This window comes from Podarcis pityusensis, assembly GCF_964106645.2.
Source record: "Podarcis pityusensis genome assembly, chromosome: 1".
Classification (NCBI taxonomy): Eukaryota; Metazoa; Chordata; class Lepidosauria; order Squamata; family Lacertidae; genus Podarcis; species Podarcis pityusensis.
In genome coordinates this window covers 10,633,942-10,922,299 of record NC_138028.1, presented here as the reverse complement: position 1 = coordinate 10,922,299, position 288,358 = coordinate 10,633,942, and the positions used below count along the sequence as shown (strand labels likewise).

The 288,358-nt window shown below is 46.2% G+C and overlaps 7 protein-coding genes and 1 long non-coding RNA gene across 22 annotated transcripts in view; 2 read left to right on the top strand and 6 right to left on the bottom strand.

Moving 5' to 3' along the window:
- BRF1 (BRF1 general transcription factor IIIB subunit) overlaps positions 1-59,092 on the bottom strand; it is a 200,807-nt gene extending 141,715 nt beyond the window's left edge. The window contains exons 1-4 of the mRNA XM_080976442.1: positions 58,841-59,092; positions 48,830-48,907; positions 25,278-25,451; positions 3,519-3,550 (exon numbers count right to left, since the gene is read on the bottom strand). Coding sequence (XP_080832568.1) covers positions 3,519-3,550; positions 25,278-25,451; positions 48,830-48,907; positions 58,841-59,030 — 474 coding nt within the window. The 5' untranslated portion in view covers positions 59,031-59,092. The remainder of the gene's footprint in view (positions 1-3,518; positions 3,551-25,277; positions 25,452-48,829; positions 48,908-58,840) is intronic.
- A 13,039-nt stretch (positions 59,093-72,131) lies between these two features.
- Positions 72,132-150,475, bottom strand: PPP1R36 (protein phosphatase 1 regulatory subunit 36; the record flags this gene model as incomplete). Its single annotated transcript, XM_080981682.1, has 13 exons — positions 72,132-72,427; positions 73,891-74,085; positions 75,491-75,684; positions 75,796-75,838; positions 86,323-86,463; positions 88,472-88,570; positions 90,089-90,155; positions 94,522-94,640; positions 95,924-96,019; positions 101,883-101,947; positions 149,193-149,474; positions 149,780-149,802; positions 150,466-150,475. 13 exons carry the CDS (start codon positions 150,473-150,475, stop codon positions 72,193-72,195), a joined length of 1,569 nt encoding a protein of 522 aa, XP_080837808.1. The 3' UTR covers positions 72,132-72,192.
- HSPA2 (heat shock protein family A (Hsp70) member 2) lies at positions 118,904-121,430 on the bottom strand. The gene has a single exon (XM_081001137.1). It carries the CDS (start codon positions 121,202-121,204, stop codon positions 119,300-119,302), a length of 1,905 nt encoding a protein of 634 aa, XP_080857263.1. The 5' UTR covers positions 121,205-121,430; the 3' UTR covers positions 118,904-119,299.
- ZBTB1 (zinc finger and BTB domain containing 1) lies at positions 135,322-145,177 on the bottom strand. 4 transcript variants are annotated; one of them, XM_080973609.1, is made up of 2 exons: positions 144,507-145,177; positions 135,322-137,929 (listed from the first exon to the last, which is right to left on the bottom strand). In XM_080973609.1, the coding sequence occupies exon 2, from the start codon at positions 137,907-137,909 to the stop codon at positions 135,783-135,785; it is 2,127 nt and encodes a 708-aa protein (XP_080829735.1). In that variant the 5' UTR covers positions 137,910-137,929; positions 144,507-145,177; the 3' UTR covers positions 135,322-135,782. The 4 variants fall into 4 exon arrangements, with proteins under 4 accessions (XP_080829735.1, XP_080829738.1, XP_080829737.1 ...); XM_080973612.1 differs by lacking the exon at positions 144,507-145,177 and adding an exon at positions 144,392-144,410; XM_080973611.1 differs by lacking the exon at positions 144,507-145,177 and adding an exon at positions 138,754-138,772.
- Positions 150,476-156,254: 5,779 nt separating the features above from the next.
- ZBTB25 (zinc finger and BTB domain containing 25) lies at positions 156,255-165,733 on the top strand. 7 transcript variants are annotated; one of them, XM_080986881.1, is made up of 3 exons: positions 156,255-156,461; positions 158,343-158,522; positions 162,663-165,733. In XM_080986881.1, exons 1-3 carry the CDS (start codon positions 156,451-156,453, stop codon positions 163,798-163,800), a joined length of 1,329 nt encoding a protein of 442 aa, XP_080843007.1. In that variant the 5' UTR covers positions 156,255-156,450; the 3' UTR covers positions 163,801-165,733. The 7 variants fall into 7 exon arrangements, with proteins under 7 accessions (XP_080843007.1, XP_080843008.1, XP_080843010.1 ...); XM_080986882.1 differs by lacking the exon at positions 156,255-156,461 and adding an exon at positions 156,594-156,696; XM_080986884.1 differs by lacking the exon at positions 156,255-156,461 and adding an exon at positions 156,633-156,691.
- A 4,457-nt stretch (positions 165,734-170,190) lies between these two features.
- On the bottom strand, positions 170,191-188,588 carry AKAP5 (A-kinase anchoring protein 5). 6 transcript variants are annotated; one of them, XM_080985765.1, is made up of 2 exons: positions 188,482-188,588; positions 170,191-173,186 (listed from the first exon to the last, which is right to left on the bottom strand). In XM_080985765.1, the coding sequence occupies exon 2, from the start codon at positions 172,406-172,408 to the stop codon at positions 170,960-170,962; it is 1,449 nt and encodes a 482-aa protein (XP_080841891.1). In that variant the 5' UTR covers positions 172,409-173,186; positions 188,482-188,588; the 3' UTR covers positions 170,191-170,959. The 6 variants fall into 6 exon arrangements, with proteins under 6 accessions (XP_080841891.1, XP_080841892.1, XP_080841887.1 ...); XM_080985766.1 differs by lacking the exon at positions 188,482-188,588 and adding an exon at positions 188,392-188,412; XM_080985761.1 differs by lacking the exon at positions 188,482-188,588 and adding an exon at positions 188,068-188,370.
- LOC308470360 lies at positions 182,362-200,533 on the top strand. The gene is made up of 2 exons (XR_013982391.1): positions 182,362-182,814; positions 199,788-200,533. It is a non-coding gene; the product is annotated as an uncharacterized lncRNA (long non-coding RNA).
- Positions 197,330-271,900, bottom strand: MTHFD1 (methylenetetrahydrofolate dehydrogenase, cyclohydrolase and formyltetrahydrofolate synthetase 1). Its single transcript, XM_081023756.1, has 29 exons — positions 271,753-271,900; positions 260,956-261,040; positions 260,179-260,238; positions 259,017-259,070; positions 257,558-257,694; positions 256,289-256,389; positions 255,166-255,302; positions 253,987-254,098; positions 245,234-245,361; positions 243,528-243,625; positions 242,139-242,312; positions 240,972-241,108; positions 239,899-239,945; positions 236,973-237,080; positions 236,778-236,852; positions 235,725-235,827; positions 234,590-234,666; positions 230,084-230,224; positions 229,226-229,294; positions 227,216-227,327; positions 224,374-224,513; positions 221,671-221,712; positions 219,291-219,391; positions 217,033-217,210; positions 213,496-213,603; positions 212,159-212,311; positions 201,476-201,584; positions 199,621-201,179; positions 197,330-198,540 (listed from the first exon to the last, which is right to left on the bottom strand). The coding sequence occupies exons 1-27, from the start codon at positions 271,791-271,793 to the stop codon at positions 201,495-201,497; spliced, it is 2,808 nt and encodes a 935-aa protein (XP_080879882.1). The 5' UTR covers positions 271,794-271,900; the 3' UTR covers positions 197,330-198,540; positions 199,621-201,179; positions 201,476-201,494.
- Between the last annotated feature and the right edge of the window lie 16,458 nt (positions 271,901-288,358).

Here is a 288,358-nt window from a genome sequence, read left to right as displayed (position 1 = left end):
ACTTTTGATGAAGAAGCACATAAAACGCTTTCGGAAAACCAAAGAGTTTTAATTTTACCTTCTGAAAATGTCAAGTAATGCTAAATAATAATTAATAATAATAATATATCTGCAAGTGCTTAGCAATCATTTTTAATTATTTCCACGCACATTTACACACATTTTACTTACCAAGCAAATCTATGCTATATTAATCTAACCCAAATTTCTTTTGAATTCCAAAATCACGTTGCAACTTTTTAAGGTAAAGGTAAAGGTACCCCTGCCCGTACGGGCCAGTCTTGACAGACTCTAGGGTTGTGCGCTCATCTCACTCTAGAGGCCGGGAGCCAGCGCTGTCCGCAGACACTTCCGGGTCACGTGGCCAGCGTGACGAAGCTGCTCCGGCGAACCGGCACCAGAGCAGCACATGGAACGCCGTTTACCTTCCTGCTAGAAAGCGGTACCTATTTATCTACTTGCACTTAATTGTGCTTTCGAACTGCTAGGTGGGCAGGAGCTGGGACCGACGACGGGAGCTCACCCCGCCGCGGGGATTCAAACCGCTGACCATGCGATCGGCAAGTCCTAGGCGCTGAGGTTTTGCCCACAGCGCCACCCGCGTCCCCTTGCAACTTTTTAGGACCGCTCATTTTTGGAATTTGAAAGCTGAAAGATTCAACTGTTGAATGGCTACTTTAAATGTAAAGGTTCATCACTGTTCCACCCGATGTGTATGTCTTTAAGGGGCCAGAGCAAGGGCCAGAACAAGATAAGGAGACCCAGCTTTACAGCTGTGAAACATAGCAGGTGCTGCTGAATTGTATTGATTAAGCTGTGTCAGCAATTGGGTGTAGTATATAAGGAGCAGCACCTAGCTCTCCCATTACCCTGGGGGATGGGTTGGTGGTTGGATCTGGTTTGTTGTTGATGTATTTAGTGTAAATGGAGTTTTTGTTTTTCTTATTAATACCTTGTTTAAGTTATTTTTGAGTCCCTTTTTAATGCATGGTCTCCCCAGCAAGCTCTCTGCAGCGCTACCATACTGCAAATAGCCAACATCAACATGCCCTACTGTGGGAATGATCGTGAGGGAAGAGGGAACAAGCTTGTTTCCTCCTGCTCTGGGGGGTAGGACTTGAACCCATGGCTTCAAGTTACAAGAAAGGAGATTCTGACTACACCTTAGGAAGAACTTTCTGACAGAGATATTTGACAGGGGAACGGTCTCCCTCGAGAGGTTGTGGGCTCTCCTTCCTTGGGGTTTTTAAAGCAGTGTTTGGACGGTCATCTGCCATGGATGCTTTAGCTCAGATTCCTGCACTGAAGGGGGTTTAGACTAGATGACCCTCGGGGTCCCTTCTGACTCTAAAATCCTATGATTCCATGATCACCCCTTTTTCTTCTGTTGTTGCTCATTTTGACAGATTTTTTTAAGAAAAGGAAAAAGAGTGGGAGGGGAAAGAGTAGGCAAGAGAGAGGAGAAAAATGGACATGTATACAGTATTTAATAAGCAGACACCATGCTTTAGGCTGATGTCAAAAGTGAACCTGAAAAGGGTGGAAAATAGTGGGAAAATAAATAAATCCACCTGTCAAAGAGATTCAATAATCCAGAAGAGCTAAATGTTTCCTTCTATAACTATCTATCATATAATAAAAATCAGCATTGGCAGCCATGAAACCCCAATGTCTCTCTACCACCTCTGACATACTGCCATGTGGAGTCTATTTTTAGCATTGGCCCCTTTAAGAATAAAAATTTGTTAAATTACTGCATTTCCCAAAGGTTCTTTGAAGCTCCACGCAGTCGATGAGAGGATGCCAGTTACTAGAGACAGCTGGAGAGGCCAAAAATAACCTCTACCAGCTGAGTTGTGTATAGAATATTTTGATATGGGATGGTCATATCAAACACATGCAACACATATATATATAACTGTTGAGAATGCCAATCCTTACTGCACTTCTACAGACAACTCCGTGTGCACTTTCAGTCCAAATAGTTATCATGCAAGTATACCATTTACCAGAGGCTAAAGCTCATTCAACCATCAACCTAATTATTCAGAAAATATACAACAACCCCATGTGTATCAATCATTCTCTTTTCAAACCAACCCTACTAAAATATTTTCCCCCCCCTTTTGACCCATGGCCCTCTATTTCACATTTTCTATAATTTCATAACAAGTAAAAGCTAGTTTGAATGGTGCATAAAAGCCTACCCCAAGAGGGTATGCTGAATTTCCCAACTTCCATATTCCGAAGACAAAGGGTGCTAAAAAGTTGTAAAACTGCATAGAAAACATTAGAAAATGTGTGCCATGTACTTGCAGTTATATTATTGATTTACGTTTATATTTATTTAGCATCACCTGACATTTTCAGCAGGATTAAAACAAAAATTGGTTTGTTTTCCGAAAGCAGTTTATGCGCTTCATCTGTAGACTTAACAAGCTGAATGCTGCCCAGTCACAAAAATAACAGCGGATTTGCATTCCCCACACCCAAAAACATTTTTTAAGTCTCATCACTGATGAAATTTGCAAAAATTAAGCTTCATCCCATAAAATGGCAAGCCCTGCTACCCCAATCTTGTGCCACCCAAATGTCCTGGAGTAGAAGGAAGGTCGAATCTTGGTGGTAGATAATCTACTCTGCATGCAGATGGTCCCAGGTAGGGCTGGCAAAGTCCTCACCAGTCTGAAACTCTAGAGCAATGGTTCTCAACCTTTTTCTGACCATGGTCCCCTTCCAAGCTTGTTTCCTTCCTGTGGCTAAAGGTAGCTATTTAAATGTCTTGCTTGTAAATAGAACATGTCTTATTTATAATTTTTACAAATCCACTGGGAAGCCTGGTCACTTCTCGGTTGACTCTACTCTTGTTTTCTATTCTCTTCCACTTCTGTTTTCTGTTTTCTTTTCTGATTTCTTTTCTCAGTCACTTCTGTTTTCTTCACTTCTCACTTCCCTCTGTGGCACCCTAGTCTCGTGCCGTGAACCCTCCACTTACGTGATTTTCACCTGTGGCCCCTTTGGAATTTTCTATGGGGCCTCCAGGGGGCCATACAGCCTGCGGTTGAGAAACACTGCTCAAAAGCAGTGCTTCCTAAACTTGGTCTCCAGCTGTTTTTGGACTACAATTCCCATTATCCCTGACCACTGGTCTTGCTAGCTAGGGATGATGGGAGTTGTAGTCCAAAACATCTGGAAGGCACCAGGTTGGGGGGGAGGCAGGTATATAAAATCTGACCTTGGGCCACTGCCTCAGCAGCAAGTTCATTAGCATCACAATGATGCTAACTGTTGATTTGTTATTTGTTGAAGGGAGCGAGAGGCACCAAACACTTGATCTCTAATTGCATAGAACAATTATCCCCGATTTCCAACCCCTGTGATTTTCCTGTCCAGCACTGCTAAACCAAAAAAAGAGATAATTAAGGCTTCCTGAATAAGCACCCACGTTAGTAGCTCTTCACTTGCAAGGATTAATGTTTGAGCAGAACATTTGGAGAAAAGCAGATGCAGTACAATACCTGAAGGAGATCGCTGAGGTCAAGCAGCATGTCTGTGGTGGAGGTTAAGGAACTTAAGCACATACTCAGGCGTGAGGAGCTGCTGTTTGATTGGCAGCTGGGAAAAGAAACAAAAGCACTTTGCTCCAAATGCACATGAATAGGGTGTGTCATCTCCTTATCCTGATTCGTTAAGCAAGGTGGTTAGGAGTTTTCCAAACACACACACAATCCACTCATTCATAAGCGTTTAGTAAGGGTCTGCATCTTTCGCTGCTGTTTTATTAAGAAAAACGTTGCCTGGCATTTAAGCCAATATTCTAGTCAGTACAGAACGCTAATTTCAGGATGGAACTAAATGCTAACAGAGACAGGAGGTGGATCAAATTATAGGGGAAATGTTGCTTTATGAATGCCACAGATCCCACCATTCGCTTCCCCCAATTCTAACCAAATCATGCTCCCCAGACTTTCTAAATGCACCATGCGGTTATCGTAAAAGAGAGTCAGGTCCGCTCTGCTCCCCACCCCAGAATTTTAGAACTACACACTCCTCCTTTTCTATTAACATCCGATAAAACCGACACATTGTGCAACGTCATCAAACTGCAGGTTTGCGGGGGGCAGGAAGGTGACTTTGTTTTAACAAACCACCACGGCGAGTGGAACAAAACATTTGCTCCCGAAGGCAGAGAAAGGGCTCAAAAGTATTGGGCACACCATAATTGAGTATCAGGTGGTGGCACCTTTTGGAGGTTGGTTTCCAGAGTGTAAGAATGTAAGGAAAGCCCTGCTGGATCAGAAGGAAGGCCCACCTTGCCAGCATCCTGTTTTCCGCAGTGGCAGATCAGATGATGTGGAAATCCCACAAATGGGGAAGAAGAGCAATTGCCCAACTCCTGCTGCTGTTCCGCAGCAAGTGGTACTCAGAAGGAATGCTGCACGTCTAGTAGCCAGCCACTGACAGCCTCACCTTCTGTGACTTTGTCCAACCCCATTTTTAAGCCATCTTGTGGTGTTGTTTAGTCGTTTAGTCGTGTCTGACTCTTCGTGACCCCATGGACCAGAGCACGGCAGGCACTCCTCTCTTCCACTACCTCCCGCAATTTGGTCAGACTCATGTTTGTAGCTTCGAGAACACTGTCCAACCATCTCGTTCTCTGTCATCCCCTTCTCCTTGTGCCCTCCATCTTTCCCAGCATCAGGGTCCTTTCCAGGGAGTCTTCTCTTCTCATGAGGTGGCCATCTTGTGGTAGTGAATTCCATAGTCTCATTTATGAGCTGCCTCTCCTCTATTCAGCTGCAAGTCCCCACTCAATGAATGAATGCCCAAATCAAGCAGAGACACAGCAGCAGGGGTGCTCCTCTGAGGACGGGGAAATTATTACTGTGAACACATTTTAAAAGCAAATCATTTGACCTGGAAGAATGATTGAACACCTCCAATTTTATAATTCAGAAAGAAGACAAACATGGCTCAGCTATCAGTAGGTTTGGCAGACACGGCTAACACATTAAAACTTTGAACATGCTTCCTTCCTTTCCTCACATCAGCCAAATAGCAATAGCACCCTCCTGCTGGAACAACTAATAGGGGGGAATGTTTAACCAAGAGATTGCATTGATGCAATGAACCACAGGAACCTCTACCAGCAACAATCAACAGCTAAAAGCCAGGTGTGTCTAAGTCACATGGAACACAAAGCACTCTGGCCAGGTTCTTCTCAAAGGGATTGCAAAAGAAGAGTTACCTTTCTTTGGATCCCATCCATCTTTCTGCTATCATTCTCCCTCCGGGTTTACATTTCCTTTCAATAACATCTCGCTTTCATTTCAAAATCTCCTGCCGATCTTGCTGTCTGGCACAAGCGTTTTTGCCAGGGAGATCTCTGAGAACAACTCGCCAAGTATTGTGTGATTTTTAAACGGCTCAACGTGACACTTATTAACTGTGCATGCGACACTTTGCACAGTTTCGTCACAAAAACAGAGAAGTCCCTGTCCACGAGGAAAATACATATAGTGGTACCTCTGCTTGCGAACGGGATCCATTCAGGAGGCCCATTCGCAACATGAAAAGAGTGCAACCCGCAGCGGTGCGTCTGTACACACGCGGGTTGCAATTTGCCGCTTCTGCGCATGTGTGTGATGTCATTTTGTGCTTCTGCGCATGCGCGAGTGGCAAAACCCGGAAGTAACCCTTTCCGGTACTTCCGGGTCGCCGCAGGATGTAACCTGAAAGAACATAACATGAAGCGGACGTAACATGAGGTATGATTGTAATCTAAAAATATTTTTCATTGTTTATTACATTTTCATTCTGAAAATGCAGCTGCTCTAGGAAGTATACGTGGTTCTCTCCCCCCCCCCCCTTATCTTCAAAACAATCTGTGGAGTAGGTTCAGGAGAATGAGAATGAGAATGAGAATGAGAATGAGAATGAGAGAGAGAGAGAGAGAGAGAGAGAGAGAGAGAGAGAGAGAGAGAGAGAGAGAGAGAGAGAAAGAAAGAAAGAAAGAAAGAAAGAAAGAAAGAAAGAAAGAAAGAAAGAAAGAAAGATAGATCCTGGCCCAAGGGCACCCCATGAACTTCATCAGGGCCAGCTCCAGGTGTGAGGGGGCCCTGGGCAAATTGTGCTCCTTCTCTGCCAGTGGGCTCTGGCTCACCTGGTTGCAGTGACAGTGCTCCAAGCAGAACTGCTGGGGGGGGTCTACCCTCCCCCCCAACAACCTTTAATTCCCCACATTGCTCCAGAATGGGCAATAGGCTATTGTGAAAAATGAGAAGGGTGGCTAGATCCAACCACCTGCTTGGAGTGCCAAGTCAGGGAAAAAACCTAGAGGGGTCTCAGGAAGGGGCATCATCAGTCGGTTCTGCTTGGGTCTGGGATCCTGGCCCCTGCCCAAGGACACCAGCTCCAAGTTTCACAGACAAGAGAGAATTTGAACCTGGGCCTCCCAGCATCCTAACCACTGCACTACAATGGCTTTCTAAAAAAGGCTTTGCTAGCCCTGTCATCCAAGATGACTGAGATTCAAGGAAGTCATTTTGGTCAGCGCCGTGACAGTCAATCTTTCTGGTTAGCATAATACAGTACAACTCAAATCCCAAGGATGAGATGATCCAACTCTAGGACCATGTACCTTGTCTAACCCCCTGTACCCTGAAACAGTCTTGCCTCTGTTCAACCACAGTGGAGACAGGGACACTGGTCTAACCCCATACTATAACTTGGCCATGGGCCCTCTTAGTCCCATCTAGGGATGCCACAAAAACCCAGTTGCCTATTGGTCACCTATGGGCCAGACAACTGTTTTTATGTACTCAGTTTCCTGAAAGCGAGACTTTGCAACTGCACGGTTTCAGAGATCTTCACAAAGACTGGAGCAGCTTTTAGAGTGACTATGAGTTACACCAACAGAACACTGTGCAATAGTACAACATACATTAGATGATTCATTCATTCAAATGTTTTAGATTATGGAATGTTTTCTTAGCTAGTGCAAGCATTAGAAAACTTCAGCGCTTTGATGAGTTAGTCAAGGTTGGCTTTTCCATAATTATAATCTTTCTTTCAACTTAATAAACACTAGAGTAGATCTTAGCCAGAACATTTCAGTTTAAATACTGTGAACTGATTTATTTTTTTAAGGATAGGAACAAAAAAACAAACACAAAGAGCTTCAAAGTTATACTGCACATTCCACAGCTACACCTTATCAGCAAGGTAGGGGAGAGGTATTCACTTGGCACAATCTGAACCTTTATCCAATGTCGGGGAGGGAAATCACACTAGGGGGTTTTGGGGTATTATAATTCCTATTACAATGAGATTTCCAGTGCATAGTAGGGTAGAATGCTGGTGTCTGAAGAAGTGTCCTTGACAATATCCAAACACTCAGAGCCAGAAAACACTTATGGGGGGTCCAAAACCAGTAAGAAACCTGCAGGAAAACTGCCATTGGTTAGAGAAATGTCCCCACAAACATTACAAGGCTTTGTGCCAACCTGCTGGCACTTCCTCTGCAGTCATGAGTTGCCTTGCTCTCTGGAAAAATGAAAGAAAACCGCTTGTTTCATTCAAAGGGGAACGGGTTTTGCAGAAAATTGCCCAACACATTTGAAAGTACAGTGGTACCTCTGGTTGTGAATGGAATCTGTTCCGGAGGCCTGTTCGCAATATGTGCAGAATGCAACCTGCGTCTGCGCGTGTTGCGATTCGCCGCTTCTGCGCATGACATCATTTTGCATGTTTGTGCATGCGCGAGCAGCAAAACCCAGAAGTAACCCTTTCTGGTACTTCCGGGTTGCCACGGGACACAACCTGAATACGTTCAACCTGCAGCAAACGTAACATGAGGTATGACTGTATACCCACCCAATCCATGAACTGGAATCAGCTCTGGATAGATGCATTTACCCTTACCCCTTCCTATCCCAGCTTCTCCCAGCAAATGGGGTTCTGGATTGGGGGAGGAATAGTCTAGGCTAAGAAAGAGGTTTCTGTACCTTGAATGCCATAAAGGGGGCAGGAGGGGTTTTGTTTACTCCTTTGGCATGTACAGTGCTACCTCGGGATGCGAACGGGATCCGTTCCGGAGCCCCGTTCGCATCCCGAATGGAACGCAAGACGTGACAGCACGTCTGCCCATGCACGGGTCGCGTTTCGCCACTACCGCGCATGCACGTGACGTCATTTTGAGCGTCTGCGCATGCGCAAGCGGCGAAACCCAGAAGTAATGCGCTCCGTTACTTCCAGGTTGGCGCGGAGCGCAACCGAACGCGCCCAACCCAAAGCGCATTCAACTCGAGGTACGACTGTAACTGTAAACTGGTTTGCGTCCAGTGCTCTTGGGTGTCCTAGAATCAGAGTTGGAAGGGACCCAAGGGTCATCTAGTCCAACTCCCTGCAATGCAGGAATCTCAGCTAAAGTATCCATGACAGATGGCCATCCAACCTCTGCTTAAAAGACTCCAAAGAAAGGGAGTCCACCACCTCTCGAGGGAGTCTGTTCCACTGCCGAATGGCTCTTACTGTCAGAAAGTTTTTCCAAATGTTGGTCAGAATCTCCTTTCATGAAGCTTGAAGCCTACTCTCCAGAGCAGGAGAAAACAAGCATGCTCTCTCCTCCATGTGACGGCCCTTAAAATATTTGAAGATGGCTATCAGATCTCCTCTCAGTCTCCTCTTTTCCAGGCTAAACATACCCAGCTCCTTCAAACGCTCCTCATAAGGCTTAGTTTCCAGACCCCTGATCATCTTGGTTGCCCTCCTCTGCACACATTTCCTGTCGCTGCACACTGTTCTATGAAAAATAATCAGGGTGCTTTTACATTGATGGGGGTAGTAAATAAACAAGGGACGTTGTACAGGTGTCAATTTGTGACAATTTTCAAGAAGAAGAACTTTGTAGGTCAACTGATGTGTACAGACAACTCCTCATTTGAATGCATTCAATAGGTGCACGACCGCGCATATGGGCATCGCATCTAGCTCGGAAATGAGCCAAAAACATCACAAAAGGGGGTGATAACAGGGCAGGGCAGGGCAGGGACAGGGTGTTTGCAGGCTTTTTCAATGGCGTTTCAAATATACCTTACTTCACTCAAACACGTGGTGCCTCGAAACATAACCCCCCCCAATAAATAGGGAGTTAACTGTATATGAAATGTGTGCGGGGAAAACCCTTTTGCTTCCACTAAACTGTCAATGAAGTAATTAAACATAACTTTTGTACAGAGCTTTCAAGTGGTCACAGTGCTTCATATACATAACCCAGTTGCAATCCTTATACTGTAAAGCTTACAGAAATTCAGAAGGTCAGCATTGTTTACTCCCATACTTCAGATTGAGCGACTGAGGCAGAGAGAGAGAGAGAGAGAGAGCGAGAGCGCACAGCTTCCCCTAAGACCACCTAGAGAAAGCAGGGGCTTTCTGATTCAGAAAGGTTTTCTCCCAGAGAATCCTGGGAACCATAACTCACCCCTTACAATACTACGATCCCCAGCACCCTTAACAAACTACAGTTCCCAGGATTCTTTGGGGGAAGCCACATCCACGACCTCAATCCCTTAACCACTTCTCTTCAACAAGAAGCCTCCGCTCAAAGTAGATACAAAACATCTCCATGAATATATTTGTGTGTGTGTGTGTGTGTGTGTGTGTGTGTGTGTGTGTTGCATTACACTGAATTTCAGGAGTCAGCAGGTGCTGCAATCCTATTCTGGGGCTTAAGGATGTCCCCTCCTTCATAAGACCTTACTTCTGCCACAACAGCTTGTAAAAAAAACCACCCTTAAGATGGCAGATCCAAGTTCTTCTGTCTACATCCATATCCTATATCCAACCTGCCTTTTTCAGTGCCATAGAATTTGTATAAGAGCCTAGTGAGAGAGACAAAAGATTCTTTGTTGCAAGACGCGCACCAATTCAGATGGGCTGTACAAGCACATCCAGCCTCTGACAAACCCTTCACACAGACACACCCTTTGACAATTGCTTTACCAGTGGAACAAGAGGGCGAGGCTTTATTACTGTCTTCAAAATACACTGAAATAAATCATCTCGCCTGCCTCGGCTCTGCTTCCAGCTACCCCATTTGCAGCTTAAAAAGAATACATATAACAATATATTCCCAAAGTTCCTAAAGATACCTCATGCATCTGGCGTCACAATGAAAACCCATGGAGAGAGCTATGCAGAGGCGGAAGTGGGGCTTTCAGCAGGATTCTCAATCGCTCAAAGGTCAGAGAGCAGGTTTGATCTCAGAATACGCCAGGCTTGCTTGCTTCCGAAATTCACAGAATCACAGAACTGCAGAGTTGGAAGGCACCCTGAGGATCATCCAATCCAGGGGTCAGCAAACTTTTGCAGGAGGGGGCTGGTCCACTGTCCCTCAGACCTTGTGGGGGGCTGGACCCACCCTCTCCTGAAAGTACCCCCTCCCCAAAGGACCCCCCTCTCCCGAAAGGAAAAACCCCACCGACGCTGATGCCACTCACGCTGCAGCTGCCAACGCCACCTTGTCTTTGGCAGCATTGTCTTCATCCTCTGCCTTGGCCAGGGGTTCACGGGGCGCAGAGCCCAGCCCACTGGCCTGGGCGGCAGAGGCAGCCTCTCCGCCACCGCCGCTTCCTCCCGCTCGGCTCTTGGCCATATGCAGCTGCCTCAGCGGGAAGGAAGGGACGTCACCCAGAGCCATTCGCTGCTTCGGATTGGCTGCAGGACCTTCCTGCAGCCAATCCGAAGCTGCATCAGCATTGCAGAAGTCAGTCCCCATGTGGCAAGGCCTCTGCGCCGCGCAGGGACTGACCGAGCGGGCAGCAGGGTCTGCAGGCCAGATTAACAAGCCTGGTGGGCCGCATCCGGGCCTTAGTTTGCCGGCCCCTGATCCAATCCAACCCCCTGTGATGCAGGAATAGGCAGCTGTCCCATGGAGGGATCAAACCTGCAACCTTGGCGTTATCAGCACCAAGCTATAACCAACTGAGCTATCGTGGTTATAAATGAAGGGCTGACATTCACGCTGGGAAAGGTGAACCACTGACTTGGATCCAGAGCCCCTCCATGCGCAACTCCGCTCAGGCTGCTCCCAGTGAAGGAAGGGGGGCTTGCAATTTCGGCAGCCCCCTGCAAAGCTGCCCAGAAGGTTCAGGGACACCGCAGAACAACGTAGGAAATGTGAGGGGCTGCAAGGAAATGGAGAACAGCCCCCCCCCAAAAAAACTGCTTCCTTGCCACCACCTCAGGCTGACGCCTCCACCAGGTTAGTCCCTTCCATAAGCAAATGGGAGTCTTTCCAAACGCTCTGGATTAAGTTCACTGACAAGTGGCTTGGCCCTCATTAAAAATAATTCATCAAGAGAAGAGAAAGCACACTATTTCCACAGTCCCAGCAGTATAGAAGCCTCACAGAAGAACACAGAATCACAGAACTGTAGAGTTCTATGGACTCTCCTTCCTTGGAGGTTTTTAAGCAGAGGATGGGGGGGGGGCATCTGTCATGGATGCTTCAGCTGAGATTTCTGCACTGCAGGGGACTGGACTAGATGACTCTTGGGTTCCCTTCCAACACCACAATTCTATGATTCTATGCTGCTTCCTTTTGCAAATGATAACTCACATCTAGCAGAGGCTGCTGCTCCACTAACGGGAGAACATTTCTGAGGGCAGAGGGAGGAGGAGGACTGGCCAAAAATACCTCTTCTCTATTCCGCCTGCAAGAGCATCCAAAGCGTTGCCAAAGACAAATCTGGATCGAACCCAACAACAATATAGTGAGTGTGTTGGATCACGTTCGTACACTTTCACTGTAAACACAATGCACACACAAACCTTGAAGAAAAGAATCTGATGAGCCAGAAATAGCTTAGCACACGGATGCCTGAATGGAAGACAACAACACTAGAAATTCATTACATATACACACAGAGCAGCATTGTGTGATGGTTCAGATAGCCATTAAAGATTAAGAAAAGTTCAGGGCGCAAATTTGAGGCCTCCCTTGCAGCAATGTCAGATAATGTTTAGATGCCAGGCTGCCAGTGCAAAGAGGAAATGTGTCATTTGCTTTCCAAGGGGTGGCCTGTTCTATGCCTGCTGTGAGAGCAATTATCAATAGGAAGCAGTTGTAAAAACACCCCTTTGTTTTTAATCTCTCTCTCTCTTTTAAAATACAAACGGTTTGGGAGACTGTGAATCACAGAAATAGTGACTTCATCCCCAGCAACATGCTGGGAGAGAAAAGGTCAGGAAGATGGAGCAAGTAGTATCTGGGGTCTTTAGTGAGGCTGGAATGCAGCACACAAACCAACATTTGTCCCCCTTAGTATGAGCCAGTTCAATATAATCCGTGCAAAGACTAAGACCCCCATATGAGGTCAAGCCCCCTTTGTTTGCAAGATTATCCCTTTTGGTGAAGCCATTTGGTGGAGCTATTTATAGACAAGACATATAATACCCATCACAAAAGGAACTATATAAAGGACAAGGAACCCGCTAAACACAGCCGAGTTCAAATCGAGCTGCAAATGTCTAACTGGCTACAAAAGCAGGGGGAAAGTCCTCCAGATTACCTCATGCTATTGTGTCTGGTTGCATCAGCAGACCACAGTTTGCAGCCAAGCAAAGGAATGCAGGATAAAAATATTTGGGGGTGCGGGGTGGGAGAGGCCGAGGGAGATGTTTGGAGTTTGGGCCTGGAAAGAGCCTGGGACAAGAGCAGAATAATGGCTGTGGTGACAGCCACTTACCAGCTGGACCACGCTCAGAGAAGAGCTGCCAGGACAGCAAGGAGTCTGAAAATTAAGTCCTCTGAGGAACAGTTGCCAGAGCTAGTATTGTTTAGCCTTAGGAAGAGGTGAAGGGGAGATGTCTCTGAAAATCTGAAGGCCTGCCACGAAGAAGCTGGAGCTGATTTTGTCTCTGTTGCCAATTTGGGCCAAACTAGAATCAAGGGATGGAAGCTGCACAGAAGTAGATATCAGGTCAATATTAGGAGAAATAACAAGAGCTGTTCAAGAGTGGAACAGACTGTGGTGGGCTTGCCTTTGCTAGAGGTATTTAAGCAGAGACTGAACGGTCATCTTTCAGGGATGCTGTAACTGCATCCTGAACTTCAGATTCTTGCACTGAGCAGGGGGTTGCATTACATGAACTCCAAGGTTCCCTCCAACTCTGATTCTGCATGCAAGGCATGTCTTCTGCTATGAATTATAACCCCGCCCAATGTTTTAAAGATTTTCAACTCAACTCAACTACAATGTAAAGACAAGTGATTGGAAGCAATTACGTACTTTCTGGAAGTCTGCACCTCACAATTTTAAAAAATCATGAGGTCTCCTTGTTTATCATTGTTCTCTAACCAACACTCAAAAAACTCCACTCAGCGTTACAGCTGAATAACCTGCCTAGTAGAAATAAAACTTCTCCCTCATTAATTAACATAAAGCTAATAAAATTAATACAAAAAACTATGCAATTATTTAATTAGGCTTGTTAACTGACACTTCTAGTCTATCAACACCCAAGTACATGGCACAACTGAAGAATAAAAATAATCATAACAAATGTGGCAAATGTTACAACACTCAGAATCAACTTTAGATTAGTTGACCACAGAGAGATTGGTTGCTTATGTGCAAAGCATGCAAAAAATGCTGTAGCACAAATACAGAGCTGTTCCTTGTGATTGCACCATGAGGACTCAGAGAGGCTGCCTGTATCTGTGTTGCAGAAGACTGTACAAATCTGCATATCAAAATTCCCTGCACTGGGGGGTGGGGGTGGAAATCCTCTTATTAAAAAACAAGGAAAAGAAAGCAAAAAGATTCTCAGTTGGAAAAGCAAGGATGCAGACTTGCAAAATCAGGTTTTACCTGGAAGCTGAATAAATAAGAACAGCTGGACATTAGGAACCCGAAGAGCTCTCTGATAGATCACCTACTGATACCACTGCTTGGATCTGAGAGATGCCATTTTGGCTGCATCAAGACTGGCGCTCTGACAACAAATTTGATATTAATGCACAGGATGCTTGTTACTACTATCCTTTATAAGGTGCTTCCCAGTGTTCAAAGTACTTCACATACGTTATCTTATTGTAATCTCCCCAGCCTCATAAGGTAATAATTATATGCTCTGAGCAATACGCTTCTTCTTCTCCTCTCCGCTACCAAGTGAAGGTTCTTCAAATAGCTGTGAGGCAAAAGCATGAATGTTTTTGTGTTTTATAATCCAGACATAAACATTCTCCCTGTGAAGCAATTTACATAAAGAATATTAGGCTTCAAACCTATGCACATTTTGCTGCCAGTGCCAATGAACACAGAAGGACATTGGCATGCGTAGATCATGCAATACATAGATGTTTTAAATTGTTTGTATTAAATTGTTTGTTTTACTGGAGACGCGAGTATTTTATTTGTACAAGGAGTGTGGCACAAAACAGACACACTGTGGATTTTTTTTAACGTTCAATATATTTTTGTTTGCACCCATGAATTGCCCCCCACTCCTACCTTTAGATCAGGGGTCGGCAAGGTTTATCTCCCCTGGGCGGGTTCACTCCAGCGGAGATCCCTCTGTGGGCCGGATCGCATGCACCCGCGATTTCCGGTGTCTGCGCAGATGCAATTTCCGGGGCCGCAGAAGTGAGTCCCCGCACCGCACTGCGTCGGTTTAGCGTAACACGCGGAGACTCGCCGAGCGGCCAGCTCGGTTGGGGGGTAGCTCATGGGCCGGTTAAACGACCCCCGTGGGCAGCTTGTGGCCCATGGGCCTTAGGTTGCCGACCCCTGCTTTAGACAACCCTTCGTGCTTTTTGGTAGAGTGAGGTTATTTGCTGCCAGAAAATCCTAAACAAGCTTGGACTTTCTGGAAGGAAGTTGCAGAGAGCAGATGAATCAATATGCAATTCTGGCTGAGGCTGTTGGGAACTGAAGTCCACCAACTTTCTGAGGACCAAAGGTTACCTATTCTTTGAGGGTTAGCAGCCCAGCACCCACAAATCACAGCAAATACAGTGGTATCTATCATTCCCTTCAGCCTCAGCCAGCAAGGCCACTCTGGTCTCACCTGTCTAAGCCAGAATATCATCCTGCTATGTATTATGGTTCAGGGCTTTGGAACAGGCCAGAAGGCCAAAAACAAACCCCAGAAGCAACCTGGATATGTGGCACTCAGGCCTAGGAGTCTTCTTCAAGCAGAGGGTAGAATAAGGAAGTGCAGAATCAGTCTAAGACTGAGTAGCAGAGCGAAGCCCCAGAGAGCATTATCTTCTGCCCATTACTACACTTCAGGCTCCAAAATCACACAGTAGCAGAAGTAATGCATGAATCAAGGATGAACACAAGAAGCAGGACTTACCTGCCAGTGCTCATTTTCTTCCAAGGAAATTTATACTTAGCCCTAATTCAGAGTAACCACAAAACATCAGTCTTTCCTACAGTTATCAAGATTTAGAAGGCGATCAAGCATCATAATCTTTTATATCCGTACCTGGCAGTGTATTGCCTAATCAAAACAATGAGATCACATGGGTTTTGCTATAAAATGTACATTAGTTTGCTGCCGTTGAATTGCTCAAGAACAGTGAAGCCTTCAGGGAATGCTAACAGTAGAATGATGAAATCTTCAGCTGTGACAAGGAAGCAGAGGACAGATTTAGTACGCTAACTGCTACAAAATAACTTGGTTAAGAAAGTATTGGAAGACAATTCCTCACCAGCCTTTCATATGGGACATTTCTGCACCATCTACACATGCTGCAGTGTGCATGAAAAATCCTGGTACCAATTGATGGCAGAATTAAGAGACTGCTGGTATGAGCAACTAAATAGCTAATTGTCTGTCTTAGTTATCTAATAATAAGCAACCATCAGCCACGGGGGGACTGCACCCCCACCCTTTTTCTTGGCTGGCTTTTGATCCAGCAAAGACACCAGAGGACTCTGCACAACAGGTGAATGGCAGCTCAAAGGGCTGAAGGGGAAATTGGCAAAAACCACTTTCCTCCTTTTCCCCTTAGGGAACACATTCACAGGCGCAAAAGCGCAACTGGATTCCACCAGTGAAGATTTATCAGTCTTTGACGTGACCTGCTATTATTGAAATATGGTATATGAAGTGCTGTGACCCCTTAAAACACTATATAATATAAAATGTCAAGTAAACTAGAGTTCACTGTAGCAGCCCAAAACATCAATAGCCTATCACGTATTTTACAAAGACAGAACTCCTTTTCATTCCAAAAAGCTTGCTTAAGATATAGACGTTAATTTGGTCTGTCCATGAACTGAACTCTTGTTTTGCTACAAGGTCTGTAATAACCAGACTTGAATGATCTTTAAGCAGCAATTTAGGGAACCACTCGCTCACAGACACACATACCCTTCTCAGGGAAACATGAAAGCATCTATTATTTTGTTTTTGAGACCCATTATCTGTGAAGAGTCAAACCGGCCTATTTAATCAATATTTGACACTTATTTACCAATTAAATTTAAAAGTTCAAAGCTTTATGATGTCAATGGCGAGTGGCACGAGCAGATTTGCTTCCAAAGGAGGTGAAAAAAATGCAATTATCAAGGTTTCTAAATTACAAGCATATAACCTCCCACTAAAAAGAAGACTCTCAACAAAGACAGAGAATCTTTACTCGGAAGCGTCATCAAACTTTTATGCCCCTTAATCCTCTGTAGATGGGAAACACTTATTGCGAGTCTCATTTACAACCCAGAAAGTGCTCTTTTCATTATCAGGGTTTGTTGTGTGTGTTTTCTAAGGATATCTCGTAAACTTATCTCAGTTACTAGAGCTCTTCGCAAGAAAAATATGCACTGATTGTACGTATCATTTGCCTCTGGCAAAATAATCACTGCCAGCAATATGCTGGGAAAGAGGTAATCAAGTCCTCTTCGCATACTACTCTGTTGTGGGTTTGACTGCGATCTGGCAGTGCAATTTCACATAGCACGCCACGGCACAAAGATCGCAATCTATTCGGATGCAGCTTGCATCCAAAATGCAGCTACAAGAAAAGACAGGGCTCTGTGCTTACTATGTCCCTCCATTCAGAAGCAAATTCTCTGCCTTCCCATTTGGTGGAGTAGTGCTGGGGAGAAGAGAGTTCAAATCCCCACATTTAGCTATGATGATGCTCAAATCAGGCCTGTCACTATCTCTTAGCCCAGCTTACCCTTAGGGTTATTTATTAAGACATTTTTATCCAGCTTCAAAGTGGTATACAAGATTAAAAACATAGTATGCAATACAAAACAAAATAAATGCCACTGAAATCAGACAGATAAATCACATGCCGGCAAAGGCCTACATAAATGTGTTTTAAGGAGACACCTAAATACCAGCAGTGAGAGGTGAATCCCAGTAAAATGATGCAACTACAGGAAAAGTTCTGCCCAAGGGCCTTCTTAGTGATGGCTCCCCATTTGTGAAATGCCTTTCCTGCTGATGTGAGCCTGCCTTTCTCATTACTAACTTTTAGGAGAAAGTTAAAAGCTTACAATGGCTGAAAGATACTGCTCCCAGTAGTCTTGGCATTATTGACTGTGGGGGTATGTGACTGTTTTTAAACATTTTTAGATGTTCTTACTGTTCCTACTTATCTTATAAATGGAGGGTATTTTTAATGCATTTAAAAAGACACCCCCACCTTCAATCTCAGGTGTTGCAAGCACTACTAAAATACAGCCAGTGTATAAAATAAATACAATCATATTAAGCAGTCAGCATCAGATGTGGTACTAGTGGAATAAAAAATATATGTCTGCACAGCTTTTCCAAACATGCCACTACACGATCATCACATCAGGGTGCATCTCTCAACTGCCTCAAATGAGATAATGCCACTTGGTAATGAATAGGGCAATGCCTGCAGACATGTGCATAAGTTGGCTCTGCATATCTGCAGGGAAAGACAACACCATACAGAAAACCTTATGCATTCAGAGCTCAATCTCCTTCACTAAAGTGAATGAATGGCAAGTCACTGGGAGGAAGCACTGAAGGTCAGAGAGAAAAGCACAGAAATCCACAAATCCACTCAGCAGCTCGTCAAAAGCAAATATCCAAAACCTTTCTCGTAAGGAGAAAGCACAGATCATGCCCTGGCCTGGACCCCCAACCTCGAAACTGCACTGGTGTGTGGAGAAAGTAAGAAACAGCAGCAGAAAACCCTCAGGTATTTCTTAGATTTAACCCAGTGCAAGTGAAAGAAATTCCTGCCTCTCTTTCACGCTTACTATATGCTCCAGAAAAAGCACAGGCACAATTTAGATCAGCGTCTGCTGGTAGATATCTGACTAATTTGTCATGGATCAGCAAGAGTTTCTAAACTACTCTCAACTGGCTGCCAAGAGCAACTACTAAAAGGCTTCCATCATTAAATTAGGCCGCTAAAACAAAGGAAGCTGGAAGGAAAACCAGAAGTGGGCTTTTGTGTGAAACGACTGTGAGCTTGGTTTTCATGCCGATTACAATTCCTGGGCTGAACACATGTAGAGGCAGCCTGCTCCTTAATTATTAGCTTATGTCTGTGCTCCTGCCCTTTCTTTTGCACCTGACGCTGGTTGACAGACCTTAGAATTAATCAGAAAATGAGGAAGGTCCTATAAACTTGAATTCCTGCCATCCCTGTTCCGGAATACTTGAGAGAGGCTGGGCCTTATCTCAATTGCACTGAAGTTTAGAGAACTTTCGGTAGTGCCCTGCGCAACCCTTTGGGATATTCTGATTCTTCTTCGGGGGGGGGGGGTTTAAAAAACATGCTGCGTTTTACCATTTTTGCTGTTGGCTTTCTTGCTTTTGGATGCTTTTTTAACATATTTGGGTATGTGCATTTTATCAAAAGGCAGCCTATAAATAAATACAAATAAGTAAGTAGAAGCTTGTGCAATGTGATAATCAGAGCACACTGAGATAGGAGACTGCCTCTTCCCAAGCCGCAGGTGTGGTTAGAGGACTTGGGAGTAAAGCAAGTTTTTATATTTGTAGACCCCCTCGGAACGCCACCTTGCTCAGCAAGCTGACTTAGAGCAACTTCAGCCCCAAGCACTGCATACTTGTACCCACTCTAAATTAGGTTTACTTTTTTTTAATGCAAAAATGGAAGGGGGGGATAAATCTATGCTCTTCTTGGAAGGAGGGATAAAAAATGTAATATAAAAATATGTCAGGTGTTGTTTCAGACATTACAAATTTAAGTAGGATTACAGTCTGCATGTGATTGTTTTTGTATAAGTACAATTTAGCATTTTGTCCAGCTTTGTTCTTCTGGTGTGAGGAAGAGGGTTAACTTGTAAACACCAAGCACACATTGTGCACCTGTATCCTGTTCCCACTAGGAAGAAACACCCTCCTTTTACTCAGTGACACGGGAACATTCTTATCTGGCTCACTCGCTCTCCAAAACGAAACACACGGCAGCATATGTGGAAAGGAAAATTAAAGCCCATTTGTCGAGAGTACAGGGGGTCCATCCTTCATATTTTCCATCACCAGCTGCAGTTATTCCTGTCTACCGAAAGTTCACACGGTGAGCCATCTGTTGGCTAAATCCTAGTGAAAACAACTCAGTCCACTCTTCTAGTTGTGAGAAGACGGAGAGAGTTTGCCAACTGCCCCTCCCTTCTTATTTACCTTCATTCACTTTCCTCCTTGCAGGACTCTTCTCTGATTGGATTGCAAGCCTGCAGGCAGTGCCTGTTTAGTTTTCAGGTTTTGCATGGACTCTTAATTGGTTTTAGGTGCTCTATTCAGTACTGTTATTGTGAACATAATAAAATGCTCAAATTGGCAGAAATAGCAACTCCATAAGTGAATATCCTTAACTACACTTGGCAATCTAGTAAATTTTCAAAATGCTTAAAATTCAAAATCAAAACAACTGAGGCTTCTTTTCCCCCAATTGTCATATTTGAGCCACAATGGTCCCTCAGATGATGATGATGATGTTGTTGTTGTTATTGTTGTTGTTGTTCCCACCCGAAAGCTTCTATTAGTATTGATTAAACTGTCAGAGATCCTGACCCTGGATCTCTCACTTCGAAGTCAGCCCTTGTCCTAACTTTCAGTCTAGCCCACTGCACCTGGGGAAGGAGCCCTGGGGAAGGAGAAGGTTAAAGGGGGCATGTTCCATGCCTTGCATGGGCCATCAATCCCGAACCTCTTGGAGGAAGGGCAGGATTTTTTAAAAAAAAGAAGAAAGAAAGCAACGCTTACACAACACTACCACGCATTTCAAAACATTCTACTCAGAATTTGGTCTTAACAGCAAGAACAACCAGTTGTTCCAGCCTGTAGTTTGGAAGTTTTAAAAAGTGCAGCCTCTCCCAAGTACTTTCTTGGGTTGCTCCACTAGAGTTTACAACAGCAATATCAAAACACTTTCTTGCCAAGATTACAGCACACGTTCCTGCAGGTAATTCACCCAAATGATACAGAAGGGCAATGCTCGGGGTCAGGAAGAAGTCGGAGAGTCACCCTTCCATTAGAAAAACAAAACAAGATTGGGGGGGGGGGGATTTCGCAGCTGAGTAGTTCAGTACATGCTGTGCATGCAGAAATCCCCAGGTTTAATCCCTGCCATCTACCAAAGGATACCAGGCAGCAGGACTAAGAAAGACCCTCTGCCTGGACCACAAAGAACTGCTGCCAGAGTACAGAGCCCTGAGCCAGAGAGGCCGACAGGCTGACCCCAGAAAAGGCAGCTACGCATGTTCACATGAGAAAGAAGTTATCAGTAAACACCACACTAAACAAGAGTTTATTTCTTGCGACGTATTATCTGGCAAAATTATATTCTTCATCTATGCACACACACAAACACAACGTGCACTGAATGTTGTGACAAATTCCAGCTCAACTATGGCTAATCTAAAGAGCAGTACAGAAGTCCGCTGTTAAAAGTCATTGTATAGCCTTCCATTTTGCCCTACTGGAAGGAGTCTCTCAATTTATATGCAGGGTTGAGAGCACACCAGGGCAAAAGTAGCAGATAATTTGGTATGGGCATATTATTCAGTGTCCTGCAAATTTTTGCATTTGCTAGAGGTCTCTCATTTGCCAGAGGTCTTCAAGCAAAGGCTAGGCAGTCCTGTCTTTGGGATGATCAATTCTAGATTTCCTACATTGAGCAGGAGGGTTGCTTAGTTTCCGTAATTGAATTCTGCTTCTCTTGGTGCAGGTTTTTTGCACTATCATCATATACGAATACTTAGCACTTAAACATATCCAAAGAGATTCAAAGACATCTACATTTTGTAATCCTTAAAAGCTTGCATGGCAGGTCAGTATTATTATGCATTCATTTATTTGAAGAACTTCTAGTTCATTAAATTCAATCCCACAGCAGGATGCAATACAGTGAGAGAATGAGAGTTTGCAGCTCACCAAGATTCAAAGATTCTCCTTCTAAGATTCAGACCTGTAAGGGGCTTGAAACTCAAAAGACAGACAAGGCACCTACAGCTTTCCTGCCCTTAGCAGGACCAAATCTCACAATTCACCTATACCAGCATGGAGTTGTGTGCATTAGTGGTGATCCCCCACAGAGTTCATTACCCCTCCAGGTCTAGGCACTGCTAGAAGCCTGAAAGCAGGGCCACCTGATGCACATATGTGCATCTCATTAAACATAATGGATAGGTGTGTTACCAAACACTACAAGCATATGATAGTGGGGGAGGTTTCATAGGAATCTTAAGCCAGGTCAAATTATTCACCCATCTAGCTCAGTATTAAGGGACGCGGGTGGCACTGTGGTCTAAACTACCAAGCCTCTTGGGTTTGCCAATCAGAAGGTCAGCGGTTCGAATCCCCACAACGAGGTGAGCTCCCGTTGCTCAGTCCCAGCTCCTGCCAACCTAGCAGTTCAAAAGCACGCCAAAAAAGTGCAAGCAGATAAATAGGTACCGCTCCAGCAGGAAGGTAAATGGCGTTTCCGTGCGCTGCTCTGGTTTTGCCAGAAGCGGCTTAGTCATGCTGGCCACATGACCTAGAAAAACTGTCTGCGGACAAACGCCGGCTCCCTCGGCCTGTAAAGCGAGATGAGCGCTGCAACCCCAGAGTCGTCCGTGACTGGACTTAACTGTCAGGGGTCCTTTACCTTTACCTTTTTAGCTCGGTATTGTCTACTCTTGACCAGCAGCAGCTCTCCAGAATTTCTAGCAGAATATTTCACTCACTGCAACCTGATGCTTTTATCTGGCGTGGTGCTGAACCTGGGACCTTCTGCATGCAAAGCATTGAGCTATATATAGTCAATGCAGAGCTATGCAGATCTGCTTCCATGCAACTGGCTGCCCAGGCAGCAGGGAATTTTGACTGTGTACAAAGGGGAGGGGGGAGTACAACCCTTCTTGGGGATTGCTTTCAGTTATAACCTCATGTTTTTGTTCGTAGGAATGAGGGGGCCTAACTATCCAGCAAAAGGCAGGCACATAATTTAAGTGAAACTCCACCAAAGTGAAAACACTCCAATATACCCAGGCTGACAACATACGCAAAATTAGTTATCCACTCTAGTTACTGCTTGAGCTTATGTAACAGACCCACATAGATCACTGTGCCAGATGGTCTCTTACACATACTACGTTGTCCTGGGGGCCGAATGTCAAGGTAACCACAAGGGGAAAGCTGAAGCAATTTATGCTGATGAAAGAATAAAAAGGGCAAACATCGCCCCATCATATTCTTTTTAACTGCCCCCTATTCCCCACAAACTTGCAAAATAACCCTGGTAGATAATATCCAGATTATTTGCATATAATGTTGAAATTACTGGCAAAATGCAACCCTCTTTTCAAAAGTCCCACAAACACACCCCCACGCTTGAAAGCAGATTGCTACAACTTTTGTACCAAAAAACCTCCCTTATTAGGGGGTGGCTTCTTGTTTAGCCCTAAATGCTCCTTTAGAAAGACCATGAACCAGAAGATGCTAGTCAATTTGGAAATATTATTTACAATGGCATTTCATTTTTGTAAATTTAAATTCAAGAAGGGGCCTCCCCCTTTTTTTTTGCAATGGCTCCCCGTTTGTAAAATACTCTCCCCGAGGGAGGCTCACCTGGCACCTTCATTACATATCTTTAGGAGCCAGGCAAAAACGTTCCTCTATCAAGAGGCCTTTAGCTGACTGAACATTCTACGTCCTTTTAAATATTGGGGGGGGGGCGTTATTGGTTTGCTTTTGTTTTATTATGGATTTTGTGTTCTCATTTTTTTTAATGTTGTAAACCACCCTGTGATCTTTGGGTGAAGGGCAGGATACAAATTTAATAAATGCTAACAACACCCAGTATCGTGCAACAATGGGTGGTACACAATGAAGTATTTTTGTTAGTGCTAAGACTTGTGGCTGTAGAACAGAACTTACCCTCTCTCTGTTTCCTCCATATGCCCATAAATCTGTTCTGGGGTTTCCACCAACCTTCAAGAGCAAATTTGGGGAGGGTGGGGGGCACACAGGGAGAAGGCGAGGAAGTTCTGTTGCCCAATTGGAAATCCTTGCACTAAGGGAACTACTTCATTGGATGCCTCCCTACACTTTAATCTATTTCTTATGTTGAGCTTTTTGTCTATTTCTTTCCATTTTATAAATGTTTTCTTGAGAGCTAAACTTTGAACATGCTGAAAATGTTAATTTAACATACTCTTCAACCTTTTTTGCCCTTTGAAAATGTAAACATGTTTCTCATTATACTATATAGTTGCTCTGCTGCAAACCATTAAAAAGAAAGCAGCTTTATACTGAACGTTGGGTATTTCTATTTCTGCAGCCAGGAGCTTGCCTTTTTTTGCTCTACTGTGGTTAAGGAAACCTTCTTCAACTCTTACTTCAGCACTCAATTTGCTGCCAGAACTGTCGTATGCATTTTCATCTAATCTTCTGTTTACTTTCAATATTGTGATTCATGTTGGATTTTTGGTATTTTTGTTCTTTTTCATTCTTATCCCAAACACTGCGCTCTGCTACCCCCTCTAAGGCAAGGAACCTCTGACCTGCGGGCTTCATTAGACCTGACAGACCACTCCATTTGGCCCACAAAGCTGTTTCAGCCCAGCCTGTCCCACACCTGACTTCACATACTTTTCAAAGTGCCATGGGTAAGCCAAGTCATGACACCATTGTGATGTCCCACCTGTCAAATGTGGTCCAAGAAGGGCTGAAAGAGTTCACCACCCTTGAGCTAAGTCTTAAAGTCTAAGGTTTACACAACATATTACCTAGATAATAAGGGAAACTGCATAATATTCTAGCAGGCTAACAAAGGACAGAAGTAGCATAGCTCTCTTGAAGGAGGCACATGCTCATTCCTGGTCCGCCTGAGGAAGTATTTCCTTCTATCAATGCGGACCTGAAATTCTAAGAAGCAGAAGGAATTCAATATACTGGGTTTGTTTGCACATTGCGCTTGTATTGTGGTATGAACCCCAGATCACTGTTTGTTCATTTGTTTGTTCCGCGAGCAGGAAGCCGAAAACAACAAACATCACTAATGTGAAAAAAATCAAACATTCCCAAGAAAATGGTACGCCATAAAAGAACACCAGGATCATGAAGTGAAGGTGGAAATGGGTACAAAATGTGAAAGACAGTTTGCCTGCTCAGCAGAGTGGGAAGGTTCAAAGGACTGCTTTTTTGGCTTTAATCAAAATGAAATGCATCTTATGCTGCTTTTATCTACATCATCACAGTTTTGCATGGGTGGGTGAAATAAATAAATGGAAAGGTCCTGCTCTCCATTTATTTACTGTCCACCCCCCACCCACCCACACCCAGTGGGTTCTCCTTGCTTACCAGGCTTTGGGAAGAAGGGGAGAGGGCTCTGTGACACTGTCTTCCATCTTGGAAGGGGGGCTGGCAGTTCCTGAGGTTCCTGGCTATATGCAATTTTGCATTTACAAGTGAACTTTCCAAATCAAACCCTCGCTTAAGATGAAAGTTACCTGTACACTGTATTGTTGCAAATATAATTTGTTGTCGCTATATTTTGACATGAGACAATCACCCTTAAAAAGCACATGCATAAAGAGATTTAGGGCATACACAGCTAGTAAATAGGCACATTTAATTGTTTCCTACCAATTTCACCATTGACTTTTATTCAAGACAAAATGTTTTCCTGGCCTTCTCTTCGATGAGTGACAAGATTAAACTGTACAAAAATGGACTTATATTTGAATTAGCACAGAAGAGTTAAGCGCTCAAACGGCCCACGGAATGCCCCCCAAAATATTCAAGCAGCAGTGAAAGGATACGTGGAGTGCCTTCTGTTCTGCACACCAGGTAGAGGCAAGCAGCGATCACATGGGTCATCTTCCTCCCTCGGGTTAAGTGCTTGCTCACGGCCATCTTGAAAAAATTGAAGGCTGTATCAAGGCAATGCTGATTCAGTTGCAGCTGGTTCCCCAAATGATGGATCTGCCGTTTTCCTTTCAAGAGAAAACATAATAATAATAATAATAATAATAATAATAATAATACACCATTTGCAAAGCATACTTACACTATGAATTGAAGTCAACTTGGTTGCTCTATACTTTGGGGTAGGATGTTGTTTTGTTATAAAATAAGAAGTTAAAACTTTTAAAGCCGCTAGGTCCTTTCTCTTTCTCAGATACTATATAATTTGCACCCAGGAAGGGGTTGTGTTCACTCAATATGGGTAGTATAAAGATTTTTACTTAAAACTATGTACAGTGTTAAATATATACAACACCCAAATCAATTATGAATTTCTGCAATGCTGCCCGCAGATCACAAAAAAACTCCCACAAACTAATATATATCCACTTAGATAGCATAGGGTACAACAATTTGTAGCACATTCATTCTTTCTTTCTTTCCAATAGTGGGTATATTCACAATTTTGCTTGTATAAAACTACAGTACAGTAGTCATTTTTTGACACTGTAGTCCTAGGCACTTGCCCAAGGTTAAGCTACACTAAAAAGAATGGATTTTACTTCTGAGTAGATATGCATAGCATAAAATTCATATATGTGCCAAATATGTGCTACTATAAATGATAGATTTTAAGCTGTTAGAGAAATCAAATAAGTTTAGGTTGGATGATAAATAAGCCTGCATTTCAGTCCCCCCCCCCCCAATTGTCTATTTCCCCACTGCTCCCAAAAAAGCAAAACCAGATTGTGTGATTCCACCACCACCCATGGCTTCAAACAGATAAGCCAAAGGTTTGTTAAGAAGAGAGTGAACAATGCCCCTCAGTGTAAGGGTGCATGTCTCAAAATTGCAAACAGAAGACATTCCACGTTAGTTTGAAAGAAAAGTAGAAGTTTTCAGTTCACCAAAAACCTGGCAAAGCACATTCTTGCTCATGCAGGTCCCCTGACCACAAACAAGGCAAAACCACAACTGAGGAAATCTGGCCGTAGAAAGAGATGTGCCCTCTAAGATTGCCACTACTGTGGAAGTACTTCCTGCAAATCACATTTGAGGAGAGCTCAGCTGCCAGATTACAAAGATTAAGTTGTGGCTTCAAGAAGACGGATGCACCTTATTGCTTTGTTTGAAGCCCTCTAGATGACTCATAAGAGGATATGACACAGCTGGCGATACAGTTGTGGAAAGCATAGCACAGGCACATCATGCTAATAAACACTTCAGCTGCAGGAAACTGTGGCAAGAGCACAAGCCCAAATTGAAGGAGAGTAGTTATAGGAGAACAGGGTAAAGTAAGTATAGTATTTATTGACCGGCCAATGAGTAGAACATAGGTTCAATATGTAAGAAAAATGTTTCTGCCATGTGTTGTTACAGGAAACATGCAGAACATTAAAGTTTCATGGGGTTATTAGAAACAAATAACATTTCCATGCAGGGAGAGAAGTTTTCCATGTGGCTTGTTCAACAGTTTAAACTAAGCACATGATGACAACACCAGACTTGTCGGGGAAATGAAAACACTGTGTCCATGTGCATTACTTTGTGCTTCTTCTTCCGGACTTCCTTTCAAAGCACCTATAACACCAGGCTAAGGAGAGAGTAGCCAGCATATGACAGATAAGCTCTTATAGGGTCAGTTCATAACGCAACCTTCCATATGGGTCCTGTGTCCAATGGGCCAAGATAACAAATCTTCCACCACAACCAGTAGTATTTTATATGATCTAAAAGCTATACTCATAAGGGCTCAGAAATCTGCTTTACACCACTGATCCTTTATATCAGGGACTATACTGGGGTTGGGAAACAGAGGCACTCCAAATATTATAGGACTCCAACTCCCATCACCCCTGACCATTGCCCATGTTGGCTGGGCTTATGGGAGTTGAAATCCAGGAACATGTTCCCTATGCCTGGCCTGTCTTGCAGGATCTCTCCAGGATTTCAGTCACAAATCCTTTCCATCCCTACCAGAAGATGCCAGGGATTGAAGCTGGAACCTTTTAAATCTAAAAGTAAGATCTACCAGTATGCTGCATCCCTTCCCTGGATATATTAATCTATAAATTCAACTTCCCCCATAATACATTCACTAGGCTTTCTCTGTCGTCTGCATTGCCTACCAAATTTGTTTGAAGAAACCCAATCCTGGCCTGTGTTATACCAGTTATAAACAGGGGGAGTGAGCTTTGCCCTGGGAATTACAAACTGCACTTGATGAGACTGACTAGAAATGTGGAGAAAGACATATCTCAATTCCTGAACGGTACTAAATATTATTTGATCAACACAGGATGCTCAAGATCTTGCTTTTCCAATCCAAGCTGATAAAACTGTTGCCGACAAAGCTCACATATATAATTTTAATATGTAATCTAAAAAGTGCCTTGTGTACTCCAAATCAGATCAAAGATGGTGCCAGAAACATGGGGAATTATTCATGGGACTTTTTCCACAATGAATCGTTTTGATTAAAGCCAACCAAGCTTTCACAGAACCACCTGGTGTCTCTCTCTGTATGCTTGTCTGTACGTGCATCATTTTTGAACTGCGAGAAACTAGACTTTGTTACTGCCGTCTTCCGACATGAGCAATGCCCATAGTGCTGCCAATCCCAAACCCCAATTGCCAAATGCCCAATCTAGCACCATTTTGCTAATTAAATTAAATTAAATTGCTTGCAGATGTGCCAGTGCTGCACTGGTCTCTAACCCACATAAATTAACTATCCTGAACAGGCTGTGCCTGGCTATAATTAAAATGGGATGTGCAGGTTAATCAGCAACTATGTTTTTAATTTCCCTACAAAGGAGCATAGTGCACCCACCATTATTTTTAATTCCTAAGCCTCTTTAACAAACATAATCCGTACTCTGATCTTAACCCCACACACACATACACCAAAAGAAGTTGCTCCTGCAGGGCACAGTGCAGCTGATTCTCTTGTGGCTGCTTCAAACGTTATGAAATTGTGAGATGAAAAGTAATACAAAGCTGGAACTGGCATGCAACCAGCATGCAAATACTAATGTGATCACATACATGTGCAGTTCTATGATTCCATGTATTTTGCTACATACAGATATGGCAGGCAGCTGCAATGAGCTGGAGCGCCCCAGTGTGCATACACCACATGCACCAACAGCAGAAATACATACTATGATTACTACATTATGCCCACCAGGCTGCGTGCTAATTCCTAAACAGAAGTACTTTCTCAATACCAGTTTTGTAATGCTTAGTAAACCCTTCTTTTTCCCTATGCTCAGGCGAATAAGAAATACCGTAATTTAGCACTGGAGTATAATGAAACACTGCTTTCTTCTGTCTGGGTCTACAAGCAAAACAGTGCAATTTTAATTTTGTAGATTGTAAACTGTGTGGCAGCCCTTTGGACTAGGGGTAAGGGTGGGCGGGTGAGTGAGTGAGTAAAATATAGCATGGCATACATTGAAAGTTCAAGCACATTATGTCACCAGTAACCATTTCCCAATGACGGCAAAGTGATTTTGTTTATACAAATTACCGTATTTTTCTGTCTATAAGATGCCCCTATGTATAAGATGCCCCCTATTTTTGAGGACTCCGATTTAAGAAAGTGGGGGGAGATGGCCCCCATGTATAAGATGCCCCCAAATTTTGGACATTATTTTTTAGGAGGGATACCCACGTCTTATACATGGAAAAATACGGTATGTCATCTTTTCACATCTTTTTCATCTAATGTCCCAATTTGCTCCCTATTTTCTGCTTTTGGTGTATTAGAAGTAATTGTTTATTGTTTTAGTGATTCAGCACGACGTTCCTTATTCAACTTTCACTTACAACTGTCTCTGTTTACATTGGCATTTGGCATTACATTTGGCAGAGTTTGGACTCCTTTACACGTTCCTCATTTTAGCTTGTCTTTTTTAGCTGCTGTCCAAGCAGGGCAGGTGATAAAAATGTGGAACCGGTTTCCAGAAAACTGAAATAGTTTTGCAATCCTGGCTCATGGCACACCAACTAAGCAGGCCCTAGAGAAGATCCAGGTGGCCTGGCCATCTGTAGAAGCCCAAACCCTGATTTCACCTTCACCACCACAAAAGAACACTTGCATTAATAATCAAAAGGGGAGATAATTTTAACTTGCTGAAGGACCAGTACAGGCCTGCCTCATATAATGAGAAGCTGTGAAATGAATTAATAGAAACATGCTATTAGCTACCGAGTGCCGAGTTCAGACCAGCAGCGCTTCAAGTTCAGTGTTTCGTAGGAATCTGAAACACGCAACTACGTTTGCACTGTGACGGTGTGATGACACCTCAATACATCAGCACAACAGACAATTCAGCAAAACTGCAAGGCTTCATCAACAGGATGCCTAGATTAGAGCCTCCGGATCATCCTCTTCACTCCAATGAGCTCTCTCTCAAGTGGTTAATAAAGCTGTATTCCCTGCAGGCCCAGAGAGCTTCAATCTGTCAACCACTACGCATTGAAGGGTGTGGAAACTAAGCAGCAATCATAACGGGGAATTACAGCTTTAAGGAGTGACAGCACTGACAGCAAAAGATCAAGTGTATTTCTCCCCCCCCCCCCCGACTGGAGACCAGGGCAGAGAAACAGCCCAATTAAGGTGAGAGTCAGTAAGCCTAGAAAAGCCAACACAGACTTTTGAGAAAATCCTGTCCTCGGGGGCCATGAAAAGCGCTTTATATATTGCACCTCAGTAACTTCCAAACAAAAGGTCAGGGCTTCTGCTAGTATCGAGCACTGGGGTACATAGCATGTCCAGCTGTTCACTGAGAGTAAGTGGGTAGAGTAATGAACTTTGACCAGGGAGGCATCCGTTCAAATCCGAACTCTGCTATAAACCTCACTGGGTAACCCTGGACCAGTGGCTAACTTCTAGTACCTATTATAACCTACCATGGAGAGTTTCCTGAGAGGATGCACTGCAACCCGCAACCTTGCTGAGGGAAGAGGAAAAGTCAAAGGAAAGCTGGGCCTGGGACAGTCAGATAAAATGAGAAATCTCACTGATTCCACATGCCTCTGAAGCTCATTACAACACCAGGGACAAGTTCCCTTCAGGCTCAGGAGAAGGGCGGGGGTCCATCCCTGACCTGACAGTGTACTACAGAGACACTCAGATAAAATGTGGCTTCTTTCTCACTGCCTTCCAAGTGTCTCTGAAGTTCAGGCTATCACTGGGGCAGGGGAGGAGGAATAATGTCAATGGAAACCACATACTTTGACTGCAAACCAAGGCTAGGTGTAATTTGGGGGTTGGGGAACTGCTGTGAACAAAAAAATTGGGACCATCCACAGTTCAGGAAGCAATTCAACCATAGAAGATAAAGCTCACAGTTAATAAGGTTGTTATTAATAATGATGGTGGTGATCAATCGTCTTCCACAGGTATATCTAAGGCAACGCACAAAACATTGTAATTTAAAAATGTTTGGCATGCCAATCTAGGATGGAAGACAAGTATGAGAGTGAGCCCCGTTTTCCCTCCACTTGCTGCAACCAAAATATATATGGATTGGCTGGAATAAGAGCTCTGTCCCAGCAGAAAAATACACAGCTCCGTTGGATCAGATGCACAACCCGTAACTACTAGAAACCCTGCATTCAGTGTAGTGGACCCAAGCCTGTGGAATTCCATTCCAAAGGAAATTAGACAGACACCCTCCTTGCTGAACTTCAGGCACGTGACAAAAGAATTTCTTGTTCCAGAAGGCGTCTTATAGTCAATTTTCATGGTTTTACTGTCCCCCTTTCTGTAAACTGTGTTTATGCATACCACTTAGAAATGTGAATAATTAAACAGTATTAAAAATGTCTTAAATAAATAAAAGTTGCAGCAGGAAACACTGCAAGGTGGTGGTATGTGAGTCAAAGTCTCAGAATTCCAACATATCTCCAAAAAAGCATACAATATATTTTACCGTATCAGGTTTGCTTTGGTTTCTTTACATATTTGTGAGGATTCTTCTACTAGGATATACTAGAATTATGCCAACTTCTGAAACACCATGCCAACAGCACATCCATCTTATGCATCAAGAGAGGCATTGCTCCTGAGCCGAGGAATTGTCTGATCCTTCCTTCAAGACATAAGTTATTCATCAGGGCACTGAATTACTTTTCACAGCCCCAAGCCATTGTCTTTTGCTTCAGTCATCTTCTGATCTAGAGCCTTGCTTGGAGGAGCATTCTAATTGGTCCTGTTTGGAGTCACACTTCAGAGCAGACACTTATTCATCATATATCAAAATCTGAAAATGGTGCCCCATAGGACATACCTTATACAAAGTCCTACTAGTGAGCAACATTCTATGCCTTCAAAGATCATTTATCCACTACTACTGAAGTAGAAACATCTGCAAAGAGCAGTGTTTATTCACAATAGTCAAGTCTCTCGCTAGGTAAATCTGGCTAAAGATTGTGCGGGGGGGGGGGGGGGTTAAGTGCAACAACACTATCATCATATACAGCTGTAGACAGTTTGTCTCCACTATATAGATACCCTGGTTCAGGAATGGATGAGAGAAAGAGGTTTATAATGGGAAGCATGGATGATGGCATTTGAAATACTGCTACATATGAATGCATGAATATATATGTTGTTGTTGTTGTTGTTTTAATTAAGTACTGCTGTCCCAAAGGTTTTTACAGATCTTCCCACCACATCAGCACCATCCACTTAGCTTGTGGTTTCTTAAACTGTAGGGTGCATTCCCCAAATGAAAAGCACCAGATTATCTAATAATCTCATAATCTGAGTGCTCTATCTTGCCACAAGCAAAAACAGACTATTGGGGCTCCACATTATCCTCGTTCCCACTAATTTTAAGATTAATTTAAGTTTTTTGAATGGCTTTGCAAGATGGGCGCGGTGGCACATGAAGGAACCAAGGAACCAAAGCCACCTCTTTAAGAATCATGCAGTCTTCACCTAAAATGGCTTATCATATCAAAGAGTAAATCAGGCCCACTGAGAATCATGGTTTGCAAACCGGGAGCACACAACTTCACCTCACCTCCACAACAATTACGCCCTTCACCTTTTTAACTGCAGCAGTTATTGCAGACCTGTGGCCCTCCAGGTGTTACTGTACTATAGTTCCCAACTTCCCTGACCACTGACCTTGATGGTGGAAGTTGGAACAACATATGGACAGTCACAGTTCCCCGGCCCTAAACTGAAGTTTCAGTCCTTGATCTTTGCAGGAACTGTCTTTTGTGTTAACTATGGTTTTCATCAGTGCTCATATCAACGCAAGAGCGAAGCTAACAAAGCAAAGAATAAAAGTAAAAGGAGTGGGGAATTGCTCTGGACAATCGCAGTCTTTTAACCATAGTTAGGAAATCAGGAGCATTATGACTGCTCTGGGCCTAAGATCATTTTACAGACCATTTGCCGGCCTTTCCATCAGAATCTCAGCCTTTGGTCTCCCCAAATTTCCCAGAGGTTTATTTCAATGACTCTGACTTAAACCAGAGCTTGGCAGTGCTCTTAGGAAAGCACTTATTTATATCATTGGAAAATACACAAATAGAAATACAAGATAAAAAAGAAAGCTATTAAAAACAATAGTCCTGCCTCCACAGACAGAGGCGGTATGCTTCTCAATACCAGTTGCTGGTAAATCACAAGTGGGCAGAGTGTCGTTGCATAAGCATGTGGACCAGATGGGCCTTTGGCCTGATCCAGCAGGGCTCTTCTTATGTTCTTAAAAATACTGTCCTACTGAAGACTGCAGAAGATAAAACTTCTTGAAAACATTGTCTGCATTACATTTGACTAAAACAAAATTTGCTCTAAAAAGAGATTCCATGGTGACTCAATTAGACAATTAGCTTTCTCATTTCCAAAAGTATTACCAACCTTCCAGTATTAGAAACTCAGATATATAAGCTAGGAACAAATGGCACCTTAAATCTAGGTTACAGTCACCACAATGGAATATCTATTCGCCAGGGGTTGGACTAGATGACCCTCAGGGTCCCTTCCAATACTACAATTCTACAACTCTATGATCTCAACTACATTGCTTGACTGTAGTTGTTGTAGGTTATTGAATTTATATACCACCCTATACCCGCAGGTCTCAGGGCAGTTTACAGAATAAGATCAAAATATAAAACCACAAAATCCATAATCAAAATAACAACACCAACCCAATAACACCCCCCCCCAAAAAAAAACCTCCACATTTTAAAAGGGCATAGTTTGCTCTTCCAACAATTCACTTGTCCCAATATTCAAGAAGGAGAAACACAAACAGTGGAAATGGAAATGGGATTAACTATGGACTAAGGCAGAGGCTTTTAAACTGTAGTCACCAACCTGGTGCCCAGAAATCTCCAAGCAGTTGCAGTGGCAGTGGCACCCTCCCTGTAAGGCCAAGGTTTGGCTTCACATGTTGTCCAAACCAGGACTCCTGGGTAAGCTGTCTCCTAACTGATCATCAACAGGGGCTACAGATCATGGCTAATAGGAGACAATTTAAGCACAAGGCCCTTGGCTTAGCACAGCAGTAAAAAGGACTGGGGATGATCAGGGCAGCTGTGAGCATCTCTGCCGTACATTCACATGGTCTCAATGAGTCGTACCTTGGCATAATGTTGTGCAAACCAGGCAAAGGACATGCTCAATGCTTATGATAATCCACAATGCCCAGAGCTTGCGTTTCCTTAAATTCCTGTTGTTTTCATGCAACGATCACCAACTACACACAGTGCATTTTGTGTTAATAAGAATCTGAATGATTTAGCTATATAGCCTTTCCCTGCTCCTCGCTTATTTTGGTATGTGGAAAAGATTCATAAGCCTCACGAGTGCAGTGCAGCTTCTTAGAAAAACAAAAAACAAAAAAAATCAACTGATTTGACTATAATTAGCCCACAGCTTTGTTGTATTCTGCACTGGTTAATTTCCCTTTAAAAGGCAGCCCCCATCATGCCTTTTTCTTCCCTTTGTTCTAGCACAAAAGATTCCCAAGACTGGAAATTTTCAGAGAAAATAAAAATTCTTAATAATAAAAATGTGTTAAGCTGCAAAAGAAGATCATGCACCTCAGAACAAAAGGACCTCCTGAATAACCCTCAAACTGTTCCAAGTCAGCTTCCAGCTTCAAGAACAAGGATTGCAATGACTGAAACCATTCGCTCTTAAAAGATGAACTATATGCTACTTGCAAACACATATAATAAAACTCCTAATGGATGCTGCTTTTAGGCAAAGCAGATTCAGAAGAGGCTAGAAAACAGAGCTCAACCCTCCCCGTGCCTGCTTTTTTACCCTGAAACACCCCACCCCACAGCCACGTCTCCCTCTACTGATGCTTGGACAAATCCATTACAACAGCACAGACAGGGAAGCCCACTGATGAGCAAGGATGTTCCCCTTCCAGGATGGCCCATTACAACGCTACTGCTGGTTAAGTGAGTATGTGGGGAAGGCTGGCCGTCACTGCACCCCGACTACCACAAGCAGGCATACCTAGTCACTGCTTGTGGGCACAGTGGGGAAGGATTGGGATAACTGTCAGACTCCCCCTGACTCATCCGTGGGTTTGCCTGGAGACAGAGTTGGACTAGATGACCCTTGGGGTTCCTTCCAACTCTACGATTCTGTGAGCCATCAGCTTCACATAATGATACAGCGCAAAGGAGTAGCTAAGTGGCGACAGAGGTACTGAGGGGCAAAAAGTCAATATCCCTGTCTGTATTGATAAATTAATAAAATGTTATTGTGCTATCACGGTGGACCTGGACTTTCCAGCTACCTAGTAGAAACTAGTATGATGCTCCCAAGCCCGTAATTTGCAGGTCCCTTTGTGTGTGTGGCTTTAAAGGAACAAGAAAATACAGGCTCAGTGGGTTGCTTTTATTAAACAGCATATAAACTTAATGTAACATAAGAACAGCCTGATGAATCAGGCCAATGGCCCTTCAAGCCCAGCATCCTCTTCTCACATAGAATAGAATCATAGAGTTGGAAGAGACCACAAGGGCCATCGAGTCCAACCCCCTGCCAAGCAGGAAACACCATCAGAGCACTCCTGACATATGGTTGTCAAGCCTCTGCTTAAAGACCTCCAAAGAAGGAGACTCCACCACACTCCTTGGCAGCAAATTCCACTGTCGAACAGCTCTTACTGTCAGGAAGTTCTTCCTAATGTTTAGGTGGAATCTTCTTTCTTGTAGTTTGGATCCATTGCTCCGTGTCCGCTTCTCTGGAGCAGCAGAAAACAACCTTTCTCCCTCCTCTAGGTGACATCCTTTTATATATTTGAACATGGCTATCATATCACCCCTTAACCTCCTCTTCTCCAGGCTAAACATGCCCAGCTCCCTCAGCAGTTCCTCATAAGGCATCGTTTCCAGGCCTTTGACCATTTTGGTTGCCCTCCTATGGACACGTTCCAGTTTGTCAGTGTCCTTCTTGAACGAGGCCTACTGGAAGCCTAGAAGGAGGACACAAGTGCAACAGCACTCCTCTCCTCACCTGTGATTCCTAGCAACTGGCATTCAGAAGCAGTACAAACGAGTGGAGACAGTTCTGTGTATCTGGAATCGGAAACAATCTGAGACTGGGATATATTTTCCCCCCTCCTGTAATTTTCACAGCACAAATGCTGAAGAAGAAAAATTGCATAAGGCTGCAGCAATTTCAAACAAAAACTGCACTTACTCATCTGCTGCAAACAGCTAATAAACAGAACATTTCTACAAATCCTCCCACTCACGTGAACTCAAGCCAAAGAACAGAACACAAAATACCTTCCTTCCCCTTCAAAAGGGAAGGGTTGCAAGTGCCGCGGCTGCGTTCTTCCCCCTCCGTTTCTCACATATGCACAGGCACCGTTAGAACGCCGAGTCAATTCCAGCCCAGAATTTCAAGAGAAGCTCCTTCCAGGGATATGGTGCCAAAATAAATGTTTTATTTTGTAGACTCCCAACATAATGAAGAGAGAAAAGTGCATCCAGCGTGAGAAAAAATGCTATGGCTCAACAGACCTGGGTGAGAAAATGGCACACTGTGGAAACACACTGCAGAAACCACTGGCAAAAACACCTGCCATGTCTACAAAGCAAGCTGAGAAGGGTTAATGGAGGTGGATCAGATATTATCTCCTCCTTCCCCTTCCCTGCTCTGGCCTACAGACTAGTGCACAGGGAATCACAAACAAGTGGTCACTAATGCAAGGTGCGTGCTGCGGCTATTTTGGCAGTGGAATCAGCCCTCCATGGCCACCATGTCTCTGAATCACCAGCAAACTATTGTACATCTCAGGTCTTCCCCTACACACCAAAGAACAGGAGCTACTGAGTACAGTCACTATATCCTGCTCCATGATACAGCCTCTCTTGTAGGAATTACAACACTCCTCTACCAGAATGGAATAAAAGTAAGCTTGTCCCAACTTAAATAAGGGCTAAAGGTGTGTTCAAAGCATGTGTTTTACTTGCAAGAGATCCCATGTAAGGCTGGGAAAGAGTCCTGTCTGAAATCCTGGCAAGCTACTGCCAAATCATGTAAAATAGACAATAGTGAGATAGATGCATCAAAGAACAAAGGCAGCTTCCTCTGTACGACCAAAGAGCTCATTTTAGGAGTGTCTTAGTACAACGCAGAAAGAAGCAAAAATTCACTGCTGGTCATCATATTTACTACACATACGGTATTGTTGTTGTTTAGTCGTGTCCGACTTTTCGTGACCCCATGGACCAGAGCACGCCAGGCACTTCTGTCTTCCACTGCCTCCCACAGTTTGGTCAAACTCATGCTGGTAGCTTCAAGAACACTGTCCAACCATCTCGTCCTCTGTTGTCCCCTTCTCCTTGTGCCCTCCATCTTTCCCAATATCAGGGTCTTTTCCAGGGAGTCTTCTCTTCTCATGAGGTGGCCAAAGTATTGGAGTCTCAGCTTCAGGATCTGTCCTTCCAGTGAGCACTCAGGGCTGATTTCCTTCAGAATGGATAGGCTTGATCTTCTTGCAGTCCATGGGACTCTCAAGGGTCTCCTCAGCACCATAATTCAAAACACATACAGTATACCTGGTGCCTAATCTGACATCCTCAGAAACTCAACTTCAGTTTGTATTTAGAGGAAGGTTCCAACCAATACGAAATTTCCAAACTCAGAGGAAACCTCAGAGTTATCCAAGCAGTGAAGCTGGAGAAAGGTTCAGAAGCAAGAGCGGGGCAGGCCGGCCTTCAGAATCTCCCACCCCAGGAAAGGTCACCTGGTGGCTGCTTTATCATTTAGCTTTGTCCTGGGGAGCCGCTGCATGTCAGTGAAGACAATACTGAGCTAGATGTACCAGTGATCTGACTCAATATACAGCAATAGCCCTCCCATTAACAAGTCCTTTGTTGTCATAAGTATCATAGGCTAACAATCACCTATGTTTAAAGTCCAGGAGACACCACTGGGGGCACTTAGCCTACAGTAACTGGACAGGTTTGATTAAAATATATATATTAGCATAAACTCTGAGCCTTGCAATAAAATAAAGTAGACATAACCAACCAACTAAGCAATGTTCCCAGGCAGTCTCTATCTTTCTTCAGAGTCTTCAGCTGCCTGGCAGCAGTGATTAGAGAGCTGAACTGTGTATGGTGCGCATGTGAGCAACAGAGAGAATTTGCTACCCACCCAGAATCTTACAAACCTAAAGGAATCAAATTAAGCTTGAATAGATGAGTGTCCTTCACTCAAGGAATATCAATTTACAGTACTTTTATATTGTACTGGATTTTATATGAATATAATCCACCAAGAGGGTTGCACACAAAAGAAAGCATAAAACATAGCAACAACGTGCAAAAAGGCTTCAAAATTACACTGAAGTAATAGCTGGAAAACCAGTGCTCTACATCAGGAATCCTACCAAGAGACAAAACACAAGACATAATTAGGCCCACAATGTACAGCTGATTCACCACTTAAATGCCTTTTGGTCAATTAGAAGTCCATGGAACCATTAAAAAAAACTGCAGGTGGCAGACACCATCTTAGAGGAGACATTCCTCCTCTCTGACTCAAGAGGGAATGCCTCTTCTTAGATAGCAGCTCTTGTGACTGTTTACTATTTACAGTGGTACCTCTGGTTACGTACTTAATTTGTTCCGGAGGTCCGTTCTTAACCTGAAACTGTTCTTAACCTGAAGCACCACTTTAGCCAATGGGGCCTCCCGCTGTTGCTGCGCCGCCGCCGCACAATTTCTGTTCTCACCCTGAAGCAAAGTTCTTAACCCAAGGTAATGTTTCTGGGTTAGTGGAGTCTGTAACCTGAAGCGTATGTAACCCAAGGTACCACTGTACTTATTAGATCTGTAGCGCCCTATACCCATAGATCTCAGGGTGGTTCAAACATAAAATTACAATAGAAAAACACACAAAATACATAATAAAAACAAAGACAAAGACAATCCAATAATCCCCCAATAATGCAATGGTCCCCAATTAACTAAGTACCGCGGGGCCCCTTGTTTTTCAAAAGCCAAGACATAGAACCCTTGTTTGAAAATGTTGGTGGGTGCATTACATAAAATCAAAGAGAGTGCCTTCAGAAACACTGTTTTATTCATATTCACAGTTATGCTGATTAAAGGAGTGATCCTATAACAAGACCCACCAGGTTCAGCAGGGTTAGGATCCAGTGTAGGTTTCCAATTTGGGGTCCAGAACGCACCTAGGGGGTGCATGGCCCCATCCCTTGCCTCCCCCCCTAATTTTTGTCATTTTTGCATGGTAATATCGCAATTTTATGGTCTATTTTAGCACTGTGTGGTTTTTCAATACATTGGCCAAAATCAGTTTTGAAATCACACCTCGATAATGATTTTGACTTGGCAATATGCAACAGTATATTGCTCCTCGCGGATGTGAGAGCAGGGCAGCCGATTTCAAGGCACCGCTGATATCTCAAGATGATCTCAGCCAATAACACTGCTGATCTGAGCTGCCTTGCCCTCACACAGACGGAGAACAGGGCAGCTGATTGCCCTCAATTCAAGGCACTGTGGCACTACCTTCCTCTGGCACTGAGGCACAGCAGCTTTTCTCAGTCAGCAGGAAAGTAGTAGCTGCCATAGTGGGTGTGCATCTTCACTGGCTGCCTCGCTGATGGCAGCTTGATGCACCCCCATCCCCTCAAACCATGCGATGGAGGTGATTCCACTTCCTCTCCTGCCCCCACCCACCAGATCTCTAAGGCTGCTCCTTCCCTCATCTCCATGCCTGATCTCCAATTTCAGACATCGTGATATATCGGAATATCGCGATTTTTAGCTGCTGATCTATCACGAGGTATCGCTCAGCCATTCCTAGTCTGTTTTTTAGTATACCTAAAAACCTTTGCTTATTAGGAGCTACCCCACATTTTGTTCAAAAAATTGCTTTGCAGAGGTAACTACCATAGAGTCAGTAGCGCAGCAAGCCGCTGGGGCGCCTGGGGCAGGGCGGGGCGCCTATGGGGGTGGGGGAAGCTGAGGCAGGGCACGCTGCCAGAACTGTGTCCCTCCCAGCACCCTCTACCTGGAGGACCACGGAGTGGGACACAGTGCTTGTGCACCGCCCTAGCGCAGCCTGCAAAAGCAGCTTAGGGCTGGGGCCAGAGCTGCCGTGTTCCTGTGGGGCACCCTCCAGCTAGAGGGAGACAGTGAGTGACACAGTATGGCAGCTCTGGCATCCTGCAGGCACTTGCAGTAACTCGCAGGTGCCCTTCTGCTGGAGGGTACCTGTGGCGAGGTGGCATGCAGACTCATGGGGCCAGCACCACTCGTGGGGCCAGGGGAGGATGCAGCCCTGGGCTGCACTGCTTTTGGAAGCAGCACGCCAAGCTCTGGGGCACCTGGACTAGCACGTCACCTTGGGCCCCGGCGTGCCGTCCCCAATGTAAGTGCTGCCCGGGGTGCCCCACCCCCCTGGCCCCTAGCTACGCTAGTGCATAGAGTTATCAATTTTTTCAAAAGTAGGGGGTTCGTGGCTTGGCTTTTGAGAAATAGGGGGTCCTCAGTAATTAGTCAATTGGGAACCACTGATCTAGTGGATCGCTGGCTGAGCCAGGAGGTTTCTAATGCAGCCAGGCTATGCTGGCAAAACTCCTCATCAGTGGGATCCCAAGCCTGTTCGGCTTGGTCATGTGCCTGGCAACCTGGTGTAACTTTAGCTGTGGAAACACACTGGTGTAACGCCAACCCTATTTTAAAGGCTTGTTTTCCCTCTGCCACTTGTGAAACAAGTTTGGATCTGGTGTACTTTACGCTGGCTTAATCTACACTGGGTTGCTTTATGAGAGCTTCTTGTGTATAGGATTATTCCCTTAACTGATTAATCAGAGGAATTTGGCTAATTCATCAGTTAAGATTTCTTTAAGTGGACAGTACTGTGTGTCGTTGCTTTCATTTCACCCTGATGAAGAGTAAAGATCTTGAAACATACTGGGTCCCCCAGCTATTTATTTATGTAGATCGCCACTGTATTATTCAGCATAAAAGCCATACAAGGCAATGATTTCTTGAAAATTTGAGTTGGCTTAAGGTATTTTGTTAGCTCAGCTGACAAGCTCCCAACAATGGGCACAGACATGTGTGCATTCACACATGGAGTTAACGTTTTACTCATGCTGGAAATGTACGGTCACGTGCAACACACAGCTCCCTCTAGGAGTTTTAATGCTGTTAACTGTGTTTTTAAATACAGTTTCAACCAAACCCCATTTGCCACTAAATTTGCCAACATACAGGCTGCACATCTAATTCTCTACAGGGAAAAAAGCTCTCACTTTAATGGGCTTACAGAAATTGCTTTATGACTCTTAGCTTTGACTTCATGCATAATACAAGGAAAAGAGCACTGTGTATAATCACTGTGTGTGTAGGATATGAAATGGAACACCGGGGCTGCACTGATGACGGCACCAACATCAGCCATGCTTTGATTTTCATAGAAGAACAAATAAAAGTGGGGACATGACAATGGGGTTCCTCACTCTGGCCAACAGACCCCCACCCTTTAGATCCATAGTAAGCAAATATTGCAAAATGAGATCAAAATAAGCATAAAAATTATTAACAGGTTCTCCCAGTACAACCCACAAAAGTCCACAGGATATCTCCTACTTCTAAAGCTTTTGTTTTGTTTGTATACTGCCCTTCATCCAAAGATCACAGGGCAGTTTACAACATAAAAATACAAAATAAGAACACAAAATACATAACAAAGCAAAAACAAACCAATAACCCCTCCTCCCACAAACACATTTAAAAGGCCACAGAACGTTCAATCAGCCAAAGGCCCGGTTACAGAGAAACATAAAGATATGTAATGAAGGCACCAGACAATCCACCCTAGGGAGAGGGAACCCACTGCAGAAAAGGCCCGTTCTTGGGTTGCCAACCGCCAGAAATCTTATAAAGGAGGCACGTGAAAAAGGACCTCAAATGATTATTGCAGGGTTCAGGTTGGTTCATATGGGGAGAAGAAGTCCTTGAGGTACTACGGTCCTGGTGGCAAAGTTTGCAGATAGCAGCAAATTATTCAGGATGGTGAAAAATCAGATTGTGAAGAGCCAAAAGGATCGCTTTACTGGTAAGAAGGTCAGTTCTTCATGGGCTCCCAAACACAGCTTTGAATGAATGGTTCTTAGATTTCAGAATTGTCGGCTTCAATGGGGCATGCATATCTAAATAACTGTATTTTTATATTTTTAACTTGTTTTCTGCACGAATATTCTCACTGTCAACTTTGCTACTATCTCTCCCTCGCTTAGGATTACTGCCACTCAAGATGTCAGCAACTTTCACATTTTCCACCAGTCCTTCCGTATTTGACAGAAACAATTCAAGACCCGTCATATTCCTCATTGCTTCTTCCGTTTTCTGAAATAGGTTATCCTCAAGAAATTACTACACAGCCCATGTTTTGCCTCCAACAAATTAGGATAGATGAATTAATAAACCATTAATACCAGTTTATATATACTTGACAACTTTGCTGACTCCCTAAGAATGCATTTCATCTGTCTGTCTGATTCTGTCATTCCAAATCCATACCTATAGTTATGCCACCTCTCTCCCCACACCTTGCCCCCAACCTTCCTTGCTCTTAAAAATACAGAATGGTCTGCAGCTTCAATTTTGCAATTCTCCAATTTTGCTTTAAGCAATCTAACCTTCCTGATGTATTTCTTAATCAAGAAATACCAGTTCAATGGTTTTGAAGCATTATGAACTCAGGTCTGCAAATAAATTACCAAGTTCTAAATGCCATTAGAGAACTATTAGCAGCAGCAAAACAACAACTTCACCAAATGAATAGCTTTCTTACTTTTGCATAGTATTCAACTCCAGGGGGAAATGTAGTAAAAATGCTTCTGCCAATTCATTTAAAAAGTACTTGCATTAAGAAAAAGAAAAATATATATTTTTTTCCCTTCGTATGCACAAACTTTCCATACTGTTTTGGTTACATGACTCATTTCTCTCAGCTGTATCATCATTAAGTGGCCTGGTACAAATGTAATGTTCCATGAATACTAACTGTGGTCAAGAGATCAGGAACATGCAATAAGCGTGTAGGCTGGAGCCCAGGCCAGGGAGCAAACATATTATCAGATTATTATTATTATTATTATCATCATCATCATCATCATCATCATTACGTTTATTATTATTGTTATTGATATTATCATTACGCTCATCTGACTGGGTTACCAGTCAGTTGGAATGAGAGGACTGTGTCAATCTTCATTTTATATAATGCATTTGTTTTAGTCTTTAAATTGTAAACTTCCCTTGGGTGCGTTGGTACGAAGGCCATATGTAAATCCAATAAATCATCAGACCTGTTCTTTGATCTGATTTGAGAAGATTGAAATCAAGGGGCAAAGATTGCCCAAAATGAAGCGGAGGAAATTCCAGGATGAAGGATGTGAATAAAAGAGTTTCAATGTTTGTGTCTGAAGAAGAGCAAGTCAGGAAAAATAACCTGGCTGGAAGATAAAAACAGGTTAAAAATCATTAGCATTTCCCAAGGGAGAAACAAGCTGGGAAGTTTGATGATATATTCCAGCACTATGAAGTGGGTGGAAGAGAGAGGGAGGGATGGAATTTACGGTGGGTTAACTGCTAAATTAAGTGGTAAATTATTGACCGCTACATATGAGATTGAGATTAAATCTTAATTCCCTTTTCCCCCAAATCTGTTTCACCTTGAATGACATGACAATGTGAGGATGAACTAAAGCCAGCTGGGGGGAAGAGGTACCTAACTGAATTATGTTATTCCAATACTTACTTATCAGGACACCCAGTTCCTTAAACAAATAAATGAAGCAAGTAAGCATCTGTTAACCACAAATCATTCCATCACATATAATGCATGTAAAAAGTATAGGGGTGTGGATCTGGATTAATATCCCTATTCCACATTTGTTGGCAGTCGGCATCTATCTGTCTTAAGAGACAATGGGGTGCGCCTCTGAGGATAAAGCCAAACCGCTGTATTAGAAGCACTGAAGTGACTACCCCAGGGCACAAGGAGCACGATATATCCCTCACCAGAGGTACTACCCTTCTCCAGAGAAACTATCCCATATACCCCTTTTCACTATAATCTACTGTATTTTAAATTAAAGTCCTGTATGATCCTCTTCAACTTGTCTGACCCAAGTCTAGCCTTGGCCCTAGCACAGGGGTAGGCAACCTAAGGCCCATGGGCCACAAGCAGCCCACGGGGGTCGTCTAACTGGCACATGAGCCGCCCACTCAGCGAGTCCCTGCGCACTGTGCTAAACCGGCCCAGCGTGGCACCGGGACTCGCTTCCACGGTGCTGAAAATCGCGTCTGCGCAGAAATAGATGCCGAAAACTATGGGCACACGCATTCACACGCTCATGCAATCCGACCCAGGGAGGGATCTCCGCTGGAGTGAACCAGCCCAAGCGAGGTAAACCTTGCCGACCCCTGCCCTAGCACAAACATGTCAAAGTTTTGTTCTAAATTGGAGACACAGTTAGCTAAGAGAGGTCATCTTGTAGCTCTCACAAACACTATTTTCTTGGTGGTTGTGAAAATACTGGTGGCGGAATTCGAGATAGTGGGAATTACAAACTGAGATGTGGAATTTTAATATGCAATTTGCAAGCTGATTTCAGTCACTTTGCTGTATCACGGGACTTTCAAGTCTGTAAGAAATAAAATACTTGCCTCATCTACATTTTCCAAGAAATCCTTTGAATAAAACTAGTTACATTGATCTGTACCATCCGAAGCCTGTCTGTATGCCTGTCCTTGAGGCTAGCTCTGTAAAGGAGTGGCCCTGTGATGGAGTGCCTGATGGACACTAGATTGTAAGAACGTACTACCTTCCCAAGTTACAATTCAGAAACTTGACATTCATTTCCATGAACACGAATTCATGATCATCAAAGAAAGTTTCTCGCCGTTTCCCTCTCTACACTAACATACCCGATTCCTCAACTAGCTCTGTTCCAGGTAACTGGCAAATTGCCAGGACACAACAGAGGTTTGCTAAATCAGTATTTTCATCTTGCCTCTCTAAGGTGACAATTCTAAGTATACCCATAAAGCAGGGGTGCCAACTTGAATAAAATATTGTGGGGGGCCAGGTGAACCCAGCCCTGCATAACTGATCACATGACACAGTGCACACACACCATATGAATGGGAATGTGCTCATCAATTTTGGGGGGGCTCAGCCCCCTGAAATATTTTATTGTGGGGGCTGAAGCAATCCAAAAGATGTGCACTCAGAAGCGAGTCCCACTGCATTCAGAAGGAAATCTAATTCTATTCAGCATACTTCCAGGAAAGCGTGCCCGTGATTGCTTGCAGACTTAAAGTGAATAAACAGTATGGGAAGGACAAATGACCTAGTCTGAATTTCAGCACTGCAACTTGGCGCTCAGGTTTTCCTTAAGCCGGGGCTGGAGAACCTATGGCCCTCCAGATGTTGCTGAACTACAGCATCTATCAGTCCCAGCAAGCATGACCAATGGCAAAGGACGATGTGAGCAGTAGTTCAGCAACTTCTAGAAGACCAAAGCTTCCCAACACCTGTCTTAGGTGAACAGACAAAATTTGAAATGCCTCAGCCAACTGGCAGTCATATTATACTTGTCAGTTCACAACCATAGCAGTTATCAGTCTTAGTCACAGTCACCTATACTGACTTCTTATTTTTACCCTTACATGTTCAGAATAAGTTACATATGAACACTCCATTAAACTATATATTTGCTGCTGGGGGGAGCCAAGGGTTCCAAGGAAGGAGTGCATGACCTGTAATATTTTTTTTATGTCGCAAAGGATGCTGAGGCACAACTCTCATGCCCAGCCACTTTTCTGACCTTGACCACCTTTCTCAGGCAGCCATTTCAAGCAGGCCATTAACAACTCTTAAGGTTGATGCTTGCACTCTTCTGTGGTTCCGGCTCCCCCCCCAGGGGTGCATATTCAGCTGATGGAGGGCACTGACCGGGTCCATTGGCCGTAACTTCTGCCCCCATCAACTGAAAGTGTGCCCCAGAATGCCTGCTATTAGGAATTACAGATGAATATCACAAATGTTAGTTCCTTGCAAGAGGGTCTGTCCACTATCACTAATCTTCTGCCTGAATAACTCCTCATAACCTTCCAGGGAAACTGTATTTAACTTTATTGAAAATAAAAAGCAGGTTCCACTGGTAGACATACTTCCTCTCGAACCAACTCTTCAGCAGTGCTTTACTTTAAATATATATGTATTTTCCAGTCAACAGGCAAAGCTCCATGAACTTCAAACTGACAAAACACTTGTCAACAAATGCCAATGAAAATAAAAATTACAACATCGTTCCCACAGTTTCATTTGCTCCTGGCCCAAAAAGGAAGGGGGTGGGATTATGCACAATGGCCAGCCAACTGCTTTTCACATTGAAGTCGGAAGAATGTCCTCATCCACCCCAGTGCTGTGTACATTAATACAGACTGTTCTTTCAGCACCTGGGGAATCTGCCAGCACAGTGCTGCACACGCTGGAAAGGAGTTTCTCAGAGACAGAGTGGCAGCAAGCCAGAGGAGGGCTTGTTACACAGATTAAAGTCTGCATTCCTTTCTACCGAGTGAAAGAGAATACCCACCATGCACTGTCAGTAAGGCGGCCCCAGATTAAGCCACAAAAGAAGACAATTCTGCAAGCAGTCTGCTTCTTTATACAACCGTTTAGCAAAGCATTTTACTTTCAAGCACTGTATCTGGGACATGTGTCCGTTTTACTTTGGTGGGACTCAACCAGCTTAAATCCAAGTACTCCAGTTTAACAGTGCCATGGAGTAGACAGCCCCTGTCGCCAAATGACGACGGAATGGAGAGATAGGGAGAGAAGTGAAATACATCGTTCAAGGACTCCTTCTAGGAGTCATTGTTGGGGATATGAGAGACACTCTTAAAACAAAGAAATTGTTTAAATGCTAATCCTAGCTAAGTAAAAGCTGCTTCTCTGTGAGCCGCTGCAACATGGCTGGAGTAATTTTTAGATCAGCAATGGCGACCCTGTGGCCAACCAGATGCTGTTGCACTCCAACTCCCATCAGTCCCTAGTGAATGGTGAATGCTCAGGGATTTTGGAAATGGTAGTCCAACAACATCTGGAAAACCTGCCACTGGTTTAAATTATCTGGCCGTGGAATCAGCAGCAAGGGGGCTCTCTAGGAAAGTGTTTGCCAACCCAGTGCCCTTCAGATTTTCTGGACTACAACTCCCATCAGCCCTAAACAACACAGCTAATATTTTATTTGGAGGCATTTAAAAAATACATGCATGAACATCTTTGGGCTAGTTGTGGTGACCATTGCTCAGCATGGTTAATTATCAATTTTAAGAGACTTACTGAAACTACCAGAACTGCATGAAACTAAACTTTTGGGGAGAAAAATCAGTTTACATGCACCCTTGCAGGACATGCTGGCAAGAACTCATGAGAAAAAAATCAGCCAATTCTTACATTAGAAAATAGACAACACCCAAGATTAGTCTACAAGCGATTAAGGGTATCACATTGAAAATAATGGCAGTGTCAAACTGCCTAAAGAAAGCTCAAAATACAGAGGAAATGAGAAGAACAGCCCATTGTGATTTTAAAGTATTCATTTTCTGCTATAAAATTTGCTTGAAAATATATATAGTAATTGCACTATAGGATTTTAAAAATAAAGTACGCATCACAATGGGCATGGTATACCAAGCAGTATGTGCACAGAGAGAGAGAGCAGCCCATGTGATCGGTGTACAGTATGAAAGCTACATCTGATGTAAATATGGGAGGTTGGCTTTCTGCCCCTGCTTTGTCAACAGAGCAGTAACTTTTAGTTCCTGCAGTCCAAGCTCCAGCTTCTCCAACGCAAAGGGACTGAACAGGAGAGCACTCCCTCCAAGTCTGAATCTGGCCCTGAGTCTAATCTGGCTCTTGACACTAATGCACAAGCCTGCCTCCATAAACAGATGTTGCACATAAGTAGCATTTGTTGGGTTGAAATAGCCAGAGTTTATTTATTATTAAATATATGTCCTGCCTTTCTTCTATTGAAGAGCATTGATCAGACCAAGGCTTACTTAGCTTGAGTAACGTTCCTACATTAGACCCACCCTTTTCGTAATTTTATTTCACAACAATGTTAAAGACTGTTTGGGCAGGAGGTGTTGTTTCCCAAAGCACATAGTTTGTCTTTTGCGGGAGGCCAGTGCAGAACAGATTGTAAGGAAAATACATACATCTATTCCATTTTGAGTCTGGGAATGGGAGATTACAAATCTGCCAGATTTCAGTACAAAGATATTGTGGAGCCTGAACTTGAAAACAACCTTTTACACACTAATGATTGATTGATTGATTGATTGATTGATTGATTTTTATTTATATCCTGCCTTTCTTCCATTAAAGCACTCAAGGCAGAATACACAAGTTTCCCAAGTGGTCTCCCATCCAGAAACTGAACAGATCCACACCCATTTGGCATCAGGAAAGTAACTGCATCATGTGCTCTCAGACAATGCCCTGGGAAACAAGCTCCCTCTATTGCAAGGTTACTGGGTGCTAGAAAACCTGTGGGGTTCAGGGACTGCACTGGAAAAATTGGGTACAAGAAGGCTTGGCTGAAGTGCCACCATCCAATCAATCAGAGTTGTGCCATTTTCCTGACGTAAACCCCCTCTTCCAACAGAACACATCACACAAGAAGGTGTTAGAATAGTTGTCCATCAAATATGGCTGCTCCTTTCTGAAACGCCACCCACAATCAGTAGCTGACAAACCCATGATAGTTTTAGGAGAGAACTATTTAGCAGAGCAGCCTTCCCCTTAGTTTTAGTTTTTAAATAAGTTATAACAAGTTACCATTTTGGAGAGTCTGCGCCCGCGATTCCTTTCCCAAGTTGACGTGAAATCCTCCAACTGTTTGCGTTTTTCCTGCCGCTGCAAGGAGCAAAAAAGAAAAAGCTTGTCAAATACTACAGATTAATGGAGGTATTACAATAAATCTTGTGATGGCTCCCTTTTAGTAAGTGTTTCATCTAACAAACTTCAGTGGTCCTAGACACAGAGGCTCCTCTTATGCTGATTAAGGATCCAAGAACACTCATAAGGGAACTCAAGAGCTCTCCTTTCTGCAGTTTCATTAGCTTCTATCACAGACAGAGTGCAACAGGCTCCCAGAGTGGGTGACTGAAAGGTTGTGCAATATATATTACTAGGGGCTGCCATCGCTGCTTGCTCTGCTCACCCACTCCATCCACCCATCTCTCTGCCATTACCACACAGCTGACCAACCAGACTCTATTTACACCTTCTCCCATACCTCACCCCAAGCCCCTCCTCTCTCACCTCATATCCTTTGAAAGGGAGGAAGAGGAACTTCACACTGCAGTTTGCTAAATAACGGTGTGAAGGGTCTTCTCATCCTCTGTTAAACAGCTTACCTGGGCCAGCCGGCCATTCCTCATGCCGCATTTGGCATAGCTACCTATTGGCAGCCATGCAAGCTGCAGAGTGTGACGACACCTTACCTTTTTATGTAGGGAGAAAAACAGTGTGGGGGTACATGCAAACATTTCCAAATATTCTTATTGGGTTTTCAAAGTCAGGCTGCATGTTAACTATTGTAGTACTTTGGGGTTTAGCAAACTTCCAAAAGGTAGCAAGCAAACAGATCAGGAAGCCTCTAAGAATATGTATCCTGTTACCTTCAAACTATGATTACCAATTTAAGAACAAGCCAGAATATGATACCTCAGTTCTGTCCCCGTGCTGTTTAACAAACTACTGAATGGGATCATACAGAGCTTTGGAGTACACTATTATCAGTATACTGGCGATATACAGCTCTATTTCTCCTTTTTATCTTCTGCAGGTGAGGCAGTGGATGTGCTGAATCAATGCCTGGTTGCAATAATGGACTGGATGAGAGCTAATGCACTGAAACTTCATCCAGACAAAGACTGAGTTGCTGTTAGTGAGTGGTCCTTCTGTTCAGCTGTGTTGTGTGCAGTCTGCTTTAGACAGGGCCACACGCCCTCTGAAGAAGCAAATTCAAAGTCTGAGGGCTCTCCTGGATCCACTGCTGCCACCTGAGCTACAGGTGCCTTCAGTGATGCAGCGCCTTCCTCCAGCTCAGGGTAGTGGCCCAGCTATGACACTGCATGGTGTGCAAGACTAAAAGAGCATGGGTGCAAGGCTAAAAGTTTTTTTCTAACAAATAAATTATTCCAGGAGCCATCAGAACCCATTCCATGGTGATGTGTCCAGTCAGAAGGAAAAAATTAAAATGAAAAACGCATTTCTGGTTTCTATGCCATTTATGAAAGGTGTCAATCCAGACCTCTTTCAGGATATTTCTTTGGAAATCATTTGCATGTTAAGTTTCAGACTTCTCCCAGTTGACAACAGAACAATTTGTGCTAAAAAGTGGTTTATTTATCAGAACTATTGAGCCAAGGAAGCTGATGATGTGGAAGTAACTATGGTAGGAATATTAATTTTTCTACCGTAAGAGAATATGTGGGGGTTTAAGTAATATTTTCACCACTGCACTCTTATAAAGAGAAAAATGGCACATACTAAAACAAGGAAACCCGTAATATCTGGTACTTTACACACTTATAATGCAGCCTGCCACTTATGCAGAAAGTGTCCAACCAACTGTGAGAAAACCATGGATTACACTGGCTACATTGGAAGACTTAAGATACAAAAGCTAGATGCTTCAGTTCCATAGTATCTGCAACTGATAGCAACAAATGCAAAGATTCTTAAATTTTTCAGTCTGAGGTTTTCAGTCAAAAGCTACTGCTAAAAGATGGCTACTCTCAGCTTCTACCATTCAGCTGTCAAGCAATTTTAAAGGAAAGTAAACAGATCTGAACACTCTCCAGCAGAGACAAGTTCTGTCAAGCCCATTCTCTCCACATCCCCCCACCCCACCCCTCTTCTGTTCCCAGGTATCACCCCAGTGGGAGTCAGATTCTGAGGTTCTTCTCTGGATGAAATACAGCTCTATAAAAAGCAAGGGGGGAAATCAATGCAGTCACAAAGTGCACAATTCAGCATTTTCATAACTGCCAAACTATCCTCTGCAGCATCTCAAGCAAGCCTTTGTTGCTGTCATGAAAGCAGCATATACAGGAAGAGGGTGCCAGAAAGAGATTTAGCCCTGATGCATGATACAAGACTGACACCTGGAGGAAGCCATGAAAGATGCAATGAGAAAGTCACTCATACGCTGTGCAGCTTCCCTGGTAGAGTTATCTGTTTCCATGATAAGGGGCGGCATCTTTCCTACATGATTCCAACAATCTGTTTTGTCCACATGACTCCTGAGGCGCTCAAGAAAGTCTGTAATATGACGACAGGCAGGTAACAATTAATAAAGAAAGATAAAGTTTATAACAGGTCTATAGGCAGGAAATGCGCCCATGCTAATTAAAATCTTCCTGTCCTAAGACCACCTGTAGTTTGGAAAGCTGCTATTTTTCTAATGCAACTGTGGGGAACCTGAGTGCCTTCCATAAGTTCTTGGACTCCAACTCCCATCAACCCCAGCCAGAACAGCCAATAAGATGGAAGCTGCAGGCCAGCACCTTCTGAAGGTCCCACAAGTTCCCTGCCCCTGTTCTAATGGCTAGATGTGTAAGCAAGCATAAACAATGGCAGTCTGTGTAAGTCCTAAGGCAAAGGTAAAGGGACCCCTGACCATTAGGTCCAGTCGTGACTGACTCTGGGGTTGCGGCACTCATCTCGCTATATTAGCCGAGATAGCCGGCTTACAGCTTCCGGGTCATGTGGCCAGCATGACTAAGCTGCTTCTGGCGAACCAGAGCAGCGCACGGAAAGGCCGTTTACCTTCCCGCCAGAGCGGTACCTATTTATCTACTTGCACTTTGACGTGCTTTTGAACTGCTAGGTTGGCAGGAGCAGGGACCGAGCAACGGGAGCTCACCCTGACGTGGGGATTCGAACCACCGACCTTCTGAACGGCAAGTCCTAGGCTCTGTGGTTTAACCTACAGCCCCACCTGCGTCCCAGTTGTGTACAAGTCCTACTCTACTAAAATAACTCACAAATGAGGGTCTTCTGCATGACCATCCCTCCTGCCTTGCTTTCAGAATGCAATCTATAAGGAACCTCAGAGAAGCAATGTCTGCAGTAAACTTTGCATTTGAATTCAGTATGAATGGGCTTTAGGATAGCAGAAACAACAACCACCATCAGTCAAGCTTATCTGACACTTGAAACCCTTTATCAGAGAATGAGCCACTCAACAGAAGGCTGGGGCTGTTCTGTTTATTTAAGAAATGCACTCATCTGAAAAGATGTGTGGAAGTTTGCAGAGAGATATGGAGAGTGGCTAGGGGCGTGGGGTAATACGATTCTATTTATTTCACTTATTGCATTTGTATACCACTTTTCTGCCAAACCACTCAAGGGAGTTTATAATTTGTATAAGCCATTATCAATCCAAGACCGCTACAAAAGGATTGGCAAGAGAAGAGAAAAACAAACAATTTCAGGTCCCGGCTCTTTTATAAGGTTACCTAATGAGCCGGTGGAATGGCCACAGCGGATCACATTGACAACCAACGTATAAAGTAAATTCTGCATTCTATCTCCCACTGAAAACAAACAGCATCATAATTTATGGAAGGGTGCTTCTGGAGTCTAAACATGAGAATGTCTCTTTCAAGTTCTGTAAAATATTACTGAAACAGATGGTAGAAGAGTGCTAACATCTTCAGCAGTTTTGGCACCACTGTTAAGAAATAAAAGTTATCAGTGCTCAGGGGTACATGCTTGTTTTAAGTTGCCTGACTTCAATTCATCAATAGGCCAAACTTGGGGTTTTGTAGGTGGGGTTTGTTTGGCAAGCACAGAGCAATGCTTCCATATGAGCAGAGGTATCTAAGACCACCATCCATTTCATGAAAACTGCCCATATTCTCAAGCTTTCCTGAGTAACTAGAAACCACGGTGGGAGGAGAGCAAGCCACAGGAGCCTTCCGTCTTTGTCAACAGGGAACTGGCACTAGCTATACTAGAGAGAGGATGTCAGTTTTCTCCCTTCCTGTCTTCATATGCTATAAATGGGCATTGGACAGTATCTAAAAGATACAGTGAAAGTTTCAGGGGCTATGGAGTGTAATGTTTTATACCTTGGTATTCGAACCGCTTGGCTCCCGAACAAATCGGCTCCCGAACACCACATACCCAGAAGTAAATGTTCCGGTTTGCAAATGTTTTTCGGAAGCCGAACATCCAACGCTGCTTCCAACTGAGTGAAGGAAGCTCCTGCAACCAATCAGAAGCCGCGCCTTGGTTTTCGAAGGTTTTCAGAAGTCGAACGGACTCCCGGAACGGATTAAGTTCGAGAACCAAGGCACCACTCTTAATGCGCCCACTTGTTAATCCCATCTTGTGAATAGAAAGTGACCTGTTTCCTGCTCAACTCATCAGGAATGAAAAAAAGGTACAATTTGTTAAAGTTCCTGGCATAAATATAAGCCTGTGATGATTATTACAGCCTAAAACTGCCCACTGACTTTCAAAATTTTCTTCGATTTCTGGGCAGAAGTGGGTGTCACAAAAACTTCTTACTGCACATTTCTTGATTTTCAGATGCCATAATAGGTTAGGTACACATACATGCTTAAATTTCCTCCCTCTGCAGTTTTCACCATCCTTTCTAGACAGTTACCAAACTCAGTGGTAAAACAGATTCTGTAATAAGAGAGGTTGATGAAGAAAGAACAGGAAGAAACAAATACTTCTGAATACGAGACATGACCAAATAGATAGCAAAACCTAACAGATCTGAGCATTGAAGACATAGCAGGAAAGAAAGTCAGGTAAGTAAATGTAGTGGATTGAACTGTGAGAACTATATGGATGGATCTATATAGGCTTTTTTGGGGGGTATCTACCTTTACCAGAATTTCCCCCCAAATTCTACCCAATCTGATCTCATAACTTCCCAGCCTTCAGCCTATCAAAAATCACATCCACTCCTATTCCTGCCATTCCCCAACTCAATCATATCTAAGCCATCATTGGTTACACCTTTTCACTTCCTCTGTGCATACACTATTCACTTAAGGTCCCCTCCCTTGATCTTCATCACCTCAAAATGATACGCAAATCCACGGCAATTCAGAAACTATGCAGTAGCCCCCACAAAAGTCACAGAGACCTCTTAAAACTAAGTCTATTCTGTCCTCAAAACTACCTGCCCCCCAAAGCCTAGGACTTGCCAATCAGAAGGTCGGCAGTTTGAATCCCTGCGACGGGGTGAGCTCCCGTTGCTTGGTCCCTGCTCCTGCTAACCTAGCAGTTCGAAAGCGCACCAGTGCAAGTAGATAAATAGGTATCGCTCCGGCAGGAAGGTAAACGGCGTTTCCGTGTGCTGCTCTGGTTTGCCAGAAGCCCCTTAGTCATGCTGGCCACATGACCCGGAAGCTGTACGCTGGCTCCCTTGGCCAATAAAGCGAGATGAGCGCAGCAACCCCAGAGTCAGCCACAACTGGACCTAATGGTCAGGGGTCCCTTTACCTTTACCTTTACCTTATACTAAGGGAGACCGCAAGTTCATCTAGCCATTATTGTCAACACTGACTGGCAGCAACTCACAGGATTTCAGACAACAATTTCCTATTCCCCACCCTGCCAGCAGATGCTGGGAAATGAACCTGAGACCTCCTGCATGCACAGAACATGTTCTACCTCTGAGCTATGGCCCTTCCCTGACAGCCTCAGCTCATTCGAACTGCATCCCTAACCCTGCTACAACCTGCCCTAAATCCAATCCTCTGGCACAGCCACCACATGCTGTTCAGTCCCTAAAAACATAAGAAGAGCCTGCTGGATTAGGTGAAAGGCCCACCTCGCCCAGCATCCTAGTCTTACAGTGACTGACCAAATGCCTGAGGGAAACCCAAAGCAGGATTCAAGCACAAGAGCCCTCTACTTGCTCTCTCTCTCACACTCTCTCTCTCTCTCTCTCTCACACACACACACACACACACACACACACCGTGGTTTCCAGCAACTGTTATTCAGAAGCATTGCTGCCTCCAACACTGGAGGCAGAGCACAACCATCATTGCTAGTACAGTGGTACCTCGGGTTACAGACGCTTCAGGTTACAGATGCAGCTAACCCAGAAATAGTACCTTGGGTTAAGAACTTTGCTTCAGGATGAGAACAGAAATCATGCGGCAGCAGCGGGAGGCCCCATTAGCTAAAGTGATGCTTCAGGTTAAGAACAGTTTCAGGTTAACAACAGCCCTCCAGAACGAATTAAGTTCTTAACCCGAGGTACCACTGTAGTCACTGGTAGCCCTCTCAGCCATGAATTTGTCTAATGCTCTTTTAAAACATCCTAGGTTGGTGCCATCATTGCCTCTTGTGGGAGCGAGTTCCATAGTTCAATTATGTGCTGCATAAAGAAGCCCTTTCTTTTATCTGTCCTGAATCTTCCAACATCAGCTTCACTGGGTCCAAGAGTTCTAATGTTATGAGAAAAGGAGAAATAACTTTCTTCTAGCTACTTTCTCCATGCCACACATAATTTTATAAACATCACCATGTCACCTGCTACTTGCCTTCTCTAAGGCTAAGCTAAAAAGTCTCAAACCCTGCATGTTCAAAGGGAGTTTACTCCATTCCCTTGATCATTTTGGTTGCCCTTTTCTGAACCTTTGCGTATTAAGCTTCCAATCCTTCTCATTATTAGTATTATTATTAATTAGATTACTCTTTTTTGCCACGGCAATGAAAAGCGACCTCAAAAACAATTTTTAAAAACATATAAACATTTGGGGAGGAAAGACATTAAAACATCTCACCCACTCTAAAACTCCATCAATTGTTAAAGATGTGGTTTAAAAGGAACATATCTGCCTGAATTGCCTTGAAGTCATAACTTTAACCCATCACTGTGCATCTGGTTTTTAAGGAAGGGTACAGAGGGATGCGGGTGGCGCTGTGAGTTAAACCACAGAGCCTAGGACTTGCTGATCAGAAGGTCGGCGGTTCGAAACCCCACGACGGGGTGAGCTCCCATTGCTCAGTTCCTGCTCCTACCAACCTAGCAGTTCGAAAGCATGTCAAAGTGCAAGTAGATAAATAGGCACCGCTCCGGCGGGAAGGTAAACGGCGTTTCCGTGCGCTGCTCTGGTTCGCCAGAAGCGGCTTAGTCATGCTGGCCACATGACCCAGAAGCTGTACGCCGGCTCCCTCGGCCAATAAAGCGAGATGAGCGCCGCAACCCCAGAGTCAGCCACGACTGGACCTAATGGTCAGGGGTCCCTTTACCTTTACCGAGGGACAAAAGGTAAATGAGATTTCACAAACCACTGCTGTGCTGTTAATCGGATATTCTCTCTCTCTCTCTCTCTCTCTCTCTCACACACACACACACACACAATATAAACATTTAAAAATACTTTTTTAGGCCAGGGGCAGCATTGGGGAAAGAAGACTGGTCTTCATCTTTCTTACAACAGCAGTGATTCAAAGAGAATCCTTCATTTGCAAACAAGCATGCCCTGGTGGTTAATGGGCAAACTAACATCCAGGGAGATAGATTCAAATCCCTACATGGCCATAACTCTTAACAGGTAACAGTGACCCTGTAATACCCTCTCAGCCTCCTAGCCTACCTTGCAGGATTGTCTTGCAAGAATGAGGAAACATAATCACACACATGCAGCCTTAGGGTACAACAGCAAAATGTGTTGGCTGTTTTTAATAAAGTTTCACCCAGTCAGATAAAACCTGTTTTCAAAAAGTACCCCCCCAAAAAATATAATCCTGCTTTAACTGCCCCCGCACACACAAAGAACTGCATAAAAAAGCAGTGTATAAATTAAATAGTAATAAATGACCTGTGATCAGCTGTGTGAACGACTGGTAAGCTTCCAAAGAATCTGGCAACAGCTGACATTTAGCCTCTTTTGTATGCCATTAAAAGCATCCCACATTTTACCAAATTCCTGTCACATCCAAGAAATAATGCATGCATCTCTTTATTACATTGAGGAGGGCACAGGTAGAATCCCCAGTGGCATCTCCAGGTAGAGCTGGTAGAGACCTCTGTCTGAAATCCAGGAGAGATACTGCCAGCCAGTGTTAACAATACTGGGATGGATGAGCCAGTGGCCTGAAGCCAGAGTCCTAAGTTTACACAAATCTGAAAAACCTCTGATGAAGTGTTAGAAACTCAGATATTTAAGCTAAGCACCAAATGGTTCCTTAAACCAAGGTCAGAGTCACCAAAACATAATGTCTAGTTGCCATTTTGGGGTAAGATGGCTCTAAAGTCTTATTTTTCAAATGATGGGCTGACTACGATTGATTCTCAGTTAAACATCTGGCTAGTTCAGATGACAACCTTGAGCTAGTTTAAGAGATCTGAGAACTTAAAGAAGAAAAGTCACTTGATCCAGGGACAGTCCAAATATATATTGGCCTATTCTGACCTCTTTTTCTTAATGGTGAGTGCTCCTGTTCAGGCTGCACATAAAAAGCATTTTGGTTCCACAAATTCTTTCCGGTTGTACAGATTAAATATAACTGATAGAATTATACAGGATGGAGTATTAGTGTGTGAAAACAGTCCAGATCCAATGATTCCCCAGGTGCTGGAGATGTGAGACGCCATTCTGGCATCCAGGCATCTTCACTTGCTTGCAAGTGGTCGAAAGCCAGGTGCAAAATGCACCTAGCGCCTGGCTAATTTTGAACACTGCTCTGATGTTTTTGTTTTTATCATGTATTTAGTGTTTTTATGTTGTTAAGTCAGAGGTCAGCAACCTTTTCAGCCATGGGCCGGTCCACCGTCCCTCAGACCATGTGGTGGTCTGGACTTTTTTTTGGGGGGGGGGGGAATGAACAAATTCCTATGCCCCACAAATAACCCAGAGGTGAATTTTAATCTGTTCCGGAGCCCCGTTCGCATCCAGAAGCGAACGCAACCCACGTCTGCGCGGGTCGTGATTCGCCGCTTCCGTGCATGCACATAACGTCATTTTGACCGTCTGCACATGCGCGAGCAGCGAAACCCAGAAGTAATGCATTCCCACTACTTCCGGGTCACCACAGCGCGCAACCCGAAACTACTTATCCCGAAGCTACTTCAACCCGAGGTATGACTGTATAAATATTATTATTATTACTATTACTAGTATTATTATTGAATAGGACATCCCTATTTTCATTGGAGAAATGTTGGTGGGTATGGAGTTCTGTGACCCCTGAACCAAGGGGATAAGTAAATATTCAACCTTTAGAAAACATCTGAAGGCAGACCTGCATAGGGAAGTTTTTTAATATTCGATGTTTTGTTATGTTTTTATATATGTCAAAAGTCACCCATAGTGGCTGGAGCAACCCAGTCAGATGGACAGCGTGAGTTTAAAATAAAATAATAATAATAATTTAATAGGACATCCCTATTCTCACTGGAGAAATGTTGGAGGGTAGGGCGTTATGAGACCCCAGAGCAATCTAAAGGCAGCCCTGTATAGGGAAGTTTTTAAAAAGTTTTCTTGCATTTTTATGTATGTTGTAAGCCGCCCAGAGTGGCTGGGGCAACAGGGTCAGAGGTGTGGGGTATAAATCCTGAAATAACAACAATTCTTCATATGGAATAGTAATGATGGTGGTGATGATAATGATAATATTAATAATAATAATTTCTTCATACGGAATAGGACGTCCGTATTTTCACAGAAGGGTATGCCCCAACCCAGCTCTCACACCCCCCTGCCCCACATGCCCTGCCAGCCCTCCTTGCCCCCTGCCGCCTTCCCCTTCTGTATCCCCTTTTCTATCCCTTCCTTTTATTCCCCCGTCACCCACCGTCGAGGGAGACGAACTGCCCGACGGCCGACGACCCTCCTCCGCTGTTCTCCACGAACTGCACCTCGGAGACGATGATGTTGTCCTCGAGGACGGAGCCGCAGCCCGTGCAAACCGCGTCTCCGCGGGCCGAGTCCACCTCGATCTCCGAGCTGCCGCACGCGGCGCACACCCGCCCGCCGCCCGGCATCTTCGGGCGCGAGAGGCAGCAGGGAGGGAGGCTCCCCTCAGGCCCAAGGAAAACCCCGCCGCCGCCTCGCGGGCCGGGCCGGCGACCCCCTCCGCCCGCCTGCTCGCTCTCTCGCCGCCACACGCGCGCTCTCCCCTCACGGGCCTCGGCCGGCTCCCCTCGCCGGCTCCACCTCGGCCCGCAAACGCCGCCCCTTCTCGCGAGGCCGGCGAGGCCTAGTCGCCTCCCCTCGCCGGGAACGGGCGAGCCGAGCGCTGGCGGGCCGAGGGGGCGCGTTCGACTCCAGCCCGCTCGACGCCCCGCGGCCTAGGCGCTCCCGCGGGGCTTGGCGGGGCCTCTCGCCTCAGGCAGGGCAGCGGGAAGCCTGTGGGCCCCTCAGGCTGCTCGTGGACTACAACTCCCGTCAGCTCCCGCGAGCGCGACCTGGTAGCAGGGGCTGATGGGAGATGGAGTCCAGGAGCTGCCTGAGGGCCGTTGGTTCGCTTCCCCGGGGTAAGGGCCGGGATGCCGAAGGGAGGCTTTGCTTGCTGCTTGGATTTTGGGTTCCAGCCAAGCAGGTCTAGCTTGTGGCTTGTCGTTTTATGGAGGGGCTCAGTATGGGCTGTTTTAGCTTGCCCCGCGTTCGCAGAAAACAAGCAGAGGTGGGGCGAACCCAATTAACTTTCAGTTTAATTTTAACCCCCAAAGTCAAAAAGTGTGGTTTTTTAAATCCTTGCTGCTAGGCCGCACAAATACAAAAGTTGTGCCGTGTGGCGGGGGTGTTGTCACATTGCAGCTTGCAGATGTCAGCGAAGAAACCACCTTCTCGGGCTTACAATGGGGAAGACACAGCACTAAAGGAAAAAAAGGAGTGGGAGGGAGAAGGTGGAAAAGCAAGCCTATTTCTTCATTACTGAGTTCTTGTAATGAGCAGGTGGAATGAGCAAAAAACTGCTGGTCTTTCAGCAGAGCTAACAAAGAAAGTCCTCTTTCCCACTCCCATAGCTTGATGAACCCAGCCAGATGGGCTGATAGTAAATGTGTATATTCCTCAGAATTGTTTTGGCCATATGTATGTCAAATTTGGGGGCACGGGTGGCGCTGTGGTCTAAACCACAGAGCCTAGGACTTGCCAATCAGAAGGTCGGCAGTTTGAATCCCCGCAACAGGGTGAGCTCCCATTGCTCGGTCCCTGCTCCTGCCAACCTAGCAGTTCGAAAGCACGTCAAAGTGCAAGTAGATAAATAGGTACCACTCCAGCGGGAAGGTAAAGGGCATTTCCGTGCGCTGCTCTGGTTCGCCAGAAGCGACTTAGTCCTGCTGGCCACATGACCCGGAAGCTGTACCCCGGCTCCCTCGGCCAATAAAGTGAGATGAGCGCCACAACCCCAGGACTGGACCTAATAGTCAGGGGTCCCTTTACCTTTACCTTTATGTCAAATTTGAGTGGCTGGGGAAACCCAGCCAGATGGGCGGGGTACAAATAAATTATTATTATTATTATTATTATTATTATTATTATTCCTAACTGTTAAAGTGTGGGGCTTGTCTCCTTCTTGAGCTAGAATTTCACCCCCAATCGGTGACCTTCCCAGAGAGGGTCTGGATTGCTGCTGTGGAAAATGAAAGTGTGGGGAGTGTTGCACTAGAAAGGGAGGCCTTCATTAGGGTTGCTGATTTCATTCACTGCATGGAACACTCCACGATATCTGAAAAATAAAGAGCCCCTGAGCATGGAGAGTATATTTTCCTCACCACTGAATAAACAAAGCCTCAGCAAAGAGAGAAAGAAAATTAAGAAACATGGCTCATTCGCAATGATTTTCTTCCTAGTTATGTGTAAGGTAAAGGTAAAGGGACCCCTGACCATTAGGTCCAGTTGTGGATGACTGGAGTTGCGGCGCTCATCTCGCTTTATTGGCCGAGGGAGCCGGCGTACAGCTTCCGGGTCATGTGGCCAGCATGACTAAGCCACTTCTGGCGAACCAGAGCAGCGCACGGAAATGCCGTTTACCTTCCCGCTGGAGTGGTACCTATTTATCTACTTGCACTTTGACGTGCTTTCGAATTGCTAGGTTGGCAGGAGCAGGGACCGAGCAACGGGAGCTCACCCTGTTGCGGGGAATCGAACTGCCGACCTTCTGATCGGCAAGCCACCTGCGTCCCAGTTATGTGTACCTAAGTACAAAAAGCAGCGTATGAAATGGGAGTGTTTTGCCAGGAGACGCAAGGCCACTTAGAAGCTGCATCCCCTCCTTTCCAGGAAGAGCGTCATGGCAAGGGGAAGATAAGCCTGGTCCCATCCACCAGGTAAGGAGCAGCTGCTCCCCCCACCCCAGCCTTGCCAAAAAAGAACATTCCACTCGTTCTTCCTGCTCTTAGACTGGAGAGCTGAAGGGAACCAAACTCCTGCCTCATCCATCAGGCAAGGACTAAGGGGTCTTGGGCTGTGTTCCTGCCATGAGTTGCAAGGTATAAACCTTCTAAGCAAATAAGCACTGGATCAAGCTACGGAGAGAAGAAAAACCGTCTTGTAGGATCAGTCTCGTTTTACATGAAGCAGATGGCTTGGCACTTAGCTGAAATGCCTCAAGGTTCGTACTGGAAATTCCATCACGACAAATCTGTCCTAAAGTACTCTCAGCTAATTATTGTTCACTTGGGTCACTTGGTCTAACATTTTCCTAAGTGCAAATTGCCCATCACTCCTCAAACACTCTTTAATTAACCCCCCTCCCCCAACACACATGTTCTGGAAGAGTGCTTAAGAATACAAAGCGTTGAAGAAAATATGTTCATGCACATTTAAGGCTAAATTATCTTCTTCTTCTTTGGCGATCACTCTTAGCTGAGTAAGATTGTCTTCCATAAACATGGTTTTAACAATGAGTCTGTAAGTGACTGTGGAGGCCAGTTCTGGATCCACACGTCCTTCCACAGTGGGGACATTGGTTTCCGGGCGGGAGTTGATCATGGTGTGGATTTGCCAAGCATGCCTTCCTTTTAGCACGTTTCTCCCTTGCGTCCTGAGTTTGAGTGTCTTCAAAGCCCATGACACCTTTGGTAAAGGCTGTTCTCCAACTGGAGCACTCACAGTCCAGTGTTTCCCAGTTGTCAGTGTTTAGACTACATTTTTTTAGACTTGCCTTGAGACAGTCTTTAAACCTCTTGTTGACCACCAGCATTACGCTTTTCATTTTTAAGTTTGGAATAGAGTAGTTGCTTTGGAAGACAATCATCAGGCATCCGCACAACGTGAACAGTCCAACGAAGTTGATGTTGAAGAATCATTGCTTCAACACTGATGATTTTTGCTTCTTCCAGTACACTGATATTAGTTTGCCTGTCTTCCTAAGACAGTATACCGTAATTTAGCCTGGGAAGACAGGCTAAATTATACCAAATGTTAAATCACAAAATCTTGGAACTGAAAAGGATGGGGGACATCTAGTTCAAAAACCCTGCCCCAATACATGATGCAACTTAAATACATGAAGCAGTGTAAAAATGATTATTTCCTTCTGCCCCATTTCATGATGGAAATCCCACCCATAGCTGCTATTTGCACCTACAACAGCATCCTTTTTGGACAAATAGCTTGGCGGGGCAGGAGCAGTAAAATTATTTGATCCCCCACTTTCACCACAGTCCTGACTGGGAGATCCATATGGCAGCTTTAAAAAATAATAATAATACATGTAACATAATTGGAATAACAAATCTCTCTCTAACTATAATCCAATTTCCACGATGGTCACTGCTTGACAAAATAGTTAACTGAGATCAGGATAAGGTGGCGTTGGGAAAACAGACGGCACAAAACCAATGCTGACCCCGCCCCTCCCCAACTCACTAGTTGTTAACCTGTTTGCATAAAGTACCTTTTCTCCCACACTTTCTTGTTTTCTGCTTTCATCTTCAGGAGCTATGGCTAACCTAGAAGCCCCTTAAATTTTATTAACTCTAAAAGGGTAATTTTCTAATATTTATGTTATTTGCAAATACAGTGGTACCTCAGGTTAAGTACTTAATTTGTTCCGGAGGTCCATTCTTAACCTGAAACTGTTCTTAACCTGAAGCACCACTTTAGCTAATGGGGCCTCCTGCTGCCGCCGCGCCGCCAGAGCACGGTTTCTGTTCTCATCCTGAAGCGTATGTAACCTGAAGCTTATGTAACCTGAGGTACCACTGTATATAACTTGAAGGGGGGAGGACAACCCACAGACGGCCAATCAGCTAATCCTGTATCACATTTCCTGCAAGTAGGGTTAATAATAATAATAATAATAATGGAAATAATAAATGTTATTTGTACCCTGCCCTCCCCAGCCAGAGCTGGGCTCAGAGTGGCTAACATCATGTAAATAACACAGTATACATAAAAACAGGCATTAATTCAGACAAATTAAAATCTGGACAAATGGCAGTTATCAGGTTAAGATTGAGAGCGGTTAATACTTGCCAGGACCAACTGTTTTCACTGGTCATATAAGGACCTGGGTCAGGCAGGGAGGCCTTCTTCATGCTTGTTCTTATACAAAGGAAAAAAGGTCAGACTGCACCCTGGCCAAAGGCCTGGCAGAACAGCTCCGTCTTGCAGGCCCTGCAGAAAGATGTCAAGTCTGGGTTTCCTCCAGACTATCCCTAGGTTCCAGGAGACTTTCAAGTTCATACTGGAACTTTAGATTTGGGCAATTAAAGCAAATTTAATTTATTTGATTGTGTTTATTGAATTTATATCCCACCTTTGCTCCTAAAGAATTAAAGTACAGTACTTTGTTGTCCTTGTGCAACTATTCCACTTTTTTATGATAATAAAAAACACTGATTTCTTTTTATTTTATTTTTTGCAGTTAGGAAAGTGACAGGAAAATGCATTGAAAATCATGGGATGAATGAACAATTAATGGGAACACATGTTAACACCCCAAAAGCAAATCAGGATGAATGCTAATTGTCATGTAACCACCCCATAAACAAACAAATAAAGAACAGAGATAAACTAAGCACTATGTAGGTTTTGTGCAAGCAAATTGGAATGAATGCTGAATAAACAGGACATCTGGAGGAGCCCAGCGTGCTTTTTAGCTAACTTTGGCGAAATTCTCAACTTTTCTGGGTATTATAGTGGAAAAAAATCTGGAGATAGAGTCTTCACTGTCAAGAGAACATTTCTGCTTTAAGTACAGTAAATTCCCTTTGATGAAACATCAGTTAATGCTCCTGCTCTCAGCCTAACAATGATATAAAGCAGTCAGCAGAGGGAGCCAAAACCCTATTTCTGCTCTCCTCTTGTTCCCCAAATAATTTAATAACCTTTTTTTAATTAAAGGTTCTTGTGAGCCCAGAGCACTTCCTCATGGAGGTAGGTGGACTATTCTGTCTCTCTCTGAGATTTGCCAGTCTTCTGCTTACCTCCATCCTCTCAGAATCTTCTGGAAGTGGGCTATTCAATCCAGTGTGTAGCTCAGGGGTCAGCAAACTTTTTCAGCAGGGGGCTGGTCCACTGTCCCTCAGACCTTGTGGGGAGCTGGTCTATATTTTGGGGGGTGGAACTGAACGAATTACTATGCCCCATAAATAGCCCAGAGATGGATTTTAAATAAAAGCACACATTCTACTTATGTAATAAAATAAATAAATAAATAAATAAATAAATAAATAAATAAATATTAATACCCCACACTCCCCAGCCAGAGCCAGGCTCAGGGCAGCTAACACCAGTAAAAGTACAAAAAAATAATAATATTGGGGGGGGGGGGGATAATTTAAAATACAGGTTAAAATGCAGCCTCATTTTAAAAGTAGCCCATGTACCAAAACTGTAAGGGGAGGGAAACTGTGGAAAGATGTCAAGTCCCGCAGGGCCCTAGTCTCTTGTGACAGAGCGTTCCACCAAGTCGGGGCCAGTACTGAAAAGGCCCTGGCCCTAGTTGAGACCAATCTAACCACCTTGCAACCTGGGACCTCCAAAGTGTTGTTATTTGTGGACCTTAAGGTCCTCCGCGGGGCATACCAGGAGAGGCAGTCCCGTAGGTACGTGGGTCCTAGGCTGCGTAGGGCTTTAAAGGTCAAAACCAGCACCTTAAACCTGACCCTGTACTCCACCGGGAGCCAGTGCAGTTGGTAAAGCACTGGGTGAATGCGATCCCATGGCAAGGACCCCATAAGGAGTCTCGCCACGGCATTCTGCACCCACTGGAGTTTCTGGGTCAGCTTCAAGGGCAGCCCTGTGTAGAGTGAGTTACAATAATCAAGCCTGGAGGTGACCATTGGAGAGCCAGTGTGGTGTAGTGCTTAAGAGCAGTAGTCACGTAATCTGGGGAACCGGGTTCGCGTCTCTGCTCCTCCACATGCAGCTGCTGGGTGACCTTGGGCTAGTCACACTTCTTTGAAGTCTCTCAGCCCCACTCACCTCACAGAGTGTTTGTTGTGGGGGAGGAAGGGAAAGGAGAATGTTAGCAGCTTTGAGACTCCTTCGGGTAGTGATAAAGTGGGATATCAAATCCAAATCCAAATCCAGACCATCACATGGATCACTGTGGCCAGATCAGGGCGAGAAAGGTAAGGGACCAACTGCTTGATACGGCAGAGATGGAAAAATGCCACCTTTGCTGTGGCTGCAACCTGCGCCTCCACTGATTCCCGGACCGTCCGCAGACCAGATTTAGAAGGTGATTGGGCCGGATCCGCCCCCAGGCCTTAGCTTGCCAACCCATGCTCTAGCTCTGGAATGTCCAAAGTCCGTTGGTTTAATCTGGCCCCTGTGTGTGGCAGTTTTTTCCCAGGGGTAAAATCCAAAAAAAGTTCAACAACTTCAATCCTAAAAAAAGGTCAACAACTTTGGTCGGCCCTTCATCAAATCTGGCCCTCTCTGAAAAAAGACACCCCTGCTCTAGCCCAAGTATAGCACCATTCTGAAGAGGCTGCCTGTTGTGTCCCTGCTCTGAGCACTTCTCCTTCCAGTTAGGTGGCAGGCCCAGAACTCACTCATGCTGGCTTTCTCTGAGGGTGGGTGGTTCCTGATTGCAAATTTGCTGCGCATGCAAGAGGGCCCACGTTCAATTGTTCCTTTTCATTTTGAGTTCAAAGAGAATGTGGTGGAAGGTTAGGTGGGGGGGGGGACTCCACTTGACCCTGAAGAGCTGCTGTCAGTCAGAGTAAGCAATGCTAGTCAAGAAGGACAGGTAGTCAGTCTGACCTGGGATGAAGAGACTTTTTGCGCCAGACTAGATTTGAGGGCAGCAAATCTATCTGTTTAAACAGATTGAGAGAGGGATGGGTGGCAATCTGTTTTTAACTTGCAAATTGGATGCACACATCAGAAGGTTAAGGACTTTCCTCTCATCCACAGTTTATCCACCCGAACACACCTCAACCTGCAAGAGTTAAATGCCCAAATAGGGATTTAGTATGGCTGTTAACACAACCTTGATGGCAGAAAGTGAGGAGGAATTAAAGAACCTTTTAATGGGGGTGAAAGATGAGAGCGCAAAATATGGTCTGAAGCTCAACATCAAAAAAACGAAGATCATGGCCACTGGTCCCATCACCTCCTGGCAAATAGAAGGGGAAGAAATGGAGGCAGTGAGAGATTTTACTTTCTTGGGCTCCATGATCACTGCAGATGGTGACAGTAGTCACGAAATTAAAAGACGCCTGCTTCTTGGGAGAAAAGCGATGAGAAACCTAGACAGCATCTTAAAAAGCAGATACATCACCTTGCTGACAGAGGTCCGTATAGTTAAAGCTATGGTTTTCCCAGTAGTGATGTATGGAAGTGAGAGCTGGACCATAAAGAAGGCTGATCGCCGAAGAATTGATGCTTTTGAATTATGGTGCTGGAGGAGACTCTTGAGAGTCCCATGGACTGCAAGAAGATCAAACCTATCCATTCTTAAGGAAATCAGCCCTGAGTGCTCACTGGAAGGACAGATCCTGAAGCTGAGGCTCCAATACTTTGGCCACCTCATGAGAAGAGAAGACTCCCTGGAAAAGACCCTGATGTTGGGAAAGATTGAGGGCACAAGGAGAAGGGGATGGCAGAGGACGAGATGGTTGGACAGTGTTCTCGAAGCTACCAGCATGAGTTTGACCAAACTGCGGGAGGCAGTGGAAGACAGGAGTGCCTGGCGTGCTCTGGTCCAGGGGGTCACGAAGAGTCGGACACAATTAAATGACTAAACAACAACAACAACAAAATGGCTGTTAAAAAAATAAATAAAGCCTTTTCTGGGGCCATTGAGAAGCATTACTTCAGTTTTTAGAAGAAAAGAAACTCCACAATCAGAAATCTGGGAAATACTGGGGCAGGGAATGTCTGGTATGTTTTTGATGAATCAGAGGGGCCTCCTTGTATGTTTAGGATTCCAGCTCTCATCCGAAGATAAATGACAATGTCTGGCGTCCTTGCCTTGGTCCGGATTGCAGAAATGTAGCAAAGCTCCACAAAGGAGTTGTTTTTCTAGGCTTGCATTGTGTGCAATAGCTCAAAAGGGAAGGATAAATTCTAAAATTGTTTTATTTATCAGGGCTGCAGTCCTGTGAATTCAAATTCAGAAGTAATCCTTCGTCTGATAGGGCTTAATCCCAGACTCCGGCAAGTGTGAACAGTATTGCTGCCGCAAGATTCATTCCTATACAACAACCTTTGACAACCTGGTGAGCTTCAAAAGTTTTGGACTAAGGTTCCCATCAGCCCCTGCCTGCCAGTTACTTCAGCATCTATAATTATTACTACTGCTGCTGCTGCTACTACTACTATTTCTTCTGTTGTTGCTGTTACAACGACTACTGCATAAAGTTTATTTAGCACCGATTCTTATAGAATCATAGAATTGTAGAGTTGAAAGGGACATCTAGTCCAACCCCCTGCAATATGGGGGGAGAGCTAAAAGGTTGTGAAGATTGAGAAGGTTGAGCAGCTGCAAGGAAGGATAACATCAGGCATAGGCAAACTCGGCCCTCCAGATGTTTTGGGACTACAACTCCCATCATCCCTGACCACTGGTCCTGCTAGCTAGGGATGATGGGAGTTGTTGGCCAAAAACATCTGGAGGGCCGAGTTTGCCTGTGCCTGGATAACATAATCAAAATGGCAGTTTTCATAGCAGCATATCATGTTTAATCAGTTTGATTAATCGGTTAAAACACATTGATACCTTCAGTTGATTGCACAGAAGATGGTTCACTTATAAAAATTGTTTTTAATAAATACTTTAAAAAATTGCTAGTAAGAACCTAAGAAGAGCCTGCTGGATCACACCAATGGCGCATCTATTCCAGCACCCTGTCCTCACAGTGGCCGATCACAGAATCATAGAGTTGGAAGGGACCACGAGGGTCATCTAGTCCAACCCCCTGCAATGCAAGAATATTTTGCCCCACGTGGGGCTCAAACCCACAACCCTGAAATTAAGTCTCATGCTCTGCCAACTGAGCTGTGTGCGTCCATGAGAAGCCTATAAGCAGAACCTGAGCCCAAGAGCTCCCTCTTCTCCTGTGGTTTCCAGCAACTGGTATCTAGAAGCATTGATGCCTCTTCGAAAACAATGCCTGTTGCAACACATTCATGTGTCATCTAAAAATGAGGAGAGCGTGCTTTTCTCTCTTTCAAAGGACTCTTCTCATATGAGAACATTGTTCTTTTCTCGTTCTAAGCTCTGTGTTGTAATTACAAAACAATACCTTTTCTTAATGCTGTGCCGTTTGCTGAAGAGAACAGCAGAAGGCGGTATTGCAGACACTGCACTGCACTCTGGGCTCTGCCGACACCTGTGTCTGCATGTCACTTCTCAACTTTTGCCTGCAAAACCTTGCCTGCCAAGACGTTGAAAAGAAAGAAGAACAGGACATAACAGGTAGTGTAGTTTAATGGGGAAACACCAAAGCAAGCAAACAAGGACCTAACAAATGAGGCAGAGTCAGGACAGCGGGGAAAGTACTTCTTCACACAGCAGATTGTTAAACTATGGAACTCACTTCCACAGGACTACCAAGTTGGATGGCTTTAAAAGAGTGGATAAATTCATGATGTAAAGATGGTATATTACACCTGTGAAATGAGCCAAAATGTATAAGATAAATAATAAATGTTGGAAATGTGAAGAAAAAGAAGGAACATTTTATCATATGTGGTGGGAATGTAAGAAAGTAAAGAACTTCTGGGAAATGATATATAATGAGATGAAAAAGATGTTGAAATATACATTTTTAAAGAAACCAGAAGCATTTTTACTTGGTATTATAAATGAGGATATTAATAGACAGGATGTTAAATTGTTCTTATATGCAACAACAGCGGCAAGAGTATTGTTGGCCCAGAAATGGAAGCAAGAAGAAATACCGACAAAAGAAGAATGGCAGACAAAATTAACGGACTACGCCAAATTGGATAAAATGACAGGAAGGATTCAAAACCTGCGGGACCAGAGATTTACAGATGATTGGAAGAAATATATGAACTATTTTAAGAGCAACTGTAATCAACAAATTACGCTAGTAGGACTACAAGAAGTTTTGTAAGGAGAAACATATGAAATATTGCAAAGAAGAGAAAGAAGAGAGATATTAGTTATGAGATTTAAATGTAATAATGAAAGTAAGAAATGTATATTAAGTGAAAAGATTGGAAAATTTTCAGATGTGATTGAGGGAAGTCAAAAAATTGTATAAGATATAAAAGTATGTTTAATAATTGTTGAAAATGATATGTTAAAAAACTAATAAAATAAATGAGTGAGTGAATGAATGGATAAATCCAAGGCTCTCAGTGGCTCCTAGCATCTTGTTGACCATTGTGGGAACAGCAGGCTGAACTAGATGGAACTTGAAGTGGCATCTTTCAGTCTGAAACATCTGGAGGGAACCTGGTTGGGAAAGGCTGGCAGAGTCTTGTCGAAATGCTGGGGGGGGGGGCAGACAAATCAGAACAGAATATGCTCGAGTTTTCACAGCAAACCCCAAAGCACAGCAGTGAAGTGTTTTGCTAAACACGTCCTTGCAGCTAACAGGAAGCTGGCAACTTTTAATTTAACCACCCTTCCTGGTACGGAACGACTTATGTGCCTTTCCCTACAACCACCCCACATCTGTGCCAGCCCAGGCCATGGGCAGTGCTGGAGAGGCAGCTCCAAATCCCTCGTGGAGAAGGAAGGATTAGCGTGTGCCAGGCCAGACTTGGCGTGCTGTTCATCGAGATTCCCCAGCTGAGCTGAAGCTTTGCTGAATGACAAAAGAGGTTCTTTTATACTATCTCCAGAGATGTGTAGTTTTAGCTCCCAAGGCAGGCGTGTCGTGCTTGTGGAGGCACGCATCTTGCTGAGGTCTGGTTCCATATGAGGGTGAATCATCTTTCTAAGAGGAGAAAGTGAGTCAGGAGGAAAGCTCTCTTTGTACAGGCTTATTATATGCCAGTCCCCCCTGCTGTTTTGCCCGGGAGTCAGGGAGAAATATCCACTCTTGCTAATGACATGTTGCAGCTGGGAATAATAAAAAGTGCGGCTCATTATTCCAGCCCCACCCAGCCTTTCCATTGTGTGCTGTTGTGCATTCAAATGTTGATTATTTAGTTTAGAGCAAACTTGCAGGTCCTAGGGTTTCTTTGTTGTTGTTCTTTTTAAAAAAACAAGGTGTCCACATTCTCGTTATGGGTCCTTGCACATGTGCACGTGCATTATTTCCAACAACGCTTAATTTAAAGCACACATTCCTAGTGATACGAATCTTGGGGTGCTTCCAAGGATGGGCTTAATATGGTAAACATATCACAAATGGGACATTTATCACATTTCTGCCCAAAAGGTAAATCTGGATCCAATTATTGGGGGTGGGGGGAATACGGGCTGGGGTTTTGAAGCCAGAATGTCACATGGACCATGCAAAAAAAAATTGCACGCAGGAGGAGCACCCATCTGCCAATCTGGAAATTAGAACCAAAGGTCAATCCCTTCCCTTCTCTGCTGCAGGGCACAAATACAGGGTGGTCAGCTGGGGCTCTTGCACCTTTAATAGGTCTGCAGAAGAGGGAAGTTCATCAGATGTCGTTCAGTGATGCAAGGGCATGTATGAACTGGCCCCAAAAGAGGCTCTTTTCCTGCTTTCTAACCCATGCTAAGAGATCTCTGAATGTTCCTTAGATGGAACAGACTCATATAGCACTGTTTCTCAGCAAGATATGTTGCACCCAGGCCTGACTTTATGGGGACCAAACTGGCTTTAAGACAAGCACTCCCAATGCAATGCAAGCACTCCCACTCTTGTCTGTGGGCTGGCTGTATCCAGGTCAATCCATGGAGGGTATAGAGACACTGGAAGCAGTGGGAAGCTGTAGTCTAAAGAACAGTAGGTCCTTGCAAAGGCAGAATGCCTGGCCCCTAGTATTTACAAGGCCCTGGCCAATTTAAAGCCTTCGTGTTGCTTGCCAGTTGCAGATGTTAACATCTGTCCCGTTCTGCCTGGACTCCTGGATCAGTTTCAGGAAGCTCGTCAAGTTAAATGTCCACCCCTGACCTTGAGAATCCCAGATTGCTCCCAGTAGTCCTAGATTGTTTTAGGAATGCAGTAGGATGGTGTGTGGGTAAGGGAAATTTTAAAATAGCAAATCAAAGATCAGAATGCAATGCATTTAAAAAAACAACAACAACTAATAGGGCTCACTAATAAACATTCCATAGGGATGGAGCAGGTACTGAAGATAATGTCCGAGACTGCCAAATCGCCACCCACAACAGGCCACCAACAGAGGATGTGAGCAAGCACAGTGCGCTAGGCCTGTGCAGCAGGAACTTCCAGTTGATGCACCAAAGCCTTAGGGAGGGCTCTGCAGTGAGGATGCGGGAAAAAGCTTTCTCCACCTTTACGGATTCCCATTTTAGGAAACCTACCTGTTCCACCAGGCCTTTGGAGGGGTTTAATACCTGAAAGCGTACTATGTCTAGTTTCAAAAAAACCTCTTTATTCTGGTTTTCACGCAGACAGTTTTAACTTGCTTTAATGGTCTTGTTTTTTTTTTTTTTTAATGCACCGAATACTGTATTGTCCTGGAAGCTTAGCAAAGTGGAAAGTGCTTTGCTATACTCTCCCTGCAGGCTGGAGTACACAAGGGATACAATTCAAACGGCAAACGTTTCAAAAGAGTTTAATTAAACGAACAAAAATTATCCCTAATGGCTAGCGTACGCTGCTAGTGATTCTCAACGTAATCTGCTTCGGTGGTAGCCCTTGAACCCGCCACGGACTGGAGGCTAGCACTGCCTTGAGGGACCTTCGGTGAGACATTCAGCTCCTGGGAAACAGCTGGAGAGATGCTTGTCTCCGATCTTATGCTTTCGTCATCCTCGTTCTCAGCATCCTGCGTCCCGATAGGCTGAAGCGTATGAGGGATAAATCTGTGGCGTGGGCATCCAATGATGCCGATCCTGCCGGAGAGGAAGAGTGCAGCCAGGTTGTTGAGTGGATGCCCACCTGTTACACCTGGGCTAAGGGAACTGCACTGGCTGAGCTACAGCGTAGGGGTTATACTCCACCACTTAACACGATGGCAAAGTGGTTGGGGTGCTATATCGGGACTGGGGAGACCAAGGTCCAAATGCCCATCTTGGCTATGAAGCTCACCGTGTGACCTTGTAGCAATCATCACCTCACAAGGCCAAACTAGGCAATATCTGAGCTCCGTATCTGTGCCCTGAAATGCAAGTTTGTTTTTCAAAACAGTATGCATTTAAAATAATAATTAAAACACTGCACTTAAGGATACAGCTAAGGTCTAGTTTGGCCCTCGGTTCTCCTTCGTGGGTGATTTCTGAGAAGTTTCTAACCATAATTACCTTTAATTTCTGCTTAACCCTCAAGAAAGAAGGGCATTTTCGCTGGCCAGGGTTAATTCAAATCCATCAGATCTCCTTTGGGGAAGGTTCTCAGGCAGGGTGGAAGGAGAAAGAACTTGCCCATGTGAAGACCACCTGGTGGAAACCCTTACACAAATTGTTTTCAGTTGTAAACTATATGCTGATCTCTGCCAGCAATTTCTATATCAACTCTGTATCCCCAAATGGAAACCAGAGTCAGAGGTCATACATTTTCTATTACTGGGGAATGATCAGGAGCTCACCAAGTTAGTGGCTAAATATCTCTATTTGGTTTTTTGTCGTCGAAATACACTGCAGACGTCTGATCTCCCTGGAGACCAAGAGATGTGACGATAGACTGCTCTGCCTCCTTTCTTTTAGCAAATGTTTTGTGCCGCTGGGGAAGTGGTAATTCTGTATTGATTTGTTTTGGATGTTGTATGTGATGCCAATAAAGGTTTTACGATACGATACGATTTCTGAGAATAAAATGGGTGTCTGGAGAACCAGGTAGGCTGCCCTGTGCTCTTTGGAGAACGGGCAGGATAAGAAACAAAGGGATAAAGATGGGAGAGTCTGGTAGCTGGAGTCCCCTTCTCCCGGTTTCTGCTTTTGGGGGAAAGCAGACGGAATTGTTGCCAGGTGGAACAAACAGACAGACAGGATGCAAGTCACCAAAACCAACGTAGTCCATTGGCCTGAATTTGTTGGCATCCGTCTGTCTCGGGAGACAATGGAGGAGTGTGCCTTTTGGGGTGAGGTCAAGCTGTTCTCATCAAAACTCAATGGTTAAGCATTCATTGGATTCTATTCTGCTAGCTTTCCTCTCTTTTGCTCTAGCAGGGTCTTCAATGTCCTTTTGCTTTCCCCATGGCCATCACATGAACAAACAAGGCAGATGCACCCAATACATTTAGAGCACATTCAAATAGGCTCGAAACTATGAGTAACTCAGATATATTTGTGAGAGAGGCCACTGCTCCCTGTTAGATTTTGTGGTCACGTATTGCGTAGAAAAGCCCTGCATTCCTTACTTGGGTTCTGGCACGACAGAGGAAAAGGGTGGCAGCTCTTCAGGAATGTAGGCTGGCTGACTTCTGCCAGCATGGAGGTAATGGTCCTGGAAAAGGTACTGAGCGCTGTCTTTAGGCATCGGCAGCAAGGTGCTCAGCACCGGCGATCGCTGGTCCATGACGCTTCGGATGGCTGGCTGCCTTACATCGGTGCTCCTTTAAGAAATAATTTAAAAAATAATAATAATAATAATAATGAATAAGGGAAAGGTGTTCAAGTAAGGGTGAAGTCATACAGGGTAGCTCCCGACTGACAGCATTTTGCAGGCTTTGGGGGTGCAGAATTCAATCACATACTGGAAATTTAGATTTGCAGAATTACGGTAAAAGGGATTAAAGTGCTCTATTGCCTCAGGGAAACAAATATACTAAAAAATATGGATTTTTTTTTGTAATTAGGAAAGTGACAAGGAAATGCATTGAAAAACATGGGATGAATGAATGACCAACAGGAAAGTACGTATTTTTCGCTCTATAGGACGCACCAGACCACAAGACACACCTAGTTTTTGGAGGAGGAAAACAAGAAAAAAAATATTCTGAATCTCAGAAGCCAGAACAGCAAGAGGGATCGCTGCGCAGTGAAAGCAGCAATCCCTCTTGCTGTTCTGACTTCTGTGATAGCTGTGCAGCCTGCATTCACTCCATAAGACGCACACACATTTCCCCTTACTTTTTAGGAGGGAAAACGTGAGTCTTATAGAGCAAAAAATACGGTATGTGAATACATGAGATACAATAGCCATCTTCAAATATCTCAAGGGCTGTCATAGAAGATGGAGCAAGCTTGTTTTCACCTGCTCTGAAGTGTAGGACTTGACCCAATGGATTCAAGTTACAAGAAAGGAGATTCCGACTAAACACCAGGAAGAACTTTCCGATGGGAAGAAGAAGAGTTTGGATTTGATATCGCGCTTTATCACTACCCGAAGGAGTCTCAAAGCGGCCAACTATCTCCTTTCCCTTCCTCCCCCACAACAAACACTCTGTGAGGTGAGTGGGGCTGAGAGACTTCAGAGAAGTGTGACTGGCCCAAGGTCACTCAGCAGCTGCATGTGGAGGAGCGGGGAAGCGAACCCGGTTCCCCAGATTACGAATCTACCACTCTTAACCACTACACCACACTGGCTCCCACTGTGCGACAGTGGAACAGTCTCTTTCAGGAGGTTGTGGACCCTCCTTGCTTGGAGATGTATAAGCAGAAGTTGGACAGTCATCTGCCATGGATGCTTTGGCTGAGATTCCTGCATTGCAGAGGGTTGGACTAGAGGACCCTTTCGGTCCCTTCCAACTCTACAATTCTATGATTCTATGATCCTCAGGCTGGAATGTGCCCTACAACTACAATAATGCCTCTTGTTCACCTGGGTGGAGACGATAAGTGCAGAAAATTCTGACTTTTGTATGGTTGGAATGTAACCTACTGCAGGCTCCAGCCACTTCTGGCATATGGCTTTGGCAGGACTTTGGGCTAAAAAGAATGTTCCCCACCCCCGATATAAATATCTGCAATGCATCCAATAACGGAGGGGAGGGGAGAAGAGAGAAAATGAGGCCATACTTGCGATAGCGGAAAGTGACCTTCTTCACCTCCTTGGTCACATCTGTTTTCAACTCCTTGGGTTTAGCTGTCTCTCTCAGAGCAGGATTGAATATGTTTGAGCGGAGCAGCCGGCCAACTTCCTGCTGGATTTCCTTGAGGTTCTTCTGTCTGAACGTCACAAAAGCCACGTAGGAGGAGAAGTTGTACAAGCACTAAATGCAAAAATAAAAATAAAAATGGAGGTGATCTACTCTGTTGTTGCAGCTTATCTGAAAGATGAGACAACCCTTAGCTGCTCTGTTCCTCCAGGCAACCGCTCTTACCTCAAAGAAATCCCTGTCTTTCTGTGTTGTTGATATTTTCCTCCTAAAATGTGGAAGAGAAGAATAAACCCACAGACAGCAACAGAGAAAGTACTCCATAAACATCTTCCTAAATGAAAGGGAGTTTCCTCGACATTCTGTCACAGTCTAGCATGACCAAGAAACAGAATCAAGACCAAACGCTGGCAGGTAAAATTCATTCCCATGCCCCAATGAAACTACCAAGTGGGGGCTCCCAGTCTGCAGTTTCCTCTTGCCAAAATGACAGGGGCCCCACAAATGCAGTTTCAGACCACCTGTTGAACGCATTCATCCTGATTTGTTTGCAGGGAGGTTAGACAATGTTGCATTAAAGCAAGTGTTATCTCATGATTCCCAGTGCATTTCCCCCCATTTCTCTTTTGCAAAAAAATAAAAATAAAAAATACAATCTTTTGGGGAAGTGGGTTTGTTTGCTTTATTTCAGATATTTAAATAATACTTAATAGTCAGAATTTCTAAGTAGGGTAAATAAAATGGTTTGGAGAAAAGAAAAAAAATCTAACCATACAGAGAATAAGAACAATTAAAAATCAACATAAAATCAGAACACTACCTTAAAATGCTGGTTGAAATAAGAAAGTTGTGGGACAACTATTCTCATATAACTGACATGCTTAACTCTAATTAATGCATGAAGGGGTTAATACAATAGAGTAAGCTGTCCTGCAGGCTTATTTCCTTTACCTTGGGAGGAAATAGGTAATCAAGCCTATTGTCCCCATCCCTCCCCACTCTACCTGAGAAGCTCAGCATGAGAAGAAGTTTGAGCTTGCTGCTCCAATTTAGCCGCATGGCTCTCACCAGCCATTCTTGAGTTCCTATACTGATAATCTGGGAACCCTTACCACTTTGTTACTGTCTTTGTTTCACGGTCTGAAGCACATGAATCCAACCTTTAGACAGTATGTAAGTAAACCAGTTTTTACTTTGCTGAACATGTGGTCTTTTCCTATGCTGGGGGGTAGTGAGGGAATTTGGAAGCAACGTAGAAGGCATATTAAGTATTTGCCCCAAACCTGGATCTTGGCATCCAGGAATTATTCAACATGGAGGGTCCTTGTCTAATCTCAGTTGGGAGGGAATTTCAGGCTTCAGCCCCCAACCCAGGCGACATGGTTTCTAGCAGTTACAAGCCATGCAAGCTGAGCCATGGGCCACCACCAACAGAGACTCCATTAAGATCTCAGGGATCAGGCTGGGATGTAAGGGATTCACCAGTCCTTATGATATTCTGGATCCAATTTTTTAAAGGCTTTGTAAATTAATGCAGGGATGCAGGTGGCGCTGTGGGTTAAACCACAGAGCCTAGGACATGCCGATCAGAAAGTCAGGAGTTCGAATCCCCGCAACGGGGTGAGCTGCCGTTGCTCGGTCCCTGCTCCTGCCAACCTAGCAGTTCGAAAGCATGTCAAAGTGCAAGTAGATCAATAGGTACCACTCTGGCTGGAAGGTAAACCGCGTTTCCGTGCGCTGCTCTGGTTTGCCAGAAGCAGCTTAGTCATGCTGGCCACATGACCCGGAAGCTGTACACCGGTTCCCTCGGCCAATAAAGCGAGATGAGGGCCACAACCCCAGAGTCGGTCACGACTGGACCTAATGGTCAGGGGTCCCTTTACCTTTACCTTTAAATTAATGCATGAACCTCGAGACCAGGGAGAAGGGTCGATGGAAGAAGATTGGAAAAAATTCAAAATATATCTTCAAAAGTATAGCAATATAAAAGAATGTTAGAAGGAGGTTGGAAAAAGAATATTAGGTCGTTTCGGTAGATACGATATAATGGAATAAGTAAAGTGAGTTGATGAATTTGATGAAATAGAGGAGGTTTAATTATATTACTTCAATTTTAAAATACGTAAATGAAAATAAGATTAGAGGGATTTGCTGGAAATACGATTTGAACTAGAATACAAAATTGGGAGGTGAGAGGAGGTCAATGGAAATAAGTAAAGGGAAAAGGATATGTAAAGGTATAACCTGCTTTTGTTTTATTTTTAACTTAATACATTTTTATATTTTTTGTTAAGTTTTCTTTTTTATTCTATCTTATTGTTCTTTTTACTTGTTTATTCTTTGCTCTGTTATGGTCAAAGTTTTCTTTGTACTCTGTATGGCTTTTCTTTCTTTTTTTTCTGTGATTTTAAATTTGGAATAAATATTATTTAAAAAAATAAATAAATTAATTAATGCATGAACCTTGAACCAGGCATGGTATCGTATGTGCAAGCTTTTAAGCAATGATGTTACATGGCTGTGGTCATCCAATTCCATCAAGTCTAGTTGTAGCATTTTGCACCAGTCAGAGCTCCAGGAAAGCCCCATATAGAACACATTGCACTAGGAGGCAAGTGTGCTTTAGTCCCATTCCACGGAAAGCTTCAGCTATAAATCAAACTGGTGTTAAGGGCAATGAAGCTGGCCAGGTTTGGGGGTTTTTTTAGCTCCGTCAAGTTGGCATTCCCAAATCATTTGCCTATTTTAGCCCCTCTCCCAGTCTCAAACCAAGAGCGTCCTCCTAGCTTATGGAAGATCTCTAAATTTGACTAAACATGTGTATTTAATATACGCAGCTGCGAGAACAAAATGCAGATCCTTCCCCTCCCCTTATGTAAATTTGCCCCAGAGGAAACTGGCAGCAATAAATATTACCTAACCGTGTCCCTGAGCCCGATATGCCTGGTTCCTTCCTCACTGTATGAGGCACTAACGAAGTAAAAGGGGAAGGAAATCTACAAAACCCGTTTAAAAAATGGCAAGGTCCTCTGCAAATACCATCTAAGGGCCCCTCTGCAACTTCACCTCTGCCTTGTTCCAAGATTTTCACCACACTTTGGCTCTGCACACACAAAGATTGGGAATCACACAAGTGGGTGGGGGGCAGAATGAGACCCTCCAGAAAAGAGTAGGGTTTCTTTGTGTGCATTTTCCCCTCTAGGGCTGAAGCTGAATTTCTCTCTCTGGGCCCTTTTAGCCTCAGAGAGAAAGTTGGGCTTCTGTGAAATGTTGTTTTGGGGGACGGTGTTGCCATTTTATGACAAGAGATGTCTCTGAAGATTACATATATCGCTCTTAGCCCCCAAAGGGCTGGTGAGCCCACTTCGGTTTGACTAAGGAGCTCTTCAGGGTTCGTTTCGGGGTTTAATCCAGCTCTTGTGGCAGTTTATCTCCTGGGGTAAAATCCTTTAAAAAAGCTCAACAACAGTGGTCCTCACACATGTTCACTTCATCAAATCTGGCCCTGTTTGAAAAATGTTTGGGCACCCCTGTTTTAGGCTTAACCTTCCTAACCTGGGGGCCCTCAACTCTGGACTAAAACTCCCATCAGCCCCAGCCAGGATAGGCCGCTCTAAATTTATTTATTTATTTTGTTAAATTTTATATACTGCCCTTCATCGTATGATCACAAGGTGGTTCACAATATAAAAACACAAGAATATGTAACATATTAACAAAACAAAACAATACCCCCCCCCCTTTAGAAGACCACAGATTGTTTAATTAGCCAAAGGCCTGGTTATAGAGGAAAGGTTTTGCAAGCTTTCCTGGGTGGAGCAGTCCCCAAATGGGAAACCAGGGCAGAAAAGGCCCCTTTCTTGTGTTGCCACCCTCAGGACTGGCTCTAGCAGTCAGCAGCTACGGACCTTCCCCAGGAATACGGTTCCTGATATTTCACATTTTCGGACGGGTGCTAAAGTTCTCTACGCCAGAGTTTCCAAAGCTCCCTTCAGGTTGCCTGTAAAAGGTTTGTGAAACAGTTGGGCATCTCTATGCTCAGCCCTGCTCACTCTTTCTTTCTTTCTTTCTTTCTTTCTTTCTTTCTTTCTTTTCTTGACAGTGGAATTCAAGGCTCTTTTGACCAGGGGCAGATAAGGATCTTCATAATATGGTCCTGGTGCTGTCTACTAATATTCCTTAAAAATTAACCACCAGGTAAGCAGCCTTTCTCAGCCTCCTGGCTGCCAGTTGTTTTCTGGGCACTGTTCAAGATGCTGAAAAATCCCAAGTCATTTGGCTTTTCATGAAAAAATGCAGCAATGGGGGAGGCTCCAGCTCTGAATTTCTGCCCAACATGCAAGTATCTAAGGTACAGAATGCAAAGGTGGCACCCTGTATTTATTTTCACTCTATCCCTGCAGCTGAATCGGGAGGGGGTGGTGTGTGTGTGTGTGTGTGTGTGTGTGTGTGTGTGTGTGTGTGTGTTTTTGCAATACTTGGAATTCGGAGCCAGGATTTCTGGTTGGGTCACTGAACAATTTTGTCATGCTGACTCTTGCATGCACAGCATTTTTGGGCTGGGCCACCGACTGTACTCAGCCTACAATTAACCACGGAGTTGGTGCGGCTCACCCTGCCGAATCGACAAGAAGAGGGAAAATAACTCCCTGTGCCGCAAGCGACGAGGATGGCTGACAGGACGCTGCTGAACCTGCAGCTGTGCAGCACCTGCGGGTGGCAAGGCACCGCCCAAGATCACACAGATTTTGCTGCTGCAGAAGCAGAAGGCAGCGGCTCTCCTGTGTCTCAGGTGTGTTGGCCGCCCAGCTGCCTCGTATCAATTGGCTGCAGATGCAACGAACTGAACCCGGGACATGACGCCGTCTGTGTTTGTTTGTTTGTTGTTTTGATTTCAACCTTTATTCTACAAAGAACTTAAAATACATACAGTATAAAACATTACATTTCAGACATTACAAATTATAACTATACAAAAGAAAATAGAAGAAGAAAGAAAAGAAATAGAAAAAGAGGTAGAAGATGATTTTATTTACAATAAAAAAAGAACCTTCCGGCTATACCCGTTGTACTATTTTGAAATAAATTCTTTTTTACACAGTTTCCTGAAAATGCAAAGTGCATGCACATGCAGGAGAACAAAGCTCAAAGTCAGGGCGTGTCCCTTGTTTCGGGTTTGGCACTTCAACACAAGGAAAGAAAGAAAGAAAGAAAGAAAGAAAGAAAGAAAGAAAGAAAGAAAGAAAGAAAGAAATGTGGAGGTGTTGAGTCTCCTGTTCCCCACACAAGGGGAGTCCTTTGGCAGGCTAGGCGGCCCAGGGAGAAGGAACACAAATAATACCAAAGTGCCAAGCTGCTTTTAGGGATTGCAGGCACCCTTAAAAATCATGGGGGGTGCCTGAGGTTGGCAGGGTTGAGCAGCTGCTGGGATCGTAGCACAAGGGTGCAGCAGGTGTTCTGAATGAAGAAGGTCCCAGGTTCAGTGCCAGGTATATCAAGTTGAAAGGGGTCTAATCGTAGCAGGTGAGGTGGAAAGGCTTGAGATCTCAGAGAGCCACTGCCAGTCAGAGTAGATAACAGGTGGGCAGGATGGTCAAATGGATCTCCTTTGAGGCAGCTTCCTACGACCCGGAAGCCAGCGCTGTCTGCTTGGTTTTCACTCTGTGCACAGCTGGCTCTGAGGCAGCCCAGGTTGTCTGTAACCTTCCCAAACCTTTCATGGACCAAAGCAGCTGCAAGCCAGACGCCTCAGTGAGCTCTGGGGCATTTTCTTGCTCCACGCACCTCAGCAGATGTGCCTCTGCCTGCTCTACCCTATGAGGCCCTCCAAGGTTCAAGTGCCCAAGCCTCACTCAAATCCTAACCCTAGGACAGGAACGGGGGGTGGGGGGTGGGCACAAAACTCTTGATTCCACAGGAACACACTGAGTCAGAAGAGATTGTAAAACATGGTGCTCGGGGACTCTGTGTTCCTGCCAAGTCTGCTAACCCCTGCTAAGGCCTCGCTGGAATTCTTCCTGCAAGTTAATTTGGCTGAGTCCTGCTGCTTCTCCCTGGAATCATATCAGTAAAAGCTCATTCCTGGGCAATGTGCTCTCCGACAGCCTTCACTTTCCGGCTGGGAGTCTGCGCGTCTTTAAGGGTGCTCTCCTAAAGCTGCCGAGACAACTCTCCTCTCTCCGTTCCGGCAGTCTCGTGGGCTTTCTGAAAAAGCACAGGCCAGCAGGTCCTTGCATCAGGTCATGTCCAGCTAAACAGGAAGGCAAATCCCCACGGGGACTTCCGCGCTGAATAAACGCAGCTTTGGTTCTGAACGCCGAGCAAGAGCTTCCTGCCAACAACAAAACAGCCATGCAAGCTTTGGGGAGTGTAACCAATCTGAAATAAAGCTGCCGCTGTTTGTTTCTTTTGCTCTGCACCATCACAAAGCTCAAAGAAAGGATGCCCGAGCTGGTGCAGGAGAAATAAACTCGACTCAAAAAACGTGAGTCAAAGAAATGACCTGCCAAGGTTGACCTGTGCTTTGCATATAGTTAAAGCTATGGTTTTCCCAGTAGTGATGTATGGAAGTGAGAGCTGGACCATAAAGAAGGCTGATCGCCGAAGAATTGATGCTTTTGAATTATGGTGCTGGAGGAGACTCTTGAGAGTCCCATGGACTGCAAGAAGATCAAACCTATCCATTCTTAAGGAAATCAGCCCTGAGTGCTCACTGGAAGGACAGATCCTGAAACTGAGGCTCCAATACTTTGGCCACCTCATGAGAAGAGAAGACTCCCTGGAAAAGACCCTGATGTTGGGAAAGATGGAGGGCACAAGGAGAAGGGGACGACAGAGGACGAGATGGTTGGACAGTGTTCTCGAAGCTACCAGCATGAGTTTGACCAAACTGTGGGAGGCAGTGGAAGACAGGAGTGCCTGGCGTGCTCTGGTCCATGGGGTCACGAAGAGTCAGACACAACTAAACAACTAAACAACAACAACAACAGTGGTACCTCGGGTTACAGACGCTTCGGGTTACAAACTCTGCTAACCAGGAAGTGGTTGCTCCAGGTTAAGAATTTTACCCCAGGATAAGAACAGAAATCGCGCAGCAGGAGGCCCCATTAGCAAAAGCACGCTTCAGGTTAAGAACCGTTTCAGGTTAAGAACGGACCTCTGGAACGAATTAAGTTCTTAACCCGAAATACCACTGTATAAGAGTTTGGGGCTTTTTCCTACCCTTCGAAGCCACATACTGGAAGAAAGCTAGCGAGAGTGAGTGATTCAAAGCGGGCAAGGCTCAAGGATGCCATCTCTTCTCCCCAGTACCAACCCTTCTCTCCAGTCCTCTTTCCACCGCCATTAGTGCTATTAGCTGCCTGGGGGCAGTGAGGGATCAGCCTGACTTGCACCTGCACCTTTAGCAGCAGAAACCAGCAGATTAAGCTTCTCACAACACAAGAGGACCACCTGGTAATGCCTACTGATCAAGCTGCAACAGAGGCCACCTGAAGAGATTGGCTAAAGGACATAAGAAGGGGAACTCTCTAGAGCAGGCCTGAGCAGAAGGCAAATAGGTGGGTAGCTTGCTGCAAGACTCCCAATTGTTTAAAACTCTTAAAACCCTAAATCAGGCTGCAGAAATGAACAAAGCTAAGCAGGAACAGGTTTCGGGGGAAAGAACTATGACCTCAGGTCAAATCCCTCAGCTCAGAGGAACCCCGTTCCTTAATTTTAACTGTAAGCCATCTATGAGAAGGAAAACTCTGGTCCTGAACCTCCGCTGCCTTGTGGGATGTCTTCAGGAGTAAACCCTACACAAATCCAGAGTGAAGTGCCTAAGGCGATTGGATGGCGCCTTCCAGCGACTCCTGCAGCCAAGCTGGTGCCAAACGTCTTGGTCTGCTTTCCTTTGGACCACATCAACGAGTCTGAGAGGGGGTGGTGTCTTGTCGTCTGGGCAGCCCAGGATCTCCAGACACACTGCCCAGGCTTGTGCCCTGGGGAGGTCACTTGGTGCTGCTAACAAAGTGGTTTGACTCCACCTCCCGACACTCCATTGTATCTTGAGAAAGACAGATGTCAACACATGCCATTTGTACCTGGTCCTTGTTGGTATAACTTCAGGTTCTTGCAAACAAAACCTACAAAATGGATCCAGCAAGCCTGAAGCCTGAATGCCCCTACTCTAGAGCAACTGGTAAGACTGGCAGGCTTTGGTTCGGGAGCTGTCTTATTGCCTTCTGAACAAAATTCTGTTGCGGTGCTTTTAACAGACGCTGAATCTGCAGCAAGCAGAAGGGGATTGTCTTTGTCTCCATAGCATGAAAAGCCTTGTTTGCTGAGTTCTGCATAGAAAATATCTGCTAAACTCGCAAGAGCAGGCCACACTGGTTTTTCTTCCCAGAGATGGCAACCTCAATGGGAGTGGAAGCAGTGCTGGGAAATAGGAGCTGCTGTGTTTTCATGGGCTTTGTAAGGTGGCAGTCACCGCAAGGGATTTGGCCCAAGGATTTTAAATAAATTTTAAAAAAGGACTTGCCCCTCCCCATGGTGACCTTCTTCATACTGTGACATTCGTCCCACTTCTTTGCGTGTTGAGATGTTCCAGAGGCACAGAGCTTACTCAAGTTTCATTTCCTTTGGAAGCAGTTGCCAGAACTTCTGTCATGTAATATTTGCCCTTCTTTACAAACGTACGCATTGAGCAGAGATGGAGGAAAGTCCGCTGCTCGCACATCAGATCTCCAGGTGAAATAGCCAGCAACCTACCGTATTTTTCGCTCCATAGGGCGCACTTGACCATAGGGCACACCTAGTTTTCAGAGGGGGAAATCAAGGAAAAAAATATGATTCCCCCCCCCCGCACAGCTCTGGGAGCAGCAGACAGGCTGTGCGCAGCCTGTGCACTTCTCCCAGACCTTCTCCCTGCTTTTGCGGGAGGTGGGGGAATTCCCCCATCTCCCGCAAAAGCCCTCAGGAGCCGCATGCGGTCAGTCCCTTCTCCCTCCTCGGGGAAAAGCCCCCAAGAGCGGCGCACTCTTTAAAGGGTGTGCAGCTCCTGCAGGCTTTTCTACGAGGTGAGGGAATTCCTTAAAGGGTGCGTGGCTCCTGTGGGCTTTTGCAGGAGGTGGGGGAATTCCCCCACCTCCCGCAAAAGCACGCAAAAGCCACATGCTCTATAAAGGGTGCGCGGCTTCTGCTGGCTTTTCTACGAGGTGGGGGAAGGGACTGACACGGCCAGTCAGTCCCTTCTCCCTCCTCGGGGAAAAGCCTCAAAGACCAGGTCGGGGAGCAGCGCAAAGGCGGCACACCGCCTTCCCACTGCCCCCCGAGCTTACCCTGAAGCCAAGGAGCCTGCATTCGCTCCATAGGACGCACACACATTTCCCCTTAATTTTTGGAGGGGAAAAAGTGTGTCCTATAGAGTGAAAAATAAGGTAAATGCTAAGACTCAGGTATCTCTCTCCAAAATTACTCAAACTGCCAGCGGCAGCTAGGGATCATCCTTTGCTAGGAGCGTGGGAATAATGGCATGGCCCCCCCCCTTCCAAGTATTTCCTAGCTATTCAGAAGAGTAAGAGTGCCTAAAAATTACTTACCACAGATGCACATTGCCAGATTTGTGCAGTCTACCAACATACCATTGCCAAGCCCAAAACACTCTGGCAAGGCATTGCGATAAGGCAGCCGACAGTGGTAGCCCTAATCACAGAAATCTGATAGCAAATATTGTAATGAGTTTTGTTAAGTTGCAACAGCTATTTGCATGCCACCAGATCCTGAACACATTCACCCAGAGGCTATGACTGCTGATTTTAGTGACTTCTAAGGAAAAATGATGAGAATTTTAGCCTGTGATCCTAACTGATGTTATTTTGGAATTTGTCCCACTAAGTTCGTTGGGACCTTACGGCACCAATAATTTTTTGCTTAAGACTGTACCCTTGAACAGATTTCCTGAGTGCAGGTTTACCTGGAAGTTATGCAACCTTACTTGAAAACAAGCCAAGCCTTCTACTGAGTTAGACCACTGGCTCATCCACACTACAGAATCGTAGAATTGTAGGAAGGGACCATGAGGGTCACCTTGTCCAATCCCCTGCAATGCAGAAAACCTTCGCACAACCTGAACCCACAACTCTACCCACGACTGAGCTATCAGCATGTCCTACTTTAAGGTAAAGGTACCCCTGACAGTTAAGTCCAGTTGCGGACGACTCTGGGGTTGCAGCACTCATCTTGCTCTATAGGCCAAGGGAGCTGGTGCTTGTCCACAGACAGCTTCTAGGTCTTGTGGCCAGCATGACTAAGCCACTTCTGGCAAAAACCAGAGCAGCGCACGGAAACACCGTTTACCTTCCCGCTGGAGCGATACCTATTTATCTACTTGCACTTTGATGTGCTTTCGAACTGCTAGGTTGGCAGGAGCTGTCCTACTTTAATTGGCAGCTATTCTCCAGGATTTCACAAGAGCCCTTCCCATGCCAGGAATTGAATCGGTGACATTTTGCATGCAAAGCAGGTGCTCTCCAGAGCTACACCCCTTTCCCACTGAACTCTCTGGGATTTCCTTCCTGGTGAAAATGCTAAGAATCAGGCGGCACGTCCCCCTTCGGTTTCCATAAAGGACTCTCAAAGGGCATTGGGTTCTGACAACCCACTCAGAAACCCAAGTTCCCACTTCTTCTGTTTCATTCCCTAGACATCTGCTGCAAAGAGCAGATGGCATTACAGAAAAGCATTTCCTGGGCGCAGCCGTTTCCTTACTTCCCACAAGCCATGTGATGCTGATCGGACATTCCCAGGCCGAGGATGAGGATGCAGTACAGCTCCGCCAGGTGCTTTTTGGTCACTGCTAGCTTGATTTGGTTCTCCCGCATCTCTTTCCTTTCCAGGGCACTGGGCTTCCTGTTTAACAAAGAAGCAAGTCATTAAAAAAAGCATTGCACAGAGCACTCTCCCACTCATGGTTAGACAATCAAGAACACTACGTCTGCACCGGAGAATTCTGACCCAAATAAAAGAAAGCAACAGAAAGATTACCGGTAAATCATAGGGCTGGAGTGGCACGCCCTGGGATTGCCTAGCAAGACTCTGGTCAGGCAAGCAAGATCCACTATGCCTGGACTATCATTAGTAGATTAGGTGATACAAAAGAACAGTAGGGTAATTGCAAATAAGGAGCAGGAAGGACCAAGGTGTTGTGTGCTAGAATGTCTCCAGGTAGGTCAGGTGTGGCTAACCTGTGGTCCTCCATAGGTTGTTGGCCTCCAGTACCCATCAGACTCAGCCAGCAGAGCCAATAGCCAGGGATGATGGGAATCAAGGAGCAAGCTTGTTTTCTCCTGCTCTGGTGGTAGGACTCGAATCAGCGGCTTCAAGTTACAAGGAAGGAGATTCCGACTAAACATCAGGAAGAACTTTCTGATGCCAGTGGGACGGTCTATCTCAGGAGGTTGTGGGCTCTTCTTCATTTGAGGTTTTAAACCAGAGGTTGGATGGCCACCTGTCATGGATGCTTGAGCTGAGATTCCTGCATGGCAGGGGGCTGGGCTAGATGACCCTTGAGGTCCCTTACAACTCTATGATTCTATGAATGTGATCCAACAACATCTTGGATGGCCACACCTTATTGGCCTCCCTCAAGGCTGGGGATCCTCTGTGGCCATCCAGATGTTGTTGAACCACATTCATAGAATCATGTCCCAACACCTAAGGAAGCGTTGGTGGTGATCTAATCTAATTGATCTAGTTTAAGATCTTACCTGGGTCAACACAAAACAAAACAGGTAGGTGTTGGGGCATAAGGCAGCTGCCAATTCAAACAAAAGTTGGTTTGACTCATTTGTTTGACCTGTACTCTGTAAGCTGTCTTTGCAAGGTATTTATATTTTGAAAGGCAACCTAAAAGTCTGTTACAAGGGGGGGACAGTGGGGACGACAGCATTATGGCTGAGTTCAATGCAGGAAATAGCTTTCGGCTGATGTGGACTCACCTGAAACCCCCAGGTAAGCAAGAGGGTTGGTGCTCCTTGCCAACATGCAAGGGGCAACAGAGCAGAGATACCCAGGCCAAGGCACTAGTGAAAGTAGGTTTGGGTGCATTTGTGGAGAAAGAAGGGAGAGTTCTGTCCACTTTTTTCCTTCTTTTTTTCTTTAAGAAGAAGAGTTTGCATTTGATATTTTGCTTTATCACTACCCGAAGGAGTCTCAAAGCGGCTAACATTCTCCTTTCCCTTCCTCCTCCACAACAAACACTCTGTGAGGTGAGTGAGGCTGAGAGACTTCAAAGAAGTGTGACTGGCCCAAGGTCACCCAGCAGCTGCATGTGGAGGAGCGGGGAAGCGAACCCAGTTCACCAGATAACGAGTCTACCACTCTTAACCACTACACCACATTGGCTCTCAGTTCTGTCCACTTTTCAATGGTTCGTGCAACACCCACCACCTCAGCTTCGGCTGGTCTTAGGTCACAACCACCGATGCAGAACTGACCTCAAACGCAGCCATGAAGGAGAACAGGAGAGGTGGGGCTGACCTGAAAATGCTGAGATGCACTGACTCAAGTCTCCTTGTGGAGGAAGAAAGTCAGAAATGACCCAGGAAAGAAGGATGGAACCAGTCAGAGGAGACTGAAGAACACTGGGCTCAAATAGCTCCTGGGACGTGACAAGTGTCCCGCAGAATCACAGGAAATGGTCTTGGACTCCCAACTTCAGACTATTCATCCATCAGTCACCTGAGTACTGGCAACTCTCCAAGGTCTTGGGCTTGAGGCCTCGTGGCTTGTGATCTTTCTAACAAGCACAAATCGGGTCTTGAAGCAAAGCACACCCACACTGAATATATAGAGCAATAGCCCTTTCTAAACAAGACGGGACTCTGCTTAAGACACACATCCAAGCGATTTAACTCACCCCATGAAAGATTTGGGCTTCATCTCCAAGGCTAATTTTTCCAGATAAAAATTCAGATAGTACAGCAGAGCCATGAGAAAATCATCTAGCTGCCGGCACCTAGAGCAGATTTTAAAAACAGAGCAAAACACCACATCACCCATGTAAACTTCTTCACAAGGAAGCAGCTCTCTTTTGCTAAATGCGGCCCACTGGACAATGGCACCTGGGTACCCTTCACGATAGGGACACGGGTGGCGCTGTGGGTTAAACCACAGAGCCTAGGACTTGCTGATCAGAATGTTGGCAGTTCGAATCCCCGCGACGGAGTGAGCTCCCATTGCTCGGTCCCAGCTCCTGCCAACCTAGCAGTTCGAAAGCACGTCAAAGTGCAAGTAGATAAATAGGTACCACTCCAGAGGGAAGGTAAACGGCGTTTCCGTGCGCTGCTCTGGTTTGCCAGAAGCGGCTTAGTCATGCTGGCCACATGACCCAGAAGCTGTACGCCGGCTCCCTCGGCCAATAAAGTGAGATGAGCGCCGCAACCCCAGAGTCGGCCACGACTGGACCTAATGGTCAGGGGTCCCTTTACCTTTACCTTTACCCTTCACGATACCCAACGTTCATGCCCAACGTGGGGCTCGAACCCTTGACCCTGAGATTAAAGGTCTCCTGCTCTACCACCTGAGCTATCCCAGCAGCCTATTATGTGTGAAGACCCAAAGGGATCCCATAATGGGATTTTAGAATAAGGGATAATTAATTGGCCCTCCCAATCATCGTCATTCCCAATTAACCCACAAAGCTTACTGTGTAACCTTGGGATGGCCATTCTCTCTTAGCCTAACCTATCTTACAGGGTTTTTGTGAAGATGTGGAAATAATAAGAGGTGAGAATAATGCATGTGGTCTGAGGTCCTTGGAGGAAGGCTGCAGGGCGGGGGTGAGTGGGATGCAAACAATTCCAGGCAGGCAAAAACATTGAGCCAGTGAAAGGTGTGGTCTGGCGAGAGGAGAATCATAAAACCTTAGAACTGTAGAGCTGGAAGGGACCCTGAGGGTCATCTAGTCCAACCCCATGCAATGCAGAAATATGAAGCTGCCCCATATGGAGATCGAACCTGCAACCTTGACATTATCAGCACCACACTCTAACCAACTGAGAAGTGCTTCAAGGACCGCACAGAAAGCCGTGGAGGGCCACATTTGGCCCCCAGGCCTGATGGTCCCCAGCCCTGCTTTGCAATGCTAAAAGCAGCACATATATTAACCCAGATCCCTTATTAATCTCCTGTTGCAGGTGAAGTGCAATCCCTTGCCCCAGGTCTGCTCATGTGATTGACTAAGTTTTCTGCAACCGGCCCATTTCATACTTAAAATGGAAGTGTAGCGAGAAGCAGCCGCAAGGGTACTTGTCAGAGGATGTGATGGTTGTGATTTCTGACATGTCCCCTCTCACAGAATTGTATATATGCCAAAGATAGCTTTCAGAATTCAGGTCTTGATGACACAGGATTTGGCAACCTCTCCGCTAACATCTGACTTGGTTTTTACAAGGTGCCGTTAAATATATTTTTCTTTAAAAAAAAAATGAAGTGAAAGCATCCCACTGTGAAATGCAAATACCAAATGGCATACCTCATAACTAAAGAGAAAGAATGGATGCGAAAGGAATCGTCTTCATGGGCCAGAAACAGGGCAGCGTCTGAAAACATTCAAAATGAAAATTTTAAAAATCTGTAGCATTGCATTCTCGTCCAGCCCTGCAAAGTGTCTGCAAACTATCTCAGAGAAGGTTTTTTACATAAATCGAGTTTTGTTTGCCTATATTTGTAGACTAAACTTCCTTCACGGAGCTCAGGGTGGTCCACACATTTTATTCCCCCCTCTAGCCCTGTGAACTAAGCTGTGAAGAAATTAATTACTGTCCCCAAATCACCCGGTGAGCTTTACGCCAGGGAGGATTTGAACCCAAGTCTCTCCGGTCCTTGTCGAACTTATGGAAAATCACAATCGCTGAACTTGCTTCCAGTTCTGATTTGTTTTGACCGTTAGGGCTCTGGCTTGGCCATGTCGGCAGAATGGAAGATGGGAGGATCCCCAAGGATGTGCTCTAAGCGGAGCTGGCTACAGGCACCAGGCCAGTTGGCAGACCAACTCTGTGTTACAAAAATGTCTGCAAAGGTGACATTAAGACTGGCAAGATCAACCCTGCTGTGTGGGAATCCCTTGCAGACAACTGCAATGCCTGGAGACAGACAGACAGGCTGTGCATTCATGGCAGTGACCAGGGGAGTAATGACCACTGGGAGAAGCACCAAGAGAAGAAACAACCGGATGCCTTCCTCTGCCCCAGCTGCAACAAAACATGTCTCTCCCATATCAGTCTCCACACACAAAGCAGGAGCTGTAACTTTCCAACATTTTGACTTCGCCCCTCAAAGGCGCACTCCTCCTTTGACTCCGAAGACAGACAGAGGCCAACAACCACCAGTTTAAGAAAAGGGGCAGAGAAAGAAGGAACTATGCAAGGGGTCGGGGAATAATAATAATAATTTATTATTTATACCCCGCCCATCTGGCTGAGTTTCCCCAGCCACTCTGGGTGGCTCCCAATCAAGTGTTAAAAACAGTACAGCATTAAATATTAAAAACTTCCCTAAACAAATCACATGGAATCCTAAAGCACGCTTACTAAGAACAAATCACATGGAATTCACTTATCTCCAAGTAGACATGTTTAGGACTGCCCTATAAGGGATTGGTGTAACTTGAGACGGGAGTAAAGAAAACAGCCCATTAAATTTGGGTTGGTTTTATTTGCCCTGCTTTGTTTCACCTTAAGATAACAGCATGCCTCCTTCCAGGGAGCACAGACGTGGGTGCGGTTTGGGGGTAGGGCTCCGTCAGTGATCCCAGGGATTCTACCTGGAAAACTGCTATGCACCAGGAGATGTGTGGGGTGATGGATGCACGTCACTATTGTGGCAGGCTTGGAGTTTATCAAAGCTGCATCAGGCGTGACCCAAGAGGAACAAGCGAGTCGCCCAGGTCTAGTTTTCATGGAGGCGGTAAAAATGCATCTGGGTGGTTCACCTTTAGACTGCAGGTGAGACTCACTTGACTGAAAGCTCCTCTGTACAAAAGCAGTCCCTGCATATAGAAATCTAGCAAGTCAGGGAAAAGGGCCAAATTAATATTAGGGCTTTTTTTTTTTTTTTGCATTTAATGCACATGTTTGTAAAAATACAAATTACATCTATTTTGGTTCTTAATGGCTGTAGGCACAACATGCCTTTGAAGCACATCCAAAGCACACAGACACAACCTTCAAAGAATTCTGGGCACAATAGTGTGTTAAGGGTTGCTGGGAAATGTATCGGCAGTGCCTATAATCCTTTGAAGGGGGAAATGTGCTTAAAACACACACAGAGTACAGTGGTACCTCGGGTTAAGTACTTAATTTGTTCTGGAGGTCCGTTCTTAACCTGAAACTGTTCTTAACCTGAAGCACCACTTTAGCTAATGGGGACTCCCGCTGCTGCCGCGCCGCCAGAGCACGATTTCTGTTCTCATCCTGAAGCAAAGTTCTTAACCTGAAGCACTATTTCTGAGTTAGCGGAGTCTGTAGCCTGAAGCGTATGTAACCCGAGGTACCACTGTACTAGTCTAGGCTTCTCCTCATCATCTATTTTTCTACATGGAGTGTGGAGGGTTTTTTCTTCTTCTTTTTTGTATGGAGGAACATTAAATCATGTTTGTTCCCACCTGCAGTCTGTTCTGAAGTGCTATTACCCAGACACAGGGTTTTCCATCTCCGTAAGAACACAGCTTCTTCTAGCACATTTTGACAACTTCTCTACGGTGGATTGACCTATGCGTGGACAGTCTTTCCTGTCCAGAATCCCAGTCCAAATTTAAGGTCTTGCAACGTTTTTCGAAGCTGACCCAACTTTTCAAAGGAAAAATGCAAGGCAGTCCTCCTAGGGCCATACCATTAAAATGCTAGAGGAAAACAATGCGCTTAGAAATTATTATTACTGTTACAGCTGATTTAGCAATTTATGTTGCTGTTGTTGTTTAGTCGTTTAGTTGTGTCCGACTCTTCGTGACCCCATGGACCAGAGCACGCCAGGCACTTCTGTCTTCCACCGCCTCCCGCAGTTTGGTCAAACTCATGCTGGTAGCTTCGAGAACACTGTCCCACCATCTCGTCCTCTGTCGTCCCCTTCTCCTTGTGCCCTCCATCTTTCCCAACATCAGGGTCTTTTCCAGGGAGTCTTCTCTTCTCATGAGGTGGCCAAAGTATTGCAGCCTCAGCTTCAGGATCTGTCCTTCCAGTGAGCACTCAGGGCTGATTTCCTTAAGAATGGAGAGGTTTGATCTTCTTGCAGTCCGTGGGACTCTCAAGAGTCTCCTCCAGCACCATAATTCAAAAGCATCAATTCTTCGGCGATCAGCCTTCTTTATGGTCCAGCTTTCACTTCCATACATCACTACTGGGAAAACCATAGCTTTTACTATACGGACCTTTGTTGGCAAGGTGATGTCTCTACTTTTTAAGATGCCTAGACAAACCTACACAGCATCTTAGCAATTTATACCACACCTTATTTACAAAGAAACGTAAGGGGGCTTACATGCCAGGCATAGGAAGCTGAAAGGCCACACAAAACAGAGAGAAGGATAGGTAGGGAGTTTCTGATGCGAGGGAAAATACATGCCCACTTCCTTCTCCCTCTCCCTGCATTCTGAATAGTCTGCTCTGGTCAGACCTATACCTGCAGCACATGAGAATGACTTTAGGTGCACTGCTGCATTCATTGTGCTTACCTGCTCTGCACTTTCCCAAGCATTAACCAGCTTTAGTCAAACAAAAGTGCACTGAAATAGTGCCTTCGTAATACTTGCTTTGTTTGCAAATATACAAAAGCAGCTACGTATGCCTTCAGGCGAAGCCAGAGTAGCGTAGTGTTTGAAGGGTCAAAAGTAAAAGCCGAGAGACCCAGGACCAAATTGTTCAGCCATGAAAGACACTGGGTAACCAGTCAGTCTCTCTCTCAGCCTCACCTACCCTGCAAGGCTGTCGTTCTGCTACGCTACCTTGAGCTTCTGGAAGAAAGGTGGGACATGCCTGTTTTAATTAGGGTTGCCACCATGTTTCAAACAGTGAAAATCCGGACAGAAAAGTTGGTGAGCATTTTTTGGGCAGAGTTGTTGAGCTTTATTCGCCCAAAACGACACTGCCGAAATAGATTGCCATACGTTCGGATTTTCCTGGGCATTTTCGCGATTTCCACCCCAGACGTATGGTAACCCTAGTTGATAAATGTCCCCTCCAGCTCAGTCTCCCATTGTTTCCAGTCCAGCAAAATGAGTGCTCTTTGTCTGAGTCTCCTGAGATTCAGGCTTACTGCACTTTTTCTGCTCTTCCCATACGCTCTGATTCACATCACATCCCAATGGCAGGAGAAACAGAGAAACAGAGAGATTTCCAGATGACCAAGTGAAACACTGCCACTCACCAGTCCATTGAGAAACATTTGTCAAACCCTCAGCCACACCTACGTGTGTTGGGCAAAAACCATAATGAAGCCCATTTGTGCAATCCGAGATAGTAAAATGTTGTAACCAATGCTATGAAGATGGCATTATGAAAGAAGAAACTGGCACCATGATGCAATATAGAAAAGGAGGTTGCCTTTCTGCCTTCCCCTGCTCCATATGGACTGGAAATCTTGCATGACTCAAGTTATTTCCATGACTGGAGCCTTTCTGCAAAACACCCACTCCCTGTTTGGTCTGTAGCACATAGGACTGCCATTGCTGGTTCTGTGCAAGACTGTTAAGGTGGACGATGCTCTTGGCTCCCACAGCTGGAAGGGACAAAGAAGCTATTTCTTTGATTTTTATGATTCTTAGGTATGCTGGACACAAGCCATTTAGGCCAAGTAAACAAGTGCTGTTGACTCGGGATAACACTGAAATCAGCAACCCTTGGAACAATCTCAAGGATGGCGGAGAAGGTCAATAAGCTGCAACTAACTTGGCAATTCAGCACCCACACTTACACTTAACGTCTTCTAGAGAAATCAGTTCCTTTTGCAATCGCCTCAACAGCCGGGGCGACTTATCTTCTTGGATGCTTCTCCGTACGGCAAAGATATCTCGGAAAAAAACAGGATCCGGTCTGCAGATAAAATGGAGGGTGGGTAGGACTTGCATTTCATTTAATTGGACACATGCCAAGGCAACTCTGGAGCTAAACTCTGGGATGTTCTCTTTCCAGGTAACCTTGATTACGTTGAAAACAAAGGCAGAATTCAGCCTTCTATGGGCACATGAAGCTTCCTTATGGGTCTCTCGAGCCTTTAATATCCACAAAGGGGCAGCACTTAGGACATCCACAACACACATTTAAAGCACTGTCATACCACTTTAACAGCCATAGCTCCCTCCCCCAAGAATCCTGGGAACTGTAGTTTGAGGGTGTTGGGAATTGTAGTTCCAAGAGGGGATTCCTAGCAACTACAGTTCCCAGAATTCTTTGGGGGAAACCAGGACTGATTGAAGTAGCATGAGAGGGCTTTGAATGTATGGTGTGGATGTGACCTGGAGGGGAAACTCTTTGCAAGACGCAGTGATGAAAATGGCCCAGTTTGTGCAGCCGTCTTCCCATCCTACCGATGCAGATGGCCTGTGGACCCGTTCTTTCTCATATTTGAGGGTGTGGATCCTCAAATGATCAATTGTAGCTAAGGCATTATGGGATGCAGATGCAGAAGAGGGGAGGGGAGATACAGCAGATGTATGTATGGTATACACATCAGCAAAAAAGCAGGCCTGTGATGTTGTGTTGCTATTGGTCCCATTTTACAGACAGGGAAATGGCTGCAAACAAGCAGCTTGCCCAAACGCATTTGCTGCTAAGCAGGCACAGAGGTGGCCCATGACTTTGGGGCACAAAATCCGAATGGCAACCCCCGTGGCAATGGCAACAATATAATAATGGACCAAATAATTGACCATTTGCTTCCCTTTAATGGTGCACTTGAGGCAGGCCACCTCACTCTACCTAGAATGAATTGGAACTCCTGTCTCAAGAGTCACAAAGGAGAACTTTTTATAACCAATCATTTTATTTTTAAAAAATAAATAAATTGGTGACATCGGTGGGATTCCCTTACCATCCAGGTCAGGCTCAGACCATTTCTCCATCTAGCCCAATACTGCCTACCCTGGCAGGCAGCAGCTCTCCAGGATCTCAGGCCTTGGTCTTTGCTGGGGATCAAACCTATGGCCTTCTGCATTGAGCTATGTTCCATCCCCAAAGGTACGTCCAGTCTCTTCCCCTTCCCTTCCCCAAATACAGGATTTGCGTGGGATTTGAATCCAGGACTTCTTACACCCTTGCCAAGACCACAGACTATAGTCAGGGCATTTCAAGCGCTGCTGATTTTTAAACTGGGTCACCTGTCCGGCGTTTTTGTGGCCGTCTCTTGGAAGTGGATGGTTTTCCCTTTCTTTGACTTCTTCTCCACTTCCTTATCTTCCTCCTTAGGCTGAGCACTGCAATACCAAACAGAGGGGAGTTTTCGGTAATGGCAGTGGCAATTCATACAACTACACAGGAAAGAGAGCTCACCCTGCATCTCTCAACCACAGAGTGAGCCCAGCAGAGAGGAATGGCAGCAAGTCCAGTGCCAGTTTAGGATGCAATCTTGCCCCTGCCCGCTATAATTCAGCTGGGATACTTGGTTTTTTAAATTTTCCAAAGCCCCAGCATCCACAACATTTCTGAGTTGATCTGTTCCTCCTCCATCCTTAATAATCCCCCCCCCCCCAAAAAAATGAATACCGAAGGTGAGGGGGAAACAGCTTCAGGGATTGGACAGGTGGTTCTTTATGACATCACAGCATGCTCAACCAATCAGCGTGGGGTACCTTCTGCTTCAAAATTACAGAGATGTTTTCATTTTTTATTCTTTCAGAGATTGAAGGAATGGGTATGTTTGGACCAACTGCACTTAGGGAGAGATGAGGCATACTACTAGATGCTTTCACAGTTGGAAAGAGCGGCATCCTGCAAACTCAGGCTCTTTTCAATTGTCACTTTGTTTACTGTGGAATACCTCTTCTCACCTCCCATCCCTGCCAAGGGTTCTATCAGGCCTGACATTTGCCTCCTTTCAGAGGCAAAGAAAAAACATTTCAGTTCCTCCATGCTTTTGGAAAACAAGGATTCTATTTACTAAAATGTATTGGTTTCATCCTGCTGATTATGATCTGCTACTGTTGGAAATGTTGTAGATTCCATTGGTTTTATTGATTTTAATGGACTGTGCATGGAGGGGGGGAAATCATGCTGCAAGGCCAGGCGCTTTGTTAAGTCGTGGGTTGACATAGCAGCCGGCACAGCGATTTCTTCAAGTAGCTCTTTATTATGGTAAGCTGGAATAGAACTGACTGCGAACAGCTCAGCCGGCCTGTATTTATAGGCAGCCGGCTGTCAACATTGTAACCACAACAGCCCAGAGTTCCCGCCTAAAATAACAGACGCGGACCTGAGTGAAAACTATCTACAGACCTGAGTGAAAACTATATACAGTATCCCCCTGTTGGCCCAGGGTGAAACTACACTACATAACACCCCTCCCCACCGAGATAAGGCGTTAGTTACAATCGTAATGGTTTCCTTATATACAGCACTACGCGTAATGGTTCAATTAAGCACAAAAGCATATCGGTTACATTTCCCATACTTAGACCAACAGTGATACCTGTCCAACAACATAGTCCTTTAAATAAGTTGGGCGCTTGGAAACTCTGCCAGACCGCCGGGGACTGGTAGCCAAGTCCGGAGGGCCACACAGTTCTCGCTGAGGCTGTGGTGCGACCCTAGGTGGCGTTGGAACCAACTCCCCTGGATCCGCTGCTGTGGGTGGAGCCTCCGCAAGTGGAGTGGTCTGAGTCTGTTCTGAAACGGCTTGGTTCGGCTCCACGCTGGCAGCTTGCGAGGGAGGTGTAGGTGGGGCCTCGCCATCTGTACGTGTCTCTTCTGGAGCCGCAAGCGCAGTTGGGGGCACCTCGGTAGTGTCCAAGTCCCCAACCCTGCGCCTAAGCTGGTCTATGTGCCGTCGCCACAAGCGTCCGTCTTCGAGTGCCACCTGGTACGAGCGAGGTCCAGTGACTCCCACTACTGTGGCTGGCACCCAAGGGATGTCCCCCACATAGTTCCGGGCAAAGACCTGGTTTCCTGGGACAAATGACCGTGGTGCGTTGGCACAGCCTGGGGGTTCAGCCACGGCAAAGTCTGGGTGTAGCCGGTCGAGCGGTGACCTGAGGCGGCGGCCCATAAGCAGTTCAGCAGGACTCCTCCCTGTGGCCGCATGAGGGGTGATGTGTTGCACGAACAAGTATTCGGCGACCCGCTCATGCCAGTCTCCCCGGTCCAGGCGCGCCAGTGCCTCTTTTGTCGAGCGCACCATTCTTTCCGCTTGCCCGTTGCTGGATGGATGAAAGGGTGCCGTTAGGGCATGGCGGATGCCCAGTCCCAAAAGATACCGCTCAAACGTGCCTGACGTGAACTGCGGTCCGTTGTCAGAGACAAGGACATCAGGACACCCATGCGTTGCAAACAGGCCTCGCAGCACCCGGATGACAGCTTCGGTAGTGGTGGAGGGCATCAGGGCGACCTCCAGCCATTTGGAATAGGCGTCCACCACTACCATAAAGGTCCGGCCGTGAAAGGGGCCAGCCAGATCGATGTGCACCCTCGACCAGGGTGTCTTTGGCGTCTCCCAGGTGTGTCCCTTAGCTGCCGGTGGTGCAGGCCTCGACTCCTGGCACGCTTGACAGGCGGACACCCAGGCAGTGATGGCATCGTCCATATTAGGCCACCAGACGTAACACCGAGCCAACGCCTTCATTTTGACAATTCCCGGGTGGCCAACGTGCAGAGCCTCCAGGACGCGCTGACGGAGTCCCTGGGGAATCACGACGCGGTCTCCCCACAGCAGGCAGCCGCGATGAGCTGAGAGTTCATGTTGTCTGGTTGCGAAGGGCTGGAACTCCGATGCAACAGGCCCTTGTGGCCACCCCCTCCACACCCAGTTGAGCACCCGGCTGATGGTGCGATCCTGGGCAGATGCGGAGGCCACAGTGGCAGCCGATACAGGCGCTGCCGGAAGATCCTCAATCAGAAGGAGCGATGAAGCTGGAGCCGGGTCTTCCACAAATGCTGGAAGAGGGCAACGGCTGAGGGCGTCGGCATGGCCCATCGATTTCCCCGGGCGATGGATGAGCCGGTAGTGGTAGGCAGCCAGGAAAACAGTCCATCACAGCATGCGTGGTGAGAGGACCGGTGGAGTTGGACGATCACCGGCGAGGAGGCCCAGGAGTGGCTTGTGGTCAGTGATGAGGTCAAAAGTCCTGCCATAGAGGTATTCATGGAACCTCTTCACTCCAGCCACAAGTGCTAATGCCTCCTTGTCGAGCTGGCTGTAATTCCGTTCCGTCGGAGATAGTGTCCTGGAAAAGTAGGCGAGCGGTGCTTCTCTTCCATCTGGAAAACGGTGACTAAGGACAGCACCGATGCCAAAAGGTGAGGCGTCGCAGGCAAGGACCAGCGGCCTGGATTCACTGTACTGTACCAGCACACTGTCTGAAGAAAGGAGAGCCTTGACCGCGTTGAAGGCCGCCGTCTCCCGATGACCCCAGGCCCAAGGCGTCTTAGTGCTAAGGAGTCGGTGAAGAGGCTCAGCCACTGTGGCTTTGTGGGGCAGGAACATGTTATAAAAGTTCAGCAGCCCCAGGAATGCCTGCAACTCCGTTTTGTTCTTTGGGGTGGGGGCCTGCTGGATAGCGCGGATCTTGGATGTGGTTGGATGAAGACCGGAGGCATCGATAAGATAGCCCAGGAACTCTACCTGTGGAACGGCGATCTGGCACTTGTCCCTCTTTACCTTGAGCCCGGCCTCCTGGAACCTGGTCAGCACGGCACGGAGGCGCTCGAACAGCTGCTGGTGTGAGTCTGCAGACACCAAGACGTCATCAAAATATGGTACCACGCCCGGAAGCCCTTGCAGGAGACGCTCCATAAGGCTTTGGAAGATGCCAGGAGCCACACTCACCCCGAACTGCAACCGGCGGCAACGGAAAGCCCCCCGGTGGGTGACGATCGTCTGGGCTTCAGCAGTGGCATCATCGACTGGCAGTTGTTGATAGGCTTGGGCAAGGTCCAGCTTAGCGAAGACCTTACCCTCACCCAGGGAATGCAGCAGGTGTTGGACAACAGGAACCGGGTAAGCGTGCTGCTGAAGTGCCTTGTTGATCGTGCACTTGTAGTCAGCGCAGATTCTCACCGACCCATCTGGCTTGACAGGCGTGACGATGGGGGTTTCCCACTTTGCGTGGTCAACCGGCTCCAAAACTCCTTGGGCGATCAGTTTGTCCAGTTGTTCGTCCACCTTAGCCTTGAGAGCAAAGGGAACCCGGCGTGGCTTTAGCTTGATGGGGGCGACTTGTGGATCAAGGCTAAAGGAGATGGGCGTACCTGTATATTGGCCCAAGGTGCCGTCAAAAACCTCGGCAAAGTCTTTGACCAGACCCTCAGTCTCTGCGTTAGAGATGCAGTTGATGCCGGTGACTTCCAGGCCGAGGGCATCAAACCAGTCTAGCCCTAGGAGGCTTGGCCGCTGACCTTCGACCACCACCAACCGGAGCAGGCCCGAAAAATCCTTGAAGGCGATCCGGAACCGGCCAACGCCTACCACGGGAATGTCGTTTACCTGGTAGTCTCTCAGGTGTACGCGGTGAGAGTCGAGTTGCCTTTTGGACACTCTGGGTACCAGTCTTTTGATGGTGCTCCATGACACGATGGACAGGGCAGACCCGGTGTCGATCTCCATGTCACATGGAGCTCCTTCAATGAGCACCGTGACGTTCAGCTTGCGTCGCGTAGGCGAGTCGGTTTGGCCAATCGTGGTTCCAGACGGGCAGCGGCAGTTGGTGAGAGCGAAACAACTTTCCTTGGCAGACTGGAGTGAAGACTTGGACTTGCGAGTCGATGAAGGGGGGGTGTCAGACGGAGCCGATCGGCAGACCTTAGCGATGTGGCCCCTTCTGGAACACTTCCTACAGATGGCGTCTCTGAATCGACACTTGGCACGGGAATGGTTGCCTCCACAGCCAGCACATTCCGGTTGGCCCTTGGACTTCTGTTGGAACTTCCTGCGCTCCCGCTTTGTCTGGTGCACGTCATCGTCTTCACTGGAGGATGCCTCCTCACTGCTGTCCTCTTCATGATGCACCGGAACTGGCTCCCTAGCAAGACGCGGGCTGCTGGACTTGCGGATCTCCTGGGCGGAGCGTTCAGCAGCTTCTGAGGCCACAGCTTCCTCAATGGCTTTCTGTAGCGTGAGGTCTGGCTTGGCTAGGAGGCGCCGTTGCAGATGGATGTCCCGGACCCCGCAGACGATTCGATCCATCAGGGCATCGTCTAAGTCTCGGAACTCACAGTGCATTGCAGCCTGTCGCAGGGCGGTGGTGTAGTTGTTGATTGACTCCCCCTCTACCTGGTTCCGGTGGTAGAACGCATGGCGGGCAGCAATCTTGGACGGCTTTGGTGCGTAGTGGTTGCGGAGCTTCTCTTGGATCGTGTCCCATGGTGTTGCCTGGACTGCTTCAGGCGCAACCAACGCTCGGGCCGTCTCAAACACCTCAGGCCCACAGAGGCTGAGGAATAGGCCCCGCTTCCGATCCTTTGATACTGCTGTCAGCTCGTTGGCTTGGAGGTAGCAGTCGAACCGAGCGAGGTAGGAGTCCCATGATTCAGAGGCTGGCGCAAACGGCGGTAGAGGCACAAGTGAAGCCATGATTCCGATGCCGGCGTGAAGGGCGATGGATGGAACACAGTGCTCTAGCCAGAACAGTCAGCTCTGAATTGGTTCTGCCCAGTGATTTCGCTCAGTGATTTCGCTCTGTGATTCAGCTCAGTGATTCAGCTTAGTTCAGAGGCTGGCCGCATCTGGCTGTGCTCTGATGTCCATCTATCCCACCTTCGTCGCCAGTGTTAAGTCGTGGGTTGACATAGCAGCCGGCACAGCGATTTCTTCAAGTAGCTCTTTATTATGGTAAGCTGGAATAGAACTGACTGCGAACAGCTCAGCCGGCCTGTATTTATAGGCAGCCGGCTGTCAACATTGTAACCACAACAGCCCAGAGTTCCCGCCTAAAATAACAGACGCGGACCTGAGTGAAAACTATCTACAGACCTGAGTGAAAACTATATACAGTATCCCCGTTGGCCCAGGGTGAAACTACACTACATAACACGCTTCATAAACTAGCTCACTGGCAAGTGATACGAAATCACGATAACCACAAACAGAAACGCAACAAAGACAGACAGAAAGGGACACTGAATCCTTACCATGCAAATTCAAGACTTCGGCTGTCATCTTTCCAGTACCACAAGCCAGGGTTAACTTTCGTGAACTGCAAGCGTTTTGGAATACAAAAGTATCAAGGCGTTAATTTAAACCATTTCATCATTTTCATGTTCGATTTTCAGCTCCAAAAACTCCAGCGAGTTCATAAGCCTGACCGATAAGCCCAATGCCATGTGCTTCTGAAGAATGGTGATTCAATGTACATCCAAAAACAGGGCTGGAACAACCACTGGGACATCAAGCAACCTCCAGGGATATTATTTCATGGCATTATTCTAAAAAAAAGACTGATGTCGTGAGCCACCAAGCCTTAGAAAGACAACTTTTCCTAAAGGCTTCCACAATATTGGCCTCCGGTGTATATAAAGGCCAGTGGTCCATCTAATAATCCTAATCATAATAATCAAGACATTGACTGAATATTTCCAACTGCCTATTTAAAAACAACCAATGCCGACTGGTCGTTTCAAGTTTGTGACCATCAGAAACACTATGGATAGGGATGGAAGGTGGAATAAATATATATGAACACATATAGTGTTGTCCGACCTGTGGGGTGCCCTCCCATCAGATGTCAATGAGATAAATAAGTATACAGCTTTTAGGAAACATCTGAAGGCAGCCCTGTATCAGGAAGTTTTTAATGTTTGAGGTTTAATAATAATAATAATAATAATAATAATAATAATAATTTATTATTTATACCCCGCCCATCTGGCTGGGGTTCCCCAGCCACTCTGGGCGGCTTCTAACAGAACACTAAAATACAATAACCTATTAAACATTAAAAGCTTCCCTAAACAGGGCTGCCTTCAGATGTCTTTGAAAAGTCTGGTAGTTGTTTTTCTCTTTGACATCTGGTGGGAGAGCGTTCCACAGGGCGGGTGCCACTACCGAGAAGGCCCTCTGCCTGGTTCCCTGTAACTTGGCTTCTCACAGTGAGGGAACCGGCAGAAAGCCCTCGGCAGTGGATCTCAGTGTCCGGGCTGAACGATGGGGGTGGAGACGCTCCTTCAAGTATACTGGACCAAGGCCGTTTAGGGCTTTAAAGGTCAGCACCAACACTTTGAATTGTGCTCAGAAACATATTATGTTGGAAGCTGCCCAGAGTGGTTGGGACAACCCAGTCAGTTGAGCGGGATACACAAATAATAATAATAATGCAGGCCAGCTGTATTCCTCAAGTAAGATTTAATTCATAAAAGGTTAGACAGCCAACATAGTGCAGTGGTTAAAGTGTCTGCCTGGGACCCGGGAGACCAGGGTTCAAATCCTCACTCAGCCATGAAGTTCACTGGGTAATCTTGGAGCTCATCATGGTCTCTCAGCCTGACCTACCTCACAGGGCTGTTGAGAGGGTAAAATGAGGAGCGGAGGGCAGGGGCCCAATGTAGGCCCTATTGGGGGCTTTTGGTAGAAAGGTGGGGTAGAAATGTAATAGGTAAATAAACGAAGCTCCTGAATTGTGGATGCAAGAGTGGGTGCCTCTAATATTTGGGTTTGAAGAGGGGATTTTGACAGGTGAAGGTTGCACGATGACCCAGCTATGAAAGGTGAAAGCAGGGCCAGATTGAGGTCTGATGAGGCTCTAAGCTACCGAAGGTAATCGGGCAATTATATGTCCAGCTGTCCTTTGTCAACAACAAATTGTTGCTGTTTTTTGTGTTGAATATATGCCATATGGTAATTTATGGACCTGATAGGTATCTAAAGCCATTTGCACATAACAAAATATGTATTTTATCAAAGTAATTGTTGAATTTAAATACAATTAAGAAGAAGTATATTAATAGTGAAATAATTATTAAGCTCTAACTTAAAATGATTTTTTTAAATTTATAACAAACTTAATAATGCAAAAACACTGTTGCTGTATGTAAGTTTTATTGTATTTGTCTTTTATCTTATATTTTTGGAAATGTACATCCAGGTTTTTTTCCCTTTAAATTTTTTTGGGGGCCCCCTTAGCTATAGCTTGTTTAGCTTATACGTAAATCCGGCACTGGGTGCAAGACCCAACCTGGTCATATCCTACCTTGGGCTTTTTTTAAAAAAAGAAAAAAGTAATATCTGCAAACCCCACGCCACCCCCAAGAAGTTCCACAGTAACTAGACACATCCAGGAATGCAAACTTACTTACAGGCACTATATGTCCCTTGGGCAGCTCCAGGAACTGTAGCTGAGACATGGCGACACTTTGTTTACTGAGAGAGTATCCTGGCAACAGCTCTCTGTCTCTCTTTCCATCTTGAATAGAAGGGTCGGCTCTCCCGCCTGGAGACTACAAGTCCCATCATGCAACGCGGCAGGCCTTCCCTTTTTTGGTCTGTCTGCGTGGTGGCTTTTGGCTCTCTTTTTCTAACCAAGGGGCGTCCTCAGAAATTATCCCAATTGCGAACCCCCTTCCCAGATACGTGTGAACAGGACGCCCGCGTTTCGTGTCGCAGGCGGCTTTCCTTTAAAATAGCCCATCCGACACACTGACTGGTTTCAAAAATAGGTGCTACTTCTGAGCAGGATTGCTTGCTTTCTGAGTGAACTGCCTGCACTCATTTTTCTCTCACACACACATATATGTGTGTGATATTTATCTGTTTTACTTTACGCGTTAAATTTCAGTACCACCCTCCCTCCCCAAAGGAGCCGAGGGTGTCAAACAGCAAAGCAGCACCACTGAAAAATAATTTTTAAAAAATGTTTTAACACTGTGAGCATCTAAAAACAATCATATATCCACACCATGATTTCAAGGTTGCCAGGATCAATGATCTTTTCAGCCGTCACATGCCTGGGTGAACTGGAATGTGGTAGTTGTTGTTTTTTTAAGTCCCTGAATGTTAATAATGCTCCTAGGCTGGGGGAGTTTTCCACAGATGAGCCACTACCAAAAAGGCCTTGCCGCAGGTAGTGCCAACCTGGCAGCAGTTTTACAAAATCGGATTTAGTTCGTGTTTAATATGTATTTAACTTTAAATGTATTAAGCTACCTGCACTGAGGTTTTGGCTGTTATGCGTTGATGCACACACAGAGAGGCTTGCACTGGGAGAGTAGAGCGGACTGCAAACATGGCATCAGAATGACTTTGACTCATGCCCAAGAAGAGGGTGTCACCTTACGTTTCCACCCATTCGCACACCTAAATCCTCCCCAATTCCTTTCATTAAATCGTGCATCCCTGCTGAAAGAGCTTGCTGATGGTGGCTCAGGTCCCTGCACAACGCCGGCTCTGAGCTCGGCTTACTTCTCTGCCTGCGCCCTGTGACCTTTTTTAAACAACAGCACACTGTATGTTGTGTTTGCAGTTGCTATTGTGGGCTGCCAAGGATATTCTGGAGCCTTGGCAGCAATGCCACATATTTATCAAGAACAAGAAGAGAAGCAGATTTGGAAACAAACGAAGTTTTGGAGTTGCGTCAAGGCAACACTTCAAAAGCAGTATCAAAAACAGGGTAAAAAGAAAGAGGCACAGTGAAGATAAATGCTTCTGTCATCAGCATGTGCTTATTAAGTCTGGCTATTCAGTTATCAAAAGCCTCCAACCTTTTCAGACCCAGGCCCCCACTGTTTAACCCAAACATGCATTTGGAGACCTGTTTCTTAATCATTATTTTTTGCCATATGTATGTATGGTGCTAATTTCGCTGTTGCAAATCACCTTAGATCAGGCTCTGACCCAACAGTCGGTCTCACTCCCAACTCAGCAATTGAAGAAGAATGAGTTAGATGAACCACTTTTAAAACATACTGTATCTATGAACTAAAAAGGTGCCCTCAATTAAATCAACAGATTTAATTTCCTTCCTGATAATAACTGCAGGTTGCAAGTGTCACCTCAGAAGAGGAATGCCTCTTTTCAGGCAAGATCTGCTGGGATACATCATTTAAATACAAAACAACACATCCCTACTCCCCCCTTTCATATGCAAATTTATGCAGCTGCACTAAATCAGTTAGCTGGCTTAAATGCTCATGCTCAATTAAATAATAGTTTTTTAATTGGGTGCAGATCTTCTAAATGTTCCTATTTTCCAGGGACAGTCCTGGATTTACAGAAGCCGCCCCAGTTCCTGATTTGATCTCACAATGTCCCGCTTTTCCTTAGGATGTCCCTATTTTCATTGGAGAAATGTTGGAGGGTATGGAGTTATGTGACCCTCAAATTAAGGAGATAAGTACAATAACTATACAGCCTTTAGAAGACATCTGAAGGCAGCCCTGTATAGGGAAGTTTTTAAATGTTTAATGTTTTATTATGATTTTATATGTGCTGGAAGCCGCCCAAAATGGCTGGGGCCACCCAGTCAGGTGGGCAGGGTATTAACAGTTAAATCATTATCGTTGTTGTTGTTGTTGTTAAATAGGACGTTCCTATTTTCATTGGAGAAACATCAGAGGGTATGTGGCTGGTGACTTTACTTGTTATGATTTGCACCCTAGGTTTTTGGACTCAAATATGCAGTGTCCATATACCTCAGAAAAAGAACAGTGTTTCTTAGTTACAGTCCTGAAAGGTTTGTGTTACATAAACATGCGTTACATAATCCCGTATATCATAGCCTTTATTTAAACTAATGAGCCTTAAACTCTCCCCGCAAAAGCATTGTGTCTGGGGAATGCCTTGCATTCCACGGAGGAAGACCGAAATAAAATGGAAATGCCTTCAGGTCTTGGCCCATGAAAAGTCTGTGGGTGTCAGCTCTGGTTTCCTAGGGAATTATTACGGCACAACTACCTTTGCACTCGACTATGCAGCGCTGAATTCGTTCCCTGCACAGCAGCTGCGGTTCTGTTTATTTCTGCATTGGCCGCTCACCTGCCAAATGTTCCCTTCCTGTTCTCAATAAGCAGTTCCTTGCCTCGGGGACAGAAACCAAGAACATTAAACTCACCCTGATCTGCTCTTCTGTACTTTTCCATTTTACCCAGCTCATCCTCTGCCATCAGGTGTCGGGGGTGTGTGTGTGTGTTAGGGGTAGCATTTTTTTGGCAGGAAGAACAGAGAAAGTCTTGGCAGGTAGAATGATTGGAAGAGAAAAAAAACAGGATTAAATGGCTCAAGAATCCTTGTTAATGAAGCTAATCCTTGGGATGTCAGTTACTTTTTGCCCCCATGTAATGCGCTTTTCTTCTCATACATTGTACAGTATCACACATGATTAACCACATCCGCATAGTAGAGAGGGGAAACAAACTTTCTGGGCAACATTGTACGGATTGCTTGCCAATTTAGGGTGGAGCAACGAGTGTGAATTTTACCTTTGAAAAGGAAGCTGGTTTCTGCACGCCCAGGTGCCTTCAGTGACAAATTATTACGCCAGTCCCTGATTAAAGAAAGCCAATCCACTGTATGTGTTTTAACCAGCTAATTTGTGTAAGGGCACACACACCACCTCCGAAGTAAGAAACATCTTCTCTTTGCTCTTAGATCAGTGGTGGGGAATCTCTGGCCTGCCAGCAGGGTCAGCCGTCAGGAGCAATGGGAACTAGAGGCCAGGAACATCCGAGGGCCACAGGTTCCCCACCCGTTTTGGACGCTTCTGAGCACAATTTAAAATGTTGGTACTGACCTTTAAAGCTCTAAATGGCCACCGGCCCTGTATACCTGAAAGAGCGTCTCCATCCCCGTCATTCAGCCCGAGCACTGAAGTCCAACTCTGAGGGCCTCCTGGTGGTTCTCTGCCTGCGAGAAGTGAGGTTACAGGGAACCAGGCAGAAGGGCCTTCTCAGCTGTTGCACCCTCTTGTGTGGAACGGCCTCCCATCAGATGTCAAGGAGATAAGACATCCGAAGGCTTTTATATAAGAAAGCTTTTAATGTTTGACGTTTTATTATGGTTCTGTATGTTCTGGAAGCCACCCAGAGTGACAAATAATGAAATTACCGTGGGCGCTCGGGTTGCGAACGTGATCCGTGTGGGAAGCACGTTCGCAACCCGCAGCGTCCACAACCCGCAGCACCGCATCTATGCATGCATGGGTTGCAATTCGGTGCTTCTGTGCATGCGCAAAACGTGATTTAGGCGCTTCTGTGCAAGCGCCGAAACCCAGAAGTAACCCGTTCCAGTACTTCCAGGTTCGGCGTGATGCACAACCCGAAATCGCACAACCCAAAGCTTCTGTAACCTGAGGTTACAGCCCCAGCTGCTTCTTCTTTATTACAGTGTGGGGAGAGGAGGGTATGTGCTTAACCCTTCTCCCTAACCTGATCCCCTGCCTCCCCCTCCCCCCAAAAAACTCTGCTGTTAACTTTCCTAAACTGGGTTTCCTCAATGCATGTACTATATTGCATAAGTTCCCGTGGAAAAGTGATGGGGAGGGGGAAGGCATAAGCCGCTTCCACACATGCTGCTTCTCCTCTTCAAATATAATCACACACACACACACACCACGGGTATTTTGAAGCTGAGGAGTGGCCAGAGTTTCCAGATCTGTGTTTGCTACTGAACACACAAGTTGGTCCATAATTGTACTGCTTCATGTGTTGAAGGCGGCTACCCTTTGCCATGCCAAAGCCACAGCTAGGGCTGCACAGAGCTATTCTGGCTGAAGTTCATGGCCAGCAGCAACACTGGCTTTACATTAAAGCCTTCAGTGAGAGAAAGTTTCAATTAGCACGGAGTGCCACTTATGGGAAGGGAATGTAACTTTAAAAAACCTGAATAGCCAGCTGCTCACACTAATAAAAGGCTCCCTACCCTTCTCTGCTCCTCTTTTTATTTTTATTTGTTAATTTAAGATGGTGCCAACTATTTTGATGCTGCTGGGAATGCATGCTGCGGTTGTTCTAGCTGCTAACCTTTGATTGTGAACACGCCACAAGGAGAAAACAACATTCAGGGCAGACAGATTTCTTAGCACCGTATACACAATTTGGCTTTCTGCTCCAGCATTTTGCAGAATCATCTCCACTCATCATTCATATAGTGTTTTGGGTCGCAGGCATCCTGATTCATCCGCTTTAATGTCCCTGTGCATTATTAAAAAGGCCCATTTTGCAGATGAAAAGCCAAATGGCTGAGAGAAAGCAAATTGCTCAAGAGCACAGAGAGACAATACAGCTTAGCTGGCGTTCGATTCCAGTACTCCCAGATTCTTATGCAAAACGCTGATCACAGGAGTCACCCCCCATTGTATTTGAAGACAAAGGCTGTGTGTATATTACTGGCTTAAAATGCACCGAGGTGCTTTGCTGGAAATATTTATTTTGCTGCATTTCAAATGGCATGCTCATCACTATGCACATCAGTCAAGCTGCACATGTTTCCAAGTTGCCCAACGTTGGTCTGCGCCAGTAGGCAGAGAGGTGGCATGGATGCTTTCATGTAGCTTTTCAAATCGCATCGAAGCTGGTTTTGAGGGGAATGCATCAAACTACAGTATTCTTCAAGAAACTGCAGGGTAGATGTAAAGGTAAAGGTAAAGGGACCCCTGACTATTAGGTCCAGTCGTGGCCGACTCTGGGGTTGGGGCATTCATCTCACTTTATTGGCCGAAGGAGCCAGCGTACAGCTTCCGGGTCATGTGGCCAGCAGGACTAAGCCGCTTCTGGCAAACCAGAGCAGTGCACGGAAACGCTGTTTACCTTCCCGCCAGAGTGGTACCTATTTATCTACTTGCACTTTGACGTGCTTTCGAACTGCTAGGTTGGCAGGAGCAGGGACCGAGCAACGGGAGCTCACCCCGTCGCGGGGATTCAAACCACTGACCTTCTGATTGGCAAGTCCTAGGCTCTGTGGTTTAACCCACAGGCCACCCACATCCCTTTTAGGGTAGATTGTGGCTAATGCCATGTGTATACAGCTTCACAAACCAGAAGGGGGGGAGAGGGAGGGACATGGGATGCAGAGCAAATAAGAGCGTGTACACAGCCAAAGACCAAAGAAGTCAGACTTGCAAAAAATCTATGGCACTCTTGTTGCCTACCTTTATGATAGGATAATAGGAAGCTGCCTTATGCTGAGTCAGACCATTGGGACACCTGGTTCAATATGGTCTACAATCATCAGCTCTCCAGGGTTTCAGACAGGGAACATGCATTGCAGAAGTTTGGACTAGACCATCTTCATGGTGACTTCCAATTATACAGTTCTATGATTCTGTTATTTCCAGCCCTACTTGGAGATGCCAGGATTGAACCCAGGTCTTTCTGCATGCAAAACAGATGCTCTGCCTCTGAGTTATGTCCCTTCCCCATAACACCGGTTTTGAAAGACCTACATTGGCTCCCAGTACGTTTCTGAGCACAATTCAAAGTGTTGGTGCTGACCTTTAAAGCCCTAAACGACCTCGGTCCAGTATACCTGAAGGAGCATCTCCACCCCCATCGTTCTGCCCGGACACTGAGATCCAACGCCAAGGGCCTTCTGGCAGTTCCCTCACTGCGAGAAGTGAGGTTACAGGGAACCAAGCAGAGGGCCTTCTCGGTGGTGGCACCCACCCTGTGGAACGCCCTCCCACCAGATGCCAAAGAGATAAACAACTACCAGACTTTTAGAAGACATCTGAAGGCAGCCCCGTTTAGGGAAGCTTTTAATGTTTGATGCATTACTGTATTTTAATATTTTGTTGGAAGCCGCCCAGAGGGGTATAAATAATAAATTATTATATTATTATCATTATATATATTGCTGTTGCTTTTATATCAGCCTCGTATTTAACAACCATAGGCACCCAGGTATACTCTGCAGCAAATAAGCAGGCTGGAGGCAGAGGAATGGATGACTCCAACCTTCCTAGACCAACTTGGTGATAGCCACCAAGAAAGGAAAGTCTCTTTCTCCACAACCATCACAGAAATGCTGCAGGCTTTTGAAGGAAGAGCAGATTGTTCTATCGCTTCTCCAACAGTTTGCATTGCACACAGAATTTCCTTTTCTTTTCCCCCTTTATATTAGTCTGCTAAGAGGCTAGCAGTCTGTGTCTCCTTGCTGTCCACGGAGGATGCACAGGGATTGTAACTTTTGTGGGCTTATTTACAGGTCTGCTTTTATATAGCTATTAACCAGGGATGGAGAGCCTGTGGTCCATCCCCCCAACAGAATGTTGCCCTCCAGGCCTTTCAACCTGACCCTTGGGACTTTTCCCAGGCCATGTTCCCTCCCCAGATCTCCCTGAGTGTTTTCACCTGGCTGGAAAGTTTCCTTCAGATCTGATAATGCCTGTTTTATCTGGGTAGAGAATGAGCAGCTCACCAATAATATTCTGTCTGTTTTGGGGAGAATCTTCCTCTCCAACTAAACAGTCACTCCTTCTCCCTTCCCTGTGTGCCACTTTGCTCCCAGAAATCTTCTTTGCAGACTGTCAAAAGTAGCCATGAAGGTAAAGCAATTCATTTATTTCTGACTCGAGGGCACAATTTCACCAGGACAGTCTCCAGCATAAGCTCTGTGGAAACATTCATGAGAATTGCTCAAAGGCCCGGAACAATTGCTTCAGAAGATGTCCCTAGTAGATTGCCCTCTTTAATTCCAGAGCGTTTTCTAGCCAACTTTCAAGTTCTTATTTCATAAGGCACATCAAAGAGAGAGGAAATACCATCTGGGTTGCATTGTGCCCACGGTCCCCTCCATTGCAGCCGTCTGCCGGGCTAAATGGAGAGCATCACCTGCAGGGTGGCAACCACGCCCAAACACTCCCATCGCCCTCAGGGTTGTGTTCAGATCTTGCAAATTCAAGTCCTGTAGAAGTTGCGCCTATCAAGCCCAAAGACTGAAGCATTTTTTTAAAATCTAGATTTGGGATAAGTTCGCCATACGACAGTTCTGACAAGAGTGGTCCACTTGCTTGCTTTACTGTAGGGTCGACCTACAAATTCCAGACTACATTATGGCACAGAACAAGCACCCCAGGAAAAGGAACTATGCACTAAGCCAAATGACACAAGAATTTGTTTAAATGCTGCCTGACGGTTGCTTTAGTCAAATTGGGTATTTGCAGAGCTGGCCCTACCTTCCGGCAGAGATCGCAGGTGACAGCTGCTAAGGGACTTGGAGCTGGCGGAGCTCTGTGCTCCATGCAACCAGTCCCACACACCCCCACAGTGGAAGATCTATTTAAAGCCCATTTAAAACATGGTTTCCACCCCAAGGAATACTGGGCGCTGTAGTTTGAGCTCTGGGTAAACTATAGCTCCCAATATTCTTTAGGAAGAAGCATGTGCTTTATACATATAGTGTCAATATGACCCAAGTGCCAAGCCAGCTAGTTTCTGTTGCAGTTGAGGGCAGCAAACTGTATCATTGCTTGCTCAAAATGAACTTTGAGTTTAAATGAGATTTAAGAGGAGAATTGTCCTGGACCCGTTGTTGTTCAACGTCTTTATAAATGACTTGGATGAAGGAATTGAGGGGATGCTCATCAAATTTGCAGATGACACCAGACTGGGAGGGGTAACTAATGCTGCAGAAGACAGAATCAGAATTCAAAATGACCTTAACAGATTGGAGAACTGGACGCAAACTAACAAAATGAATTTCAATAGGGACAAATGTAAGGTTCTGCACTTAGGCAGGAAGAACCAGATGCACAAATATAGGATGGGGGACACCTGGCTTACTAGCAGTACATGTGAAAAGGATCCAGGGGTCTTGGTGGACCACAGGCTTAACATGAGTCCACAGTGTGATGCAGCAGCAAAAAAAGCGAATTCTATTCTAGGCTGCATCAACAGAAGTATAGTGTCCAGAACAAGGGAAGTAATAGTACCACTCCATTCTGCCTTGGTCAGACCACACTGGGAATACTGTGTCCAATTCTGGGCACCACAATTTAAGAAGGATGTTGACAAGCTAGAACGTGTGCAGAGGAGGGCGACCAAGATGATCAAGGGTCTGGAAACCAAGCCTTATGAGGAACAGTTGAAGGACCTGGGTAGGTTTACCCTGGAAAACAGCAGACAGAGGAGATATGATAGCCATCTTCAAATATCTCAAGGGCTGTCACGTGGAGGAGGGAGCATGCTTGTTTTTTCCTGCTCAGGAGGGCAGGACTCGAACCAATGGCTTCAAGTTGCAAGAAATGAGATTCCGACTAAACACTTGGAAAAACTGCCTGACAGTAAGAGCTGTTTGGCAGTGGAACGGACTCCCACGAGAGGTGGTGGACTCTCCTTCCTTGAAGGATTTTAAGCAGAGGTTGGATGGTCCATCCATGGTCATCTCTAGCTTTAGCTGAGATTCCTGCATTGCAGGGGGTTGGACTAGATGACCCTTGAGGTCCCTTCCAACTCTAAAATTCTATTACTCATTCTAAGAACATAGGAATCTGCTTTATATGGAGCCCATCTAGCTCAGTGTGGTCTATGGGGATTGGCAGCGGCCATCTCAGCTTTCAGGCAAGGAGTCTCTCCCAGCCTTAATTGGAGATGCCAAGGACTAATCCCTGAACATTCACAGCATGCAAGGAAGATACTCTTAACCACTGAGCTAGGGCCCTGTCTACATACCTAGATTTCCTGCACCACTAAGAAAGTGAAACATGGCTACTTCAGGTTGTGTTTTTTCACAAGTTGGAAAAGGGAAGTTATTATATTCCTTATCAATTTATTATTATTATTATTATTATTATTATTATTATTATTATTATTATTTTCTTGTTTATACCCCGGCCATCTAGGTGGCTTCTAGTAAAATATAAAAAATATGTTAGACATTAAAAACTTCCCTGAACGGGGCTGCCTTCAGATGTTTTCTAAAAGTTGTGTAATTTTTTATCTCCCTAACATGGGAGGGCATTCCACAGGGAGGGTGCCACTGCCAAGAGGCCCTATGCTTGATTCCCTGTAACTTTACTTCTCGCAGGGAGGGAACCGCTAGAAGACCCTCGGAGGTGGACCTCAGCTGAACGATGGGGGTGGAAATGCTCCTTTTTGCAGAATAAATATCATCGTTAAGATCCTCTTGAATTCTGGTGCAATAGGTTATTGCATCTGGCTGTTAACTAGAAGGTTGGTGGTTCAAGCCCACCCAGGGACAGCTGTGGGCAAGATTCCTGCATTGCTGGGGTTGGACTAGATAACCCTTGGTATCCTTTCCAACTCTATGGTTTTATGAAATCTATGGAACTCACACAAAAACCTGTAATTCTCAAGGATTTCCTTAGCAGCAAATAAAATAGCTCACAATAAATTATTGCTAAAATTATTCCTCCGCCCCAGCACATGATTAGGCCTCCTTTTCACCCCAAAGGTTTGTCAGAATTCGGCATTTATGCATGCATTCAAACTAAATAGCCTGCTTTCACCAGAAAAGGACTAAGGGTAGTTTATGGCAAGCAATAGAAAAAATATATATAAACCAATGTTAAAACTGCAAAAATGTAAAGGCAGCCCACACCAGCAGATTGGGAGGGGGGGGAGAGAGCTGGTAAAAGCCATTAAAAGGATTCCACATACCAACAAAACCATGAGAGCAGAGGTTTTATACCTGGTTCTGGAAAGATGACGCCAGGTGAACATCTCTAAGGAGAGAATTGCACAATTTCAGTGCTACCACAGAAAAGCACCTCCCTCCAATAGTTACCTGTCTAACTTGAAAGGGGGGGTACCTTAGAAGGGCGCATGAAGTTCTTAACTGAGGAGTAGGTTCATATAGAAGACGATCCTTATTCTTCAAACCCAGGCCACTTGAAGCAGGCATGACTGACAGCACAATCCAAACCCAAAATCCAGCAGGGTGTGAGGATTTGAGTTTGCTGCTTCTTGGGCTGCCTACGTTGCTGTTAAGTCCCCCGCCCACCCCCTGCAAAAAAAGGAACATGGTGGGGGCATGGCAGGAAATGGGGCAAGGAGAGACTTGTGCCTATTCCAAACCCTATTCAGCTTGGTCACAAGACCTAGGGTCCAATCCTCAAAACATAGGCCCATGCTCACCTGCCAGCTCAGCCAGCAGCACCCCCTCGCAGAGGCTCCTGAAAAGCTTTCGGAAAAGGAGCAAGTTACAATGGCTTTCTGATTGCTCTATATTATAAGAATCAGAATCAGACCAAGTACTGTCAACACTGACTGGCAGCACCTGTCCAGGGCTTCAGGCAGGGAGCATTCCCAGCCCTCTGTAGAGGCACCGGGGATGGAACCCAGGACCTTTCACATGTAAGGCACAGTCCCTACCACAGCAATAGCTTGTGTCCTTCCCACAAGCTATTGCTGAACTACAACTGCCATTAAACCCGACCACTGGTCATGCTGGCTGGGCATGATGGGAGTTGTAGTTCAACATCTGGGAGGGCCACAGCGTAGCCACATCAATTTAAGGCTTTTGAGGACAAAAGTAGAGCTTTGAATTGAGCCCAGAAGAAGTGAAGGCAGTAAAGATATTTTAGTACGGCTGGATTAATGTTCCTCGCTCTCCTAACAGAGCTCTGCTGACTTCAGTTCCAATTTCTGGTAACCAAAATCTGATTTCCTTTCTTTCTCCTCCTCCTCCACCCCACTCTCATAGGTTTTCTTGATGCCTTTACTGTCATGTAAACAGAAACTCATTCCACGATAACGCTTGAAAAGAGCAAGCAACATCAAGCCTGTCTGCTCTCATCCCAATGGGTGTGTCAAGCATTTCTGTTCCAGCGAGGGTATGAAATCTCTTTTACCACCTTTGGAAGCTGCAAGAGCCTGACTAAGGGAGTCAATCCCACTGAAGTCCACATGGCAAGGTTTGGTCTAGCCCTCTGTAAAGCCTAGAATCTGAAAGTTTCACCAAATGCCAGAAGAGGCTGCCTCTCCTTACCAACATGCCCCTAATTATATTGTAACTTTCTGGAGATTTTAATTCTAAGACATGTTGGGAGCCAATCTTAGTTAAAATCAGGGCATAAATATAAACACAGACTACTTGCAATACTGTATAAGTACAACTCTGTAGCCTCGTATGGAGGTGCTCAGATTCTTCCGATACTGATGAGAACACAGAACAGCCATCTTGCTGAAGCCTATCAGCTCTAGCTTAGCAATAGGAAACTGCAACTGTGTACACACTATATATTTGAAGCTCATGACTCCCCACTCCCCAAAATCCTGGGAACTGTAGTTGGTTATGGTGCTGGGAACTGTGGTTCTGTGGGGGGTAAACTACATTTCCCAGGGTTCTTTGCGGAAGGATTTGTGCTTTAAATGTGAATGCCGTTCCTTTCTGCTTCATGTAGGCTGTTAATAAAGAAAGATGGCTTCTTACACTAGTTTAATCTGGATCGACAGGAAAAAAGGAGGCTGGGCAGGGGAGCAAGTAAAGGCAACTATCCTCCAGTGAACTTAATTGATCAGTTCATAGTAGTGTGTGAGAATCTATTGTGTTCCAGAATCTCTCAGTAGGGGGGCACCTTGATTTACCAAAAGCATCCTCAAAATCAGCCTACCAGGAGCCCTCCAGATGTTTGGGACTACACCTTCCATCAGCCTCAGCCAACATGGCTGTATGATGACACAGGTGGATTGATGGCTAATTAGCAGATCTGCCCCAATCAGCCAAGCATCATATAGCCATCCTAGCTGGGGCTGATGTGAGTTGTGGTCCTGAACATCTGGAGGGCTCCTGGTTGGCAGAGGCTGCTCAGAACTTACAGTATATGCAGCCTTAAGATGGAACCAGCTGGACCCCTCTGTGGCCCTCAGATATCTATGTGGGTTCTTTCAAGGAAATCAAACATTGAAAAAGCAACATTGGTAGGTGTGCTACTTGCCATGCAAAGCATGAAAAAGGCACCCCTGCCAAAATCTCATCTATACCTAAATTAAAAAGTATGGGAATCCTCCCACCCATTATTTTATCTGGTAACCCTATAAGGAAAAGGAAAAACAAAACTAAGGACTTCGCATATGCTAGAAAATGTTCTCCACTTCAGACAGACTTCACCAACAGTAACTAGGCTGTAGCAATACCTATGCAATAGGACAATGAAAAATACCTATGTAGGTAGTAACCTAGATTTAAGTTTTAGCTGTGCTGTGATTAGTTGTTAGAAATATTACCTCCCCACATACCCACCCACACTGTACTCGGTTCCATTTCTAGGTCACTCACCAAGGCTCCTGGATCCAGACTGTTTGGGGAATCCTTGGATTGAACTGTATTATTATCCAGTATTATTTTAGTGCCAATTGCCTTCCATTAAGAGTTTGGGTGTAATCCTTGACGCCTCCCTTTCCATGGAGGCGCAGGTTACAGCAACAGCCAAGGCGACATTTTTCCACCTTTGCCGCATCAAGCAGTTGGTCCCTTACCTTTCCCGCCCCGACCTGGCCACAGTGATCCATGCGATGGTCACCTCCAGGCTTGAGTACTGTAATTCGCTCTATGCAGGGCTGTCCTTGAAGCTGTCCCAGAAACTCCAGCGGGTGCAGAATGCTGCAGCGAGGCTCCTCACAGGGTCTCTGCCATGGGAGCATATTCACCCAGTGCTTTTCCAGCTGCACTGGCTCCCGGTGGAGTACAGGGTCAGATTTAAGGTGCTGGTTTTGACCTTTAAAGCCCTTCACAGCCTAGGACCCTCGTATCTACGGGACCGCCTCTCCTGGTATGCCCCACGGAGGACCTTAAGGTCTATAAATAGCAACACCCTAGAGGTCCCGGGCCCTAAGGAAGTTAGATTAGCCTCAATCAGAGCCAGGGCCTTCTCAACACTGGCTCCGGCCTGGTGGAACACTCTGTCTCATGAGACCAGGGCCTTACGGGATCTGATTTCTTTCCACAGGGCCTGCAAGACAGAGTTGTTCCATCTGGCCTTTGGCTTAGAATCAGTTTGATTCCCTCCCCCTCTTTCTTTTTCCTTTCTCCTCCTGTGAAGAGGCTGCATCCTAATGTTTTAATGTTGTATTTTAATCTTTTTAAAATTGTATTTTAATCAACTTGTTTTTATTATTGGTTGTTAGCCGCCCTGAGCCCAGTCTTGGCTGGGGAGGGAGGGGTATAAATAAAATTTTTATTTATTATTATTATTATTATTATTAGAGAAGTGGCCTTTTTTTCATTCCAGATATAGAAACCACATTCAGCCACCTAGTCTTTCATTCAGGAATCTTCCTGTTAAACCATCCCAGCAGGACCTTGTCAATTTTACCATAACATCAGTTAAACCCGAGTTTGCTACAGCCCTTGATTTCACCATATGTGGACAAGATCAGCTCACAACAGAGTTCTTCTGCTCCACTAGCTAAGCAGTATTACAAGCTGTTAACGTTAAATATTTCACAAGGGTCACCACCAGCAGTTGGGAAGTTATTACTTCATGAGAAACTAGGATCTCCCCAAAATAGTTCTTACGATTAATATTACCCAGCTTGGTTTTCTTTTTGCTGTTCTGACCCCATTTGTTTCATCCCTTCAGAGAGATAAGATACCAAAACCAGTTTATGAAAGCATTTGCATCTGGCTCCACCCTGTTAGCAAACTGTTTTTATGCTGTTGTCAGCTCCTGAGCTGGTTTGATTACATAGTAAAGCTAATTATAAAGGAACGCTCCTCTATTAAGTATTCTTTTTAATAAGGCTCTTTAGTTTCCCTGATGTATGAAACCAATTAGCTTTGGACTCTGCCAGAAGTAAAACACTTAAGCTGTTGAAAGGATCTATGTTTTATGACATTAGACCAGATGGCAATTGTGCAAAAGTCTTTAACCCCGTGATATTTTTTAGTTTTAAAGATAATCAAAGCAAGACTTAACTGCAGTTAACTGGGTGCCACTTTTTCTAACAGCTCCTGTACCTTTAACAACTGCATTACTGAGAAGTGACTTGTAAATCGTGTCCCAGTACATATATACAGTGATAGAAAGGTTTACCTACTGCATTTCTGTCTGGGGTTTTTTTTTTAAATCAAGGAAAGTGGCAAAGTTGTACCAAGTAGTAACAGACTAAGCCAGACCACCGATAAAATCTTCTGCCTGTAACCCAACAATCATTTCAGGAGTGCAAGTGCTTAACTATTTCCCCCACCAGAGCACTTAAGTTAAACCCACAGTTGCTACCACTTCTATCCCATAAACCATTTACTTTTAAAATGAAAAAGAAGGGTATTGTTAAGCTTCAAGTAACTTTTTATTACCAAAATTTTAAAATAACCAGACCAAATAGTTACAAAAAAAGGTAAAACCTTTCTTTGGGATATGTTTTAACATTTTCCATGCTCTCTTGAAATGTTTCTCCATCAATTGTAATGCTCAAGTGGATACTTTAAAAAACAGTGAACATAAAGAAACAGAAATCTACAGACTAGCATGGATATCTGAATACAAAGACAAACATTATCTGCAACAAACTTTTAAGATGGCTTTTCTTCCCCTGGCAGAGAGCAAGTTAACAACCTCCTCCCATACACACCCACAGGAAAATCCCTCCAGCAATGGCACTGACTGAAGAAAAAGGGAAGAGCAGAAGATGGCAATTGCTCTTATAGTCCAGTCTATGGTAGTTTAGTCTACCTCTTCAATGGTGGGCCCACCGCCTGGAGCCCCCGCAGCTCCTCCAGCACCCTGGTACAGTTTAGCAATGATGGGGTTGCAAAGCTTCTCCAGCTCCTTCTGCTTGTGCTCAAATTCTTCCTTCTCAGCCATCTGGTTGCGGTCGAGCCAGCTGATCACTTCCTGACACTTCTCAAGCACCCTCTGCTTGTCCTGCTCACTAATCTTGCCTTTCAGCTTGTCATCTTCCACCGTCTGCTTGATATTGTATGCATAGGACTCTAGGGCATTCTTGGAAACCACCCGTTCCCGGTTGGACTCATCCTCTGCCTTGTAACGCTCTGCTTCCTGGACCATACGGTCAATGTCGTCTTTGCTGAGGCGGCCCTTGTCATTAGTAATTGTGATCTTGTTCTCTTTGCCGGTGCTCTTGTCCACCGCTGTGACATTGAGGATGCCGTTTGCGTCAATGTCAAATGTGACCTCAATTTGAGGAACACCGCGGGGGGCTGGCGGGATACCCGTCAGGTCAAACTTGCCCAGTAGATTATTGTCCTTGGTCATGGCCCGCTCGCCCTCATACACCTGCACCAGCACACTGCTTTGGTTGTCTGAATAGGTGGTGAAGGTCTGGGTCTGCTTGGTGGGAATAGTTGTGTTGCGTTTGATCAAGGCGGTCATCACACCACCAGCTGTCTCGATACCCAGCGACAGCGGTGCCACATCAAGAAGCAGAAGGTCCTGCACATTCTCGGACTTGTCCCCCATCAGGATAGCAGCCTGCACAGCAGCGCCATAGGCCACAGCTTCATCAGGATTGATGCTTTTGTTGAGTTCTTTGCCGTTAAAGAAGTCCTGCAGCAGCTTCTGGATCTTGGGGATGCGGGTGGAGCCACCAACGAGCACAATCTCATTGATTTGCCCTTTGTCGAGCTTGGCATCACGCAGGGCCTTCTCCACAGGCTCAAGGGTGCCACGGAAAAGATCGGCATTGAGCTCCTCAAAGCGGGCACGGGTGATGGACGTGTAGAAGTCAATCCCATCAAACAACGAGTCAATCTCAATCGAAGCCTGGGTGGAGGAGCTGAGGGTGCGCTTGGCTCTCTCGCAGGCTGTGCGCAGCCGCCGGACTGCCCGCTTGTTGCCAGCAATGTCCCGCTTGTGCTTGCGCTTGAACTCCTCCACAAAGTGGCTCACCATGCGGTTGTCAAAGTCCTCTCCGCCCAGGTGAGTATCGCCTGCGGTAGACTTCACCTCAAAGATGCCGTCTTCGATGGTCAGGATGGAGACGTCAAAAGTGCCACCTCCCAGGTCAAAGATCAGCACGTTCTTCTCGCCGGCGCCGCTGCCTTTCTTATCCAAGCCGTAGGCGATAGCGGCTGCCGTGGGCTCATTGATGATACGCAGCACGTTGAGCCCCGTGATGGTGCCAGCGTCCTTGGTAGCTTGGCGCTGCGAGTCGTTGAAGTAGGCAGGCACCGTGATGACAGCGCTCTGGACCTTGCGCCCGAGGTAAGCCTCAGCTATCTCCTTCATCTTGGTCAGCACCATAGAAGAGATCTCCTCAGGGAAGAAGGTCTTTAGCTCCCCCTTGTACTCCACCTGCACCTTTGGCTTCCCTGCCTCGCTCACCACACGGAAAGGCCAGTGCTTCATGTCGGACTGCACGGTGGGGTCGTCGAATTTGCGGCCGATGAGGCGCTTGGCGTCGAAGATGGTGTTGTTGGGGTTCATGGCCACCTGGTTCTTGGCTGCATCCCCAATGAGGCGCTCGGTGTCCGTGAAGGCCACATAGCTGGGCGTGGTGCGGTTGCCTTGGTCGTTGGCGATGATCTCCACCTTCCCATGCTGGAAGACCCCCACGCAGGAGTACGTGGTGCCCAAGTCGATGCCTATGGCAGGCGCTTTGCCCGACATGGTTGCAGGAACGCGGTCAGGTACCTCTCGAAAGCTCCGCCGACTGGAAAGTCCCTCACGGTAGTGGTTTTAGCTTTATCTCGCCCGCCGCTCCTCTCACAACGAACGCTCTCGCTTCGTCTCTGAAGCGCGATCTGCCGTTGCCGTCGCCTTCGCCTCAGTTTTTATACCCGCGGCGCTCCCGCTTCTGGAACCTGCCAGAATGCGCTCGGCCAATCGTGACGCACACCGCGGACCTCTGACCAATCGCTCCGCTATGCCTCCTTCCCGCCTCTGCTCGTCCCAACCAGAAGCTTCCACAGGGCTCGAGATCAGACGGAGAGGATTGATGTCACCGGCAACCAATAGGGGCTCGGAGGGACGAAAGGGTTGGCTCTTGGATACGCCTTCTGGGCGGCCGTTATGCAAAATAGCTCGGGCGCGCCCCTCAGCGCCTCGAGACCAGAAAAAAAGTTCCGTCATCTTTCTACTTAACTTTGAAGCTCGAGCGCCTTCTACTTGCTTCTAACGGCGTCGGGAACATTCGAAGAGCGCGCGGGGCGGGGGGTGGGGGGTAGCGATGACGCAGCAGGATGACGAGAAAGGGGCAGTTGACTGAGGGAGATAAAATAACTGAAATGAAAGCAGTATTTGAGGGAAGGGTTGCTGCTTTAAAGGGAAAAAATAAGGTCACCCTGAGTCCCCAACATCGTGTTTCAGGCTCACCTTCCAATGCTGTAGTTGTAGCAGGAGAAAAGACTGTCTCTGAGCACGTCCAGAGTGCATTTGTCCTCACCTCACATTTAAACGTCATAAGTAACTGGCACTTTAAAAATGGAGCCTTTTTTGAGAGACTAATATAACATACCTTTTGTCAACCTGGTGCCCTCATGCTGACTTGGTGAGGATTGTAGTCCGAAACAGAGGGCAGCAGGTTGGGGAAGGCTGTGCCATAATTCACTTGAACTGAGGTATCTCTTTTCCCCTCTCAATTTCCAAAATGAAGAAGCAACAAGCAAAAAATAATAAAGTATGTTTTCCCACACTAGGCAAAGTACAGAGAAAGCAAACAGAGAGATTTTAGTTTATTCTTCTCTCCCCCAGGGAGGGATTCAATAACATGCAATAAGCTGAATCTACTTCAATTGTGCAGAATGAAAGTGTTTTGTCATCCTAGTGCAACAAATTATGATTATGATTATGATTATTTAAAAAACAGACTTTGCAGTTACAGAACTGATGGGAAAACACTGAAAAGTGAGGGGTGAACAAATGATTGACAGGCAGACACCTAAGCACCCCAAAAGCAAATCAGGATGAATGAAGGTGAATGTTCATTGTATATAACCACCCTGTAAGCAAATTGGAATACATGCTTAGTAAAGACCAGAATATAGCCTAACCAGGATAAATACACTGCTGCTTCAAGGCAAGCAAAAGCAAGCTTTTAATACTGACATCTGTTACCATGCCATTATTCAGTCCTGAGATGCGTGAAGGGGTGAGGACATTTGCAGCCAAGCATTTTCCACAAGCGACCACATAGTTGGCCCTGTGCGTAAAGGAATTATGGCTTTCCAAGGGCTTTCTTTCAAAGCTAGATCAGGACTCCCAGCCCCAAAGAGCAATACAGATGAAGGCAGAGGCAGCAAGTGCCTGAAGTGAAAGAGGGTCGATAAAGGAAAATAAACACAATGCAAGAAAAAGGTACAGATTTGGACAAGGGCCAGTGCACAGTTTAGGCTGCTAGCGATTGCAGTATGGCTGTGATAGGTAGCTGAAATATCCGTGCTCACAGGTGATTCTTGGGAATAAACACTAGGGGACAACAGTTGCCTTCATGCCTTGTTTGTAAAGCTTTGCAAAGGCATCTTGATGGCTGCTGTTGAAACAGAGGCATACAGGCTCAACAGGACAGGACAACGGGTGGTTAATATGGAGAAAGTGGTGCAGCAGGACATAAGAATAATAATGGTGGATCTGAAATGCCAGCATTTGGAGGAAAGGACAGCAACGTGTGCAGCAATTAGTGGAAAGGGGTAATACTGAGATAGACTTTAGAACAGGCATAGGCAAACTCGGCCCTCCAGATGTTTTGAGACTACAACTCCCATCATCCCTAGCTAACAAGCCCAGTGGTCAGGGGGTGATGGGAATTGTAGTTTCAAAACATCTGGAGGGCCGAGTTTGCCTATGCCTGCTTTAGAAAGAATTTGGGCAGCAACCCAAAGTGAAAAGTGACAACCAAAGAAGAAAAAGGAGACAAGCAGTACTGTGCTTTAAAGTTCCTGATTTATAGCGTGGGGCTCGTTTTTCTAGCCTGCAAGCCACTGTTTGTTAATTCTTATAAATTCAGCTGAATGTCAAATACCATCTTTAAGCAAACAAAGTGCTAGAGAGGAACTTGACCTTTTTTGGTTGTGATGCAAGAATTCCATGACACTCCTTAGTGAGAAACCAGAAAGGAAATTTGGTCACTTCTGTGGGGGGTGGGCAGGGGTCCAGGTTAAAAGGCATCCAGAAAGCATGCGATGTTGCAGACTCTTTGAAATCTTTTCTCTTTCAGCAACGCTTTCCCTTCTACTGACATGTAAAATGGTAGGCTGAGCAGTATTCATTTACACATTCTTATAACCGCTGCTTCTTCATAGTTTTTTCACGTGAAAGTGCCTCCGTTTCATTACTAGTATGACTTGGTCTCTTTGGAATATTCCCCACCCCCGAGATTATGGAGCATTAGGGTAGGAGATCAGGAGGCAGATAATGAGTTGGGTTTTAGGGATAATGGAATAAGGCTAAAGAAAAGTGGGAAATGGGTCTGGGAGTTGTGGGCTTAGTCATGATCATGATAGGAAGAAAGTAACCATTGGAGCATTGCGGGACTGAAGACAATGAATTGGCGTTCTTGGTGGCAGGTCTCTGCAAGATTAGAAGTCAGGCAAGAGTTCATTTCAACAACTTTTATTGGTGGCAAATCAATATATTTTGTAGCAGACCACTTTTAAGCCAGCATTTCCCAGAGGCAGAGTGTGTCTGGCTGTTAACCAGAAGCTTGGTGCTTTGAGCCCACCCAAGGATAGCTGTGGGCAGGATTCCTGCATTGCTGGGGGCTGAACTAGATGGCCCATGGGGTCCCTTCCAACTCTACAAATGCTGTGATTTCCTTTGGAGAAAAATTCCAAAAGCGTTTAGCCAGAAATATTTTGAATTAATTTTTTTTTTTTTTTTTTTTTTTTTTTTTTGCTTTTATGGTTTTATTGAATTCCAACTCATTATACATTTTATCCATTATACAACAAATCATATCCGTTTTAGACTTCCTTCAACGTCACTGACATTCTTTCATAGTTATCCTTTTGGTACACATTCCATTCTTCCATATTGCCATTTACACCTCCCTTCCCTCATTATTTCTATTAAACAATATTCATAAATTCTTTACAGAGCCTCTTTAAAACCCGCCAGCGTTGTATTTGCACCATAGTTATTTTCCAGATAACACACAAATTTCTCCCAGTCCTTTATAAATTTTTGGTCTTTAGTATATCTGATTTTCCCTGTTAATTTGTCCAGTTCTGCATATTCTATTAATTTTGCTCTCCACTCTTCTACCCTTGGAATTTCCTCCTGCTTCCACCTCTGAGCCAATACGATTCTGGCAGCTGTTACAGCATACTGGAAAAGTTTGCAATCTTTCCTTCTAATGTCCTTCCCTACAACACCTAATAAAAAAGCCTCTGGCCTTTTCACAAAGGTATACCTTAACATCTTCTTCATCTCATTATAGATCTCATCCCAGAAGCTTTTTACTTTCTTACATTCCCACCACTGGTGGAAGAATGTCCCTTCTTTGCATTTACATTTCCAGCATTTGTTATCTACCTTATACATCTTTGCCAATCTTACAGGTGACAGGTACCATCTGTAGAGCATTTTCATCATATTTTCCTTCAATAACGTGCAGGCCGTAAATTTTATGTTCTCTTTCCACAACCTTTCCCAATCCTCCAGTTGAATATTATATCCTAAGTCCCTTGCCCACTGTACCATCACTGACTTCACCTCCTCATCTTTCGTGTGCCACTCTAACATTATTTTATACATCTTTGATAGATTTTTAAATTCGTTATTTATTATTTCCTTTTGGAAGGTTGATTCTTTTTCTGCATACCCCCTTTCCTTCAACTCTTTTTTAAACATTTCGTTTATCTGGAAGTAGTGTAGCCAATCATATGTTAATGCTTTAACTTGGTCGTATGATTTCATTTTCCACTTCCCTCCTTCATTGGTAACCATTTCTCCATATGTTCCCCACTTTCCTCTCATGTTAGTTTTCTTAACACACATTATTTCTAACGGGGATAACCAATGTGGGGCTTTTGGTTCTAGTATATTTTTATATCTATCCCAAACCTCTATTAGTGCTCCTCTAAAAATGTGATTTCCAAATCCCTTATGTACTCTCTTTTTGTCACACCATAGGTACGCGTGCCACCCAAATTTGTTATTGAACCCTTCCAAATCTAATAATTCTTTGTTTTCCAATTTTACCCATTCTTTTAACCAGCACAGGCATGCTGCCTCATAATACAATCTCATGTCTGGTAGTGCGAAGCCTCCTCTCTCCTTTGCATCTGTCAATAACTTAAATTTAATTCTAGGCTTCTTTCCTTCCCAGACATATCTTGAAATCGCCTTTTGCCATTCCCCGAAAATTTTTGTACCTTTTAGTATGGGTAAAGTTTGAAATAAAAATAACAACTTAGGAAGCACCATCATTTTTACCATTGATATTCTTCCCCATAGTGATAGTTTCAATCTATTCCAAACCTCTAAATCCCTCTTTATTCCTTTCCACATAGGGATATAATTATATTGGTATAAATCTATATTCTTATCCGAGAGCCAAATTCCCAAGTATTTAACCTTTTTGACTACCTCTATCTCCGTTTGTTGTTTTAATAATTCAATTTTATCTTGGTCCATATTTTTAACTATCATTTTGGTCTTCCTCTTATTCAATCTAAATCCTGCTAATTTTCCAAATTGTTCCATCTCATCCAAAATTTCTTTTGTACTTTCTATAGGTTCTTCCAGAGTCACAACCACGTCATCCGCGAAGGCCTTAACTTTATATTCATTTATACCTAATGTCACCCCTTTGATTTGCTTATTTTGTCTTATTGCATTTAATAAAACTTCCAGGACCACTATAAATAGCAATGGCGAAAGCGGACAACCCTGCCTTGTTCCTTTAGATATTTTAATATCTTCCGTGATGATGTTATTTATAATCAACCTAGCTTTCTGTTCTGTATAGATTGCTTCGATACCATTAAAAAATTCATGACCCACTTCCATAGCCTCCAAATTTTTCAACATAAATTCCCAGATCACATTATCGAAGGCTTTCTCTGCATCTACGAATATTAAGCTTGCTGGTTTATCACACCTATCGGACAAATATTCAATAACATTGACTATATTTCTTATATTGTTCCTTAATTGTCTGCCCGGTAGGAAACCTTCTTGGTCTTTATGTATGATTTTTACTAATATCTTTTTTAATCTCTTAGCTAGGATTCCTGTGAAGATCTTATAATCTGTGTTCAGTAACGAGATAGGTCTATAATTCTTAATTTGGGTTAAGTCCGAATCTTGTTTTGGTATTATTGTAATAAATGCCTCTTTCCATGTTCCTGGAATGTCCTTTTCTTTTAAAATGTTGTTCATTACTTCTACCAACGGGGCCATCAACGTATCTCTCATCTCTTTATAATAGCTAGATGTAAGTCCATCCGGACCTGGTGTTTTCCCTCTTTTTAATTCTTTTATGACTTCTTCTACTTCCTCTTTACATATTAGGGCATTCAGTTGTTCCCTTTGATCTGTTGGGATCTTTCTCACCATCTTCTCTTTCAAATATCTTTCTATTTTCTTCTTGTTATTCTTTTCTTTATTCTTATATAGTTGTCTGTAAAAATCTAAAAATCTTTTCCTAATTTCTTTCGGGTCTGTTATTTCTTCTCCATTTACCTCAATTTTATTAATTGTACTTTGTTCTTTCCTTTTCTTAGCCTGCCAGGCCAACCATTTTCCTGATTTATTGGCAAACTCAAAGTTTTTTTGTCTTAGCCTTTTGATATTCCATTCAACCTCTTTATTTATTAACATCGCAAATTGGGTTTGGAGAATCTTTATTTCCTGTAGTATCTTCTCATTGTTAGGTTTTTTTATCAATTTTTGTTCCTTATTCATAATCTGTTCTAAGATCTCTTTTGTCTTTTTTTCTTTGTTGTTTCTTTTCCATACATTCTGCTGAATAAAGAGGCCCCTCATCACTGCCTTACTTGCATCCCACACCACACTCGTTTTTGTCCCTTTATCCATATTATCCCTGAAGTAATTATCTAGATTTTTTTGTGCTTTTTCGACGAACTTTTGGTCGTCCCATATGTTATCATTCAACCTCCACCTAAAAGTTCGCTCTTCAAAACCTTTTAGCTCCATTTCTATTGGGTTATGGTCCGAAATCACCTTAGCCTGTATTTCAATTTTTTGAATTCTTGGAGTTAGCTCATTTGATACCCATATTTGATCTATTCTTGACATTGATTGGTTCGACTCTGAGTGGTATGTGAATTGCTTCTCTAGAGGATGTCTGAGCCTCCAAATATCTACTAAATTACAATTCTTTGTCATCGAAAAGAATGTTTTAGGTAGTTTCCCTTCTTTATTCTTCGTTCTTCTCAATCTGTCCATTTCTATTGAAACCACACCGTTCATATCCCCCATTATTATGATTTTTTGGTCCATGTATTCAAATAATTTCTCCTCTAATAATCTGAAGAATTCCGTCTTGTTCCCGTTTGGTGAGTAGATCCCAACGATTATCAATTTTTCACCTTGCCACTTAATTTGAACCATTATGATTCTGCCTTCTTCATCCTTAAATAATTGGTGAGATTCAATTTTATTTTTAATATATAATACAACACCTCTTTTTTTCTCTTTATTCGAGGATATAAATTCATTCCCTAACCTTTTATTTATCAAAATTTTCCTGTGCTTTTTAATCACGTGCGTTTCTTGTAAACATATGATGTCTAAATTTTTCTTTTTTAACATATGTTCGATCTTGTTCCGTTTTTTCTTATCATTCATCCCGTTCACGTTCCAGTTCCATAGTTTTAACGTCATTCTTCTTATCACTGTTTAGATTTGAGTTTTACCTTATAGTCTTTCTATCTCTTCTCCTTCTTCGTCTTCTTCCTCTTCTTCTGATTCTCTCCCAACGTGTTCTTCTTCTTCTTCTTCTCTTAATTCGAATTCCTCCCTTAAGTTTAATCCTCCTTCTGCCCCTTTAGCCTCTTCCTCTCCCCCTTGGAGCTCTTTATATCTCCTTGTAAATTTTCCAATTTCCTCCGGACTAGTTAATCTTCTTTTTACCCCTTTATAAAAAAACGAGACTCCTTCCGGAAATTCCCATCTAAAATCGATCTTATTTTTCTTAAGCAGTTGCACCAGTGGTTTATAAGCTTCTCTTCGTTTCAACAACCTTATTGGAATATCTTTAAAGATAATTATATAATTCCCATCAATATATAATCTCTTCTCTCTATTCCTTTGCAAAATCTGATTCCTCATCTCTCTATCTTTAAATGTTATTAAGCAATCACCTGGGAATTTCTTTACTGTTCTTGATCTTATTTTCATTCTGAATGCATTTTGTACTGTTTTTGCCACTTCTTCCTCCGATAACTCCATCCACTGCGCAATTTCTTTTACCAATCTTTCTTTTATATTTTCATTTTGTATTTCCGGTACTTGCCTCAATCTCAAATTCACTTCTCTCTGTTTTAGTTCATTCATTGCGATAGAGTCTTTTATTTCTTCCTGTATTTTGTTTAAATCTGCAATCTCCTTTTTCATCTTCTCTTCTTCCCGTTTCATCTCTCTCATTTCATGTTTTGTCTTTTTAAGTCCCTCGTCCACTCTCTTTGAGACCTCTTTAATCTGCCCTTTTAATTCACTAACTGTCTCCTCAATCTTTTTATCCATTTTCCCAATTTTATTATCAACCTGTTCTAATTTTGTCTCCAAATTTTTTTCGCTCTGTTTAATTTCTGCAAACATCTTCAATATTTCTGTTCTGAAATCTGTTTCCTGTTTTGAAGCTCTTCTATCTGTTGGGGTCCCCCCCTCTACCCCCTTTTTTTGTGTATGCGACATTTCCTCAACTATCAAATATCAGATATCAAAAAATTAAACTATACAATTTCTAGACAATTCCCAACTAGTAACAATTACTATTATCATTAAATATCAATGAAATGTCCATCAAAAACTGACAATACTAACTTAAAAGAAAGAAGGGTTATGATTTACAGATTTTTTAACAGTTCGCCTTCAAAATCATATATTTAGATTTTGTCTCGTCCTCCACAGGTTGAAGAAGCTTAGTTGTTAATCTGTATTCTTCTTGCCCCCGTTCGGGCTAATCCAGTCAGAACATTTATTAAACTGTCTCTGATTTGAGGGTCTATAAGAGCTCCAAAAACAATTATCTTTAAATTGGTAGTCCAAAAGTACTCCAGAGGACAAATGTAGAGAATATAAAGTCCAAACTCCAGAAGACAAAGATAGTGAATATAAAGTCAAATTGTAATTTCCAATATGTTCAAGTTCCACATTCCAAATTCCAAACTATCTGTAATTATCTATATTTATTTTATTTATCCCTTAGAAGCAAGTTTGTCCCTTAGAAATGGGTTTCTATAGTAAATAATTCCTGGAGGATTTTCCGTTAGGAGTTGAAGAGATTTCTTAAAGACGATTTTTCTTTCTTTCACAGTCTTAGATTACCTCTACGGAGGTTTCTTACTTTAAATAATAATGCTTAATTTGAACCACTAGAGGGAGTCCAACCTTACCAAATTTTAGAGTAGTTCTTAAATGGCTTCCCTACTCCAACAGTTCTCTTTAAAGTCCAATTTTCACTAATTTAAAGTTCCTAACAAAGATAGAGAACAGATGTAAAAGATGTTAAACAAACCACCAAAAACCACCTTCTTCAAGAAAAAAAAAGGTAAAACCGAATATCTTATAAAGTCACTTATTATAACATCAGGAGTCCTTCTTAGCCCAATATGGCGTCAGAGGTTTTCTTAGCGTGGAAATGCACTCACAGAGTCACAGAGATGTAATAGAATAGTCCTCTTTGTCTTTCCACTGCTTCACTAACGCTGAGATCACACTTCATTCGCAAAAATTTTCTGCTCCCCTTTTTAAAGTCCTCCCTTCTCTTCTTTCTTCTGGAGAAAGTTAAATTGTTACAGGGGAGATGATAATAGTAGCCGCTAGCGGCAACTTACTTTCATTTTAGGCTCTGCATACAACCTGTGTCTTTAAATGAAGCCAGACGTCCGCTGAACTCGAGCTCTTCTCTTTTTAATTCGGAGACTTCCTTGCTCTTACTGCTCGTCAATTCCAGCAATTTTAGATGTTCTGCATCCGAATTTCTTTATTTTGAGAGCGGAGCGCTATCTCCCACAGGCTCGGGGCTTCGCTTATTAGCCGCTGCTATGGCCGCCCGATCGCCTGCTGCTCGTTCCGCCGCACTCTTCACCTCTTTTTATGGAGGCTACCTGGCGGCCGGACGGGCAGCTTTTTAGGCACCGCCGGGAACCTGAACCCCTAGACACCCTCCAGAGGTACAACCAGAGGTTTTTGCGCCCTAAAAACCTCCTTTTTCGGCTAAAAAAGCCAGGGCTTTCCCACCGGAAAAAACCCTCGCCTGTAACGGGTTCCGCGCTCCACCGGAAGTCCTATTTTGAATTAATTTAGACAATATTTCCCTAAGTAACAGCACAATCCTAGATATGTCCAAGCCCCAATGAGTGTGGGAAGGGCAAACAGTGCCACTGAAAGAGTACTGGGGCACAAGGACACCAGTAACTGTGCATATCCAGCCCCTGGCATTCTTGTGCGCACATGGAGTCTCTGTGCCTCACTCTTTGGTGTGTGGGAGGGGGTCACAATTAGGGCATTACTCTTTTTGCATAGGTTTAACTGTGACAATATGGGACGCGGGTGGCGCTGTGGGTTAAACCACAGAGCCTAGGACTTGCCGATCAGAAGGTTGGCGGTTCGAATCCCCGCGACAGGGTGAGCTCCCGTTGCTCGGTCCCTGCTCCTGCCAACCTAGCAGTTTGAAAGCACGTCAAAGTGCAAGTATAATAGGTACCACTCCGGCGGGAAGGTAAATGGTGTTACTGTGCGCTGCTCTGGTTCGTCAGAAGCGGCTTAGTCATGCTAGCCACATGACCCAGAAGCTGTACACCAGGTACCTCGGCCAGTAAAGCGAGATGAGCGCCGCAACCCCAGAATTGGTCACGACAGGACCTAACAGTCAGGGAGGGAAACCTGTATTTACCTTTAAATGCACACTGATAAAAGTAGTTGCAGCTGATGTCATCTGTCTTTCTTCTGGTTCTCACGCTCCTCCCTTTTCTTTTCTTTTCTTTTCTTTTCTTTTCTTTTTATTGTATCTATATCCCACCATTTTCCTCTAAGGAGCTCCCAAGTGGTGTATATGGTTCTCCCCCTCCTCATTTAATCCCAACCACCCTGTGAAGTAGGTTGAGATGAGAGGCAATGGTTGGCCCAAGGTCACCCAGTGAGCTCCATGGCCTAGTGGGGATTTGAACCTTGGTCTTTCAGGTCCTGGTTCAGCACTCTAACCACTACACCACACTGCCTCTGAAAATAGAGAAGACTATTTAAAGACAACAGCAAGGGTTTGAACTCACAGACTCTGGGTATGAAGGAAGGTCTGATGAGCAGGATGCTTCATTTACCTCCTGTTTTAGAGGCTAGGGTTGGTTGGGTGAAAGGACCGGGGGATGAACAGAGGGAAGCAGCCCCTGCCACTTCATTTTCCAAGTTGTCTTGAGGGCATTTAAAGTTACAAGCTGACAACTATTTGCCAGGAAGTCAGATTAGGAACTTTTGAATAAGTATTAAGGCAAGGAACTGATAAACACAGGTTCACTTTTGTGCTGCATGATTGACTTTTCTTTGACGAGCCCAGATTGAACACTAACCAAAACTAAATATATAAATCACTTGTTTCAGGAAGGCTCACACTGCCTCAACAGTGGCAGAACCTGCCTGCTTACAAACTACATAACCTAGGTCAAGACAGCAACAGGATTGCTACTTTTGGCAGGTAGAATTTCAACAGATGCAGTTGTGGAATTTCTGCCTCCAATGCTGCTGTTAAATGCACAAAGCTGCCTTCTGTAAACAAATTGGCTACCACACAGCCCATGAGTCGATACAAATTACCAGAAGCACTGTAGCTATTTGAATAGTAAATCGTATCAATTTGTCTTTCTGGGAGTTTTACAAGCTTAGTGGGTATTTCTCAAAGAGAAAATCAGTAACAGCTGACAACCTTCCCAGAAAGTTGTCCACCACTACTGATTTTCTCTGCAGTAATATCTTGTTGCAAGGGAACAATGCAGCGTGCATTCTCAGCTCACCTTTGGGGACTGTGAGGCCCAAGAGCCCAAGCCAGCTCTTCCCATGTACTCTTTTGCACCTTAGAAAATGCTCCAGAGTGCCCTGCAACATGCAGCCGTTTTATGGCAGGGCCTTGGTAGCAGCCAAGCCAGTATGGAAAATGCTCATTATAGAGGCACAGCCATATTTCAAATGGATCACATCAAAGAGTAAAGAGATACAGTGGTACCTCTGGTTACGTACTTAATTGTTCCAGAGGTCCGTTCTTAACCTGAAACTGTTCTTAACCTGAAATACCACTTTAGCTAATGGGGCCTCCCGCTGCTGTCGTGCCGCCACCATGCAATTTCTGTTCTCATCCTGAAGCAAAGTTCTTAACCCGAGGTACTATTTCTGGGTTAGCGGAGTCTGTAACCTGAAGCATATGTAACCTGAAGGGTATGTAACCCGAGGTACCACTGTATACCACTTGGCCAAAGCAGGTCTTGGTTTTTTACGGGCATAGTCCATTGATGAAAGCTGTATGAATTAGCTGATCAGTACAGTTGCCTGCTACCATGGGAACAGCCAGACTGCTCCTACGCCTTTAACAGCAGGCTGAACAGGCAAAATTTATCACATCACAGGAAGACACATTATCCCATTCTAATGTCTGCAATCAAGTTGCTGTTAAAGGCACAGCTACACACTGAAATATCAGCAGTTGAAACTCCCCACTTTCTCTACCCATGGTTTGCTACAGAGTCCCTTTGCTAAAAATACCCTCCAACACACCTTGTGTTGCTAAATGGGACACGTGCCAGTTTGACCCAGAAGGACCTCTGGTTGCCAACCCCTGCTAGGTATAAGACCGGAACAAACTGCAGCATAAAGAGCACATATTGTGGCCTGTTACATTCTCTCAAGAGCTCCCAGTGTTTGCAACAGTAAGCAAGAGGCCTCTGAAATCCGCAATGGGCCCAGTTTGGCTTGCTGACCCGACCCACAAGTGTCAGCAAATACTGTTGAGCCTTATGGAACCCATCTCAGAGGCCCAGTTCATTCGCTCACTTAACTTGGCTGGCCAATGTCTTCATATGGCAGATCAGCAGGTGCATCCTCTGCCCTGCACCAGTCTTTATCTTCTGCCCTGCATCAGGCAATATCATGGACACAGCACAATAGGCATGACCACCAACTGCAGACTTCAGGTCCCACAAAGGTGTTGGCAACTGGACAGGTTTATTAATGTGGGTTTCATGCAGCTTAATACAGCTCCCTGGCTTCCTCCTAGTTCAAGGTGAGAGAGGGAGTGATTTGGAGACTGTATTGTGTCTAAGGAGACAGCACACTGCTAATTAACTGTCCCTGAACATAGTGTACATGACGCCCAGTTAGAGCAGCTCTTGTCCTTTAAAAAGCAATGGGTGACTGGTTATCCACTAGGGGGCATGAAGGATTTGCTGCAGAGAAGAGAGAGGCTCACACCTTCCTATATCATGTGAAAGTAGTAAACTGAGGATTAAACCAGTGTCATTTGTACCATTATTATTGTTGAGAAGTGCAGTTTTAAATAAGGGGTCATTCTGTATCTTTCATCCATTCAAGCAAGAGGTATTATGAGAGTTCAAGCGTACATGTCGGGGGGGGGGACACTCAATGAAGGTGCAAAACAGGTGCGGGGCTTGGCCATGGGAGAAGGGTGTGGGCAAGGGCCAAATTAGAGAGGCTTCCAGGGCGGTACTTGGCCCCTTGCCCTGCAGTTCCTGTCTTAAATGAAGGTACAACCTGCCACAGGATCTGAGTTTGCAATCTTCAAACCACCCAGTATTTATTTCTGTTCCAACAGAAGCATGCATGTTTTAGATTAGTCACCAGGCAGAGCTCATACATCAACTGAAACCATTCTAAATGGTGAATGGTTGGAAACAATACAAGCTTCTGTAGCATGTGAAAATCAAAGACGGCTTGTAGTCTGTTTTGCGACTTGGGAGACAAAGAGAACTTTCCCACTAACTAGAGCTCTGCCTCCGTTCAGATCTGCAGTCATTGCACAGTAAGACATAGGATATTACACTGAGGGTGGTGTTGTGTACGGTAGTTACATTTTCCACGTTTCACACAGATAATTTTGGCCCTCATTAAGTAGACATTGCACCACAGATCTGGGACAAGCATCTTGAGGTATCCTCCTTATTGGGCTGCCCATTCCTCCCACACTTCATCACCAGTTTTTCCTGTTATTTTTAATGAAGAATTGGTACTGTGGTAGCCATTAATTGAGGCTTTGGTCCTAACTTAGTAACATTAATTTCACTGGGTCTACTCTTGAGTAAAACTTAGCTGACTACCACTCAATAGGTACAGTCCAACACAGCCCATTGATTTCAGCAGGCTTAAGCATGCTTACGCTATGTGTTGGGGTGTGGCCAGTGGATATTTCTTCCCAATCCCTGTACATATTAAACATTATGCAGTCTTGATTTTCACATGAAAGTTTACTCCCCATATGGGACAGCTGCATATTTGTGCATTGCAGGGGGTTGGACTAGATAATTCTCAGGGTCCCTTCCAGCTGTACAATTCTTCGATTCTATGAACATGGAAATAGAAAAGGAGACAGCTTACATTACTGGAACTGAGAAGCTGTTTAATAGAAGCCGGTGATTCAGGTAATACTACAGTGTGCTTTTGAAGTATAGAGTTTAAAAATAATGATTTGATTCATCTACTTAAGAAAGCAGGGGGGGAAACACAGAAACAGAACTTAACATGAGGCAAGAGTAAAAATGCAATAATTAAACATTTGGTGCTTTTTATGAACTTTAATACCCTAACAGTGCAATTCCATAACTATTTACTTAGAAGAAAGTCCCATTAAGTTCACTGGGGCTTACTTCCAGGTAAGTGAGCATAGGATTGCAGCCTAAATGAAGAAGCACATGATTTAAAGGTTCTTTTAAACAAACAAACAAAACCAGAACATTTCAAAACAGGCCATTTAATTTTTTTTTAAAAATGTATGATTGTTTGCTATGCTTTGGTGTTCCACTTGCTTTTGTTTTAGTTCTTGCCAATAAGCGTTATTATGCATTCATGTTCTTTTCAAATGTTTGGCATTATAGTGAGATCTCATATCTTTCCTCAGATTAAATTTGGCGCCACATACGCCACATGTATAGAGGTGAACATCCATGTGCTGCTCGAGTTGTTCGTTATTTGGGAAAATCTGAAAGCAGACCTGGCATATTGTCTCTCCAGCTGACAGGTGGGATATCATGTGCCGGACATGATCGTGCTTCCGGAAGTTTCCTTGGTCACAAATGGAGCAGACATACCTGGCCATGCCCTTGTGCATGTCGTTGTGAAGGCGCAACTGGCGCTCTCTTAGGAACTGCTTGCCGCATGTCTGACAAGCAAACTGTTTTTCCTTGGTGTGCACCGTGTAGTGTTCCCGTAAGTGGCAACGCTGATAAAAGCCCTTCCCGCAAAGATTGCAGAAATGCTTGCGTCGATGGTCTCTTTCATTCTCTTCCATCATGGCATTCTTGAACAGATCTTGATCCAGGCAGCTGGACATGTGCTCAACCACCAAATTCTCCGTCTCAAAACGCAAGCCGCAGTTAGGGCACCGGAAGGGGCAAGCTGAATCCCTGTAGAGCTGTTTCTTCGGAAGACTGTTCATCTGGAAATGGCCGTCTCCGAACTCATCCAGCATCTCCACATACATCATCTCCTGAATTTCAGATTGCTCCTCGGGGCTTTCTTCCAAGTCAATTTTCTCCTCCATGTTCCTTAAGCCATTGGTGGTCAAGTCTTGGGGCTCCCCGCAGGACTGCGCATGATCCTGCAACTGGCGCCCTTTCACCAATATCTGGCCACATTTCCCACACGCACATATGTTTTCTATGTGCTTGGACAAGTAATGAGAAGAGAGGTCTTCCTCAGTGATTGTCTGCCCACACAGTTCACAGGACGCGTTTTCCGGGCCCTCCTCGGCGGCACTGACTTTACTGTTAAGGACCCTGGCGCTTCTAAAATATTTCCTGGCCTCCTCATCAATAGGCATGTGGGGTTTTAAGAAAGCTTTCCGAACACGCCTGTTTTCACTGACCTCTTCCTCAATGTAGTACCTGTAAACCGGGTCATCATCATCCAGGTCGTCATTGTCAGTGGAATCGTTGCCGTCGGTCACCTTAATAATGTTAAACTCTTTCAGGTCGTTGATGGGGTTGTCCTCTGGCTCCACCTTAACAATGATCCTTTTCCTCTCCATGGCTCGACTCCGCTGTTTGCCCAGCGCCTCCAACGAAACGCTAGTGCCTTTCCCGCTAGTTACATTCGACGCTGGGGAGGATGACCCATCCGTCGCTTGGCTTGCCTCTGCTTTGAATTCGTCCAGCTGGGGAGATGGGGTTTTAAGGGCAGGGTCTCTCTCGCCGCCGTCTTTCTTATCGGCCCCGTAATACCTGGCGTTCTGATAGGAGTGCCTGTTCGTGCAGGACATGATGTGCTCGTCCAGCAGCCGCTCGCAGCTGAAACTGAAGCCGCAGCCGTCGCAGGTGAAGCTCCTCCCAAAGCGGCGCGATATGGACACTCGGTCTTTGGCGCCAGAGGCCTTGCGCACAACGCTCCCTTTGCAGCTCTCCAACGGCTGCTCGGATAAGCTGCTCAGCCGCAGAGCTTCGTCGCTGACCTCCCTGCTCTGGGATGTGCTCACCGTCGAACTTGGAGGCTCAGCACCGCACCTGCTCGCTTCACTCCCGCTTCGGGTCAGCGTCTCTTCGTACATCCGCACGCCAAAGACCATTTTGCTATTTTGGGTGCTGGAAGCGGAAGAGGAGCACCGCAAACCCGAGGAGTTTGTGTCCTGTATGTCTTCCAGACATTCCGGCACGTTGTACAGCTGCAGCGAGTTCATGGCCACCTTGAACTGCTCAAAGTTGTTGGGGGCCGTCGCGATTTTCCCCAGATACATGAACTGCAAAATGAGATCAAAGCACTCAGCCGTGATCTTCATGTTGCTGAGGTTCAGTTGCGCTGTGCTGTGCTGCTGGCTCATGAAAAACATCCTGAAATAAGAGCTGCAGGCGGCAAGGACGGCTTTGTGCGCCTGGAAGTAGATGTCGTCAATCGCAATGCAGCAGTCGCAGAGAAAACCCCACTCTCTTTGGTTGTTGAGCTGCTGGAGGACATAGCTGCTGTGGCTGGTCCTTGCCATTTTGCGCCAGAATCACGGCCCTGTGCAAACAAGAGGGAAAGGGAGGAGGAGGAGGAGGAGAGAAAAAACATATATACAGCTATCAGCTAGGTTTTGACAACTGAAACAAGAAGAGCCCCACTACCTCATGATCCTAACCAAGGGATGGCCAACATCATGGTACCCTTCTAATGCTTCTGTTGGACTCCATCTCCCATCAGCGCCAGCCAGTATAGCAAATGGCCTGGGATGATGGGAGTTGTAGTCCAGCAACATATTTGAGGGCACCATGCTGGTTATCTTTGCCCTAACTGATTACCATACTAGCCAAGGATGAATGCATTTTTATATGCTTCTGGAGTCGAATAAGAGGCACAGTAGACCTCAGGGAATCTGTGTTGTAAGTGTGTGTGTGCTGGGGTTACTCACTGGCTTCCCTGCCTCTACCCAGGGTAATAAAAGTCTGAAGGCACGGTGCTGGAGCCAAGCAGGCCTGCATCTGTGCCTACGCGGGGCCCACATGTATGCCAACTTGGGTTCCATGACAGAAAGGTGGGATATAAAAGAAGATTAAATAAATAAAAAATACTCGCAGGGGCTGGAGAGGGTAGGCTGTGATCCTAGAATTCCTAGGTGGGAGAAAAAGCTTCATTGAAATCAACGTGACTTAAGAGTCTGGTGACACATCGCACATGCCGTGTGAAAAGTAACCATGCCTAGTGGAGCTCCGCTTGTTGAGATTTCCCCCTGAAGGCTGGCGGCGCAGGATTTCAAGCTGCTGCACAGAGAAGCAGGAGCGTGTGCTCAGATCTCACAAGGCCTCACAGGGAAGCAGATGCTGCTTTGGCACAGCTCAGCAACTAACCGTTCCAATGAGTTGGGAGGGGTATGTTCCAGGGAAAATTAGCCTCTGAAAGATAATGAGAGATAAAGAGAAGAAGAAAAAGTGGCCAGCAGCTCCTGCTTTCTTGCATGTCCCCCCCCCCGCAAGTTTTCTCTAGCTGGCTCCTGCGAGTCTTCAGTAGTCTTACAAGGCAAGATTTGTGGTCTACGTGTATGGGAAATGCACAGGTCTCCAGCTTTTTTGGACCTGGGGGATGATTTTGAAACCTTAGAAAACATCATGGACACTGCGGCAAAACAGCTGAGTGATTTAAATCAGCCTTTTTTCTTATTAATTTCAGTCATCTAAGTAAAATCCATCCATCCTCCCAGCCACCACTGATATGTAATTAAAATCAAATCAAATCAGGAGGGATAGAGCACAAAGCAGAAGGTCCAGGGGCAATGTGGTGTCTAAAAGTACCATGCTGCAGGACCCTAGGAATAACATCTTGCCAGGCTCTTACTTCCAAAGAACTGTGTTCAGAATTACATACAAAGGGTATTATGTGCTGCAGCGGGAACTGGAGTCAAGCAGGCAAGGTATTATGCTGTGCTAATTATGCAAGTCAAAAAGACCCAGTTTCTAGTATTTGTCTGGCTGGTCCAATCCCAAGGCCTCATCCTGGTCACCAGTCACAGGAGCTGATGGGCCTCTAGACTAAAGAAACAGGGGGCACTTCCTGAGCAGTAAAGTTGTGGTGAAACGCTTGCCCCAATGCAGCCCAGGGCAGGTGTGCGCACCTACTCAAAAAGCACATTGCAGAGATTTGTAGCCATCCTGTTTTTCTTGCTAAGCGGGCTGCATTTTGGTTTTAATGACCTCATATCATTGCCACTCCCCTGTCATGTGACAAAAAAGTACTGAGTTTTCAGCTGTGAGGGTTTTAAAAGGATGGGGGGGGGGTCCTCAATTCTCCATGGTGGAATCTCCAAACTGCACTGTATGATATTTAGGACGATGGTTAATTCAGCTCTGCACATTGCAGAAAGGCCCCATGTGCTGCATTTGCAGTGCACACAATATGTTTCAGCTTCTGTTAACAGCAGACACTTGGAAATGTGATTTGGCTTTGCTGCTTTGCTGCGAAATGCTATGGGGTCATTCAACCACTCCCATACTTGGGGGGGGGGTCAATAACATTATAGTACTGTAGAGGCAGAGAATGATGCAAACTGAGCTAGTGCCTGTCCATCCAAATCACCCAGAGTCTGTGTGTCTGTGTGTGTAAAAGGGGGGGGGGGGATTGCCTCTTCCCATAGCAACTTACTGCACATTCATTTGTCCATTGTCCATTATGGAACTGAACCAGAAGCAACAGGTGCTACTGTCTAAATAAGACCCTAGTTTAGGGTGCATCTAGCATGGGTGACCATTACCCCAAAGGCACATTCCTCTACTACGGTGATGGTCAAACTTGGCCCTCCAGCTAGTTTGGGACTACAATTCCCATTATCCCTGACCACTGGTCCTGTTAGCTAGGGATGATGGGAGCTGTAGTCCCAAAACAGCTGGCGGGCCAAGTTTGGCCATCACTGCTCTACCATCTTCCAAGACGTATGGATGTCAACAACCACCAACATATTTTGTCCTTGTTTGGGACTGTGGTGAAAACGAATCCATGCCTCATTTAGGATTTTCCCATTCTCTGTGCCTGTTTGACCATGCAGGAACTATTTAAAAACCTAATGCTCATCTTAGGACATATTAGAAAGAGTTTGCTGAAACCATCATGGGCTGCAAACAGCAAAGACCTGCTTTCTAAGGGCTCATGGAAAAATACCGATTTCTTTAAGGAAATCCCCAAGCATAGCAAGGCGATCCCAAGTGCCCTAGCAGCTTGCTTCTCCCTCTTCACGTTCACAGGATCATGCTCTGCTTTCCCCCTTTTATGTGCGTCCTCCTCACCTTCCCCTTGCAGAGCTAACCATGGTAAGCAAAACTCGCAGGTTTGTAGCCATGAATAGAACTTGGTTAGAATTAAGATGAATGCACATGTCATGTTCACTCCGATCATGCAAAGAAGAGCAAATTTGCTGGAGGGGGCAGGGAAAGAGAATATGGTGGGGTGTTCCTAATCATGATTAGGAGAAGGGGCAATTTTACTTCTGCGTTGTGGTCCTTAGCCCTTTTTGCTAAAGAAAACAATTCGCCAGTTTTCACATTCCCCCAACCCAAGCTCTGCCAAACAAGCATGCAAGGAGTTTGTTACTGAGAGGCTGGAGCTCCACCGTACCACAATGTGATCTCTCCATAGTCTCCAAAAATAGGCAGGCTTGCTGCCAAAAGTGGGACAGAGCTACGGCAAATATGCTGGATTCCTAATAATGAGAGAGACGTCGCTGTTGCAAAACAGGACTGCTAAGAAGGGCCTTTTATGAGGCCTTGCAAATGGATCCACAGAGGTTACAAGTCTGCATATTAATATCATCATTATTGTTATTATTTGCCACACAATGCAGAAATAGGCGATGTACAAAAGGAATGCCTACAGAGTCAAAAGCATAGCAATCATCAATATACCAACACTAGCAAGAAGAATTAAAAGAAAGGAGCAGGAATTATAGAATCACAGAATTGCAGAGTTGGAAGGGGCCCAGAGTATCATCTAGTCCAGAGGCCCTCCAGATGTTTCTGGACTACAACATCCATCAGCCCCAGACAGCACAGCCAGTGATTGGGGGTGATGGGAGGTGTAGTCCAAGAACATCTGGAGGGCCATAGGTTGTGCACCTGATAGTCCAACGACCTGCAGTGCAGGAATCTCAACTAAAGCATCCATGACAGATGCCCATCCAACCTCTGCTTTGAAAGCTCCAAGGAGAGAGTCCATATGGATGCTTCTAGATAGGGGCTCTATGTGACAAGCAGGTCGTTCATTTGCTTGGCATGCAGAAGGTTCCAGGTTCAATCCCCAGCATCTCCAGGTAGGACTGGGAGAGCTACTCCATCAGAAACCCTGGACAGCTGCTGCTGCCAGCCAGTGTAGACAAAAGTAAGCCCAACAGACCTGTGGCCTGACTTTGTATAAGACAGCAGTTTCAACAGAAGCAAATGCATACTCCACATTCATCCAGTTTACAAAAGCTTTCCTCTTGGGCGGCAGGGAGATGGTTCTCTAGCCTCAGGAAACCAGGTGCCAGTTCACATACGTCAACAGCAGCCCAACATATGGAGCAAATTGCCACCATCCTTTAGAGCAATGAATGCAACATGACGGCGATCTTATTAAGCAAACTTGCTTTTAGCGGGTGGCACCAAACAGTGTTTCCTTTTTTGCAAACATCCGTATCCCAATCTTCCTCCAAAGAGTTCAGAGCGGCTTTTCATGGCGGTTGCCTCATTTCATTCTCCCAAGAAGGCAGGCAGGAAACAGAGGGAGGGAGAAGGACAGGAAGACAGATGAACAGGGAAACCGCTCAGTGGAGCTTCATGGCTGAGTGGGGATATGACCAGGGTTTCCTGCAGCCAAAACAAGCTCTCTTCCAAACTGCATACTTATCTCTCCCCTGCCTTCTTTTATCTCTAGCCTGAGTTAACTGCAGTCAAAGACTTATGACTTCAGGTACGCCTTTCTAGTGAGATACCAATGGCTTCCAATACGTTGGAAAATCCTAAGCTGCAATTGTTCATAAGGCATATTCTTCTATGAGATGTGCAAGAGAAACACTGCCATCACTTTTACAGTTTATTTACACACACACTTGCAGGATAGTGTATTATCACAACAACCCTGTAAGGAAGGTTAGGCTAAAGAAGACTGAATGGGAACCTGCAGCAGAGCCTTCGGTAAGGCTGTCGCTGAACAGCATTCCTATTGAGATAAAACAGATTCCCACTATCTGTATTTTCCAAAAACAACCGAAGACATTTTTGTTGTTGTTTCAACAAGCTTTCCCAGATGAATGAGAAAAGTATCTGCCTTAGGTGTTCATTTTGTACCTTTTCCAGTTGATTTCGTACTGTTTTGAAAATGGTTTCTAGCTGTTCCTATGGTGGTGTCTGTCAATCTCCTCTAGACATATTTTAAGTGGGTATTCCTATATCAATGAATGAAGAATAATTATTAAGATACAATAATGGCCCAAGGGCAACCAGGAAGCTTCGTAGCTCAATGGGAAAATGAACCCAGGTCTCTGTGGGGTGCAACCAACGAGGCACTTTAGCTGCACGTTGCCCATCTATTCCCACACAAAATCTCCCGTTATGTCTAGGGATCATAGAATCACAGAACTGTAGAGTGGGAAGGGACCCCGAGGGTCAACTAGTCCAGTCCCCTGCAATGCAGGCATTTCAACTTAAACATCCCAAATATCTGCTTAAACACCTCCAACGAAGGAGAGTCCACAACCTCCCGAGTAGTGCGTAGCATTTATACAGCGTGCAAAACACTCAATAGGTGTTCCTGTCTTGTAATCTTTAAAACACATTGAGGGATCTGTGAAGGGGGGTTAAGAGGTGGGTGAGTGTAACGGACTGAGGCTAACAGGCAAAAAGCCACATATAACGAGTTTGTGGCTGGGGCCAGAGTCTAATCACAGACGTCCTGATTTGCAGCTCAGGCTTTTAGGGCCACAGGAGACACGGAAGATCCTTGGTCAGATTTCCGGAAAGTTCAAAAGCAGCTGCTGGGAATAGGGAGGCACTGATCCCAATCAAGGCAGTAGCAAGAGGGAGCCTGTGCACATTTAACTCTTTCCTTCCACACTGCTTTCCTCGTCTAAAGCATGGGTAGGCAAACTAAGGCCCGGGGGCCAGATCCAGCCCAATCGCCTTCTAAATCCAGCCCGCGGACAGTCTGGGAATCAGCGTGTTTTCACATGAGTAGAATGTGTGCTTTTATTTAAAATGCATCTCTGGGTTATTTGTGGGGCATAGGAATTCATTCATCCCCCCCCAAAAAAAATATAGTCCGGCCCCCGACAATGTCTGAGGGACAGTGGACCGGCCCCTGGCTGAAAGTTTGCTGACCCCTGGTCTAAAGCATTCTTCCAAAGGTGTGAAGAAAAAGAAAAACGCAGGTTCCTGTATCTGCAAGCTGGATGTCCGGGGGCAAGGCATTTCGATTAGGAATGCAAGGCGGGGAGGAAATGGCTGTTGCCTCATGCCAACCCAACTCTTCCTCCCCTCCCACCCCACAGTTGCTTTTACATCCTTACAGACAAACAAGACCCACGGGAAGATCAAAACGCCTGCGTCGTGCCCTGCCAGTGACCACAATGCTACAGGCAGCTCAGCAGCCCTCCTCAACGCAGGATGCATCAAACTACATCCACGCAACATCTCAAACCTCCAAGAGGGCAGCCTCTCCGGAGTGTGTCAGAAGAAGAGAAAATGAGGAGCTCTGGGTGGGTGGCTCAGGACAACATGCCTCTTGCCACAGGTGCTGGCAGGGCTTGAGGAATCACGAAGGGATGCAAGGAACTGCCTTATACCAAGCCAGACCATCGGTTTGGCAGCAGTTCTCAACCTGTTGGTCCCCAGATGTTGTTGGACTACAACTCCCATCATCCCTGTGCTCTGGCCTTGCTAGCTAGGGGTGATGGGAGTTGTAATTCAACAACATCTGGGGACCCACAGGTTGCGACAGGCTGGTCTAGAGCATTGTGTATACACTGACCAGCATCAGCTCTTCAAGCAGGAGTTTCTCTCCCGGTCCTGAATTTGGGATCTACGTCATGCAAAGTTGACGGATGCTCTGCCGCTGCGCCCTTCCCCGATCTGAGCCACCAAACCTGCCCAATTCCTGCAGCTTCACTTCGTCCAACTCGCTTCCTAAACTTTGTTATCACCATCCTTTCCACATCCTTCCGACATCCTCCTAACAACCGTGAGCCAGGCGTAGCTGCGGCGGTGCTCCTTCCTCGACCGCGATGAGCGCGAGGCTTCTGTTATAGAGCATTGAAAAAATAAATTAACTTGAAATAAACTGCAAAGGGGGCGGAGAGAGGGGCCTTAACGCATGAAACGCAGCAGAGGCGAGCGATGTCTCCAAGCCAAGGAAGACTCGCGGCATCTCCTCCTGTTTTGCCTTCTGCAGGAGCGGTTGCCTAAGCAGCGAGAGCTCCGGTTCACATGCCGCTCATGACATCACCGGCTATATTGGTTTGCAACAAACAGTCCGACGGAGCAGCAATGGGCAAAAGCACGATTGCACGCACACACAAAATGCGGTGAGAAAGCATGCAGGGCGGAACAGATTCCGCCTCTGAGAAACTTAACAGGGAAATGCAAAGCGGTCTTCACGCAAGTTATCTATCAGCCGGGCAGGCACACGCTGGCTTCCTGCTTCTGCAACTTGTCCTCCATTCTCATCCGCCCACCTCTCTGCCCACTAATGCAAGAAGAGCATTTCTTTGAAATGAAGAAGAAGAAGAAGAAATTCCGCCACGGTTTTTGCACAATTCCCTAAGCGTCATGGCTCCGGCTGACTGAATGCACTAAGGCAACACTGAGAGAGGTTTCCCAGGCTTGCGTTGCCCGAGTGGGACAAAAATAAAACAAAACAAATATTAGTTGGTTGGAGGCCAACTAACAGAATGTTTCTGAGCAAATTAAGCCAAGAGTAATTCTGCAAAGAGAGAAAGCGAGAGAGAGGTACCGATTCTCTGTAACTGGGGAGGAGGCCTGGGTAACGGGGGCTCGGTTCTTTCGAGAGGAATGCCATTCCCAAACTTCTGAGCCGCAGGATTAAGGAGGGGAAAAACATTTCATTCTTGCAGCCAAAAAAAAGTGGTTTGCTTTTCGGCAGGGGCGGCGTGGCGGGGAACCTGCTGAGGCTCACCCCTCAAATGCAGACTCCTGGAGCCCCCTGGTTTCTTCCCCGTAGCTCAGGGACAGAGGTTCAATCCCTGGCGTCTCCTGATAAGGCTGGAGAAAGATCTTGCTTGAAATCCTGGAGAACCATTTGCCAGCCACTATAGATGATAATCTTCCCAAGTTACTAGTCCAGCGTGTTTCCTGCCCACCTCGCTGAAGGCATTTTAAAACACTGAGGACTGGCTACCAAAGTGCCTTCTGTGCAAATTACATCTATACCCCCCTTTTCCTCCAAGGAGCTCAAGACGGCCTGCTTGGTTCTTTTCCATCCCCATCCCCTGCCACTACAACAACCCTGAGACGCAGGTTAGACTGAGAGACAGTGCCTGCGCGAAAGTTGCCCCATGAGCTTCAAATCTGAGTGTGGATTTGAACCCTGGTCTCCCAGGTCCTAGCCTGCCTGACATTCTAATCACTACACCACCCCGGCTTGTCTTTGTCCCCGTGTTGCTAAGTGCAGCCTGAAACCTACGCAGCACCCAGGAGAGCTGATCCAATTATCAGAGCAAGCTGGTGCATGTCTGCACTGCCTGCAATCCTATGAGGCATGGGAGCAAGAGCCACTGAACTCAGGGGTAGTGAGCAGACATGCAAGAATTGCACTGCAAGACTGATCTCTCCTCCTGCGTTGCACTTGAGATGGAGCGCAGTGGAATCTGACCAAATGCAGGTTTTTGTGGCTTAAGAATCAAGGCAGCTTTTTTCTCCCCCAACCCCATGGATGTGTTCCAACATCAAGCCTGACCAAGAGCCCTGGACAACTCAAAAGCTGGCTCTTTATTTTGTGCCACTTCAGCTGGTCTTGCTATAGGTCTGGCCCAACTGTGCAAGGCTTCCTTAGATTCCAAGGATCAGTTCTCCCAATTGGGAGGAGACAGGAAATAATGCATGGGAAAATCTACCACAATGCAGGGGGTGCAGTTTTCTTGTTAGCGTCACATCCGATGGCGGTTCCAGATAATTACTTTAACCACAGATGCATGGAGTCTGGTAACGTTGGATTTATTGGTTCGGTGGTACATTTTTAGCATGCAAGTGTCCTGGGTCAATCTCAGGCATCTCCAGACAGAGCAGGGCAGCACTCCTGCTTCAAACCCCAGACAGTTGCTGCCACTAAGTGTAGGCAATACTAAGCTAGATGGAACAATGGTCTGGCTCTGTAGGAGGAAGCTTCCTATGACCCTAAGATTTCTCACAACGTCGGATTCTGCTCCTGCATTGTTGAGAATAAGACCATGAAAAAGCTTCCTTGTCTGGTCACCTGCAGAAAACTCCTGCTCACCACAGGCGACCAAGCCAGTGCAATACTATTCTGAACAAGGGGTCTGTGAAAAAGACATGGATGGGCACAGGAAGTCACCTTATGGCACATTAGACCATCCATCCAAATAGCCGAGTACTGTTTTTAACCGGTGTTGTTAGGGAAGAATTGATCCCTTGTTAGAAACACAAATATATAATCTAGGTGCTCCTTAAACCAGGGTTACAGTCACCAAATGGAATGCCTAGTTGCCATTTTTGGGTTATTAGTGTGTGCAAATCGGGATCCAAGGATCCCCAGGGATGCAACTCCAGGTGGTGGAGACGTCAGGCGCCATCCTGGCACCCGGGCATCTTCAGTTGGTCGCAGGTGGCCAATGGCCAGGTGCAAAACGTGCCTGGCAAATTTTGAGTACTGGATTGAACCGGAGACCTTCTGCATGCATAGCATGTGTTCCACCACTAAAGTATGAGGCTTTGGTATAAGAGCACGCCTGAAAGAAAGGGTGTGCTTTCCAGAGTGCCCTTTTTTCAGAGGTTGGCGACACTTGAGAACAGGTTTTATACATAATAATAATAATAATTTAATATTTATACCCCGTCCATCTGGCTGGGTTTCCCCAGCCACTCTGGGTGGCTTTCAACAGAATATTAAAATACAATAGTCTATTAAACATTAAAAGCTTCCCTAAACAGGGCTGCCTTCAGATGTCATCTAAAAGTCTGGTAGTTGTTTATCTCTTTGACATCTGGTGGGAAGGCATTCCACAGGGCAGGAGCCACTACCGTGAAGGCCCTCTGCCTGGTTCCCTGTAACTTGGCTTCTCGCAGCGAGGGAACCGCCAGAAGGCCCTCGGCACTGGACCTCAGTGTCCGGGCAGAACGATGGGGGTGGAGACAATTCTGAACTTCCCACCTTGCACCGCTGCCATAGGAACATTTAAAAACCAAACCTAAGTTATCTTTGACAACTGATAAGCCTCAGCACTCCCTGGGCTTGACAGTTTCACTGGAGAGTGAAGCAAATTTGGAAGAAACAGAGAGTGGGGTAGAGCATAAACATACCTATAAATTTACAACCACAAATCTCAGTGCAGTTTGGAGCAAGCAGTTCAAGGAGTACTCACAGCAGAGTATCCTAAAGGGCCATAGTTTTTAAGGTAGGCCATATTCAGAGCCTGGATTAGCTTGCTTGATTAGAGCGTGTTGCTGATAATGCCAAGGTTGCAGGTTCGATCCCCACATGGGCCAGCTGCATATTCCTGCATTGCAGGGGGGTGGCCTAGATGATGCTCAGGATCCCTCCCAATCCACTCTATAATTCAATGATTCCAAGAGCAGGAAAAAAACTGTGACTTGTGAACCATAGGCATTGCAGATTCACCAAAGCAGGAAAGAGTCTAGATGGGGGGGGGGGGTGTCCAGCAGTCCTTTGGCAACATCTGACACCTTGCCCCAGCCCTTGCACTGCCTTCCCAAAACCAGGCAAGCCAGGATCTGGGCATTGGGAAGGAGGTGCCCATCTTCCCATAGCCTAGTTCGCATTTTCCCAGCTTGGGGAAGAAGGTAGGAGGGCTCTAGGGTCCTGCCAGAGCCCCATGCCTCCTTCTTTGGGAAGACAGCACGAGGGCGGGGGGAAGGTGTCAAATTTTAGCTTCCTCACCCACCACCCGGTCTGGGGTTCGTGTCCAAGTACTTCTGCGGCCCACTTGGTATGAAAAGTTAGACAGCCCATTCCAACGCAGGACGAAATGCCCGTGGAACCTCGGCTTTAAGAGAGCAGTTGGATCTCCCGGATCCAAGGCACTGCCTCGATCTCCCCCGCCGCTCCCGATCCCCGGACCCAAGTTTTGCCGGCAGAAGGATCTGCGCCGCCAGGGGCGCCCTGCCGCCTCGCCTCTCGCCCTCCCCTCTCCCCCAAAGAGAGCGCCGATGGCGGCGCAGGGCGCAAGCCACATGGCTCCAGCGGGGCAGGGCGGGGAAGCAGCTCCAGAGGCCTCGGCCGGGAAACCCCGATGCAGCCAAGGCCGGGCGCGCCAGCTAGCGCCGCCTTTCCCTCTCCGGAGGGCGCGCAGGGAGAGAGAGAGAGACGATGCCGGAACCAGCCTCTCCAACCGCGGGCGCACGCTTCTCCGCCTGCGATCGGGCGCTGCCCTTCCGCGATCGCGCTGCGCTCGGCTTCCCCCAGGCCCGAGGCCTCGGCCCGGCTGCCGCGCGCCTCTCTCCGCGCGCTCCGGCGCTGCGCCACCCAGGGAGGCTCTCTCTCCTCCCGCGGCCTGCGCAAGCTCTACCCGGGGAAGCGAGCGTCTTGGCGCCGTGGTTGCGCCCCGCGCCCCACTTACCCGAGGCCGATGCAGGCATGCGGGGCGCGGGATCCGGGAGGACGAGGCAGGCAGGCGCGCCGCGCGGGGGCTCGAGGGGCGGCCAGCTGCTCTCCCGGCGCCGCGGCCGCCTCCTCCGGCTGCAGCAACAAAGGACTTCCGCCCCCGGCCGCGCCTGCTGCTGCTGCTTCCCTTGCTGCCGCCCCTGCTCTGGTGCAGCAGAAGCAGCTCCGGCTCCGCCGCGACCGCACGGAGCCGCTGGACCCCTCCCCCCGGCTGGCGGCCAGCGAGCGGCGCCGGGCCCTGCTGGCGGCGGCGGGTGCGGCCAGGGCGCAGCGGTCGCCCCCCCCTCCCGGCGCATCTTCCTTCTCCGCGTTATCCTGCACGGCCCCATTCCCTCCCCGTCTTTGGTGGCGTGGGGGTCCTCCGCCCGAGTGCCCCAGACCAGAGTGCCAATGTCAGGCTGGGCAAGGGGTGGGGGACAGGCCTTCAAAGGCACCCCGCCCCCCAGCCAGGGTGGATCTGCTATTAGAATTATAGAATTGTAGAGCTGGAAGGAACCCCAAAGGTCATTTAATCCAACTCCCTGCGTTGCAGGAATGACGCACCTTAAACTTCAGGGCCCCTAATCCTGGAGGGGCCCAGAAGCCATTTTTGGTCCACACCAAGGGGTGTGTGTGTGCTCTAGTAGACTCAATTTCATCATTCTATGATGCAGCTGCTTAATTTTTATCCCCTCCCCATAACTCGAAAACAGTAAGGCATAGGAATTCTTAATTTGCATCACTGACCTTGACGGGTGAGATAATCTAGTACAGTGGTACCTCAGGTTACATACGCTTCAGGTTACAGACTCCGCTAACCCAGAAATAGTACCTCAGGTTAAGAACTTTGCTTCAGGATGAGAACAAAAATCGTGCTCCGGCGGCGCGGCAGCAGCAGGAGACCCCATTAGCTAAAGTGGTGCTTCAGGTTAAGAACAGTTTCAGGTTAAGAACAGACCTCCGGAACAAATTAAGTACTTAACCCAAAGTACCACTGCACAGCAATTTTAATCAAAATCTGAAACGTAGCAATTATTTTTTTGAAAGTGGTGATCTGTTGTGGAACAACCCCTTTAAAGAAGATAACAGTGGTTACCCATACCTTGTTGCTGCTTGCAAAGGGGTCCCCATAACCGTTCAAGCTTCAGCCCCCCCCCCAAATGTAGGTTTGTCACTGCCCCTAGCTGGGGTTGAATTGACTGGGGAGCTTTTTGTGGGTGGGGTGTCGGTAACAAGAATTACCAACTTACTTTGGCCCATTTTGGCTTGTTTGGATTTTAGAGGCAGTGCCGCTCACTCCAGCCACTTCTCCCTACCACCAACGCCTGCTTAGAGCCTGACAAGTAATCTCTCGGTTGCCTTTGCCTGGCTTTTGTGCCGCAGACAGGCTGTCTAGTGTAATGAGATGCTTCTGGACTACAACTCCTCTCATCCTTGATTCCTGGCCATCCTGACCGGGGAGGATGGGAGTTAGGTGGATGGTATAACAGTATACCATAACACACATACACCCGGTGCTCTTTGGATGAAGAGTGGTATATAAATTTAATTTGAAAATGCATAAATAATATTGTTATGGGGATTGTAAGAGATTGTGGAAGTGACAGATGGCGAACTCTTAGTAAAGGTAAAGGGACCCCTGACCATTAGGTCCAGTCGTGGCCGACTCTGGGGTTGCGGCGCTCATCTCGCTTTACTGGCTGAAGGAGCCGGCATACAGCTTCTGGGTGATGTGGCCAGCATGACTAAGCCGCTTCTGGTGAATCAGAGCAGCGCACGGAAACGCCGTTTACCTTTCTGCTGGAGTGGTACCTATTTATCTACTTGCACTTTGACGTGCTTTCTTTCTTCTTTTTTTTAAAATTCTTTTTATTAATTTTCATAAGCAAACAGAAACACAAAACAACCGTACATAAAAAAGAGAAAAAAAGAAAACAAGAACAAGAACAAGAACAAACAACAGAAAACCTAAACGGACCAAAAAAGAAACACACGAATTGACTTCCCTCCATCTCGGTTTTGGATTATATAAGATTGTAATTCCATTCTGCAGTTTTCATTTTATATCATCTATGCATCGCAAGAATTATGTTAAATCTACTGTGATTTTTAGATTTCTAGAATTTGTTTCCATATATGTTATAAATTTGGTCCAATCGTCATTAAACTTTGTATCTTTTTGCTGTCTGATATTCTGCGTCATTTTTGCCAATTCTAAGTATTGGCATTCTAAGTATTCTAAGTATTCAAATAGTTTAATTTGCCAATCTTTAACGGTTGGGATATTGGGTTTCCAATTTTGTGCTAGTAGAATCCTAGCAGCTACAGTTGCATATTGAAACATTATGTAGTCTTCTTTTTTAATCTCGTCTCCGATCATACCTAGGAGGAAGGCTTCAGGTTTTTTAACAAAGGTGTATTTAAGTATCTTTTTCAATTCATTGTATATGGCTTACCAAAAAATTTTTATTTCTTCATAGGTCCATCTCTCACCTTTTATATTCATTTTTTTTATAGTTAAGATATCAATGGGCGAAAACCACCAAGGAGTATTTTTTTCCAACAATTTCCTATTCGTTTCCCACACCTCTAACAAGGATCCTCTGATGATATGATTTGAGAAGCCTTTATGCACCTTTTCCTTATTCTGCCAGAGATAGGCGTGCCAACCGAATCTTAAATCGAAGCCTTCTAAATCCAACAGATCTGTGTTTTTTAAGACAATCCATTCTCTGAGCCAACAAAGGCATGAGGCTTCATAATACAATCTCAAATTTGGGACCGTGCTTTCAAACTGCTAGGTTGGCAGGAGCAGGGACCGAGCAACGGGAGCTCACCCCGTCGCGGGGATTCAAACCTCCGACCTTCTGATCGGCAAGTCCTAGGCTCTGTGGTTTAACCCACAGCGCCACCCACGTCCCTAAAACTCTTGATGCTGACTTATTCTCTGTGCCTTAGGAATGTAGGAAGCTGCCTTATCCCAAGTCAGACCAGTGGACCAAGTTTTGCCCGCACTGACTGGTAGCACCGCTCCAGGGTTGCGGGCAAGGGGATATTCCCAGCCCTCCCTAGAGATGCCAGGGTTTTGTACCCGGGACCCCTGAGTGTGTGCCTGCTCCCTTGGGTTCCACAACGGAAGAAAGGTGGGGAGGTATGTGGAAATGTACTAATAAAAAAAAAATAGTGTAAAAATATGCAAGGAGAGCAAAACGATGCCTGCAGACCTTCCAGGAAGAGCAATGCTGCTTTCAGATGGATATTTTTGTGCATTCAAATAGTGAAGTCATGCTCCAAATGTGCAGCCCTTTGGAGCCAAAATAGCACCACCCGCAAGGGGAGGTGTCAGCAGATGTGTGTGGTGGGGGAGCCCAAGGTTTCCAGAAGTACATGAAATATTTTTGTGGGGGGAACCAAGACCACCAAAACCTGAGCGCTCATCTTGGAACGCTGGCTGACGGTTGTGGAAGGGGACATGTTGTGGAGGGGAAATGGAACTGGCTGTCTGAAACCCTGACCAGCAGCACTCCGCGTGATAACATTTTAATCTTTATTCTTGCAGTTCCCTTTTGCACATCCAACTTCTGAGCTTCCTCTTGTTATACTCCAGGGGTCAGCAACCTTTTTTAGCCGTGGGCCAGTCCACCGTCCCTCAGACCATGTGGTGGGCCGGAGTATATTTTGGGGGAAAAATATGAACGAATTCCTATGCCCCACAAATAACCCAGAGATGCATTTTAAATAAAAGGACACATGCTACTCATGTAAAAACACTGATTCCCGGACCATCCGCAGGCCAGATTAAGGCGGCGACTGGGCCGGATTCAGCCCCCGGGCCTTAGATTGCCTACCCGTTATAGTCTATCAAAACAGCAGCTCCGGCCTTTTTATGGTTTGACCAAAGAAATGTTGCTGGCCGCAGACCACCACCTTGTGTGTACGATAGTTCTGCTGGTTAGAGTGTGGTGCTGAGGTTGCAGGTTTGATCCCCGTACGGGACAGCTGCATATTCCTGCATTGCGGGGGGTTGGACTTACGATGATCCTCAGGGTCCCTTCCAACTCTAAGATTCTATGCCTGCTTCTGAGTCTCTTCTAGAGAGCCAGTGTGGTGTAGTGGTTAAGAGCGGTGGACTCGTAATCTGGTGAACCGGGTTCGCGTCTCCGCTCCTCCACATGCAGCTGCTGGGTGACTTTGGGCTAGTCACCCTTCTCTGAAGTCTCTCAGCCTCACTCACCTCACAGAGTGTTTGTTGTGGGGGAGGAAGGGAAAGGAGATTGTTGGCCGCTTTGAGACTCCTTCGGGTACTGATAAAGTGGGATATCAAATCCAAACTCTTCTTCTTCTTCTTCTATGCAATGTAGTAAAGCTGTAGCATCTAGCTCAGTGCATGACAGTTGCTACAACGAGCAGAAAAAATAGGAAGTTGTCTGCCGACACCCTCAGCAATTTCCAAGTGCTCCATGGTGTGGGGGAACAGGGAATTTGGGGGGCACCGAAGCAAAGTGTTTTGTTGTATTTTTTTTTATCTCACCCTCCCAAGAAGCTCAGTGTGCTTATGTATATTTTTGTAATTGGTTTCATACTTATATAAAAGCCACAGTGGAAATTAAGCAGTATGTTAATTAATTAATATTATTCATGGAGGTCCTCCCCACTGCCCCTTAACCTCAGAGAACAACCTTTACAACCTGTGTCTCTCCTGTGTTCATCCAACACTCTTGTCTACTATAAGGACCGCCTCTCTCCATATGAACCTACCTGGACCCTGAGATCACCTTCTGATAGCCTTCTTTATGGGCTTCCTCCACAAGAGGTCCAGGGGGTGGCAACATGAGAATGGACCTTTTCTGCAGTGGCTCCCCATTTGTGGCATGCTCTCTCCAAAGAGGCTCACCTGGTGCCTTGCTTATACACCTTTAGGTGCCAGGCAAAACTGTTTCTCTTTAAACCAGGCCTTTGGCTGATTGACATCCAATGCCCTTTTAAAATGTGTTGTGGGAGGGGGAGATTATTGGATTGTTTTTATCCTGTGCTTTATGTTTTTATTTTGTGATTTTATCTTGTGAACCACCCTGAGACCTGCAGGTATAGGCTGGTATACAAATAATTAATAATAATAATAACAATAACTCATGCCCAATTAACTGGAGGATACCAATTGGATCTCTGCAGCATCAAGGTCACATTTTTAGCTCTTTTGATCCCTGCAAAGCCTGATAACGGAGCGTTTCATCCCCCACAAGCCCATATGCAAAGCACCAGGACTGCATACCACACCATCTCAAACACTTTTGGAACTTAGCTAGTAAAAAAGGATACCTTAACCCACCTCCCCGCCAGATGTTTCCTGCAATGCAGGTGGAGTCTAAAAGTGCATGACACTTTGTGGCTTGGTTTGCGTGTGTTTTAAAATTTTCCCACCCCAGCACCAAACCAACCTTCCTTCTCTGCACTAGTTGCTTAACGCGGCCCCATTCCCCCCTACCCCTTGTTTGGATGGATTTGGGCCTAGTTTCTAATTGTTAAAACCAAGCAATAAAGCCTTCTCTGGACTCTGCCATTCCTCCACATGCCCCTTATCAGAATTTGACCTCTCCACCCCTTCTTACAGAATTTCCCTAAACATGTGAAATTGCCACACGTCTGTCTAATCTGGCTGGGACTAACCACATTCTCTTGCAACTGAACTATACAACTCACCGTTACTTGCAGCAGAAGTGTAAGCAAGGAAAAGGGTCCTTTTCTTCAGCGTAGAATAATTAGATTTCTAAACTGTAACAGCTCCATCCTATGCAACTTCACCTCTTCTTAAGTCATTTAAGTGTAAACTCAGTGAAGCTACAACATAAAAAAAAAAAGAGAGACTTTGCAAGACATTTTTCTGTGTGGTCAAACCAAAGATAAAGAGCATGAAGAAATGTGGTTTATTTAATTGTCCTGAATATCTGGAGACACCAAGGTTTGCAGATGCTCTGCTGAAGGCCCAGTTCATGTTTCAGGGTATAATATAAGCCCGAGTTGAGGAGTTCTTTAAAAACCCAAACCAATCTAGGAGGTTGCCAGGAGGACACAAGGACAATCGCTGCCACATCAAGCAAGAGCTACATATTTTCATTGCAAGGATTATGGCTTCTTATTCCCCTTTCCCACAATTATGCATTGCCATAGGCTTTTCTCTGCCCGCTGCAGGCTGTTATTTGTTCATCCTGCAATAGGCTTTTCTCCACTGATTTGGAAGCCAATAGAGTGTTTTTTCCCTTCATGGATCACTGCTAAAAAGCAGAGACATCACCTTGCCAACAAAGGTCTGTATAGTTAAAGCTATGGTTTTCCCAGTAGTGATGTATGGAAGTGAGAGCTGGACCATAAAGAAGGCTGATCGCCAAATTTATGCGTTTGAATTATGGTGCTGGAGGAGACTCTGGAGAGTCCCATGGACTGCAAGAAGATCAAACCTATCCATTCTTAAGGAAATCAGCCCTGAGTGCTCACTGGAAGGACAGATCCTGAAGCTGAGGCTCCAATACTTTGGCCACCTCATGAGAAGAGAAGACTCCCTGGAAAAGGCCCTGATGTTGGGAAAGATGGAGGCACAAGGAGAAGGGGACGACAGAGGACAAGATGGTTGGACAGTGTTCTCGAAGCCAGAAACATGAGTCTGACCAAACTGCGGGAGGCAGTGGAAGACAGGAGTGCCTGGCGTGCACTGATCCATGGGGTCACGAAGAGGTGGACATGACTAAACGACTAAACAACAACAACAACAGAGCGTTTTTTGCTCTCCAGGTTAAAGATACAAACTGGAAAAACAACAGAAGCGCCCCATAAACTGTGGCCAACAGTTTCAAAATAAAGCTTGCCAGGCGCTTCAAATGACTGGCACGCTGTTCACCTTACACAGAACCTCAGTGCAGTTCCCAGATGTGCGCAGATGTGCATTCATACCAGAGCCCAAATGCAGGGGCCTCTCATCCCACCAGCTGCAGATCTTGGAGCCTGAAACCATAGAAGAAGAGTGTTGGAAGGGACCCCAAGGGTCGTCTAGTCCAACCCCATGACCCTGAGCTCAAGCGTCTCCGTGCTCTGTTGACTGAGCTGTCCCGGGGATAAAAACAGCATTGCACTGTTGTGTCCTTTTTTACTGTCATGGTAGCAGGCCGGCTTTCCAACCTTCCCGAGAGCCGTCGCTGAGAGGCAGGGAATGCATTAAATAAAACGGAACCCCCCCTGTCGAAATGACTCCAAGGTGCGCTCCCGCGCACGAGGGAGACAGGCAATCCAGAGGCTTTGCAGCTGCCTCCCGGCGCCTGGCGCCACAGCCCCCTCCCCTTTCCCCTCCCTCCGCTTTCCCTTCTTCGGGCCGGAGGCGCAAAAAAAAAGCAACGTGAGAGCGCGGGCGCGCGTATCCGGCGCGCCCTTGTTCCCTGCCGTAGCTGCGCAGCCGCCGCTTCCACGCGCCGAGAGGCCCGCTGCCTTGTGGGGTAAGGGGGCCAGGAGCCGACGGGACGGAGATGTGGGTGCCGGGTGGCGTCGGGGAGCGCTGTGCAATGGGGAGCAGCCCCTCTTCCACCGGAGGAGGGGGAGGGACGGTCGAAGGGGTGGGGGGGGGCCAGGAATAGATGCCCGGGCTGGCATGGCTTCCTTGCGCACCGCGCCGCCTCTGCAACAGGAGCCGGCGAGCTATTTGCAAGCAAGCAAGCAAACCGACCCCGCTGCACCGCCGGCCTTGGCTGCCTTTCTGTGTGCGCGCGCGCCCGTGTGTGGCACGTTTGCATTTCCGTAGCTTACTATGGGCATGCGCGGCGACCAAGGGTTTTGGTTTTTTTGGTGGGGCCGGAGGCGCGCAGGCCAGCGGCACCCCGAGCCAGAAGCGCGCAGGTATTTGGGGCTGCTGGGTCGCCGCCTTGCGCAGGGCCATCTAGCGCAGTATTGAGTGCACTGGCTGGCAGCGGCTCCCCCGGGTCTCTCGGGCGCGAGGGGCGCCGTCTCCCAGCCTGCTTGAACTCGGGATCTTCCGCGCTGCAAAGCGGATGCTTCGCCGCTGAGAGTGCGAGGTTGTGCCCGGTTGCTGGCAGGTTGCAGCCGGGTGATTCTTCTTTTTTTAAGATTGCACCTTCGGTAAGGCATTTCAGCAGCCCTGAAAACAAGTTGCTGGAAACCACACGAGTGGAGAGAGGGCTCTTGTCCTCTGGTCCAGCTCTTTGTTTGGCCACTGTGAGAACAGGATGCTGTCCTAAATTCTTCTGATGCGCCTGTTATCCCTCTGCTTTCACTGGAGAATTGGGGAGAGGGAGCACTTTTAAGGGTTGCAGCCAACTCGGTTGAAACTGCCTAATGCAGCCCTTGGCCAGGCTGGGCCTGATGGGAGTTGTAGTCCAAAACAGCTGGAAGGCACAAGATTGGCAAAGGCTGGTTTAATGTCTCGGGAATTTTGAAGCCTCGTATTTTAGATATTGTTGTTTTAAGTTTGAGTGTGTTTTGTGGTTTGAATCTTATTAGTATTAAAAAAACAACAACACACAGGCAGAAATAGCAAGTATTCTGGACCATGCTTGCTCAGTGGTCACGACTGATGGGAGTTGTAGTTCCTGCTACCCTGAAATGGACCTGTCTTCTCAGGCAGGGTGGGCAGAAGGTAGATGGAAATCTGCAGATAGATGTCTGTTTTGCAGTAAACCTGCAAGGGCTTCTGATTCTCAGTTGTCTTGCAATAGCAACAACTATTCCACCTAAATTAGGCAGGTGAAATGAAGAGAGTTTGGGGAAATCGAGAGTGTGTGAAAGGACTGCAACCTTAGTTCAGTTCTTGAACTGGAAGCGAATTCCTAGGCTCAGAACATGCTCAGAGGCACCTTGCTCTTTAATTTTAACTGCTTGACCTAGGATAGCTCAGTCAGCGGAGCATGAGACCCATAATCTCAAGGTTGTGAGTTCAAGTCTCATCTAGGGCAAAACATTCCTGCATTGCATGGGGATGGCGTAATTGACGCTTGTGGTCCCTTCCAACTATACAGTTCTTTTGCACCTGACTGCAGCTGGTAGATCTTGGGATTTTAGTAAAAACAAAAAACAGAGTTAAGATCTCACAAGCCTGAACACCCATAAGAGCTCTTGCTTTGTCCTGCAGAAACACTATGGAGACTGCCAGCCACAGCCTGATCCTCCTGCAGCAGCTGAACATGCAACGGGAATTTGGCTTTCTCTGTGACTGCACTGTGGCCATAGGAGACGTCTACTTCAAAGCTCACCGAGCCGTCCTGGCTGCCTTCTCAAACTATTTTAAGATGATATTCATTCACCAGACAAGGTAAGGCAGTTCATGTCTTTTGGAGCATGACGGATGCAATCACAAACTTGTTTTCTGGGAAGGGGAGGCTCTCAGAACTTCCAGAATATCTCCTTTACACACAAAAGGCTTTGCAGCATTTGGCTACCTGGAATGTTGTGGTTCATGGGAATTGCAAAGGGGAGAAGCGAAGAAGCTGATTTAAATATTATACCTGCCTCTCCAGCCCTAGTAGGAGAAGGATAAAATGGCAGAATCAGAATTGTAGAGTTGGAAGGGACCCTAAGGGTCAGCACGTCCAATCTCAACTAGATCATATATGATAGGCAGCCATCCAACCTCTGCTTAAAAACCTCCAAGGAAGGCAGAGTCCACCATCTCTTGTGAGAGCCTGTTCCACTGCCAGATAGCTCTTAAAGTTCTTCCTGATGTTTAATCACAGTCTCCTTCCTTGTAACATGATAGATAGATGGAAATTTATTACAGTCCCAGACCAGTTTTACATACCATATTAAACAAGCATAAAACACAATAGAATTAAGTTTGGATTAACAATCAATTATAACAACAAACAGTATGAATATGGCAGCAATTAGAAATGTGGTTTAGGTCTTAATCTCTAAAATATTATCTATTATCTGAGGTCTTAAAGGCTAAAGATAAAGGGGATCCCTGACCATTAGGTCCAGTCGCTGCCGACTCTGGGGTTGTGGCGCTCATCTCGCTTTATTGGCCAAGGGAGCCGGCGTACAGCTTCCAGGTCATGGGGCCAGCATGACTAAGCCGCTTCTGGCGAACCAGAGCAGCACACGGAAACGCCGTTTACCTTCCCGCTGGAAGGTATTTATCTACTTGCACTTTGATGTGCTTTCGAACTGCTAGGTTGGCAGGAGCAGGGACCGAGCAACGGGAGCTCACCCCGTCACGGGGATTCGAACTGCCGACCTTCTGATCGGCAAGTCCTAGGCTCTGTGATTTAACCCACAGCGCCACCCGCGTCCCTTATCTGAGGTCTTAGTCTTTGTAATAGCACAGCTTGTTCTCCGGGTTTTATGGCAGCCACACAAAATTTGGCCACCCTTAGTGTGATCTCTGGATTCTTGTCCTCTAACAGGGATTTTAAGCATTGAGATTCAAACCCACTTTCTGTATAACAGGGGTACCGTATTTTTCGCCCTATAGGACGCACCGGCCCATAGGACGCACCTAGATTTGGGGGGGGGGGAATAAAGGAAACAATTTTTATCTCCCCCCCCCCCCAGGTGCGGGGCTGGGGCGGGGGAAGCCCGAGCTTCCCCCGACCCCAGCCCCCAGAGCGGGTTGGAGAGCGCTGGCGACGGTGAGCGCACCTTCGCCATCGCTCTGGGAGCTTGCGCGGCTGGGGGCAGGGGAAGCCGGAGCTTGCCCTGACCCCAGCCCCCAGAACGGGTCCCAGAGCGATGGCGAAGCTGCTGGGGGGATAGCTTCCTGAAGTCTGGAGAGCAAGAGGGGTCGGTGCGCACCGACCCCTCTCACTCTCCAGGCTTCAGCAAAAGTCTGCATTCGCCCCATAGGACGTACACACATTTCCCCTTCATTTTTGGAGGGGAAAAAGTGCGTCCTATAGGGCGAAAAATACGGTAATAAAGACCGAATGTATATCCTCATAAAAATGGCATCGAAGCAAGACATGGGAGACAGTTTCCACCTCTATCAAGCCGCAGGGGCAAACTTGCTCTGCATACGGTTTACCCACATCTCTGCCCTGCGATAAGTCAGATGGCAGCAGGTTGAATCTACCGAGGGTGAACAACCGTCTATATTTAGTTATATGTAGTTTTGACAGATATATTGCTGGGGTAAAACCTCTCCCATTGTCTTCGATTGCTAGGTGCTTATTCATCTCACTCACATGACCCTGAAATTCTACATCCCATATTCGTTGGCGAATTGTTGCTCTGGCTTTCTCATAAACCCCAAGCCTTTTAGCTTTTCGTATAATGTACCTTGCAACTTGAATCCTTTGGTTTAGGTCCTGCCCTCCGGAACAGGAGAAAACAAACTTGCTCCATGTGACTGCCCTTCAGATATTTGAAGATAGTGATCCTATCGCCTCTCAGTCTAATATTTAGCAGGCTAAACATACCCAGTTCCTCATAAGGCTTGGTTTCCAGACCCTTGATCATCTTGGGTCACTCTCCTCTGTACATGTTCCAGCATGTCAACATCTTCCTTAAATTCTGGTGCCCAGAACTGGACACAGTAATCCAGATGTGGTCTGACCAAGGCAGAATAGAGTGGTACTATTAATAATAATAATAATAATAATAATAATAATAATAATATATTATTTGTACCCCGCCCATCTGGCTGGGTTTCCCCAGCCACTCTGGGCGGCTTCCATAGAACCCAAAAATACACTAAAATATCACACATTAAAAAATTCCCTTGATCTGAACACTATACTTCTGTTGATGCAGCCTAGAATAACTGTAATGAGTATGAGTTACTCGTATGTAAACTGGTTCCTCTCTAGGCTAATTTGCCTTGTTAAACCTTTCTGACTGCACAGCCCTTTCTAATTGTGACTGCCTCAGTCACTGGCAGAATCCGTCAGTGGGCGTTTCTTGAACCTCTTCCAACATAAAAGTTGTTTGACACCCAGTCTCCTCCTCCTCTCACTGCACGGGAGTCTTCTGCGCAGGGAGGGCGTGGGTAGTGGAGGACCTGTCCCCTCCTCACTGAGGTCCAGTGAAGAGTCCTGGAGCCCTCTCTCCGATTCCCCCATCTGCCCCCCTTTATCCCTGGTGTTGCGCTGATTTGCTTCCCCCTCTACTGAGCTGTTTCTCCCCCTGCTGCTGGGTCCTTCGCCAGCATCATCTAGGAGCCTCCCCTTCGCCTCTCGCTCCGATGTCAGTTCCCTGACAATAACTTTACCTTTTTTTTGCTGCTGCTGCATCACACTGTTGACTCGTGTGAAGCTTGTGGTCCATCAAGCCCTCTAGATCCGTTTCCCATGTACTTCTAGTAAACCCGGTTTCCCCCATCCTATATTTGTGCATCTGGTTCTTCCTGCTGAGGTGCAGACCCTTACATTTGTCAGGAGCTCAGATAAAAGGAAACGTTTAAGATGGACAGGTTATTTATCTTTTTTTTTTATTGTTTTAGTTCAGTATGCCACATTTGTGCTTATCCAGCTCTACATTCATCCATTGTCTTAAAAACAAATTGAGTTTCCCCCCTTTTAAACACTGCCCAATCCAAATCCAAGTCTTTACAGCCTAGCCCAAGGCCGTTGTCAGTCATAAATAGCATGATTAAAAAGCCAGTTAGTGTGTCATAAGAAGAACTTGCTGAATCGGGCCCATGGCCAGCATCCTGTTTTCATTGGGGCCAACCAGATGTGTGTCTGCATCCATCACTAGGTTTGCTGTAGATTTTCAGAAAATAACTTGATCCTAGAGACCAGAAGGTGCACCCGAATTTTTAAATTTTTAATTCATTAGAAAAGGAAGTAAAATGCAGATTAAGAAATTGGAACAGACATTGCCTCAAATGTGAAAGAGAAGAAGAAGAGAGAAATGTGTTAGACCGCATCCAAAAATGTCACCTCTCAAAATTTACAGTATATTCAGCTTGTTATTATTCTAAAAGCAATCAATTGTGGGGTGTTTTTTTAGTTGTAAAGCCAAGAAACAAATGAATAACATAAATAAATGAAGAATAACTTGTTCTTAGGAGAAACCACAGTATAATTCCCCTTCCATAAATTTCTGCATGCTGTCGGTTTATTCAAAATGTTATGACCTCTGGCTATTCCTCAAGGGTAGGAGGAGTCTGGTTTAAATCCTGGTATTGGCTTACGATTGCCTGAACATTTGCATTATCATCAGCACTGCCTCGTGAATGGTCACTGTACTTATTGTTTGTGCATTCTCAGCTTTAGTATAATCGACGGCTTGTGTGTGTGTGTGTAATTTCATTCCCCTCATCGCTCACACATATTTTTCTTTGCACCCACGTGTATATAAAAATGCCAACTTAGGACAGCACTTCATACTTCTAATGCAGTTGACTAAAATCCACAGAAGCTTATGTCACGGTGAATGTGTTGGTCTTTAAAGTTCTGCTGGATTCTTCGTTGCTATATCCGCTTCCCTAACGTTCCTCTTTTGTTTCAAGCAGCGACTGCATAAAGATCCAGCCAACAGATATCCAACCCGACATATTCAGCTACTTGCTGCATATAATGTACACCGGCAAAGGACCCAAACAGATCGTCAACCAGACCCGGCTGGAGGAAGGCATCCATTTCCTGCACGCCGACTACCTTTCCCGCATGGCGGTGGAAATGAATCAGATGCTGTCGCCAGAGTCCATGCAGTCTTCGAACCTGTATGGCATCCAGATCTCCACCACGCACAAATCCGTCAAGGGAGGCCTCCAGGCAAAGGAAAGTTTGACGAGCCTCGGGAGCAGAACCGCCGGCCAGAGCGATCACCCCCAGCTGCAGCTCTCGTTGGCGATTGGGCTCGACGACGGCTCTTTGGACCAGCAGCTTTCTCGTCCTTCGCTCCCTCCGGCTGTGAAGCCGACAGAGGAGCTTGCAAACGCTCCTGTGACTATAAAACAGGAGAAGAGCGACCCGGAACAAGTGGTGTCTCAGAGCCACACCTCGTCGTCCCCGGATGTCAGCGGCCCGGCCTTCTCTAGGACGAACCTCAAAGTCCATTTATGCCAGTACTGCGGGGAGCACTTCGAATCCCGGAGCAATCTGCGCGAGCACCTCTTCACGCACGTCTCGGGGTCGCTGCCGTTTGGGGTTCCAGCCTCGATCCTGGAAAGCAGCGACCTTGGCCAGCTGCAGCCCCTGCACGAAAACCATGAGGCCGCGGAAAGCCACCGGCTGGGCTCCTTCCTCCGCAAAGAGGACGAGCGCCACCTGGAGCATCCGGCTCACAGCAGCTTGGAGCCTCTGCCCATCGGCCAGCTGTCTCTTGTTTCCAAGGATTCTGAGCCGGTGGAACTGAACTGCAACTTTTCCTTCTCGCGGAAGAGGAAGATCAGCTGCGCGGTTTGCGGCCACAAGTTCCTTCGCAAGAGCCAGCTGCTCGAGCACATGTACACCCACAAAGGCAAACACTTCAAACTGGGCCGGTGCCAGAGGCTGGGCGGCTCGGCAGCCCCTAAATTTCAGCTGCTCGGGAGCAGCTGGACTCCGGTGAAGAGCACCGCCCTCTCGCAAGCTCACGTGGATTCGCATAACGCGCCGGATCCTGACCTCTCCCAAGAGAGTATTGACACCATACTGGTTGAATAGCTCCTTCCCTTTTTCCTGTATGCGTTTTTTGCCTGTGAATTCCTGCGCTCGTTTCAATGTCTCTCTCATTGTCGCTGAAGGTGTTTTCCTTCTTCTTGCAAAATAGGAATCTGCAGACTGAAAGCCCTGTTCTGGGTTGTCTCATGGACTCGGTTGCGCGGCTGTTTCTCACGCTGCTCCAGTAACGTATGCACTGGGGAGACCATGTGTTAAGGGGCAGGTGACATGGCTGTGCATTGCCGCAAAATGCAAACTAAATTGCGTGCACTCCCACACCTGAAATCTTATGAGATGTCAGAGGTAGGTACAGATAAGAATGCAGCTTCAAAAGAACGATCAGACATGCTTATAGTGCGCTCAGAAGTGTTTTCTTTTGCAAGCGAGACTTACTGTCAGAGCTGATTGCTGCCGTCAGCAAGAACCGCTTTGCCCATTTGCAAGAGTGGTTTGAATGCAAACCACGCCTGCAGATGGACTTCAAAGAGGCTCCGCGACAGGGTTTCCCCAAACTTGGGTCTCCAGCAGTTTTTGGACTACAACTCACATCATCCCTAGCGAGCAGGTCAGGGATGTTGGGAATTGTAGTCCCAAAACAGCTGGAGGCCCAAGTTTGGGGAACCCCACTCTGTGATGAGCCCCTTTGACAGTGGTTCTCTGGCAATGTCCCTCCAGTGGATCCCGCATGCTCTGGACTAGATTTCAGACCCAGGAAGTATCCCTTTCAGAGACTGAGGAAAACAGCTAGCAGGGCCAGAGATCTCATTCCCTCTAAGGCAGTTTCATGTGTTCACATAACAACACATTTTATGCTAGCCCCAGCATTCTTGCAGATGGAATATTCTGTAGAGTTTGTTATATAGGGGTATTGCCAGTGGATAGAAAGAGTAACATAAAGTGACCAGGAGCAGTCGTGCCCTGAAGCCACTTTTGAGGGCTGCACCTGGATTGAGTTTCTGCTGCCCCTGCTGCATCTCTGCAGGCTTCCCCGTTCTGGCCTCACACCCTCCCAAAGAGCTTCCACCCGGGAGGCTGATTTTGTGGCACCTGCTCTCCAGGTGTGATTGGGTAGCTCAACCTGCGATGCAAAGATGGTTACAAGACTGCCCAGCCTCAGGGGAAGCCTCTCGTCGCCTCTCTGGACAAGTTGCTGTCCACGAGGCTTGTCTCAAATCAGTGACTCCTGCGGAAACACATAGAATTGGTCTCTCTGGGGAACCTTTTGGAGACAGTAAAGGAAGTGATGAGCAAGATCGGGGTTAAAATTAGTCTACAGCCCACCCACTCCAAATTCATGTTTCTATACACTCAGAAAGGTGCAGAATCCTGCATTTGTCCCTCTAGGCCTGAGGTTCTCCAACACTGCTTGGAAAAATCTTTTCACATGTAAGTGGTGTGTTCCTCCAATTCAGGAGAAAAAGGCGCAAGTCTGTCAGTTTTTGGAAGTCTGGGAAACACTTGGAAATCACGTAGCTCTAAGCAGATGCCTTAGGAACACTGAGGCTATTCAGAAATCTTTTACCCAATGTGGGGCTCGAACCCGCAAGCCTGAGCATTTGGGGGGCTGGAATAGATGACCCTGGTGGTCCCTTCCAACTCTTAGGATTCCTTGTTTCTATCCCGGCCCTACAAGTTTTCCAGTTTAGCCAGAAAGGGGCATGAAACCTTACCAGCAGATTGGTGCAATAAAAAGCTCTGCCCTTGCTAGCTTTAGATAGTCCTGTGTGATTTCCGCCCCCTCATCACACTATTTCATATTAGTTGCTGACTTATTTCTTTGGATTTAACGTTGCTCAAGATAGATTTCTTCCCTGTTACAGCACAACCTGTAGATTCTCTCTGTTTGCTCCCAAAGACTCCCAGCCCCTTAAGTTATTCACTCTGCTTTTATTTTTACAAAAAATTGAGGAATAAAACCAAAATCTTCTGAATCTTCCATCGGCTCGTGCTTTCTATTTTCCTGTAGAAAAACTCTGATCATGCGGTTGGTTTTCCCAGAGCATTGGAGAAGGGGCTCCTGGTCCTTATTGTAGGTTATTTGGTCTCAAAGCAGCTTCCAGGCATATGTAGCAAAGCAGGAGGTGTGACAGGAAGAGGCATAGTTCTGGATTTGGCACGGGTTTCTATGTGAATGCAAGCAAAAAGTCCTCACCTCTAGCTTTTGTCTTGTCAGATTTATTACATGTCAGAACTTGATCAGCCAGCAGGTGGCAGCAAGGCGCAAACAATGTTCTTTTCTCAAATTAAAATGTGAACTTGCCAGTTGTAAACTCCACTAAAAGGCCTTTTGTTATTCCACACATACACACCCGCTCCACGCCTCCCACTGTTCTTCTGCAACAATTCTCTGACACACAAGGTGAGTCACCCAGATTTATGAGGGAATTTTGAAACACATGTCAGAAGAGCATGAAGAGGAGGCGGGAAAGAGAAGTATTTTTTTTTAGAAAGATGTGTTTTTACTGAAGGTGGGAAATACTTAAAAGCTTTTCTTTTGGACTGTGATGGCAAGGAATTGCAGTCTTGAGTTCTGAGCGCTCTTTTCCTGCTGGATTCTTTTTGATAACCCCCGCCTCCCAAAGCGTGTGTCTTGTTTTCCTTTCCCCACCTCAGCCCTTCTTCCTTTTGTGCTGTCCCCTTTAGGCAGTGGCGCTTTTAGGGCAGAGAGGTCCATGGCTCCACTCAGAAGAATGAACAGACGGGTCCCCCAACACAACAGGGCTAGCTCACCATTCTGAAGCAAGTAATACACGTTGCCCTCTAAAGAACATGCATTATCTCCAGAGTCCCAGATTATCGACCTGACGCAACCCTTTTCCACTGGATGGCAGAATAAAAATATTTCAAAACAAAGATGCCCCACATATGCAAGTGCAAATCCACATCTGGTTTATTCCAGATCAGGGTATAATTGGAAAGCAAAAAGAATGGACCTTTCCCCTTGCTGATTAGAAAATCTTGCTGCAAATTCATTAGTTCGCTATTTACGTCGCACTCCCCGCAATTTATTTGTAGGGACGTTTGTGGGTTAAACCACAGAGCCTAGGACTTGCCGATCAGAAGGTTGGCGGTTCGAATCCCCGCGACGGGGTGAGCTCCTGTTGCTCAGTCCCTGCTCCTGCCAACCTAGCAGTTCGAAAGCATGTCAAAGTTCAAGTAGATAAACAGGTACCGCTCTGGCGGGAAGGTAAATGGCGTTTCCGTGCGCTGCTCTGGTTTGCCAGAAGCGGCTTAGTCATGCTGGCCACATGACCCAGAAGCTGTACGCCGGCTCCCTCGGCCAGTAAAGCGAGATGAGCGTCGCAACCCCAGAGTCGGTCACAACTGGACCTAATGGTCAAGGGTCCCTTTACCTTTACCTTGTGACTGAAAAAAGAGAGCACCCGAAGAAGTGTATTGTGAAACTCAAAAGGGAAAATAGCACCGCCCAAAAATAGCAAGGGAGTGTCCTAAAGTAATCAAAACCAAAGCAAATTGAATGAAATGAGAAGCCATTGACCCAGGAGGGAACACACACAAAACCCAAATGGATTGTTTTAGATTAGCCGATTCTCCTGCATACGTATAACCGAAAGGAAGGTTTGCTTTGATGCAGCCTAGCTCTACAGATCCCTAGACAACAATAGTATCACCTGCTAAGGATCGAGGCCAAGGTGTCTATATTGGTTTCAAGCAGCTTGAGAGCAAATGTTGCCTTCTGTCTGATTTCCATCTTTCTCGAGGCTTCTTTCAGAGCCGCCTCATTTTTTTCTGCAGTTTTCTTTTGTGTAATCACAATGAAAGTGGAGAGGCAAGGAATAGCTTCAGTTTCATTGTTTAGCTCCTTTTCTTTTGTATTACTTCGCACACACACACACCTTTAAGCTGCTCCCTTCTCACTTGCATGCTTACCTTTATACGTGACAAAAGCTGTAAGGAAAAAAAGGAGGTATGCATGTGGTATGTGAAATAAATCAACCAACAATTTATCTCCAATATGAATTGTTCACTGCCAGCAGCAGAAAGGGCCGAGTATGTGGATCTGCCACCCTACCTTACCCAAGAGTAAACCCTGGACATAAAACTTGAGTTGACATGCACAGGATCACACCGAAGACCAAGCCTCTTTAAAGGAAAGGAAGTTGGGGACATTAATGGATTATTTTGGGGGAGAGAGAAGGGGCCATTGCTAGCCTTGGTGAAGGATTTCTAACCTCCAAGGCTGAGTCATTTCAGAAGGCAGATTTGGGATTGCAGGACTGGAGAGCTCAGCTGGTTAGAGCATCGTGCTAAAAATGCCAAGGGTGCTGGTTCAATCCCCATACGGGGCAGCTGCATATTCCTGCATGGCAGGGGGTTGGACTAGATGATCCTCAGGGTACCTTCCAATGCTACAATTCTAGGATTCTCTCACTTAAAGCAAAAACCAGAACCGTATTCCATGCACCTAGAAAAGGAGAACATCAGGGAGTAGCCTAGGCTGAAACTGGAGCAATCTGAAACTGGAGCAATCAAGTACGTAATACCCCAACCAAAAATTAACCTCCATTCTGAAGTGGTACAGTCCCAGCTTAATAGGGCTGTACCATGTGATTTTTATAAATCTGTACACTGGACCTGAATTAAACAGTAATACTGTTTGGGTGCTGACAAAATGAGATCAGCTCCAGGTCCTCCTCTGCACAACTATCCTTTTTGCCTATACAGTGGTACCTCAGGTTACATACGCTTCAGGTTACAGACTCCGCTAACCCAGAAATAGTGCTTCAGGTTAAGAACTTTGCTTCAGGATGAGAACAGAAATCGGGCTCCGGCAGTGCAGCAGCAGCAGGAGGCCCCATTAGCTGAAGTGGTGCTTCAGGTTAAGAACAGTTTCAGGTTAAGTACGGACCTCCGGAACAAATTAAGTACTTAACCCGAGGTACCACTGTAATTATGTGCCAATCAAGAATTGTGTGTTTTAAATACAATTTTTCAGTGAATTTTATGAACTGCCCAATTCTCTGCAGCTGTTTTCATTTTTCTCCCAATTTTGGGAAGGGGGTGACTAGAATCGACACCAAAAAGGCTCAGGGTCACTCCTTGCATTGCCCACTACTATGTCTGCAGGAGGTTTGGTTAGCATCTGGGGACGGTGCAATGCCTATGGACCGACACTGTGTAGGTCTGAGCATCTGCAAACTCCCAAGTTCACCCGGATTGACATCATATTTAACAGACAGCTCCAGAAAACAATCCCAGAGCCTTCATTACTTACCGCAAATGTTATGTGCAGGTACTGCTATATGACAACTCCAGCAATCCTGAATGAATGACTCTTATCTTGATGGCAGCCCCAGGAACATGTCGCAGCTAAATGTGGCCCCCTAGGCCACTCTTTGGCCCTCAGGACCCTCCCTTAGCTCCTGACCTATCCCCAGGTAACAACCCCTACCAGAACCTTTTGCATCCCCCCAAGTGTTTAACTGGAACAATGCCTATTGGTCGCCTATATCTGCAGGTGTAGAAACCTCTCGATTATTTGCATGGTTGGAATGTAGCCAGCAAAGGTTAAGTGTCACGTTATTCCTCCACCTACTTTTGTCTCTGGCCCCGCCCACCTCCACATGTGGCTCCTTCCTATGTGGAGACATGGCCCTCAGCTTGAAAACGTTCTCCATCCTTGATCTCTGGTGACCTCCCAGAAAAAAAACCACTCTTCTGGGGACTTTCCACAGGCTCCCTGAACTTCAAATGGCTTTCTTTCCTGAAATAAATGGGTAGGCATGATTCATTCTTGCACTTGTGCAAGAGTAACCTATGTGGACCTAAGGAAAACTAAGGAGTAGATGGAGCCCTTGCATTTGAAAACCATTAAGCGCCAAAGCAGTGCCCTAGTTTGCTGGATCTCCTCAGAAACACTCCAGCAAATCTTCTTTATCATTCCAGTAGTGTTTAGTTCTGCGTGCCACAATTTAAGAAGGATATTGACGAGCTGGAAAATGTGCAGAGAAGGGTGACCGAAATGATCAAGGGTCTAGAAACCAATCCTTAGGAGGAACAGTTTAATTACTCTTTGAATTTTAAAAAAGCCTCTTTAAATATATATATATATATATATATATATATATGTGTGTGTGTGTGTGTGTGTTAAGGCTCAAGTGTTGCAGCCTTTCTGCATAGGAAATGGACTGCACCTCCATTATCATTTTGGTTGTCCTCTCCTGCAGCTCTACAATATCCTTGGTTCAGGTACGGCAACCAGAATTGCATATTGTATTCCAAGAACTGACCGCGTCACAGATTTGTGTAACGGCATTAGGAGTCTTATTTCCAATCCCTTACACCATCTGATATTTGACGATAGTTTTAATCTGTACTCAGTGAGATTTGCTGCTTTTTGGTTTCCCTTTGGAAGATCAAGTGAGCTCCAAGTCTCTGAAAACGAAACATTTATTTTGAGCAAAAACAGTGCCGGAAAGGCTCTAGAAAGTTAACACTTTTCTAAATGAACACTGAAGTTTTGCTAATATGGCTCTTAAGGCCTCTGCAAGACCTCCGATAAAAACGGCTCGCTTGCCAATTTCAACGCGTGCATCCTTCATTCACTGTTCTGTAAATTGATCTCGGTTCAACAACTTGCCTCTAACAGCAACTTAACCAAAAGCAATTTAGCGGGTGTTAAATTTGATTAACGTAGGGCTTCTTCAAGCATTTGGCAATAATGGGAATCGAACAACTTGGTTCTAAGTAAGGGAAATAAATGGACATTGGAAAGAAGAGGTGGCTTCTTGCTCTCCTAGCTCTACTACGCAGAACAAGCCATTAACACGTCACCATGCAGCAAAGGGCCCACCCTTCCAAAAATCCTTTTTTTACGTACATGATACATTCCTCTCACCGACATGCAAAATTAAGCTAATGGCAGCGAATACTGCAATTTATCTCGGGGTTTCATCTGATGTCTTTCATGTTGAGTTCAAATATTGTAGGACTTTCTTCCCCCTTCCTATGGCATTAATACTGGATTAACCTGTAAGGCAAGGACAGGTACTTTTGGCACCTGATGCAGAAAATTCAGCCAAGCCACTGCAACAGCAGGTCCCTTGCACCTTTTACTCAGTGCTCAGAATCCGCTACAGTACTTGTGGAAGTCTGATGGCAGGGCCTGGCCAAAGACCACCAGGGAGCTCCGGTGACCTTATCATAGAAAACTGTTTTGTTTATTTTGCTCCAGAGCCATCTCATTCACAAGCTGCTCGATGGACGACTGGATGGCCGCCTTCACAAGTGAGGCGGCCGTTTCAATCAGAAGCACCTCGTATTGTTCTGAAGCCCAGTGTTCCTGGTCATTGGCACCGAAAGGCGGCTGGGCCTGCGGACACGCCTTGCCTTCCCTCCCTGACCTGGAATCAGGGACTTTGCTGGTTTTCTTTTTCGCTTTCTGTTTGCTGGCTTGCGGAAAGGAAAACGTTTCGCAGCTATAGCTGGGTTCCTCTTCCTCTTCCTCCTGGAAGGCCTCCGCTTCTGTGATCATGATCACAATGCCCGCCCCAGGCATCGCAAGCTTGTTTTCGTCGGATTCTGCTTCCTGGATGGGACAATTTGGCTCCTGTGAAGCCTCGTCTTCGGACACAGGCAGACTGCAATGTAGCATCACTTCAACCGAACTGCCTTCCTTGGCACCGTCCATCTCCGGCACAACATCCTCCCCAGATTGTTCCAACTCAGCCTCTTTGGCAGGCGAGTTCTTGGAGTCTTCTCCTTCCAAGACGTTGGGTTGGCTTTCTGGCAGGTCCTGGGCAAGCAGGGAGACCACCTCTCCCTCAAAATCAAACCTCTCGTTTCTCCCTTCTTCAGGTTCCCCATAGAGGCTTCCGTGATGCAGCTGGAAGAGTTGCTTCTCCTGTTCTGTTTCCAGGACTGTTTCGGAGTGGATAATTTCTGACTGAGCCGTAAAGTCTGTGTATTGGTCGGGACCCGGACTCATCTCTGAAAAAGCGTCCTCTCTCCTGGCCGGAGCCACCTCTTCAGAGTTGTTTACAACCCCCCTGTCGCCCTTGTTTTCAAGGGCACCGCTGGGGGATTGGTCAGCGTTCAGAGGACCTTCCACAGACACAGACTCCGGTTCACTGTTCCTTTTGTTATCCACAATGCTCGCCCCTTCGCTGGCTTTCTCGCCGTGATCCCCCTCCTCTGTTATTTCAGCCTGGCAGGACTTCTTGCTTCTACAGAACCTTAGGCAGGGAATTTTATGGTTGGAGCTGGTGCGCTCCTTTGCGCCAGAATTTTCCACATTCGTCTCCAGCTGCACACAGGAACCAGACTGCGCTTGTTTCTTCAAAGCAGATTTGGACCTCCTCCTCAGTGTCACAAGCCGCTTGAAGGACAACCAAGCCCCTCCTGACGTCCACGGTGGATCTGAAGCCTCCATTTGACTTTGCCCAGAGTTGGAGAGCTGGTTTGTAGCCTTTCGGGTTACAGATTCACGATCCTCGTCTTTCTCTGTTGCGTAGGACTTCTTCCTTTTCTTAAAGCAAATCGCGGAGGCCTTTTGGGCCGGGCTCTCATGTGAAAGGAAGGGCTTTTCCGCATTTGAGGCTTCCGGTTCTTGCATACTCTCTGTCTGAATTTCTTTCGTTGCATCCTCCATTCTTAAATCCCTGTCCCTTAGCTATCGTTTCAGAGGGAAGACATCCTTATGGCAGATCCACGCCACAAACGTATCAGTTTTATAGCAGTTGGAATTGTAGTTTGGGAAGTGTACTGACAAAATCCTTAGAACCACAATTCCCTGCAGAGAGGAGACAACTGTTGAGCTCCTTTGCATCTGCAGCGCTAATATGCTGTTATCAAACTCAACAAACCATCCCTTGAGATGTCTTCTCACGACCTCAAGATGACCTATCTATTTTATTCTATTTTTTACAAAAACATCTTTTGATGTTTGAAGGCAGGTTTCTCTTTCGCTTAGTGTTTTTGTTTTTTAAAAGAGTGAGATTTTTCTTTTTTTGACAGCAGGGTGTTTTGACCCCCCTCCGTGTATCGTACTGAAGAACTCTCTGCCCGACGCCTCTGAGCATCAATTTTAATCATCTCTCGGTGCGATGGGCGATACTCTTTTCATCAGAAGCTTGGCGCTTTAATAGTTTAAAATAGATTTTGGATAATCACAGAGACTGGTCCTGCTCCATTAACGACAGCCCCGGGAGACAACATCCACTTGCAAATATTCGTGCCTTTTCCCAATCAGGGGTTTTGCATGCAAGCGACTACAAAGAAGGCCATCTTCATAAACTGGTTCAGGGAGAGGCATCCCTGTGTCCTTCCAAGTCTGCTTCTTATTGCCTTTTGGTCCATTTTCCAATTAGCATCCCTCGGGTTATAAAACGCAACAACTTTCCTCATTGATGGGATTGCTTTGTGGGCACCTGCAAGGGGGGGGGGAGAGAGAAAGAAAAATGGGGGAAAGTAATATTGCACTGTACACAGGGTGCCCACACAAATTAATGCTCCAAAAAAAAAATCAGACTGCTTTGCAGGGAGAAGTGCTTTATTTTATTTTTTTATTTATATTTAACCACCTTTGTAGGCAGGTATTGGGTTTGACTGTAGGGGCCCCAAGTTTACATCTCTATTGAATGTAGCCATAAACAGAAAATACAGTGGAGGAAAGCAGTGTTAGAAACTCAGATATAGTCGTACCTTGGAAGTCGAACGGAAACCGTTCCGGAAGTTCGTTCAACTTCTAAAACGTTCGGAAACCAAAGCGCGGCTTCTGATTGGCGGCAGGAAGCTTCTGCAGCCAATCAGAAGCCGTGGAAGCCCCATTGGACGTTCGGCTTCCAAAAATAGTTCTCAAACCAGAATAGTTACTTCCGGGTTTGCGACGTCCAGGAGCCAAAACGTTTGAGAACGAAGCTGTTCGAAAACCAAGGTACAACTGTATAAGCAAGGCATCAAACCAAAGTTACAGTGGCCAAAATGGAATGTCCAGTTGCCGTTTTGATGATCAGTTAAACATCTGCCTAGATGACTTATCTTGTGGAGAATTGCTTCAAACCCCGACTCCAGCTTCCAACAGATATAAAAACATAAAAGAGCATCAAACCTTAAAACCTCTCCTATACAAGGCTGCCTTCAGGTGTCTTCTTAAAGTCACATACAGTAGACCTTCTAGTTACGGACCGCTCTGGATACATAACTTCCGGGTTACAAATGCTGCAAACCCGGAAGTGTATACTTCCGTGTTTTGTCGTGCACACATGCGCAGAAGCACTCTGCGCGTCCAGCACACAGAAGCGGCGCTTCTGCCTACGGACTTTTCGGGATGCAGACGACCCCCGGAACAAATTTAATTTGTATCCGGTGGGTCCACTGTAGTCGTTTATTTCTTTTATATTTGACAGAAGGGTGTTTCACAAGGCGGGCGCCACTACCGAGAAGGCCCTCTGCAGCAGAGAGGACGAGTCATCCCCACCATCAACAAACTCCTGAAGAAAGCTCAGGTTCTGCAAAAATATATATGCCCTGGTGCCGTGGACAGGAAGGGATGTCTACTTCGTGGGAACCCAAGTCCCGTTTGCGACACAAACGTCATATAGGCGCTTTCTTGCTAGCACCCACGGCTTTCTGCTTCAAAAAGGCGAGCTGCGCTGCACAAGGGATGCTTATTTATAGTCTTGCTTTCCCTTTCCATAGCAACTGCAGCATAAATCGCCAAGCACACGTCTTCAGCATTTCGCGGGCGCTACCTACGGGCGAAACCCTTCAACCGCAAATGCCATTGTGATACAGTGGTACCTTGGGTTACATACGGTTCAGGTTACATACGCTTCAGGTTACAAACTCCGCTAACCCAGAAATAGTGCTTCAGATTAAGAACTTTGCTTCAGGATGAGAACAGTAATCGCATGGTGGTGGCAGCGGGAGGCCCCATTAGCTAAAGTAGTTGTCAGGGAACTGCCATCGGAAGGAAGGGAAGTGAAAGGGCTCACACAGGTTGGGAGAGACTCAGCAGCTGAAGAGGGAACCAGTAGGGGGAGAGGAGCTGAACTGAGGGAAAGGGAGCTGGAGGGATGGCTCAGAGACACTTCCAGCGAAAACAGTGGGGAGGTTTCAGGACCTCCTGTAGGGACACCCACTCCTCGCCGGAAACTGTCACGCAGAGAGTCCAGAAGACGTGTTTCCGTTAAGGAGCTTTTATGTTGGAAGCGATTCCGAAAGCAACCACTGTCGGAATCTGCCAGCGACTGACGGAGCCATGTTTAAGGGGCTCCGTTACAGACAGAGGTTTGCAAACTTGACCAAACTCTGAGGGACTAGGATTTTACACACAAGCAGCTCATCGTCCCATCACAGCATTCCGACAGTCTTCGTGAGCAGCTTGTGCAGGAGAAGGCATCATGAGCAACCCAGCCGGAACCGGAGAAGCAGGAGCTGGAGCGGGTCCAAGCCTGGAAGAAAGGTACCGGGTGTTGGAGGTCCAGCTAGCGCTGCAGACGGCGAGGCTTGAGGAGAGGAGGGCTCAGGATGCAGACAAAAAGGGGAAAGACACCCAGCTCGTCAGAAAGGTACCAGGATTGGTGCAGAAGTTTGGGGGGGAGCCCAAAGACTATCATGGCTTTCGGACAGAGATGCAATATGCCCTCAATCTGCAGTTTGATGAATTCCCTGACGAGGAATCACGAGTGGCTTTCGTGATTGGTCATCTTGAAAAGGGGGCGAGAGACTGGGTTAGACCCCTGATGGCAGCGAATAGTGACGTCCTAAAGGACACGATGAAGTTCTTTCGCGCCATGGATCTGATGTTTTCCAGCGATATTGAACAGGGAGTGGTCCGCAGACAGTTAATGGCTTGCAAACAGGGGAGCCGATCTGTCCGTGAGTACTGGACTGAGTTCACCATGTTGATCCATAAATTGGGGTGGGATCTATCGGCGGAACCCATTCAAATGCTCTTTGAAGAAGGGCTTTCTTCGGCTGTGAAAGACGAACTTTCCCGGGCGCCCAGGGCGGAGTCTATGGACCAGCTGACCAAATCAGCGCTGACCATAGGAGCGCGCCAGGAGGCGAGAGCATTGGAGAGGCGGGAAGGGAAGGGGGAACGTTGGAAGGAGTTCCGCATTCCAGACATTCCAGAGCCAACTTTCCCGCCGGCAGAGCCGATGGAAATCGGAACAGCGCGCGCGCGCGCAGTTTCAAAGCCCAGTGAGGGGGGAAAGAAGGAGGGAAAAGGCGCCCGGAAATGCTATCTCTGCCAACAGCCAGGTCACTTTGCCAGAGTCTGCCCCCAGAGGAAGGAATGGCAAGGGATGGTAGGAGCTGTGGAGGGAAGAGAGGAAGAAATACCGAAGCAAGTAAAAGCCAACGCCTGGCTGCCACCGTCGGGGCACAGCAGCCAGGCCAAAGAGCAGTGAAAGTGCCCACGCCAGAACCTCCTAAACCCGCCCTAGTGATAGAAGTGGCGCTAGAGCTGCCAAACGGACACCCTCTAAAGATAAAGGCGCTGTTGGACTCAGGCAGCTCCTGCAATTTCATGAGCAAAGAGTTTGCAGCTGAACACCAGATACAGACGATCCCTTTAAGCAACCCCCTGCAGGTGACCACGATCGATGGCAGGGAGCTGTTGGGAGGAGAAGTCAGCTTGCAGACCGTCCCAATGATAATGAAGGTGGCAAGGCACACCGAACTGATAGCGTTTAATGTGGCCACCTTGGGAGGAGCTCCCATTATATTGGGGATGAGCTGGCTAGCGTTACATGATCCGCTGGTGGGCTGGCATCAGAGAGTGGTTTCTTTTGGTTCAGCACATTGCTTAGAACACTGCAAAGAGGGAAAGGGTTTGGCAGGGGCCCAAGCCACCCTAGCAGGGACTGAAGTAACGGAGAACGTGAAGGTACCACGACAATACGCAGATCTCCGCGACGTCTTCAGCGAAAGGGAAGCTGACCAACTACCCCCGCATAGACCCTTTGACTGTCAAATCAATTTACTCCCTGGGGCACAGCTCCCTGTAGGCAAGCTGTACGCCATGTCAGACAGAGAGATGCAGGAGCTAAGAGAGTTCATTGACAAGAACCTGAAGAGAGGGTTCATCAGAGAGTCCAGGGCGGTGGGGGGCAGCCCAGTGTTTTTTGTGGATAAAAAAAACACGAACAAGCCGAGGCTTGTGTGTGACTTCAGGGCCTTAAATGCAGTGTCAGAACCAGTGGCTTTCCCTATACCCAGGATTGACGACATTTTGACAAGGGTCAGGAAGGGAAAGATTTTTACTAAACTGGACCTAAGGGGGGCGTACAACCTGATACGAATAAGGAAGGGGGATGAATGGAAAACCACCATGTTCACCCCTTTGGGGGCATTTGAATATTTAGTTATGCCCTTCGGCCTACAAGGAGGCTCCGCGTGCTTTCAATCGTTTATGAACCACGTCCTGGGGCCTTTGCTTTACAAGAATTGTGTGGCCTTCTTAGACGACGTGTTGGTGTATTCTGAGAATGAGGAGCAGCATGTGAGAGACGTCAGAGAAGTGTTGAGCAGGCTGCAAGCCAACCAGCTGTGGGTGAAACTGGAGAAGTGTCAGTTTCATACCAAGGAGGTGGAATTCCTGGGGTATCGCCTGTCAGACAAGGGATTGGCCATGGATCCCGGCAAGGTCCAGGCGGTGCTGGAATGGAAAACACCCAAAACAAGGAAGGATGTGCAGAGGTTCCTAGGATTTGGGAACTTCTATCGTAAGTTCATCCGAAACTTTGCCCACCTGACGGCGCCCATTACGGACTGTCTCAGCAGTAAGAAGAAGTTCGTTTGGACTGAGGAGGCGGAGCGAGCATTTGAGGAACTAAAAAGGGCCTTCGCCTCGGAACAACAACTCCTGCATGTGGATTTACAAAAACCGATGAGAGTGGAAACTGACGCATCAGACAGAGCTATTGGGGCGGTGCTTCTGCAGCCAGGGAAGGAGGAGTCAGAGTGGAGACCGTGTGCCTTTTTTTCGCGAAAGCTGAACAAATCCGAGAGGAACTACACGGTGTATGACCGAGAACTACTAGCCATTCATGAGGCGTTCCGGAGATGGAGGCACCTGCTAATTGGCGCACAACATAAGGTGCAAGTGTGCACTGACCACAAGAACCTAGAGTATTGGAGGACGGCACGAGTGCTCAACCAACGGCAAGTGAGATGGGCCCAGGAGTTCTCCAAATTTAACTTTGAGATTTGTTACGTGCCAGGCCCAGAGAACATTAGGGCGGACGCTCTCTCACGCAAACCTGAATATTTGGAGGGGGAGGGAGCACCCGAAGAGAGACATGTCATTCCAGAGGACCGCTGGGTGTGTGGGGCGGCATTGGTGGGACAAAGAGAACTGGTAGAGGAAACAGAGAATGATGAATACGCCCAGAATAAGCTCAGAGGTCTTAGGGGTGAGGGAGAGGAACCAGGGGGTTTCGAGGAAAGAAATGGAGCTTTGTATTACAAAGGGGCACTGTATATCCCTGAAGGAGACTTAAGGGGGAGGGTACTCAAGCAGTTGCACGACAGCCCCACGGCGGGGCATTTTGGACAACACAAAACCATGTGGTTGGTCACCAGGGAATTTTGGTGGCCTAAGGTGAGGGAAGATGTACGGGAGTATGTAAGAGGGTGTGAGCAATGCCAGCGAGCCAAAGGGGAGAGGCGGGCACCGGCGGGGCTATTAGAACCCTTACCAACCCCAGAACGACCTTGGGAGGCAGTGTCGATAGATTTTATGACTGATCTGCCGAAGTCCAAGGGGAAAACAGCCATCATGGTGGTGGTAGACCTACTAACAAAGATGTGCCACTTTGTAGCCTGCTCGCATGCAGTCACGGCGGAAGAGACAGCGAAGTTATTTGTAGAACACATTTTTAGGTTGCACGGAGTGCCATTGAGGGTGGTCTCAGACCGAGGAAAACAATTTACTTCCAGGTTCTGGAGGAAGCTCATGAGCTTACTGCAGGTGGAGGTCAACTTTTCGACTGCCCGGCACCCTGAAACCAACGGGCAGGCGGAAAGAGCAAACGGGGTCCTCCAGCAATACCTGAGGTGTTATGTCAATGACAGAGAGAATGACTGGGTAGAAAAGTTGGCGCTGGCGGAATTTGCCTACAACAATGCCGAGAATGTGTCCACAGGGATGAGCCCCTTCTTGGCTAATTATGGGTGTCATCCCAGGGCTTTCCCAGGGGGAGAAGGGGAGAGATGGGGTGTCCCGGCAGCCGAGCATTTTGTAGAAGAAATGGAAGCAATCCATCGTCAGCTCCAACTCAACTTAGAAAGGGCGAAGGAAGAATACAAGAGGCAGGCAGACAAGAACCGAAGGGAAGGTGAAACCATAAGGGTGGGAGATAGGGTGTGGCTGTCAACCCAAGGGTTGCCGTTCAAAGGAGGTTGTAAGAAATTAAGACCCAGGAGATTGGGTCCCTTTGAGGTCATTCAACAGGTCAACCCAGTGGCTTTCAGGCTCCGGTTACCCAACCACATGAAACTGCACCCAGTATTTCACAGGTCGTTACTGTCACCGTATGAGGGGGGACGAGAAGGGATGGCCACTCGGGGACCGGTCATAGAAGAAAGGGAATGCAGCAGCCATGTGGCAGAAATCCTCGACGCCAGATGGAAGGGGGATCAGGTGGAGTATTTGGTAGCGTGGGAAGGAGAACCGGAGTCAGAAAACACTTGGGTAATGGCAGAAGATATCAATGACGAGGTATTGATAGAAACGTTCCATCAAAGGTTCCCAAGGAAACCTCAGCCTGTGGAGAGGTTCCGGAGGGAATACTTTGGGACCACCGATGAGGAGGAGGAGTTGGAAGGATTCTCGGAATCGGAAGGGGAAGGGGAGATGGACTCTGAGGAGGAGGAGTACTTCGAGACCAGGAACCGCAACAGGTGGAGAGAAGGGTTCGGGACATCGGAAGATGAAGGAAGTTCATTCCGGGGTTTTGCCTCCTCACCGCCCGTAGAGGAGGGGGCGAGAGGGGATGAAGGGGGCCCTGGAGGGGAGGTGGATGTCAGGGAACTGCCATCGGAAGGAAGGGAAGTGAAAGGGCTCACACAGGTTGGGAGAGACTCAGCAGCTGAAGAGGGAACCAGTAGGGGGAGAGGAGCTGAACTGAGGGAAAGGGAGCTGGAGGGATGGCTCAGAGACACTTCCAGCGAAAACAGTGGGGAGGTTTCAGGACCTCCTGTAGGGACACCCACTCCTCGCCGGAAACTGTCACGCAGAGAGTCCAGAAGACGTGTTTCCGTTAAGGAGCTTTTATGTTGGAAGCGATTCCGAAAGCAACCACTGTCGGAATCTGCCAGCGACTGACGGAGCCATGTTTAAGGGGCTCCGTTACAGACAGAGGTTTGCAAACTTGACCAAACTCTGAGGGACTAGGATTTTACACACAAGCAGCTCATCGTCCCATCACAGTAGTGCTTCAGTTTAAGAACAGTTTCAGGTTAAGAACGGACCTCCGGAACGAATTACCGTATTTTTCGCTCTATAGGACGCACTTTTTCCCCTTCAAAAATGAAGGGGAAATGTGTGTGCGTCCTATGGAGCGAAGATGCCATAGCGCCGCGACCCTCTCCCGGCTGGAGAGGTGACGCGCGGCTATGGCAGGAGCCTCTACAGCCCCGCATCACCTCTCCAGCCGGGAGAGCGCGTGCGGGGCTAAAGCAGCCCCCCGCAACCCTCTCCCGGCTGGAGAGGTGACGCGCGGCTATGGCAGGAGCCTCTCCGCTGCGCCTTTCCGCTGCTCCCTGACCTGCTCTTTGGGGCTGGTGGTGGGCTTCCCCCCGCCAGCCCCAAAGAGCAGGTCGAAAGGAACCTGAAGCCTGGAGAGCGAGGCTTCCAAGGTAGCCGCCTGAACGGCACCTTGTTTTAGAGCGGGAAAACAAGAGGGGGAAAGTTCTCCCCCTCTCTGTGCAGCGCCTCCTGCTGCTTCACTGAAGGGGCGCTGGGCAGAGAGGGGGAAAAAACTTTTTTCTTGTTCTCCCCCCTCTAAAACAAAGTGCGTCCTATTGTCCGGTGCGTCCTATGGTGCGAAAAATACGGTAAGTACCCCGAGGTACCACTGTACTTCTAAAAGTGGGTGGAAGGAAGGAGGGGGAGTTTTCCGCCGAGAACCAAGATTCGCAGCAAAGCCTCAGGCTCATCCCAAACATCCAATTACTCACTCTAAGAGCTTTCGTTGAGATCCCTGTGCCCTTACAAATGATTCGTGATAGCAACAGCACAGGCGTCTCCCCACTTGTGCGGAGGGTTAGATTCCCAGGTTCTGCATGTATACATGAAATGGAAACACCACTGGGTTCAGTGGTGGGTGGAATCAAATAATAATTCCGGATGCCCACCCCATCCCCCCTTTTCATTTATTATTATTTTTTTTTAAAAAAAAATTGCAAGCACATTGCAAGAGGGAAAAAAAGGTAAAAGACTTTTTTTAAAAAAAAGGTAAAAGACTTCTGGGGAAAAAATTATAATGAATTTTTAAAAATGATGAAATATACATTTATGAAGAAACCAGAGGCCTTTCTCCTTGGAGTAATAGGTTCTGAAATGCCCAAAAGAGATGTAAAAGTATTTTTGTATGCCACAACTGCTGCACGGATTTTAATAGCCAAAAAATGGAAAACACAAGAATTACCAACGGTAGAAGAATGGCAGATGAAGATGATGGACTTTATGGAGCTAGCTGATCTCACCGGGAGAATCCGTGACCAGAAAGAAGAGGAAAATCAAGAAGACTGGAAGAAATTTAAAGACTATTTGAATGAATATTGTAACATTAAAGATTTGTAATTACTTGAAAGAACTAATTAGGCCTAGGATTAAATTAGGACTAAATAAATAAATAAGAAACAGAAGGATAAGAAAAGTTAGGAAATTTGATTATAACCGGAATATTGTTATATGGAATAATGATATTGGAAACTGCTACATTCAATTACAAGGAAGAGATTAGAGGAAGTCAAGTAATATGTTTATGAAGTTGGAGTTTAACTAATTAATTTTTAAGTCTTATTGTATTTATGTATGTGGTGGTATATGGGAGGTTTGTAATATTTTATTTTCTCTATTATCTTTTTTTTCTTTTATTATTGTTTTTTTCTTTTTCTGTTATGTTTAAGTTATGCCTTTGTATGAAATTTAATAAATATTATTGGGGGGGGGGGACTTTTTATATCATAGAATTGTAGAGTTGGAAGTAATCTCAAGCCGCCATCTAGTCCAATCCCCTGCAATGCAGGAATAAAGGGAGCTAAGCCTTTGGTACACCCACCTCAAACGCTGGTTTAGAGCAGCTGTTTTAACAGCTGTCTAACAGCCAGAGGAGCCCTGGCCCAGAGCACATGCTTGGCATGTAGAGCACCTCAGATTCCACACCTGGCGCCTCTAGTTGAAGGGCTCTATGGGAGCTGTTGAAGCTCAACATCAAAAAAACGAAGATCATGGCCACTGGTCCCATCACCTCCTGGCAAATAGAAGAGGAAGAAATGGAGGCAGTGAGAGATTTTACTTTCTTGGGCTCCATGATCACTGCAGATGGTGACAGCAGTCATGAATTAAAAGACGCCTGCTTCTTAGGAGAAAAGCAATGACAAACCTAGACAGCATCTTAAAAAGAAGAGACATCACCTTGCCAACAAAGGTCCGTATAGTTAAAGCCATGGTTTTCCCAGTAGTGATGTATGGAAGTGAGAGCTGGACCATAAAGAAGGCTGACTGCCGAAGAATTGATGCTTTTGAACTATGGTGCTGGAGGAGACTCTTGAGAGTCCCATGGACTGCAAGAAGATCAAACGCATCCATTCTTAAGGAAATCAGCCCTGAGTGCTCACTGGAAGGACAGATCGTGAAGCTGAGGCTCCAATACTTTGGCCACCTCATGAGAAGAGAAGACTCCCTGGAAAAGACCCTGATATTGGGAAAGATGGAGGGCACAAGGAGAAGGGGACGACAGAGGACGAGATGGTTGGACAGTGTTCTCAAAGCTACCAGCATGAGTTTGACCAAACTGCGGGAGGCCGTGGAAGACAGGAGTGCCTGGCGTGCTCTGGTCCATGGGGTCACGAAGAGTCGGACACAACTAAATGACTAAATAACAACATGGGAACTGTTTGGGGAAGGATCCTGCGCCTCAAACCTCTCTCAGGGAGCAGAGAGAGCTGAGGCAGATGGGACCATGGTCTGGTGATATCCGACACCCTCTTGGGACTACAACTCCCATCATCCTTGCCCATTGGCCGCGCTGGTAAGGCCTGATGGGATTCTGGAGGACAACAATATCCACTTTGTGGGTGGCTGCAGTAAAACAAGATGCCCCATCTAAACATTCCTCCTGCCTTCAGGTCAACACAAGATCAGGCCAGTGGACTCCAACGATAGCTGCGCACATTCGCTAGCGGTGACTTCAACTTAAAGAGCTGTCCATCCTTGGAGGTTTTTGAACAGAGGTTGGATGGTTATCTGTACTGGATGCTTTAGCTGAGATTCCTGCATTGCAGGGGGTTGGACTAGATGATCCCTAGGGGTCCCTTCCAACCAGGGTGAATTTGAAATGTTTAACCACATCTTAAGTGTTTAACCAAATGTTTAACCAACTATTAAGGTGATACCAGAAAGAACGAGTCTTTCTGTTAAAAAAAGAAGAAGATTTAAATCAAGTCTTACTGGCTAATGATTTAAATCACTAGTCAGTAAGACTTGATTTATATCTTTTTTTTTTTTTTTTTTTTTACAGAAAGACTCATTCTTGCTGGTATCACCTTAATATTTGCAACTAGATGAAGGTTTCATTTTTGGAATAATAAATTTTCAGAGTTGTTTTTACAGTTCTATCAAAAATTACTGATTTGGTGATACTCTTAGAAATACATAGACCGATAATGATGAAATTATGGTGAGGTTTAATAAGTGAACTGTTTATATTTTGACAACTGTTCTGCTGTACTTTATTGGAACGAGAAAAATAATCATTTCCTTCATAACAATTTATTTAACTAAAACAATAACATTATAGCATATGTATCCATGCTTGTTAACTGATGTGGCTGAACATTTTTTTTAAACAACTTAGACTGAGTTTTAGCACACATGAAAAACTTAAAACAAATCCTTATTTCCTGATGAATAGCCTTTGCACTATAATGTAACTTAAATAGAAAATCTTTAGAAAGATATTTCCTCCAAAAGCATTTTATTTTAAAAATCTGTTTTAAATTTAAAAAATCTGATTTAAATTAAAAAATCTGTTTTAAATTTTAAAAAATCTGTTAGTTTGGTTTAAAAACAAACCAAAAACCTTGATTTTTATCCACCCTGCTTCCAACTCTACGATACTATGATTCTATGAAGATTTGCTGCAACAGAAGTTCATCTGTCTATGACTTCCTTTCTGTAAAAACCTAAGTCCGTCTGGAAAGTCCATGCAATCAACTATACATGTGTAGTTTGTGCCTGAAAAAGATTTCAGCCCTGGGCTAATTTGTGGCGAGCCACCAATGACCTGAAGCTTGTTGTGCTGTATAAACCTAAATATTATTACTACCTCTATTTCTACCCCATGCCTAGATGGCCAAGTCCAGTCAAAGGTGACTCTGGGGTTGCAGCGCTCATCTCGCTTTCAGGCCGAGGGAGTCGGCATTTGTCCACAGACAGCTTTCCGGTTCTTGCGGCCAGCATGATTAAACTGCTTCTGGCGAAGCCAAACAACTGCAACGGAAGTCAGAGTGCATGGAAATGCTGTTTACCTTCCCGCTGCAGCGGTACCTATTTATCTACTTGCGCTGATGTGCTTTCGAACTGCTAGGCTGGCAGGAGCTGGGACAGAGCAACGGGAGCTCACTCCATCGCGGGGACTCGAACCGCCGACCTTCTGATCGGCAAGCCCAAGAGGCTCAGTGGTTTAGACCACAGCGCCACCTGCCCCCCCCCAACTTACCTTTACAACAAACCTTTGAGGTAGGCTGGTGACTGGCTCAAGGTCACCCAGTCCTGGCTTAGTAGGGATTTGAACCTGCCTCTCTCTCTCCTCCTGCTCCCTCACTCTACAGACCGAGTCTGGTATTCTAACCACCATGTCTAGCTCTAAAGAGGCACCTTATGAAACCAATTACCATATTTTTCGCTCTATAAGATGCACCAGACCATAAGACGCACCTAGTTTTTGGAAGAGGAAAACAAGAAAAAAAATATTTTGAATCCCAGAAGCCAGGGCAGCCCTTCTCCCTCCTCGGGGAAAAGCCCCGAAGAGCCGCACACACGCTCCACGCGGCTCTTTAAAGGGAGCGCTGAGCAGAGCCTCCCGCCTGCATTCGCTCCATAAGACGCACACGCATTTCCCCTTACCTTTTAGGAGGAGAAAAGTGCGTTTTATACAGCGAAAAATACGGTACGTATACTCGGCGGGATTCACCTCCATTGGCAGGTGCCCTACGGAAAAACTTCTGCTCTCAAAACCAGGCTCCCCCCTCCCTGTGAAATTCACTCTTTTGGTGGGGGGAGAATGACCAGGACAGCACTGGCCAGCTGAAATTGCTTGTGAAAGCCGGAACAAGTGCAACAGTGCAGCGCTGAATTCCACCCGCTCTATTTAAATGGTTCCACATGGGCAGATAGTATTTGAGAAAGCAGCAACTCTGTTAGAATGGCAAAGTTCAAGCCTGTTCCCAGAAGAAGGAACCTGTGTTCTGGAGCAAGCCGGCCGAGCTGTGATAGCAGCTCTCGACGCCGTTGGACTTGAACTTGCTATGATCAGAAACACGATAAAGTCTGCAAAGAAAAGAGAGCGCGCGAGAAAGATGCAAGGTCCATGCCTACATATTAGCAGCCACTGACGTCAGCTTCCACTGGTGATCAGCATGTGCCATGGGACAAACCCGAAGACCACTGGTGAAAGTTGTGCACCATTCTGATGCAGTGTGTCCCTGCCACTCGCAATGGGAGCCAGTTCACACAGCCACCGAGCGCAGAGAAATCTAGCAATGTAAATGCGCGTGTGAACTAGACCCAAAAAGGTGAGATTCATGGCTGAATGGAGGATTTGAACCCTGGTTTCCCAGGTCCCAGTCTGACACTGCATCATTAAAGGTGCCCAATGTTAAAATGCAGAGACATCACCTTGCCAACAAAGGTCCATATAGTTAAAGCTATGGTTCTCCCAGTAGTGATGTACGGAAGTGAGAGCTGGACCATAAAGAAGGCTGCTCGCCGAAGAATTGATGCTTTGGAATTATGGTGCTGGAGGAGACTCTTGAGAGTCCCATGGACTGCAAGAAGATCAAACCTATCCATTCTTAGGGAAACCAGCCCTGAGTGCTCACTGGAAGGACAGATCCTGAAGCTGAGGCTCCAGTACTTTGGCCACCTCATGAGAAGAGAAGACTCCCTGGAAAAGACCCTGATGTTGGGAAAGATGGAGGCACAAGGAGAAGGGGACGACAGAGGATGAGATGGTTGGACAGTGTTCTTGAAGCTACCAGCATGAGTTTGACCAAACTGCGGGAGGCCGTGGAAGACAGGAGTGCCTGGCGTGCTCTGGTCCATGGGGTCACGAAGAGTCGGACACGACTAAACAACAACAATGTTAAGTACCTCCACCCATTCTACACGACCACTGGGGAAGTTCTTTGCATGTCTTGATCGGAACTCGGTACACGGAGCCAGCTGCAAAAAAAAGCAGCCAGTGGCAGAGAAGAAAGCCAGAGCACAGAATGAAGCCATATAGCGCAAAGAACGTTTTTAGCAGTCCTTGCACTGAGAGAAAGGGGGAGTTGCAGTGACAGCCATTATCATGTATTTTTCTGCAAGCACAACCCCAGGGTGAAAGAAATGTTAGTCAATCCTACAACCTCGTTATCTGATTACATTGGTATTTATTTGCAAATGAATGAACAATAGTTCGGAAGGTGTTTTTTTTTAAGAAAGGGGTATTGAAAACAGTTAAAACAAATTACAGTCACAGGAATAGGGTGGAAACACCTGTCACAGGTGTTAAAGGCCAGGATAAAAAATGATTTCCACCTGTCCCATCAAGTTCCACTGAAAGCATTATTTCTTCTATTCAAGAAAAACGGGGGGGGGGGGGCATTCTAAGCTGCTACCTGCCAGGCACCACAATATGGGTGTATTATACATATATTTAAAAAATTGACACCCGGTTAAGCCAGATAACCTTTTAAATCAATTAGCCAAACCCTGCAAAACACAAGCTGCCTTGTGCATTTCTAATGTATATAATAGCATGCAAATTTGATTTGCAAAAATCTGACACCGCTCACAAGAGCGACAAGCCCCTACAAGGTAGTTTCTGTACTGCAAACCCAGCAATTTTGCAGGAATCCATTAAGTGGGATTTTAAAATTTTATTTTAAAGGTACGTCGTAAAGGTAGCCCCGAATACCTGCAGTCAGAACTGCTGACTCTCGATTCACAGAAAGTGTGCCAGTCTACAATTCCACCTGTTCTTCAGACAAAGGATTGAAGCTGCCAGCACCGACTCCGGGAACCAGCAAGACCTTTCCAAACCACCGGGCAAGAGATCCCCGAGGCACCCATTCTACAGACAAGTCACTGAGGCTGAGAAGGAGCCCTTCGCTTGGCCCCAAGGGACCATGCTCAGGTTGGCCGCGTGGAGATTTGCATATCTCCCTTCTGAAAAATTTGTATGCCGCTTAATCGTCGAAATCTCTAACAAGCGGCTTACGCGGACCAAGACCTGGACTATGCACCGCTCTTTCTTTTTTAATCACTCCCCCCCCCACCCCCAATACTGCCTATCATTTAAGGGGAACCTGCAACTACCTGCACCTCGTTGTTGCTGGCGCTCGGGCGATCCTCATCCCGGCTGCGGAGCCTGGGAGCGGGCGCGCCTTGCAGCTTCGAGGGGCGCCTTTCTTTGCAGAGCAAGCGGGCGCGCTGCCCTTGTGCAGCTGCAAAAGCCTCGCGCTTGCAAGGCGCCCGGCACGCACATCCCCACCGCCAAGCCCCCAGCGCGCACGCTGCTGCTGCTGCACGCCTCCGCGGCTCTGCACGCCGCGCGCTCCCCCTCGTTGCACCGGTGGGGGCTGCCTGCGGCTGCTCGCCCGTCCCGCCCCTCTTCCTCCCGGGCGCTTGGCACTCCCGGGCCGCCGGGCGCGATGCACCCCCGGGCATTTGCTGCAGCGGGATTCCGCGCTTGCTGCCTCGGTGCTCGCCTACCTGCCTGGCCGCCCGCTCCGGATCTGCATCCCCGCTCCCGCCTTGGCAATGTGCAACCGCTTCCCCGGGGCGATCGCTTGCCCCGCCAGGCTCACCTTGCGCTCCGGCCGCCGCGCCTCGCGCCTCGCCCGCGCTGCCGTCCTGCCTGCCTGCCTGCCTGCCCGCCGCTCGCGCTCTCCTCCTGCCGCGGCGCCGCCGAGATCCGCCCACTGGACGGCCGCGGGGAGGGGAGAGGAGGCGGGGAGCCGTCCTTCGGGCGCCCCCTCGGCGCGCCAAGGCGAAGCTCCCCGCCCAGGATCGGGTCGCGGCAAATGCAGGAGGAAAAGTGCCGCCCACCCCCGGTCCTTAATTCGGATTAACAGACGCCGGGTCGGCCCCCCCGCCAAGAAACTAGCGTATAGGTGACGAACCAGACCTACGTGCCCTGGAAACATGCAGGTGTCGCTGCTGCGTGGAAAGATGGAAACGTTTCCCATAACGCATGTCCTGCAAACGCGCGCTTCTCTTACGCATAGTGCAGCAAGGGCGCAGGTTCACACGTTCGCACGCGCGTCGGTAGTTTTCTCTGAGGGCGCTGGAGGGAAGTGCTGTGTGTCCCTTTGAAGCCCTCTCCAGGGTCTGGGCGGAGAGCCTTTCCCATCGTCTCATACCGGATCCTTTGTAAAAAAAAAAAGCAAAACTATTTCTTCCGAGGATCGAACCTGACACCTTCTCCACGCAGCGATAGCGCCTTCCCCTTCCCTCAAACATGGGGGTGTTTGTGATGGTTCAGGGTATGAGCACTGCCTCCCTTGTGTCAGAGCAATGATGGCCCCATTCACATCTACAAGTTACTGTGCCTTATTTTCATCAGCTGGCAAACACGAATGTGTGAACCAGCTTTTATAGTGCAGCCAGGTTACTACAATATTCATTCAATTTATATACCTCCCTTTATCCAAAGGTCCCAGGGCGGTGTACAACATTAAGAACATAATTTACTCAGCATAATAATGAAAACATAATACACATCATAATAACCATGTAATCATAATAACAGTCTCTCGCACATTTAACAGGCCATAGATTATTCAGTAACCAAAGGCCTGGGTAAAGAGGAATATTTTCACCTCTGGGGAGAATGTTCCATAGTTGGGGAGCCACTGCAGAAAAGGCCCCGTCTCATGCTGCCACCCTCCAAACCTCTCAAGGAGGTGGGGATATAGAGATTACAAACTCAGTGTTCGGGTTGGTTCAAATGGAGACAGACGTTCCTTAAGGTATTGAGCTCCTGAGCTGTGTAAGTCTTTATAGGTCAAAACCAGCGCTTTGAACTGGGCCCGGAAACTAATTGGCAGCCAGTGCTCTATCCCATGACTGCCCACTGTATCTGTTTGAGACAAGTCTGGGTACCTGTCCTGTTATTCTTCACCTCCAGGCGTTTTTCCACACCTGCAGTGGTGCCCTCTTGATTTTGCAGACTACCGACAGCCACCAGAATCCTTGTCTACTGGGCATGCTGGCCGGGGCTGATGGGGTTTGTAGTCCTCAACATCTGGACAACATCAGACTGGAGGAGCCTGGTTTAGAACATCCATGAGGTCAAGGATGCAGAGCCTGTGGCTCCAACTCCCATCTGCTCCAACCAGGAAACCCCGGTGACCAGGGCTAATGGGAGATGCGACTTACACAAGCATTTGGGTATTCTGATGGGGTGTTTATGAACAAGAGGCACATGGGGCTCGTCAACCTGGGAAGGTAGCCCATCGAGGAGAAGGAAGACTCTGATCCTAAACCTCTGCTGCCTTGGGGGACATATTGGAGAGACGAAAAGGCTAAGGATTAAACCCTCCACAAATCCAGAATGGAGTCCCTAAGATGGATGGATGGTGCCTCGTGTGTCTCCTTCCTGCAACTGCTACAGCCAAGCTGGTGCCAAACATACTGCTCTGCTTTCCTTTGGACCACACCACGAGCGCTGAGAGGCAGGTCTTGTCCTTTGGGCAGCCCAGGACTCCCTAAATATACACTGCCCAGACTTGTGCCCCAAACTGGTCTCCTAACGCAGCAGTTTGACTTCACCCCCCGAGGCACACTCCATTGTCAACAACATAAGAAGCCCTGTTGGATCTGGCTAAAGGTTAATATTGTTTTATAGCATGGGTAGGCAAACTAAGGCCTGGGGGCCGGATCCAGCCCAATTGCCTTCTAAATCCGGCCTGTGGACAGTCTGGGAATCAGCGTGTTTTTACATGAGTAGAATGTGTCCTTTTATTTAAAGTGCATCTCTGGGTTATTTGTGGGGCATAGGAATTCGTTAATTCCCGCCCACCCACTCCAATATAGTCCGGCCCCCGACAAGGTCTGAGGGACCGTGGACTGGCCCCCTGCTGAAAAAGTTTGCTGACCCCTGTGTTATAGATTATAAATGCTGAATTGATTTGTTAATAATAAAATATGGCTTATTGTTTAAGTTGTTGCTTTTTGCTTTATAGATTGCAATTGTTTTACTGATGATTTAGTTTATTCTGTATTTGTGACGTTCTGTTATGTTCTAGCCAGCATGTTATTGTTATTTATTGCTTGTAAGCCACTTTGAGACCCATTTGAATAGAAAGCGGCATATAAATGTAATAAATCGAAGCACCACCAACTGGCATTCAGAGTCTTCCTTCCTCTCACACGGGAGATAGAACGCCGCCATCTTGGCTTAGGCCTTTATGCAGTAGCAGCTGGTCCAGTCTGAACGTTATCAAAGGAATCCAATTTGTCTTGGCTGTCTTCCCGCACATGGGAAACGAGTCCAAGAGGCCAGGCCTGCACAGAAGCAGCCGGTGATTGCAATACTAATGTCTTCAGACTGGTTGATATGCTATGGGTTCCCCCACCATTGCGACTCATGCAAACATTGGGGATGCATTCCAGATTAAACCCTTTAATGAAAACACCAGCTTTATCAAGCTGAATGCCAAAGTCGGCCATTCAGCAGTGCGATCCTAGCCTGAAGGAAGAGGATATTTCATAGAATCACAGACTTGTAGAGGTGGAAGGGACCCCAAGAGTCATCTATTCCAACCCCCTGTGATGCAGGAAATGTGGGGTATCTGGAGATGGGACTTCATTCTATGAGGCAGGGAGGGGGAGCCTATGGCATTCCGCCAACGGCTGTTGGACTCCCAACTCCCATCATCCCCAGCCAGTGTGGCCAATAGCCATGCACGATGGGAGTTGTAGTCCAGCATATTCCAGAAGCCTATGGGATCCCTTTCTCTGAAGAAGCACTGCTAACAGATTCTGTTAGTTTTTCTGTTTAGCACACCACCTTAAATTAACCCCCACTTTCTTTTTGTTAAGATTGCCTTGATTCTCCATAACACAAAACCCTTATAATCTAGCTTTTCTGCTGGTAGCCTGCACCTGACAAGGAGGCTCTGTTTTGGCCTGGAGAAAGAATTAATGAACTTCTTCTTCTTTGGCGATCACTCATAACCGAGTAAGATTGTGATATGGTCTTAACAGTGTGTCTGTAAGTGACTGTGGAGGCCAATTCTGGATCCACACGTCCTTCCACAGTGGGGACATAGGTTTCCGGGCGGGAGTTGATCACAGTGAGGGTTTGCCAAGTGTGCCTTCCTCTCATCGCGTTTCTCCTTTTGTCCTGAGTTTGAGCGTCTTCAAAGTCCACGACACCTTTGGGAGAGGCTATTCTCCAACGGGAGGCCAGTGTTTCCCAATTATCCATGCTTATACTGCATTTTTAAAGATTTGCCTTGAGAGTATCTTTAAACCTATTTTGTTGTCCACTGGCATTTCGTTTTCCATTCTTAAGTTTGGAATAGAGCAGTTGCTTTGGAAGATGATAATCAGGCATCTGAACAACATGACCAGTCCAACAAAGTTGATGTTGAAGAATCATTGCTTTGACACTGGTGATCTTCACTTCTTCCAGTGCATTTGTTCACCTGTCTTCCCAAGTGATGTGTAATTTTTTTCAGAAACACCATTAATGGAATCTTTTGAGGAGTTGGAGATGGTGTTTATACGTGGTCCATGTTTCACAAGCGTACAGTAAGATTGGTAGGACAATAGCTTTGTAAACAAGCATTTTGGTTTCCCTGCGAATGTCCCGGTCCTCAAACACTCTGCACTTCCATCAGGAGAACGCTGCGCTCCCAGAGCTCAGATGATGCTGGATTTTGGCATCCATGTCAGCCCTTGTAGAAAGATAACTGCCTATGTAGGAAAAATGATCAACGTTTTGTAGGGAAATGGGCAGACGACATTCTTAGCAATGTGAGTTGCACCCATACCTCGTAAATACATTTATTGTTCCTTAACTGTAAATCTCTGCTATTCGCCTTACTTTTAATATGTATGATAGGTTGTCTGTCTTTATTATTATTTTACCATTGATGTTCTGTAATGTGTTTTTAATGTTGTACACCACCCTGGGATCTTCTGAAAAAGGGTGGTATATAAATTGAATAAATAATAATTATAATAAATTAATAAATTATACACAGAGAGAGATAACAAACAGAATGCCCCTCAAAGAGTGCAGCATCTTGTCAAACAAATTAGTCGGTATAATACAATTTCCCTCTTTCAGAAAAAGTGTATTTCCATTTCCTCAGAAGAAGCAGGTGGTCTGTGCTCATGTTGCCTTTTTATGTGCGTATGATGTAAAACTGGAGCAAGCTGCAGAAAACCTACCTGAATTTTCATTGCTGCTTTGTCAGTGTATCTTTGCCAGTCGATTTTTCCATAAGAATTCGGTTCCCAAGCAATGTAAACCCAACTGCTAATCAATCTGTGCTTACAGATCTCCAGAACTTAGCAATAGCAAGTTCCTTCCTCTCCTCTCCTCTTTACCAGCAACCCCGAATAAGAGTTATGGAGAACGTGAAAGCTTGCACAGCATCTTGTAATATTTTGCTTGGCCTTGTAAAGATAATATGGATTAATGTCCTAATAAGAGTTAAATCCTTTGCAACGGATGAGCTGGCCCAAGAGATGAGTCCTATCTCCCTATCTGCTCATCTGCAGCTAGCTTGGCTAACGGAGCGTTTTGGCTGATTGCAGAGTTAAATGATGCCGCAAAGAGAGTTTGTCTCCAAATTGCCTCCCTCTGGAACCTCTTCCTTCCTGGAAATTTGCACTCCCTTTCCCCAAGGTGTCTTGTATGCCCCTGCCAAGGGACCCTTCTCAAAACCTGAGACCCACGGCTTAACACAAATTTGTACGTGTGCCGTTGGTAAGAGTAATCTCTCTGCCACTATTCTTCAATTGCAAGTTTGTGGCTGAATGGAGATTCCAATTTAGCAATTCTCAGTACAGACCCATAGAATGGCAGAAAGCCTTGGTTAAGTAACTGGAGGGGTGGAAATGTTTAATTGTGAATGCACCCTAGATTACCGGTTCCCATACTCTTTCCCCCACATGGACCACTTGAGAATAGCTGCCGGTCATGGCGGACCACTTATTTTTCTACCTGTTGCATCCTCTAAAACTTAGGACACTTTCCCCCTGAAATATACTCGGAGTTGAGTGTGAATTTCATGCTCTTTATTCAGCTCATAGTAGCAAAGAATGAATCTTCCCCCAAAATGTCTAGCTACATATACATTATTTACACAATGGGCCCTGCGTGATTGGCCGGTTCCGGGCTGCTCCTGTAGGCCAATCAGGTTGCGTATTCACCTCCTCCGGAAGTCTGATTGGCTGTTCCTGCAGGCCAATCAGGTCACTGATTCACTTGCACCTGGAACTGGATTGGGTGGCTCCTGCGGACCAATCGGACTGCTGCATTCTGGATCCTATTGTTCTAGGATTCAGCTCAGTAGTAACACTCCCAATGGGTAGTACACCATTTTTCAAAGAAGAAGAAGAAGAAGAAGAAGAAATTGAGAGGTACTCTTCACTTTTCTTACACCACCTTACAGCTCAGTTGGTTAGAGCATGGTGCTAATAATGGCAAGGTTGCAGGTTCAAACCCCGTATGGGACAGCTGCATATTCCTGCACTGCAGGAGGCTGGACTAGATGAACCTCAGGGTCTCTTCCAACTCTATGATCCTCCCAAAAAAACACTTGCTGGGTTGTGCGAGAAGAACTACCTTCCCACATAGAAAACAGAAAAAGTGGCATAGAAAACAGAAGAAGTGGCCTTCTACCAGTTCAAACTATTGATCTAGCCCAGTACAATCTATTCTGGCTGGCCGCAGCTCTATAGGGTCTTTCCCAGCACCTGCTGCCTGATCTTGCAAAGCACAACCTCTACAGCCCCTCTGCTAACGACCCTTTTGTTCTGGGTGTGCAACGCTGTTTGGAAGGGGGTGCTCTAATAGTGATTTATGCAGAGACAACATACTGGACGAGAGGGACTTCTGCTGCAATCTCGGCGCCCAGAGAGCGCCCGTTCAGATAATTTCCAGCACAGAGCTGTAGAAGACGGATGAGCTTATGGCTTCGCTGTGAGTAAAGAATGACTGGGAGCAGGCAAAGGGACAGCAATAAATCACACAGGCGTGCAACAGCCTCCTTGGTGGCCGGGCGCAGGAGTCTTTCGTGATTTATTACTCATAGCACACCAGTTGCCAGTCTCTCAGGGTACAGCACATTGCATGCAGAATAACTACCTCAGGAGGACACCAAAACAGTTGGTTCCTTTTGCCTTGGAGACCCCTATCAGCTGTCACTGCTTGAACACAATGCTTAAAAATGGGGGTGGGGGGGGTTTAAAGGGAACATGAAACATGTTCAAAGCTCTTTACAGGTAAGACAATAAACTAATTGTTGCATGAATTTCCTTCTTCCCAATAGGTAAAGGGACCCCTGACCATTAGGTCCAGTCGTGACCGACTCTGTTGCGGCGCTCATCTCGTTTTACTGGCCAAGGGAGCCAGTGTACAGCTTCCGGGTCATGTGGCCAGCATGACTAAGCCGCTTCTGGCGAACCAGAGCAGCGCACGGAAACGCCGTTTACCTTCCCACTGGAGCGGTACCTATTCATCTACTTGCACTTTGACGTGCTTTCGAACTGCTAGGTTGGCAGGAGCAGGGACCAAGCAACAGGAGCTCACCCTGTCGCAGGGATTCGAACCGCTGACCTTCTGATCGGCAAGTCCTAGGCTCTGTGGTTTAACCCACAGCATCACCCGTGTCCCAATAGCTAGGCTGTATATAGCAAGCCTTTCGCCTACACAGGGGCTCCTCCCTTGTGAAAGCAACTCCAGAAATTTTTGGTTTGCCACCACTACAGAACTTAGGAGCACCAGAAGTTGCCTTATACCGTGTAAGATCACTGGTCCTCCTAGCTTAGTAGTGTCAACACTGCCTGGTAGTTGCACGCCAGGACTTCGAGCATGGGATGTTCCCACTCCAGACCTAACTTGAGATACGTGGGATTGAACCTGGGACTTTGTGTGTGTAAAGCAGTTGCTCTGCCCCTGAGCTATGGCCCCTTTCTGCATTCTATGCCCACATAAAACACTGCATAGAAGCCAGCCTGGGTGTGCACTTGACATGGGTGGGCAATAGCTCAGTAGGTAGAGCACGAGACTCTTAAATCTCAGGGTTGGGGGTTTGAGCCCCATGTTGGGCAAAATATTCCTGCATTGCCGGGGTTGGACTAGAGGATCCTCGTGGTCCCTTCCAACTCAGCAAAGCATCCTGTGACTGTCTTATCTGAGTTGCTTGGCAAACTAGCACATAGCATTAGGTACGTAAAGGGCTCTGGTTATGGTATTCTTTGTTGGGACGTAGGGGAGACTTGTGAAGACTGTTGGAGAAATTTATGGAACTGTGGAAGCTTTGAGAAGAGCTCATCTGAGAGAAGGTGGACAACTTACAAGTCTTCTGGACTCAAGAGAACTCTGGAAGTTGCAGGACTTTGAAAGCATCTCAACTTAGTACTTGTCTTGTGGACTTTGAAAGCAAAGAACCCTCTCTGGGCTCAGAGAGTGAATACTTCTTGTAGCAACTGCCAACAGCTTGTGGGTGTGTTGGTGTTTGCCAAGTAAAAGCTCTCTCTTCTACACAGTTGTTTCCTATGGTTAGATTAACCAATGGAGTGAACTTCTATGGCACATACAAAACACCAGGCACGGTATTGGGACCCGTGCTTTTTAACTTGTTCATAAACCATAAAGAATTAGGAGCAGTGAGGTGGCCAAGTTTGCTGATGATACTGCATAGTTCAGTCAGTGAAACAAAGAGAGATTGCAAACAGCTCCAAAAGGACATTTGCAAACTGAGTGAATGGGTAGTAAAATGGTAAGGAATATGCTTTCAGTTGCGAGCAGAACAGGGGTGGAGAAGCTGCCACACTAAAGAGGTTGCTCTCATAAGTCTCAGCCAGGATGGCTAATTGCTAGGGATGATGGCAGCTGTGATTCAACACCTGGAGGACCACAGGTTTTGGCACCCCCGATGTAGAGCACAGCCTTACACCAGGTCAGACTATTTGTCCATAGAGCTCAGTATTTCCCACTCTGGCTGGCAGTATCTCTACAGTGTCTCAGAGAAAGGTATTCCCCTTCCCCTCCAACCCTGATCTTTTTAGCTAGAGATGCCATGGTTTGAAATGGAGATCTTTTAAAAAGGCAAAAGGTAAAGGGCCCCTGGGCGGTTAAGTCCAATCAAAGGCAACTATGGGGCGCAGAGCTCATCTCGCTTCAGGCCGAGGGAGCCGGTGTTTGTCCACAGACAGCTTTCTGGGTCATGTGGCCAGCAGGTCTAAATGCCATTTACCTTCCTGCTGTAGTGGTACCTATTTATCTACTTGCACGGTTATGCTTTTGAACTGCTAGGTTGGCAGGAGCTGGGACAAAGCAACGGTAGCTCACGCCGTTGTGTGGATTCAAACCGCCGACCTTCTGATTGGCAAGCCCAAGAGGCTCAGTGGTTTAGAGATCTTTTACCTGTAAAGCATATGCACCACCACTAAGCTACAGAATAATCTAAAATGAATTCAGCTTTATTTTCAGTAGGTGTTGAGGAGGTAAGGAGTATAAGGGTTAAGTTAAACTGAAGGCTTTAATAAGAGTTTCAATGAGAAGCAGTATGCCCCTCGATCTCTTTGAACGAAGGGCGACGGCACACAGGCAATGAAAACACCTCAGATATACATCAAAATCCAGTTGACTATATGTCTGGCCTTAGAATTTCCTTCTATATGTGAACATTTCCCTTTCCCCTTTCCAGAGACTCAGGACCCCGGTTTAACCCCATCCATGTTGGTGCATTGCAGATGCAAATATTGCAGCATTTATAATCCATTTCCAGTAACCAGGGCTCTTGCCCAAAACAGTTCTGGAACTCATAATAAAAACAAGTTCCTCTACATTAATCACAGCACATTCATCAAGTACCTGAGAGCTTTTCAAAGATGTAGCAGTTTATTTGTGTTAATTACAAGTCTGGCAACAATTGCATTTTCACATTAGGAAGTAATATATCTTTTGGGGGAGAGGAAAGAGGATGTTCCTCTGTGTGTGTGTGAGAGAGAGAGACAAACCTTATTTGAAACAGCTTTTGCATCTTGTTTGATCACTTGAGCAGAAACATGAATGTTGCACAAAAGAAATAAAGGTTTGGCAGTGAACACCAGGGAACTATTAAAAAGGCAAAGCGGGAGGAAAGTCCCATCCTTGAGGTCTTATGTGGGAGATCCAGTCTCCCCACAAATAGAAAGAGGTGCCCACCAAGGAGCACTGAAGGCAAAGCCTTTGGAGTTGGATTTTTGGACTTCGGATTCTGGAAAAAAGAAAAATCAGGGCTGCACGCAAATTTCTCTTACGCGATGCTGACGGAGATGGAAAGAGCACTGGCCAATTTGGGTCTCTCTTGGAGGTCAGGATCTGGACTTCAAACAGGAGTAAACCCATCATAAAAACCGCAGGAATTATTTCATTTGCACCAAAGAAAGAACAAGCATATGAACCACCCAAGACACGTGGGAGCCTGTGGAATAGCACTTTATAAATCGGCAGCCATCGAGTCAATGTTTTACTTTATTGTTACTAATGCAACTGTACATAGCTGGGGTTGTTATTGGGTTGGGGAACTGAAGCTGATTGTATGTTCATATATTCAAAATTAATTTAAAAACACGTTTTAAAAAACCCACAGGAACATAGGAAGTTGCCTTATACAGACCCAGTCCATCTGGCTCAGCACTGTCTACGTTGATTGGCAGTGGCTCTTTAGGGTTTCAGAAAAGGGTTTTTTCTCCCAGCCCTACCTGTGGATGGAACCTGGGATATTTTTCTGCATGCAAAACCAAGAACTTTGTCCTTTTATGAATAAGAGAGAAGCATGGAGCAAGGAAAGTTTCCTATCCATCATCTCTAATTTCTTTTGTCAGAGTTGCACGACTGAGAGTCAGAAAAGGACTCAAAGGAGAGGTATTCAGGTATTTTGTACATTCCCAGTGCAGGGAAACATCCTGGGCAAACAAGGTGTCTTACGGCAGCAGATGCCTCTGCAATCACCCGAGAAGCCATCAAGGTTGACCGTACAAGTCCACATTGTTCCCAGCCATCCTTGTTGTCTGACAATGGTTAGGGTAGGCGTAAATAAACTCCAGATCTGGAATGAAACCAGGAACGGAACAACTCCTACAGCAAGCAGTGCCTTTGAAGCAATACAAAATGAAAATACAGCAGGACTTTAAAAGGTGCAGCGTGCAGACATCAAGCACCCACAGGGAAAAGTATACTTAGAACCAGCACACAGTGAGGGCAACATAGGGATCCCAAGAGATCTGGGCAATTTGCTACAATGGCTGGCTGGCATCCAAGCGACAAGATGACCTATTTGGTTGCGGCCTGCGCTGAACATGTGCCAAGTCCCAATCCCTGACGGGAAAACTAAGATGCTTGTTAAATGAATTCCTAAGCAGTGCAAAAATGGAAGAAGTTAAACAGAGTTTGGCTTTGAAGTTTTCCTTTCTCCAGTTGCTATGAGGAAGACAGGCTTTGTTCATGGGTGCACGAAAGCAAACATACACTCAGACAGGTGTGCGCGCAAGCAAGTAAACCAAGCAGCTACCCAAGGAAGCATTGCTCAAGTGATGGGCAGTTCTGCTCCAGTGCGTGGGAAGCTGTCACTAGAGGGAACACAATCATCCACCCACTTCCCTGTATCATTTAAACTAGATACACATCTCAGAATAGACCACTTGTCGCCCACTGAGCCAAACACAATGCCACCAACCTGCTCGCCAATTGTCCTCTATTTTATTTTTTTTCTGCATCCCAAAGACTACTAAATAAAAAGGGAGGTTGATCAAGCTACCTGATGGGCCCCCATCCGCGCATTCAGACTGGCTGATCATATATTTGCAAGCCTGCATTAGGAGAGTTGACTGCTTCCGAACAGGAGATGAAGGCCATTTAAACTGATGTGAGCATGCAAAGCAGAGACATCACCTTGCTGACAAAGGTCCGTATAGTTAAAGCTATGGTTTTCCCAGTAGTGATGTATGAAAGTGAGAGCTGGACCATAAAAAAGGCTGATCGCCGAAGAATTGATGCGTTTGAATTATGATGCTGGAGAAGACTCTTGAGAGTCCCATGGACTGCAAGAAGATCCAACCTATCCATTCTGAAGGAAATCAGCCCTGAGTGCTCACTGGAAGGATAGATCCTGAAGCTGAGGCACCAATACTTTGGCCACCTCATGAGAAGAGAAGACTCTCTGGAAAAGACCCTGATGCTGGTAAAGATGGGGGGCAGAAGGAGAAGGGGACGACAGAGGACGAGATGGTTGGACAGTGTTCTTGAAGCTATGAACATGAGTTTGACCAAACTGCGGGAGGCAGTGGAAGACAGGAGTGCCTGGTGTGCTCTGGTCCATGGGGTCACAAAGAGTCGGACACGACTAAACAACAACAGACCATGCAAAGCACCCTTTGCACCGTCAGAATGCTGGTCTGTTTGTCCACAGTGGCCAACCAGCTGCCTCAGTGGGAAGTCCTCCAGAATGATACGTGGATGACGGCACTCCCCTATTGTTGTTTTCCAGCAGTTGGCGTTTAACAATCATACCGTCTCTGATCCTGGAGGTAGTATACGACCATCGTGACTAGCAGGCACTGTCTACTAACAACTTAGGCAATGCAGTGCCCTCCAGATTTTTGCTGGCCTCCAATGCCCATGAATCCCGACCAGCAATGGCCTATGGCCAGGGTTTATGGGAGTCGTAGTTCATCCTTCATTTGGAAGGCACCGCACTGGATGACCCTGGCCTACGATGAGAAGCAAGAACTCAAGGTCTCAGGCACAGGAGTTTCTCAGGCCTGCCTCCAGAGATTCTTTTAACCGAAGGGATTGAACCTGGCTTACTGCCTGCGTGCTTCTGCCATTGTGTATTGCCTTGCTGATTTCAGAACGGGCTGTGCAGCTTGGGGATATGTGCAGAGTTGCCTGCTCCATTCCATGGGAATGTACTAGCATTCATAATTACACCAAAGATTTAAGACGTTAAAAACACACTTTTGTACACTAGGCACTAATAGAGGATGCTAGGGCTGCAGTGTTTGAACTGATTAATCAGTTAGGATTACATGATCACATTTTTTTTTTTAACCAACCCAAAAAAGGATCTCTTCCAATTAGCTGGGCAGATTTTTTAACAAAGTATTGCGAATATAAAAAGTGCAGAAGGCAAACACCATTCTAAAAGAAGCCTTCTCTAGCACCTCTTTCCAAAAGAACGCTTCTTTGATATTGCCAAAGATGACACATACAATCTACTAACAAAGAAAATACTACCTTTTGCTTAGAAATATTCCGTTTACTAATATGCATACTGCATAGATCGAAACTCATGTGATTAATCAATTAAAACGTCTTTAATAAGTTTGCTACCCTAGTTAAAACCGCATATTGCTTTTCACTGACTGTTTAAAACCACGTTTTGAACCCATTTTAAAAGGTTTCTGGGTGATATCCAACATTAGCCAGAGTAGGCCCTCTGAAATCAATGGAGTTAAGTCCATAGATCTACTCCTGAATATGACTAATTCTGGTGATCACCCTTTGCATTTAACATGATGCAGACTTTCACCTGTAGTGACTAAAAAGTAGACAACCTAATTAAAAATACAGTATTACAGATTATTATTTTTTTTAAAAATGCCACAGGCTAATTTGTTTCCAAAGGCTGCCTAGTGTCCCCTTGAGGTACCTTCTTCAGGTTTCGCCAAACTGGTATTGCTTGGATACCTACAAAAAGAAAAGAAATCATGTTACTAGTCCTTAGCACTGCAAGCCATGATGAAAAATGCAGAAAATAGATGGCCAACTGCAGCTCTCTAGAGTTATGTGGGTCAAACAACTATGTAGTTCTTTCACATGCATGTTCCTGGGATTGCAGAATAGGGATTGCATGATGGAAAAAAGGCTTCCACGCTATTTCAGGGAAGAGTGAATGGTGGGACCCGGCGTGATTGCAGAGCTAGGAAAAACCCAGCAGTTGCAAGCGGGGAGTCCTGCAGGATAGCAAGCAATGAAGTACTCACTTTGGACTGTCAGTTCATTTTAGAACAGGCCGGTCACTTCTCCAGTCGCTGGGTCCAGGTCAATGTCATAGAAACAAGGCCTAGTTGGAAGTCCCGGCATTGTGCTCATCTGGAAGGAATTAAAAGGGAAAAAATCAACTGTAACGAACTGAACAAATATCAAAACTAGAGCTGGAAACAGGAGCAAAGAACACTAAGAGCTTCCTTGCTGGATCTGGGTCACGTCAGTGGACCAGCTTGAAGCCAAAGTCCTATTACCAGCAGGAAGCAGACCACCAAGGCAAAGGTATTTCAACCCTCTTCCTGCTGGCTAGACAACTGAAAAACTTGACACCTCTCTTCCCAGGCAGGATTGCCACTGGTACAGCTGACATTTGCCCTGTGGCTTCACAAGGAGAAAGGGACAGGGGAGCAAAGCTGGGATCTTCTTTCCAGCAAAGCTGTTATGTACTGAAGTTCTCACCCTGGGCCAGAAGGAGGATACTGTAGATAGGTTTCACTCAGGTCCACATATGCAAATAAGGGATTGAAAGTGACGTTCAGTGATTGGATAGTTACAGAAAATGGTTACTGTTGTGTTCTAGTGGAGCTCTATATAAGCAGGCTGGCTGAACCCTTCAGTTCAGTTCAGTTCTGGCCTGTGAATAAACAAGAGCTGTTTGAAGAATCGCTGTGTCATCTGATATGTTCACCCACAACTTAACTCAAGCCTCTACCAGAAAGGAGGTATGGGAGGAATTAAGAAAGTTAATTCCATCTGCCTGCTAGTTCTTTGGCATTCCAGACAAAAAGTCCCCCATCCAAAACGCCAGCTGCTCTCTTGGTTGCTGCAAACAGGCCCCTGCTGTTGTCGGTGGGGCTCTTTGGGAAAGTACGAGAGGAAAGCTCATTGTTTCGAGTTTGGCTTCAAAGTTCACGAGAAGGCAACAGTACGCTTTCAATGAAGCACCAGTAAACGTATGGATTCGTTTCAGCGACAATCTTGAGCCTGTGGTCTTTGTGGGTTGCTAATGTTCAAATCCGAACCCTGATTAATAACTACAGTGGTACCTCAGGTTAAGTACTTAATTCGTTCCAGAGGTCCATTCTTAACCTGAAACTGTTCTTAACCTGAAGCACCACTTTAGCTAATGGGGCCTCTTGCTGCCGCCGCGCCGCTGGAGCACGATTTCTGTTCTCATCCTGAAGCAAAGTTCTTAACCTGAAGCACTATTTCTGGGTTAGCGGAGTCTGTAACCTGAAGCGTATGTAACCTGAGGTACCACTGTATTGTTATTATTGCGTATCTGAAGAAGTGTGCATGCGCACGAAAGCTTATACCCAGAACAAACTTAGTTGGTCTCTAAGGTGCTACTGGACAATTTATTTTTATTTTTTTATGTTGACTGTGTCAGACCAACACGGCTACCTACCTGAATCTATTATTTATTTATTATTTATTTATTTATTAATTATTATTATTATTAGTAGTAGTGGTGGTGGTGGTGGTGGTATGATACCCATCTGACTGGGTTGTCACAGCCACTATGGGCGGGTCCTGACGTTAAAGGCTTCCCTGAACAGGGCTGCCTTCAGATGTCTTCTAAAAGTCCGTTAGTTATTTATTTCCTTGACATCTGATGGGAGGGTGTTCCACAGGGAGAGTGCCACTGCTGAGAAGGCCCTCTGCCTGGTTCCCTGCAATCTCACCTTGCAGATCATCTAATTACCATCTCTGGAAAGCCCCCAAACAGGTCATGAGGACTAGCAACCACGATTAGAACTTTGCATGCATAGAAACAGCTCATGCCGTGTGGCGGAACCACAAAGCTCGTTTCCTGGCAGGCGAGTCACTGTTGCTTATCAGAAGGGAGAGGCGGTCAGCATGGAATGGGCATACGGGTGTAGCTGATCGCCTGCACTGCATCAACCTCCCTCTCTCATAGCTCTCCCACCTCTCCCTACGAGTGAAAGCAGCAGCAACACACTTGCCGGGTTAAGGTAGCATGGCATTTCCCTCCTACCAGACAACCTGCTTATGTTCCATACCTACATTTTGTGGAAGCGAATTCCATAGTTAAACTATATACTGACCCAGAGATGGCTGTGGGCAGGATTAATGCATTGCAGGGGGTTGGACTAGATGATGATGATGATGATGATGATGATGATGATAATAAATAAATAAATAAATAAATAAATAAATAAATAAATAATTTATACCCCGCCCATCTGGCTGGGCTTCCCCAGCCACTCTGGGCGGCTTTCAACACAATATTAAAATACAGTATTGCATTAAACATTAAAAGCTTCCCTAAACAGGACTGCCTTCAGATGTTGTCTAAAAGTCTGGTAGTTGTTTATCTCTTTGGCATCTGGTGGGAGGGCGTTCCACAGGGCGGGTGCCACCACCGAGAAGGCCCTCTGCTTGGTTCCCTGTAACCTCACTTCTCGCAGTGAGGGAACTGCCAGAAGGCCCTCGGCGTTGGACCTCAGTGTCCGGGCAGAACGATGGGGGTGGAGATGCTCCTTCAGGTATACTGGACCAAGGCCGTTTAGGGCTTTAAAGGTCAGCACCAACACTTTGAATTGTGCTCAGAAACGTACTGGGAGCCAATGTAGGTCTTTCAAGACCGGTGTTATGTGGTCTCAGGTAGCCCCACGTAAAGCATGTTGCAGTAGTCCAAGCGGGAGATAACCAGAGCATGCACCACTCTGGCGAGACAGTCCGTGGGCAGGTAGGGTCTCGGCCTGTGTACCAGATGGAGCTGGTAAACAGCTGCCCTGGACACAGAATTGACCTGCGCCTCCATGGACAGCTGTGAGTCCAAAATGACTTCCAGGCTGCGCACTTGGTCCTTCAGGGGCACAGTTACCCCATTCAGGACCAGGGAGTCCTCCACACCTGCCCACCTCCTGTCCCCCAAAAACAGTACTTCTGTCTTGTCAGGATTCAACGTCAATCTGTTAGTCTCCATCCATCCTCCAACCGCCTCCAGGCACTCACACAGGACCCTTCCAGCTCTACAATTCTACTGTGTGAGGAAGACGCTGTTTTCTGCTTTGATCGCCAACCATGCAGTTTCATGGAATGATCTTGTAGTTTCGAGACGGGAGAATGAAAAGCATCTCCACTCACTTTCCCCACACCAGGCATTAGGTGATGAACCTTAATCACGTTTCCGATTCGTTTTTCTTTCTTCCTTTCTTTCAGAAAGAGAGAAAAAGATTTCCACCACTCTTTCTCCCATTTTGCAGAGAGCTCAATTAGGTGGATGGAGAATTTCCTGCTCAGCACTGCGAAAGAAAGCTCCAAGTTTAGCTGAGACATGAGCCCCCGCTTCCAATATCTTAATCCTGGCTGGTGGGCCATGCAGGCAGCAGAGTCTTAAAGCAAGAGAGAGCTATAAATTGGCTGACGTATTTCCACCCCCCCACTCCACTTCTAAGATTACTTCTGAAGCAATGTTACATTTTTATGCAGTTCTTTAGAAGGCTCGCTTCACACACAAGGGATCATAACCCTTAATCAGTGGTATTCTTTCTGCAGGTGAGCTGAGCCCGCGAGAGACATTTTTAAAAGATTAACCCGTGTGCTTGAAAAACAAGAAAAGACGGGAAGATTTCTAGCAAGCAGCATTTCTGATTAAAAACCAGACCAAACCCCAACAACCCACAAAGCAAACCTATTACACTCTGAAAATGGCTCCCATCTGGCTCCCCAGAACATTATGGGAATGAATTCTAAATAGTGTATGTTTTTTTCTTTTTCTTTTTGCTAGTCTTGTTAACCTCCTTTGATTGCAAAGAGGAGGGTTGGGGGAATGTATGGATTCAACCAGGAGATCAGATGGGGCCTTAGAAACTAATATATTTATTACGGCACGAGCTTTTGAGCTACTTGCTCTTCCCACCCGGAATAAGTGAGCCTTGTCTACAACTCCATTTACAAGGTCTTAACATTTGCCTTTTCGGCTGGGATTTCGGCGTCAGTGCTGAATGGGTACATCTGCAGGCAGCAGACATGGCAGGTTAATAGAGGTTAGGGACGTTCACGCAGCTGCAGACATAAGCAGCGACCAGCATACAAAGGGCTGTAAATCTGCTCAAAGGAGTCGGCCGTAGCAGGGCTTGCGGACCAGCCAAGCCATTTAATGCCTGGCTTAACCATTTGCTCAAGAAAATAAGCAGGTACGGCAACAAGGAAGAAGCAAATTCTCTGTGCAAGAGGCTTCCTATTCCCCCCCCCCCCTTTTTGGATTTATAACTCTCTAGCGCCGTTCGATCAGAACATGCTGGGAAGGGTTGCTTAATCTTGAGCAAGAGAAGCAGAATTTTTTTCCCCTGCTTCACCTTCAAGATGCCCTTGCCTTATACAGCAAGCAGCTTGCAGAACTCGGTTCACTGTGGGTGGGACGACCTTTGCCTGCAATTCAAAACACACTTTCCCGGAAGAAAGCTCCACTGAATACACTGGGACTTAATTCTGAAAACAACATGCCTAGGATTGCATTACAAGATTTGGGCAGCCAGGAAAAATGACTTTTCTTGCACAAAATTTCTACCATGTGCGCTCTCTCTCTCTCTACATAGTATGTGTCCAGATCTTTCTCCCTTCTCTTAAAAGAACTTTACATAACAGAACTTCAAAAAAAAAAAAAAAAAAAAAAAAGCAGAGAGAGATGATGTTTATTCACATTGGTACAAGCCCATCAGAAACACCCACGGGCTGACAATCAGACAGAAAAGATGGAGATTTAAGCCGTCCTTTACATTTTGCACCTGCTACTTTCAGACCCGTCCATTCAAAGCCAGTGTCCACCCTTTCCCACAGCCTTGCTCTTCTTATAGCACAAATATTTTAATGGGCACAGGGAGGGGAAAGAAGAAGATGATGATGAAGAAGAAGAAGAAGAAGAAGAAGAAGAAGAAGAAGAAGAAGAAGAAGGGTTTGGATTTGATATCCCGCCCCTCACTACCCTAAGGAGTCTCAAAGCGGCTAACAATCTCCTTTCCCTTCCTCCCCCACAACAAACACTCTGTGAGGTGAGTGGGGCTGAGAGACTTCAGAGAAGTGTGACTAGCCCAAGATCACCCAGCAGCTGCATGTGGAGGAGCGGGGAAGCGAACCCGGTTCCCCAGATTACGAGACTACCGCTCTTAACCACTACACCACACTGGCTCTCAAAGGTGTTCATAAATCGAGTCACTTTTGCATTTCTGTTGCTCAAGAGGCCTGCGTTGCCCCTTCCATAGCAACAACAAAAATATATAATAGTGAGTGATGTCTCAGACCAGGACAGTATGAGGAATACTGTTTACAAGGGAGAGAATGTGAACATATGGGGTCATTAGAATATGCAGTTGTGATGGGTAAATAAAGAGAACAATGGAAGGGGCGGGGAGGGAAGTTAAAGATTATGAATATATAGTTCTATTCAATGAAATGTTAAAAAATTGTAATGGAAAAATATAAATAAAAAAATTACAAAAAAGGGAATATTGTTTACAGTACTAGCTGCTGCGCCTCTAAAAAGAGTATTGTAGGGCTGGAAAAGGGAAACCAAATGAACAGGGGACTGCAGCAATCCATTACGAGGAAAAACTACAAGATTTAGGACTTCATAGTTTAGAAAAAAGAAAGTCAGGACACACAATAGAGGCACATAACAATGTACGGTGTAGAAAAAGTGGATGAAATATGTATTTCCCCCCACTCTTTCGTAATTCTAGAGGCCAGGGTCATTCACCGAAGCCATATGGTGACGGCAAATTCAGGACAGAAAAGAGAAAAAGACTTCCTCACATTGTTGAACTACAGAACTCACTAGAATCATAGAATTGTAGAGTTAGAAGGGACCACGAGTGTCATCTAGTCCAACCCCCGCAATGCAGGAATCTCGCTGCCCATCATAGAATCATAGAATCCTAGAGCTGGAAGAGACCACAAGGGCCATCGAGTCCAACCCCCTGCCAAGCAGGAAACACCATCAGAGCACTCCTGACATATGGTTGTCAAGCCTCTGCTTAAAGACCTCCAAAGAAGGAGACTCCACCACACTCCTTGGCAGCAAATTCCACTGTCGAACAGCTCTTACTGTCAGGAAGTTCTTCCTAATGTTTAGGTGGAATCTTCTTTCTTGTAGTTTGGATCCATTGCTCCGTGTCCGCTTCTCTGGAGCAGCAGAAAACAACCTTTCTCCCTCCTCTATGTGACATCCTTTTATATATTTGAACATGGCTATCATATCACCCCTTAACCTCCTCTTCTCCAGGCTAAACATGCCCAGCTCCCTTAGCCGTTCCTCATAAGGCATCATGACGCTCGAACCCACAACCCTAAGATTAACAGTCTCCTTATCTTCTCTAGATTGGGGACAGACAGAATCAATTGCACCGCCCATTTGCAGACCACAGCAATATGTTCCATCAGCTCAAGTTTTTACCATCCCATTCTGCTGTGGGAGATGGAGAGAACATGATGCAACACTGAAAATACTTCTTTAAAAAAACACACCCTCCTATCCCACACACACCTAAATAAATTCAACCAGAGCAAAATAATCTATACCAATAGCCTTCCAGCCACAATCTTCCCAGTCCACTTGTTCCTTACTACAACAAGATGTGGTGCTCAAAAAGGCCTTAGAAGGGAAATGAGATAAATTCATGGAGGAGAAGACTATATCTGTAGCTACTAGTCAGGATGATGGCTGCTCCCTGCGGGATTAGAGGCACTGATGCTTCTGAATTCCAGCTGCTGCAACAGGAGAGGCCTAGGGCGGTTCTGTTCTCCTTGTGGGGCATCTCAAGGACTTTGGGCTGGCCGCAGGATGCTGCGTTCGATAGGCCTCTGGTGCTTATTCTGTTCCTGAGCTTTGCAGGGCGAGTGGGCGGTTGTAACAGGGTAGAAGGAACAAACGCTGCCTTCGCTGTGCACCTCTGATCTGAAGTACAGGGGAGCATAATACATCCATTCTCTCGTTTCCACTCCCACAGCTGGCAGGGCTATGAATGTTTCCACAAAAGTGAGAAAGAGACGAGTGTTTGGCACTCTCTGGGGAGGTTGCAAACAGTCAGGGAGGGAGGGGACTGCAGGCTTGTGCCATACAGACCATAATACAAGGCTTCCTCCACCAGCCCGGCTACAAAACCAGCTCCGACCCGCAGGGCTCCTTATAATCTTAGTGTTTTGAAGTGATGTTAACGGGAGCAACGACACTGCGCTGAGCGAGTGGGTTTTAATAATGTTAAGCATAAAGATTATGCTAATGGCCTCGTTGGCTGACGTGTGCTTATTCCGGGATGCAGTTTGAAAGAGAACGTCGGTGGAGTCAAAGACCAAATTCAACCCCCTGCGCGCACCCTCTCCCCTCCGGCCGACATCAACCGGTGCTCCCAGACTGCCAGAATAAGTCTTTGGTTTTTGAGTGGCTTGTGTCAGGCGTAGGTTGTCAGCAAAAACAATAAAGCACTCAAGTAAATAGTTACTGAGGGAAACAAACTGCAGCTCGGGCCTAGTGGTTTCAGCAACACTTTCCAGGAGGTCTTGTCCCCATCTTCCCACCCCTAAGGCTCCTCGCCTCCCCACACAGTCTCAAACTGCGGCTGCACACATATCATCTCTGCCCCACTCTTTTCATTGCTCTGTGCGTTCTTGGAGACCAAGGAGAGAGCAGAGCTGGTCGCAGCAGGAAGTGGGGACTCCCTGGATTCTTCAGCAGCCTGTCTTCACTCTGCCTTTTTGTCCCCCTCCCCTCCAGCCTCTGCTTCAGCCTCAGAGTCTGCACTGCTCTCTGCCCCAGACTCTTCCTGCTCACTAAGCCCTGTTACCTCTTCAGCTTCCAACACCTCCTCCTCCTCCCAGTCTGCTCCCTCTTCTCCCTCTGACCACTCATCGTTGTCCCACCACCAATTCCCAGGCTCTGAGCCTTCTTCCCTTGGGGGTTCCCCAGCTGGTTCCTCCCACCATTCCTCTGCAACCAGCCAGTCCATGACATCTTGCCAGGGGTAATCCCGCCTACAGTAGGGCTGGGTGATATATTGTCCAAAACTGGTTTGAAGTCCATATTGTGATATCAGTTTCATAATTTTTGACCTGGCGATATATTGTGAATCATGGTGTGTGTGTGTGTGTACTTTGCAAAAATCACAATGTGGGAAAAACCGCGAAGCCAGCCAAGGCTTCTCTCTGCCTGCTCAGCTCTCCATTTCCTCCAGCAAATCACAAGTGCAGACGCTGGCAAAAATCGTGATGCAGGAAAAACCATGAAGCCAGCTAATGCCTCTACATAGCTCCATCCTTATTTTAGACATTGTGATGTATCAGTATAAAGTGGTACCTCGGGTTACAGATGCTTCAGGTTACAGACTCCGTTAACCCAGAAATAGTACCTCGGGTTAAGAACTTTGCTTCAGGATGGGAACAGAAATCGCACGGCGGTGGTGCGAGGCCCCATTAGCTAAAGTGGTACCTCAGGTTAGGAACGGCCCCGATTCAGTATATCTGAAGGAGCGTCTCCACCCCCATCGTTCTGCCCGGACACTGAGGTCCAGCACCAAAGGCCTTCTGGCGGTTCCCTCGCTGCGAGAAGCCAAGCTACAGGGAACCAGGCAGAGGGCCTTCTCGGTAGTGGCACCCGCCCTGTGGAACGCCCTCCCACCAGATGTCAAAGAGAACAACAACTACCAGGCTTTTAGAAGACATCTGAAGGCAGCCCTGTTTAGGGAAGCTTTTAATGTTTGATGCATTACTGTATTTTAATATTGTGTTGGAAGCTGCCCAGAGTAGCTGGGGAGGCCCGGCCAGATGGGCGGGGTATAAATAATAAATTATTATTATTGTTGTTGTTGTTGTTGTTATTCGTTTCAGGTTAAGAACAGACCTCCAGAACGAATTAAGTTCTTAACCCATATTGCTATGTTTAGCTGGTGATATATTACAATGCTGAAAAACAGGTATCGCCAAGTGCTCGTGTTCAGCGTTCCTGCCCCTCCCAGAGGAACTGCAGGGATGATGTGTCCCTTAGGCCAAGAAAGTTCAGTCACCTGTAGTGTCCCTGCCTACTCTGACAATGGTGCTCCAAATGCACAGGGATTTGTGCAAGCCCTGCTACTGATCCTGAGGACTGAACCCAGGACCTCAAGGCTGGCTCTTTCTGCCAATGAGTTATGGCTCTTCCACCTGAACATAAGCAGTGTTACCTTAAGCTGCCAGCTCCTGAGAGTCTTTTCTTTTTTTTAATATCATATGGTTTTGTGAGAGCCTGGAAAAGCAACAGCAAGAATCTAGTGCTACAGGCAGACTTGCGTAAGATGCTTGGGGGATTTCAATTAAAAGCCAAGCCGTCCAAATTTGGAGATGCCAAAACAAGACAAAATGTTTTAGTCTTCCGAACATTTCTGCAACATGTGCTTTGCTATTTATACCAGAGAACATTTTTTTTTCTTGGGCTAACAAGTATATCTTAGAAGAGAGCTCCTTCCCTCAACTCTCTCCTGGTCACAAATCAGCAATATTCACCCCAAATCAGCAATATTCACCATAAAATAATTGAAGGTCAATCTGGATAAGGAAAGTGTGTAACTGGGCTGCAGGTTTAATGCAGCATGCTGGAGATTTATTGATTTAAAAAAACAAAAAACAAAAGTGACTTAATGTACAAAGCATTGAAAGTAAAATTGCTTTGTAAGCTTGCACAACACAAAACAGGTGTTTGTTTGTTTGTACCCCAGCGTCCAACACATATAAAAACAATAAAATATGAAACATACAGAGCGGCCTTCAGATGTCTTCTAAAAGTCAGATAGCTACTTATCTCATTGACATCTGATGGGACAGCCTTCCACAGGGCGGGCGCCACTACCGAGAAGGCCCTTTTGCCTGGTTCCCTGTAACCTCACCTTGCTGTGAGGGAACTGCCAGAAGGCCTTTGGAGCTAGACCTCAGTGTCTGGGGAGAATGATGGGGGTGGAGACACAGTGGTGCCTCGCAAGACAAAATTAATCCGTTCCGCGAGTCTCTTCGTCTAGCGGTTTTTTCGTCTTGCAAAGCAACCCTATTTGCGGCTTAGCGGATTAGCGCTATTAGCGGCTATTAAAGGCTTAGCGGCTTAGCGGCTAAAAGGCTATTAGTGGCTTAGCGGCTTAGAAAAAGGGGGGGGAGCGGAAAAAAAATCGCAAGACTCGCAAGACTTTTTCGTTTTGCGAAGCAAGCCCATAGGGAAATTCGTCTTGCGAAGCGCATCGAAAAACGGAAAACCCTTTCGTCTAGCGGGTTTTTCGTCTTGCGAGGCATTCGTCTTGCGGGGCACCACTGCACTTCTTGGGGTATACAGGCCTGAGGCTGTTTAGGGCTTTTTAAATGAGAAGGGGCGCTTTATGGCCGAACATCAAGAGAATGAGATGCGTACAAACTGCAGAGATTCACAGTCCCTCCAGCCCTCTTTTTCATCTGGAAACAGCATTTCGCCAGTCCAGCTTTCCTCAACTTTGGGTCCCCGGATGCTGCTGGACCACAACCTCCATCATCTCTGGCCATGCTGGCCGGGGATGATGGGATTTGTAGTCCAACGGCATTTGCGAACCCAGGGTTGGTCAAGGCTGCACTGGGCTACATAGACAAAAGGTCGAAGGCAGCTCTGCATGTTTGCTACCCGTTCTGACTTAATCCACACAACAAAGCTTTCAGTATGTAGCACTTACCGTTCCTACTAACGGATACAAGAATCCTGCACCCACGCTGGCTCGGATGTCTCTGATGGGCAGGATGAAACCAGAGGGCACCCCTTTCTGTTCTGGGTCGTGAGACAGCGACAGGTGGGTTTTCGCCATGCAGATAGGCAGGTTCCCAAAACCCTGGATGATGGATTGAGGAGACCACAAGGAAGAGCAAGACAACTTTTGAACAGGCTGCCAGTAAAACATTATGAAATTGCTCCAATTAAAGTGCACTCAACTCTGTCATGCCTTGATTTAAAACATCTGGAAGGCCGAGTTTGCCTATGCCTGCTGTAAACCTACTGAACTGGGAGTATTCCCCATTAACTCAATGGAGACTTACTTTTGAGCAGATGTGTTATAGCAGGCATAGGCAAACTCAGCCCTCCAGATGTTTTGGGACTACAACTCCCATGATCCCTAGCTAACAGGACCAGTGGTCAGGGATGATGGGAATTGTAGTCCCAAAACATCTGGAGGGCCGAGTTTGCCTATGCCTGTGTTATAGGATTGCATTGTTAAATCTGGCTGCAATCCTAAGCCCTTCATGTATAATTTCTGCTGCAATGGAGTAGCACGGCTACCCCAAAGGGAAAGTAAAAGACCCCCTAATGCTGCCATTTGCAGTTCTATGAAGATAATCTGCTAATTGCAAGTGCTTTTGCCAGGAGCCAATATGGACCTTGGGCTTTCTAAAACAACAACAACACAACAATTTCATCCCAGTGATTTGGAAGCAAAGTTTCAACTGAGATACTTAACTGGAGCTGCGAGTGCCGTAACTTTAGTTTATTAAGGAGCGGTGAGTAAGCAGCAGTAAGCAAAAACTCCAAATATGTCTTTTAAATGGACATGCACATGATAAAGTGCAAACAGCTTTGCATATCATTGGCCTATGGAATTTTAGCAAGGAATGCTTTTATAGGGCAAACCTTCTTTTCGAAATTTACAAATGCATATACAAGCTACAAAATGTTAACATCCTTAACTAAGGCAGTCTGAATTTGGTGTCAAGAAAAGCCGAATGACATCCCACTGAAATAGGAGAAGATACAAATTAAGTTTACAAGCTCATAAAAAGAATAAGCCCTAATTATCAGCATCATATCAGAGAGAGAAAAAGCAAGAATGGGCAACATGCCAAAATGAAGCCTGTTTTTTCTGAAGAAGAATTTTCTAGGATTCTTTCCTAAGAAATTAATTAAGACAGTCTTGGTAGCTGTTGACCAACTCAGGCTACGTGCGCAGGAAAAATCAGAACGTGCGCACACAAAAATCCAACCGTAAGAGCCCAATCTTGCAAGGATGTTTTGCTAGCATACCTGCTTGGTGTACAGAAGAATCTTCTGCTCTGCTTCTGGCAGCAGTTCAATGTCCTTTGCCCCGTAGATCGTCTGTGCAATAATTCTTATCTTGTCTAGAATTGGAAGCTAGAAAGACAGGAAAGGGAGCGGAAGAGAGAGTCAGTCCAATTCCTTTCCTACCGCCATGGGATGCCAAATCAATAAGCAACGTAGCCAATCATGGTAATCTGAAAGCAACAAGAACGAATCATTTTCCCAAGCAGAAAACATACTGAAGAGGGGCTGCACCAGAAAATGGAAGGTTTACCCTGAGTGATGGTGACAGGGAGGAACCTCAGGCCAAGGGCACAGATGTGGCCTCCCAGACCTCTCTGTTTGGCCCTTTGTACTCTCCCCAAGCCACACCCCTCTCCTTAGTTCACACTTCTCAATGGTCCTGCCTCCTTGCGTGCTTCTGCCTTGAACTTGAACTTTGATCATTCATTTCTCTTGCCCATCAGGATGGAGAGGGGTGTGCGGAAACTAGCTTATTGTGCAAAGGTAAATAATTTACATTCTTTGCTCCACCCACTTCTGGCCCCGCCCACCACAGGAATGTGATCCCAAAAGGCAACGAAAAATATTCCCACCTTTGGCTTTCGTGATTAATAATATGTATTTTAAATTTAAATTTAAATGGAGGCAGTGAGAGATTTTACTTTCTTGGGCTCCATGATCACTGCAGATGGTGACAGCAGTCACGAAATTAAAAGACGCCTGTTTCTTGGGAGAAAAGCAATGACAAACCTAGACAGCATCTTACAAAGCAGAGACATCACCTTGCCGACAAAGGTCCGTATAGTTAAAGCTATGGTTTCCCCAGTAGTGATGTATGGAAGTGAGAGCTGGACCATAAAGAAGACTGATCGCCGAAGAATTGATGCTTTTGAATTATGGAGCTGGAGGAGACTCTTGAGAGTCCCATGGACTGCAAGAAGATCCAACCTATCCATTCTTAAGGAAATCAGCCCTGAGTGCTCACTGGAAGGACAGATCCTGAAGCTGAGGCTCCAGTATTTTGGCCACCTCATGAGAAGAGAAGACTCCCTGGAAAAGACCCTCATGTTGGGAAAGATGGAGGGCACAAGGAGAAGGGGACAATGGAGGACGAGATGGTTGGATAGTGTTCTCGAAGCTACCAGCATGCGTTTGACTAAACTGCGGGAGGCAGTGGAAGACAGAAGTGCCTGGCGTGCTCTGGTCCATGGGGTCACGAAGAGTCGGACAGACTAAACGACTAAACAACAACAACAATTTTAAATTTATTATTTATACCTCGCCCATCTGGCTGAGTTTCCCCAGCCACTCTGGGCGGCTCTCAATTGAGTGTTAAAAACAATACAGCATTAAATATTACTTCCCTAAACAGGGCTGCCTTCAGATGTCTTGTAAAAATGGGATAGTTCCTTATTTCCTTGACATCTGATGGGAGGGCGTTCCACAGGGCGGGCACCACTACCGAGAAGGCAGAGTCGAAGGGACATCTCAGGCAGGCAAGAATGCTTAAAGCGGAAAGCAGAGTCTGTGAGGGATTGGCCTGAGGAGAGGGGGTGCATGTGTGGAGAGGCCTAGGGGGCTATGCCCGAAGTTCCCCAAATGTTTATTTGCTGGGTTGACAGTGTCTGTTACTGCTGCTTAGCATGCATTGCTCATTAGATATTATGATCCATTGCGTATCATTTATGACGATGTGCGACTTAGTATGATGCATCGTATTTATATGACAGTTTATTTTTTTATTGGATGGATACACACACACACGTTTATTATGATCTATGTTGTAAACCGTCTTGTGGTCTTTTTTGACCAAGGGTGGTGTAGGAATTCTAAAAATAAGTAAAATAAATGTCCTGATTCAGTAGAGGCCAGATTCCTGTATCCGTAAGACTGGAGAGGATATAGAACGTTAAAATACATAGGTGCATGTGTGCATTCTTATTTTTACTCTCCCCTAACCAGTCAAGCCTTCAGAAAAGCCCCATAAGTGCAGCTGAAACACCAGGAGAGTTGCAAGGTATGAGTGCGGAAGGGGAGGGGAGCCTCTCGATTCTCAGAGGGAACCAAAATTCATTGCAAGGCGGAGGGAGGAAACAGTGGAAGGGAACTCAGAACACTTTGGCCCAGCGAGCCTCATTTTCCTTTTAAGCCATCCATCATTCATTAAGTCACTTTTTTTCAAACAAACCACACAACCACATTATTCTCCATCGCTTTGAGAATGCCAATCAGATTCTGGGCATTCGGAACAAAAAATTCTGTGTCTTCCCAGGGACATTAGAAAGCAATTTGATTATGCCGCTGACTCAAGGGCAAGGAATTAGATTTAGCCTGAGAGAGAAAGAGGGGATTGCTGGGTAGGTACCCAGCAATCCCCTCTTTCTCTCTCAGGCTTGGCTAGTTGTGGAAAGAGAGCCTGCAAGAGCATTTATGATAATTTTGAGGCCCTAAGCCATTCACGCCCCCAGTCAGCCAGTCTTTCCCAAGTCTCCCACAAGCTTATCAGTGTCCTCCCCCAGAGCAGGTGTGGGGATCCAGATGCTGTGGAACTGCAAGCTCCCATCAGGCTCAGCAAGCACAGCCAATGGCCCAGATATTTGGGAACGTTAGTGCAGCAACAGCCAAAGCGACAAAGGTTCCCTACTCCAAAGAAAGATTCTAAGGGGGAAGAAGCTATTAAAATAGGTGAGCAACAAAGGCTAGGGTCTTTGGGTTTATGAATGAAGAAAACTGGTAACTGATGGGAGGTTATTACGTACATATATTTTTGAAGATATATAACTGAAGAAGTGAATAATGTGAAACAGATAAATACAGTCGTACATTGGAAGCAGAACGGAATCCGTTCCGGATGTCCGTTCGCCTTCCAAAATGTTTGAAAACCAAAGCGCGGCTTCTGATTGGTTGCAGGAAGCTCCTGCAGCCAATAGGGAGCCGCGGAAGCCCTGTCGGACGTCCAGCTTCCAAAAATAGTTCATAAACCAGAACAGTCACTTCCAGGTTTGCGGCGTTCGGGAGCCAAAACGTTCGAGAATTAGGCTGATCGAAAACCAAGGTGCGGCTGTACTGGAAATCGGAGGAGCAAGATTTGTAACATGAAAAGCTCCTGTAAAAATAACAAGATTCATTTTCGCCGGAACAACTCTCATTGTGGCAATTTATACGCTATATGTTGGCATGGGTTGTTTTCTTCTTTTTGCAAACTCAATACGTGCAGTTCCTGAGTTTAGTGGAAGGTTTAAAATTTATATGAAGAAAGTGCATGGTTCAGTCCCTGGGACCTTAAGGCTAGGAGAGGCGCTTGTCTGACCCCCTGGACAGCTGCTGCCAGCCAGAGAAGGCGACACTGAGATGGAGCTGCTGCTTCTATGCCTGTGTTTCTCACCCATGGACCAGAATCATTGCTAGCCCAGCTGCAGACTCCTTTCCTCAAAATAACTTCCCTTTTTCTGCATTATAACTCAATGAAGATCGCAAAGGAGGAAGAGGAGTCACACAGGGTTCAGTGAGAATCCTTACCTCCACATTGTACAAAAACTTGAAGTTGCTGGGGGCCAGCGACGCTCTCTGTACAGCTTCGGCCAGAGCCACGGCTCCTCTCCCTGCTTCAGCCCAGTGGGTGCATTTCACAGCATCAAAAGCGCCCACTTCCTTAGCCAACCGGATGACCAGCTGTAGCTCCGCCTCCGTATCAGATCTGCAAAGATATCCATTGACGGAGAGTTATCACTGGGGGAAACAAGTGGATGGTTTTCCTTGGGTCAATGCAGCTTAGCAAACAGCAGGAAAATCCAGTGCCTCTTCCTGTACACCCTTTACTTTTATTTGGTATCAGGATAGATAAGAATCTCAGGCCAAGGGAGCAGGCATTTGGAAGGGACGACAGAGGACGAGATGGTTGGACAGTATTCTCGAAGCTACCAGCATGAGTTTGACCAAACTGCGGGAGGCAGTGGAAGACAGGAGGGCCTAGCGTGCTCTGGTCCATGGGGTCACGAAGAGTTGGACACGACTAAACAATAACAAGCTTTCCGGGTCATGTGGCCAGCATGACTAAATCACTTCTGGCACAACAGAACACCATGACGGAAACCAGAGCGCACAGAAACACTGTTTACCTTCCTGCCACAGCGGTACCTGTTTATCTACTTGCACTGGTGTGCTTTTGAACCGCTAGGTTGGCAGGAGCTGGGACAGAGCAACGAGAGCTCACCCCATCGCAGGGGTTCGAACCACCAACCTTCCGATCAGCAAGCCCAAGAGGCTCAGTGGTTTAGACCACAGCGCCACCCGCGTCTTGAGCTTTACCTAAGAGATGCTATCACTATACTGAGCCAATGATGATGTAAACCATAGAGCGAGAAGCATAGGGAGATTTAATTTTGACTATTAATGCTCACTGAAAACCATTAAGTGCTTAATCTTCATGACATCCCAACCACCACCTCCCACGATTCAGCTGGCAGGAATGAAAAAGCACTGCCTGATTAGCGAAGGCATTTTCTTTTATTCAAGGTTGAAAACGAGACGAGAGCAGAGAGCTGCCACAGAACATTTCTCAAATGCACTTCAGAGCAACATCTCATGTGGATGCACATCACATTTAAGAAAGACACATGCAGGATGACTCACGGATGGCATGGAAGGAGGGGCGGGGACCGGGGAAGAGTAGGGTAGCTTTAATTTGCGCTCACAAACAAGATATTGTGTGGGTAGCTTGCCACCTTTCAAGCGGCCACCCATATGTGGTGGTTTCCTGAGGGCAGGCACGGCCAAACCTGGCCCTCCAGATGTTTTGGGACTACAATTCCCATCATCCCTGACCACTGGTCCTGTTAGCTAGGGATCATGGGAGTTGTAGTCCCAACACAGCTGGAGGGCCAAGTTTGGCCATGCCTGACTTTGGATGTATCAGGGCTACCAAGGCCTTATCAAGAGAAACATCTCATCTGAATGCACCCTTTCCTATGTTACTTGGTATAATAATAATAATAATAATAATAATAATAATAATAATAAAATATATATCAAAGAATTGTTGAGTTGGAAGGGACCCAAGGGTCATCTAGTCCAACTCCCTGCAATGCAGGAATTCTGCGCATCGCCATCCCTGGGTGGGTTCGAACCATCAACCTTCTGGTTGCACTGAGCCATTGCACCACTGGGGGAGATGTTAATAATAATAATAATAATAATAATAATAATAATACCCATATAAATGGTGCTTTCCAGCATTCAAAGCACATCATGTGCATTATCTTGTCGCCATCCTTACAAGAAGCCTCTACAGTGAGACAGCATTACCCCCCATTTTACAGAAGGGGCCGGGGAGGCAGGCCATTATCGAGAAGACCTTGTCTCCAGTCACCAACCTTCGTACTCAAGAGAAGGGTTTCAGATGTCGATTGCAGTGTCCAGACAAGTTCATATGGGAAAAGGGGACCCTCTAGGTACGGGGGCGTCTTGAGCCATACAGGGCTTTAAACGTCAAAAGCAGCACTTTGAGTTCAGTTTGGAAACCAAGTGGCAGCCAGTGGGAGAGAACTGGTGTTAAGAGATCCCACCTCCCTGCGTTCTTTAACCACCTGCCTGCCACGCTGAGCACTAGCTGAAGTTTCCGAACCATCTCCAGTGGCAGCCCCAAGTGACAACAGCCCTGCGATAATATGCTACTCTTTCATTGCAGTTCCAAAACAACAGTCTGAAGTAGTGCGAGTCCCCTTTACCGCTTTATTTTCCTGCATGGATAGGCAGGGACTTTTAGCTCTCTTACTTACTTGAATGCATTGACAGCTACGACGACTGGGATGCCAAAGGTCCTGGCATTTTGGATTTGCTTACGCAAGTTGCTGCACCCTTTCTCCAAAAGTGGGAGGTTCTGTACGAAAAGGAAAGGGGGAAAAAAGGAGAGAGTTTGTTTGGGGATGAACAAGTGCTAGGTAGCTTTTTGCAACTTGCCAGCTCCCAGTACAGCTGTTACGGCATCTTTAGCCTCTTCTTTCGGAAGCATATTCTCAGGATCACTTAAATAATAGAACAGTAGAATTGCAGAGCTGGAAGGGACTCCAGGGCCATCTAGTCTAACCCGCTGCAATGCAAAAATCTCAACTAAAGCATCCATGGTGAGATGGCCACCCAACCTCCGCTTAAAAACCTCCATGGAAGGAGAGTCCACAACCTCCCGAGGGAGTCTGTATGAATCTGTCCATCTTCTTGGCCAGTTAAGAAAGTTAACGTCCAATTGTGAAGGATTTTAAGCTGCTTTATCAACTGCTCTATCTAACGTTGCTTTTTCTCGTGGTAAACTGTGCACTGCAACATCATTTGCTGTAAGCTGCCTCAGGAGCTTATATTGATGGGAAAGGTAAATGCTTTGTTTTAGATGGCTAGCCAAGATGCGTATTTTTTGGAGGGTGTCTGGAAGCAAACTCTGATTGCCGCTGCTTCTGTTAGTACCTGCTCTTCTGTGATTTGTTAGGAGTTTTTAACGGATTGTTATCTTGGGGACTTTGTTGATTTTTATCTACTTGCCTTATTGTAAAGCACCCAGTGGCTTGGGCTTATCTAAAATACAAACACATTATCCTCAACCAAACAGCCAGAAGCTACCCTTAGCCCCAGTCTACCATTTTCCTGACCTAAATTCAGCTACCTCCCAGGCACTTTACTTTAAAAAAAAAAAAAGCACAGCTGCAGCAACAGAGAGGTTATAGAGAGATAAAACTATTGGCATGGAAAATTTTAAGTAGACCTGTGGATTAAACGAGCAGTGAGCACTGCAAGCCCAAAGTATGATTATAAAAATGAAGCACTGCAGCTCAGGTTAGGAAGTCGAAAAGGAGAGTTTTTCTCTTAGGCATTTTGTGTGCTGAGAGCACCCTACATTCTGCTTTCTCAGCAAACAAAATGTCTAAGAGAAAAACTCTCCTTTTCAACTTCCTAACCTGAGCTGCAGTGGGTGGGGATTCTGGCCAAGCTACAGAGTGATCTCTTAAGTAATTTAAATTTCCTCTGAAGCTTTGACTCACCCCCTTTTCAGGATTAATTTCCTCACCTGAAGCAGCTTGAGTTTTTACCATATATTCTTGCTTACATTCAATATCAGACTGCCACTGGCCTGGTTCACACATAACGCCAAGCCGTGGTTTATTAAACTATAGCTTTGTGTTGTATGTGAACCCTGCCAAGTGGCTGAATTACTGTTTACTGCCAACAAACCACAATCCTGATGGTTTCTTGTTGGATTACGACACTCAGTTCATTTCATTTATAGCTCGATGCTATGTGTGAACCTGGCCACGTCATTCCTGACGCGTGGCAAGATACAAAAAACACGGGGAAAGCAAAGTTAGACAAACCAACCGAGGTTTAGAGAAATGTATGGCTTAATAGCTGCTTATAAACTGATTTCATATCCTGGTCTTTAAAGGTAAAGGGACCCCTGACCATTAGGTCCAGTCGTGGCTGACTCTGGGGTTGTGGCGCTCATCTCACTTTATTGGCCGAGGGAACCGGCGTACAGCTTCCAGGTCATGTGGCCAGCATGACTAAGCCGCTTCTGGCGAACCAGAGCAGCGCACGGAAACACCGTTTACCTTCCCTCCAGATCGGTACCTATTTATCTACTTGCACTTTGACGTGCTTTCAAACTGCTAGGTTGGCAGGAGCAGGGACCAAGCAACGGGAGCTCACCCCGTCGCGGGGATTTGAACCGCCGACCTTCTGAGCGACAAGTCCTAGGCTCTGTGGTTTAACCCACAGCGCTATCCACGTCCCTTATCCTGGTCTTTAACAGAGCTTAAAGCCACGGTTTCTCTGTTTGGACATCACAGAAAACTGTGGTTTCCAACAACCTAGGCTAGAAGTGCTGGCATTAGGTACATGAAGGAAGGAGATGAGGCCACACAGATCATTTGGGGACTAACAAACCATGGGTTACTGGCCTAGGATTATGATGTAAGAACTGGGTCCCTGAATCTTGGCTCAAAATGAGCACTCTTTATTCCTCAGAGTGGAGACGGGAAGCAGAAATTTTCAGAGCGGAAGTATATGTACTGCATTTAAGGGCACGTATTGAGGGCGCAGAGGCTGCCTTGTGTCTTGCAAAGTTGTTATTAGATCAGGGAACAGTAAATAGAGTTGGCAGATTATTGTTACCTCTTCAGTGTACTCCTTTGGCAAGGGAACTCCGGCAGCGACCTGCAAAGAGCAAAAACAGGCATTGGAGGTGGCATTCCCTATGAACTCCAATTTCATTCCCAACCCTGGCGTTTACCTGGGAGCCTGTTTAGCCCTGTTGAGAAGTTCAAAAAAAAAAAGAAAATTTTTTTATGCTGTCATAAATTGTATAGGGAGAGAGTAGGCACTCCCAACCCGCTGTGAACCAGTAACAATGGACTGTGAAGTGGGCTTCCTGCTGAAGGTGCTTAGAAGGTTAATAATAATAATAATAATAATAATAATAATAATAATTGATTATTTATACCCCGCCCATTTGGCTGGGTTTCCTCAGCCACTCTGGGCAGCTTCCAACACAATATTAAAATACAGTAATGCATCAAACATTAAAAGCTCCCCTAAACAGGGCTGCCTTCAGATGTCGTCTAAAAGTCTGGTAGTTGTTGTTCTCTCTGACATCTGGTGGGAGGGCGTTCCACAGGGCGGGTGCCACTACCGAGAAGACCCTCTGCCTGGTTCCCTGTAACTTTCCTTCTCGCAGTGAGGGAACCGCCCTCAGTGCTGGACCTCAGTATCCGGGCAGAACGATGGGGGTGCTTCAGATTCCTCACAAGCAGGATGAAGTGGACCAGAGGTGGAGTGGGCACAAATTAGACTTTTAGGAAAGGTCCCCACTTCGAGAGAGAAGGGGAGTTCTTCTACAAGGACATAGCAAAGGTTGTGAATTTTGGCTCACGTCTAGGAGTCCTGCACATTAACATAATGAACCAAGCAGCAATTGTTTCCCTCTTGATGAATTCGCAAAGAATAGATGGCTGCCTCCAGGGACGTATCATTACCTCTCTACACAAGGCTGTGAGGCCAAAGGAGGAGAGACACCAGACTGTGAAGACGATAGCCAGCGGCACACAAAAGATCTCATTAGCAAAGAAGCAGTGGGCAATGCTGAGGGAATAAATTTGACCTTCCCCCTTCCTCCTGCAGACTCTTAACATTTTTCTGAAGAAGAACTCGTCTTAGCTCCTGTTCCAAGCTAAGCAAAGAAGAGGTTGTTTGCCAGTCACCAGGAGGCACGACGTGTGTTTGTGTGTGTGCAAATCTCTCTCACTCACTTTTTACTCCATCTTTAGCTACACACACACAGACACACGTCTGTTAAAAAATAAGATCACTTTGAACTCAAAAGATAAAAAAGGAAGTAAGGTATTTCTAAGACTGGCAAAAAAGCAAACGTTCTTTGACACAGAAGGCCAGTAATTCTGCTTGACATCTCTGTAAGGAGAAGCTAAATATGGAAAATATTCAGAATACTTATCAGGGATTAGGCTACAGAAAGGAAAAAGGGGGGCAGCTAGAGAAACTGCCTCTTGCTTATGCCGCAAAGCCTAAGGAATCTGTAAGAAACAGAAAAGCAGAGCATTGCTGCCTACCCAAAATGGAGATTTGTTTCTGAAACATGGCAGTCTGGTTGCTCCGCCAACGCGGCCAATGTAAACCTAATTCATCAGAGACAAGTCTCTGCAAGGAGGCTTTGCTTATCTAAACAGCAAGGGCCACGAGGGGAAAGGAGCAATGCAAATTAAAAGCCCGACGCCTTCATAACGTTAACCATCACTTATATACTGACAGAAGCTGTCGTTTTGAAATTTTAAATAAGAAGCAAGCAGAGGACTGTATAGAGGGGGCGGGGAAAAGAGCAAAATGTGTTTTTGTTTTTTTGGTTTTCCAATGAAGAAAGAGAATAAACCTCATGATGGATGGTAAGGGGTAGGGAGAGGATCAGAATCAGAAAAAGAAACCGAGGGAGATTGGAGAGGAATTGAGAGCACTGGCTACCCAATAAGGGCAGCTGGAAAGTGGAGCCAGATTCCTCAATATCACTGCACACTTTGGGGAAGGATAAGTCAATCTGGTGCCCTCCAGTTTTTTAAAAAAATATAAATCTTATTAAGAGTTTTCAACATGTGATAGAATAAAAACCCAACGAGTCTAAAACAACAACAACAACAACAACAAAAGTGCTAAAGGGCCCATCTATTACTATTTTAGACTAGTTGGGGTTTTTTTTTCCATATGATATAAATGTGATAAAGGGCCGTAATAGCTATTATTTTTTCCTCCTTTCTCTTTCTCTCTCCCCCCTCCTCTTTTCCCCTCCTTTATTGTCCTTTCTTGGTTTCTTATTATTTCTGCTATTTAATTAGATTTTTACTGCATTTTATGTAAAAAATAAAATAAATACTTATTAAAATGACAGCAACAACAATACAGAAAATGAAGGGAGAAAACGAGAAAAGAAAGAGCACAGAGTTGTATATATACAGCCCTCCATTATATCTTAATTTTTGATTCTCATACAGAGAAGTGAAACCTCTCAGCTCTCACCTGGGAGAGCTTCCCTCTTCGTCAGTCACACACCCTGAGAAAAGCCACTCTGGTATGTCTCTCCCAAAGGTCCCTTCTGTCCCATCACCTCTCTGTATGTATCTTCATTTATCCTGAATTTTAAGTCTTCAGAAATCAAAACATACATGTGGATAATATCCACAGGTATTAATGGCCGTGCTGGCTGGAGCTGATGGGCAATGTGGTCCAGAATACCTGGAGGGCACCAGAATGGGGGAACTAAAATGACTTAAGCATTGGTCTCTGGGCTTCCCTATTGCAAAGGCCGCCACTCACCGTAGGTCCTCCACCATGCATCTTCAGAGCTCGGACAGTAGCCACCAAGACGACCACATGGGGCTGCAGGCCAGAATACCGGCACTTGATGTCAAAGAACTTTTCCATGCCAATATCTGCTCCGAAGCCAGCTTCTGTCACTGCAGGCGGAACAAAAGGAGAACACTGCGTTATATTATGTATAATCTCCTTTCTATTTGCTTGGCAGCATTAGCATCATTTTCATTTTAATCTCCGTCCTTAAGCCATCCACTCTAGTGTTTTTTGTTTTGTTTTAAAGGTAAAGGGACCCTTGACCATTAGGTCCAGTCACGGACTACTCTGGGGTTGTGGCGCGCATCTCGCTTTACTGGCCAAGGGAGCCGGCATACAGCTTCCGGGTCATGTGGCCAGCACGACTAAGCTGCTTCTGGCAAACAAGAGCAACGCACAGAAACGCCGTTTTGACGTGTTTTTTGACGTGCACTTTGACGTGTTTTCGAACTGCTAGGTTGGCAGGAGCAGGGACTGAGCAACGGGAGCTCACCCCGTCGCGGGGATTTGAACTGCCAACCTTCTGATCGGCAAGTCCTAGGCTCTGTGGTTTAACCCACAGCACCACCCACGTCCCTATCCACTCTAGTGTTCAACTCGGAGGAATTCATGCTTTGGAAAACATGCAAGAGTTTTCCAAAACGGCAAGAGCGAAACGAGGAAACGGAACTGCCTGAAGCACAACTGAACCAGAGATGCGCACCAAGGATGAAAACCAGAGGGTTTTAATAACTCCTCTTTCCTTTCTATTCACACACCTCCAGCAGAAGCTCCGCAGGCATGGCATTAATAAGCAGCAGCAGCAAACTAGGAGAGGCAGAGCAGTGACGATGCCACAAAGGGTAAGGCATTCCTAGCAGAGGTCCGGCAAGCCATTGAGTCTCTCGGCTCCTAGCGCTCAGCTTACCTGGCCTTCCATCACCTGAGTCACTGCAGCACACCTGGAGGGAGAGGGGCAAGGCAGCGACGTGGCCAGCATGGTGCAAACACATCAGCAGACCTGACCTGGCACTTCTGCTGTTTGTTTGCACCTAGCTAACAGGACCAGTGGACAGGGATGATGGGAACTGTAGTCCCAAAACAGCTGGAGGGCTGGGTTTGGGGATGCCTGCTCTAGTCACTTCATTGCCCTCCCTCTTTCCTAGCTATGCAAAGTCCTTGCTCCAGCTGGAACAGCGTCAAAGAGTTTATGCAAAATGTCCTCTGGTTTGGGGACCCCAAGCAGCCAGGTGGGCTCCCACAAAAGTCATTCCTTGTGGAATGGTCTCCCCCTGGATACAGAGCAGGCCCTGACAGTACCGATATGTCATTATTGATTCATGATTATCATAGACAGATAAAGGAGGATTTATCTACCTGGTTATTTTATGGATAGGCTACAATAATATATACAAAAGTCTTAAGCAGAAATTGGTACTTGTACAGCCGATGTGAAAGGACAAAGGTTGAAATATTATTGCATAACTAAATATGTTTGATTTTATTGAATATTGAAATGAAAGTTGGGAAAGCAAATGTATTTGGAGCAGCAATGGAGGGAGGGAAAAAGAAGGAACGTCGGGGGTGGAGCTGGAAGTCAGCTTTTAAATTTTAATAATTTCGATAAAAATTACGGAAGATCAATAAAAATAACTGGCAAAAAAGGGGGGAAAAAACACCTAGAAATAAAACCTGTTCCTTAGATTGGGAAGATGCAGATTTTCAAACCCTCATGGTGTTTCATGTGTTTTAGTGGATTGTCTTAAGTTATTGTGTTGCATTTTGGGAATCAAGATTATTTTGGTTTCCCTGAGAATGTCCAGGTCCTCAAACGGAAGACAATCTTACTCAGCTACAAGCGATCGTCAGAGAAGAAGTTTATGTTGCACTCTGCCTCAGTTACTTCTGATTTAAAGCCTGCATGTAAATATTCTAAATAAATAAATGATAGCAGCCGGAAGGGTGAACCAAAGTGACAAAGCCCATTTTCTCAGCCACTTCACCCACTTTGAAACCGGCTGTTTTGTCTGGCTATAATCCCGGGGTGAGGTAAAATTATTTTGGCGCGATTTGAAACAGAGGTGCAGCCATTTTGTTTCCCCCATGAAGCCTTGTTCTGAGGTGCTCTTTGAGAATACGGTGGAAAACACAGCCACTGCCATTCCCTGGGGGCTGCCAGTTCAGTGGACAGCAGCTGAATATATGCAGAAAAATACACCCTTCTACAGAGTGGGCGGCTTGTTCCTCAAGCATCTCATTTTATCCGTGAGGTGCAGTGTTAAACACACCTCCAGAGAAAGGGCAGTGACTGAAGCAGGCTTGTTAAATAGATGAACTCACAGCGTGCTGTTCCTTGCAAGCCTTTCTGAACAACACAAGACTTTTGTTTTAGGCTTGAATTTCTCTCTGCCTTTTTATTTTATTTTTTAAAAACAAGAATTGCCTTGTAAAAACCCATAGCAGTTCTATGCATGTCCAATCAGAAGAAAGCCCACTGTGTTCAATACGACTTACACCCAAGTAAACAAGCCATGGAATCATTGAAATGATTATGGGAAACAAACTTGGGGAAGGGGACACAACTTCACAAAGCTATTCCTCCTTGAACTACTAGGTCAATTTCACAAATGTTTTTCGGTGCAACAGCAACGATAGGGAACCCATGGCCCTGCAGATGTTGCTGGACTCCAACTCCCATCATCCCCAGCTAGAGAGGCCAACAGGGATCATGGGAGTTGTAGTCCAGAAACCTATGGAAGGCCACAGGCTCCCCCACCCACTGCATCTTGCAGCCGTGAATTCTGTAAGTAAATGGCGCACAGAGACTCACCCACAAACCCTTCCTTGCCGACGAGCTTTAGGGCAATCTTGTCTGCCAGGACGGATGAGTTGCCATGGGCAATGTTGGCAAATGGACCGGCGTGGACAAACACAGGGTTGCCCTGAGAAGAGAAGGGGGAAATGCAACTGCAAGAAGGAAATGCAAAGGGAGAAAAGATGCTTTGCCACCTGGAATGCTGCAAGCCCAACACACACTTAAAAGGTAAAGGGACCCCTGACCATTAGGTCCAGTCGTGGCCGACTCTGGGGTTGCGGCGCTCATCTCGCTTTATTGACTGAGGGAGCCGGTGTACAGCTTCCGGGTCATGTGGCCAGCAAGACTAAGCTGCTTCTGGCGAACCAGAGCAGCGCACGGAAACGCCATTTACCTTCCCACCAGAGCGGTACCTATTTATCTACTTGCACTTTGACGTGCTTTTGAACTGCTAGATTGGCAGGAGCAGAGACCGAGCAACGGGAGCTCACCCCGTCGCGGGGATTCAAACCGCCGACCTTCTGATCGGCAAGCCCTACGCACACTTACTCAGAAGCAAATTCCATGGATCTCAATGGCACTTGCTTGCGAGTAAGCATGTGTTAGGGCTCTAAAAATCTTGCAGCACTTCAAGTGTCTCTGGTGAAGCAACCCAACAAAGTGGAAACTGGGTAGAACTGAAAATCAGCAAGAAAAATCAGCCCATCACAGTCCCTTCTGTGTCGCCCCAAGCTGAGCGATATTTATTGCAATTGTTAAGAGTGAATTTAATTATTATTTGAGAGTTAATTTTGTTGTGTTCTATTATATTCTAACACATCAGTGAATATCACTTTATATGACATAAGTCGTTCATTTTTAAAGTTATGTTTCATTACGCCTTTTTACACTGGATCAGATTATTATAAGGTGTGTATATTTTGTTGCTGCAAACCGTCTTGTGTATAGTAATATAGAAAGATGGTATACAAATTGAAAGCAAAATGAAATGGGGCTCTCTCTTTCTGTGCCTGTCAAACCCAAACAGTTCTACAGGAGAGGAGGGAACTCTCACTTCTCAAGCCAAATCCTTCCCTGCACAGAATGGGCAGGATCCAGGAAGTTTAAACCTTTCTGGCTCCTTCAGGAATGCAGACGGCAAACCCCCCACCTCCACCTCTGCTAGCTGAGGGTAGGGGAAGAAGATGCAATCTTGCCTGTTAGGAACTGGCTTCCCTCATAGCTCAGAGTCCTTTCTTGGCCACCCCCACAACTTCTGGGAATGCGACAAGTCTGTAAACCACATCCATTCTTGATGCGTTATATTTCGGTACTTAACTTTAAATAGCAAGAGCTTTGCCTCTGGATTAAGAGCCTGCAGAATTTGCAAGAATCCCAGGCTAGCATCCTGATTCCAACAACACCTCTGGTTAAACAACACTTCCTCTTGTTTTCCTCACAGTAACTCGTATTCCATGCCTCTGCATGGGGAGGTTCTATTGATCATGGCCAGTTGCCCTTGACAGGTCTATATAATTTCTATTTTAAGCAACATGAAGACCAACCCCTATTTACAACCTGTGTGCTCTGAGGTAAGGCAGAAGCTAGGGAGACTAGGCCAAGCAGCAGAGAGCCACCAGCTCCTGACTGGACCGCCAGTGGCCTGGGAGATCCGTTGAGGCAGCCTTTGTCCCTCCTTCTCCAGCCATTTTCCCCCCCTTGGGGGCAGGCAGAAGAGGATAAATCCAGGCCAGGGATCTAGTGCCATCGGCAGCTGATGCCACCCTGAGATTATTTTTCTACCATTTCATAGATTAAGGTTCTCATGACTGAGCTATCCCATTTGTTTGTGTTAATGTTTTTTTAATCGCAAACCACTTTGGAAACACAACAAACAAACAAGGCAAACCGTGAGGGGGTGATTGGCTGTCAGGTGCAAAATGTTCTTGAGAACCACTGCCTCACAGCATTTTTTTTGGTGGGGGGGCAGGTAGGTTTTCCGATTTCCAACTGACAGCACAAAGCTTGCACAAGATATGCACTTACCTCTAGAGTCTGCATGAGGTTTGGCTCAATAGCATCTTTCATCAAAACTGCCAGGGCACCACTAACTCCCTAAAGAAAGAAGTGTTTAGAGTTACCTGGGTGGCAGTTCTGACCAATTTCTTCAGGTTTAGGATGCTCCAAGAACCGCAAGGAAGCCCCCTATTCTACCTTGACAGAAATAGGATGCTAAATGAACACAATTGAGGATGCCATGCTCACCATTCCATAATTACAGGTAGGGCAATTTCACACATGTACGATCTACCTCTGGGATCCTAAGCATAGTGCTCGAGTGCCGAAGAGACCAGCCTTGGTGCGTGCGAGGCCTCTACTTCTCCCTATTTTTAATTTTAAAATGTAAATTAAAGCTGGTGTCCAGGGCAATTTACCTTAGGCACACAATGGGATTCTGGAGCAGGGCCTCCTCAGACTACCTGAATCACAAGGGGCTCGCAAAGAAGAAGATGCTCCACAGGTTCTGCTTCGTTCCTGCGCTGCAGGGGGTTGGACTGAATCAGGCATAGGCAAACTCGGCCCTCCAGATGTTTTGGGACTACAATTCCCATCATCCCTGACTACTGGTCGTGTTAGCTAGGGATCATGGGAGTTGTAGTCCCAAAACATCTGGAAGGCCAAGGTTGTCTATCCCTGGAAAAGATGATCCTTGGGTTCCTTCCCACTCCACAATTCTATCATTCTAAATTATCCTGGGGCCAGCTTAGGTTTATGAGGTCAACACCCAGATCCAAGAGACAGTTGAACCAGAATTAAATCCGGCAGAGGTTTCTGGGAAACTTGCACCATCAAGGTCAGTTTTGGCAAAGTTTTGTCTTCTGAGGAAGATTACGGCCTACGTACCAGATCTTCTGTGGTAATTGGAACGCCGTTCTTGCTGGAAGCCACCACCATTTTGGCTAGGCGACGCCTCATGTCCTCCAGGCCATCTGTGAGAGCCAAGACCGCCATGATTTCACTGGCAACCGTGATGTCGAACTGAGCCTGCCGGAGGGAAGGACAGGGCCAAAAACAGTCTCCTTTCAACCCAAGCAGCATTTTTTTGTTTTAAAGGAGAACCACTGTCTCCAGATACAAACTCTATAGTGGGGATGTGGGGTGGGGTACTCTTCCTTGCCTCGCAACAGCCCTGTTTCCTTGGAGGGAAGCAGTTGGGGGCTGCATGCTGGTGGATGGGCAGGGCTCCTGCAAACTGCAGAGGTTGAGATAAGACGAGGGGATTTCAGCAGGGATAGCTTGTCCTGCAAACAACACCCACTGACATTCCCAGAGCTTTGCCTTCTTTTGTATCTGGGCACCCTGGTGGCGCTGTGGGTAAAACCTCAGCACCTAGGGCTTGCCGATCGCATGGTCGGCGGTTCGAATCCCCGCGGCGGGGTGAGCTCCCATCTTTCGGTCCCAGCTCCTGCCCACCTAGCAGTTCGAAAGCACCCCTAAGTGCAAGTAGATAAATAGGTACTGATTTATAGAGGGAAGGTAAATGGCGTTTCCGTGTGCTGTGCTGGTGCTGGCTCGCCAGAGCAGCTTCGTCACGCTGGCCACGTGACCTGGAAGTGTCTCCGGACAGCGCTGGCCCCCGGCCTCTTAAGTGAGATGGGCGCACAACCCTAGAGTCGGACATGACTGGCCCGTACGGGCAGGGGTACCTTTACCTTTACCCTGGTGGTGGGGAGGGCCAAAGTGGGCAAGGCTGGAACAAAGACCCCCCTCTTTCACCCCATACACTTTGTTCAACCCCTGACCTCTGGGTAGCTGAATTGCTTAGCAGAGCTTTGCAAACTTGTCATGCTGGTGACACACTTTTTAGACATGCATCATTTTGCGACACGGTACTTCAGTGTTACTAGCAAGCCAGAGGTTTAAACTAACCCCTTTCCAGCCCCGTGAGGAGTGCAGGGAGCATTCGCACGGCACACCTGCACACTGCAGCCGACATGTTAACGTGATGCGACACACAGTTTGGAAAGCTCTGGGTTAGAGTGTGATGCTGATAACGCCAAGGTTGCAGGTTTGATTCCAGTAGGAGACAACTGCCTATTCCTGCATTGCAGGGGCTTGGAGTAGATGATAGGCTCCCTTCCAACTCTATGATACCCCTGGCAAAGGTGGGGAGCCTCAGACCCTTGGGAACGAATGTGTCACCTCAAGCCTCTCCATCCCGCTCAGGACTCTCTCCATGCCACATCTCCTTGACCCTGTTCATTGCCCTCCTCAAGTGTTTTTGCCTGGCTGGAATGTGTCCTTGAAGAAGAGTTTGGATTTGATATCCCGCTTTATCACTACCCGAAGGAGTCTCAAAGCGGCTAACATTCTCCTTTCCCTTCCTCCCCCACAACAAACACTCTGTGAGGTGAGTGGGGCTGAGACTTCAGAGAAGTGTGACTGGCCCAAGGTCACCCAGCAGCTGCATGTGGAGGAGCGGGGAAGCGAACCCGGTTCCCCAGATTAGGAGACTACCGCTCTTAACCACTACACCACACTGGTTCTCGCCTTGAACTGCAAGAGTGCCTCTTGTCTGCCTGGATGGCAAGATGGATTTCTGTGGTTAACAGGCAAGAGAAGCATTAGACTCAGGAGCCAATGTGGCCTTTTTGCTTGGCCCCCAAGACGCTTCCCAGGTCACCCACATCTGAAAGCTACACCTTCCTTGAGTGCTTTTGCCTTTCTGGAATGAATCCTTGAACTGTTAGTATTTCATGCATCCGTTGCTGCAGATGTGATTGGTGTAAATCACATGCCTGTCTGGGAAGAAGGTGGGAACGGAAGACAGCCTTCTCTCTCTTCCGTTGTGGGTACTGTTGGGACTGTACTTTTGCTTTTACTTCGTCCTGTTCTCTCTCGGAGCTGATGAGAGAGGACGCCATAATTCTTTGTCTGTACATAGTGTGTAAATAAATACGTAGATTAGCTCTACGATGTCTCACACTTCTTGCTGTGCAATGCTAGAAGATTAGTGTGCATATGCCATCAGGTATACGTCGCTGAGCACACTGGAGAAGAAGGGAAATGCCTTTTCCAGAGCTGCGCATACCAGAGAATGCTTGGAGTGCGGGGGCTGCAGGAGCACCCCAGGGCATTTTCCAACATGAACTGCCACAACGCCTCTCGCTTTCCTGGAAAAAATCCATCTTTAGTGTGGCAGCACCACACTTTGGAATTCCCTGCCTGTTGACACTGGGCAAGTTCCTTCACTGTACTTTTTTTGCTGCTTGCTAAAAACATCTTTGTTTAAGGTGTGCAGAATGCTGACGTATGCTTTAATCTGGTTTTTGAATAAACAACCAAGGAAATCCCCCGTGTTGCAAAACAGACAACTCTGAACAGCCACAAGCAACACGCGGCTAATAATTTGCTAACAACAACAGTCACAGTCAGTGCAGAACCGTTTTTCCGGATGATGAACTGTTTCAATGGTAATTCTTCATCAGCAAATGAATTGTCCCTACAGGTACATCTAGTAGCAAAGGATCAGCAATCACCGAGAAGTGTAGTAAAAACTGTTCTACGCTTTGTTCGGAGCACCAATCACTGCTCATTTGCAGGACTGTGACTGTTGAAAGGCATTTTGCCTTCATCTCCAGGTTCTTTGATACCGACTAACTACGCTCTCTATCGTTGTTCGTGAACATTATTTGACTCCGATGATTCATTACTCCATTGCATATTTTCTGTTTATGAATTGTGAAACATTATAATTTTGTAAATATTTTGTTAGCACATTATTAGCCGCGTGTTGCCTATGGTTGTTCAAATTAATCTGGTTTTTAGCTGATCGCCGATTCCGTGTTTCTTTTTCTTTTTTTAAATATTCCCAATCGTTGTTTTTAGCTGTTCCCCCAACCCCTGATAATGTTGTTGTTTTCGTAAACCATTTTGAGGTTTTATTACAATCAAGCGGTGTCTAAATCTTGGGAAACAAAATATATAAATAAAATAGAGATAAATGACGGGTGTCTACCTCTCACTTTCGTACGGCTGGAAAGTCACCTGTTGTAAGGTAAGAGTCACCTCTATTGCTCCACCCACATTTTGCCTCCGGCTCCACCTACCACCCGCATGCCGTCCCCAGAAGGGATGAAAAAGGTTTCCAACCACTACCCCTGTTCCACAGGAAAGATAGCGCAAGGTTGTGCTGGAAGAGGTGCCATTTTTTATGCCAAAGACAACACAGAGTCAAGCAAACTAGATGTCTGAAATGGAGAAGACTACAGGGGTTCCTTGGTTCTCAAATTTAATCTGTTCTGGGAGTCTGTTCAACTCCTGAAATGGTTCGAAAACCAAGGTGCGGCTTCCAATTGGCTGCAGGAGCTTCCTGCACTCAATCAGAAGCCGTGGAAGCTGTGTTGGATGTTCAGCTTCTGAAAACGTTTGCAAACCAGAATACAGTCATAAAGGTAAAGGTAAAGGGACCCCTGACCATTAGATCTAGTTGTGGCCGACTCTGGGGTTGCGGCGCTCATCTCGCTTTATTGGCCAAAGGAGCCGGCGTACAGCTTCCAGGTTATGTGGCCAGCATGACTAAGCCGCTTCTGGCGAACCAGAGCAGCGCACGGAAATGTCGTTTACCTTCCCGCCGGAGTGGTACCTATTTATCTACTTGCACTTTGACGTGCTTTCGAACTGCTAGGTTGGCAGGAGCAGGGACTGAGTGATGGGAGCTCACCCCGTCGCGGGGATTTGAACCGCCGACCTTCTGATCGGCAAGTCCTAGACTCTGTGGTTTAACCCACAGCGCCACCCACGTCCCAAGAATACAGTCATACCTTGGGTTAAATATGCTTCAGGTTGAGCATTTTCAGGTTATGCTCTGTGGCGACCCGGAAGTAACGGAACGCGTTACTTCCGGGTTTCGCCACTCGTGCATGTGCAAACGCTCAAAATGAGGTCACGCACATGTGCAGAAGCGGCGAGTCATGATGCACAGACGCACAGTCGCGGGTTGCGTTCTACTCAGGATGCGAACGGGGCTCCGGAACGGATCCCGTTCACATCCAGAGGTACCACTGTACTCATTTCTGGGTTTGCAGCGTTCAGGAGCAGATTTGTTTGGCAGCCAAGCTGTTTGATTACCAAGGTACTCCAAAACACGGTGGGTGGAAAAGCCAGCCCCTCAGAACAATTTAGCACCAGGTACATATTATCACCCCCCCCACACACTTTTATGTTCTCATGCACATCATCTGTAGAAAAACACTCAGTGGGGAAAGAAAAACCCCAACACCTCTTAGCTTAAGGTCAACCCAGTTGCTAAGGGAGGGTAAGATGCTATTGTTCAAAGACCAGCCAGTTCCCCACCACCACCCTCACAATAAGAAAGCATCTCGGAATGAGAGAGGAAAGGGCACTTACTGTGCGTGAGAACCCCTTTTCGGTTGGAGACTGCCCAATAGTGATCTTCCGCAGAAACCTGTCATTTGTGTCCATCACTGAGCAAGGGAAAGCGAGGAGAGGGAGGGAAGGAGAGAATGAATGGATGGATGAGTGAAAGCAGGTTAAAAAGGACCCTGTGACATGGGCATTTTAGGCAGGCTTTTTGGGGGGGGGGCTAGCAGGGGCCAGCAACCATTTTCAGCTGTGGGCCAGTTCACCGTCCCTCAGACCATGTGGTGGGCCAGACTATTTTTTTGGGGGGGGGGGGGAAACTGAACGAATTCCTATGCCCCACAAATAACCCAGAGATGCATTTTAAATAAAAGCACACATTCTACTCATGTAAAAACATGCTGATTCCCGGACTACCCATGGGCCGGATTGAGAAGGTGATAGGGCCGCATCTGGCCCCTGGGCCTTAGGTTGCCTACCCCATTAGCTCAGAAAAGCTGCTGAAAGGTGAATGCCTATTCATACGTGCACACACTCAAACACATGCAGGAACACACACACAGGCACACAAAGACAGCCCTCTCCCTCTCAAAAAACTTCCCCCAAGCGTTCCAATCAGTGCTGAGCAGCTACATCTTGAGAGCTGCCCAGCAGCGTCCGTGCGGCTAGCCTGCCAAGAAAATCAAATTAAATGGTAGCTCCGAAACCCTGTGCTGACCGGAACATCTCTGCCGGCCACTTCCTGCTACCAGATAAGCCCAGCAGAGGGGATATTGCACAGGGCCCTCCTCAAATCTTGAGCCAGCCCTATCAATAACTCTGTAAAGGCCCAGCAATTCTGGGGGTGTTCCTGACTGGAATTCGGCAAGCCCAGAGCAATGACTCATGCAGAGAAGCAACGGCCGTCTCCTTGGAGGATGGACAGTTCTGCTACACAGGAAGCGGAGGATCAAAACTATCTATAATCTGTGTGCAATCGGATTTTGGCTAACATTGAAGGCTCTGGGATGGGGACAGGCAGTGGAGGGAGATAAGCAGGAATCTCTAAGTCTAAACCTTAAACCATTTTTTTTGTATACACACAAAAACAAAAGCTCAAACTCCCCCACCTTTCTAAACATCTTTCTACTTTGCCCACTGTGGGTTATTTTTGCGCCAATACCTCTTTGCCATGTTATGCTGCCTGGATCAATATCCAATCTCACAAATTTGTTTATTTCATCATCCGTCAAAGCCCTTGGGTCTGTTTTCTCAATATGCAATCTCTGAGGAAGAACGAAAGGAGGGGGAGAGAAATAAGATGGTGGGTAGTTACAGGAAATGAGCAAGTTCATTTTGGAGGGGGGGAATCGTTCTTAAAGCAAAATAAATAAATAAAGGGAGAGCAGCGTCTAAAAACCTAGGCTGAAACTTGAAACCTGCCAAGAAGAAATGTGAAAAAGCATGGTTTGCACATAACTCTGAACCATGGTTTGTCTAAGCCATGGCTTAGCATCCTGTGCAAACCAGGAATGATGTAAGTGACAGAATTTTTTTAAAGCCAGAATTTCAGCTTCAATGGGCCAGCTATAGATATGGGTCCTAAGTGTGTTTCCTGCCTAGCTAACTTGAACAGGGGCCTAATCTGAAAGAAGATATATAATGTAGAGCCAGATTTTCCTGAAGAAATAGAGAGGACTTGTACAAATCAGCCTTCTCCAACTTGGTGCCCTCCAGCTCTTTCAGACTATCCACCAAAACAGCTGGAGGGCACTGGTGAGGGCTGGCATAGTATATCACACTTTGCTTGGGTGCAAATCTCATAAATTACAGGGCCAAGATTCTGGGTTTTGCAACTGTCTGCTGGCTCCTGATGGCCTACCTGACAACACTGATGCACACATATGACTTCATTAAGTGTTCTTGATTAGTCCTTTGTGTGACTTCTTGATTTTGTAATTGTTTTCTGAATGTCTAAGGCAAGTCCTCACATTACTCTTTGCATACATTTGCCAGATACCTGACCTTGCATTTTTTGCCTCCTGTTTGCCTGGGTATTTTTTTATGCTTTGCTGTTTTCAGTACAAGTTTTTATAATAAAAGGATTCTGGGCTTTGCACCTAATTCTATGCTTGCGAACATGCAAGATGGTCACATCCCTGAGTATATAGTCCATGAAACATCCACACGGAAGGGACCTGGAAATTTGTTACCGGAATAGGCTCTGCAAACTCACCCGCAATCTCTGGATCTGGACGTTGGAGAACTTCCTGGCGCCGTCAACAGAAGGGACCAATCGGGAATAGAGAGCCTTAAGGAGCAAAGGCACTTCATAAGCGGCTGCAGGGCACTCAACAAGTCACACACACACACACACACACACACACACACACACACACTACAGGGGAAAAGATAAATTGCACCATGTTACCTGATCAGACTGCGTGGCCTCGTGGAAGATGCGGGCATCAATAGCGGCAGCGACCAGGTTATTGGCTGCAGTAATGGCGTGGATGTCGCCAGTGAGGTGGAGATTGAACTAGAGAGGACGGAAAATGTCAGTTTGCATTTCTTAGTGCAGAAAGTACTGATCTGATGTGTTGAGATCTTTCCCATTCTAATTAATTCAAGAGGGTTCTGGAAGCTTCTCTGTGTGAAAGAAGGTTCACGATGTTTGGGTTATTCCTTCCGAGAAGCTGAGTGCAGCTAGTTTAAACTAGTTCTGTTATCTCTTTCAGTCAAGGTCATTGCTGACTATAAAAATAGGCCAGAAGGAGCCTGGGTTTCACACTTTCTCTTTCTATCTCTCTTTCCTTCTGGTGTGGTGTTCTGAACAGTGGTACCTCTGGTTGTGAACGGGATCTGTTCCGGAGGCTCGTTCACAACATGAAAAGAGCACAACTTGCAGCGGCGCGTCTGCGCACACGTGGGTTGTGATTCGCCGCTTCTGCACATGCGCGTGGCAAAACCTGGAAGTAACCCTTTCCGGTACTTCCAGGTCACCGCGGGACGTAACCTGAAAGAACGTAACATGAAGCGGACGTAACATGAGGTATGACTGTACATAGTATGCTTAGTGTTAAGATTCAGACTTATTATAAGTTATTGCAAGTTTAAGTTAAATCTGCTGCAATTGGATTTCTTATGGACAGGGCCAATCCTGAATGTATTGGATTTGTGACCATTATGCTCATTTGCCTTCAGTGGCAGTAAAGCTCTGCCGGATGAAATACAATTGCCTCTGGTCTATTTTTTTTTGGAATCTTGCAACATGTTTAAGTTTTTTACTCTGCTAACTATACAATGGAATCTACCCTGGATCAATATTGAGTAGAATACCCATGACAAAAAGGGGGAGACAAATTGGATTGGGGTGGAGAGGACCTCAACAACAACCTCAAATCCTCTGTTAAAGCCCAGCAAGTCCCAAAACAGGACTATGAGCTGGAGAGGGAAATATTAACACCAAAAAAACCAAAGAACTCATAATTGACTTTAGGAGAAAGAAAAGTGTATTTTTACCATTGCACATAAATGGCGAGGAGGTGGAGAGGGTTGGTAGTTTTAAATACCTGGGCATTTACATCTCTGAGGACCTCTCATGGACTGCAAATATTAATATGGTTGTGAGGAAGGTGCAGGGGAGGTTGTATTTCCTGAGAATGCTCAGGGGACTGAATCTATCTCAGCACCTACTTCTGTCCTATTATCACAGTACCATCGAGAGTGTCTTAACCTATAGTATATTATCGTGGTATGGGAGCAGCTCTGAAACGGATAAAAAAGCTTTACAGAGAATAATTAAAATTGCCCAGAATGTTATTGGGCTCCAACTACCAACCCTGGATGAGATCTTCACGTCTCGCACCTTGAAGAAGTCACACAATATCCTGAGAGATCCCACCCATCCTGCTCACAACTTCTTTGAACTGTTGCCTTCGGGCAGAAGATATAGGACAATGAAAACACGAACCACACGCCTTCTGAATAGTTTCTATCCAAGAGCTCTGATTGCACTAAATAATGATCTCAGGGCCAGTTGCAAGAAATAGCAAGTAGGGAGTAGGAAGGAATGAGACAGGTTTTTAGGTTATGTTATGCTTTTAATAGGTTATGTTACATTCTGGAGTATGATATGTTTTTATAGATTATGTCTGAATAGGATGAGAGTGTTGGAGATACGTGCAAATGTGTATGTGAACCCGGTCTTTGGGTGGGTGTTTGATTTTCGTTGTTGTGTATACTGTGTATATACAGACAATGACAATAAATTTATCTTAATCTTAATCTTAATCTTAATCTTAATCTTATTCCACGGAGGCACAGGTTAATTCTGTGTCCAGGGCAGCTGTCTACCAGCTCCACCTGGTACGCAGGCTGAGACCCTACCTGCCTGCGGACTGTCTCGCCAAAGTGGTGCATGCTCTAGTTATCTTCCGCTTGGACTACTGCATGGCGCTCTACCTTTGAAGGTGACCCAGAAACTGCAATTAATCCAGAATGCGGCAGCTGGACTACTGACTGGGAATGACTGCTGGGACCACATAACACCGGTCTTGAAAGACCTGCACAGGCTCCCAGTACATTTCTGAGCACAATTCAAAGTGTTGGTGCTGACCTTTAAAGCCCTAAATGGTCCTGTATGCGTCAAGGAGCGTCTCCACCCCCATCGTTCAGCCTGGACACTGAGGTCCAGCTCTGAGGGCCTTCTGGCGGTTCCCTCATTGCGAAAAGTGAGGTTACAGGGAACCAGACAGAGGGCCTTCTTGGTAGTGGCGCACGCCCTGTGGAACACCCTCCCTTCAGATGTGAAGGAAATAAGCAGCTATCCTATTTTTAAAAGACATCTGAAGGCAGCCCTGTTTAGGGAAGTTTTTAATATTTAATGCTGTATTGTTTTTAACACTAGATTGGAAGCCACCCAGAGTGGCTGGGGAAACTCAGCCAGATGGGCAGGGTATAAATAATAAATTATTGTTATTATTATTATTATTAGCAATGTTCCTACAGGCGAGGTTAGAAAGTTGCTCTCTGATAGGTAAGAGACAAGAGCCGTCTCTTGATGTCACACTGCAAAATTTCCAGAGATCCAGGGAAGTGGGTATCGTAGAAAAAGTTCCTTCAATCACTACAGGCTTCCCAAAGGTTTCCCAGCCCTGCTTTAAACACAGAATCACAGAATTGTAGAGTTGGAAGGAACCACAAGTTCCAACCCCTTGCAATGCAGGAATATTTCGCCCAATGTGGGGCTCAAACCCACGACCCTGAGATTAAGAGTCTCGTGCTCTACTGACTGAGCTAATCCCACATCAACCATTTTGTTTCAAATGCAGTCGTAAATTAAGGAATCAAGTTACCTCCTCCATAGGAATAACCTGAGAATATCCACCTCCAGCCGCACCACCTGTATAAAAGAAAGGATGCCATTCATCAGACCGCGCTTGCAAAAAGCGTGAGCATCTTTATTTTATTTTTTTATTGATTTTCACATTTATCACAGAAAGAAAAAGAAAACACACAACAGAGAAAAAGAGAAAAAAACACAAAAAAGAACTATTACTTCAAATCCCTAATTTTCATTACATTGATAACTGACTTCCTCAAATCCCCTCTCTGAATTTCATTATATCACCTGTTTAACAGTTCTCCAAATTCATATTTCTAATAATATTAACTCCTTTCATTTACTAACCTCTTCTCTTTTATTAATATTCTAATGCTTAATATTTACTACCACATATTCTTACTCTATCCCTAAGCCTATTTATTACTTCCAATAATTTTCTATTTATCTTATATTACAATATTTAGCTAGATATTCTTTAAATTTCTTAAAAGTGTGAGCATCTTTAGATTACGAAGAGGATGCACAGGCTTCTAAAACCGACAAACTTCTCTGAGCAGTGATGGGTGTCAAAAAAAGGGCTTGCCCGAAAACCTCCTGCATCCGATTACCAGAGATGAAAGTAGATCATGTGCTTATCTGTAAGTTGTCTTGTGTTATCTCATAACTTTTAAGTCCAAATTACTGATACCGGAAACAATATTTTCAGTACAGTGGTACCTCGGGTTACATATGCTTCAGGTTACAGACTCCGCTAAGCCAGAAATAGTGCTTCAGGTTAAGAACTTTGCTTCAGGATAAGAACAGAAATCAGCCTTCGGCGGTGCAGTGGCAGCGGGAGGCCCCATTAGCTAAAGTGGTGCTTCAGGTTAAGAACAGTTTCAGGTTAAGAACGGACCTCCGGAACGAATTAAGTACTTAACCCGAGGTACCACTGTAATGTTCTGGGAAGGGATATAGCTTGTGGCCGTGCATCTGCCTTGAATGCAGAAGATTCCAGGTTCAACCCCCCCCCCAGCATCTCCAGGTGCACCCTGGACATAAGAAGAGGCTGCTGGATCAGGCCCACGGCCCACCTTTACGTACCTTTAATTCCAAACGTGGGTCCTTGTGAAGGCTGCCGAACGCAGGCAAAGGCATTCCGACCAAGGTATGCTCCCAGCGCTTGAACCAGTCCCACTGTTGTGGTGCTTTTCCCTTCTCCCAGGGGTGTGGGCGTTATACTGAAATGCAAAAAAACAAAACAAAAAAACCTGAAGGCATTGGGAAAATGCACCCGTTTCCTTTGAGCAAAGCCGACAGGCTATGAACAAGGTGATCTCCTGCATGCACCCTTAGCGCTGGTATTCAAAGCTCAAGACAAGCTCTTTGGGGTCCAGCAAATCACAGGACGGCCACGATGCCGATCTCGTGCTGCCTCACCTCTGCCCCTCCCAGCAAACAACCACCACCTGCCTCCCGGGAAGTCAGTGCAGTGGCTCCAGCCAGTGGCATAGCATGGTTAGGGCCACGGGGCAGCTGCCCTGGGCACAAAATTGTTTAGGGTGTATAATTTCAGCACCCAGAGCTGCCTCAACACAGCTGTGCACTGTTAGTTTCTGTTTTGCCACTGAGCAGCTGCTTAGAGTCACAAGGCTCTGTTTACATTCCAGAGACATCCCAGGCTGTTGGAAGTCTCACGGGAGAAGGGAGACGGATGTGACGTTACTGGTTTCCTGTTCCTTTGTTGTTCAGTTGCTCTCTGCTCTCACAGACAGAGGATGTATTTTTCTTTGCTCTCCGCGTAGCTTAGTAATAAAGCATAGCATGTAGCCATAAATCTCATCACTTCCGCGTGCTGTTTTGGATTCTCTGCTGAATGGGGGAACGTGCCTGAGGCCTCATCAAAGGCTCAGGTCGTTAATTATTCATCGGGGGCGATTCCGAAGCAGTCGGAGGAAGATGAGCTTTATCAGCTTGGCCGAGCGGAGATCCCGACATGCACTTCCAGCGAACGACTCTTCTTTTCTTATCACAGTGGCTGAAATACTCCTGAGTGACACGGACACCTTTAGGCAGCTGAACGTGAATGCATACTCTGTCTGTTTCCATCCCTCTCTCCCACCCACCCAGCTCCAAGCAGCCCCGGGCACTGGAAACCCATGTTACGCCACTGGCTGGTTCCACCCCACCTGGCAGGCTGCTCCCCAATGTCCCCAACTGAAAAAGGCTACGAGCCGACCAGAGTAGCAGAAACGGACCCATGAAACCTACCCCGTTACGACAACGTATCTGCCATCGGGCTGGTCCTTCAGGCGCTTCAGCGCCGACAGCGAAATCTTGGCCTTGCACTGGCCGTAGAGTTGCACCTCATCTGAGAGCAGACCGATCTCCTTGGCCAGCTGGCCGATGGGCTTGGGGAAGCAGGACCGGGATACTTCGATGTCGCTGAAAGTCAACAAGAGGGCGGTGAGGAAGAGTTCTACGGAGAGACGATACGCAGGACTATAGGAAGCTGCTTTAATGCTGAGTTATAGATCGCTGGCCCAGTGAAGTTCATGGCCGAGTGAGGATTCGAACCCAGGCCTCCCAGGCTGTAGCCCACTACTTTAATCACAACACCACCCTGCCTCTCCCCACTACAGTTGTGTGTGTATGGAGGGAGAGTCATGTTTCTGAGTGCTCGCCTAAAAGAAAGGCTCCTAGCAAGCTGGAAAATTAGCAGGAGAAGGATGGACCAGAGCGAGCTCTCATCTTGGGTGCCCTCCGGCTGCTTTAAAACTACAACACCTGTCAGTCCCAGCCACAACATCTGGAGATATTCCTAGAACCACAGAATTGCAGACTTGGAAGGCATCATACAAGGATCATCTGGTCCACCACACCCTGCAATTGCAAGGCTCTCTCTGCTCAATGTAGGGACGTGGGTGGCACTGTGGGTTAAACCACAGAGCCTAGGACTTGCCGATCAGAAGGTCGGTGGTTTGAATCCCCGCGTCGGGGTGAGCTCCCGTTGCTTGGTCCCTGCCATCCTAGCCATCCTAGCAGTTCGAAAGCATGCCAAAGTGCAAGTAGATAAATAGGTACCGCTCCGGCGGGAAGGTAAACGGCATTTCCGTGCGCTGCTCTGGTTTTGCCAGAAGCGGCTTAGTCATGCTGGCCACATGACCCGGAAGCTGTACGCCGGCTCCCTTGGCCAATAAAGCGAGATGAGCGCCGCAACCCCAGAGTCGGTCATGACTGGACCTAATGGTCAGGGGTCCCTTTACTTTTACTCTGCTCAATGTGGAGCTCAAATGCACAACCCTGAGATTAAGATCCACATGATCTTCCCCAGATTGGGGGAAGGTAGACCTTGTTTTAAAACAACAACCACCTAGATTATTTTTTTATTATTATAAAAAAGCTGTTCCCTGCAAATTCAACAAAAATCAATTGCATCACCCATTTGCAGACCACAGAAATATATTCCATCAGTTCCAAGTTTCTATCACCCCATTTTGCTGTGAGTAGTGGAGAGAACATGCTGGACCTCTACAAAGACTTAATAAAAACAACACCCCCTATCCCATGCCCCAACACACCCCCCCCATATAAATTCAGGCAAAAACCAGAATGAAATAATCTCTATCAATGGCCTTCCAGCCATAAGATGTTCCTTACCTTGGAACAGGCGTTCTAGGGATCAGCTGGTTATACTGAATATTCCACTTGCCAGGCTGATATTTCTCCAGAAAGCGTTGCGCACTTTCTACAGTGCTCTAAATTCGTATTGAAAAAGAAAGAAGCGAACCAAGGAAAGGTCTGTCACACAAAACGTTCCAGCAGGTCAGTCAATAATGTCATAGGCAAGACAGAACAGGAGCCCAGCACACACCTGGCAAGACTACTGGCCGCAATTGCTGTGTTCTCCCTCTGAATACTACCTGCTGGGAGCCAGGGAGAGTGCAGTTGCACTCAAGTCCCTCTTGCAGGCTTTCCACAGGCATCTGGCTCCTCCGGCTGCAGCAACAAAGGACTTCCGCCCCCGGCCAAGAACCTCCATCATTCATTGTTACGCAGATGGGTACAAGCTGCAGGGCCTTTTTGGTTGTGGCACTGCTGTTACGGAATGCACTCTCTAGGAAGCCCGGCCTCAACACCCCCATCCCCTGCCTCATTCTAACATCTTCATTACAACCTGGTTGCTTGGGTAGGTTTTGGGGGAAGGCCGATTATTATTTCTGTTGCCCTTGAAGCCAATTTTAGATTACCCGCCCCCCGCAAAAAAGCAGGATATAAAACAAAGGACCCTAACTGTTTACAGTATTAGTTGCTGCATTTTAGGATTATCGTTTCTGATCTCTGCTGTCAGACACTCTGATTACATCAGCAGAAAGCCAGAATACAAAGGTTAAATCATCACCGTGGTTTATATTTTGAGAGCCTGTGGCCCTTCAGATGCTATTGGACTCCTGTCGTCTGTAGCCAGCATGTCCAATGGTCAAGGATAATAGATGACAGACTCCAACATGCCCCTGATTTAGAGGCACAGTGATCAGAAATACTGGAGGTTGCTATTTATTCCGGCAATTTATATAGCTCTTCATGCAACAGAGATGGACATACAAGCAGCTTACAATGTTACAAAACTATCACAAACAAGTTTTTTAAGAATCAACTAACATATGGGGGCCGTCATGGCTAATGGCAGATGAAAAACACAGACATACAGTGGAGACATGCAGCCCCATCAAATAATAATAATAATAATAATAATAATAATAATAATAACAACAACACACAGCCCATCTGACTAGGTTGCCCCAGACACTCTGGCCGGCTCCCAACAAAATATGACAAACACAACAAAACATCAAACATTAAAAACTTCCTTATACAGAGCTGCCTTCTGATGTCTCCTAAAGTCAAATAGAATGAAGGCAGCCCTGTTTAGGGAAGCTTTTAATGTTTGATGTATTACATTATTTTAATATTTTTTTGGAAGCCGCCCAGAGTGGCTGGGGAAGCCCAGCCAGATGGGCGGGGTATAAATAATAAATTATTATTATTATTATTATTATTATTATTATCCCATTATTTAACATTTACAAGCATGCATTCATAGGTAGCAGCTGCACCCTCACCTCTGCAATTTATGCTCACGCCAAAAGGTGGGACAAAAACACACACACACACACACACACACACACACACAGAGAACACCCTAGAGCACCCACAACCATTCCTCCCCCCCCCCCGTACATAATGTGCAGCTGCTCTGGGGGAAAGCAAGAGTTTTGAGGGTGGGGTTGTGGGAGAGCAACGCAGCCCATGCGCCTCCCACAGGTACAACCAGTGTGCTCTCTCCGCGAACCAAGGCCACACACCTGCATCAGCATGGCAACCGTCATTGGCCCGACACCTCCAGGGACCGGGGTGATGTAACCCGCCTTCTCCTTGGCTGCGCTGTAGGCCACATCGCCAACGACCCTTTTCCCACTTGCCCTTGTACTGTCTTGTGTGTGAGAGAGAGATAAGGGGAGGGTGTGCATCAGAGCAATACAAAGAATAAGCAGGAAAAAGGCCTGGGAACATCTTTGCAACGGCAGAAACACACAAGCATAATCTCTTGGCAGCGCTAAGGCAACACACCAGACCACTCTGTTTCTCCTCCTCTTTCAGGTTTCGCTAATAATTGCTGTGCTGTTAAGCTGGTGAACTGCACAGCTCACCCAGAAAGACTCCTCTTTAGGATTTCCCCACTCCCTGGGTTTTAGCGCTGTTTTTATCCGTGTTCACGCTGCTCCATGCGTCTTTATGCTAGTTCGCCGTTCAGCTCTGCCCATAGTGCAGCTGCAGCAGCAGTAGCAGCAATCGTTTCTGCGCAGACCGGATTTGTGTTTTGCAGATTTTAATTTGTTAACCACTCAGGAGGACATGTATATAAAAATACAAAAAGGAGAAAGAATTTTTTTTTTATTATCAAAGAGCAAGGTTTGCTCAAAAACTCCTGCGTGTACCATTTTTATAAGTGGCTGATGCTTTTCTTAAGACTTTGCAAGGCAGCAAGATAGCTTGGGATTTGCAGGGCGAGGGGGTGGGAATGAAGAATAATCCTGCATTAACCATGGAGCCAGAGCTGCCTTAGCCAAATCTTTTCCTTTCTTTTTTTTCAAAAACCCATTCAGTCAAATTGCAAGCACTTGTGGCCAGCTAATACAAAGGGCACAGCTCAATGACACTGAAGTGTCCAACATCCTAACTGCTACTCTGCACTGTTTCAGAGAACCAGTGCAGAGTAGCAGTTAAGAGTGTTGGGATTAGGGTCTGAGAGACCTGGGTTCAAATCCTCCACTCAGCCATGGAGCTCACTGGGTGACTTTGGGCCAGACGCAACCTCTCACAGGGGTGTTGTGAAGATAAAATGGAGATGGGGAAATCCACGTAGCCCGCTGCGAGCTCCTTGGAGGAAAAGTGGCATATAAATGCATAACACATTCTATGGCTTTCTATAGCACTATTTAGATACAAGATCATGTACAGTGGTGCCTCGCAAGACGAAATTAATCCGTTCCGCGAGTGTCTTCGTCTAGCGGTTTTTTCGTCTTGCGAAGCAACCCTATTAGCGGCTTAACGGATTAGCGCTATTAGCGGTTTAGCGGCTATTAAAGGCTTATCGGCTTAGCGGATTAGCTGCTAAAAGGCTATTAAAGGCTTAGCGGCTTAGATAAAGGGGGGGGGAGCGGAAAAAAAAATCTCAAGACTCGCAAGACATCTTCGTCTTGCGAAACAAGCCCATAGGGAAATTCGTCCTGAGAAGCAACTCAAAAACGGAAAACCCTTTCGTCTAGCGGGTTTTCCGTCTTGCGAGGCATTCGTCTTGCGGGGCACCACTGTACAAGATGAGCTAAGAGGCAACACAACAGAAAGCATAAAAAATTAACTTGTTTATGAATGCAATTATCTTGCACGTGAAAATCTGGAAAGAAAACACCAACCAAAGAAGAATGGATTTCAAAGCTAATGAATTATGCAGAGCTGGCGGAACTAACAGCAAAAATAAGAAACTAACACCACAGGGTATTCACAGAAGCCCTTTTGGGGATATCTGAAAAAATGTTATAATCAGATGAAATCGCAAGCAGGATTTGAAATACGGGCAGAGGTAGGAGATTGATAATATATGAAATAGAATAACATGTCTTAGGCGAAATGTTTATTAAAACGCAGTAAGTAAATGGGATATGTTTATGAACTCATGGAGGGAAAAGCAAGAAAGTCAAATTTTAAAGAGAAACGTATAACAAGTTTGGAATCTGGAATACAGTGGTACCTCAGTTTAAGTATTTAATTCGTTCTGGAGGATGATAATGATGATGATGTTTGTACCTCACCCATCTGACTGGGTCGCCCAAGTCACTCTGGGCAGCTCCCCAGGTAAGAGCTGGGAGGGTCCACTTGCTTTTGTGTAGGATGGCCACTTCATGAGAAGAGAAGACCCCCGGAAAAGACCCTGATGTTGGGAAAGATGGAGGGCACAAGGAGAAGGGGACGACAGAGGACGAGATGGTTGGACAGTGTTCTCAAAGCTACCAGCATGAGCTTGACCAAACTGCGGGAGGCAGTGGAAGACAGGAGTGCCTGGCGTGCTCTGGTCCATGGGGTCACGAAGAGTCGGACACGACTAAACAACAGCAAAAGGGTTAAGATCTACCTCGACAGAGGGCTCTGTATATTATTATTCTCTCTCTTTCTCTTCCGCCCTTCTCTATTTTCTCTCTGTCTTTTTTGTTTTGTTTTCTTCTCTATTTTTATTTAGATTAGTTTGGTTTTTAGTGTATGGTGCGTTGAAAACTTTCAAAAAAAATCAGGTTAAAAAACAAAACACATCTGTCACACTCCATGTTGGCAGTCATTTCTTGGGGAAAGGGATCGGTGGACTCGTCAGCGCTTTTCACACCATCTCACCTTCCAGAACCTTCCCTGGCAGCCAGGCATCCCTAAGGTGTTTCAGCCTAAAATTCCCATCAGCCCCAGCTAGCTGCGATGAGAGTTTTTTGTCCTAAACATCTGTAAGCCGCCAGGTTAGCAACGGCTGCTCTAGACTTCAGCTTATGCAGCAGGGATCTTTAGAGCACATTATCCTTTTATGTAATTATACCCACATTTCAAAAATAAAGAATTTAAGCTTCATGCCTAATTCGATACCAGCTCCATGTAGCCCATTTCATCCAATAAGATTCTATTTCAATATATCCTTTAAAAAAAAATATGACTTTGATCCTGAAATTGGGCTGTTTTATATCCCTACCTCAATATTAACCTGAAGAACAAGGGCAATTATTCTCAAGATCATTAAATTATTGTCTCCCCTTTTGAACTTTCAGATCAGCTGCCTGCGTCTCCATAGCAGCCGCCGTCAAACTGATGTCCAGGGCAGAGACGGAGCCTCCATCTGACAGCTCCCAGGCCTGCAAATGCTCTCAATGTCTCTGAGAATTATATCCCACATGCAGAAGTCTGCGCTTGTCCACTTTACCTCTTCTCAACCTCTTCCCCTGCATTCAAGAGGTGCATGGCTTGGGGAGACTCCCAGGGGCCAGGCCTAGAGGGTTTGAGGTTCCTCAACCCTGTATTAAAGGTTGACTATACAGTATCATATACAGAAGGGACCTGAGGGTCATCTAGTCCAACCCCATGCAATCAGGGCCGGATTTAGGTTTAATGAGGCCCTAAGCTACTGAAGGTAATGGGGCCCTTAAAATGTCCAGCTGTCCTTTGTCAACAACAAATTCTCACTGTTTTTTGTGTTGAATATACGCTCTGTGTGTGTTGTTGTCGTTTAGTCATGTCCGACTCTTCGTGACCCCATGGACCAGAGAACGCCAGGCATTTCTGTCTTCCACTGCCTCCCGCAGTTTGGTCAGACTCATGTTTGTAGCTTTGAGAACACTGTCCAACCATCTCGTCCTCTGTCGTCCCCTTCTCCTTGTGCCCTCAATCTTTCCCAACATCAGGGTCTTTTCCGGGGAGTCTTCCCTTTTCATGAGGTGGCCAAAGTATTGGAGCCTCAGCTTCACAATCTGTCCTTCCAGTGAGCACTCAAGGCTAATTTCCTTAAGAATGGATGCGTTTGATCTTCTTGCAGTCCATGGGACTCTCAAGAGTCTCCTCCAGCACCATAATTCAAAAGCATCAATTCTTCGGCGATAAGCCTTCTTTATGGTCCAGCTCTCACTTTCATACATCACTACTGGGAAAACCATACGCTATATGGTAATTTATGGACCTGATAGGGATCACATTCATCCAGTGCTTTACCAACTGCACTGGCTCCCGGTGGAGTACAGGGTTTTGAACTTTAAAGCCCTATGCGGCCTAGGACCCACATACCTACGTGACCGCCTCTCATGGTATGCCCCGTGGAGGACCTTAAGGTCCACAAATGACAGCATTTTGGAGGTCCCAAGTAGCAAGGTGGTTAGATTGGTCTCAACTAGGGCCAAGGCCTTTTCAGTACTGGCCCAGACTTGGTGGAACACTCTGTCACAAGAGACTAGGGCCCTGCGGGACTTGACATCATTCCGCAGGGCCTGCAAGACGGAGCTGTTCCGCCTGGCCTTTGGTTTGGACTCAGTCTCACCCTTATGTTTCCCTCCCCTTATGGTTTTGATCTATGGGCTACTTTTAAAATGAGGCTGCATTTTAAATTGCATTTTAACCTGTATTTTAAATTGCCCCCCCCCATTATGTTTTTATTGTAATTTTACTGGTGTTAGCCGCCCTGAGCCCGGCTCTGGCCAGGGAGAGCAGGGTATAAATTATTATTATTATCATCATCATCATCATCATCATCAGCCATTTGCACAGAACAAAATATGTATTTTATCAAAGTAATTGTTGAACTGAAATACAATTAAGAAGTATATTAATAGTGAAATATATCATAGGAGCCTACGCAACACAAAACACTGTTGCTGCATGTAGGTTTTGTTTTGTTTATCTTATATTTTGGAAACGTACATCCAGGTTTTTTTCCTTTAATTTTTTGGGGGGCCCCCAAGAGAGTGGGGCCCTAAGCTATAGCCTGTTTAGCTTATACGTAAATCCGGCACTGCCTGCAACGCGCCATCCCACCTCTGCTTAAAAGCCTCCAGGAAGGAGAGTCCACAACCTCTCATGGGAGTCTGTTCCACTGTCGAACAGTTCTTACTGTCAGAAAGTTCTTCCTGATGTTTAGTCGGAATCTCCTTCTTGAAGCAGGGCAGGAGAAAACAAGCTTGCTACAATCCTGTGTGACATCCCTTGAGATAGTGAAGATGGCTATCTCCTTCACAAATCCCGGTGTGAAATAGTTCTATTGGAAGTGGAGGCACTTTATAAAAAGAGACCCATTCTAAAGGGGAGTCTTAGGCTGGGGTCCTAATGCAAGTTAAAGACAGAAGCAAAGTTTCCTGCCTGCCCTACAAAGCAACCTGCCTCCCTCGCCGAAGGGTCTACAGCCAGGTGGGACCCCTCTTGAACTGTGTGTGTGTAAAATCTTTCCAAGCAGGGCTTGGATCGCAAAGTAAGTCAACTCAGAGACAGGCAGCCTCCAGGTGCTGTTGAACTGTGCAGCATTTCTCAAACTTGGGTCGCCAGGTGTTGTTGGACTATAACTCCCATCATCCCTAGCTAGGAGGATCAGCAGTCAGAGCCAGTGTGGTGTAGTGGTTAAGAGCGGTAGACTCGTAATCTGGTGAACCGGGTTTGATTCCCTGCTCCTCCACATGCAGCTGCTGGGTGACCTTGGGCTAGTCACACTTCTCTGAAGTCTCTCAGCCTCACTCACCTCACAGAGTGTTTGTTGTGGGGGAGGAAGGGAAAGGAGATTGTTGGCCGCTTTGAGACTCCTTAGGGTAGTGAGGGACGCGGGTGGCGCTGTGGGTTAAACCACAGAGCCTAGGACTTGCCAATCAGAAGGTCGGCGGTTTGAATCCCTGTGACGGGGTGAGCTCCCACTGCTCGGTCCCAGCTCCTGCCAACCTAGTAGTTCGAAGTGCAAGTAGATAAATATGTAGGTACCGCTCCGGCGGGAAGGTAAATGGCATTTCCGTGCGCTGTTCTGGTTCGCCAGAAGCGGCTTTGTCATGCTGGCCACATGACCCAGAAGCTGTACACCGGCTCCCTCGCCAATAAAGCGAGATGAGTGCCACAACCCCAGAGTCGTCCGCGACTGGACCTAATGGTCAGGGGTCCCTTTACCTTTAGGGTAGTGATAAAGCGGGATATCAAATCCAAACTCTTCTTCTTCTTCTTTTTCAGGGGTGCTGGGAACTGTAGTCCAACAACAGCTGGTGACCCAAGTTTGAGAAACACTGGTTCCTCTGTTAATTCATAAAACTTGGGCCCCAGAGCATCTCCCTACATGAGACCCTGAAGGGTCACAGTCACTGAGCGAGAGGCGCCAGTGGTGTGACCTGGTGGAAAGGCAGCTTCTGAACTTCCCCGCCTGCCCCACAGCATAGCCCCCTGTACCCACCTTTCACTCAAGTGCCTTTGTGTCGCTGGGATAGGTCCCTGGATTGCGACGGTTTGCCTTGGTAGTTTGGGGGGTGGTGGAGAAAGGAGCATGTGTACCCCTGGATTTTGCACGGACGGAATGCTCCAAGTGAGAGCCAGATCCATTGCTCCATCCCAGTTTTTCCTCCACCCTCGCCCACATGCACAAGAAGGTTGCTCATGGGGCGACCATGCTGGAAAATCTCCCCCCACCTTGTTTGGATGGTACACTGACCAGTTTGCAAGGGGGCAGCCCTTTCTCTAGATACCTGGCCTGCGAAGTGATGCAAAACGGAGGACGTACACCTCTCACTTATCCCTGCTTGGACCCAGAGACCAAGATTTTTCTGCCCTGCTCTTCGTTGACAGCTCTAAGAACTCAGTTAATGAACCAGAGTCTGGCTGGCATAGATTGCTTCTTCAGAAACACTTCTTTGCTGCATTTCTCTCCCCCGCCCGCACCTTGCGCTTAAGAATCTAACTCTCAGGTTCTTAAATAAGAGGATTAGTCACACCTGTCAGGCTGTTGCTATCCTCCCACTTAACTGCGCTTCCATGAAGCCTGTTTTTATAAGTGATTTATTGCAATTATCTAATGGAAAGTGGGGTTTTTTCTTTAAAAAAAAAAAGCACTCCTATGACTCCATAATTTTATTTAACATGGTGACAATCACAGCTTGCTGAAGTCGCTTGTCAACCCAATGGAGTATGGAAACTGCTTTGTTATGGGAGGGATGGGGGAGGGTGCAAGATTTCGGGCTTTGGATGCCATCTCCCAATTTCTGGTTCCCAGGATCCTGCCCAGCTCCCTTCCCCTTCCTCCCCAACAGAGGAAGTCTCTTGCCCCCCAAGCTGCGCTGACCTTGAAGACTTCCTAGACTTAGCGGTCACTTCTTCTCAGCTTTCTGAGCTGTGAAAACTGGTGAAATCCATGCTAGAGAGCATTAGGAAAGGAAAATAAAACTCCTGATGCCATTACACAGCTGCCTTTGGAATACCATGTGCAGTTCTGGCTGCCTCACCTCAGAAAGGGTATTGCAGAGTTGGAAAAAAGTCCAGGAAAGGGCAACCAAAATCAAGGGGATAGTTACAGGTAGGTAGCCATGTTGGTCTGCCGTGGTTGAAACAAAATAAAAAAATTCCTTCCAGTAGCACCTTAGAGATGTTTGTTATTGGTATGAGCTTTCAGTGCCCTTCAGCTCTCTATATTGGACAAACAGGCCAAACCCTATGCCAAAGGATAAATGCGACATTAATCTGATATCAGGAACCCCAAGACAGAGAAACCAGTAGGAGAACACTTCAATCTCCCAGGACATTCTATACAACATCTCAGAGTAGCTGTCTTATTACAAAATAATTTCAGAAATAGACTGGAAAGAGAAGTTGCTGAATTGCAACTTACTACCAAACTTAAAACCATGGAGAAACCTGGTCTGAATAGAGACATTAGATTCTTATCTCATTATACATGATAAAGCTATTTTTAGCCATCTCACCCCTTGCTTTTTCCTGTAAGACCAATTGCAGTCATTAAGTCATCAGGTTTACCACACCTATCAGCCAATCACCCATTCCCACCACCCTTCTGAGTAATATCCCTCCCCACCCTCTCACTATATATAAGGGTCTGGTGACTTCTGTTTCAGTGTATCTGAAGAAGTGTGCATGCACAAGAAAGCTCATACCAATAACTAACTTAGTTGGTCTCTAAGGTGCTACTGGAAGGATTTTTTTTATTTTGTTTTGAATCAAGGGGCTGTGAGGGAAGGTCACAACATTCGGGACTTTTAAGAGAAAAGGTGAGCAAGAAGCTATCATGATAGCACTTAAAAATATGGAATTTGCTCCTGTAAGAGGCAGCGATAACCACCAAATTGCATTTCTTTAAAGGAGGATTAGACAAATTCCACGGAGGAGAAGGCTCTCAACAGCTACTGTGTGCTGGCTCCACAGCGGATAGCTCAATTGGTAAGAGTGCGGTGCGGATAATGGCAAGGTTGCAGGTTCGATCCCTGTAAGGGACAGATGCATATTCCTGCACTTCACGGGGTTGGACTGGATGATCCTCAGGGTCCCTTCCAACTCTATGATACCAGTTGCTGGAAACCACAGGAGGGGAGAGCGCTCTTGCTGATTTCCCACAGACATCTGGCTGGCCACTGTAAGACTAGACGGGACGTTGGCCTGATCCTGCAGGCTCTTCTCATCTTTTTGTTTTCCAGAAGCCGCTTTTTTGTTTTTTTCCTGTAGCGCAGTTTTATGAGTATCAATATGGAAGGTTTTTATACTGTCAATCAATCTTTATTATGGTCCAGAGACCCAACAAATCGTTACAAAGCAATGCACAATTCAGACAGCCTACCTCCAGGTTAAACAAGCATTTTGTTCAGACTGAAAGATAGGGATCATTGGCTCTTAAAATCACTGATTAAAAACTTTGCCATTGCTAATGTTCTAGCATTTGTCCGATCTTCCAGTAGGAACCTGACATAGTGAGCCTCTGATTTTCCCGGGAAAGGTACCAGCAAGGGTAATATCAGTTCAGCCCTGGCTTGCTCATATTTCGAACAGTGGAACGCTTTTTCAAAAAAATTACCTGGTATGTGGTTGATTCCACAGTCAATCACGACCGCGCCAGGTTTGATCCAATCTCCTTTCACCATCTCTGCCTTGCCAGCAGCAACCACCAGGATATCCGCTTTGCTGACCTGCAAACAGAGCTTGCATCAACCCAGGGTTCACCAGGCATGCTCCACCACCCTTCCCTCTTGCTCAGTCTCTCTACTACCCCACCCCTTTAAAGCGAATACAGTGGTGCCTCGCAAGACGAAATTAATCCGTTCTGCGAGTCTCTTCGTCTTGCGGTTTTTTCGTCTTGCGAAGCACGGCTATTAGCGGCTTAGCGGCTATTAGCGGCTATTAATGGCTTAGCGGCTTAGCGGCTATTAACGGCTTAGCGGCTTTAAGAAAAAGGAAACAAACTCGCAAGAACTCGCAAGACGTTTCGTCTTGCGAAGCAAGCCCATAGGGAAATTCATCTTGCGAAGCGACTCAAAAAATGGAAAACCCTTTCGTCTAGCGAGTTTTTCGTCTTGCGAGGCACCACTGTACTCTATTTTAAAATAAATGTTTAAAGGCAGGGAGAAGAGAGGAGAAGAACCCAGTGGTGGCTAGAGTCCATTAGGCTTGCAAGGCCCTTCCCTCTTGACCCCGTGCTTGATGGGGACGTAGGAGAGGGCCTTCTCGGTGGCTGCTCCCAGACTCTGGAACTCCCCTCCACTTGAGAAGTCAGTCTGGCGCTGCGCTATTTTTATTGTAATTATCTGTATAGTTGTTACAGATTTTTATGCATGGGTGGGTGGGTGTGTATTTGTGTATACATACATGTATGTGTGGATATTGTTTAATCCCCCGCATGTTTTAGCTGTTCCCATCAGAGGGAAAAGTGAGCTATAAATAAATTTAGAAGAACAACAAAAACAGGAAGAGGAAGAAGAAATAGGGTGTAATGCAGGAGGCCAACAGTAGGTGGAGCTAGAGCCAACGATGGGCAGAGCCAACTAATCCTATCTTTGTCCCCTGCATCCTCTCTGCTGACTTCTACAAGGAAACAATGAACAGGGTGTTGATACAATGACTACTGCAATTGAAATCGACACAAGATAGTATCACCAAGGCAACTTTGTACTTCCAAGCACCATAATAATAATAATAATAATAATAATAATAATAATAATAATTTATTATTTATACCCCGCCCACCTCCCAGCCTTACCTCCTCAGCCAGGGACGCAGTCTTGGAGTGGCATGTCGTCACAGTCGCGTGGTTCCAGAGCAGGAGGTCGTGCATTGGAGCACCAACTATCTTGCTGCGACCAATCACCACGGCTCTTTTCCCAGCCACCTGAACACCTGAAACACAGAACACACAACTTAGTTTTGCCTAAATTCCGAGCCGTGGTAATGACGTATTTCAGCGTCTAGGGCTTGTGGGATTCCACTGCATGAAAAAAGCAGAAGCTACACCACTGAGCCACTTTGCTTCCCCACAGGCACGGTGGCATCTTCCTCCTAATCTTTTTTATAAATACAATTTTTATTTATTTTCCATTTAATATTATACAATCACATCATCATCATCATCCACAATATCGCCCTGGCTCTAGAGAGCCTATTGACTTCCTTCCCTCCCGCCTCATGGCTTTCAAAATCAACCTTTACATCATTGCAAATATACGTTTTCCAATTCTAATTACGCTCATTACAGAATGGCTCAAAATTTACATAAATATAGAAAGACGGAAAATCTCTCATTACAAGTCTTCAAACAGCCCTGCTAGTGATGTTAATTGCTTACAATAATCTTTCAGATATCGTATAAATTTACTCCAATCCCTTTGGAATACTTGATTGCGCTGGTTTTGGATTTTTCCTGTCAGCTTCGCCAGTTCTGCAAAGTCCATCATCTTCATCTGCTACTCTTCTTTCATTGGTACTTCTTGTTATTTCCATTTTTGGGCTAAAATAATTCTTGCCGCAGTTGTTGCATAGATAAACAGTCTTTTATCTTCCCTCGGAATCTCTTCACCCGCTATACCCAGTAAAAAGGCTTCTGATTTTTTAACAGAAGTCTTTTTAAACATTTTCTTTAACTCAATATATACCATTTCCCAGAAAGCCTTTACCTCTTTGCAAGTCCACCACATGTGGTAGAAGATACCTTTCCTCTCCTGATGATTTCCAGCACTCATTAGTTCTTGTCTTGTACATTTTAGCCCTTTTTCTTAATATTTTGTCCCTAGCACAGCAAAACACACCAGGACCTTAATTCTTCCTGGACCTCTTTCACAGTAGCATTTTTACTAAGGCAAGAGGCCACGTGGCTTTTCCTTGCTCACCTGTCTGCCTGATGAGCTCCATGCATCCTTTCGGCGTGCAGGGGATGAAACAGTCTCCGAGGTCGCCACGCGAGAGCTTCCCTGCATTAATACTGCTCAAGCTGAAAAGGCGAGAACAAAGCAGCAGTGGTCAGTGGTCTCTGAGGAAGGAAAAAGCTGGCTGGAATTCTATTCCCTCGTTCTAAGTCTGGGGCAGACTGAAGCGCAACCTCCTCTGGAAATAAATAAAGGGGGGAGGGCGAGATGCAAATGTTATCTGTTCCAGAAGGTACAAGCATCTGGTTCTGGACTGAAATCCCTTTGCCATATATGGTATGCATGTGATGATAAAGGCCCAAAACCTTCTCAATTCAGTAGCAAACATCACCAGTAGCAAAGATCTCACTTCAGAAGCAAAGATCACCAGTGTCAAAGCATTGATTCTTCAACACCAACTTCGTTGGACTGGTCATGCTGTGCAGATACCTGTTTAACGTCTTCCAAAGCAACTACTCTATTCCAAACTTAAAAATGGAAAGTGTAATGCTGGTGGTCAACAAAAGAGGTTCAAAGACTCTCTCAAGGCAAATCTGAAGGGGAAAAAAGGACAGTGGTACCTCGGGTTAAGAACTTAATTTGTGCCGGAGGTCTGTTCTTAATCTGAAACTGTTCTTAACCTGAGGTACCACTTTAGCTAATGGGGCCTCCCGCTGCCGCTGCACAATTTCTGTTCTCACACTGAAGCAAAGTTCTTAACCTGAGGTACTATTTCTGGGTTAGCGGGGTCTGTAACCTGAAGCGTATGCAACCTGAGCTCCCACTGTAGTATAAACACTGAAACCTGGGAAACACTTGTCTGCGGGTACTCCAATTGGAGAACTGCCTTTCCCAAAGGTGTCATGGGCTTTGAAGACACTCGAACTCAGGACGAAAGGGAGAAACGTGCTAAGAGGAAGGAAGGCACGCTTGGCAAACCCTCACCGTGATCAACTCCCGCCCGGAAACCTATGTCCCCACTGTGGAAGGACGTGTGGATCCAGAATTGGCCTCCACAGTCACTTACAGACTCACTTTTAAAACCGTGATTATGGAAGACAATCTTACTCGGCTACGAGTGATCGCCAAAGAAGAAAGTAAACCTTCTCACTTCAGTCTCATCTCCAGGCAGTTCTCCGGGATTCCAGACAGAGGACATTCCTATTTCCCTGGAAATTGCCAGGGATTGAACCCGGGACCTTGCCTACAAGTCAGAGGCTCTACGGCAGACCTTTGACCCTTCCGCAAGCTTACCCGTCCACATCCTTTTCAGGTGCCACAGAATTGGTAACTTTCTCCGTGTTGATGGGCTTGTTGGTATCCAAAGGCAATTGTACTATAAACCCATGAACAGCAGGGTCGTCGTTCAGATTGTGAATGCATCTCAGCACCTGTTTGTTTAAAAGCAGGAACAGGACCGGGGGCGGGGTGGGGAGACAATTAGAAAGAAACAGGTGAGGGTCTGCAACAAAATGTTGCACCATAGCATTTTCCTGTTCAGGGTTCCAGCCTGCCATTTTATCTCCCTTCCTTCTATTCCCCACTGCTCCCCACATCTGTCAGCATTCTGTGCCTACTGAGCATGCTAACCCATCACGCTAGTCCTCATTGAGCTGTTTTGAACCTTCTCTCTCCATTTCCCCCCCACATGTGGTACATAATAATAAATAAATAATTCGAAATTAATTCGTTCCGCGAGTCTTTTCGTCTTGCGATGTTTTTCGTCTTGCGAAGCACGGTCCGTCGCAACTGCGCCTCTTCAAGCGGCTTTAAGAAAAAAGCGAACAAACTCGCAAGACGTTTTCGTCTTGCGAAGCAAGCCCATAGGGAAATTCGTCTAGCGAAGCAATGCAAAAACCGAAAAACCCTTTCGTCTAGCGAGTTTTTCGTTTTGCGAGGCATTCGTCTTGCGGGGCACCACTGTATATCCCGCCCTCCCCAGCCGAAGCCAGGCTCAGGGTGGCTAACAACAATAAAATAATACAACATTCTAAAATCATTTCATTATAAAATTAATTCAAATCAAATTAATGGCAACCATTGGGCTAGAGTTCTGTGAGGATTGCCAAAGGAGGGTGGAACAGCTCTGTCTTGCAGGCCCTGCGGAAAGATGTCAAGTCCTGCGGGGCCCTAGTCTCTTGTGGCAGAGCGTTCCACCAGATCGGAGCCACAGCCGAAAAAGCCCTGGCTCTGGTTGAGGCCAGCCTAACCTCTCCGTGGCCTGGGGACCTCCAAGATGTTTTAGTTTGAAGACCCTAAGTTCCTCTGTGGGACATACATGTGTATAGTTGGGGGGCGTTTTGGGAGGGGTCACAGGAGGATGAACACACTTATGTCCATTAAAATATCTGAATTGTCCACTGATGTCTGAGGGTCCCTCTCACTTCCATCCCTGAGGAAGTTTATAAATAACTCCTCTGTATGAAAGCAGGAAATTAGCTATCTAGACAACAAGATGGTTCATTCCAACACTTTAATTTTGTATCTCATAGAATCGTTCTCTCTCCTGAACCTCCCAACATGCAGTTTCATAGCACAATAGCAGGTGACAGTAAGGTCACAGGTTCAATCCCAGGGACCTCCAACTGAAAAAGATCTCAGGAAGCAGATTTAGGAATCGATGAGGCACTTTCAGAAGAAACTGTGATCCGGGAAATGCAACAGGATCTCCCTGTGAAACCACAGAGAGATTCGTAAAGTAAAACTGGGTTACCTCAGCTTCTGTTGCAGTGCTTGGCAGCTTGATGTGGTTGGCATTGATCCCGATCTGGAAAATAAGACAGAGAACAAAATAGAAATCATTAGACTCTATGAATTGTGAAGTGATTAGATGAAAAGCAGCCAAGTAATTTTCTCATTCTGGAAGGCTCAGGAAAGAGATGGCAGAACTGAGCCGAAACCTTTGGCTCCCTTCTTCTCCCCGCCACATGCACAGAAAGGGACCTTGCTCTGGGCAACTTTTCCTGAGAGGGAAAGTGTTTGCCCACTGGGCAGGAAAACACGTTGCCAAGGCAACCAGGAGACATGCGCCGTCTTCTCACGCTGTGATGTGAAGGTGGTTTAGCTGTCCACCATCAACAAGGCAGCGTGCGGCGGCAACAGCATGTCTCCACCTTGCCCTCTTCTCCCTGGTCTTGGGATATAAACAGAAATAATATTCAGAACATTTTGTCTTTCTTTCTCACTGTGACTTTCCGTGGAGGCGCTTATTTGGAGCAGCTGGGCACCAGGGCAACGACCACAGATCGGTGGCAGACCATAATGTTCTGGGAAGGGATGTAGAAGAGCATCTGCCGTTGCTGCCAGTCAGTGAGGATAATACTAAGCTGGATAGAGCAATGGTCTGGCCCAGCACATGGCAGCTTCCGATGTTTCGAACTCACTCCCCACATGCAGATTGGTCATCCTGTTTGCCCATCACAACGTTCCTCCTAGAACGCTGCATCCTTTCCATGCGCCGCTGCCACAGCCAGGAATGGCGAGAGGAGTGCAGAACTACCACGGCTACACATGGCGCTGAAGCAACACCCAGGTGCTCTCCCTGAGTCACTGTTTCCTGGGCTCTGACGTGGTCTGCCAGGCTATACCCACTGTGCCTCACAGCCTTTCTCAAATGTGAAGGAAATAAACAGCTATCCTATCTTTAAAAGACACCTGAGGGCAGCCCTGTTCAGGGACGTTTTTAATATTTAACGCTGTACTGTTTTTAACACTTGATTGGGAGCCGCCCAGAGTGGCTGGGGAAACTCAGCCAGGTGGGCGGGGTATAAATAATAAATTATTATTATTATTATTATCAACAACACTAAAGTGAAAAGGGGGGAATGAAACACTCCAGAGAACCCTATGCTATTTGGGTGTGTGGGTAATATTACCTCAGCAGCAGCCTTGAGTTTCATGCTAATGTAGAGATTTGAATCATCCCGATCACCAACCTTTAGAAGGAGGAAGAGGGAAAAAAAATCACAAACAGAAGGCAATTTATTGGTTTCACTTATTTTTGGTTCGGTTCCTAAGATAACTTAGCTCAAGGAAGTCAATGAAAGAAAAGTTTCTTGTCCCCCCCAATTGTGTAACCACCGACAGGGTGTCTCCTCGCCCCCCAAGCTCATCCAGAGGATAATAGGACCCTCCTTTAAGGCGTGTAATGGTATGGAGGCGGGAACCTCACACAAAATTAGCAGACCTCCCAGTTTGGGGCAACCCTGCCCTCCAACATTAGGCCTCCATACCAAATCCCATATTACGCAAGAACCGTCTGCTTCCTTACGCTCCACTTCGGTCACTGAAATTCCAATTGGGGGAATGGGCAGTAGCAAATGGGGGAAAGGGTTAAGCCTTTCCTCATCCCCTGTAAATTTTAATTTCCTTCTCCCAAAGACTGCTTCACAGATAATAAGCGGTATTTCAAGACACAAAGTGGCCATGGACCACACCGTTCCAGACAGGCCAATGCCAAAGTTTCTCATATATATATATATATATATATATATATATATATATATATATAACAGAAAAACTGTTTTTGCGTGAAATTCTGTCCAAAATATCTGGAGGACATCAAAGTGGGTGAAGGATGCTGTAACGTCTGACCCCGTGAGCATCTGCTTTAGATGAAAACAAATCTCAAAACTGTAGATATAGCCACTAACCTGTAGAATTGCAAGGCCTGGTCTGAAGCCTGGGACTCTCTCCTTCATTTCTGCCACTTGGCTTTTGAGCCTCTGCCTCACTTGCCTAGAAAAGGAAGAGACTGGAGTGAGAAAAGAAAGTCACAAATCCAGCAGCAGGAAAAACTAGGAGGAGGAGAGTTCCAAACAGATGTGCCAGGGTTCAACTTGGAACTTTCTGGAAGACTTAATCTTGGAACCTATGTTCCCACGTTATTCCTCGCGGAAGTGGGAAATGGGGTACCCCTGACTACTACTTTGCTACCTCTGCCTATAGAGGAAACTTCCCCTACTTGGCGCCCTCCATGTTGTGGACTACAACTCCCATCAGCCCCAGCCAGCCTGGCCAATGGTCAGGGTGATGGGAAGTGTAGTCCTGGGAGGCACCAGGTTGGGGAAGGCTGCCATAATGTATGAAGGTGGAGAGAGAAATTGTGACAAAGCAAAACTGTAAGAACCCAGGGAGCTGCCTTATACCGAATCAGACCTTTGGTCCACCTAGCTCAGTACAGTGGTATCTTGGGTTAAGAACTTAATACGTTATGGAGGCCTGTTCTTAACCTGTAACTGTTCTTAACCTGAAGCACCACTTTAGCTAATGGGGCCTTCTGCTGCCGCTGCATGATTTCTGTTCTTAACCTGAAGCAAAGTTCTTAACCTGAGGTAATATTTCTGGGTTAGCGGAGTCTGTAACCTGAAGCGTATGTAACCTGAAGCGTATGTAACCCGAGGTACCACTGTACTGTCCACACTGACTGGCAGCAGCTCTCTGAGGAAATGCTGGGGACTGAACCCGCAACCTTCTGCATGCAAAGCAGATGCTCTGTCACTGAGCTATGGATTCCAAGACACCAAGGTCCAATCCCAGAGTCAGTGGTACCTCGGGTTACAGACACTTCAGGTTACAGACTCCGCTAACCCAGAAATAGTTAAGAACTTTGCTTCAGTATGAGAACAGAAATCGCATGGCGGCGGCAGTGGGAGGCCCCATTAGCTAAAGTGGTACCTCAGGTTAAGAACAGTTTCAGGTTAAGAACGGACCTCCAGAACCAATTAAGTTCTTAACCCGAGGTACCACTGTAAAGCAGTTTTCAAGAGGCAGCAAGGAAATCCATGCATTTTCACAGGAAACATCTGTGTAAACACGTCATTTGTTACTCTGCATTGGCTCCCAGTACATTTCCGAGCACAATTCAAAGTGTTGGTGCTGACCTTTAAAGCCCTAAACAGCCTCGGTCCCGTATACTTGAAGGAGCGTCTCCACCCCCATCGTTCTGCCCGGACACTGAGATCCAGCTCCGAGGGCCTTCTGGCGGTTCCCTCATTGCGAGAAGTCAGGTTACAGGGAGCCAGACAGAGGGCCTTCTCAGTAGTGGTGCCCGCCCTGTGGAACGCCCTCCCACCAGATGTGAAGCAAATAAGCAGCTATCTTCTTTTTAAAAGATGTCTGAAGGCAGCCCTGTTTAGGGAAGTTTTTAATATTTAATGCTGTATTGTTTTTAACACTTGATTGGAAGCTGCCCAGAGTGGCTGGGGAAACTCAGCCAGATGGACAGGGTATAAATAATAAATTACCAGTATTATTATTATTATTATTATTATTACTGATTGCATCCCGCCTTTTTCTCCATGGAGCTCAGGGTGGCGCACATGGTTCTCCCCCTCGTGTAATTCCCACAGCAACCCTGTGAGGTAGGTCTGGCAGAGGGGCAGTGACGGGCCCAAGGCCATCCCGTGAGCTTCATGGCCATAGCTGTCAAGTGTCCCTTATTTGAAGGAACAGTCCCTTATTCCAGTGCCATGTCCCGCTGCTGTCCCTTATTGATAGATGTCCCTTAAATGATGTCCCTTAAATTTCAAAGGAAGCAGCTCCTCTCCCTCCCTCCCTGCCGGCCAGGGAGGAGGGAGGCTCCAACTGTGTTGCTTGGCTGTGTTGCTCACCCAATAAGAAGCCTAAGAACGACTGGGGGGTGGAGCTTGCATGCCTTGTGTGTGGCTAGTTAATGCAAGCTGAGGAGGTTTTTGAATGCTGGACGCCATTTTGTTGCACATGCTGCTGCAAACTTCGCAGTGCAAAGCCAGGCCGGGGAGCCATCTTAAGTTGAGGCTGCATAGGCCTTGTGGTGCATGTGATTCAGATTCTATTCAGTTGAACCTCTGGTTACAAAGTTGGTTGGACAGTGTTCTCGAAGCTACCCAGCATGAGTTTGACCAGACTGCAGGAGGACAGGAAGACTGGAGTGCCTGGAACAGGTGAGGCTGCAGGTCCCTTATTTTGGCTGCTGGTCCCTTATTTTCAAATCTATAAGTTGACAGCTATGTTCGTGGCCAAGTGGGGGACTCGAACCCTGGTCTCTCCCAGGTTCCTAGTCAGACACCCTAACCAAAATACCACGCTGGCTCTCAAAATACACCATGCTGGCTCTCACGCCACCCGATTTAGGAACAGAAAAGCAAACACAATAAGCTACGCCCACACAAAGAAACCACAGTTCAGTCTCATCTGTACTATATGTAGGATCTCATGGATAGGTTTCTTGTTCATGATATAACTGGTCTCCGACTGCTGTTCAGGCACAAGCTAAAAAGATTAAGTCAGGCACATTCATTGTGCACTGAAAAATAATAAGATTTAAAAATAACAACCCCAGTGAAAACAAAATCAAATGGATCCGCCAGTTGCTATTACAGTCACTCTTGAGGCGCACTGCACCACGCCGGTTTGCAGAAATAATAATACTCGCATTGCAATGCCATCTACTGAGCACTGGGTGCAGCTGCAGGTAACAGCAACAGCTTTTGTAAATTAAAAAAAGGTTTTAATTAAAGAGCGTAAGTTTAAAAGTGTTTTGCTTGATTTTATAGCTTTCTGCTTCTTACTTTGCCTATCCTGGCACCCTCCAGATGTTGGGAACTAGTTTTGACATCTGGAGAGCAGCAGGTCGGCAAAGGCTGATATAGCCCATTTATTCATTATGTACGGTAGGTTTTGACAAGGCACTTGTAAAAACGCACAAGGGAAAATCTGCTGAACCCAGAATTCTGAGAATGGATTGTAAGTCCACCAGCAATTTCTAGGGATGGGGGGGGGGTAGACTCTAGGCATGTGTTTGATACTTGCTTTCTTTTTCTTCTTCTTTTAGATAAAAATCTGGTTCTGGCTGCAAAGAAGTTAATACTCACACCTAAGTAAATTATTACTTCCACCTGGAGGAAACCAGTGTGCTACGCAGATCTGGCACCAAGATTTGGCATCGCTGGGCAGATTAGGAGAACCACCGTAGATTCACACCCAATCCTCCCCCCCCCCCAATTTCTTTGGTAGTCCAGCACTCTAAAAAGTAGCAGATGGGTGGATCTTGCCACCATTTAAATATCCCATAATAATCCCAATCTGAGGTATTGCAGGAAATTAAAAGGGTGGCTAGAACCAGCTGCCAGCACCACCTAAAAGATTGCCACCACCAGGGACCACTGACAAAGGATGCTCTCTTAACTAGGGCCAGGGCCTTCTCAGTACTGGCCCCGACGTGGTGGAACGTTCTGTCACAAGAGACTAGGGCCCTGGGGGACTTGACATCTTTCTGCGGGACCTGCAAGACGGAGCTGTTCTGCCTGGCCTTTGGTTTGGACTCAGTCTGACCCTTATATTTCCCTCCCCTTATGGTTTTGATCTATGGGCTACTATTAAAATGAGGCTGCATTTTAAATTGTATTTTAACCTGTATTCTAAAATTGGTGTCCCCCCACCTTATGTTTTTATTGTAATTTTACTGGTGTTAGCAGCCCTGAGCCCGGCTCTGGCCGGGTATAAATAAAAATTTATTATATTATCATTATACCAAGTGAGACCATTGGTCCAGCTAGCGCAGTAGTCTCCTTGGGATTTCAGACAGGGTTCCCTCCCAGCTATACCTGGAGATACCAGGGATTGAACCTGAGCACTTCTGCATGCAAGGTAAAGGTAAAGGGACCCCTGACAATTAAGTCCAGCCGTGAATGACTCTGGGGTTGCGGCGCTCATCTCACTTTATTGGCTGAGGAAGCCAGCGTACAGCTTCTGGGTCATGTGGCCAGCATGACTAAGCCGCTTCTGGCAAACCAGAGCAGCGCATGGAAACGCCGTCTACCTTCCCGCCGGAGCAGTACCTATTTATCTACTTGCACTTTGACGTGCTTTTGAACTGCTAGATTGGCAGGAGCAGGGACTGAGCAACGGGAGCTCACCCCGTCACGGGGATTTGAACCGTTGACCTTCTGATCAGCAAGTCCTAGGCTCTGTGGTTTAACCCACAGCGCCACCCGCGTCCCTGCATGCAAGGTAGATATTCCACAAAAGAGCTACAGCCCTTCTGCATCAGCAGAGACTTTCCCCAGGGCCCGTTCAGATCTGGAGTTGTCTCTTAAGATTATACTTTGTCCTTTGCCTGCAAAACCTCCCTTGGGAGGTTGTGAGCTCTCCTTCCTTGGGGGTTTTTAAGCAGAGGTTGGAGGGCCATCTGCCATGGATGATCTAGTTGAGATTCCTGGATGGCAGTGTTGGACTCTCGCAAAGGACATTCACCTGGCACCTTCATTATACACCTTTAGGCACCAGGCAAAAACGTTTTTTTTAACCCAGGCCTTTGGTTGATCTGATTTACATCACATGCCCTTTTAAAATGTGGTTTTTTTTGGGGGGGGGGAAGCTACTGGGTTGTTTTTATTTTTATTATGTATTTTGTGGTTTTAGATCTTGATTTTCTTCTGCGAACTGCCCTGAGGCCCCCCAGGTATACGGCGGTATATAAATTCCATAAATAAATTAGAAGAATAACCCCCGGGGACTCCTTCCAACTGTACAGTTGTATGAATCGGCAAAAATACAACATGTGAATCTGTCAGCGGTTAGCACCTCCCCTTCTAACTTCTGTTTCACAATTTTTAGAGATGGCAGATTCTGTGATGAGCCATAAAGGACAATCTGTTCTAAATGTCAGCTAGTTAATATTTCACCAAAACCCACTCAAATATCTCCCTCAGCTGCCATGCTAGGGGCAGGAGGCGAGGGCTGAAGTCCCAATACAAGAGATTACAGGTGCCCCTACCGTGTCCCAAATAAATAAAGCCTATTGTTCTTCATATTTTGCCCTAATACATGTGTGGGAAACTTTGGTTCTTGTGAGGGCCGCATTTATGACTTAGTGACCTTCTGAGGTCCAACCTTCTGAGGTGGGCGGGGACAGGGGCAAAAGTGGGTGGAGCTACAAATATGAAGGTTCGTTTTTGTACAGAAACATAGCCATTGTGTTTGATTCTCTTTTAAAGACATCCAAGTTGGTGGCCCTCAGTACATGACGCTCACCCATGGTTCTGTCACAGCCTCTCAGCCTAACCTACCTCACAGGGTTGTTGTGAGGGTAAAATGGAGAGGGGCCACAATGGACACCACCCAGAGAAAAGGAAGGACGTAAATGTGATAGTAAACAAAAAACTGTGGGAGCAAAGTACTTTCTTTGGTCTGTCCCGCATCTCGGCAAGATAACGTGCAATCAGCAATGTATAAAGGTCAATGGACCCCTGACAATCAAGTCCAGTTGTGAAGGACTCTGGGGTTGCGGCGCTCATCTCGCTTTAAGGCCAAGGGAGCCGGCGTTTGTCTGCTTCCGCAGACAGTTTTTCTGGGCCATGTGGCCAGCATGACTATGCTGCTTCTGGCGAAACCAGAGCAGCGCACGGAAACGCCATTTAGCTTCCCGCCATAGTGGTACCTATTTATCTACTTGCACTGGTGTGCTTTCGAACTGCTAGGTTGGCAGGAGCAGGGACAGAGCAAAGGGAGCTCACCCCATCGCGGGGATTCGAATTGCCGACCTTTCGATCGGCAAGCCCAAGTGGTGGTTTAACCCACAGTGCCACCCGCATCCCTACAGCAATGTACAGTGGTACCTCTGGTTATGTACTTAATTCGTTCTGGAGGTCTGTTCTTAACCTGAAACTGTTCTTAACCTGAGACACCACTTCAGCTAATGGGGCCTCCTGCCGCCGCTGTGCGATTTCTGTTCTCATCCTGAAGCAAAGTTCTTAACCTGAGGTACTATTTCTGGGTTAGCCGAGTCTGTAACCTGAAGCGTCTGTAACCCGAGGCACCACTGTATATCTATATATTAAATAACTTTGTGGCAACTGTAAAAGACATACAGATTTATTGTGGCACAATCAATGTAGCAATAGCATTTGCTGCAACATTTACTTCTTGGTTTCACGCTTCTGCAGACGTCATCAACTTGGTGTCCTCCAAATGTTTGGGACTGCAATTTCCATCAGTGCCAGCCAGAAGTTGTAGTCCAGAACATCTGGAGGCAGTTTTCGAAATTCACATTTTGCACCTAGCTACTGGCCACTTGTGACCAAGTGCAGATGCTGGGGTGCTAGGACAGTGTCTGATACCTCCAAAATCTGGAGGTGCAAGCATAGAGATCCTTGGACTGTGTTCACACACTAGTAACACATCCTGAAGAATTCTATCTGTTATATTTAATCTGCACAATCAGAATGGATTTCAGGAACCAAAACGCTTTTCCTGTGCAGCCTGAACAAGAGTCGTAAACAATGTTGTAGTTAATTGTCGTCGCTTGTCTTCACTTACCCCCACCCCACTGCCCTGCTCACAGTTGTGAAGAATATCCTGACGTCATGAACGCTCTGTGTCACCGTTAACCAAGGAAGGAATAGGAGGGAAGTCCTTGCTGAATATTTAATGGTATGTAAAATGTCTGTTTTGTTTGCAAAATTCAATTTAAACTTTTTTTAAAAAATAGAGAATCTAGGGGCAGCTGAAAGACTAGCAACCGTATTTCAGCATCAACTTCCATGAACTAATGTCCACTTTACATATCGGATGAAGTCTAGGCTCTAATTCACAAAAGCTGATGCCCCAGTAAATCAACGCCACCAAGAAGACACTGTGCTTATTATACATCAGATGGGGAGCCTATGGCAGGCTTCCTCAAACTCGGCCCGTGAGACTACAATTCCCAGCATCCCTGACCACTGGTCCTGCTAGCTAGGGATCATGGGAGTTGTAGGCCAAAAACATCTGGCGGTCCATAGGTTGAGGAAGCCTGGCCTGTGGCCCTCCAGATGTTGTTGGGCTCAACTCTCACATCAGTCCCATGGCCAATGGATGGAGATTGCGGGAGCTAGAGTATGGGAACTTCTTGTGGACCACCGGTTCCCCACCCCTGTAAAGAACAGATTCACACCGGGAACCAGGAAAGGGGGAAAGGGCATACGTTGCTGCAGGAATGAAGGAACCTCACAAATAAAGGTCTAAGGCATTCCACAGGCTTGCAAGTTCAACCAGATGAAACTACAAAGGCTCCCCTGGTTAAATTCTTGCAGGCCCAGATCCTGTAGTGCAGTGCTCTTGCCTGAAGCTGTTTGCTTTGCTGGCTCCCTTGTCTTTCCACTTCTAGGGCTGTGTTAAAATTGTGCAATTGGGTGGTGAGCTGGGGGAGGGGGGAGAAGGGAAAGGCAGCTTGATCAGATGCCAATTATCCGCTTCCAATGCAAAATTGACACATGAAGGTCAACCTGTATGGATTCAGCGGCAGGAATGAAAGAAGTGCCACTAAATTAAAGCAGTCTGCATCGCTCAGCCATCAGCTCTGGTTGCATACGCGCTACACATTTAAAGCCAATGACTTGCCCCTGAATAATCATGGGAACTGTAGTTTACCTCTCACTGAACTATAATTCCCAGCACCCTTAAACTAAACTACAGCTCCCTGCCTGCAAATTGCCTAGGGATGTATATGTCCAATTCACAAATCAATACATTGCCAATGGTCAGGGATGATGGGAGCTGAGCATATACCGTATTTTTTGCTCTATAAGGCGCACCAGACCACAAGACGCACCTAGTTTTTAGAGGAGGAAAACAAGAAAAAAAATATTCTGAATCTCAGAAGCCAGAACAGCAAGAGGGATCACTGCGCAGTGAAAGCAACGATCCCTCTTGCTGTTCTGGCTTCTGTGATAGCTGTGCAGCCTGCATTCGCTCCATAAGACGCACTTTCCCTTACTTTTTAGGAGGGAAAAAGTGAGTCTTATAGAGCAAAAAATACGGTATATAAAGGACTGGGAACCCTGCAGATGTTGCTGGACTACAGTACCCGTCACCCCTGACCATTGGTCACGCTGGCTTGGACTGAAGACAGCAACCCATGGTTTGCATAATTTTCAGCTCCAATGCACCGTTGCACACAAGGGTAGTGATGAGCTTCAGAAAAGAGGCTGCGAGTCTATGGCAACATTCATGGTGGAATCCAATATAACACTGACCCCATCATTTCAACAGCACAAGGATTTCAAGATTTCCCCCAATCCTCTGGGGCAGCTTGGGGAGAGGAGAGGAAGGGAGCAGTCTTTTGCAAAAGCAGAAAATCTCGCACGGACGGAACAAGGGAGGCAGCTTCTGCTCTCATGCTGCAAAGAGGTCTAACAAGCCTCCTGGGCGCAGGCAGAAATCTAACAGGTGAGGTTTTTTGTTTTGTTTTGTGCAGCATGCAGGTACAATGACAGAGGAATAAAACTAAAAGCAGCTTCTTCAGCCAGGCCCCTGGAAAAAAGTGAGCTTTAAAAGCAAAGGTTTCAAAAGAGGACATAGTTTAAGACACACATATATGATTTCAGGATCAAGGAATCAAATGTTAATCAGTCACGGACCAGCCGCTGGGTTAATATTAAGCCAGCAGAGCAATAAAGGGAGACAGTAGACAATTCCCTTGGAAATCTCTGCAGGCCACAGCCCTCCTCCCTGGTCCTGTCCCAGTATTTCTGCCAGGCTGCAATGTGTCCTCTCGAAGTCTGATAATACAGTCATACCTCGGGTTACAGACGCTTCAGATTGGGCGTTTTCGGGTTGTGTACCGTGCCAAACCCGGAAGTACCGGAATGGGTTACTTCCGAGTTTGAGCGCTCGCGCATGCTAAACCGCGCTTTGCGCATGCGCAGAAATGCCGAATCGCAACCCGCAGACACAGCGCTGCGGGTTGTGAACGTGCCTCCCGCACAGATCACATTCGCAACCCAAGCGTCCGCTGTACTACTTTTTTGTGTAGATGGAGAACAGAGACAGGGTGCAGGAGCACATGCTGAGAAGCTCTCCTGCTGTAGAAAGGCAGCATTCGCATTCGCTGCTCTGGCCACTTTTGTCTTCCTCCTTGCACAGCACTGAGGCATGGCTCCCCAAAGGCTACAGGGAGCATAATGGCTCCCTTTGTACGACAGCTCCACCAGGTACCAATCTATATCTGGGCATCGTTCAAAGTGCTGGCTTTGATCTATTATCTCCGTCCCACCACCCTCACGGGCATTCTTGGTGGGGGCTGCAGGACAGGGCCTTCTCGGTGGTGGCAGCTCCCAGACTCCCTCCCTCGAGAAGCTCGACTCACTCCCTCCTTGCTGTCCTCCCACCTTAACGTTCCGGGAACGGACTGCTTTTAAAGAAAGGGTTGGTGCTGTGCTGCTTTAATTGCAGTTACCCGTATGTTTTTAAGGTATTTTATCTATGCATATAGTTTAAATTCTGATTGTTGTCCCTGCACTTAAGTTTTTAGCAGTTCTTATTTTTGTTTGTAAGCCACCTTCCTTGCAAGTAAATAAATATATAATGATAATAGTAAAGAATAAAACGTTGCCCAGAATGGAATGCAACCCTCAGGGTGCAGGGGTAAAATCATAGAATTGTAGGGTTGGAAGGGACCACGACGGTCATCTAGTCTAACCCCCTGCAATGCAGAAATCTCTTGCTTGAACCAATGACCCTGAAATTAAAGAGCCTCATAGCTCAGTTGCTTAGAGCATGGTGCTGATAATGCCAAGGTTGCAGGTTCGATTCTTGCATGGGGCAGCTGCATATTCCTGTGTTGCAGGGGGGTTGGACTGGATGACCCTCAGGGTCCCTTCCAACTCGACAATTCTTTGGTTCTATGCTCTAGCGACTGATCTATCCCTGACGACTGGCCATGCTGGCTGGGGCTGATCTGAGTTGCCAGCCCAACAGCAACTGGAGAGAGCCACGGGGCAGCTAGCCCTGCCCTGGAGGAAAAGGCCGGTCTCGGGTTCGATTTACAGTCCCATGACGCCACCAGCTTGCAGAGGCTCAGCAGCGCCGAGTCTGCCCCGTGCCTGGATGGGAGACCACCTGGAAACCGGGCACAGGTCACACCTTTGGCCTCCAGGCGATGGGAGGAAGGCGGGCGATTTTTATTTAAAGTTAAAACGAACGGCAACTTCATGCAACAACGAATAAGTTGGATGGAAGCGAAGGGAAACGGCACGTGGCTTTGGGGGAGTCTGCGTGGGAGGGCTCCCTCCTTCCAAGCTCTTAACCTCACGGTCGTGGGTTCGAGTCCCCCGCTGGGAAAAAGCGCAGCTGATCCCCGTGGTCCCTTCCAACTCTACCATTCCACCAACCTGGTGAAATCTACGCCAAGTGGCGCGCAAGTCCCGCAGAACTCCAGGCGGGCGACTCCTGTCCGGACGTGCGCTGGGGCGCGCAGCAAACCCGGTATCCTTCATCCTAAGGGGGGGGGGGGTCTGGCCCTCTTGGAGAAGTGGGGCGCAAAACACCCCCCCCCCCACTTACAGCCCCGGCGACCCGAGTCCAGGTGCGCCCTAGCAGGCCCCGAGAGCGGTGCATACACGCGTCTCCTTCCTTCCCGCTTGCCCGCCTCCCCGCGCGCAAAGCCCGGCCCTCCCCAAAGCCCCGAGGGGGCGGCGGCGGCGACCTACTCAGAAACGGCCTTGCCGCTGATGATCTCGGCGGGAGGCATGGCGACACCCCGGGCGAATGCAGCTCCTGCGCTCAGTGAAGCCCCGATGGTGCCTGCCGAGGGGTCAAAAGAGGCCCGGCCCGCCCTCCCCGCCCCTCTGCACGGGACACCCACGTGGCCGCGAAACTTTTTCCTCTTTCCCCCGCAAGCCGCCGATCCCCGCCCGCGCCCTCCCCTCCTCGCCGGGGGCGGAGGCAGCAGCAGAAGGAGGAGGGAGCCAGCGGATCTCCAACGCGACTGGCCGCCTCTTCCTCCGGTTCGCCCGCCCCCTCGAGGCCCCCGATCCGCCCCTTTGTGCGCGATCCAAGGTGCGTCGGTTCCCCCGAGCGAGTGCAACCGCCTCCCTCCGCCTCCTCCTGAGTAGCTGGGGCCGGTGGGGATCCCTCGCTGCCTTTCGATCTGGTGGAAGAGAGCTCACGGGGTGGAAAGAAGGGGGGTTGTGTCGGACCATAGCTGTCAACTTACAGATTTGAAAATAAGGGATCAGCAGCCTCAAAAATAAGGGATCAGCAGCCAAAATAAGGGATTTTGGCTTAGCTTATACAGAAATCCGCCACTGATGGAGCCATGTTGCTTTGGCTGCCACTGACTGTGTTTTGCAGGGGGTTGGACTAGATGATCCTAAAGGTCTACAACTCCCACCAAAGAAGAGGGGCAGACAAAACTGATGAACGACGTCGAGATGGCAAAGCTTACAGGCAGAATTAGAAACCAGGAAGAGGACCTCTTTAATAAAGAATGGGGATAGTTTATAATTTAGTTGAAAAGCTATTGTAAAGAGTTACATACATTTGTAGGATTGACAGAAAACTTGTACAGTGGTACCTCGGGTTACATACGCTTCAGGTTACATACGCTTCAGGTTACAGACTCTGCTAACCCAGAAATAGTGCTTCAGGTTAAGAACTTTGCTTCAGGAGGAGAACAGAAATCGTGCTCCGGCGGCAGCAGGAGGCCCCATTAGCTAAAGTGGTTCTTCAGGTTAATAACAGTTTCAGGTTAAGTACGGACCTCTGGAACAAATTAAGTACTTAACCCGAGGTACCTTCAAAACTCAGTCTGCCGTCTGAGCGCTGGGACAGTTATGGCAATTTTATTTAGGCTCCCATTCCCCCCCCCCCCAAAGCCACAAGCTAGTTTAGCTGTGGGAAAACTGTCCCTTCAAATGGTACTTTGGCATCCGTCCTAGAGACAATGGAGTGCGCCTCCGGGGGTGAAGTAAAAGTGCATCGAAGTGACCTCTCCAGGACACAAACCTGGGCAGTGTGTCTGGAAGTCCTGGGCTGCCCAGACGATAAGACCTGTGGGATGCAATGGTGGCCCCAGAAAAGAATTAGTTGCTGTTGCATCTGTAGGGCAAACTGCACTTGGACTAAACAGTGGACTCTCGGGTTGAGAACATGATCCGTGCGGGAGGCACATTCACAACCCGCAGCGTTCGCAACCCACAGCGCCATGTCTGTGCACGCATGTGACACCATTCGGCGCTTCTGCACATGCACAAAGTGTGATCTAGTGTTTCTGGGTTCAGCACAGTGCGCAACCTGAAAACGCGCAACCTGAAGCCTCTGTACCCTGAGGTATGACTGTACTTTTTTGTAAAAACAAAAAAAAAACCCAGAAGCTTTTCTTTTGGGAATTATAGGGACAGAACTACCTAAACTGTACAGAAACTTATTCATGTATGCTACTACAGCGGCAAGAGTGTTACTTGTCCCAAAATGGAAAGAAGCAGAAGTCCCAGCAAAGGAGGAATGGATACAAAAACTTACGGAATATGCAGAAACGGCAAAACTTACTGGTAAAATAAGAAATCAAGGTAACAAACTGTCGGGGAACTGACATCGGAGCTAGAGGGGGAGGGAAGGCTCTCAAATGATGCTGGAGAAGGGCCCAGCAGGGAGAGAGGCAGCTCCGCAGATGGGGAAGCAAATCAGCGCAACACCAGGGATAAAGGGGGGCTGATGGGGGAATCGGCGAGAGGGCTCCAGGACTCTTCACTGGACACCAGCGGGGAGAGCACGGGTCCTCCTCTACCCACGCCCTCCCTGCGCAGAAGACTTCCGCGCAGAGAGAGTAGGAGGGGACTGGGTGTCAAACAACTTTTATGTTGGAAGAGATTTAAGAAACGCCCACTGACGGATTCTGCTAGCGACTGAGGCAGCCACGAAGTGAAGGGCTGCCCAGACTGAAACCCATACTCATTACAGCAATCCGTCAGTCCCTGACGTCGCTCGTGCACAGCGACAGGCAGGCAGCATCATGAGCAAAACCGGAGAAGTTGGCGCCACGGAGGGAGCAGCTGGAGGGCAAAATCTGGTGGAGAGGAACCGAGATTTGGAACAGCATGTGGCTCTGCTGATGGCGCGGCTGGACGAAAGGCGGTCTCAGGATGCTCAGGTCAGACCCACCCCCGTAGCAAGGAAGGTACCGGGACTGGTACACAAGTTTGGAGGGAAACCCCAGGACTACAGTGTGTTCCGAACGGAAATAGAGTACGCTTTGGAACTGCAACAGAATGATTTTGCAGACGATGGGGAAAGGGTTGCCTATATTGTCGGACATCTGCAGGATGGGGCCAGAGAATGGATCAGGCCCGTAATGGCAACGCAGAATGCCGCCTTGAAAGACCTGAGGAAATTCTTCCAGGCGATGGATGCGATGTATTCCAGTGATGTACAGCAAAGTGTGACTCGGCGGGAACTGATGGGTTGCAAACAGGGGAACCAGTCAGTTAGAGACTACTGGTCACGCTTTGCCATGTTAGTCCACCGGCTCGGGTGGGAATTGGACTCTGAACCCATTCAAATGCTGTTCGAGGAGGGGTTGTCCCCAACGGTGAAGGACGAGCTTTCCCGCGCACCCCGCCCGCAGTCGATGGATCAGCTGACCAAGGCTGTGCTTGCAATTGGTGTAAGGCAGGAAGCGCGGGCCCAGGAGAAGCGGGAAGGGAGAGAGCAACATTACCATGACTACCGCATTCCTGGAATACCAAGGCAGCCTTCCCCGCCGGCGGAGCCAATGGAAATAGATGGGGCGCGCGTGGGGGAGGTTTCAAACTCCAGTGAAGGTCGCAAGAGGGAGGGAAAGGATGGGAAAACCACCAAGAAGTGTTTTCTCTGCCAGCGGCCAGGACATTTTGCCAGGGTCTGCCCGCAAAGAAAGGCCTGGCAAGGGATGGTGGGAGCTGCAGGGGGTGAGGAGGAGATGGTAAAGGAGCAGGGAAACGCCAAAGCTTGGCTGCCACTCAGCGGGCACAGCAGCCAGGCCAGCAACCAATAGAAGTGCCCAGACCAGACCCCCCCAGGGCGGCTATAGCTATAGAAGTGGTGCTAGAACTCCCAAATGGGCACCCAGTCAAGGTGAAAGGGCTGTTGGATTCGGGCAGTTCCTGCAATTTCTTCAGCAAGGACTTTGCACTAGAGCACCAGCTCCACCTGCTGCCCTTGGATTTCCCCTTGCAAGTAACCAAGGAGAGGCGGCAACTTACGCACGAGCAACCCATACTCATTACACAAACTTTTTATAAAAGAATGGAAATGGTCTATTGAATATTTACAGATAAATTGTAAACAGATAAGAACATTGGCAGAATTATTGTAATAACCTGCAGTTTCATAAGTATATATTTAAAGTAGATGAAGAAATGAACAAATTAAGTTAATTTGGCTATGCAGAATATATTGGAAATAAATTTAAGGAACTGTAGAAAGGGGGAAGGAAGTCATGTTTTGAAAGGTAAAATTATCGAAATGTATAAAACCCGAAAATCATAAATAAAATTTACAAACAAACTGTAATAAATGTAGGGGTTGCTCGTGCGCAAGTTGGTGCCACTCCTGGCTAGGTTGCCTTGTTAAACCTTTTCTGTCTGGACAGCCCTGCACTTCGTGGCTGTTCAGTTGCTAGCAGAATCCGTCAGTGGGCGTTTCTTAAACCTTTTCCAGCATAAAAGTTGTTTGACTCCAAGTCTCCTCCTACTCTCCCTGTGCGGAAGCCTTCTGCGCAGGGAGGGCGTGGGTAGCGGAGGACCCGTGCTCTCCTCGCTGATCTCCGGTGAGGAGTCCTGGAGCCCCCTCGCTGATTCCCCCATCTGCCCCCCTTTATCCCTGGTGTTACGCTGATTTCTTTCCCCAGCTGGTGAGCCGCCTCTCCCCCTGCTGGGCCCTTCTCCAGCATCGCTTGAGAGCCTAGCCTCCGCCTCTGGCTCCTATGTCAGTTCCCTGACACAAACAAACAATGTGCTTAATGTAACTGTGTAGTTTGGCCATTAATCTTTCTTTAAAACCCTGGTCAGGTACAAATCAGAAAGTCAGCCCTCTAACTGGGGCTACAATCTCTCTTTTTAAATTTCAGGCAGGTCTCCTGATTGAAGAGTTGGCTGGCAGGGAGAAACATAAGGAGTGAAGCTTTTTGCCGCTAGAAAATGCAAAAACTGAGAAAGTTTGAATCTTTTGAAATCCGGCTTTGACACAGAAACTCAACCTTAGGATTATCCTGTCCTTCCCCTTTCTTTCATATTATCTCACCTTCAGTCCAGTGTTTTACCAATCTTGTTTCAGGAATTGGAATGTTTGTGAACATTCTGTGTCACTGCAATGGCTCAGTAGGAGGGCCTGAAGCGCTGAAGAGCAGCTGTCAGTCAGTGCATAGACAGTGATGAGCCAGCTGCACCTGTGATCTGATTTGGTATAAGAAAGCTTCATTTGCTCCTACAACCAGCTCTCTCCTTGCTACCATTTCAGCAGACTCTAAAACACATTCTTATTCGCAGTTGCATTTATTGAAGGTTTGCGAAAGGCAGGGGCTTCTATTTTCTATTTTTATTGGGCTGGCCGATGAAATTGAATTGGAAGTAATAAAGTGTTTTATCACTGCTGCTGTCATTATTAGTGTACTGCCTGGTACTTTATGTGGTTTTAAATTGTTTTTATATGTTGTAAGCCGTAATGGGAAGATAATATATTTTTGAAAGGAAGCGTATAAAATAAAATAATATCAATACACTTGCTCTTCAGCTCCTTCCAGATTCAGGACACAAAAATACAGTAAAGATAGTGAGGTTAAAGACAAAGACATGAATTGCATCATTAAAATAGCAGCACCAGAGAGGCATAAAACAACTGGTTCCATTCTTAAAAAAAATAATTTGCAATGGTTAATACACAGTCAGGATTAAAAAAAATAAAGAAATGCCGATACAGGGCTGCCTTCAGATAAATCTGCTTAATTTTGCCTGGGTGACGCCTGCTATAAATATATATAGGAGATGTCAAAGATCAGTATCTGGGGGGGACATGTATTCCAATATTTCATTTATTATTGCATGTGTTATTCCTTCTTCAAGGAGCTCAATGTGGTGTATGTGGTTCTCCCACAACAACCCTGTGAGGGAGGTTAGCCTAAGAGACAGTTACTGGGCCAGAGTCACTGTTATGTACTGAAGTTCTCACCCTGAGCCAGCAGGGGGATACTGTAGATAGTTTTCACTCAGGTCCCCATATGCAAATAAGGAACTGAAAGTGACGTTTAGTGATTGGATAGTTACAGAAAGTTGTTACTGTTGCATTGTAGTGGAGCTCTATATAAGCAGGCTGGCTGAACTCTTCAGTTCTGTTCTGGGTCTGTGAATAAACAAGAGCTGTTTGAAGAATCGCTGTGTCGTCTGATATGTTCACCCACAACTTAACAGTCACCTAGTCAGCTTTGTGGCTAAATTGGGGATTTGGCGGAGTCTCCTAATCTGGCACTGTAACCCAGTGGTTCCCTATCCTACCCTACAAAAAGCATTATTCAGAATAGCCGTTTGCACGACGATAATAGCTGGCCTACCTCATGGGGATGTTGTGAAGGTTGTCAAGATAACAAAGTGTTTGAGAGCTTTGCAAAAGTTCTGTATAAATACTAAGTGGCGTTATTAGCAATCGATGCCAATGAAGTACTTTACCGCAACTCCTTTCCTGCCCATCTCTTCCTTGCTGCCCACACCCTTTTGCCTTAAATTATCTCGACAACAACCGCATGTAGCTGTTAAGTGTAATTATTTTACTGATGAGAACCTGGGGTTGAGAGAAGAAAGAGATCTATTAATATCGAAAGCATTTTAGCTGGAGAAGATTCGGAACAATCCCAGAGATGGCCTCAATACGCCCCTCGTTTGAGGTTATCTTGACTCCTCTCCAGGGCGAGGAATGATTCAGAAGGAACAAATGAGTTTACAAATTGACATTTCACACCGCAGCCATAGCAATAATGCTTAGGGTACTTGCAGAGCTGTCTCGATGCTTCTGCAGCATTTTGCCAGCTAATTAACCATGATTGGGCAGGGAGCTGGCGTCCAGCCTCCTTCATCTGAAGGGCAGTCACAATATTTGAGTAATCAGAAGTTTTCAGAGGAAACAGGGGGCCTGTGAGGAAGATGGTCTTAGAACGAAACAGGAATAATGAGTGGCCAACTGTAGGTAGCAGAGGTAAAGTAAATTTGGGGCTAGCTTTCTAGCCAGGGTGGGGCAAAGGGATGCCCCCCCCATCACACCCTGAGCTGTGCTTTATATCTTCCCTGGACTTTTCGGAGAAACTGCCTTTTCAGTTTGTGACTTAGCAGACAGCTTCTGGTTAAAGAATGGCAGCTTGCTTTCAGAACACAAGCAATTTAATAATAAAAAGGTAAAGGGACCCCTGACCTTTAGGTCCAGTCATGGCCGACTCTGGGGTTGCGGTGCTCATCTCGCTTTATTGGCCGAGGGAGCCGGCGTATAGCTTCCGGGTCATGTGGCGAGCATGACTAAGCCGCTTCTGGTGAACCAGAGCAGCGCACGGAAACGCCGTTTACCTTCCCGCCGGAGCGGTACCTATTTATCTACTTGCACTTTGACGTGCTTTCGAACTGCTAGGTTGGCAGGAGCAGGGACCGAGCAACGGGAGCTCACCCCATCACGGGGATTTGAACCGCCGACCTTCTGATCGGCAAGTCCTAGGCTCTGTGGTTTAATCCACAGCGCCACAAGCGTCCCCTAATTTAAGGAGCCTCTGAAAAATCTAGCGAATGAGGCAGGGTAAATGTGCAATAAAAATCTCACCAGGAAGAGCCTCCCCCCCCAACAAGTCTGCTCATTTGAGACTTTCCCCGACTGCAGGTGGATTTTTCATCAACGCAATCGCCCTGTAGTTACTTAAGCAATAGTTAAATATTAAAACTTCGTATTATGAGCTAGAATTAGACTTTAACCCCTCAGACTTCCCTTTGCTGTGCTTCGGGTAATTTTTTGGGGTGGGGTGTTACTTAAGTCTTGAATGTTGATCACAAGAAAGCAATGTGAGTAAAATATGAGTAAAAAAAAAAACCCCACGTGTATACAGTGCAGCAAATACATGGTGATCAGATCTGCGCTTCTGTTTGGGAAATATGCGAAGAGCTATCAGTGGGGAGCTGGATTTAAATCACTGGTTTTGATGGGCCTTTTTTCTCTTGCTGATTTAAGCTGTCTTGATTTAAGTCTGGTACCTGTTGAAGTGTGCTGCATTTGTGCACACTTAACCACAACCCAACTTGTCTTACAGGATGTTTGGGGGCTTGTCCAGATTGCTCAGGGGTGCTGCATCTGTGCTCCCCCCCTCCCCCGATGTCTTAAGATCCAGGAATATGATGCCTGTGGTCTTCACTGGTGCAGACCATAGTCAGGAATCAATCCAGCCCCACCAGGCCTTGCACAACGGTTGGCTTCTCATGCTATCTTCACTGATGTCCTAGAGAAAAGGACTGTACCCGCCTCTCCCCAAGATCCTCTCCTTAATCCTGACTGGGCTCTGCAACCCGGTTTTAGGACTACAGTGGACGCTCGGGTTGCGAACGTGATCCGTGCGGGATGCACGTTCGCAACTCGCATCATTCGCAACCCACAGTTGCGCGTCTGCGCACACACGGGTTGCGATTTGGTGCTTCTGTGCATGCGCAAAGCGCAAGTTAGCTCTTCTGCGCATGCGTGACTGCTGAAACCTGGAAGTAACCCGTTCCGGTACTTCCAGGTTTCGGCGGTCCCTTACCTGAAAAAATGCAACCTGAAGCATCTGTAACCCGAGGTATGACTGTACTAGACGCTGCTATCTGGAATAGCACATTGAGGCATAAAGCCAGCTCATGTTTCTTCTGTAACACTGGTGCATTTATCTGAGAGAAGTCACGCTACTTCCCTTTCCTTTCTCAATTTGGCATCCATGATTGCGAGGGGTCACAAGACGAGGGAACTCCCTAGAATCTGGGACACAGGCTGGACACAGAGTGCTTGTGTGGTTTTCACCAGCTGCACAAATTTATTTCTTCTTATTTTTCTTCCCAGCACACCGCTTAGTGAGTTTAGTCAGCATGAATCTGGCTGGAGTCCCTTCATTTAAAGCACAGCAGCTAGGATGAAAACCTTCTCAGGGACTCTTTAGCAAGATGGGAACTGATGTTGCTCATGAATGATTCCTGTTCAAATACAACCTGAAGATGTCTTCAATATCGAGTTCACCGGATTGTCTTAGCAGAGTGCTGCATTGACATCCTCTTTGACAAAAATGTTTTCATGTGTTTCAACAGTTTCCAAAGTCAGCACGAGGCTGTTGAATACCAAACTGGGATTTACCCTATGAGAGTAGGTTTTAAATGACATCTTCTGATATTTCCTATTCCCTGGAAAAGTTAGTGTTGGGGCATCTGAGGAATTCTCACCCTATGGTCTTCAGTGCTGTAAAATGCAAAGCCCATCTAAGATAACTTCTTTGGGCAGGAGGAACTGGTCGATGGTAACTTCCCATATTCCTAATACTTAAATAGATGACTCTGGGACAGTCTTTCTCCTGCTCAGCTGGAGCAAACCAAGAACCGCAAGATCAGCTAAACCATTCTAACACCTTGCCTGTATTCTCTTGTTCAAGAACTGAAACTCAGCTCCGGCAGAGCTTGAAGGCAGCCCTGTTGAGTAAACGGTCAGTAAAGAGGAGTCAAGGTTGGCATGGACCAGAGAGATTTTTATCAGTGATGCACTTGGCAAAGACGTCACAGCAGGCTACTGAGTAACTTATGTTTCTAGAAGGATGCCTAGAAGCAATTGCACCACTCTCTACCCAGAAAAACTCTGAGTTCTGCCATCATCGCTAGCATCAAGTAGACATGGAAATTCCTCTGGCCTGGATAGAGGGTACTGACTGCAGGGCCACCCTAAAACCCTATAGCCTGTATTCCAGATGTAATGAAAAGGGGAGCCCGGAGTAGAGATGTCAGAGCATTGCAGAGGAAACAGGAGTGGAAATTGTCAATGTTCACTTACACATCCCATGTCCAGAATGGAAATAAATCCAGAAAATATGCTTGACACTCAGGGTTGTTGTTGCTTTCAGCCTACAAACGATACGTAGTTGATTGTTTTCCCCATTTGCATTGCATTTTTTGGTGTGTTGAAATGAAGAGTGCAATGTATGTAATTAGATAAAGTACATAAGTTACATACTTTTGCCACAGAGGCCATAGAGACAAATGTGTAAGTTTTGGCAGAAGGCGAATTGCGGCAGAACAGAAACATCGCTGCATGCAACGAGTGCAGGGGAGAATGCCTTCTTATACCCCATAATCCAGAGTTTCCCACATAGGCAACAAAGGGCAATGTCATCGTTTCACAAAGTAGCACAGTTACATCTTGATGCTGGGGCTCGGTTCCACCAATGCACAATTTTGTGTCAGTGATCAGCTTTATCAGCAGATTGCTGCAACCTCCTGGCTTGGAGGCGCAAACTTTGCAGTACAAATAAAACGATCCCCCAACTACGTATTAGCTGCAGGGGGCAGCCAAGAAAAACAGAAATTTGGCAGGCATCAATTGGGGTAGAGCTCAATGCCCTTTCAAGCATTTCTGCAATCACTGGTTGATATTTTGCCACTTTGCCTTAAGATACTTTTATACTTTATTGTCACTTGTACAACTTGTATACAGTGAGATTACACGAGCACCCCCCACTCAGCTCTCTTAGTCTTATTTCCCCTTGTTTACTGACGCACACCCACCAAACCTGAAAGTCAGTTGCCCTGTTGTTATCTTTTCATTCAGCAGCCTAACAGCCCTCGGATAGAAGCTGTTCTTTACCCTGTTGGTGTGACTAATCATGGTTCTATATCTTCTGCCCGAGGGCAGGAGATCAAGAAAGTGCTGGCCAGCGTGTGAATCATTCCTGAGAATTTTCCTCACTCTCCTGAGGCAACGTTCTTCCGCAATGTCATCCAGTGGATTCACAGGACAGCCCATAATATCTTGTGCTGTATTCACCACCCTCTGTAGGCACTTCCCATCAGTTGATGTCAAACCAGCGTACCACACCATGATGCAGTGTGAAAGGACACTTTCTATTGGGGACCGGTAGAAGGAGATCATCAAAATGTTGATGGACATCATTCTTTTGCAATACTCTGAGGAGATGGAGTCTCTGTTGGGCTTTCTTAACCAGGACTAACTCCCAACTACATAATCACAACATGCACAACCTCAACACTTGATATGGTGTAATGCTTTTGAATACCAATTGCTGGAGACCACAAGAGGGGAGAAGACTTGTGTGCTTGGATCCTGCTCGCAGGTTTACTACAGGCAACTGGTTGACCATCATGAAAACAGGAGGAGAACTGAACTAGATGGGTCACTGGCCTGATCCAGAAGGCTCTTCCAATGTTCTTATGATCACTACTGGTAGCAGACACAAATATCGCCCTCACACTCAAGGTGGGCCTGAAGGCCACCAGAATTAGATGACAACTCTGTTTCAAGTGGGATGCACAATAAATATTGAAATGAGCTCATTTTCTCCTGTTGGGGGGAGGGGGAGGTAGGGCCCGAACCAATGTGTTCCAAGTTACAAGAAAGGAGATTCCGACTAAACATCAGGAAGAACTTTCTGACATTAAAAGCTGTTCGACAGTGGAACGGACTCCCATGAAAGGTGATGGTATCCCCTTCACTGGAGACTTATAAGCAGAGGTCAGATGGACTGGCCATTTGTCATGGATGCTTTAGTTGAAATTCCTTCATTCCAGTTGGTTGGACCAGATAACCCTTGGTGGACCTTCCAACTCTACAGTTCTATGATTCTATGACCCAAAATGTTATTGTTTGCCATCACATATCTCCTCCTTACGTAGGAGGCCCTCTCAGCAGCTTCATTGACATGTCACATGTTAATGAAGCTCCTTTAAGCCAGGGTATATTGATGGATATGGGATGCGGGTGGCGCTGTGGGTTAAACCACAGAGCCTAGGACTTGCCGATCAGAAGGTTGGCAGTTTGAATCCCCATGATGGGGTGAGCTCCCCTTGCTCAGTCCCAGCTCCTGCCAGCCTAGCAGTTCGAAAGCATGTCAAAGTCCAAGTAGATAAATAGTTACCGCTCCGGCGGGAAGGTAAACAGCGTTTCCTTGCGCTGCTCTGGTTTGCCAGAAGCGGCTTAGTCATGCTGGCCACATGACCCGGAAGCTGCATGCCAGCTCCCTTGGCCAATAAAGCGAGATGAGCACCGCAACCCCAGAGTCGGTCATGACTGGACCTAATGGTCAGGGGTCCCTTTACCTTTACCTATACTGATGGATAGTTTGTTGTTGGATTTTACCTTAGTGGAAATGCATGGTTATCACAATGCAATAGGATTTGTAGACCTACGTGGGAGCTGGAGCTGGCTTTGACTCTCCAGCTAGCAATTACAGCAGCTTCTGTGATCTTTTAATGCAAGGAAGAGGGATGCCTGAATCTCCAGATGTTGGAGAACACCAAATCCCATCATCCCTGAACACCAACCATGCTGGCTGGGACTGGTGGGAATTGGAGTCCATCCTTGACACCACCACCCTCCTCCTTTTAGTCAGGAGAAAGGAGATGGCATTAGAAGGTGGATAGATTTCATTTCAACTTTATTGCAGGAAATTGCAATCTACCCTCTAGAACTGCTCCCGCTACAGATATCAAACACACGCTGCCTCTATTATCTTTTGGTCGCCTGCTGAAGAACTCCCCTTTCCGACAAACCTTTTAAGTGGAGATTTTTATCCCTCTTCAAGTCTGTATTGAAGCAGTTGAAATTGCTTTCGTATATGTGTTTTATTGTTAAATCACTTCAAGATGTTTTATGGGAAATGATTCACAGACGCAATCGATAATACTCTAGGGAGGCTGTGCACATCCTGCCCCGATGAAGAAGAGCAGCTCCACACAAGACACCAACAGCGCAATCCTGCCTGCTCAGAAGTAAGTCACCTAGAGTGGGGTTTAATCCCAGGTGAATGGGTTCAGGCTTGTGGCTTTAATTCCCTAATGAATTGCTGAGAGTTCCATGGCGTTCATTTTCCTGGAAGTCGCCCAGAGTGGCTGGAGCAACCCAGCCAGATGGACGGCATATAAATAATAAAACTATTACAGTGGTACCTTGGTTGTCGAACGTAATCCGTTCCAGAAGTCTGGAACAAATTTAGGAAGGCATGGCTTGTGATTGGCGCAGGCGCCCCAGAAACAATAGCCGACAACTGCATTGAACATTCGACTTCCGAAAAACGTTTGAAAACTGGGACACTTAACTTCCGGGTTTTCAGCGTTCGGGAGCCGAAATGTTTGAGTACCAAGGCGTTCGAGAACCAAGGTTACATTGTATTTATCATTGTTATTTTCCGTGGTCTTCTTTGCCTCATTAGTGAAATATACTCAGAGTCAAGAGTGGATTTCATGCTCTTTATTCAGCTCATAGTGGTGAGGAGGAATGAAAGTTCCCCCCCAATATCTGCTTTATATACATTATTTACACAATTCCGGGATTCTCCTATAGGCCAATCAAGTTGCGGATTCACTTCCACCTCGAGCTGGACTGGGTGGCTCCTGCGGACCAATCATACTGCTGCATTGTTCTAGGACCAATCAGACTGCTGCATTTTGGATCCTATTCAACTCAGTACATAACAATTAGGGATAGGCCTTTGGATCTGCCCTTCTGCCACGGGCATTTCCCAGCCAAAGGAATGCACACAACAGTTGTTTCTACAATTCCGAACACCCATGCACACCAGTCTAGTGTGTCTAGGCAGCTATTCCCAGGTTTGCACTCTAGGGAGCAGTTACAGCAACGGGGGGGGGGGGGGGCACTTCAGTGGTAGTGCTGTGGACTCCGATGACACAGCGTACTACGAAAGTGCAAAAGCCTCTCTCAGACCATCAGACGAGTCTGACACTGAATTAGAGGAACCACTGTTCACCATAGGCCACCAGTCTCCTAAAGAGGAGAAGTCTAGCATGGAAGGCTTGCGTATAGTACACAGATCTGAAAGAGCCACAAAGGGTAAACCACCCAAAACAGGGGTCAGCAACCTTTTTCAGCTGTGGGCTGGTCCACTGTCCCTCAGACCATGTGGTGGGCCAGACTATATTTTGTGGGCGGAAATGAATGAATTCCTATGCCTGTCAGGAGTGCGTGCAGGAGCCGCCTTCTGCGTTTAAAAAGGAGTAAAAGTAACTGAAAATTGAAACTAATTTTATTGTTTGAACTGTGCTTAAAAGGATTGATACAAATAGAAATTGTTTCCCCCTAGAGGAAGCCTTTGAAATTGCTACAAGAGCTGAGCTGGGGGAATTTTCCATCTGCAAGATAAGACTGTGAGAATCTGGGATTGACCTTGAATTGTTGGGAATGTTGACAGAAGAAGCCTTAGTTGTTGCATTTTGCAAGATTAATGATGCACTGGAACAGCTTTGTAGGAAGACGGATGCGAGGACTATAAAAATTGATAACTTGGAACAAAAAGTGACTAATTTGGCACAAAAAGTCAACATTAATACAGAAATTGTTCAGGAATCAATACAGGGATCTATTTTGACATGGCAAATTGAGGAGAAGGTGGGGGAGAAAGTTTTTGCTGTGGAATCTAAAGTGGCACAAGTGGTGACGGAGAGAGCTCCAGCTTTACAGTTGCATTTTGATGATTATAAGTTGATGCCTTCCAAGACTGAATCTAGAGAAAGTCAGACTTTTAGGATTGGAGCCCCGCTTGGACTGGAGAAAGAAAGTTGGATAGATCCCCTCATGCAGGGGTTTATTGACCTTTGGGACCTGGATTTGGGTCAGGAGGAGACTGGAGGTGTGGGGACTGCCAGACTTGGAGGAACTTTGAAACACGACTGGAAATATCTTTTGAATTTCAGTTCTAATTATGGAGATTTGGCTGACTTGTTGAGAAGGAATAAAAACATTGCTAGATGGGAATTTCCCGGAGATTTACTTTTCAGCATCAAAGGAAGGAAAATAAGAACAAGATTAGGAAAAGACAAAGTAAAGTGCATGTATAAACATGAAGAAGACTTGCAGAAGGGACCTGGAAGAGAGTTAAGAGCCTCGGACAGAAGATCACCAGGTTGATGGGCTATATGGAATTGACGGAAATGACTGGCAGAACCCGAGACCAGGGAGTAGAGACGGTGGAAGAATATTGGAAAAAGTTTAAAATCTATATATGGAAATAATGTAAAATTAATGAGTGTTAGAAAAATGTTGGAAGGGAATTATACGGCTTTAGTAGAAATATTTTAAGGAATTAAGTATAAATAAGTCTATAGTATTAATAGAAAATAAGGTTAAAATATGTTAAGACAATTACATGACAGAAAACAGAGAAAGATGGAAAGGATTTGCTGAAACAATTAATAGAAATGGAATACAAAAAGGGAGGTGAGAGGAGGTCGATGAAACAAGGGAATGAAAGAGAGGATATTGGGACGGTATGATGTGTGGGTTTTTTTGAATTGTTTTTGCTTTTGTTTTGTTTAATGTGTTATATATTGTATTGTATTGTTTTCTTTTTTGCTTTTATTCTTCTTTTCTTTTTTCTTTTCTTTTCTGCTTTTTGTAAGGTTTAAAAGTAATAAATATTATTTTTTTTAAAAAAAGGAGTGCGTGCAGGAGCCGGGCCCTGTGACCAGTAGGGCTTCACAGGACTGGGGCCTTCCTAAGTTTGTTCTGGAGAGGCAAGGCGCGGCCGCACAGGTGAGGCCGATTGGTAACTCACAGCACCTGGTGGCAAGAGCCGGGAAGGGATATAAGGTCAGCATTTCCCTTCAGCTCTTTGCCACAGCAACATGTTTCCTGTCTTGCTGCATTTGGCTTCTTGCTTCCTGAGCCTCGGACCTTGGCTTCTTGACTCCTTGCTTCTCGATCCTTGGAGCCTTGACTTCATGACTCTCTGCTTCCTGACCATCAGATCCCTGGCTTCAGGACTCTTGTTCCTGCTCCCACCCCACCATCTTGCCCCCGGTCCCAACGTCCTCAGCCGGTACTTCGATCGCCCGTAGACCGGACCGTGACAATACCCCACAAATAACCCAGAGATGCATTTTAAATAAAAGCGCACATTCTACTCATGTAAAAACACCAGGCAGCCCCCACAAATAACCCAGAGATGCATTTTAAATAAAAGGACACATTCTACTCATGAGAAAACATGCTGATTCCTGGGCCGTCCATGGGCTGGATTGAGAAGGCAATTGGGCCGCATCCGGCCCCCGGGCCTTAGGTTGCCTACCCCTGACCCAAAAGATATGCTGAAGAGTTTGCTAAAACAGCCAAAGCAGCTGTTGTTTGTAACTCAGAGAAGGTTTGGGAAATTTCAAGCTTCCAAAAGCTCCAAAGTTTAACCTCAGAGGATGCTGAGCCGTGGTTAAATGCCATGAAGGCTGAAGTTGATTCCTTAGAGAGGAACAAGACAAAACCTGTCCTATACAGGTTTACCAAGACAATAGGTCATGTTTGTCTTTGCTCACTTCCAAGGGATGTAAGCAAAGAACCAAGTACTTGCAGATAAAATTACATAGTGCAAGAGAGTGTATCCAGAAAGGACTCATTCAGGTGTCCTACGTGCCAGGAAAAGAAATTCCTGCAGATCTGTTGTGAAAAGTTGTTGACCGGGAACAACTTCAGGTTTATGTACAGCAGCTGCAGTTAGGCTGAAATACTGCAGCAGTGGGTTACATGAAACAGGGGGAGGATGTTGAGAATTCCATTCCTCCTGTGCTGCAGATGTGTGAGATTGTTACGTGTCACATGTCTGTTTACATTCCAGCACTGATTATTGGAGTCTTGTGAGAGGAAATTGAGATACGCTGTTTCCGCTCTGTATAGCTTTTGCTTTTGCAGCTCTCTCCCCGAGGAAGAAAGACGGAAAGAGAAGCCATGTTTTCTTTGTTCTGTTATGTTTGATTTAATTTGCAATAAATTAGGCTTAGATGTTACTCCTCAAGGAGTAACATCTCCGATAAAGAAAACAATGCCCGACCTGAAGAATTTGGAGCAAATGATTCAGCAGAGGAAACACAGCCCAGAATAAATAAGAAGATAGTACAAGAATACTTGGTTAGTTTAGATGTATTCAAGTCTCCAGGGCCAGATGAACTGCATCCAAGAGTATTAAAAGAACTGGCAGATGTGATCTCAGAACCACTGGCAGTCATCTTTGAGAATTCCTGGAGAACAGGTGAAGTCCCGGCAGACTGGAGGAGGGCAAATGTTGTCCCTATTTTC

Bases quoted from the DNA above. Each gene is read 5' to 3' on its own strand.
- HSPA2 (XM_081001137.1), bottom strand. From the start codon at position 121,204: ATGTCGGGCAAAGCGCCTGCCATAGGCATCGACTTGGGCACCACGTAC.
- ZBTB1 (XM_080973609.1), bottom strand. From the start codon at position 137,909: ATGGCAAGGACCAGCCACAGCAGCTATGTCCTCCAGCAGCTCAACAAC.
- ZBTB25 (XM_080986879.1), top strand. From the start codon at position 157,005: ATGGGCATGCGCGGCGACCAAGGGTTTTGGTTTTTTTGGTGGGGCCGG. The intron at 157,094-158,342 runs GTATTTGGGGCT...TTTGTCCTGCAG, and splicing joins CCCGAGCCAGAAGCGCGCAG to AAACACTATGGAGACTGCCA. The intron at 158,523-162,662 runs GTAAGGCAGTTC...TTTTGTTTCAAG, and splicing joins ATATTCATTCACCAGACAAG to CAGCGACTGCATAAAGATCC.
- AKAP5 (XM_080985765.1), bottom strand. From the start codon at position 172,408: ATGGAGGATGCAACGAAAGAAATTCAGACAGAGAGTATGCAAGAACCG.
- MTHFD1 (XM_081023756.1), bottom strand. From the start codon at position 271,793: ATGCCTCCCGCCGAGATCATCAGCGGCAAGGCCGTTTCTGA. The intron at 236,853-236,972 runs GTAACATGGTGC...TTGCTCCTTAAG, and splicing joins AGGCCACGCAGTCTGATCAG to GCTCTCTATTCCCGATTGGT. The intron at 235,828-236,777 runs GTGAGTTTGCAG...GTTCTTCCTCAG, and splicing joins TCCAGATCCAGAGATTGCGG to AGATTGCATATTGAGAAAAC.